The sequence below is a fragment of the Neolamprologus brichardi genome, chromosome 16, assembly GCF_056152115.1.
Source record: "Neolamprologus brichardi isolate AB-2024 chromosome 16, ASM5615211v1, whole genome shotgun sequence".
Taxonomy (NCBI): Eukaryota; Metazoa; Chordata; class Actinopteri; order Cichliformes; family Cichlidae; genus Neolamprologus; species Neolamprologus brichardi.
The window spans coordinates 20,529,531-20,812,618 of NC_142119.1; the positions used below are offsets into that span (position 1 = coordinate 20,529,531).

Consider the following 283,088-nt stretch of genomic DNA (forward strand, 5'->3'; position numbering starts at 1 on the left):
TGTTAATGTGTACTTTTTTGATAGATAATAGAGGTGAAAGTGTTTTTCTGGCCTTTCCGAATAACTTAAGAGATACTTAAAAAATAAAGCCAAAAATTGTGCAAATCCCTGATACCCAAAATGTTTTGCCCAGTTGGACTTTTTTCCAAGCTTTATTTCCATCACATGTTTGCAGCTTTTGTACTTTCAGGAATTTGTAATAAAGATAAAACGATAAACAATAAAAGATTCAGAAAAAAGCAGTGAGAGTACCAAACAAAAACACAGTCTTACACTTAATTATAAGGTGCTTCTTCACTCAGAGCTTTTAAAATCACTTTATTGTTGTCTCGTATTTGGTAAAACAGGAAAACAAGAGAAGCCGTACAAGAGCACCACACTGCTTCACGTGTTTTGAGCCCACCAGCATAATGTAGAGAAAACCAGACGACTCAGGCAAGGCAGTAATGTTTTTCATGTGTTGTGCTGCCTGGTCACAGCACTGGGTCCTCTATTTGTTATTCATGAAGGAAGCTGGGTGAAGAGGCCTTCTTATGATGCACATTTTTTCTCTCTGTTCCCTCTCCCTCCCTCCCTCGCTCCCTCCCTCTCCATGGAGCTGTTTGACAAGTAGGAAAATAATCTGTTTTAGTTGCAGCAAACACCGCAATTAATCCAGCATAATGAGCGTGACACCGTCAGCTAATTGACATTATTGTTTCTTTAAGATCATCCTCAAATCACAAAGACGGAGATTTTCTCTCTCTTCCTCCCATTTTCTCTCTCTCTCTCTCCCCTCTCCTGCTCCTCGCCCTCTGTTGAGTCTTCAATATGCAGATCGGCCATTTCTGTCCCCGGGCTATTTTCTTTGGTAGACTTTTGAAATATGCTAATGCTTCCAACAAAAATTGCGAAAGAAAGAGAAAAGGAAAAGCCTTCATCTGGGCTCCAGGAGTTTTCCACTCAAAGAAACAGATGATTTTCTCTCATTCATACTCTTTGTTTTTGTTTTGTTTGCTTTATCACTTAAGTGTCTGTCTAATTAAGACAAAAAAGAAAAAGAAGCCATGCAGACAAAAGGAAAACTCATTTCCAAGGATGGGATGCTGTTGCCACATTTATTGAACTTAATCTTTTCTGCAGAGACTATAGCAAGATTCTCCTGTTCATGTGCTTTGGCTGTTTTCAGATGATACCCAGCACTTGAAGTTTATTTTTAATAATTTGTTGTACACGTGCGCGGCTTGTTGAAACTACAAGAGCAGGCAGACCGTTGTTTTTTTCTGCTGTGAGACCTACTGTGGTATTTACAGATGTAACTGTGCTGAACACTGCTGCTGCTGCTGCTGTGTGAGAGAGAGACAGAACTTATCTTCCATGTACTCTTTTTCATTCCACCTCTTCAGTGTCTTCAGTGGTTCTGATCATGAGTGTGTTTGACCTTCAGCTCTCCCTGAGTCAGAGGGATCCTTCACAGCATGAGACTCTACCCACAACCCCCCGCTGTGTGTTTAAATCAGAAGCAGAAGCAGCCACGGAAAGCGAGAGAAGGGAAGAAGTAGAGACAAAGTAGTGTAGTCGGGGAAGGATCTAGAGGGGAAATGATCAAAGTGCATTCATCTGCAAAGTCCTCATTCGCAGAGACGTGCAAATATGAGGATAAACACGGCCAATGATGCTCAAATTTAAAAGCAGATGTGTCTAAGTTTTGGGCACATGTCTTAATGTGCTGTGGTGTGATGTTTTAAACAAACGTGATTCACCGGGGGATGAGAAGTTTGCTGGGACAGCTGTCTATTTCCTTACTGCATTTGATGTGGTGGAATTACAGCAGAGAGAAGCTAGAAGGCAAGAAAAGAAGGAGAGCAGTCGTGTTTACAGCACTGGAACTATTGTCAATTACAAACCCCTGCTGAGGCTTAAATGATGACACCCAATGGACAGATGTACTGGTTAAACACTGTTATGGGCTGGGCCATTATGCATGAATGGGGGGAAGTTAATGTGTGAAAATTACATTCATTAATCCCAGCGGATAATTTGAAAGGGGCCAAAGTGACAAGGAAGAGCAGAGAGAATAGAGCAGGGAAATAGTACAAAGACATCAGTCAGTCCTCTTTAATGGGAGTGTGTGTGTGCACCGAGGTGCTTGCAGGTGTGCGCAGAGGTGGGCATTTACCTCTTTCTAAATGTCTTAATGCATTAACATAATGGTGAAAGGTGTTCTTGGAATGACATCACAGAAGTCAATGATTAGTGCTTGCGCTAAACCAAATGTGGGGAAAACAGCAACATCTGTGCTGTCACTAAAGAAAAATGGAGGAAATTGAGAAAGCATGAGACTTTTGGGGTTTAGGATACTCTGATAAAGGCACAGCCTATAGGGAAAATGTGGTGTTTATATTGCTGCAAAAAAGAAAGAAAAGAAAAAAGTAAAAACGTGTAAACTGGGTTAGATAAAAGGAAGCTTTAAAGTTTTTAATTTCCTTTTAGCTTTTAGTAAGGCTCATAAGCCCACATGGAAATTTAAAGAATCACAGCGTTGCTGCCTTTGTGGTTATTTTTGTGTCTTCCAACACATGCATCTCGTTTTTAGCCGTGTTCTGTCTCTTCAGATACAACTGCAAAAATGTATGACAGAGAAATTTAGTCAGGAAATACCTGCGACTCTGCAGCCTGTGGCTACAGACAACTGTAGCCCTGTACCCAGGCCGAGCAGCGAGCCAAGTCAAACAGCCGGTGTCCCTGAAGGCCCAGCCTGGTCGAGTCTGGCCCGGCCTCCGCCTTTCATGAATGGACAGATTTCTCTCTGAAGCTCCCACCATGATCCACGTGATTATAAAGGCTCTCTGTAGTTAAGATGATTTCTCAGGTGGGTTTAGGGGAAAAGAAGTGGCTTTAAATACCGAGCGGCGGCCGGATGGTTTGTGGCATTTTTGATTCACAGTTCTGCACTCTGCTAGTTCATGGATCAGCGGGTTTAGTAGTTAAACAGGTAGTTAAATCCAATTATGAATGATTGAGGCATCAATTAACTAAAAATAAAGATTGTGATTATTCCACTAACTGAGAAAGTAGCAGATTTATAACAACAATTATCTGGAACAGTATCACCTAAGAACACTGTTGAACATGCCTGTGTTTTAGTGAATTCATCAGCACTAAGTGGTGGCGTGCAGATCAGCTGAGACATCAATCAAGACACCTTACACGGGAACGTAATTAAATAAATGTAATGAATACCTCGAAACCCAGCGGGTTAATGATGTCACGCAGCTTTGAAATTAACATGTACTCACTGCGCAGTGAGGACAATTTCACGTTAACACTCCAGAGTTCTCATCACGCACTCCTTCTGGGAGAAAAGAAAGAGGTATTTTCAGTTTTGTGAAAAAGTTTGAACCTCTCGCAAGCAATAACACTTAACTTTTCACTGAAGGGCAATACGCAGCTTTAAGTTGAAGGTTTAGGACATGAAAGGCAATTTGTTGTGTGTCTTTTTTCATGTCATAAAATTAACCTGTAATACTGTTTGTTTTTGGTTTGGTGGTACTGGAAACATGTAGCTGCTATTGCTGTGAGTTAATGGTTATTATATTGTGCATTATAGATGACTTTTAAGACATGAACCAATTACTCAATGTTTAACTAATACATACAAATCAATATAGCAAAAAACATAGACTATGACAGTAAGTTTACCGTTTTTTGTATTGTTTGTTTACTTCAAAGGTTAATAACTCTTATTAATAATTCATTATCAGAAAGAAGGAAGTTTATTTCTGCTTTATGAGTGAAAAAGTGGATCATCAGGTTGAAGGCTGTGAACTTGTACTGAATTAAAAGGATCGGTTAATTTTACACAAACTCAGTCGAAGCTGGTCCATCTTAAGAGCAGAGCAAGAAGGTATCAGGTTTAATTCGGTTCAACTCAGTTTTATATTCGGAGTGCTTTAACCTCTTAAGCCCCAAGTCTAACTGATCTCCTGCCTTTTGCCCCCGTATCAGGGGGCGTTGGGGCTTAAGAGGTTAAGGTGCTAACGTGAATAAGACCCTACAGTGATAGTGAGAAAACCCTAGCAGTTAGTAAATCCACTAAGGGCAAGCACTTGGTGACAGTGGAGAGAAAAAAACTCCCTTTTTAACAGGAAGAAACCTGCTCAGGGATGGGGGTGAGGTTTTATAAAGATTCAAATATAGTAACTTCACTGGTGGTGGTGGAGTGACTAACAGACGTTTCTATTTCACAGCACTTTCAAACACTCACAGCAGAAGGAAATAAAAGCCACACCAGGGCCACACGAGTTAACCTGTTAGGGAGCGTTGTTGGCTGCAGTGTTTGACTTCTCTTTTTTGAAGGCATGTCCCGAGGACCCAGCTACTCACCTTGTGCCATCAAACTGGCCCCGAGCGCTAACACCACGCGCGCAGGATCAGAGACGACCTTGGCACGCATGCAATGAAAACACAGCCTACTTCAGCGTCTGTCTTTGATGTACATTATCAAAGACCTTTCTCCTCCTCTCCTCCCCGGACCAAAGGCTACTATTGTTTTTGTTGTTGTTATTGATATTGTTTTCCACCCTTATAGCACAAAGCAGTCTGACCATGACTCTGATGCTAATGTGGAGGTGGAGAGGGTGTTTTAATGAGCTGCAGTGTAGATCAGAGGGGCTCAGGGGGGTTAGAGAGAGGGAATAGGTGTAACACTGAACATCAAAACACAGCAAGTACTCCAGCTTCTGCTTTTCAGTAGCCATGACCTTTCCGTGCAGCTTAGAGATCTAACACGGAAGTTATGTTTAGTAGTGCAAAAGATTTACCTTAGTGAATGAGCATAAAATAATAAAAAAGATAAATGTAATTTTATTATTAGTATTGTTTACTGAGGCTAATTTTACCTATAATCTAATCACTGCTAATGGCTGAAATAAAAAGAAATGACTGAGAAATAGCAGAAAAGATCCAAAGAAATCGACTCTGCTGAATTTAACACAGTTAGTGCTTCATATCTGAGAGTGAATAAAAGTTTAAAACACAGTTTTACTTTGGCAAGCTCACATTTACACTCGCCACAAGCCATTTTAGCGCCACTGCTAACCTTTGAACTGCAATCCAAGTGAAGACTAGCTGTGTGCTAAAGCTGCAGTTTCGTTAATGAGCACTTGAGGCTTCTTTCAGATGTCAGGTCTTGCAGGTTTTCATGTTAAAACATACAAAAAATGATTTGGGACTTTATAGCTAATTTCCACCTCAATGACAACTGCACAAGTGGTCATTTTCTATACAAGTTACCCATTTAAATTGCATTAAGGCTTAAAGTTTGCATTAATAGAGGAGTGGCTGCTTTGTCTGGACAACAGAGTTTCTCATATATGTTAACAGAATTTGACGCGTCAATATCTGTGTTTGTTCAGTGCACGTACTCAGTCTATGAATGCACCTCGCTAAGGGAGCTGGCAGCAGGCATAGACTGCAGCTGTTAGCTGATGATGTAGCACATCACAGTCTAGTCTAAATGTGGTCACCCATGGCTCCAAAAAAACAAGACGTGATAGCCAAAGATTTCAAGTATTCTATAAATCAGTGGACGACATCTCTTTGCCAACACCATCTCACAAAAATTAGTCACACAAAAAAAAATGAGCACTTACTTAATTGTGAGATAGGATTTTGAAGTAATATAAACAACTTCTGGATAAATATGTGTGTCAAGTTAGCAAAGTTAGTGCTTCTAATTACAAATGATGGCCCAACCTGAAAAGCAAAAACCTCGGATGGAAAAAAGAAGGATGGTAGTGACTGATTTAACGTGCTCCTGTGTTGGTAGCATTTAGTTGGTAGTTAGTCCCCCAGCTGTAGCGCACAGGGTTAGTAGTATATATGCAGTTTGGCCGTCAGCAGAGGGTTAAGCTCCAGAGCTTAATCCAGTGATTCCGCACTGAATTGAGGCTCTAGACATCCAGATTACCACAATAAAGATCTTCAGTGTGTTACTCTTATCTGGTTTGTGCATACTAAACTGAAAAGACTTTTAGAAATATGCACCTTTACAATTACTGGTGTTTTTACGAGCATGGCGCAGCTTTAGCACTGACAAATGTGTGTTCTCTGTCTCTTCCAGCAGTCTTGTTATCACGGTGGAAAAGCAATAAAAAAGGAACTCATCAATAGGCTCAGATACCTACAGCCAGGTTAGAGTTCAGTGCTGAGAGCAACGTGTACCTGAACAAAGCAGATGGCAGGAAGGGAAAGAAAAGACTTGTTTACCTTTCCTCCCCTTCTGGGTGGAGGGGGATTCATTAGCTGCTGTGTAAATCAATCTGCTTCTTCTTAAAGGCCTGTCAATTTAACCCTGATGTCTGGCAGCCTGACATCGCTCACTGGATATTTAACTTGAAAGCCAATTAATCATCATGATTAATTCACTCACAAACCTCATGGAACTGGCTGCTTTTACCTTGTGGGGGGAAGAGAGTCCACCGGACTTGAAAAGAGAGAGAAATGAGAACTATTCAGCTCTAATCACTCTTGATCAGCTTCTCGATACACAGTTTCAGCTGTGTCTCCAACTCCACTTTCTTCTTTGCTGCAGCACTGCTATCACAAACCTAAGGATCCATCCTTTTCTCCTCCAAAAAAAGAAAAAAAAACTTTTAGAAAAAACAAATTCACGGTCCGTGATCACAGAGTAATGCTTGTAATTGGGTTTGCATTTCAAATCTATAATGTTAACACACGTTTGAACTGTGAATATAAATTTGATTGCACATATAATTAACTCAACTTTAGTAAGAAGCCAGTGCCAATATTTTCCTAGCTTAACTTAATATTTCTCTTTTTCTTTCCGAATCGGAAGAATTAAACATTTGGGAAAGTGGAGTGTGAATATGTTTTCCATTCAGTACTTTATCATTATCTCTGCTGAGGTAATGGAAATGACCTAAATGTGTGCAGAGTTACTGAGGAAGGAGGTTCTGCTATCAGGGAAGGAAAAAGATGATTTCCCTCTTCTTCAGTAATCGAGTATTTCCTCTGCTAGCTCACAGGTGCATAGGAGAATTTAATAATTTCCCTCAGTTTGAGAGTGAGTGAAATTTGCTGGTTTCATAGTAGCGCTATAGAGCGCAATATATAATATTAACAGGAAAAGTAAGAATATCAGATTTTCACTTGATCTTCCATTGTTCCTGGTCAAAGATGGATGAAGAATGAAGCGATGGACTGAAAGCAACAGACTTAAAACGCTGCGTGTATCAGTTGCTGCTGGAGCTGTATGTTGTAAGAGGACACAAGCAGGAGATCAATAAATGAATCAATCATATTCCGCCTGAGTATGGAGATCCTCTGAGGAGAACATTCTTGAGCTGCAATCTAATTACTTTTGAAGCAGCAAATGATCACTGTCATGGAGTCTAAGAGTAAAAGCTGACAGCTCTATTCAGACTCAGCACGTTTTCGCCCCGTCTCTACACCTATGCCAAAGGCAAAGGGGTTTTTGTGTGCCAGAGCATCTGTTCAACACATGTGACAACTTCAAATCCTGCCTGAGGTACACATAGCAGCAAGGCTGAGCGCTCTTTTAGCTGGTCCTAAAAAATGAGCAGGGGATGCATTATTGAGACTGTACAGATATTACAACTTACAACTTAACAACAACTTAACTCCTTTTAGATGTGTTTAATTCACTATTTCTGTGTCATGTTTCAAAGGCAACAATGTCTGTGTCGCTAAAGCCTGGTAAACCTTATCCTTCGATTAAAACTGTGTCCAAGAACATTTAAAAACATATACAGAAAATGAGCCGTGCCATTCCAGAAACAGAGGGAGTCGTGTCCTGTGTCTAGTTGCTGTAAGGGCAAACAGATTTAAACCCACATCCTGTAAGTAAACACACTTCTCCCTCAGAAAGTAACCCATCAGGTTAGCTGTTATTATTACCTAGACTGGTGTTTCAAAGTTTAATAAGCTCTGTTGGACCACTGTGCATAAATCCATGTGCCCTGGTTCTCATGATTCCAGGGATTTTGTGCTTTTGTTTATTATTAGGCTTTGGGATTTGTGACTTTTCAGATCCTTTCTGTCATTTATTTTCATGCTTTTAGTTTCTGAGTTTCTTGTGTTACTCCCCAGCCTTGGGGACTCCAGAGCACAACACAAATTCGGCTCCTCTCGTCCCAAGGACGGACTAAGTGTTGCAGGTATGCCCTCCAAAACAGAGTAATTTACTTATCTGTAGGGGTGGAAAACATCAGTGTGACCAAAACAACAAAGTAAATGTTCCAGAAAGGAAATAAGATTCAAGAGGCTTCAAAGCTTCCCACACCTACAACTACCAGGTCTGCTTTGTAAAGAAGGATATTTACCATATGTACAAAAATAACTAATCTAGCTATTCTAGATACAGAACACCATGTAACAATATGCACTTACACACATAACACAGCCTTGTTGGAAACAGGAAGTAGGGAGGGCATTCTCAGTTTTTCAGGTTCACCGTCAGTCCCACTCAGTCTCCAACCAATTATCAGCTGCCACATGGAACTTAAATAATCAAGCACAGAAGAGAAAATGGACACCACCACCACCATTCATGATTTGGGTCATAATACAAGCTTTCTGGCCTCTCCCGGTGTTTCCCTTAGTGTTAAGTTGGTGTGTGCAGGTGTGTGCCTAAACGTTTTATTAGTTGCCTCCTGTTTTATTTTGGTACTCCTTTGTCTTGTATGTTTTGTATCTAGTTTTATTTCCTCCCCTCTGATCGTGTATATTGTGTGCAATTGTGTCTCATCATCCTCCCAGCTGTGTCACTGATTAGCCCTTTGTGTGTCCGTGTGAGTATAAATAGTGCTTTCTTCCCCTTGTGCTTTGTCAGATTGTCTGCTGTCCTTCCTTGTGTGTGTTGCCCTCAGGTGTTTAAACTTATCCACCTTCACGACCTCTGCTCCTTGTAGCTCCACTGTTACACTTGTCTCCCTCTCATTCACACACATCCTTCTACCTACTTTCCTGTTATCTCCAGAGCATACCTCCACGTCTCCGCCTGCTTCCTACTCTCACTACGGATCATAACATCATCTGCAAACATCAGTCCACGGAGACTCCTCCCTAACCTCCCCTGTCAGCCTGCTTACAGTGGAAACACTCCTATGTGTACACATGTACAACAGTTGTTTCTGACAGAAACAAACAAACAAATAAAACACTTAAAAAAATATATCCAGCATGTAGAACATCCTTGCTACTGACCGATAGTACTCCTTTTGCAAATAAAAGCCAGTTTTATTATATCAAAGTCATTTTCAACAATTGTGTGTCATAATTAAATCTTTCTTCATGCCACATCCAGAACAGCTTCCTCTAAGAAGCTCAAATCCAAAGTTTTGGTCTGATACAGAACAGTTATCTTCACAGTTCTGTAAGAACTTGATCAATCAAATTAGGGCTCTTTTAATTAACTTATCCACCTCTCTCACAAGACCAAACAACACACACATATACATCACACACAAACTTCATGCAACCTCCCACTGAGCCATATTCTGCACCAAACTGTCCACCACGCCGAGCCCAGGCTTCTATTTGAAGAGCAGGACATGAAAGCAACTGCTGGTCCTCCACGTGGGCTTGTATCGGATCTTAATTAAAAAGCCTTGCATATTATTTTCTGTAACAAAGGGAAATTTGGGGGTTCATTTAAATCCAATTAGGCCTGTGCTGATGCCTCGGGAGATGAGCGAGTAATTGCTGTTTGAACACGAAGGTCTTTGTTCTGGGCTCCTGTAGATTGATAAAGGCAATAAGCACACAATGTGGAACGACTGGAGATGGGACGGGGCTGTGAACTTACAATACGAAGACTTGAGCACACTGGGACCTCCTAACTAGACAATTAGTAGCATGGAAATTGTTCCTTGTTTTGTACAGAAAAAAATGTGATTGAGCCCCCTGTGCTGCAGGTGTTACTGAAAAGATCAGTTGAGTTAACTGCCTTAGTCATTACTGCCTTATACCACATGCAGCGAGCCTTAGCATAATCAAAGTGCAGCCCGTGAGTGCGTAATTTCACTAACTGAAACAAATTTTCCCTTTTAATGTGGTCATCATCTGTTCTTACCTAACAAATTCATTTACTATTACTGTCATTTATTAAAGACTCAGGCGTTTCCTTCACTTGGCTAAGGTTGATGGTGGTGGTAGCAATCAATAACCCACCACCTACACACACCTACACAGAGCAACCTAAAGCTTTCTTGGAAAGAAAAACACATGCACGCTGAATTCATGCACGATCACATAACACGTACTTCACGTATACTCGGACAGAGGCAATGAGAAGGTCCTTCTGGCTTTACTGGATCTCACGGTCGATGGTGTCTCTCTGACTGACATTTTGTTTTAAAGGCGAAAAATTGCCCAAACATGAAAGAATAGTTTCAAGCTTTAGTAAACGTGCTTTCTTAACAAAAGGTAGTGACATGATTGATACCAGTCTGGTGTCTTTTGGTATAGTGATGTGACCCCACATTAGAGACAGATGCTGTTGTCTGGCACCAGTGAGCTGTAAAAATAGATATTAAAGAAGCATGTCTTTAGGCAGAAGGAGGTGAAGAAATTTGTTATTTTTTAACACTTGATTAAACATAATATACCTATTAAACCCTATAGAGTTCAAACTTCATAAAAATAAAAAATAAAATAAAATAAAACAACATTTAAGAAAAATTAATGTCAGCCTCACCTACATTTACCTTACAACCTGTCCCGATACGCAAAGGGTGATTAGATTGAAAATAATCTAAATATAAACAAACTATATTCTGGATTTCTGCAGATGTACACTTTCTTAAATGTGGCTCAGACGGTAGACAATCAGGAGGTCAGATTATCAGTTGGTATTTCCTCCACTCAGCATAGAAGAAAACGCTCTAACACTCTAAATGTGGTGTGTGTGTGTGTGAGAGAGAGAGAGAGAGAGATGTTGGGTAAATGAGACTTGCTAGAATTTAAAAAAAAAAAAAAAAAAACATGAAGAGAAAGCATATTCCCACCTCCATTCATTGGCTTCCAGTAAAATACAGAAATGAATTAAAAGTATAGGTAATTGTTTATAGCCATAGTTATCTGAGATGTTTAATTTAATTCAGTTTCAGTTTTATTTACATAGCTCCAAATAGTTTTATTTTAATAGTGAAAACCCTAACAATCAGACGACCTCCTGTGAGATCACCTGGCGAAAGCGGGAAGGAAAAACTCCCTTTTAACAGGAAGAAACCTCAAGCAGAACCAAGTTCTGGGATGATCAGCTATCTGCCGTGACTGGTTTGGAGTGAGGGGAGGAAGACGAGACTAAAGGCACACTAGAGTCAGAATCAATACAAACATTGTAGGTCTCCAAGGTCTCCATGATCTGCAAGATCACCTTCACAGATCATCTCCAAACGTAGCTATTTTTAAAACGAAGCTAAAAACAGCTTTTACAGCTACTTTTAATTAACCACCAGTATTGCTGTTGTTTTAATTATTCATTTTATGGTTGTTCCTGTTATTATTACTATTCTTTTGTTTGGTTGGGTGTTTTATCTTGTAAAACACAGTGAAGCATTTGAAACATGCTATATAAAGTTAAAACTTGCCTTGTCTTGTAGTAGAAAGTGCTCAAATTGAATAGAAGGATGCTATTTACAGTAAGTACCATTATATTTATCGGTTACTGTTGTCTAGATATTTAACAGAATGTCGAGCCTCTCCCGTTCTCCCTTAACAAAGTTAAGAGTTGGGCTTTTTTAGATATACACAGAAACAAAACAACAACATGAACAATCTTCAAAATAAGAGACACAAAACTCAAAACACAGCACGATATAAACAGAAAGTGAACTATAATCAAGTACCCCTAAACAGCCTCATCCACACTCTCATACTGGGTCAGGTTAAAGTCTCAAAATGTCTCAAACAAGTAATCACACAACTCGCTTTAGTGTGAGAGCTGAAGGACTCAGAATAGCGCAACTGAGTGAGAGCAATTTGCCGAAGAATCGTCCTCTGAAGTGCGCTAACTAAGGATGTGAAAGCTGCTTGATGCTGTGATCCATCACCATGTTGGTGCTTGTGTATGTCTGTTTAATGCATGGTCTTGTAATTAAATTACCAAATCAATAGCACTGAGCAGCTAGTAACTTTACAAGTGCCTCTTAAGTGTGGAGAAGAGATTCTTACCTCTTTGTGCTCTCACCCTTTCTCTCTCATTGTCTCTCGGCTCTGAGACTGTGATCACATCTTGTGGGGGAAGTTGCACTCAAGTTAAACCTCTTTGCCTATTTTAACACCCCCTCGTTCCTCCCGGGTTTTCGGAAGATGTTCCTTTCGGCTCAGGTAGTGGCGTCAGGGAGAAAGGCAGCAAAGCCACCCACCAAAACATTGTGTTCAGGTCACATCTGGGCTGGTCAAAGGTCACGCGATACAGGTTAAAGGGCAGTTTTCTGGCTTTGGGCCAAGGTCAAGGTGGCAGAGGTCAGTGTCTTAGGTTCAGCCTCATCCTGCCCTTGGCCTTGTGCAGATCAATATGAGCAGATTCTCCATGTGCCTGGATCAAACGATCGATGACACATTTACATTCAGCCACTCGACACAAATCGTACTAAGCCCACGTTTCCCACTCTTACAATCCACTGCCTGTACTCGCTGTCATTCATCTCTCCTGTTTATTTTGTATTTGTTCTTTTCAGGTGAGGTTTAATTTATTTAAAGTTTTAGAGATCAACAGTTTGATGCACTGCCCTCCTCAGGTTAAAGGCTGGGATATGAGTCGGTTTTCAGGAAGAAACTAATATGAAATGTTTGAAATTATTCTAATGCTGCTGAAAATGTCAACCAAGTACCATCTCTAAAATATGATGATGACAGATATAATGCTATATTAAGTATCTATAGGTAGTATAATGTTTGTCGATCTCTGTGATGGCTAATTGCATTCACTGACCTACTATTTATACTCACAATAGATTGTGACTGCCTATAAAATACTGTTATTGGTAATGGTTTTCTGAGGGCTGCTTTCAGCAGGATGGCACACAGAGCTCAAACTGGTTCTACAGTTTACTCAAGTGGCCTCCACAGTCAACTGTAGATTCACATCATGGATCATGGATGTGCACCGACTACGTGATGTTATCATGTCAACTAAACAACTAGAATCTCTGAGTAATGGTTCAAGCGCTTTGCGGAATCTATGGTATGAATAATTAGGCAGGCAAAAGGGGGGCCAGTGATCCCAAGGTGTACCTGATAAAGTGTTCAGTTAGTGTAATATTGAGCAGTTACAAACCTATTTCTTAAGAGGGTTTAGCGGAGCCTACAGCATGGCTAAAATGAGAGTCAATGTTGGGGAGCAAGAAAATCTTCATATCAGCAAAAGTTTATCAGGAGTTAAAGTTCAAATTAAACATGTGTAACCGGTGTGATTCTGCGTTGTGTCTGATCTCTGATAACAAAGGTAAAAGAAAGAAAGGCCTCCAAGTAAATAATTTGCCCACTCCAGCTCCTCTCCCACAGGGGAATTGTAGAAAAGGGCTGGCATTTATTTTTACATTGAACATAAAGTATGGATTTACACGTAACATATTTGACATAAGATAAAACAAAAACAACAACATGAAATCCAACATACCTTATCAAAAAAAGGTAAAAGAAAGAAAGGCCTCCAAGTAAATAATTTGCCCACTCCAGCTCCTACGACCAAATACAAAAAGAAAAATGAGAAATGAAAATGAGAAAAGAATGAGGAGGGGCTCTAACTGATAATGAACATAACTACAGGCTTGGAGGTCCTAAAAGTCAGGTATAAAAGGAACAGTTTGGGGGTTTAGGACACATTTTGTGTAATTATAACAATGTGATTCATGACCCTGTTACACATGGCAGAAATTAAAAGTATAAAGGAAAGTGTCTCAATGCAGGACTATTTAATTCAGTTCAGACTGGACCTGTTAGTTTCAGGATGATTAATCTGTTTGTGGAGAACAATGAGTTAAACACTGAGCACAGTGCATACTTTAAATCTACCAACATATCATTTGTTTTTAACAGTCTGTGTTGATTAGATTTCCTCCATCACTTTTCACCTTGCCTGTTGTTCTTCTCTGCCTTCTCCCCTCACGCTCACCATTTGCTTCCGCTATCATGAACCTTTCTCCGTCCTCTGCAGCTTCTCGGTGACATGGGACATTTAGACAAACCGGAGCTATGTTGTTTGGACAGTGTTTCCTATTAAATGGCCCTTCCTTTATATTCACACATGGTGCATTTCCAGTCCCAGAGCAATTATACACATGGCTACACTTGGAGCTAAAGGAACAGGCTGAATCTTTATCACCAGCCAAAGAGCAGCAGCGCTGTGACTTCTACTGAGCCGCCTGCTTTCTGTGCTTGTGACTCCATTCACAGTCAAAGAAGAGGGGATATTATGTTATTCTAATCAAATGACCAGGATTTGCAGAAAAAAAGTTAACATAGACCCCAATTAGCATTTTGCATTCTTTGCAAAGTTACTACACTGGCAGGGAAGAAATAATTTTTCACCACTGCTCAGTTGGTTAGGTTCAATAACATCATCTTATAGAAGAGCAGTAACAGAAGGACAATTTCCAAACCAAGTCTTCTCAGCACCACTGGGTCGGCCCTTTGCTTCACTAGCGTTTGTAAATTAGCACACCATTTCACCCAACCGTTTATCATCCTTTCTGGGAGCATTCACAGGCTTTACTAACCATATTCTTACATAAACTGCCATCTATTACACCGTTTACCATGCCGCATCAATCGAGATTGTCTGAGACTAACTGGAAATGGTGCTTATAGATAATCTTAATAAACACAATAGTCCAAGGGTCATTGTAAAGATGTGATTTTATGTTAAGTTGGTGCTCCTGTGTCAGAAGCATGAATTTGATAATAAAACCATTCATTAAAATTCTCTAAATATGGTTCAGTAGTCCTTTAGCCTATATTCCATGTAATGTATAGAAAAGCCTTATTTAATGGTCTCCAGAGGAGAGAAAAACTTGCTCTGAAATGAGTGATATTGCCCTTTAACAGTCACTCCTTCCTGATATTTCCAAGTAGTGTCAGAAACTCTGGCAGTAGCTAAGATGAAGGCAGGACTTTTGAAGGCGAGGAAAGATGTTTGAACCTGCTCCCTCTCTTCAGTGTCTCAGTGGGGAGTGTATGTTAGAAGGCAAGTCATGTATTATTTACAGTCAAATCTGACTTTGTGCTTGATCAGAGCTTGATTGAGAGGATCTCTGACTGTCTTTTTTTCCCCCCGTGTAAAAATGTGAACATCTGCTCACAAATGAAGGTGAACTTATGACCTACACGCAGATCTCAGCCTACACCTTCATAGACCGAATGCAAAGTGCAGGACGTGCATTACACTCCTCAGCTGTCATGTACACGGACAGGCCGTGTCATTAGAATACTTCAAAAACATTGCTCTAATATGCATCATTTACCAGACAGCTGTGGGATAACCTGCAGCCCGTGTGGAGGTGTTTTAAGCACTAATAGACCCAAGCATACGAGCGGTGGTAATGTGTCAGTACCAGGGGGACCGGTGTTTTAGCCGACCTCTAATTAAAGCAGAAATTCCAGGCACTGCGCTCTTTACCGTTCAGCAAATGAGCCATAGCTGATATGCTCCTTAAGTCATTAGCAGCTCTGATTTGTCGCCACACCACCTTGTTAACAGAGCAGGTCATCATAATCCCACAACACCATGCTCGGGTGGAAAGAAATTCCTCCCGGAGTCTTTTATCAAATTACTGTAGTGCAAAAATTTTCATGTTTCCGCATTGTTAATTTTACAGTGTGTGCATGTGCAATATATGATGCACATCTAATAAAACAAATTAGAATTTCAGTGACTCAACTAAACATTAGTATATATTGGGTAGCAGTTCTTAAATTGAAACTCGCTGGTTCTTCTCTTTATTTGAACCCAAGCATGTTTTGAGACAAAAGAACATCAGAAAATGTCTCATCAAGGGGTTTGTCCAGGGGGTGCAGTACTCCTAGAACTTACCGATTATAAATTACTGATCATGTGTCATTTATATCAGCTCATCATTTATACACTGTATGTGCAAAACCTCTGTGTTGATCATCCACAGAAAATAAAATGGAAATTAATACAAGAAATATATACGGCCCTTTACATATTCTATCCCCAAAAGATTCTTTTTGTATCAATTCTGGTTTTAAAAGTTTTATCTCTTAATTTTGCAGGCATCTTCAGCTGGAGCCTTTCTGTGTGCAGTGTGCATGTTTCACACGTCTCTATGAGCAGCAGTCTTCTGGGATGTAGGTTGTTAAGTGTGAAAGTGTGAAACCCAACGCTTCAAAGTATAGATGGTTTTTGATTTGCATTTTTAAGAAAATCCCTAGAAAGATAACCCTGAGCAACAGGTCTGAATTCAATCCAAAGTCAATAAAATAACAATGAGGGAAACTTTAGTTTTATTTGGGATCAACAAGTGTAACTGGAGTGCATTTAATGAACAAGTTTTCACATTCCATCTCCTCTACGTCACATACTCTGGCCAAAGTGATTAGCAAGAGGAAACTCATCTGTTGCGATGCTAAATTACTGAACCTGTTTACTTGCTAATGCTAGCTGCATTTTCATACCACCACAGATCGTAACTGATCTCAGAGCAGCGAAAGTAGACCAACAGCAGCTTGCGTCACACACTGATCTCCCATCAGTTCTTCCTATTATCTTCCTCTTTTCCTCTTGCCAGGCAGCTCCATGTTCACCATCCTTTGTCGAATACATCCGCTATCACTTCTTTAGCCTCTCTAGCTTTGTCGCTAGAGACACAGCTAGACAAATCAGGTATGTGATTTGGATGCATCAGCCGTCTATTAACTCCAGAGGGTTATCAAGCATAATATTTAACCACTTCAACTCATTTTTCTATAGACGAACGCAAGTAAATTACTTTTATTTGGCATCTTAATGAAAAAATAATAATACGCTTAGCAATTTTTTCTGCTTTTTGTAAAATATTGCTTAGGCCTGGAAACTTTCACTTTGAGTTTGAAGGTTAAAAGACTTTAAGACCTTAAGATCAGCTGAGCTTTGTACTTTGATGACATTTTTGTGATAACTAATTTGCTTTAAAGCGATGACCTTTATATAGGAACACAGTTGTGTTTGTTCTCCTCTTTTTACCATAGCTCACAGATCACCAGTGAACCATGAAAAAGAGTCGTGGATGGACAAATGCTGCCACACCAGCCTGCATTTGAATAACAAATTTAAACAAAAAGCAGGTTACCTTCAAGCTACACTGTACATTGATTCAGTGTTAAATATGCATTCAGAAGATTTATTGTCCTGCTTTAGTAGCTCTGGGAAGTTGGACAAACGCCACCAGAAGATGGTTTATCCTATTTCTCACCCCCACCTCTTGTTCTTGTCAACGCTTGAATCTACAATCAAGATAATCCATCACTGTGCCACATATTGCAAAAAAAGATATTAAACTCACTGTGAATGGATTCCCGGGGACTGAAATAAGAATAAAATGCTGTTTAAGCACTTGGTGAAGGTTAAACAAAGGAGAAGACTGCATGTGCAACACTTAAAACTACAACACATTTATTCTCTTATATATAGACATCCGTAATATTGATTTAATCAGAACCTGATGCTTATTTTACTGAAAATGATCACGTATAAATATTTTTAAGAGCAAACTGTAACAAATTAGGAGAAAGTAATTAACTTATAACTCAGTGTTGAAATCATCAAACTAACTGATGAAATCTTTCTGCAGTCATCATAAAATTAAGTAAAATCCAGGGATACATCAGGATAATGTGTTCTACAAAGTACAAGGCTGCTAAATCAATGGATCAATAGGAAATCTGTAGGACCAGGTGCAAGTGAAGCAAAGAAAGAGTTAAGTGGGCACGCTGTGTCCTCAAAGCAAATACTCAAAATCCTTGTTGGTGTGTTTGCACTTACGACAGCATGATTATAAATGATTTTGGTTCCTTTTCTTTAAACCAACAGCAGTGAAGATGATTTCAGATTCTGATTTTCCACTGGTCACTAATAATTTAACTGCTGGAGAATAAACTTAAATCCATTATTTTGTAACTGAGGTTATGGGAGAACATGATGTACTGCAAATTAGATTAATCAGATTTTATTATAGTAGTCCCCAGTCTTACAAGTCTGTAAGAGAAGAAACTGAAGTCCAGTCCTGTGAGAGTTTTTGTGAGTGCATGACAGGATAGATAGATAGATAGATAGATAGATAGATAGATAGATAGATAGATAGATAGATAGATAGATAGATAGATAGATAGATAGATAGATAGATAGATAGATAGATAGATAGATAGATAAAATGTTACATAACACAGACTATTGCAGAATTACACCAGCAAATCATTTCCCAGTCATACTGTGAAAACCCTTCTCATTTTTCCAGTTTGTGTGCAGATGCCAAGGCCTTCTCAGAAGGCTGTTGTCAAGGGCAACCCGTTCAGCCCCTCTGTCTGCTGAACAGATGCCCCTTTGGTCGTCCCAGAGGCTCAGATGTCACCATGCCAACTAGCAGGTGTTGTGTGTGCCAATGGGCAAGAGACTGGCATGACATCTTTTGCTGAGTGTGGAGGAGCACAGCGGGGACTGGACTGGGTTTACACTCAGGCTAATGCAACGAGGACGAAAGTTAGTGCAAAGAAAGCAAAAATGCGTTGTCCGCTCACGTGGGAGCCGATGTCGTGTGTTGTTCTTTTTGTATTATTTTTTTCCGTATCGGGTTTGTGTGTTATGTCCAAAGACACGCATGTTAGGTTAATTAGCGATTCTAAATCAGCTCTGGATGAGAGGTGGATAAACTCTCTGAAGCACTGAATGAATGTGCAGTTAAATAAATCTTTTAGATTAAAGCGTCAGTAAGAGTAGAAAAGCACTATGTAATGCCAGCCCATTAACCCATCAACACTGGCATATATATAAACACAGCTATATTTAAAAAGGCAGTGCATGCAGTAAATGAGCTGTATGATGCACATCGGTGTCGTAACAAAGTCTCTGATTCACCATCTTTTCTGCTTTAAAAAGCTTTGCTACATTTTATTTGGGCTGAAGGCAGTACTCCTTTCTTATTTCAGGTCCTTCACTTCCTGTTCTTGTGTTTCCTACTTTTGTGATTGCTGTGCTGCACCTTAATTTAGTTCTCCTTCCAATTTTCCAAGTTTCGAGTCGCCACACTGTCTTCTTCCCACATGTCAAGCATTCCAGCATTTCTTCTCTCGTTTTAGTCTCCGATTCTCACCCGCTGTAACTGTTCTCCTGGTCTTTGCCTCCGCCTGCTCCCTGTGGTTTTGTTTGACCTGTTCAATTTAGAGTCAGTGTACTGAATCTTTCTTTTTTCAAGTAAACACTCGAGAACTTTTACCTGCTCTCCAGAATCATGTGCTTAAGTCTAAGTCGAATCTTAGGGGGTTCACATTACAACATGGCTCCTTTTCCTGCCACAGGATCGCTGTCACTAGCAGTCCTTACTTTAACCTACTGCAGCTGCAGCGCAAGCATGCACTGGTGTAATCAGCCTAAGGTACAGTATGTTCACTTTATTCTTTGTTGCCTGAACACCTTCTTCACTCGCTGGGAGTACTAACATTTCCACCAAAATTTGAACAGACTGGCAGCAAAAGGAAATCCGAGATTTGTCAGATCACCGGTGACAGTAAGAAGAAGTGTCGACAAGTAGTATCATAAGTGTCTTTAAAGTTATTCGAGATTTCCAGATATTATGGTTTGGAACATATGTGAATTATATTAATCCTTATAATATTTCAGCTCATTAGCTTCACTATGCTGTTATTGTTAGAGATTTGTTTACGATGCGCATCCAAATCAATATGGAGCGGAGTGGCTGGATGCTTTTATTTCCTGCTTTCAGTGCTTTTATCACAACAAATTAGCATGCCGAGTCTTAACATTTAGACTCATGAGCCGCACGCCAGACTGGAGTATAAAGTTGTTTGTAGAAGTATTATTTATATGTGACAGAAAAACAATATTAGCTACCACATCTACATAGATTAATAGGCCACTGAGGATTCTGCAAATGTCCTTTCACTTGGTCATTATTATTAAAATATAACTGTTGTGCTGTGTGCAATTATTCTCAAGTAAGAGTATGTAACATTTAAACTTCACATTGTTTTTCAAATGCACACAAATTTAAATAGTTAGCATGCAAATTTTAAACACCAGTGTGTGTGCGTGGCTCCCAGAAAACGGTATCTGTGATTATTCATGTCATTCAGAAGAGTGATTAAATATTCCTTATACCCTCAGAGCAGCGAAACAAATGAACCACGGCTACGTTCTAACAGGAGCTGACAGATCTTTTAAATAATGTTTATTTATCACCGGTAACATTTTTCAGCCCACGTTTAGTCCCTCTGGCATGTGACCCCAACTGCCTGAAGCACGAGCAGTAGCTCCTCAACTGGCATTTCTTTTTTTCTCCTTTGTTTTGCGAAACTTTGCAGAACTTTTTTGCTCTTTTTATCCAGCTTCCCCCTGGTTCATCTTCAGATGTGAATGAGACACAGGAATACAAAGAAGGAAGGAGGCTACATAAGGTAATACAAAATCCATTCAAACTGTTAAAAAACTAGACTATAAAGATCTACTTTTAAAGGTTTCACTATGACAAAAATTATGTAAACTACTTATTATGCTGCAAAAGTTTAAACAATCACAATCCTACAGCTGAGAAAGTTGTGCAGAGATTTAATGTTACAGATTTAATGACGGGCTAAAAGAGATATGCTTTAAGTAATGGCAAGTATAAGGGCAAGTTAAATTGTAAATCAAGTGTATAAATTAATAAATGAATATATGAACATATTCATTAATCTTCTGCATGGAGATACATTATTCACTGCTTTCTTCTTCCCCTCCCTCAACATCCATGCTAGCTCCATTAAACTTTTATTAATACAAAGTCTTCTTTTACCATTGCAAAATCAAAGCACTGCTCTCCACATACAAGATTTTACTTTCAAGGAATGTCAGGCTTACTTGAGGTCAAAGGTATAATTTTGCAAGTTAAAACCGGTATAAAAGCACAGCAGCAGCCGCGGGATGACGACAACACGTGAAGCCTGTTGGTTGCAGCGGTAAAGTAAGAGGACTGTAACTCTTACTCTCACTTACGAAGATTTGAAACGTCAGCCGAGAAAGGATTGTGTTTCGGGCGAGTCAAACTAGGTGGCTACAAAATAGCAAATCTGCAGGTAAGTTAATCAGCTTCAATCCAAACTTAGTATTTCTTACTGGCTTGTCAGGTTTGTTTACTTTTCATTTGTTTCCTTTACTGTGATGTGCTCTGTATGCCTTTTTGATTCATTCACTGTCTACTCGACTGCTGTAACAATATTTTCAGTAATGCTGCTTAAACTTACCTCTTTACAGAGTTTAAAAAGCCACATTCACAGGTTTCAGACTTTTTAAAAAACATTTCTTTTCCTAATCAAAGCCATACACACCTCCAGCAATAGAAGGATTTCCTGCTTTTGTCAGTTCGTCAAGTTGATCTGCTGTAACTTCATTCGCGACGTGACTCGAATGTCTGTACAGATGCAGTTCAAGCGTTATTAACAGGCCCGTGTTGGCATTTCAGTGATTTCAATATATCATTTTCATAAATGCTACACTAATGAAATGAGGTTGCCTACCAATGCAACACACATGAATGCACATGAAGAGGGGAACAAAGAAGGTAGAAGTCATTTGAATAGTTACATTAGAATTGTATATTTATTTTCTATTAGATATGGTAAACAGTGCTTGTGCCTGCTATTTCCTGAATGTATTTAACCACATTGTGACATGCGTAAGCCTAACAGATATGACAGCACCCCCTCTCAAAACATGCCATTAATAAACATGTGTAACATTAAAACAGTCTCTGGGATTATAGTTCAAAACATTCAGGCTATTAAAGCCGAGTGTGTATGGAGGGCTAAAACTGACAAAATTAAAAGTAGGAAATATATAAATGTTTGGAATGAATAAAGACCCCTAATCATTTTTAAAATGTATAGACTTTTATGTTATTTTATGTAACCATTCATAAAATGATGCAGCTGTTTTCAGTTGTTGCAATAATTCCAAAATGTGTTCACTTTACCTTTTAATTTTCCAAACTCTTTTTCCTGTTTTCTATTAGTTTCTCTCTATGTCTCCCAATTTCTGTATTTTCTTTTTTCAGTTCTTAATGCATTTCACATTATGCTCCACAGTCCATAGTAGCGAGAATGTGTAGAGCAATATTGTGTCAAAAAAAAACAGATCTTAAACTTTAAACAAATACTTTATTTATTTGCTGTTGTAGAAGCAATTTAAGAAAAAAAACAACTTAAATGTTAAGAATAAATTTTAAAGTGGAATGAACCTTGTCTCAGTTGATCTTTTCTTAAGGAAAGTAATTATATAATTTAAATAATTATGTAATGTTAAGTATAAAGCAAAGGAAGGTGCATTTAGTAACAAAGGAAAAACTAGCTTCACTAATAAAGTATAAAATTAGTCACATTAGAACGCAATATTATTTCACACTGACATCGTGTTAACTCTGGGTTTGTCGTGCACAGCAGGAAACAGCTATACTGTTCACACAAGGGCAGATATGAACCATACAAACTCCCCGTCTCCACTGACTTGGAAGCCCTGATGGCTGCCTCGCCAAAGTGCAGTGTTACAATGCTGCATAAGAAATGATATGCAAGAGGTAGAACTGAATATTCATGACCAAATCCATCGGCTGTTTCCACTGTAGCATTAATTAATTGCTTGAGGGGACGCTAAACCCAAATACAGAGCTGAACTCCTCGATGCTGAAACACAGGACGCCCAAAGAACAAGAAAGCGATAAGTGCGTAACTAGCAAGCGCTAACACATTGTGAATCTTTCAAATAGCGCAGGAGTGTACTGAAAGATTCATTTAGCAATTAACACAAGCATACAATGTTTTAAGGGAAAGGAAGTAAAAGGAGGGGAAAAAAGGGAAACACTGTGAACTGAATCCTTCTTTGTTTAGGATGTGTGGTTACATATGTGCCATTAAAATGTCTGAATATTCATGTGCAAAGATGACTAAAGATCATCCAATCATCTCCTACACAGTTGCTCTGGCAGTTAGAAGAGAGCCGCTGAGAGGAGTTTCACTGTGAAAGACATTAGCATGCCTTTGAAACAAGAGACCTTGGGTATGAACAAGGGCTATCCATACACACTTTGGAATGTAATTTATATGCACAAACTGAGGTGTGAGGCCAGAGGACGTTGGAGGGGCAGAAGGGATCCACTCAATACAGGTGTAGCTTTCACTGGCCAACAATGTAATAACCGTTTTTATACTGCTAGGGCCTCTTTACACATCGCCGAGTTCCTCTGAAGTTACAGTCTCTATTGAAACAATCTCACCGCTGAATGAAGTCACATCAGAGGTGTGTAGATAATTGGATGCTGTGCGTGCGCTTTCTTGTATCTGCTGTGTGATCTTTAAGGTATATGTTGCCTCATCACAGAGATTTCTGCTCAACATTTCAAGCCGCACACGGATAAATGTGTAGATTTCCAACTGTTTGTTTGACGACCCGAGTTACTTTTTGCGCCACCGCCACCGGTGACCTATGTGCTCAGCCCGCTGAATTATGCATGGTGATTATGCGACGTAGTCCTCTGAATTGTAAATTCTCACAATTATACAGCCCATTGTCTATTCATTATTTCAAAACGAATGGGAAATTATGTAAAACTATCTCTAAAGAGGAAAGCAGCGTGTAATATGACTTGCCATATTGTTCATGCAATTCAAATACTTTGCTTTTTCTGAGAGTTGAAAGTAATCAGATTTAAATGAAATCTGACTTGCATGTCATGTGGGATTATGATACATTTGGAAGATAAGCTATGATAACTCTACTTACGCGCCGTTAGGTGAGAGCACTCAGGCAAAGAGTGTTTTCCAATTAACTTAAACCTCCCTCAAGGTTAAATATACAAGTGTTGACTCAGAGTCGAACTCATCTTCTTTTCTTGACCAGACGAGAAGAGGACCTGTCTCGTAATGTCTCTCTGCAGATTTTCTTTTCTGATCCCAGTGCAAACGCAAATGTATAACAATCTAACACAGAGGCCATCGGATCCAGAATTTGCTGGAAAATCTGCGCCCATAAAACACAAACCCAACAAAAATTGCTATCAGAGTAGACTCCAGGACCCTGAAAATGGCGAACAAGTTTTTTATTCATAACCGTTGTTTTTTTCTTTTTTTGATTTTTACAATTATTGTTCTTTCTCTTCTCTTTAAGTCCTCCTCGTCTCACCAGTGTGTTCCTTACTGTTCCCTGTTATATTGGAGCTTTGCTGTATAGAACACGCAGGCATGGAAATTTGTCTGTGCTCTCACCCTAAATCAGTACATAGTAATTACATGTTTCCAAAATCCTGTGGATACAGCTTTCCTCTGCTGCACTGAGGATTGACATTACAGTGAATGCACCTTCTCTGCTTTACACTAATTTTAAAGCAAAACTTTAAATAAAAATTGTTATACTTAGCAACTACTACTCATGTAAGGCGGTCCAGGAATTAACATCCATGCTGGAAATGTTCCAAAACATCATCTCATGAAAGAAGGCGAGACCTCTGTCTGTACTGTGCTTTGTGTGAGGGATGTTTAGGGTGTTGGATTTAGAAATACAATAAAAATATATATTTTCTCCACTTATTTGTATTGATAGTATATTATATTATATATATAACACATTGCAAATTTGAATATTTATTACATGTATGACCAAGCTTAACAGCTATTCCAACAGCTAGGCGTAACCCTTGTTTCTCTCTTCTGAACTCAGTGGTTACTATGTCTACTCTTGCAACAACCTGGAACCTGTTTTAATGGTCGTCAAAACACATTTTTATTCATATAAACTGAGATGTCAAATCTCGTTGTGAAGGGTTCAGGGGAGGCCACCAAGTCTGGGGGAAAGAGTTAAGCAGTGTTTTTCATTTCATAAAGTACTAAACGTTTATAATAGTAGTATTATATGCTATTTACACAAGCATTGTAATTAAAGTAATCAGTGCAGACCCTGCATCCTCATAGAGGAACATTATATTTTAGTTTTTTTTCTGCTTAATGAAAGTGACCTTATTTCTTAACAGGTATATGTATTCTTTTATCCTCGTCCCCATATAAGGCACATTTTAAAGCAGAAATTACTCAAAGATCATGTTTAGTTTCAGTTTTAGCTATTAGGTCCAACTAATTCCAGGCATCTAGGAGAAATTAAAAGTCTCATGAGATAACATGATAAATCAAAAACTATATTTTACAAGACTCTGTAAAAGTGAGTAATGTTTTTGTGGGTTTGTTTTTACAGTTTCAGGGTTATTGTGTTGAAAGTTTTGAGACATTTGCCCATACGTATATGCATAAAAAATAGTATCTGATCATTAGAAAGAGTGTAAAAACTCAACCAGTATACAATCAAAGTTGCATCCATATGCAGCTTGCCTACAGTGCACAGAGTACACTGACAAAGTAAATTATACCGAGTTATACTCACATTTTACTGATAATAGTCAGGACATAGTGGTTAAACTATATACGACGTTGATGTAATACAATTTTAAAATTTTTTAACGAGGTGGAAAAACTATAACACGGATTAATATTTAAAGTAGAAAGTGTTTATATGTTTTGAAGCCCATCTGAAAGAGGTTTGTATGTTTTCTTTGTGCTTTTCTGTTCTGTTCTGTCAGGAAGTCACAGATTTGGGTCTAATTTGTTTTTAAGTTTAAAGCATATTCTCTGGCCCTGGCTTAAAAACCAGGGACTTTGTCCACCACTTCCAGCGTGACTGCTTCCTCCTCCTCTTCCTCCCCCTTCTCTGAAAGTGTTACCCTCTCATCCTCTATCTCCCCTCATCCACTATTCTCCTCCTCACCTCCTGCTGCACTCCATCCCTCTGCTGAGCACAGGTATTTGTTTAGGAATCTCTCGGTGGAAATTATACTCCATCTCCGGCGCTCCCTATCAACACACAATTATCATGGGCAATCATGCAGAACAGTGCTGAATTCAGCTGGGACTCCCACTCTGATGACATTACTGACTGCAAGGCCCTGCTGCTGCTGGAGGTAGCCTGCTCCACACCTGCATTACACCTCCCTCTCTCTCTCTTCGTCACACTCTCGCCTGGATATGGATAGAGAAATGATTAAAGTTTCTCTTTTTTTTTAAATCTTATTAGGATTTCATTTAAACCAGGAAGTCCACCAGATAAGAAATGTCTTTCTTAAGGGAGACTTGGCTGAAAAGACTGCTGCAACCTCAAACAGGACAAATCCTGTGATCTTATCTCATAATTTATTAGCATTTGCCCACCAATGCTGGGCCTCCTTTCGTGACCTGCAGGGGGGCTTTCCCTCAGTGCGGCTTCTCATAAATCTGAGCCAAATTTGATGGACTCTGTGTGGGGATAGTCATTTGAAATTTCAAGAATTTGGAAGTGTGAAACTCCATCATTAGAGCCTTCTGTGAAGCCCAAGTCAGTCTCGCAAATAATCAATGCCTTACATTGTGTCACTCTCTCCTGCATTCTGAGGCAAAGCGCAGATGCATTTTCCTATGTATGATAAGTACATTATAAGTCTCGAAAGGCGCAGAGTTGATGCAGACACACGAGAATCAACACAGGAGTCCATTCAGATCCTGATCAAATGCTCCATTCATGAGTGAAATTACCATCCGTCTGTCAGCCAAGGTGTGAATTCTTTCATCTACAGATTCTGCCTCTGAAGTTGTGATTAAATGCATAACGCCACATACACTCCACATAGAGTCAAGATAAGCAAAATGGGATTTCTGTCTCTCAAGGTGGCAGTTGGTGTGTGATTCAAGTGAGGCAGCAGTGCCATCTTGTGGTCATTTAGTTCATATATATATATATATATATATTTATGGTTTTAGTGCAGTGCTTAAGAGATGCTTAAAGAATCACTGAATCCTGTTTGATTATTGTTGTTAGTTTCATAGCTTATTCATGCCACTGGTGTCACATGCTCTGTAAGTTGCGCTACATCGGTCCTATTTTACACATTTTTATAATTTCTGCCACCTGCACGAGAAATAAACTGATTGTTTTTGCAAATTAAAAATTTTTTCTCCCATTTTTCTTTTATTATAAAGAAGGACTGCTTTATTATTAGTTTTATTTACATGCATCTGACACAATGCACCATCAACATTGCTTTGTAACAATGGCAAAAGGATTTTAATTGGCAGCAAAAGCAGATCACAGAAAATATATATATATATGTACATATATTTGACAGACATGACGTTATGTCTCACAACGCAGTCAGAACAACTCAAAGAGAAAGGGAACTGTGAACAGCGTTAACATAAAACTGTTGCCTGTGCCGAGCCAATAATGTGGTCAAAGCTAAATAGGCACACTTTTAGGTGACAAATAAGCAAATGTTGACACACAGTGACAAATAAATATCTGATAACATAATGAGATGCATTAATATTATCCTGCAATCACCTGATGATCAAAAAGCACCAAAACCAACAATAAAACTGTTCACCCACAATTTGAGGCTCAGTAGCTTATGAATCTGAGCTCCACTGTTATCCAGAAACTATTTAAAACACAGAAATTAGGGATACCTTTGGCACTCACTGACGTGGGTACGGTTCATTTGAGTTGATGCACATCTGCTGACCTGCTTGTGTAAATACTCACCAGTGTATTAATATTCAGCTCTGAACAGAATAAAATTCAACTTTTTTTCTTCTTCGAGTCATATTTGATTAAAAAATAAAAACACTGGCATAATTAAGGATCAGTTAAACTTGTTTTTTTCATATTTGGATCGTCCTCACAGTCAGGTTACAGTCAGAGAATGGCAGTTTGAGGAAAATACTGATGGTTTTGGTGTTTACATGGGTTTAATGGAGGATAACAAATATCAAGAATTACCAGCTTTAACCTTTAAAGCAATGAGCTGACAGAAGTTATTTCCCAGTACTGATTCCCATTACTATACACACAGATCACGATGCCACGTTAGAAGCTTTTTGTAGATAATTTTACAAACTCCTTTATATTTTTTTAATTACATTTTCAACCCATACACAATCCTTTAATATTTCCAAGCATACAGTACTCTTCCATACTAACATGTCACTGCTGGTGACTGAATTTCATGAAAATACTCAGAAAATACCTCAAAATATCACAGACATACGAGATTCTAATAAAGCTGTGCTCCACAGACACTTCAGCATAATCATTGTTCTTGTGAATGTTTCATACAGCAGAGGACCAAAACTTCAAGAATGAAAAAAATCAATAAAAGCATAATTAAATGTCGTCATGAATGCATTAATGTGCCATTAAATGCATTAAGAATTACATCAAAATAAACACAGGCACGGATCAATTTATAAAACACCCAACACACTGATATTTCTATTTTCATTTGCTTCTGTATTTATTTTTTTCTTTGATAAAGAAAATGTGAATTTTGGAGGAAGTTTCAGGGAAAAAACTAGGGGATAATTAACTTAATTAATATATGCATTTAAAATCTTTTATATTCATTATTAGAAATTAAATAAGTAATAAATATTAAATATGAAAGCAGGCAAATTAACAGAAGGGTAAATAAATAGAAGACCAGCAGAAATATTAATTAATGGCACATTTCAGAAATTAGCGCCTCGGTTTATTTTTAATATTCATTTTTGTGCATTTTTTTAATTTCTTATTTATTTTTCATTTTAAATGTTTTGGGTCCTCCGCAGTCTCAGTGCTATCTTAGCTGAGCTGAAAATGACTGAGGTTTGAGTGAGCACGATGAGCTCAACAACAGCTGAAAATATTCAAGCATGTGCCACATAATTGCCAAACCGATTCCTGACAGAAAGACTGAGAAAAGTATAAAACCCTCATACAATCCCGACATTCGGGCTCTTCTTCTACTGCTGGTAAGTTACTGGGAGTGAATCTGGATGGTTCGGCCGATGAGGAGGAAAAGAAGGCCGGCCAGGAAGCAGAAGAAGATGCCGATTGGGGCAAACATGAAGGAGAGACCGTAGCTGAAGGTCAGATGGAAGTCTGAACACAGAGCACGCTGGTGGTCTATGTAAAGGTCTATCACATCCAACACCTGCAGCCACAGTACGTACATCACCACCACACACAGCAGGAAAAAACCTAGAGGTGCGGAGAGGGGTAGTGAGATTTGACAACATATGCTTCAAATCAGATTAATAAGATCAACAATCTAACCATCTGTGGGAGAGACATGTACATGTTCTATAGTAAATTATGTTTGCATTTGTGGGGAAGCAGAATTGTACAGGTTTCATTTTAAATCTCAATGTGATATGTTTTAAAAGCAACATCTGCATCTGAAGATCCACCTGTAGCTAGAGCTCTTTTATTAGTTTTATTTTATTTATTTATTTAAACTTTATTTAACCATGGAAAAAATAAAAGAGTTGTACATTTCATGTCATTACTTTAGTCAGATTTTTTTTTTTAAATGCTGGCAATGTAAAAAAGAAACAAACACAGGCTCACCTTGTTTTTGCTCCAAAATTGTTACTTACCAGCTATCAGAAAGAGGCCACCCCCTGCTTTATACAAGCGGTGGCCGGCAAACGGAGCAGCGCAGATGATGATGAATCCGCCAATCACCACAGCTGCTACTGCAATGAGCATAAAGACGCTCCAGAAACCTCTGTAAGCTGAACAAGAGGGATGTTAATCAGCTGTGTGACACTAAAAAATGAAATCACTACATAAAAAACACAGATGTGAATAAATACTTACTTATGGAAGACTCATACTCTGTGGCATTGTGGGTCTGACGAGACACGGGGAATGGGAAGAGGTAGGCAGGCATACATACTTTTGAGTCAGGCTGATTGGCTACAAACAAAAAGAGAAAAATACTGATTTTTATTTACATCTGCAGAGAAATTATTTCTATTTGTCTATACGAGCATATATGGAAAAGCCAGAGTGAGCAGTTGGCGGTGGGTTGCAAAGTGGCTTGCAGTGAGAGCAGCAACTGCAGGCAGGCTAAAGTAGCTGGTGCTTTTTATGTAACTTGCCAGTAGTATACACACAAATATATCAAGCTGAGCTGAGGGTGGCTTGTGGCATACCTGACCTAATGCCACACTAGACCCGCATAAACAAATTAACTGAATTATTTAGCAATTAGATACAAATGCATCCTTTGTATTGCAGAAAATACAGAGAGAGTTACATTTTGGAATTTATTTTTAATATTTTCATGTAAATTCTGGGAAAATGCTCCAATTTGCAGACGTTGCACATAATCTTCAGCACTGGAACTAAACAGACAAAACAACATTAAAAAATAAATTTTGCCCAAAATTCTGACTTTATCTAATTTAATTACATGTATATTTTTCAGCAATTATGCTACAAAAGTACAATGCAAGTGCTTTTGTCTCTCTTTTCTTGCTCTTTGCTCCCAACATATGAAATTCCACAGATCGTCACGAGGCCCTTTTCTTTCTGGAGGCTATTCCTGACAATGGCTCACCATTCAAAGTCGCCATTGGAAAAAAAAAAAGATGACACAAAATCACCTGACAAAACAACCGAATAACATCACATGGCATGGCCTTAAAACAGTCACATGAAAGGGCTTCTACGGCTATGCTGTCATACAATATTAACAGCCAGAGCAGCAACATGTTAAAAACTGTGCGGTCGTAGAGCTGTCATGTGATGGTGGCAGCAGAACATCTGAGGGGAGCAATTTACTGCACTTAAAAAAGCATCAGTTTCAGAAGACAAATACAAGAATATCTTCCTTGTTTGTGTGTCCTCATTTTTTTTCACTCTGCTGTCATGATCCGTGGAACTGCTCGTGTTTTTGAGTTTCTATCTGAGTTTGGGTTTAGCTTTTTCTGTATTCTAGTCTAATTTCTAAAGTTCAGATTCTTGTGTTTTGAACACTTGTGTTGGTTTCATTCGAGCCGATGTCTTGGTTTATTATTCTGTTAATGCTTATTCAGTTATGTGACATTGTTACCATTTTGGGAGGAGGGGGGGGGGGGGGGGGGGGGGGGTTCCCCATTCACAGCTGTGTTTTTTCCCCGAGTGTATTCTCTGTTTTACCTGGAGCTTTTGGTTTTTCTTTTTTGTGCTCACATTGTCTTTACATTTTGCCTTTTACCTGCAAAGGATTGACTCAGCAGGACTAATTAAAGCCCAGGGTTCTGTTTGGTGTCATGGATGTGACAGGCTCACTAGCCCTATTCATAATTTTAAAATAACAGTAGAAATACGATGGAAATCTCCTCTCTCGTATTTCTAGTCATTTTTACGCACAACTACCCAGTTCACATTCACATGGTCAGACTTTTTTGGGGGTCAAAATAATTCTAAATATGAAAAATAAAAAAAACATAAACAAAGGCATTAAATTACTGGACATTTCTGTCTATGAATTCATTTTTGGGAGTGAAGAAAGTGGAAGAGCGGCCAAAATTTAAGCCTGAAGTTTTCAGATCAAATCTCTGTTTACCAAAGAGGCAAAACACACCACAAAAAAGTGTGTAGATGTCACTGTAACCCTAAACCCCTACACTGGTCACAGGGAAACTGTTGGATGTTAAAAGGTTTTACAAATAGTGCATATAGCACATTAGACATGAACTTTAATAAAATTCAAAATAAAGCAATATAAAGTCTTACTTACTGAACCAGAGTCTCTTCAGCAGGTCGTCATCCTCCATGTCGCCTTTAAAGGAACACCTCCAGAAAAAACCCTCGTGGTATAGAGTGACATCACTACTCCCCTTTCCCTCCAGCACCACATCTCCAGGCTGAAATGGAGAAGAACAATAAAGTGGGGAGTGGATGACTGAGGCTGAGCAGGTAGCGTGGAAGGTCTACCAGTGAGAAGGTCGGTGGTTTGATCCCCAGCTCCTCCGGTCTGCATATTAAAGTATTCTTGGGCAAGATACCAAACCCTGAATCGCTCCATGGAGTTTAGGCATAGAATAAAGAAGTGCTTGATGAATATGTGTGTGACTGGGTAATAAAATATGCTTTGAGTGCTCAATAAGAGTAGAAAAGCTATCATCCATTTTACCATTTGGTTTTTACAAATATGGTACAGATATGTATGCATGCCATTTTGTTAGCTGATGGATTAAAGTATACAAGAGATGTGTCAAAATTATGTGAGGCGGGTGCTCAGACTGCTGCCAAAGTGTTACCGAGTGGTTAATATATTTAGGGTCAAGGATCAAGGGTCAAGCCCAGCAAGCGCACTTAGCTGGGCTTCTAGGGTCTAGGGTCTTTACTGTACAATATGAAGCTGCTTAAGGTGACTGTTATTGTGATTTGGGGTTATATAAATAAAACTGAATTGGTGCCAAATGTGTGTAGAGGCCAACAGACCAGGAAAAGCTCTTCACTGATGCTCACTGAATGGCTCTCAGGGAAATGAAAGTGGAGCTGGGAAGAATCTTGAGGCTTCAGGCTTCATGACATCAGCCGTATCCAGCCAGGCTTTAAAATTAGCCTTACAAAACATTTGAAAGATTTTATTTTTCTGAAATTTTTAAAGGAAAGCAGAAGGTTCTCACTCAAAGCTTTAAGTTTCCACAGGCAGGTGATGATAAATCAGAGGTGTCAAAATACAATTATAGGCATCAGACGTGTGTGATACCTCACAAACAAGTCTAACGATTGAGAAACACTCACTGCACTCTACCCCCTGAACCAGCTCACCGCCAGAGTGGATATGGATGACCACGAACCACCTCCTCAGCATGGATGACATCAAGCTGGATATGCCATGAATGAGTGAGATAATGACTCACTGATCCAACTCACCAGGCTCTAAAGCAAGGACATAGGGATGTCATGCAGAGTAAGTGTGTGGCCAAATGATTGCAAAATAAGGAAAGTGATCCAGGCTGAAAGGTTAGAGTTGCCAGAAGGCCAAATAGCTGACATACAAGGCAGCTATATCTGTATATATAAACATGTTGGTTTTATTGTGTTGCCATCATGTCTTGATTCCAGCAACAGTGCCAACCCTGAAAACTTAAGTATGCTGTTAGTCGGTGATATATAATACACTAACTGAGACTGCTGGTATTTGTATTTCAATCATAGGGGGCCAAATGTTACATTCGGTGACTCAATCACTACATAGCTGCACACACGCCACATTAAACAGTGTCTTATTACACAAGGAGGTCCTACAGGGATGCCTTTCCACCCTGCAATCCTACTACTGAAAGACTGATTAAAACAACTGATCAGTTTTGAATTTAAAGATCCACCATTAACCTGTATTCTTTATTGATACTTGGGATTGCATAGACTGGAAATACACAGTTCACCTTTAAGAGGTTAAATATGGTGCAAAACAACAATCTGCTGGATTTTTTTCTTGTCTTAAAGGAAGAACAACTTTTTTTCTCTTTGGTTCCACAGACTTCACATGTAAACAGTAAAAGCCATGAACACATACCTGATCTTCAGCTTAAAATAAACTATACCGGACTCTCTTCTAAGGTCAAAAACTCACCTTTATGGTCACTCCGCCTGGGCCAGCAGATCCATTAGGCCTTAACTGGCAGCTCTCTGAAACCAGCAGCCAGTAATCGGTTCCAAAAGAGAGAAGGATGAACACAGCTGCCAACGCCCCAAAGAGCCCTGCGAAGAACAACGCCACTCTAAGCTTCATGGTCCAGGACTGATCAGCCACTTAGTTACAGGATGCCCACACTCAGTCTGACTTTCCCCTCCAACTAGTGCATGTGACAAGCTGAGTCAGATCCAGTCACTCCTCTTGTTATGTATTATATCCAGCGAGTGAGATAAGTTCAGCTAGGTTTTGTTGGGCTGCTAGACCTTAACACCACTCCTGTCTCTCTGTCTGTGTTATGGGGGGGACAAAGTTGTCCATGTGACACCTTTAGACCCTCCACTGGGGTCTGAACCCCCCCCCCACCCCAGTGCTATTTTTGGTTTCTGGCTGTAAGCGGCTGCTTCACTCTACTATGGAGCAGAGTGTGTGCAGCATTTGGAGAGTATGAAGGGAGGGAATTAACACCAAAATAACCGGTGGCAACTGGACACCCAGTCTCTGCACAGGAATGTCAGGGCAGGGTGAGACCGAAAGGACAGAAGAGGAGTAAAGTCTCCCCCAACACTCACACACACATAAACACACACAACAGTGGCTAACGCCAACAGAGTGTTACAAATTATTGTAAATGATGCCTTTCGTGCAACTACTTTGCTGATTTTCAGTTGATTCATACAAGTATAATCTATATAAAAATGACTTTTACAAACTAGACCTCGTGCAATATGACACAATAGGAAGTTTAAAATTACTTTATACAAATTGAAGCGATCACACAAAGGAGGTCACACAAACTCTTTAAAGCAACTATTTTTTTCATCGTTTTAGACATTTTTGACACAGATCTCATTTTTTCTATTATACTGGATTTATAAAAAGTATATGCAGCCTTTAATAATGTAAAAGTAAATAACACAGTTACTTATTTTAACTGTGCTAAACTTTAAGTTAAAATTTATCTTCCACTGATGTTTTCGGAAATATAATTTTGTTGTATTCATGCTCAGTGTGAGTTCGGTTTAGCATCTTAGGGGAATATTTAGCAGTAAAACTATAAGGGGACTCTGTCTAATTTACACACTGGTGTGATCCAGGCCACACTCACTCAAAGGTTCGGTATGTGTGTTAGCATCAAAAAGATCAGAGTTTTATCAGATATCATTATTTCTTGTCTGAAACCTAAATATATAGATATATATGTACTGGTTTTTGTTTTGTTATTTGTTAATTTTTTGAGGGGGGGGGTTGGTAGCCTCTAAACATAATAACCAGTCTATGTTTGCACAATGTGCTAGAAACGTTTGCAGGTTATGTAACCATGTACATGTATATAGATCTATCTGTATATGTTTCTATAGTGATTTTTGGTGGCACTCTAATAATAAGGTAATAAGGTGGGAACAAAGTTGTTATATGGAAATATAGCAACTAACAATGCTTAATTACCAAAGTAATATTCAAGCACACTTACAAATATTACAGGAAACTTGAATAAGTTATAGTCAAGTTTCAATAATTATTGAATTTAATGACTACATATAGGGAATTATATACTTTACCAGCTAGCTTCTTCTTCTTCATTCTGGCCAGACGTTGTCTAATAGGTCAATAGGTCTCTCGTTCACATTTTTTTAAACGTTAAATTAAATTCTGCTGAAGTGTCTGTTATAAGTGTCTGCAGACTACACTGCAGACTTCTCCATCAACTCCCCACGCTGCCACCTACAGAAGTTCTCTGACGACTCTGCCATAGGACTCAGAGTACAGACAGTGGACTCTGGACTTTGTTGACTGGTGTCAGCAGAACCACCTGCTGATCAACGCCAGGAAAAGGAAGGAGTTGGTGGTGGACTTCCGGAGACGCAGACCACCACACTGACACCGGTGAACATCCAGGGAGTGGACATTGAGATAGTGGACTCTTATAGGTACTTGGGTGTTCACCTGAATAATAAATTGGACTGGAGCCACAACACTGATGCTGTTTACAGGAAGGGTCAGAGCAGACTCTACCTGCTGAGGCAGCTGAGGTCATTTGGAGTACAGGGAGCGCTTTTAAAGACCTTCTATGACTCTGTGGTTTCATCTGTCATTTTTTACAGTGTTGTATGTTGGAGCAGCAGTTTATCAGTAGCTGAGAGGAAGAGGTTGGATAAACTCATCAGGAAGGCCAGCTCTATTCTGGGATGCACCCTGGACCCAGTACAGGTGGTGGGAGACAGAAGGACTCTGGCCAAAATAACATCTCTGTTGGACAGAGTCTCCCACCCCATGCATGTAAATGTTGCTGAACTGCAGAGCTCCTTCAGTGACAGACTGCTGCATCCTCGATGCATGAAGGAGCGTTTCCGCAGGTCCTTCCTCCCTGCAGCTGTCAATCTGAACTGCTCCCAACAAATATAGATGTTTACATCAATGCTGTAACTGCAATAAGTTAATTAACCAATTCGCACTACAACCTGGTTTGCCTCTTACCTGTAATTATTTTTATTTAATTTAATAACTGTACTCTCTGTTTATAGTAACCACTGTCCTTAATGTAAATATGTAAGAAAAATTGTGTATGTTTCTGTTCCGTGTCCTGTGTACTGTTTGTTTGTATATTTGTCTTTTTGGCTGCTGTTACAACCAAATTTCCCCTTGTGGGACAATTAAAGGATTATTCTATTCTATTCTATAATGTTTTGGAAACCCCAGCAGGTGGCGTACAAGTAAACCTCCCTCTCTGATAACATCTAAAAACACCTTTCAACAAAACTCTACGACAATGTTAATACTATCTATCCGATACGAAACGCAGTGTTGCTGTGAGTTAAGTAACAACATTAGGTGGGTTAGACTACAATCTACAGTGCTGAAAATATCTGCCGTTTTTTAGTAGCTATAACAAATATACAAAATAACAAATGCGAAACAAATTAAAAGAATTTAAGATAAAGGCTAAACTTTTTTTTCTAAACAGGTAAAAATAAAAACGCTTTATGATTTTCCACAAATTATTGGGAAAAATCACGGGGAAAACGCATATTTTGTGACGTCAGTGGGTTATACCATCTATGGGTGTTTCAGACCAGCCAACGCGCCGGTTCAGCAACTCTTTAATGAACCCAGACTTAAAAAGTCAAGTTTATCGTAGGTCGAAAACTCGATAGTCTTATTTACAGACACCCAGCTTTCACATCGGACACGTTTTCTCACACAGATAAAACCCGGAAGCTTGCGATCACCCCGTCCTTATGAGACCACCGCTTCTGTTTGGATAATTAGAGCGGATGAGCGCTTCCGCCTTGGCTGTAGCCGTGCTGTCAAAGTGGGAGGATGATCAACCAGAAATGTAGCACTTTATTACTGAAAGACAGAAGACGGAGGAGGATTATAAAATGTATCTATGTGGTGGGCTTCATGGTGAGTGCCTCACTGAGAGATGACCCCACTCAGTTCGGTGTTTTTTTTTTTAGGTGTGCTGTTTCCTAGTCATGCTTTCGTAACTCAGGTATGATGATGTAAAACATGCTGGGGCTTTTTAATCCCTTCCTTTTCATATTTAAAACTCTGTATAATGCGTACTTGTTGTTTTTTGTTATTTTAGCAAAAAAAAAAAAAAAAAATAGAATACATTAAGACATTTATTATTCATACAAATAATAAAAGGAAAAAGTTCAAGGAAGTTGCGAGCTAAAATGAGTTTTCCAACATGCAAATAATAAACCTGAGCTCTTTAACCTGAATCAAACTCTCACAATAGCCCTTATTACGCGTCATATTTGTCCCGTACTGAAAAATTAACTTCTGCACCACGTTTATAATTTTTGAAGCCCAAAGAAAGGAAACTCTAGAGCTTCTGCACTTAGTTGCTTTGACTGGATGTGAATGTATTAAGCACAATGTCGGTCCAAAGTCTGTTTATAGAGCATTAGACTCAGCACGACTGTGGTGTTCTTGGAAATCCTTGCTGGAGACAGCTGTCATGTATCTACAAGACCTTTTATAATAACCATTGTAATGCTTGGCTACTAAAAGAAATTAAGATGAAGGTATTTCCTAATGTTTTTGGCGTTACCTCTTCAAAGCATCGCTGTCAGTACTGAAATGCAAAGTTGATCTACAAGTCTAGATCATTCTAAAGGTGTTATTTTAAGAGCTCGCCTGTAGTCGTGCCTCAGAGAAATAACTTTGTCATACCTAGCTAAACAATCATCCAATTAGAGATGACTAGAGGGATCCAGTCAGCTCAGATTTATTTGGCACTGTGCAGCACTGGCACAGTAAAGCTACTGAAGGTTAAGTAATTTCTGTAATGGACTGGGTCAGGAACACTGTATGAGCTGCTGTGTGACTTCAATCAAGATTTTGGCTCGGAGAGCTGCTCTGATCTCAGGAGTGCAGGAAAAACAGGATGAGCAACAACTCTACGTGGCTGCTGAATCCGGCCACAGCCTCTCCCTGCTGTATGCTGGACACCATGTTTGATTCTCACGTTCCGTCGGCCTCACTCCACCTTTGTTCCTCCATATTTCTTTACAGGACTTGTTTGGGGTGAGCATGATCATCCCACTGCTGAGCCATCACGTGAAGGCTCTTGGAGCAAGTCCCACTGTGGCTGGTATTGTAGGTATGTTGTTTCCGCAATACATAACAGTTTGTTTAAATTATGCAGCTGGTGTACTGCAAGCACCAACCTTACAGTGACGCAAAAGTGAATAAATCTCCAGCAGACTGGAAGGCTGTGGAGACTACAAGTGACAAAACAATCAAACAAACACTCTCAATAATATATTGTTTAATCCTCACTTCTGTACACTGTATGCACAATATAATATGGGAATGTCCCAGTGCCATGTTCTGTGATTATTTTTATTGTTATACATCAATTGAATAATAGTTTTTTAGGAGTATGTCAGGACCTTGTGTTGTTGAAAGATGAGCCGAATAATAATAGCCATAGTCATCAGGCCCCTTATTAGGTGCACTTTTCTACTACCCTTCAGAAGTGCCTTAACTCTTTGTGACACAGATTCAACAGCAGCTGAAAACATTCCTCAGAGATTTTGGTCTGTCTTGGCACAATACACCAAAATCTGCACATCTGTGCTGCGAATGTCCCGTGCCACCACAAAGGTGCTCTATTGGATTCAGGTCTGGTGACTGTGGAGGTCATTTGAGAGCACTGAACTCATTGCTATGTTTAAGAAACCAGTTTTAGATGATTTGAACTTCATGACGTGGTGTGTTATCCACCACCACCTGAACTGTTGTCCAATCTTGAGGAACCCGTGCAAACTGTTACTCTGGTTTTCTATTCTTGGCTGACAGCAGTGGTACCTGGTGTGATCTTCTGCTGCTGTAGCCTATCTGCTTCAGGTTCGCTTAAAGTCTTATGCATTCAGAAATGCTCTTCAGCATAACTTGGTTATAACGAGTGGTTATTTAGCATCAGGTTGAACCAGTCTGGCCATTCTCCTCTGACAGACAGACGGGGTGTAAAGACATTTTCACCCAAAGAACTTCCGCTCACTGGATATTTTCTTTTTCGGCCCATCCTCTGTAAACCCTCGAGACAGTTGCCACATTCTAAGTCACTTAAATCACCTTTTCTGGTGCTCAGTTTGAACTTCAGCAGGTCATCTTGACCATGTCTACATGCCTTTGAGTTGCTGCCATAAGTTTGGCTGATTAGATATTTGCTAGTAAGTACACATACCTAATAAAGTTGCCAGTGCAGTAGTGTATATACAGAGTGATTTACTGTAAAGACATACCCTGACTCTGGGCCTTCCTCTGCACAGCTGTGATGTCGCTGTGCCAAATATGCTGCAGATATCACTGGATTCAGAGTCGCTATGCTGGGGAAAACTCTGACACAATATTTCTAAATTTCCCCCATGTGTCACTGTCACTGTATGTTTTTTAAAAAATAAGTTATGTCTATTATCTGCAAAAAGTTACATTAGACTCACTGGATCTCTGCGCGTGTGATGTATGCTCTGTGGGGGTTTTTTTGAAATGTAAACTTACGCAAATCTTCTGTTGCAGGATCTACGTATGGGATCTTGCAGCTTTTCTCGAGCACTATAGTTGTAAGTACTAACTCTGCAACCATTTTGGTCGAGACATTCTTTGCCATCCCTGGAATTTCATGAAAACAATAAACACTGTCTGTTTTAGGTCACACAATGCACCCAGTCTCCATCCCTTCATACACACAAGACACTCCTACTTAGCCCCAGTTGTACAGATTTTTATTTATATATATATATATATATATATATTTTTTTTTTTTTTTTTTTTTTTTTTTTTTTTTAAATTTATTTTTTTTTTTTTACCCTTTTTCTCCACTGCTAATTGAATACTTTGAAGAGACTTTGTTTTATCTGTGCAGTCCTTTGGGTGCCATGATGAAAAATCAAATCAGAACCACATTCAAATGCCACACAACAAGCATTGTATCTGAAGTTGGATACGCAGCTTTACCCGCCCATCCAAAAGTCTTGAAATTGGTTTAAATTCTCGGGGGTCATGGGACAAATTAAACAGATAAGGAGTCATCTGTTAGTTCCTGTATTCAGACCGGCTGATTCCTGATAAATGTAGGGATGTGTGAACAGCTGGGTCTCTATGATAATCCCACCCATCTCAACTGGTCCTAATTGTGTTATTTCATCAGATGCTTGTATGCGTGTGTGAGAAAGGGTGAGAATCTAATAAAGACTTGTGTGACAGCCTCGATTGAGGAAATGCAGCGTTTTAGGATTTTTCTCGAGTCAGCTGATCTTTCAGACTAACAGTCACAAATCAGAAACAGAATTTAATTTGGTATATTTTTGTCTGCCCTCTGTTTGTCTTGGTTTTTCAGTTATTTGTCATGAATCTTCGAGCAATTTAGCATCAACTCCCTCTTTTCAGATGTTTGGCAGGGCTGTGGAAATATCCGTCATCTCACCGCTGAAAATGAGTTCGGGAATTATAAACGTTTACATTTTTTCTGTGGTTGCGTTTCATTTCCTCTGTGTGATTGGCAGGGCAGCTGGAGCGACGTGGTGGGTCGGAGGTACTCTCTGCTGACCTGCCTGCTGCTCAGCGCTCTAGGCTACGGCCTGCTGGGGATGTCCACCAGCATCGCTTTGTTTGTACTTGCACGGATACCTGTGGGTAAGTCGGAAACCTCAAAGGGCCGCATCACTGGTGTTTATCAGCTAAGTCACATATCCATACCTTAGAGAAGGATTTATCTCATACCTTTTTTCCCTCAATGAATAAAAACTGCATTTCACATTTACTGGGGTTATCTTTGTCTAATATTAAAATGTGTTTGATGAACTGAAACATGTAAGTGTGACAAATATGCAGGAGGCAGGAAGGGGTGAAGTTCTTTTTCACAGCTCTACATAACATGCCTGAGGTTTTGTTTTACTTTTTTCTTCATATAATCTCCAGTGTCTCCTGCATTGAAGGATATTTATCAGCATCCTTCCACTGACCAAGCTTTAAAGCTTCATGTTATGAACTCAAACCTACCTTATACTCAGAAATATAAATGCTTAGCAGCTTTTTTGTTTGCTTAGTTTCATTAGAAAACAGCAGGGGCTCTCTGCACCTTGGTTTCAGCACATTTTATCACGTCCACTTACCTATATTAGCTATAATCCGATTAATAAATTAATCTTAGATTAAGTATTAACAGTTGTGTGGCTTGAGAGCCTTTTAAGTAGACTGTTATTCTGCTGCCTCTTCTCAGTGTGTCTTCTGTTTCAGGGTTGTTCAAGCACTCACTCTCCATCTGCAGAGCTCTGCTGTCTGACCTGGTGTCTGCTTCAGAGCGCCCTCTAGTGATGGGACATTTTAATGCAGCCTCCAGCGTGGGCTTCATCCTGGGCCCTGTGGTGGGTGGCTACCTAACTGAGCATGAAGGAGGCTTTTATACATCCTCTTTTACTTGTGCAGCCATCTTCATTATTAATGCGGGTGAGTTGGAAAATGAAAGTAATAAACTGAGTTCATGAAGGTAAAAATTTAAATGTATGTCAATATAGCGTGTCTGTCATTGCAGGCCTCGTATGGATGATACCACAGAGTGAGACTCTGGCTGACCGTAATGACACTGTCTGCAGAAACGACACGAGTACAGGGTATCACGAAATCCACTTTAGTAAATCTGTACAGAATGGTTCTCATACAAATAGCCACCACCCATTGCTGACAGCAGAGACGCAGCAAGAGTCTACATCTCCTGGAAAGCATCAAGGTGGTTTCAGGTGGAGGGATGTGACTTTTCTTCAGCCAGTCTGGAAACAGCTGTCCTCAGTAGGCTCCAGGATCCACATAGTGGCCTCATCTGACATGTGGGACCTCTTCCTTGTGCGTCTTCTGATGGCCATAGCTATCATGCTCTACTACAGTAACTTTTCTCTGGCCATGGAGGAGCGCTTTTCACTCAAACCAAAAATGACCGGTTACCTGATCAGCTACAGCAGCACTCTAGGGGCCCTGGCTGGGTTCCTGGTGGGGCCAGTCACGCAGCTGTATAAGAACAACATGCCCGCTTTACTGCTTCATTCGACGGTGCTCACCTGTACACTTATTTTCCTCTATGCTGCTGCGCCGAATGTTTGGCAGGTGCTGCTCACCTCCACCTTCTTTGCCATTTCTACCACTATCGGCCGGACATGCATCACAGATTTGGAGCTGCAGAGGGGCGGGGTCCAGGCCAGCGGGACTCTGATTGGAGCCGGGCAGTCAGTTACAGCTGTGGGTCGAATCCTGGCTCCTCTCCTGTCTGGTTTGGCGCAAGAGTTCAGCCCTTGCGGCCCCCCAAGTCTAGGAGTGGTGCTGGCCCTCGCAGCTGTGGCTTTACTACTCATCAGAATCCCCAAATGGGACGCGAGGGAGATGACAAAAACAGCCAAACTCAGAAACTCTAAATGAATTTTGAAATCACAAAGAAGTGCTCTTAATTGCAGGAGACCAGCTGGGACAATGAACAGCAGACTCCTCGAGGGAACGGTGAAGCCAACTCAAACGTGTTATTCTTAAACAGGGTAGCCCTTCTGTTGGTGCGATGACATCACAGAGTGGAAATATTGTGACGTTTCAATCACACCAGCACTGAAGTCTTCGTCTCGGGGACAGGTGAATCAAAAGTCACGTGCACTGTAGGAATGAAACACGGCTGCAAAATGCTGACGTTTGACAGCAACTTTTGGGCACAAACTACTGGATTATGACTGACTGTATTTTTATGACTTAATTTTTAATGAAGTTTTGTAACCACTGCAATTTAGCTGGAGTTGATGAAAGCAGGTCTGCACTACATACCCGAAGAGGAGGATGATTTAATTGAAATAATACTTCATTCATTAAATTAAAATTAAAAAGATGACTATCAAAGGCAGGCTATTACATTTTTACCTCAGTGGGTTTTTTTGTTTTTTATTCTAATGCAAAGTGTCCAAAATGGTCGTTATAGCAGTATCTGATCTAATGTTCCTCTTTGACTGATCATAAAAAATAAAGATTTGTTAATTTACTTAATTAGAGGCTTAAATGCGTATTTGTTATTCACTGTTTTTAAGTTTTATAACATTAGTTTCAACACCTGTTTACTTGCATCACCAGAGCCAGAGAGGTGTAATATGAAGTGAGATGAAACACATAACTCACTATGGTGTTAGAGTTTTATGTGTCACAATTCTTTTATTTACAGCGTGTTGTAAGTGCAAATTTTCAGCTGTGCAAATATGCGTTATATGTGCGAGATGTTACTAGGGGCACAAATTAAGCCCAGCTGTAAAAATAACAGCAGAGCCAACCGTGCATTGCAATGTCACTGTGCATGCATTCATGATGCAGAAAATCTCAACATTTTTATACTTGGTTTTAATCTATTTAGTCTCTTTTACTCTCTCGTGCACACAGGTTACCTGTTCAATCAATAAACTGAAAGGTTTCACAGTTCTAATGTGCAGCCATCACTTTAGAAATGAGAGTGCACTCAATATTAAAATAATTAACTTGAATTAAAATGTGTACTCTACCCCTCTCTGCACTAAATAAGCAGATTAAGAATTTTCTGCAGCATTCATTTCCTGTCTTGTCTTTCTCTCACTTTTACATGTTGGTATTGTTTATAGATTTTTCATCACTAGTCAGTCATCATCTGATGTTGTTTCTGGTTGGAGTAGGTGGCGCTCACAGGGATCCTGTTGTGTGGGATGAGTGTCATGTGATATGTGAAACACCCCTTTTTATGTAACTGCACACGGAGCCTGAAGCAGAAAGTCCGACTTGGCAGACAAAGTTAATAACTGCCATCATAGGTTTTGTCAAGCCAGCTAACTCAGAGAAAGCCTGGCTGTGTTGAACTTCCTTCATATTACACCTCTCTGGAACAGTTGGAAACGCTCTCTTATACATTTATTTCATTTATCTCTAGGCTCCATGAAGGACCTGCCACAAAAAACTGTTACAGCAAATAAACAGTTTGTACTTTTGTTTCTGTCTCCTGAATTGTATTTTTAACCATATTAAAAGCATTCACTTTTAATATCTGACATCATTTTATTCAGTGTCACAAACCTTATATGTCACAAAACTTATCAGAAGAACTTTCAACAAAGAAAATTTATTACAGAATAAAGGAAAGCAGCTGGGCCAGAGGGACCATCATTGTCAGGCATTCAAAAAGTACTTTGTACTGCGCAGCAACAGCTTGTTTGACTAAAAACCATTTATATACACACAAAATGTACATCTTCAGTCATGTAACTATCACACAAGACAATAAAATACAAAAAACTATCCTATTTACACAAAGGGCAAATGTATAATGACATAGTTTAATTAACCTCACCTTCCACATTTAAAAACTCCTACATGAAGAAAAAAAGACATTTAAAATTATTTTCTAAGACTAGTTAAAATAAGTACATGTGTAAAAAGTCTCACAGTTTATTTACACTATAGTTGCTACAGTTCACTGTTGTTATCATCAAATAAGGAATATAAGCGGCGAGGATGAGGCACGCGGGAATCACTGTAGGAGGAGTTTGTCCTGAACACACCCTGCCCTGTACTGCTGCTCTCTTCATTCAGAACATCAGTAGATGGTACTTCTTCCAGAGTGCCCAGCCTGTGCAGAGGTATCATGGCTTTGGAGGAGGAGGAGCGTGCGGGCTTGCCAAACCGGGAGCGTTGAGATGGGTAGGCAACTTCTGAAAGGGTCTCATGATCATCTGGGATGAGATTGAAAACAAAAAATAAAATGGTAAGGTACACTCATACTAACACGCTCACTATGACAACATGGTTATGTTTAACTACTATACCAACAACTTGTCAAGTAGAATCAATCACAAAGTACAGTCCTAAACCTTACCTGTGCTGATTCACAAATCAGATGCTGACCTGATCGTGGAGCTAAACATTTCATGGCAATGCGTTTGCACTCACATCATAAATGTTGACCTCATAGTGGTGTTGGACAAGAGCCGGTTAATGATCTGAGTCTATACGCTTCATGAGGAAGGCAAAACTGTTCAAGTTTTGTTGTCCACGAATAATGTGGGTAAATTATTCATCCATTTTCATTCATCTGGTTGAAGCCCATGTCTGCGACCATCATAGAGCTAACCCATGAGGATAAACAGCCACACACACTCACATCTATTCCTACAGTCAATTTAGGATCACAGGTAAGTCCTCAAAAAGCCTTGCTGCTTGAATTGAACCCCAACATAAGGAAAAAGGCTTCTTTTTAATCGTTTCCTTTAGCAGAGGATGCATTGAACCATCCTTTATGAAAGGAAGGTGAAATGATGCTATCCTACAAATTCTAGCAATACACAAACCAGCCACTCAAGAAACCAACAAAGAGGTACAAATCATTCAAATGAGCATTACAAGTGCTTTGTTCTAGCTGCCATTGGTCGGATGGACAAATTATAGTTTTGTTACTGTGTGGGTTACACAATGCTTATTATTAGTTGTTGTTTCCAGTATTTTGTACTATACTTATTTGTTGTCTGTTGTGTTTGCACTGAGAGTGTGCATGGTAGGATGGATGGCTTGCTGCAGAACAAATCTAACCACCAAGTACAAACTAACCTGAACCTGTTTTCAATTTCATGCCATAACCTGCTGGTAAAAACTGGACATTTTGAAGAACCTCTTAAAGCTGCTGGTGAACCACGACTCTTACGCTTCTGTGATAAAATCTACTTGTCAAGCTGCTGTCTTGAATGTAGATTTATATATACAAACTCTCCCTTTTGGTATTAAATGATCAAAATGTGTTTAAGGTTCTACGTAATTCAGTTTGTATTAATAAGATTTGCTGTTGGACTGCAGACTTTAGGACGATCACTTATCAATTTACCCAGCAGGAGTATATAAGAAAGCAGGATTTAATTTGTTTTACAGGCTATGGAACAAATTTGCTGGTGCAGTCGTTGCAGGCTGATCTACTAATACTAATTTACATACCAAAAAGAGCACCACTGTGGCACATTCTTATATGTGCACATCGCTCTGTTTTGGGGAGGGGGTTTCTGTTTTTTCAGGAGACACATACTGTGACATTAATGAGACTGACAAAGTCTTATTAATAGTTTTGGGGGTGGTTTTCTGATACCAGGGAGATAAGTTACTAGCTTGGACCACGTCCTCATTTATATTTGACTCCATTTCTAGTAGATAATGGCAGATAGCGTAAGCAAGAATCGAGGCAGCGGTTTTGGGGAGGTTTCGGAGGGGACTGGCGGCAGCTTCCGGGCCAGACAGATCTCCGTGTACTAATGAGAGGGAGATGAACTGAAAAAGGAAGAGTGGGACAAGAAAATGAAAACAGCTTGTAGTGCAGGGGTTTCATATACAGACAGAACTGTAAAGGGAGTCCCACTCCTAAGATTCAGATTAATTATCTACAAAGCACTTCATTTGTTCTGTGCACACTGCTGAGAAAAGACAATTCATTTCAGTTCTGATGAATTAAGGCTCGAATCAGGTTGAAAAATTCCAAACTTTGCAAGGAAGTGACGTTTTCATCATTTATTCTCATTTATATGAAGGGTAAGGTTGTGTTAAGGGATTTCAAAGATAATCTTAGTTTACCTGTGTAGTGCCACCTCGCAGCATCAAATCTTGACTCCAGACTCTTTCCAGCAGGAAGTGAGAAATACTTGTGTGTCCTGGGCACGTTCTAAGAATAACAATGGGAAAAAAAACTTGATGAAAAGTGGTGAGAACATTTAATCTAGTGTTTGAATTTCATGTGTTTGCAGGTCAAGAGATGATCAGCTCAAAAATAACATTTTTAATGTGACTGTTATTTGCCCAAAGTACTTCTAATTAAGACCCAAGGGATGTACCTAAAATCCCAACCCACGCTCCCAACAAAATAAATAATTAATTAAAATAATACAAATAAATTGGGCAAGGTAGCTTACCGATGACTGAAAACTACGAGGTCGGAGGCTTCGTCGAATGGTGGCATGGCGCCTGATCAGTATCTCTCTGGTCTGGCTGTCATTGGGCAGAGCATGTTTTCCTCTGTATGCCACCGTCTAAGTCCAAATACATAAATCAGTTGTCTAATTACAAATAACAGAAGGTCAGAGAAACACACACGGAAAACACACAGTGAAGACATAGACTTAAAAACTCCATAAACAAAATCCATGACCACTGTCAATGCCAGGGACTTGAGACAACAGAGGTTCCCACGAATGGACGGTTCAGACGCTCTTAGTGGGGACTGCACTGTTTAAAGCTCAGATTACGCCACCAAAACTGGAAACAACTGTTTGAGGCAGGGGTAGGTGTCTGTGTGTGGACTGCTACCTTAACCTGTTCCATGCAGTAAACCCACCCCTGGTTCTGACCTGCAGCCATTAGTTAAACCAAAAACAAACACAACTGCCTTTAAAACCCTCCAAAGGTCACCACTGTGTTTTATAAAGAGGTCGCATGACAATATTATGGGCCTGTATGATGTCACCAGAGGCCAACACGGTTTACATTTAGCATTTTATCAAATATAAAGCATTTAAAAAATAAATTAATAGTGACACGGTGATGTCAGTTTTGTGTGAAAGAATCACAAATATGTGAAAATAAGACTTGAAACGAGCTATTAAGGCAATGTGATGAACTGTGAAACAAACCACAGAAGAAATTCCATTAAAGCATCAAAGAGTCTGTTAAAAGGGTGATGTCATGCCACTAATGGAAAAGTACTGCTGGCCACCGCCTGTGGCTATGCAAAACAGCACAGAGTTTCACTTGTTGGGATCGTCGGTATGAGAAACAGAACAACATCGAGGGGCGCTTTTCTCGTTTGTGTCAAATTAACGGACATTTTTCAAACTTCATGTTTTTCAAGTAAAATGCAAAGAGGTGCAGCTGCACGTGGCTTTATTTTAGTCAGCTTTATCGGAGGTTTTAATCGTTTTTAAGCAGTTGAGCATGTGCAAAGCTGATGCTGAACTACGTTACCATGTATGCAAAACAAACAAAGGTTCAGGTTTCACACTTCTGAGATGTGCCGTCATCTGTCAAAAGTTGACAATGACAACGCTTAAAACGCAAAAGCTTGAAAAGTAGTGGTATTAGTTTTTGCACTATGGTAGTAATAGTTTTTGTGTATTATTCATGTCGGTGTAGCTGGAAATTGCTCCATCGTTACTGAAAAGATCCGTCACCAACTTCAGACTAAAGAAACGTTGATGTAAAAATGAATGACATGTACAGATCTTAACATTTCAAACTGCAAAAAGTATATCAGCAAAATGTAATAATTCAAATTTAGTAATTAAATAAATCAAAGCTTTTTATACATTATATATTATATTAACCTGTCTGGAATTTAAACAGCTTCTTCTGTTCTTTGCCTCCCTCTGCTCAGCACTCAAACATGTCAAATATGACAGGTGCTTCCAACTAGTTTGCTGTTTTAATGAGTTTATTGTTTAACTATAGGTATAGTTTTTTTTTTATTGTATAGGCCTTTAGTGTAATTTCAATCAAATGTTGCAGAGAATAAGCACAACATTTGCTCCAAAGTGAAAAGAAAGTGGAAGAACTACCACAATCATAAATCAACTATTTAAGTGCAGTATTTGATTAAATTTGCAGCTACTTTCTGACACTGTGACAGACAAACTAAACAGAAGCCAAAAAAAGAGCATATAGCAAAGATCCTTTCTTTATCTTACCCGCTCCCTGATCTTGTACATGTTCTTGGACAGGATGTCGTGGATGTTCCTCAGGTCAGCAGCCAGGAACTTTTTCTGGAGTTTAGAAGAGCTTTTCTGTTCCTCACTTGATTTTAGAAAATAATAAGCAGTCATTAGTAGCTCTACATTTGGTCTTGACAGTTAGAAGAGAGAGTGATGTGATGAGTGCAAAAATCATACGTACGAGAGGGAGACGATGGAAGGAGCAGCGCTGATGTTTCCGGACGCCGTGTCCAGGATTTCCATGGCATTCTGCAACTCTAGCTTTTTATAGAGCGCCACAATACTGGACTCTGCTCTGCCGTCTCGGATAAGGATCTTACGCAGGATTCTGTTGTTAAACTTCATAAACCTGACATTGAGAGAAAGAAGAATTTCATGGATGGTTTTTATATAGTTTTTGGTGATTTCATGCAAGTTGTGGACAACAAGAAAAATAAGGCATTACCGGCTTTATTATTTAAAACACTCAGCTTTGAAATTTGCATATCAGTCAAACTGTCAAAACCGCTAAATTTGTGTAGACATGTAATGTAAAGAATCTTTTGTGAATTATGAGGTATGTTTTATCTGTATTTGTGCTGCTACTGGACTTTCCCAGCATCCCACCAACACATTTGAGTTACTGTATTTTCAGCCAGTTGCAGATAATTATGCCTAATTATGTATTCTAAGTTTAACATCAGCATCCTGCTGAACTGCCGAGAAGCACAAATGAGGAACTGGTGGGGGTGAAACACATCAAAGCTTCAAGAAGAAAAAACGCATTGCATGAAAGTTGAACATGACACTGTGTAATGAAACCTCAGACAGACAAGACAGAAATTAAAACCCTTCCCTCTTAGGGTTTGTTTTATTGTTGTTACTGTGAATCATACAGTATTATTCACTATTCATTAGATCTGATGAGCAATATCTGCTAATTTACTGACAAAAGATTAAACCGCGATGCCAAAAAACTCTTACTTGTCCTTCCAGTAGAAGCGGCTCCACTGCCCACAGAGATCCTCTATGCCTGCCATTGTATGCTCCATGAGCTGCGAGCAAAGCGCGATCTGTCAGCACCGTGCGCAGAAATGTACTGTCCGATACATGCATGCCGTCTGTGACTTACCCTGCAGTGAATCTCTACATTAATGGTTTCAAGGTTGCGGTTTGTTCTTCGGACATTGATGAACTCAATCAGAGGTCGGATACTGATGCCCTGTGGGGAAGAGGGAAAAAAGAAAAACACAAATTACTTTGAACACTAGAGTTGTAGATACAGTTGTGGTCAGAAGTTCCTATACTCATCATAGACATGAATGTTATGGTAATTTGGGGATTTTAATAATTTCTTTTTCCAGGGTTACTCATACATGGATACACACCCTTTGAAAAACAAGAAATTAGTTATTAACTACAACTTGTGGTTGTAGCTACAGCTACAACTACAAGTTGTAGTTAATACTTGTTTTATTACGTATGTATTAAGTTCCACTTAATACTTGTACAGCTGCTGTTATTATATATATATATATATTTATATTTCTTCATATTTCATTCTTTTTATATATTTATATACTGTGAATTTGTCTATTGTGTATTTTGTTGTACAGTTATTTTATTTTCAACTTTAATTTATATATTTATCTTATTCTTTCCCAGTCAAATTTACCCTTCATTCTAATTTGTTGTTGTACAGTTATTTCATTTTTAACTTTAATTTTTATATTTTATTTTATTCCTTCCTAGTTAAATTTACCCTTTTTAATTTTCATATTTATTTCCTATCTTACTCATAGCCTTTTTTCTTCTTCTTTTTTTTCCTTTTTAGGTCACGAGCAGTTGTATAAGCATTTCACTGCATATCGTACTGTGTATGACTGTGTATGTGACAAATAAAATTTGAATTTGATTTGATTTACAAGTTAGAAACCTCTCATTTCTAAAAAGCAGCAGATTAAAGTTAAGTCAAGTTATTCACATGTGTCACAGCTTTGACGAGGTCTGGAAGAAGACCCAAACTGTCATCCTCAGATGAGATGAAATTAATTAGGATGTTCAGGAACAACCACTGAGGCTCAAGCCTGCCATGAAATTAAAATGGCTGTAACATCAGCATCACTCTCTACAGTGAAGGAAGTTTTGCGTTGAGACACAATGAGAGGGTGCTGACCGATAAAAAAAAAGCCCTACTCCAAAATCAACACCTTCAAGTTTGACTGATAGTTAAAAATCCCTCCAGAAGGCCAAATGGCTCCTGGACAAGTGTTTGGCCACAGTGACAAGAGGCATGTTTGGGCAAGTAAAGCACTGGCTTCCAAACATAGGAACACTGTACTAGCTGTCAAGCATGGTGGTGGTAGCATCATGCTCTGGGGCTGTTTCACTGCCAGTGGTTCCGGTACACTGCACAAAAGTGGCTGGACTAAGAAAGGAGGACTACCTCCAAATTCTTCAACCTCAGCTCAAATCAACAGATGGTTGAAACTTGGACACAACTGGGTTTCATAACAGGAAAATGATGCCAAACAGACATCAAAACAGGTTTTGGATGGATCGATAAAGGAGGCTAACGGGCTTTCCGGAATAGTCTCCTCAAAGCTCAGACCTCAACCCTATTGATAGTTTGTGGACTACACTTAAAAACCGGGTCTGTGCAACAATTTAAATGATCTCTACCAGCTCTGCCAAGAAGAGTGATCAAATATCCAGCTAGAATTGTTGATGGCTACCAAAAGTGGTCGACGTACAACTTTGTAATGGGCATTTAAATATTAGTGAAGGTGTATGTACTTGTGCAGCCAATCCTTTTTATTGTTTGTTTGTTTAAGTCAATAAAGATGTATGCTGTACAATCATTCCTCCCTGGAAAAAGAAGAGCTCAAAGAAATCAATAAATGCCCAAAATTATAATGACATTCATGCTCATAATGACTGTACGTAAACTTTTGATTACAAGTATAAGAGACACAGTTTAGAACCAAAGTAATTTTACCTCATTTTAGCAGCCATGAGGTTGAACTTTGTAAAATGTCTTTTTTGGAAGGTAAAGGTTCAGATGCATACATGCATTTTATATATCATACAATAAATGTTCTGTATTTCTTCTCCAAGGATAACAGTGTATATGATTAGAAATTAAAAGCTTGAGTTTATCAGTGTATATAACACATATCATTTTGAATCAGGTCTCAGTTTGTTTGTTTTTTAACTAGACAGAAAGAAATGACACCAAACAGCTCACCAAGATTCTGTCTCACTCCTAAATGTGATTTTAAAGAAAAAATCGTTTTCTATCTCATTCCACTGCAAGGACAAAAGACATAACACCTTCATTCAAGTTATTCAGAGCATACAGACTTAAAAATATACCTACACAGATGTTCCCTTACCTGAAGAAAGACGGTGAAGAGGATAACTGCAATGGTGGCAGTGACAAAGAGCTGCTTGCGGCCAATGGTATCAGGAAGCGTGAAGGCAAGGGCGAAAGAAACTGCACCTCGCAGACCTCCATATGCGAGACCAAACTGATCTTTCATGTTGAATGGGATGGTGCGGAAAGGGTTAATGATCTGAGTCAACACCAAGATACCTGAGAGGAAGAGGCAAGAAAATATCACAGGTTTCATTATCAACAAATCAGCAGAGAAGTCTGGACATTTCCTTTCAGATTTAACAAGCGTTTTGACAACATTAAGCTCTCAGTTTTTGACTAAAGTTTTAGAGGTTTTTGGTGGAAACCAAAACAGACTGAGAAGACATACTGGGCTCAATATTGGTTGGCTAGATTCAACATTAAAAGATTACCTATGTCCGTTTTACATTCGCAGCTTATTTTCTTAGCAGCACTTTCTGTCTTCCTTGGATTTCTTTGCACATTTCAGTGTTTGCACATGTAGCAGCAGTAGCTCTCAGCCTTTGCTCCACTAGATAACTGCAGTCAAACAAAAACCTGAGCTTTAACACAACACAGATGACGCCGGTCATTTCCTTACCCAGACCTCTCCATACAAAAGCAAACAGCAGCGTGAAGAGGATATAGCCCCAGTTCCACTCATGGTCAGTTGTGATGGTGACGACCCCTAAGAAGAAGAAGATGAGCGTCTCCGAGATAGAGGCAAGCATCTTAATCACGTGTCTGATGGTTGTGCAGGAACGCTGGGAAACGTTTTCCTCGACGTAGTACTTCATGGTGAGGGCACAGGTTATAATGCTGCAGAAGCACATGGGCACAGAGGGTTTGTGGGGAGTATTTGGGTAAACTTTGTGTTATTCTTCTTTCTTTCTTTAATTCTGTAAATGTTATAAAACCTACTCACGCCATGATGGATGAGATGGCAAACAGCTCTGCCACCAGATAGGCCAGGTAGCTGTACATGAATACGAAGAGTGGCTCGATTTCTCGGACTTTGGAGGTGAATCTTGTGGTGAAGGCTGCCACAAAGCCAAACAGGATGCCAAATGCCATCCCACCGAGCCCCACAATGAAGAACCTCGCCACTCCAATGAACACATCCACCGGCTCCACCACCGGCATTTCCGCAACAAAGCTGAACATGTTGTACAACACCTAAAAAATTAATAAATAAATATACACTCTTTCCTTTTTTTTTTTGCACCTATGCACCATATCCCACATATGCTAGTCAGAGGTCAGGTGTGGTGTCAGGCGCTGTGGCCTCTAATGACGCCTTTCCAGATAAGAGTGATTTACTGGAAATATTTACTCTGCATTGTTTGCAACTTGATCAGAGTTCACCAAACATACTGACTGAGTCATGGAAAAGGTGCATTAGGTAAAGTAACCAGCTTTGTTCCTCCTTAATCTGCCCTTCCTGCCTGGGCAGTATGAAGCTTTTGCCACATGAAAACACGTGGCTAACATCGACTCGCATGAACCCCAATGGCAAATTTAGCCACACCATTTCACTGCATTTCTCAAAACTGAGTACTTTAAACTTTAAATGCATGACATGTACCAAAACTGGATTAAAAAAAGGGATCATCGTGTGCAGATAATTAATGACTTAAATGCAAGATGAAGTGGAAAAAGTTCTGCTAGACCATCAGATCCAGTTCAAGATGCAGACAATAAAGATTCTTTGCACATAGAAAAGCCACCACTAACAAAGAGGCTCACACATGGGCCTGTCTGTAAAATATTAGTTCTGAGATTAACAAGGTCAGACTATTGTTCTGTTTGGGAGAAAACATTAACAGCAAATGAAGTTTTGTTTGCTTCTTATGGCTGTTGGAGTCTTTCCTCTGAGTTTATTAAATCCCTGAGTTTGTGGACAAACTACATGTGGACAAACTACATGTGGACAAACCCACACAAACAAATGTAACTGCGACCAGAAACTGGTTTGACAGCATCTGAGCAAACGGACTGAATTGTGCTTTATAGACACACTTGTTTCATGTGTATAACATTCCCTTAGTTCAGTTTTTCCTCCCTGAGTAATTTCTTTTTAGAAATCTTGCCAGCACACAGACGGTTCTCTCCCACACATTCTGTCCTTGTACATGCAACCCGGAGAAGAGAAGGGAAAACACAAATATGACCAGTATTTCATGAAACCTGAGCTGATCTTATTGAGTGTGGAAGAATGGACAAGCAGCGGATGTGCTTTTTTCATGTAATAGTCATGAAATTAAATGCCTAACCATGTCTGTAAATGGTGGGTGGTGGTTGAAATGGTCTCCACAGGAAACTACATGTATGAGACTGTGACATAGAGAGAAATAGCACAAAATATTCTTAAATCTGTGTAAAATGCTAAATATATACTCTTTGTGGAGCACATGCAGAAGAGTAAACTCCACTGCCATGCTGGGTACCTGGCTGTGTATTTGTCACTGGAACAAAACAATTGACACACAAGAACAGTTTGCAATTGCCCCTTGCTCACAGTCAAGTGTTTTAATAACAAATAGCAGTCCGCTCACTCACCACAGTGACAGCATCATTGAAGAGGCACTCTCCGAACACTACGATGTAGAGCTGCTCGTTCACAGACACGTCCTCAAACACGTTCAGCACAGCCACGGGGTCCACGGCCGAGATGATGGCGGAGAACAGCAGGTTCTCCTGGAGGTTGATGTCTTGCACGCCAAAGGCCGGAATCTGGCATATGGCGAACAGAGAGATGCCGATGCCAATGCTGTTCCACAGCGTCCCCACCACAGCGAACCAGAACACCTGCATGAAAACAGCAACAAAACTGTCAAAGTTGAGCAGGAAGCTGACCAGAGTTAGAGAAATAGTGCCTGATTTGAAACGAACCGTGCCAATGTTCTCAAAGAAAGGCCTGGTGGGCATGAAGTAACCTGACTCCAGGACAATTAGGGGCAGCATGTAGAGGAAGAAGACATTACTGGTGAGCACAGCGGGGGGCTCCTCGTGAACAGAGTGCATGATAGCGCCCACTATCAGGCCGATGCTGATGAGAAGGCACGACTCAGGCACCCAGATGGTGATCTTGTGGTACACATGAAAACCTGAAAAGAGGAGGAAAAAAGGTCGCAGTGAGCAGCAAGATGAGAAACCACACCTGTTGGCACATGTGGGACTGTTACTCACCAATTTTTGCAAAAGAAGCCAGCAGCACCCAAAGAGTAATTTCAAAGGGAATCTGGATTCTTGGATAATTCATTGTAAACACGGGTAAATTATTTTTCTGGTCCTCTGGATAAGTCTGGACTCCATCATTAGGCTTAACAAATGGCAAAATCGTGGCTGCAATTGGTTTAGAAGGTATTTCGCCTCTGGAGCCATGCAGAAGAATTAAAATCATGCAAATAAACAGCAGAGTCCCAGCTTGTCTGATAAAAACTAAATTCATAGTGCAAAAAACAAGTAATAGTCTCACAGTAATACAAACTGGCGTGAATATGAACGCTGTTAAGACTCAATAACTCTAACCAACTTCACAAAAGTTGGCCCCGGATGATCGAGTCTTCTTCACAGTGCCGGACTACGACACACCTGCGATCTACCTGAGTCCGCGAGTTTCGATACTCATTGGGTGAGACCACGAGCCCTGCTCTGATTGGGCGTCACCTGAGGTAGACAAAAAAAAGGTGGGACGAGGCGTTTCTGTGCCATTCAGGGGCCAGTGGCGAGTTTCGGTGACAGAAGTTTTAGTTTTCACGTGTAAATCACGTGTAAATTGTCGCTTATAAATGACAAATAACAAAGGTTTATGGGTACACTCAAGTCATCACAGGAAAAAAGAAAGATCACAACACCCCTCATGATTACTTCATTGCAAATTTTTTTTTCCATAAATTAACATTTAATTGCATTATTTGATCATTTATATATATATATATATATATATATATATATATATATATATATATATATATATCCTGCAGAGGAAACGGATTTGAATGACACCGAAAGACTCACTGAACTTAATTTAGAGGGATAGTTTAAAGATTGTTTAAAGAAAACGTGACCAATTTTTTTGTTAGTTAATCATCAAAAACATTATTTGGGATTGTTTTGTGTACAGCTGTGAGATGCAGTTCATGGATGTCCTGACTGGCAGCAACTTGATTTCTCAGGATGACAGTGATCTCAAGATCACTGCCAATGGAGTAAAACCGTCCCTGGATAGAAAAACACAGAGAAATACTGACAGAACGCACAACAAAAAGGGAAAAGGCAGCTTTGGATGTCTTTTAACGAAGCCTGGAGAGAATAAATCCTGGCCGACATCGCCCCCCAGTGGACGGAGGAGGCATTACCATCTGTGTAGGTATTACGTCTCTGATGTGTCAGAGGGAGTCAGGGCGAGTCTCGACTGCAGACATCGTCGATGCACGCAGGATGCTCATCAGCATGACAAGAAACCATCGCTTTTCTCTTGAAGGTTAGACATTTGTGTTTGTTTCTCATTCCTCATATTATTATTTCACGGTTTCTCGAGGGTTTTTGCTCCCAGATATGAAAGCTGTCTCAAAGCGAGAGCACCGCCTCGCAGCGGGATCACAATAAGACGTGTTTTACAGTCGTAGCAAAAAACAAATGAATAAAATAAAATATGCGCAGCTGATTTGTTTTTAATTTAAAACAGTGCTAAACGAGCTGTGGGTCACAACCCGCAGCACCGTGCTGCTGCCTCCCTCAGTGAGCATCAGCAGACATAATGACGCAATGTTTGTTATTATTTGGTAGTGTCGGTGAATGAGCATATATCCACGCTTTAAGTATGGTGTCAATGGGCCTGTCATTGGCTAAACCTTCCATAAATAGATTTGTAGTGGGAAGCTTCGGCCTGTTGTTTATTTCCACGCAGGCTGCCTGCTGAATAACACCCAGCTTTCTGATGAAGCCTGAAATAGTGTGTATCTGATATTAAGAGGTTATATGTTGGGGGGGGGGGGGGGGGGGGGGGGGGGGGGTTATAATGCACTGGTTGCATCCAGTATTATATTTACTGCTTTATGAAGCCAGAGTCCTCCCTGATGTTCCCAAGAGGCGGGGAAAGGATTAAATTTGATCTTCTGAGCCACTCTTTTCGTAACAGAGCAGGCACTGGGTTCTTTGGGAATTCACTTCTGTCTGCCCTTTCTGTCCTGTGCTCATGTGTGTTTGAGAGGAGTATTTTTAAATGAACAAATCAGATTTGCCACATTCTGCCTAGTGTGTTGAGGAAAATCCATGACTTATTCTCCCGAGAATCCATTTGGTTGAAACATAACCTAAAGCAGTTCATCTCGGCTGAGCTTCCTTTATAATTCTCAGTTCTCTGAAGAAGACTTCTTTTTCCCGCTTTCTAAATGTTCTCTTTGTATATTCTCGTCTTCTTCAACCAGTTTGACCAGAGAGCATTTTACGGCTCAGCTTCCATGATTATTGGTGCATCCATGCGCACGTGGCTGTGACAGACATTTCCATATGCCAAGTAAGCTGATTGTAGACCAGAGAGCAGCGAGGCACAGGCCAGCTCTGGACTGAATCTGAATCAATAAATGGAAATGAAGAAGAACATTGAGGTTAGAGAGGGACAAGGGAAAGGAAGTTGGCTTAAATAACAAAATGAAAACAAAAACAAAAGAAAAACACAGGATTGATCACAAAGGGATGAGGAGAAGGAGGAGAAGCTGTGGAAGCGCTGCAGTGCAGCCGGTGCTGACAGCACCTGCAGGGGGTGTGCCGCCAGCCCAACAAACTGGGACACATTTGTTTCCAAAGCATCCCAGTGGACTCAGGAGCTCCAGAATCTCCGCACTCTTACTACACACCATTTCACCTGCTTCCCTGCAGCATGTTCACCATGTTTGTTGCCACACTGTTCAGCTAGAAAACAGAAACAGGGTCTCTTTAGTGTGTGATTGGGGTCAGATGTCACCTTCAGGACAGCAGCTGGATGAGATTTATCCTCTTGCTCAGTTTAGGATGACAATGAAGAAATAGCTGACGCGCTGTCTGACTTCATCCCTCTGGTGCAGGACAGAAACTTGCATTCATTTTGACCATTATCATCTTCTTCAGCTGAACTCCAGTAAAACCAAATTAACATTACAAGATTGTTGTTGTCATCAGCTTTGGTGGATGTTTGAGGTCTTGGAGTGGCCTTTTGTTTAATACACTGTTTCAGGTAGTTTGCTTTCAGATAAAATATGCATAAAACCACATTTACTGACAGCAGCTATACAGCGAGGTAAGCTGCACACTTAACATCAGCATAAAATTATGTCAAAGAGAGGAAATCAGCTACTTATACACTGTGGTCATCCCTGAGACCAGAAACAACCCATTGGTGTTCTTGGGTCATTAATCCAATATATGTTTATTGGTATCAGTATTTATAACAGCTGTTAAAGGAACCTTTTTTTTTTCAAAGTTAAGAAAAGATGGGAGAAACACCCTTCACCACACTGAGTGTTGATGTTGCATAGTTCATCCACCAGAGGGCTCCCTGCAGCTTCTCTGTTGGAAGCAGGTGATCCCAGCAGCCTCAGAGCGTAAACGAGTAAACAAGTAAATAGATACAAATAACAAATGTTAGGTGAATTTGTTTATGTTTTGTGCCTGAACAGAAAAATATATCAGATATATTGTATGAGAGCATCAGTAGAACATCTACATTGTTGTTGTTTTTTATCACACGTTATCTTTTGGCGATATAATTATCACGTGCTTTCAGCTTGCCAGCGTGTGGTTTGTCGTGGTAAACCTTATAGCTTCAGGGCTTTTGCTCGGCCAAATTATGAATCCCAAGATTGTTTTTTTCTCTGGAGGAATTATTAAAGATATTTTGCTGAGAAAAAATATTTATGGTTTCAGCTAAGCATTTGCAAATTAATAAATAAGGGCAAAAAACAAGTAAGTTTAAACCTTGCTGTACATACTGCCAATTCCATAAGTGGCTTCATAAAAAATTTTTTTTAAAAAATCAGGCTAAGCTCTATAGAGGGCCAGACAAAGAGAACATGTTGAATATTTACAGTGACGTGACTCAGAAAGACCAAACTGAGGCATCGCACAAGTTTACAAATGTAGAAATGAAAACGTTTCTAATCAGTTTGCTTTGAGTTGACAATGTCTTTGAAAACTGTAGTTGCTCCTGTGCACTCTTCATTCTTGGGTTTTGCAGGGATCTAAAGAAAGAATAACCGTGTTATTAATACGATTAGCACTCATACTCACAACACTTCTACTACTGCTAATAATAATCTGACCATTTTCCTGTTAATATAAAACATATTTGGTTTTGTAAAATTTCCAGTACTGACTGATATATGAAGCGCAGTTCATAAATCAGTCCAGATGACAAAGCTGTTGACTTACTTTCTTTCATATTGTACGCTGCTCAAACAACTTAAAGGAAGACTTTTTAATCAGAGTACTGCATAAAGCCTGTTAACATCTGGGATACTGATCAGGTTATTTAAGTAGCAGACAGCGTTGTTAATCAGTTTCAGCTGGTTTGGTGTTAATGAAATTAATAACAGGTGCATTAAAGAGGCAACAATGAGACAACATCCAAAACAGGAATGGTTTTACAGGTATGCTACTGGAATTTTCCCCCTCCTCCTTATTTCTGACTGGTTTTTCACTGGTTTTTGCATTTGGCTGGGGTCAGTGTCATTACTCATAGCATGAAGTGCTATCTGGACCCTACAGAGGTTGCATAGGTAGTCCACATCAGTATGTTTCCCAGCACAATCTCAAGAACATGGAAGAGATTCTATAAGACAGCCAGTTACTCCAGGAGAGCTAGACAGGGCTGCAGAAAGTCGTTAACCTATCAGCAGGTCTGTTGTTTGCTCCTTAGTGGAAGGAGGAACAGCACGAGAACTGCCAAAGCTACAAAGTGATGTCCAACAGGACGCAGTGTGAATGCCTCTGACTAAACAATCACAATCAGACTTCATGAGGGTGATCGGAGTGCCTGACATTCACTAGTGTACCCTGTGCTCACTGCTCAGCACTGTGGAGCCACATTGGTACTTTCCATATAATACTGGCAGATCCACCACTTGTGTGCTGTGCTTTTAACAGATGAGAGAAGGGTCTGGAGAAGCTGTGGAGAACATTATGCTGCCTGTAACATCGTTCAGCATGAATGGTTTAGTGGTGGGTTAGCGATGGTCTGGGGAGGTATATTCATGGAGTGACGCAGACCTCTAAAGTCTGGGCATCGGCACATGACTGCTATTAGGTATCGGAATAGAGTCGTTGGATCCACTGTAAGACCCTCTGCTGGTGTAGTAGGTGCTGGGTTCCTCCTGCTGCACAACAGTGTCTGGCCTCATGTGGCTAGAGTATGCAGCTAGTTCCTGGAGGAAGGTTTTGGTACCATTGATTGGCCCCCATGATCACCTAACCTAAATCCAATAGAGCACCTGTGGGACAATATGCTTCAGTCCATCCAACACAGTCAGGTTGCACCTCAGACTGTCCTCTGTGATGCTCTGGTCCAGATTTAGGAGGAGATCCCCCAGGAAACCGTTCATATTCTCATTAGGAGCATGTCCCACTATTCTCATGCATGATTTCAAGCACATGAAGGCCATACAAACTACAGAGCCATTCTGAGTTGCTACAACGAAAATTTCATCAAAATGGAAGCGCCGCAAAATATTTTCACTTTGATTTCCGGTGTCTTTGAATTCAGCCCTTGGTTGGTAATTTTGATTTCCATCAAATGATATGGTATCCTTTTACCCAGTCCATATTAGTAGATATCTAGGCAAGATTTATGTTTCTATTCAGATTTTTTTAAAGCGTTCCTTTAATTTTTTTGAGCAGTGTATTACCACATCTTAAATGATAATCAGAAGTTTTTTCGAGTGACGGCATTACCTGGTTGCACACAGCTTTCCCGTAGCGTATGAAAGTGGCAAAGTGCTCGCAGTTTAGAGTAAAAAGGTTATATGGAAGGGATTGATTGAGAAGGGCGTCACGGCGTAGCCTCATATCCTCAGGTGCTGAAGGTGTGAAGGCATGGCGATTGTTACTGACCAACGCATGGGCTCCATGTGGGACATTGACCTCACCAACAGGGACTCTGCGAATCTTGGTTTCTCCAAGGAGAAGGTCCCCACATACTGGCATGATTTTTTGCAGATAAGTACGAACAGTTGTCATTAGTTGCTTCTCATCTTGAAAAAAAAAAGGAAACAAGAAATGTTAGTGTTATAATTTGCCTGTTTAATGAATGCAATGAGCAGCACTCATGTTTTACTCACCTGCAACTGCAAAATGGATTACATGTCCATCGTCATCATAGATGGCCCAGTGCGAATATCCAAGTGGGTAGGAAAACTCAATCAAGTCTCCAAATTTTGCAGTGGACACAATGTTATCAATCTGTGTTAATAACAGTTAATAATTAGAATACAAGAAGCAAGTAGTGACACATCTCCACCCACTACCACTCCCCATGTAGCCAGATAACAGGTTCAGCTACATTACAGAAAGTGGCTGACACATTTGTTTTTTTAGTACAGGCAATCTGCTTGTCAGGGGTGAAACTTACCCAGTTTCAGTTAGCATCTGAATACATTTAATGTTGCAGAACTATTATACTGTATTTGTATTATTTGCCAGACGGGCTGGTTTGAGTTTTTCAGAAAATGCGGCTCTTCTGGGATTTTTCCATACAGCTGTCTTTAGTGTTTACAGAGAGTGTGAGCAGTGGTTCCCTGTTTCAAAGTAGCAGTCAAAATACTTTGAACTGATAGAAAGGCAACAGCAACTCAAATACCAGTAGAGGTATGTAGAAGAGCACCTCTAAAGGCACAACACATAAAACCTTAAAGCAGATGGGCTATAGCAGCAGAAGACCGCACTGAGTAACAATCCTGTCAGCTAAGAACAAGAAACTGAGACTAAAGTTCACAGAGACTCACTAAAACTGAGAAATAGAAGATGGGCAAAACGTTGCCTGATTCAGTGAGTTTCAACTTTTCCTCCAACATCCGGGTATTAGGGTCACAATTTGGCATAAACAGCATGGAAGCATGGATCCATCCTCCATAAATCAACAGTTCAGGCTTCTAGTGGTGTAATGGTGTGGTGGATCTTTTCTGGCACACTTTGGGCCTAAGCACCAGCTAAGCACCGTTTAAACACCACAACCAGCATGTGTACCCATCTACTGATGGCTGCTTCCCAAAAAATAAATCTGGAAGCTCAAATCATCTTAAACTAGTTTCATGAACATGATATTGAGTCCTCTGAACTAAATGTTACGAGATTTCAGTCAAAAGAGCATCTTTGGGATTCGGGGACACATCATGGATGGGGAGTTGACAAATCTGCAGCAACTGTGTGACGCTATCGTGTCAACATGGACCAAAATCTCTGAGAAATGTTCCCAGCACCTTGTTGAATGGCAGGAGGAATTAAAGAATTAAAGCAGTTCTGAAGGCAAAAGTGTCCAGTCAGTATAGATAGATAGAAACTTACCTGCTGTTGATAATTCATGGCTGACTCGCAGTTATTTAGGTTTAAAATGAGAACTCCTGCAGCTCTCCCAGTCTGGGGTGTTTGCTGCGCTACTATATTCAACAATTAACTAACAATAAAGTAAAAAACAAAGTAATTTCTGTCAAGTCTCCTCCCAGTTCCACTCCCCGTCAAGTCAGTGAACAGGTTCAGCTGCATTACATCAAGTGGCTTTTCATAAATGAGCTGATCTAGCTCGAGGCAACCTGCTAAAGTTCAAACCAAGTGAAAAGGAGTGAAAAGCTACTTAAATAATGGTTTAATTAAATAATGTAATAGGATCAAAAGGAAGTCTTAGTGAAACTTACCACCAAATTCCCATTTCATTTTGTGTGTATGGATTGTAAATTGCTAGTAAACTTTACTTGCAATTTACAATTTACTTACTTATTCTGCTTCCCACTTTTCTACTATAGCTATACTATGAGCTGTTGTTTCAAGATGTGACAGACATGAAGGTTTAGACTGCTGGTTGGATTTATAAACATTTTAAAAATATAACCCTGAAGTTCAGAAAATGGAACCTTCTGTGTAATATAGCAGAAATTTGTGGGGAAAATGGGGAAAATTCACAGCATCAAATAGCATCTTTTGCCAAAACAGCAGCTGAAAAAGTAAAAATGTAAATATTTAGTAAATGATTATCATTCATCACTTCTAATGACGATTAAGTCTTTTAATTGGATTGGAAATTGGTTGTTTCAGCACTAGTTTCATCCCCACATATGTGAACTGCGTGTATCTGATGACCGTCAGACAGATGAAATGAAGATGATCCTTCGCTCCCTGTGGCTTTGCATTAGATCCTCTATTGGTTTCCTAGAGAGCTTCCCACAATGCCCCAGGCAGTGGCGATTACAGCGTGCTAAATGCCAACCCCACTGTCAATGACTCCTACACAGCCTAATGAGGCAGAGCATCCATGCTGTAATTGTCATTTGTTTAGATCTCACATGAAGGTGTGAAGACAGGAATTAAACTACCACGGAGAATCACACTGACTGAACCGTATGTGTGTGAGGTGAGTTCTAGCGCTGTGCGTGTGTGTCCCCGGGACGCCGCGTTTTCATTTGCACGTGTCGTGTGACGTCAGAGAGGATTCATGTGTAAAAATAGACTTCCTTTGCAGAGGTCGTCACACATGAATGGACAGAAACACTCACACACAGATGTTCTCCCCTCATCAGTGTAGCATCAAATAAACAGCAGCACACAGAGACAGATGAACGCATTGCCAGATACGACCCTCGTCTCTGTGTATGAGGAGGCAGTGATCACGCTGAGCAAAGGCAGGTTGTATAGTTGTGTAAGAAAACATATACCAGAGAGGTTAACTGAGTCTGACATCTTACAGGAATTTGAAGCAGCTCATTGGACCACTTGCTGAATCCTTTTAATTTCTTTTAACATTACACGTTTGCTTCATGTACAGTGGGGCAAAAAAGTATTTAGTCAGCCACCGATTGTGTAAGTTCCCCCACTTAAAATGATGACAGAGGTCAGTAATTTGCACCAGAGGTACACTTCAACTGTGAGAGACAGAATGTGAAAAAAAAATCCATGAATTCACATGGTAGGATTTGTAAAGAATTTATTCGTAAATCAGGGTGGAAAATAAGTATTTGGTCACCTCAAACAAGGAAAATCCCTGGCTCTCACAGACCTGTAACGTCTTCTGTAAGAAGCTTTTCTGTCCCCCACTCGTTACCTGTATGAATGACACCTGTTTGACCTCATCATCTGTATAAAAGACACCTGTCCACAGCCTCAACCAGTCAGACTCCAAACTCCGCCATGGCCAAGACCAAAGAGCTTTCGAAGGACACCAGGAAAAGAATTGTAGACCTGCACCAGACTGGGAAGAGTGAATCTACAATAGGCAAGCAGCTTGGTGTGAAAAAATCAACTGTGGGAGCAATCATCAGAAAATGGAAGACATACAAGACCACTGATAATCTCCCTCGATCTGGGGCTCCACGCAAGATCTCATCCCGTGGGGTCAAAATGATCATGAGAACGGTGAGCAAAGATCCCAGAACCACACGGGGGGACCTGGTGAATGACCTGCAGAGAGCTGGGACCAAAGTAACAAAGGTCACCATCAGTAACACACTACAACGGCAGGGAATCAAATCCCGCAGTGCCAGACGTGTTCCGCTGCTGAAGCCAGTGCATGTCCAGGCCCGTCTGAAGTTTGCCAGAGAGCACATGGATGATACAGCAGAGGATTGGGAGAATGTCATGTGGTCAGATGAAACCAAAGTAGAACTTTTTGGTATAAACTCAACTCGTCGTGTTTGGAGGAAGAAGAATACTGAGTTGCATCCCAAGAACACCATACCTACTGTGAAGCATGGGGGTGGAAACATCATGCTATGGGGCTTTTTATCTGCCAAGGGGACAGGACGACTGATCCATGTTAAGGACAGAATGAATGGGGCCAAGTATCGTGAGATTTTGAGCCAAAACCTCCTTCCATCAGTGCGAACTTTGAAGATGAAACGAGGCTGGGTCTTCCAACATGACAATGATCCAAAACACACCGCCCGGGCAACAAAGGAGTGGCTCCGTAAGAAGCATTTGAAAGTCCTGGAGTGGCCTAGCCAGTCTCCAGACCTCAACCCCATAGAAAATCTGTGGCAGGAGTTGAAAGTCCGTGTTGCTCGGCGACAGCCCCAAAACATCACTGCTCTTGAGAAGATCTGCATGGAGGAATGGGCCAAAATACCAGCTACTGTGTGTGCAAACCTGGTAAAGACCTATAGTAAACGTTTGACCTCTGTTATTGCCAACAAAGGTTATGTTACAAAGTATTGAGTTGTATTTTTGTTATTGACCAAATACTTATTTTCCACCCTGATTTACGAATAAATTCTTTACAAATCCTACCATGTGAATTCATGGATTTTTTTTTTTTCACATTCTGTCTCTCACAGTTGAAGTGTACCTCTGGTGCAAATTACTGACCTCTGTCATCATTTTAAGTGGGGGAACTTGCACAATCGGTGGCTGACTAAATACTTTTTTGCCCCACTGTATTTCTGGCACACAGTATTCCTTACCGAGGCTTTTTGCTTTCAAATCTCTTCTCCTCTGTCTTTGCTGAAAGGAGAGTGCTTACTGCAGAAAACAATAGTGCGACAGTGTGTCAGCTCACAGGACAAAAATAGATATAGAAACAGCTTTAATTACTTGCACACCAGAAGGAACATGTACTCACTATGGAGAACTGTGTCAGCCCTGTTTTCTAAAATATTTTTCTAGGAAGAGGAGAAATACTGCTGTGATTTATTGAAACATGTGCAGCGTACATGGTTGATCAAAATCAGACAGTATTTTTCTGAATCCATCCCTTTTGACAAGATCCTTTGACGTGATCCTAAACCACGACAGAGCCTCCACCGTGTTTTACAGGTAGCTGTGGACGCTCACTGTCCCTCTGCCTTCTCCTCCTGCTACCAGTGAACAGTACATGGATCAACTGAAGGCAGATGCATCTCTCAGGCCCTGTGTCATTCTTTGCTGGATTTTTCCTGTTTCTTAAGGACATGACTTTCAGATGCTGTTCATCTGCTGTAGACATTTTTTAGGCCTGACACTTCTTCACTTTTCTTCCACTTTTCCAGTTGCCTCAGATTTTATTAAGGCACATTGCACAGACTGCTGAGATATGCCAAATGTTTGCATAACAGGTGCAAAAATACTATTTTTTGCCTGTCAAACTGTGTTATCTTTGACATTTTTCACAGATTCAACTAAAGAAATGTAAACAAATTATGTGGGGTTTTCTGCAACAAGCTTCTAGTAACAGAGGATATAATTTAAAATTGTTTCTCTGCTAAGTTATCTGTAATGTGCAGACACAAAACTGGTTCACCTAATGAGTTAAGTGGCTTTTTAATGCTTGAATGATTCATAGGTCAACTTTAAGTAGCTTAACAAAGAAATCTTCCTCTAAATATTATCATGTACAAAGACCGGACTGAAATGAAAAATGTCCGAAGAAATAATTTGAAAGGCTTCCTCAAAGCCTGGTGAACAGTTGCAAAGTCAAATATTAAAATAAAATCTGGATCCTTGTGAATAAAATATAAAGAAATGAGGGGTGGCTTAAAAAACTTAACTTAAAATACTGACAATGCTCTATTTTTTCAACCATATGTTATTATTTTTGTGGTTTCACTGATTTCTTTAAGCATTCAGCCTGAATAAAAATTGTTTTTCAGACTGAAAGTTAAAGAAATCAGTTAACCCAAACAATAAACTTATTACTAATCATTTAAGAAAATAATTTCCAGATTAACTGATAATAAATAATAATCCGTGAATGTAGATCCACGTCTCCAACAGATCTAGATCAGCAGTGGTTTAATCTTTTGTCTCTTTCTGTTAGTTGGAAGAAGATGAAGTCAGGAGGAGATTGTTAATGTTGCACTGGAGCCAGATCTCCTCTGCTGGCACACTTGGCACAGCTTTAGTTTCCTGCTGTAGTGAATAATTTTGGCAGGTGCAGCGTCAGCACGAAATCAACAAACCCTACGTGCTGTTTCTTTTGTATTGTCAGCCCCAGTGAAATGGTGATTGTTGTATTTGCAGTTAAATTGTGAATAAAATGCTCTATCAGAGCAAAATAAACGCCATTGTTGCCATTAAAACCTGATTATATAGTGCAAGTATCAGTGTACAGACCTATCACTTGATTTAGACAAGTGCATCACATCTACAAGCCAGTTTTGTGAACATGGTTTGAGAGGTTGTGGAGATTATGAGTTTTTCTGTTACGTCTGTTTTCTATGTGAGCATTTCTGATTTTCTTTACCTGTTCCTATGTTGGTTATTAGGTTTGTCTAAAACCAAGAAAGCACGAATATCATCAGGACGTCAATTCAGTGTGCTGCAGTGCTGTTTCTTTTCTACAGCTGTGTGAAGTCTCACTTTTTCTCTCAGAAAATGTTCTCGCCGCCTATATTAGCACGTTAACATGGGGATAAAAATATTTAGAGCAATGACACAGAGTTGGAAAACCTACAGCGGCGTTCGCCTCAGAATGAAGCATCTGTGGAAACATCATCGAGCTATTATTAGTTATTCATCCTTTAACCCTGTGAAAAGAGGAATGTAACCGGATTTTGAGCATGTGTGCTGCAAAGCGGCTTCCTTTATGTGACTAACTGCAAGCACATTGCTATTTTTCGGAGCTCAGCTGCTGTCGTGATGATGAGTTTGATGTCAGTATCAAAGAGCTGAAGATGTCCAGTTCTGTCTGATTTGCTTCGTTTTCTTTCTTTCTGTCAGGTTCTGCAGTGACAAAAGTGTGACCGCTCAGATCCACACGCACACACGTCATAAGAAGTCTTACGCAAGAGTTTTGACTCTGTGCCTGCTCGACATTGTTCTGCTCTTCAGGCCTTTTTTACTCAAAAACAAAATCCTCGGCCCTGACCTGAAACCACCATGTCTGGGAAGGAGCGCAGCCCCCGCCATCGGCCATGGTCGGTCTACCGGGCTAATACGTTTGATCTCTCTGCTGAGATGATGGGGTTGGCTCTCTCAGGTAACCAAGTAACTGCTACCATGGTAACCTTACTTCATTGATAACAAAACTGTAAAGAGCTTCTGCTCATCTCTGTTTCGCTCTCTTCCCCACAGGCAGCAGTCAGGACCCTGATGAGCCGGTGCTGGAGTTCAGCGTGGGTATGTTCAGGATGTGTTTGTAGATATTGTTGCTGCACCTTACTGATGCACCAGACTGTTTATTATGTTCTACTAGAATTAATATAGTAGTGTTCAAATTATTTTATTTTGATTGATCCACAAATGCACGAGCATTTATGCAGCTAATGCTTGATATCAGAGTCCCTGTAGAAGCAAGACTCCCAACTCAGCAGCCATCTTGGAGACACCCATAAGCACTTAATTTGGCAGTTAATTTAATTAGTCACAGCACAATAAAAATCCCCACAATAAGGAAATATTGAAACTTTTTTTGAACTCTTAAACCACATATCATCTTCCACTGCTGTCTCTGGATTTTGTCTCTGTTGATGTTCCTTAATCCTCTAAAACATATTAACAAGTCACAGTGCTGCCAACACTCCAAAACCAAAAACTCATTTACGCATTACATGTCTGCAAGTCCACAGCTGGTTAACTCTTCTCGAATGCATTGTTTGGGTGTTTCAAAATGATTCCTTTGACATAGGGATGCATCATCCAGAAAGCTACACTAATCTGTCATTAAGACTTTGGAGTAAGGTGCTGCTTATCCTCAACTCTGTGCAGCATTTAAGCATTTTTTAGATTGTCCCACTGCTCAGCATAAATTGCTAGATGCAGATGCAGTGAGACAGACATAGACAAAAAGCAAACCTTTATTTAGGATGATTTGAGAGGCCAGAATTACAAAGTCTGCAAGATGGTGAGGAAGCTGAAACCCACAGTTAAGATAACAAGACACAGGTGAACATCATCATAGACAATGAGACAGACGAGGAAGTTAAATGAAGTAAAGTTAAACACGGGACACTAGAGACAAGTATCAAAATAAAACAGGAAGTGAAATATAGACACATGAATGAACTTAAAATAGTGGAGTTGACACAGAATGGTACAGGAAAATACTGAGGAGCAGTATTAAACTGAAACTATGAACCAAAGATTTAATACACATGAAAGTCAAGGTGAAAAATGATAAACAACAAGGAGGAGAACATCTTGAATAAGAACTCTATATCCAAAATACTATCTTCGTTTTTTTTGCAGCTGGTTCAGCTCGCTGTTTTCAGTGAACACTGATAAAATCAGCTAGTTAGTGAACATTTAAGAGCATTTCGCAGCTGAAGAGCCAGAAAGTTCCCTAATAAGCAGTAAGAGAGCAAAAAATAAGACAGAGAGAAAAATGAGGCAAGAAACAGAAACTAAGGGGATAATAGTTTAGCAGTTTTAAAAAAAATATTAACTGGCTAAAATGTTTTTAATATTCCACTTTAAAACATGATGATTTGACTGTGATGCTGTGTTTTTGTTTTTTCATTCTCAGTCAGTTTAAGAAAAACTCATAAACATGATGTGTCCCCATAATTACTGGCTCCTATTTATTTTTTATCCACTAAAAAATTACTCAACAGCTGCTGCTTGTCAAGTACTAACTACTCCAACATACTATATTTAAATCCTCCCATTGCTACAGATTACAGACCATCCCACTGTTAAATCCCCCAGTATGTAATCGCCTGTATTTAAATGTCCCTGCAGCCTGCAGTGAGCTGGTGACTCCTGCACTGGACCGTAAGCCGACCAGCTTTGTGGCCGTCAGCTGCACCACTCCGCCCCAGGCCTTCTGGACTAAACACGCTCAGACTGAAATCATAGAGGTATGCTACCTTCTACCTCACTGTCACTTCCTGCCCGCGGTTGGATGCTTACACAGCCTTTTCCCCTCGTCTCTCTGTCTTCAGGGCACCAGTAACCCCATCTTCCTGAGCAGTATAGCTTTCTTTCAGGACTCTCTGATCACTCAGCAGACGCAGGTCAAGCTTTCAGTCTACGACGTAAAGGACCGCTCACAGGGCACGGTAACCCCACCCCACCCCACCCCGCCAAGACAATTTCTTACAAAGTCAATAAACTGTCTTTAGATTTTCCATTGCAAAAGTAAATAATGCTCTTCTTTAACAAATCCTTCGTAGTTGACGCTCATCTGGGTAAAACCCTCTAAATCCTTTCGGTTTGCCTGCTTTTATGTGACAGATGTACATGCTCGGCTCTGCCATGTTCTCCGTGAAGGAGCTGCTGCAGGACAAGCACCACAGACTGCACCTGACTCTCAGGTAACAGGCACGCAGAGCACAATGGGACTTTTCCGTGTTACGAACTGCAGGTTGCATTTGGGTTTTTCGGGACGTTGCACTGACTTGGTTATCGCTTGATTTGTCAGGTCAGCGGAGAACGAGCGCGTGGGCAACATCACTGTCATTGCCTGGCAGATAGAGGAGAAACGTGAACAGAGAGCTCCTGTCGCAAGATTACAGAGGGGGGATACTGTTAATGGAAGGGTAGGAATTCACAAAAATGACTTTCGAATGAGACTTTGTTTTATTTTTAATATTTTCCGGATGTCAAAGTACATGAAACATACCAGGAATAACAGCCACGGGCTTGTGAATGTGCTTGAATTCATTAAAACAATATAGATTGAACTTCAATTTTATTGAACTTCCTGCTTTTTCTGACTTTTTTGGTAATGTAAAGGTCAGCAGCACATCCTTCTTTATGCAAACATTGTTGTTTATGTGTGCATCAGATGGTTCTGCCTGTGGATGAAAGCCTAACTGAATCCATGGGCATCAAATCCAAGTCGTCCTCTTTGTGTAAAGATCCGCTGCTGAAGGCTGGTGAGTGTACTCTTATGTGAGCTGTTGCTACTCCGAGTTATGGGAAAGTTTCACAACCAGTAACATGTAGTTTGCTGGCAGTAACAATGGCAGTGCTCATTTATATTTTTCCTTGTTTTAGTGTTTGGCGGCGTCATGTCACGAACGTACCGTTTCCCCACTACGGATGGTAACCACCTGCGGATCCTGGAGCAGATGGCAGAGAGCGTCCTCTCCCTGCATATTCCTCGACAGTATGTCAAACTGCTGCTGGAGGAGGATGCTGTCAGGTATAATGTGAAAGATGCGTTGATGCTTTTTGAATTGATGCCAACATCTAATAAATGTGAACCTTTTAAGAAAGCGTTCTCTACGTGCTACCATAGACTGTATATAAACGATGGACGTGGTTCTGTATTGTCGCCAGTTGGTTTGTGGATTTTGAAGCCTCTGGTTTAGTTTTTACCTTCTTGGTATTTTGAAGCTGTAAGTGATCACATTTGCATAGGAGGCTGGATCGCTAAGCTATCAGGTTAAACTAGCATGTTTGGTTGGCACATGCTTCTTGTTTGTACAGTTAGCTTTTACATTTTAAATACTCCACAACTTCACAAACACGTGTAGGAGCAGAGATTCAAATTAGCTTAGGTGATGCCTAGTAAGCAGATGTTTACATTAGCAGGCTATTTCTTTGTTAATGCCTCCTAGCAACTTAAGCAGCTTCTTTCTGTCTTTCTCCCAGCTGATCTCTTTTCTGGTGGGCTGCTGCCTCAAAGCAGCATTTTCTGCAGCCACCTCCTGGTTTTCCTTCTTTGAGTCTAGAAGGGCTTGTTGCAGGCTGTGCAGCATGCTGTTGGGAGCATGTGCGTGTTGCTGGGCAGCAAAATCAGGCTCATTTGTTTCAAGTGACTGAAAAACACAAAGTACACATGTGACAGGTGAAAATGCTGACCCATCTCAATGCTGTAAACACTCAAAAACATAGGTCTTAACTCACACAACTGAACCGTTTTAGCTGTTTCAGTAAATACAGTCACTCAACGCTGAGAACAAATATTAGCAAGCATCTGTATAATAGTCACAACGTTGTGTCATACAAACTGTAGGTAAATAAAAAGGCATTCAGGCCTGAGATGATGCAATAAACTGTTACTTCGCCTGTTGCATTGTCGCTTTTCTCCATATTGCCTAAACACAGACAGTGTAGACCTTCAGTTTTTCTCCTGGTTATTTTCTTCAGTCTTATTTCTGTAATTGTTCAAATGGTATGATTCTGGTTTGGACTTCAGACTGTAATTGATGGAATTCTTCACAATTTTACATCAAAATATTATTATGTCCTGTTTGATTGAGGGGATCAAAGTGCTGTAGTTGTCATAGCAACCCAGTTTGTTTGCTCTGTGTAAGGAAAACTTAAACTTGTACAAGTAAGTTAATGTAAAAAAATTTTAATGGTCATGTTATGTAGCCAGCAGTACCTAAAGCTATGTAGCGGACACAATCATCTGTATGTATAAAATGTAATCATCCACACAAAATAAATTTTGCATTCATGTCTGAAGGCCGTAAGTAGTGATTTGGCCTCAGCTTTATGAATTTATATGAATACATCTCTTTTTATCCCCCTTCTCTAAAAATACAGTAATTTGATGCTGAAGTCAAAGCAGTCTTTTAAGATCACAGTTTGTTTAGGTCATAAATATTAAGGCATAAAACAAAGCTATTTAATACAGACACTTGGGGGAAAAAATCTGATAGATTCCAGTTTGTGCTTGTAAACAGGTAGTTTTCTTTTCATCTTATACAGGCTTCCCTTGGGCAGTGTTATTAGAAAACATTGCACACATTTTGCAGATGATACACAGTAATATGTAAGTATCATCTATGATATGCAGATAATGCAGAAGCTAGTCGATGCAAATCACTTATTTAACTACAGGCATGTCTTAAAGACATAAATGCATCCTGTGATTTTCTGTGACAAGAAGGACGTGATTGTACTCGACCCTAAAGAGTCAGAAAGATGGCGTCTAACTAGATACTTACTCTGGATGACATTACCCTGACCTCCAGTAACACTGCAAGAAATCCTGAAGTTATTTTTATATATCAGGATTTGCCCTTCAATGCACACATTGCACAAATATGCAGGATTGCTTTCTTTCACCTGTGCAATGCTGCTAAAATTAGAAACATCCTTTCTCAAAGTGATGCAGCAAGACTACTGACAGGGATGAGAGATCGTATTTCTCCTATATTTGCTTCTCTTCGTTGGCTCCTTCTAAACCGACGATTGAATTTAAAGTCCTTCTCCTCACAAGGTCATCCCTTAGTTATACTGCTGTATCCTCAGACTGCTGCACGACTCCCCATATGTTAATATGCCACTGCTGTATCCTCTCTTTGTTTCTTTCCCCTCAACCCCAACTAGTGACGTGACAGCAGATGGCTTCTACTCCCTGACTCTGGTTTTGTTGGAGGTTTCTTCCTGTTAAAAGGGGATTTGATTGTAGGGGTTTTCTCTCTGATACTGTAGGATCCGGGGTGCCTGTGTTTGAGCTTTCCAATAAAGGTGACACAGGCCATTCCATATAAATTAGTCCACATAAATTACTAATTACTGTAATTTATTTATTTGTGGTGTTATTTGCTCCTTTAACTTTGCATTCTTATTATAGTAATGCTGTGTTTTTGTTAGATTTGTGAAGCTCTTCTAGATGCATCTTACTTTTTATTTTTTTACAACCTTTTTCCCTGTCAACAAATGACACTTATGAGGAATCTAACCAAGCGTGTACTTTTCACAGATTGTTTCGATTAAATAATAACTGCTTGAGGGTAAAACGCTGCTTAGTATTCCGAACCCCAAAAATGGCAAAGATTAGAGAAAATGGTTTGAAGAGATATCTGCAGGCTTCCCCTTAATGGTTGACTTTAATGTCTGTAACTGCTTTACTGTTATGTTCATTTGCTCGTTCAGTTTATAACTGAATGAGCAGCACAAAACGCACTCTGTGAGCAGGTCCGTGCATCGGCTGGATGCACTGATTGTTGCTGCATGTGCAGGGTGTGCGAGCTGGAAGAACTGGGTGAGCTGTCTCCATGCTGGGAGAACCTCAGGAGGCAGATCATTACTCAGTACCAGACCATCATCCTCACCTACCAGGAGACCATAAGTGACCTGCATGAATATAAGGGTTAGTTCCATAATATACATTGTAAAGGGCCATTACACTGATTTTAAATGTCAAAATTAGTCTTGCACAATGTGACCAAAATGTATTGTTTTACAATTGGGGATGTTTCCCGATGTCAGGAAGTAAACAGCATAAACCCCTAATAAGATAAATGTTACAACATTAAAAATATAGCCTTTCTGACATCATGTACAGCTGTTAGCGGTTTTTAGTCATTATTTTCTCCATCTTCCTTACACAGAATCACAAATAACTGCTTTTTCTCATTTCTGCTGCCCCACAGGTCCGTCATTTAAGTCTAGCACCTTGAAAGCTGAGAGGAAGTTGGAGTTCATCCCCACTAACCTACATATCCAGAGGATGAGAGTACAGGGAGAGTCTGGTTACGGTACGAATTTGTCTACAAATGTTTAATGCATGCTTTCTGTAACTTAATATTCATATTTTTCATGGATTTCCTCCCTTCTTAATTTTATTTTCTAACCTTTAATCAGACCGGACGTACGACGTAGTAACTATTGGTGCGCCTGCAGCACATCACCAAGGCTTTAAAGGCTGTGGTCTCCGAAAGCTGCTGCACAAGCTCGAAGAAGCCAGGAAACAGTGAGTTGTTTGAAGCTTGCGTGAGGATTTGGTGGTTGTTTTTCATTTGAAGTTTATAACAAACCTTTTTTTTATTCAATCAGAACCCATGGAGAGGAGGGGTAAGGTTCTCTAAATACTATTACAAGTTTTAAAAGTGGATAAAACCAAACCACACTTGTTTCTCAAGTAACCTCTTTTTTTTTCTTGCACATGCATCAATGCACGCCTGCTGCTCTGCTGGCTCCAGCTCTAAAGCAATGGCATACCAGCCTCAGGATGTTGTAAAAGCAAAGGAGCTGATTGGTCAGATTAACACTCTTAAGACACAAGTGTGTTACTACACTGAACGTCTGTCCCGAGCTGCCAAGGAGCGCTCAGCCAATGCTTTGGAGAGAACTCTGGCCATCCTAATAGAGAAGGTAAGACTGAACTGCAGGGATACTTAATATGTACAGTACTGTGCAAAAGTCTTAAGCCACCATATAACCATATAAATAATAAGACAACGTGTTGAATGAAGAGTTCAAAGCGTTTGCACCATTCTACTTCGCTAGAAAGTCCATATTTGGTATGACCACCTTTATTCTTTTTCAAAAGTGCTATTTTATGCCTGTCGAACTGTGTTATATTTGGCATTTTGACAAATTTAACAAAAGCAATGGAAAGAAATTATGTGTTTTGTGATTAGTGTCTAAATTTGCAAATTAGAATCAGCTCTTCAGTTTTATCTTATATGTAAACACAACACCAGTTCATCCCTTGATTTAGGTTCCTTTTTTGTGCTTGAATGATTAATAGGTCAGTGTTAATGGGCTTAACAACCAAAAACACATTCGTCTGTCAACAGTCAGGTACAAGGACTGGACTGAAAGTCTCCAAAGAAATACTTTGAAAGACTTTCAGAAAGCCTGGAGAACTATTTTTGAAGACCAGTTAATAAAAATTGCAACATCAAAATAAAAAGGTCATTAGAGTTAAAGATTCATTAGAATTAAAAGACAATACAGGAAAGGAATCTAAAAACCTGACAAACTAACAAGGACTGAGGGAACTCACACAGATTAAATCCACACCAAGCAGAGAAAAGCACAGAGTAAAAACATAAAAGGTGACATAAAGAAAAAACCTTCAACATAAAACAGGAAGTGACTGGAAGAGACACACAGGAGAGGGCACTGAAACCACAGAGAAATGAAAAAATAATAAATGAATGATGTTGCAAATTACAGCCAGTGCACTAGCACTATATATCACGACAATGCTGACATCACTGTGACTGCCAGGCAACCTCTGACTCACACAAACACAGACTGACCAGGATGAAAATATAATTCAGTTTCATTTTATTACCTTTAAGAGCCAGTTAATAAATGTTAATCTGTTAATGTGTTAACGTGCTTTCATGTAATGTCTGTAGTGTAACATTTCTCAGTATAACTTATCCGTCTCCGTCTGTCCTGCACCGCTGCTCCTGTAGACTCGTCAGCTCGTGACCGTGTGCGACTCCAAGCTGCTGTCCACAGCCATCGTGGCTCTGGCAGCAGCCCGCCCAGAGTTCTCTCAGCAAAGCACCCCGTCGCCATCCTCCTCCTCCCTCTCGCCCTCCTCTCGCTCTCCGTCCCGCTCCCCCTCTCGTCACCCCACCTCGCCCTCTCGTGCTACCACCTCACCCTCTCGCCACACAGCTCCTCTGGAGGGCAGTGAAGGGACTAAAAACAAGCGCGCTTCCATGCAGGCAGATTTGCATGAAGAGGAGTGGGTAAGAGAGGAGTCCATCTGCCACTTTTGGTTAATAATGTTTTTTATATGCATGTATATATGTTTGATTTGATTGATGGTTATTTGTGCAGGAGAAGATTTGGCTAAACGTGGATAAAAGCTTGGAGTGTGTGATCCAGAGAGTGGACAGGCTGCTGCAGCGGGACAAACTCCAGAGTGACAGCAGCTCTGAGGACGTCTTCCTGCTCGCCAGTGACGAGCCGGGTAACGCGAAGAAAGGTAAACGCACGTAGACAAGAGGTGGATTTTTGCATGAATCCACGTACTGAGTGAGCTCAGCCGTCTAATATGAACAAAGGTACAGGTATAAACTTTCAGGAGTCTCTAGTCGTCATCATCATCATCATTATCATCCCTCTCAACAATCTGAAGCAGACCCTGGCATGCTGTCTCAGTCCTGTTAATCATCTCTATTGTTTAACAGCTGAAATAAATCTTTAAGATACAAGTACAAGTGGAAATCTCTCCATATCTAAACATTTTTATGTTCTCTCATTTGCAGAAAGCAGCCCAGAGGTTGAAAAGTCATCCCCAGGTAGGAGCACTGTTTCCTTTACGAACAGTAGGTACATGAAAAAGTATCACAGTGCAAGAACCGATGATTAAAAAGAGGCAGAGTAGATTAAAAAACACACACAACTGTAATTAGAAGGAAAAAGACATCACATGTAATGTCACATGTAAGCAGATCTTTAAAAGAGGAGGCAAAAACACGGTGTTTTCAACATTCGCAGTCTCAACTTTGGAACAGCCAGGAGGGCTGCAGGACCCGAGACTGCTAGCTGGTTAAATAAAATGTTTCTGCTACATAGCCTGGGCCCAGATCTAGACCTGCTTTGAGGGTGATCAGTATTAAATTAAATGATAAAAGCCTATAGTGAGATTGTGGAGAGAGCCAGGATAGCAGCGATGTGATAGTTTCTGCAAAAAGCAGCAACATCTGATAGAATCAGGAGAGATCTCTCACTTTTACACTGATGTTTGACTGGTGCAGGCAAAAAAAACCCATTTTTTTCTCTGTAATTCTTTTGTTCATCCTCCAAATTATTGCTATTTTTAAATAAACCAAAAAAAAGAAAGATGTTTAATGAAAACTGCACAAATCATTTTATATTTGCAGACACTGTGGGTTTGCAATTTCAGGATTTCAGGATTTCTGATAGAAACGTCCTCTCAAATCCCTGCAGGTGAGTGGAGCGACGCCCTGTATCCTCTCCTCACCACTCTGACAGATTGCGTGTCTCTGATGAGCGACAAAGCCAAGAAAGCCATGGTGTTTCTGCTGATGCAGGACAGCGCCCCCACCATCGCCATGAGCCTCACCCTGCAGTACCGCCGCGACGTCGTCTTCTGCCAGACGGTCTGCCGCTAACTGCTATGACTGTTACATATACAGTGCATGAAACCCGTGCACATGTAGGCTTGGACGTTTGTCATTACTCAGCGATTGTGATGATGTGATGTGTGCCGTTTACAGCTCACCGCTCTGATCTGCGGCTTTATTTTAAAGCTGAGGAACTGCCTCTGTGACTCAGGCTTCCTCAGGCAGCTGCACACCATCGGCCTGCTGGTGCAGTATGAGGGCCTGCTCAGCACTTATGGTAACTTTGTTTGTGCATGTTTGTGTATATAGAAATACGTAAAATCACAAAAGACTGTGTTCCACTAATGTCTTCCACTAATGTCAAAGAGGATGCTTAGTCTGAACAGTAATCCTCATCAAGATCTCCATCAAATTACACAGAAAATATTGTTATTATTATTTTTAGTAAAATTATTTTTAAAGCATTGCACTTCAAATAATAATAAGAATGAAAAAACTATAATTTCTATAGTATAATTTTTTTAAAGGTAATAGTTGACTTATGATCTGTTTAGAGGTACAAAAATTCAAAAGCTGCTGAAAATCCAATAAAAAACTGGTTACAAAGCTTCCTTTAGCAAACTAAGTTTTGTGTTTTTGAATGTCTTTTAATATTAAAAGTCAATCAGAATTGACTCCCTGTCCATGGCCTGATTTTGCTGTTTGTTGTTCTTCCTGTGCCACATAAATGAAGGCGAGGAGCTGGCCATGTTGGAGGACATGAGCGTCGGAGTGATGGACCTGAGAAATGTCACCTTTAAAGTTACCCAGGCAACTTCTGGTTTCAGCCCCGACATGCTGCCGGTGATTACGGGGAACAGGAGCGGCTTTAACGTCAGGGTCCCGATGCCCGGGGCGATGTTTGACATGCTGCCACGAGAGATCCAAAATGGGATGCTGCTGCGAGTTCAGCCCGTCCTGTTCAACGTTGGCATTAACGAACAGCAGACTCTGGCTGAGAAGTGAGTCACTGAGACTAGAGGGCAGGAAAGGTAGAAAGAGATACCCATGCCAAGCTTGATAGGTCAGTCGGAAAAAGGCCAGTGGGCAGCACATTCGGCTTTAAAGCATATTTTTAAACCTCTGGCTGAATGAGGCTTGTTCACTGCATGGTCACTGCATAAATGTTCTCTCTTGCAAGACAATTTTTGATTGTTCTTAAAAAAATGACTGTAAAGACGAGATTTTAAGTTACTAACATTTAAAAACTGGGTTGATACATATGTGCGCTCGTTTTTATTGATGTTGCATTAAACTTTGAATGGCCGTGCTGGAAGTGAACCTCCTTCAGTACAGAAAAGCCAGACAGCAGCAGGCTATGTGTTATATTAATGAAAACTTTTAACTCTTAAATCATGCTTGTGTGCAGGTTCGGAGACACATCGCTGCAAGATGTCATCAACATGGAAAGCATGACTCGCCTCAGCTCGTACTACGACCAGTTTAAAGAGGTTCTTCCAGAAGACTGTGAGTGAAATACATAATTTATTAGTGAGAAAAGTGTATTTTCCCTCCTTTTTTTGTTCTTTGCTCACCACTCGTCCTCTGTCATCTCCTCAGGTCTCCCTCGCTCTCGTAGTACCACCAGCGTGAACGAGCTGCTCAAACTGCTGAGCCAGAACGTGAACGCCAAGAAGAACAAGAACGTGGAGATCCTGTGGCAAGCAGCTGAGGTAGACTCATCATCACCGCCTCTAATTCGAGCCCCTGAAGCATAAAAGCTCTGTCTCCTTCTTCTAATCTCTTCCTCCGAATCCCCAAAGGTGTGTCGCCGCTTGAACGGAGTGCGTTTTACCAGCTGTAAGAGCGCTAAGGACCGCACGGCCATGTCTGTGACCCTGGAACAGTGTCAGATCCTGCAGCAGGAGCACGCCCTGGCCCCACAGGTCTTCTATCAGGCCTTGGACTGTATGCGCAGGTCAGTATCTGCACCTAAAACACACTGGAAAAATAGTAATTTGCAAAAAAAAGGGAAAAAAAAACGTATGACTTCTGTCTCACAGCGAGGGCTGCAGGAGAGAGAACACCATGAAGAATGTGGGATGTCGTAAATATGCCTTTAACGCCCTCCAGCTTAAGGCCTTTCCCAAACAATACCGCCCTCCAGAGGGGACATATGGGAAGGTCGAAACCTAAGCGGACTCTGCTATTTGGCAGAAACCAAAAGACTGAAAGGGGATGAAGAAGATGGCGCCACACAAACAAAAGCACCAACACAAACTGGAACAGCAGCCCTTTGTTCTGTGCTTAGTCATTGTTAAGATAATAAATGTCCAAGTGCCAGTGCTCACTGTAGATCATTTTCTAGCAGACTCCTGTCCCCTCTCAGTAGTATTAGATTCAAACACTTTTCACACATGCTTCACAGCCACAGTCAGCGTTCTGTGTTACTTTGTAGCCAGTGTGCAGACAGTGTTTGCTGCTGTACCAGTTGTAGCATCGGGAAGCGTACAGTCTCTCTGGATTTATTTTAAGGAGACGTGCAAAAGCCTTTAGCGTTTTAGAAGAAAAAAGATGTGGCACACAGGTGTATTTATACTCAGCAGAGCAGCTTTTGTTGACGCTATCACGCTATCAGTTAAGAAGTGAGACTGCTGATTATCTACAAAACATAAAAAGCATTGAGCCCTTTTCAGACATTGGATTCCCACTGGCTTTACCTAGTGTGTCATTGACACAAAAGTCATTTTACTTTTCACGTTCATCACATAAATCACTACTTTCAGTTGCTCCCTTATCCCAAAGGGTTCACCACAGCAGGTAGCTCTGGATGTATGATCTGTTTTCTTTCCTGACTCAATCCCAAAGAAGAGTTTGTATCACCAGCTGGATGTGAATCTGAAACGTTTTGCTTGGCAAGCACACATGTGTAAACCACTACACTAACAGAGCCTCAGACATACTGTGGGGGTAATAATCATTTGATCCCTTGCTCAATGGAGAGAGACAGAATATAAACCAAAAATCCAGAAAAACACCTAAAGCCTAAAACAACTGAAGTCTGCTGATTTCTGGATTCTTTCTTGGCTATTTCTTAGGCAGGAAGCTGTATTCATGACTGGCTACCATGTTAATGTGACTGAATGCTGTTTACAATGTTGAAATTATTTTGAGTTAGCCTGCTGTCACAACTTTCTCAGAAAAGTGACCAAAATGCTGTTTTAGACAGAAGACGTGAGGTTCAGATGTTGCCAGACTATAAGGAGTGCATGTCTGAAAGGGGCTTTAAATTTATGTGCATATTGATCTGTACCTCACCACAAACACAGCATTTGTGGTTTACATCAAGCCAAGCCTAAAGCACTGAGGTACAATATAAATCCACTACATAAAACAATTTCCATCTCATAGATTTTTGTCCTCTGTCCTACTTATTTTGGCAAATGACAGGGAATAATATGGGAACAGATATTAAGGTTTGTTCTTTTTGATCAACATATAAAGACAAGTTTAAACTACAAGACAAGAGAAGCTAGCAAGATGTCACGGGATGCTAATGACCTATCTCCTGCTGTTAACTTTAAATCCACTCTAGGTAACATACAGGTCAATAAAGTTCATCAAAGCAAGTGTAGTCACTTGTTAGAGATGTTTCTCTGGAGATAAGCTGCTCAGCAAAATCTGCAGAAGTTGTTAAAATCAAAGAGCTTATTTTGTTTATTTTCCTTAGGCAGCCATCTCTTTGTCTTTCTACAAACACGTGAATATTCTGCACCACATCACTCCAATACAAGCACAGTTCTTTGACGAGTACGGTATATATCTGACATGACTCTGACATTTTTATTGAAATGATGTTTTACCTAACTTCTGAGGTTCTTCTGATGCTACGCTGGAAGCATTAAAGGACAAATGGTGGGCTTCAGAGTGGTCCATCACTTTATTCCACAACTCTTACATGTCTAAGGAAACATTTCTGCAGGATCATATGCAGTGCTATGGCGGTTTGAGAGCCCTTCAAACTTCAAAAGGTTTTTTTTTTTTATTAAAGCAATGTGTGTCTTGGTTTTTCTCAGTTCTCTGAAAAATTATGCAGAAGTTCTTGATTGGAATCAGAAATCTTATTCGTTTTGCGTGCATGAAAAGATCTTCAGCTGTATGTTATTGCAGCTGTACACCTCTGCAGTGATGTATGGGATATATGCAGTTTTGACTATCAATGAGAAGTTGATAAAGGTTTTTAGACTCAAGTGAAATAATGCATATTGCATTATTGTGATAACGAACACCTCTTTTGTTTTCTGTTTATTAGCTGTTTGCTTAAATTCTATAATGTGCAATACTTGCAGAGAAAGGGGTTTTATTTTGACTATGTTATTTATGTTCACATGGCTGGTGCTGCCAAATGCTGTTCTAGTTTCATCCATTGTTATCGAGTAAGTTATGACTTTGATCTGACCAGTTGTATGTGCACACAGGATGAACAGGTTGCCTAGCGGCGACCTGCACACCACAAAGGTATGAACTGAAGCTGGATAATCAATAAAGGCTTGTCAATGGCAAAGTGGTGTGTCTCTGAATTATGCATTATGGTTAATTTATGGTACGTTGGCATGTTGGTGCAGTGGTTAGCACTGTTGCCTGCTCCCTGTGCCTGGGTGGGTTCTTTCTTGGTACTCCCACAGTCAAAAGACATCCATTAAAATCCATTAAAAATTGATAGAAAACTCATATGAAGAAAAAGAGGTCTTTTGCTTTAACCAGCCTACATCAGTTTACTTCAAACAGCCAGCCAAATTTACTGTATGAAGCACCCTAGTTTCACCTAGTCAAAAACAAAGGACAAGGTGACTGAGCTAATTTGGGACACTGGGGTAAAACAGGCACTTAAACAGGGAACAGTGGAGCTGGCACTAAGTAAAATGAATGTAAAAGCATTGGAGGTGGGACAAGGGTCAGAGGGAAGGCATATTTAATATACAGGAAAAAATGGGGCAAAGAAAAGCAACTGGATTTGATAGAAAGGAAGAAATTTAATTCTCAAGACTCTGATTAAGTCAAATGATGATAACTGCTGCAGTAAATGTAAGAAATCTGCCGTCATGAATAAAAATAAATCACAGAGTTCTGGTAGCTCACTGCTGAGATGTATAATCTACATCATTCATAGTAAATGTCCTTTTTCCTTCACATAGATCCTGTCAAGGTTCGCTGGAGGACTCACACGCAGGACTCAGAGGCACAGTATTTATTACAATTCCACCAGGTGTATTTACAAACAGTGCAGAGGGGGTAGTGCTATATACAAAGAAGTGACAGGGAAAAAGGCTCCGGGGAAATCCAGGGAGGGAAAAGACACTCGCTCTTCTTCTGACTCTCTCCAGACACTCACACAAAGGAATCCACTCGGGGAATGCAGGGTCGGGTCCAGGGGATCTAAGTACAGAAAGAAATACACGTCAGAGGTTTTGCGCAGGGAAAAAGAGAACTTGCTCAGAGCCGGGCTGCACTGACGTGAGTCACACACAACGATCCAGCGATGAGTAGAAGCCACTCTCTGGCTTAAATGCTGGCTGCGCTGATGAGGCCCAGGTGTTTCCTCTTCAGAGGGGCGTGGGCCGAGGGCGTGAACCCACCATGAGTTCCGCCCTGGCGAGAGAGAGAGCAAGAGAGAGAGAGAGAGAGAGAGAGAGCGAGAGAACTACTAGTCAGCGGCCTGCTGATCCCCTGGCCGTGACAGATCCATTGTACAAAAAAAAAGAAATTTCTATATTAATCAGTGAAAAAAATTGAATTTTTCTGTTTTAATATTTTATTCATTACGTAATTAATATGGCGTGGTATGAATAGCCCACGAGAGAGATCTTTCTCAGCAAGAAAAGCTGTAAAAAAAATAGTTGCAGTTAGACATGAAAAATCTTTGCCCTCCTTCACATTTTCCACAGCCGTCTGGCAGACCGAATTGAACTTGCTGCTGTGCCAGAATAAATTAAATAAATACATAATTAAATAATTTAATTTGTCACTAATTAAATAAAATTTGAAATAAATAAAAAGATAAACTGGGAACTTCCTATCCCGTGCTGCGTTCTGGAGAATACCCCTCCAGCTCACTGGGTGGCGGTAATCTACCCGATTGTTAGTGTTAACCACCGAAGAAAAACCAGCGGCAGAAGAAGACGAAGAAGAAGGACCCAGAAGCAGCCCGTCTGTTTGTGTTTCTGTGGGACTTTGTATCAGTGGCTGATGTTTTGTCGACCTCTGTGGAAAGGTGAGGGATTAACGTGTCGTTGCTTTTTTCTTGCTGGACTCAAATCAGACTTTGCTTTTTTACGTTTATTTTACTGCGTTTAACTGACTGCTTGGTTTTAGAAAACACAGCATCGATGCTTTATTCTGTCATTTCAGGGACATTTCTTCTGCAAAAAGCGCTTTGTAGGAAGGATTTAAGGAAGAAGTCTTTCCACAGGTTGATTGTAGTTCCGTCACAGATTATGGATTTTAATCAGCAGACCATAAAGTAGATGGAATATTAACTTTTGCTACTAGGACAAGGTCCACTGTCCATTCAGCTTTTCGTGTTTTTATTGCTGTTCAAAGGTTGTTTCCAGTTGAACTTGGCCGGTTCCCGTCTATTAGAGTGACTCACTGCAGGTTATCCTTCTGTCACACTGCTGCAGGTAATGATGTGAAAATAGCATACGTTTGTTTCATGTCAGGTTCACTGACTGAGATGGTGTAGCTGATCTCGGTGTAGCTGATTCCTGCCCTCTTTATCACAGTGCAAAGACCGTGTTCTTTCAGCTTAGTTTAACCAGACACTTGGATAACTGTGTTCTTACCGCAGGGTCCAGGATGAGGAAGAAGCTCCTGTTGGATGTGGACTGTGGCGTGGACGATGCTCAGGCCATCATGATGGCCCTGGCTGCCCCCAGTGTGCAGATCTTGGGCATTACCTGTGTGCATGGAAACACCTCAGTGGAGAATGTGTGTAAAAACGCACTGCGAGTCCTGCAAGCCTGCAGTCACCTCGAGGTAAGATGCTCTTTAGTTGAACACTTATGTTAAAATCAACAAAGTAGCGTGACATTGTAGGAATTTCCTGGCCTCATGTGATAAGCGAGGTTGCATTTTATAGAATTGTCTAACAATGAGGAGTTGTTCCTCATGCCACATGACCCGATGCAGAAAGTGGACAGTTTGAAGGAGTTGGCTTTAGTTCTCTAGTTTTGTCCAAATTCTCTGAAAATGAAATCAAGCATCTCACATATTACAGTTATTATATTAAACCAGCTACTGCTTGTAAACAATTGGGCAAAGTTAAACATAAAGCACCTCGTCTCACTTAGAGGAATATTTTTGTTAATTCAGATTTGTCAAAGTGGTCAATTGTGGACATTTACTTAGTTTTTTATGCATGTATTCATAACATGAATAAAGAGAAATGAGCACACAAGTTACAGGATTTATGTTCACCCATTTCTCAAGTTAATCCTTCCACATGGAGATGTACCTTTGTACTTTTTTCCAAACATACAAAACAGAGGACTGCCAGTTTAGGCCGCTTCAGGATAAATGAGTAACATAAATCAGATGTTTTATTAATCCTCTTTACCTTGGAGGATGTACCAGGCTGTATCTGTTATTAAAATACACACAGCACGGAGAGCATAGTACTCTCAGTGGTGAGCCCACCTTTATTTTTATTGCCTTTTTATTGCTCCTTTATGCTGTTTGTTTTATAATCAAATGCTTTAATTAGAAATTTTATTTGAATTTCCCTTTGGGAGAAATAAAGATTTTTATCTATCCTTCTATCTATGTTAGGTTGAGCTCTGTAGTTCTGGTCACTCCGAATACTTTCAGCTTTTTGTTTCTAGGAGAAAGTTAATATATTCAGATGTCACTCCAGAGATAATTATTTTGGTTTTATTGATATACAAAGCTGAGAGGGCTTTTCCTCGCGATCAGCACTAACTAGCTTCCCTGCTAAAGTAAACCAATACTGTTCTTATTATGTTTACCACAGAATGACCATTGTCAGAAGGTGGAAGGTTTCTGATGGCAGGAAGGTCACTCACAGCACTGTTTTACCCCTGCTGAGAGGGATAAATCTGAAAATTAGGCAACTTGATTTTACACAATTTTTTTTCTTTCTAAGTGTTTGCTATGTAACATTCACACACATTCATTCTAGCAAATTGGGGTTAGTATCCTGCCCAAGGATATTTGGCACACAAACCTTCTAATGAGCAGATAACCTGCTCTACCACCCGAGCTACAGCCAGCCCAATTCACATGCACACAGAAGGTGTAATAAACTCTAAGAGTTACCCACTTCTTGAAATTCATGTAAGTTTTATAATTGACTAATCTGACTTGCTCCCCCGTTTACAACCTTGTTTACGAGCCACTCTGACCTCTCAGGTCATCAGCAGATTGTTTAACTGTTCCCAGAATGAAATCTAAGTGTGCCGAAGGTGCTTTCAGTTAGTGTGTTCCAGCTCTTTGTAACAAGCTGCTGACCTGAGATCAATTACATCTGTGCTAACACACAGAAACAGACTCAAAAGCTTTTTATATTTAAACCTCTGTGTTCAGCACATTGAGTTTGAACATAATGAGATGTGTTCTATGAATAAAAATGCCATTGCTGCTTAGTGGCAGTATGTTCTAGCTTGAAACAGAAGTCTGAATGTTACAGTCGCCTAAAAGCTGAAGTTGGTTTGGGAATGCTGATGGAATAAAAGCAGGGATGAATTATAACCGGTTCTGCGTTTGCATGTTTCTGCAGATTCCAGTGTTTAAAGGCGCTGCTATGCCGATCCTCGGCGACAGCGGCATCAGCTCGGGGCACTTCCATGGGAAGGATGGCCTGGGAGACGCTCCTGACTCCAAGGCTCCCGGTTTGGAGCTTGTTCAGAAGGAAAACGCTGCGATTGCTATGATCAGGATTGTAAACGAGAACCCAGGAGAGGTGAGGAATGTGTGAGTGATAGACCCTCAGAATGAGATTGTGATATTTTCCATATTTCTCCTGTAAGTTGCTGTCAAATATGACAGTCTGTCTTAGGGCTGTGCGATATGACCAAAATCTCATATCCCGATATAAGACATCTATCGTCGATAACGATATAAATCACAAAAATGTAACATTTTCTGTAAATTCTGTGAATCTCTGGCAGCTCGTCTTGCGGGAAGTGTTTCCAGTTGCGCGTCATGTAGCTGGAGTCGAGTGTTTTAACCGATGCATGAAACTATACATTTTTAGACATAAGTTGTAACGGCTGCCGTTTTCTTTGTGAGTATTTATTACACCGCGTGCTGCGGGGAAAAGCCTGTTCTAACGTTTGAGTTTAAGGTTTATTTTTTAGCACCTGGCGGCTCTTTTTTACTTCTCATCCGTAAACAATCTGCTCTTTCACGTGATTCAGTTTATTTTGAAAAATCTCAACAGGATCTTGAGCTTTATTGTGAAAGGTTTATGTGGAACATAAACAAGCGGACACGCGATGCTGTTACCGTCGTTGTTGCTAACCATAACGCATAAAAACAGGCGCTTGTCGTCCCTAGTGTCGTTATATTAAATATAAGAGAGAACTTTAAGAAATTAATATAATCATCAAAACCATGAAAAAATATTGCTGTAAAGAGTTTATTTTGCGACACCACGAAACAAACGATAGCGTAAAATGAAACAATAGACATTTTTATATCGTCATCGTTATATCGAACAACCCTAGTCTGTCTGCTCTCGGAGATGTCTGGGCTCCTCTCATCATGTTCGCTAGGGAAAGTAAACACATGACGTCGCTATGTCAGCAATAAATGTCATTAACACTTAAAAGGTGGAAAGCTCTCTGTGCTTGCACGAGTGTGCTTTTTGCAAAATTTTAATCCTTGTCTCCCAGGTATCTCTGGTTGCCACGGCACCCCTCACCAACTTGGCTCTGGCTGTGAAGATGGATCCATCTCTGCCGAGCAAACTCAAAGGCCTCTACATCATGGGAGGCAACACTGAATGTCAGTAAAACACTGTCGCTTCAAAAGTCTACATAGGGCCAGAGGATATAAACTGTTTAGGAAGAAACACACGTTAGAATGAATTCTGTGGTGTTTCCAGACAGATGTGACTAAATAACCAGTGAACCCATTCGAACAGCAGAAACAATTATTTAATTGATGGAACATTTAATTCGTTAGCTGTTGCTTTTCATTACCAAACTTTATGAAGTTTTCCAAGTATTGCTTTCCACACTTTCAGTTTAAATTAAATCTCAAAACAAAACAAGGTAATTGGATTTATCAGTAACATTTTGTTTACAACATACTCCATCAAATATCAACTGGTAATTTATTTATTTTTCACCAGAATTGTAATCTTTGTCTGTGCGGGGTTCTCATTATTGTCTCTGCCCTGTGTAATCCAGCTCGAGGGAACACCACAGTGTGTGGGGAGTTTAATTTTGCTGTGGATCCAGAAGCTGCATATATCGTGCTTAAAGAGTACCGCTGTCCCACCTACTTGGCCGGCTGGGAGTTCACCTGCTACAACAAGTTAACCTGGGTAATGCCTGTGTTTACACGTTTTAGCGTTTAGAAGTAGATTCATGCTACATGTTTGTCGTCAAGTGACCAAAACAAAAAAAAAAAAACACTTTTCTCTGCTCACACTTCAACAGGAGTTCTGCGATGAATGGTTGGCGCAGAACACCAGTAAAGCTCGCTTCATGAAGAAGATCTTCCACCACAGCTACCAGGCGGCGCAGACTGAACGCTTGCAGAAAGAGTGCGTTGCCGGTTCGGGTTTCATTTCCTGCGACTCATATGCAGTGGCTGCCGCCATAGATGATTCGTTCATCATAGAAAGCGACCAATACCCAGTCAGCGTGGAGCTGTCAGGCACGCACACCAGGGGCATGATGATAGTAGACACTGTGGGTTTCCTGAAGGACGCTCGCGAGGTTTGTCTCATGATGAAGGTGGACTTGGAGAAGTTCAAGCAGATGATGATGGCAGCTTTACAATAATATTTAAATTGGCCAAAAGCGGCACCTTTACAGGTTTGTTTTTATGGGGCGGGCAACATGGACGTCCAGGTTTGTGAATGCAATGATTGAGGGTCCAGGTCCCTGTTCGAGTATTAAAATTGACATAATTTCCTTAGGGATTAATAAAGTATTCTAATTCTGTATTCTGATCAAACCACCAGTCTTCCATTAGTCGATGATTTGATCAGCTACAGTCATGCCTTCATATGGAAGAAGAGTTGCGTGGCATGTAAAACACCCATTATTATGTGAAAGAATGCGGAGCCTAAAATAAAGAGCCCTGCTTAACAGAAAGTTTATAATCACTGTTGTGATCGGCCAGATCTCCAGCTAGGATTTTAGAAAGCCTTTATATTTCCTTCATAATTACTGTGATGGACAAGTGTTGCAGTTTTGCTACTGAAACAGACACATCCCATGATATCGATGCTCAGAGTTGATCATAAGAAGGGGAAAAAAGGTCTTGAATAAAAATCAGACTTATCTTTATTTAATGACACTGAGAGGGATTTAATACATTTGATTTTCATTCTTGAGGATTTGAGCTCACTCTTAAATGGACTCAAAAATGAAGAGTTTTGAGCCACATCTGTTTTTGTTTTGTTTTTTTAAATTATAGTCTAATTCTGAAGGCGTTGAACTGACTTTAATTGTGGAATGACCGAACTGTGAAGGTACATGGGGACGACGTCATGAAGAACTTGATTTGCTTGTTCTGTGACTGAAGAAACTGTAACAAGTGAGATATTAAACTGTTTGCAATGGTGGTCATAAGTCAGCACCCTGCATAGAGCAGAAACTGCAAGCTACACCTGGAACTGACTGACATAGCACTGCCTCTCTGTAGGACACCTCATTTGTATAATGTTTATACTGTAGACAAGTTTTCTATCAATCAGAAGTTCAATATAATGTTTTGAAACAAACTCTTGTCCATTGTAATCATTAATTTATTACAAGTGTTTGCATTTCGTTAAACACACATTCATCCAACATTTTTCTCCCAAGAAATAAAAACTCCCATCGATCAGAAGAGTTGTACAGGTTTTGTCCCCAGTCCTGCACTTAGCTTGATTAGTCGGTAATCCTGTTTTCAGTGCGTCACCAACTTTCTCAACACATGTCCACAGCAGGTATTTGTAACGCTGGAACATTCCCTGGACATCAATGCACGTACTCGGAGCTGCTTGAGCCCTAAAAAGATGCATCAGATTTCGCCTGGTTCCTCATTCTCCCTTCCTTCCTCTGAATCGCGACCTCGCGTCCAGCTGTAAACAGATGATCTTGGTTAAGTTTTTTTTTTAACTGCACAATAAGCCCCTATAAGAAATTAGAAAGCTCTCTGTTTTAATGACTAGTTGACTGTTTTCTAAAACTCACCATTGACCTCTTGCACTCAAAGAAGGATGTCTGCAGGGCTTTGCAGTGGCCTTCCTTTAGACACTCACTGGGTTTTTTTCCCTCCTGAAAAAATAAGAAACCACTTCATACACTGGGCCCTTCCCATTAGTAAAATGTGCATTATATCCACACTGTATATAAACACAAGTATAACTGGCATCGGTGATATACCATTAAACACTGGATCCTCTGGACATAATCACCACCTGTTTTTTTTTTTTTCATACAACCTCACAGTGATAAACATTTTATTTCACTTTGTGAACTTTCTTTTTTGATGATACTTGCTATGGAAGTCATTACCCCGGCCTCAGGGAAAGATTCCTGTGAGGATTCTTGGAGTCATTTCTGACAAAATATGTAGGGCTGCTTTCTTTCATCTGCACAATATCTCTAAAATTAAAAATATCCTGTCTCAGGGTGACACAGGGTGCATTTATTATTTATAGGCTGGACTGCTGTGATTTATTATTATTATCACGCTGTCCTAAAAAATTCCCTGAAAAGCTTTCAGTTAATCCCTGCTGCAGCGAGGGTACTGACGGGGACTAGAAAGAGCATATTCCTCCCTTTTCTTCATTGGCTCCCCGTTAAATCCTTCTCACACAGAAAGTCTTGAATCGCTTGGATCTCAGACTGTTAATTTACTTGTGATTACAGGTATTTTTAAAAGTAAAATGGGAGGCAGAGCCTGCAGGCATTCTGATCCTGTTTACCCAAGTCTTTCACTATTCCACAACCTCATGGTGTTTTCTATCAAGGTCAAGAAAAAGACGAAGTAGTTGTTATTTATTTATTATATTCGACCACAGCTCCGGTCAGTTAAAGGCACAAAAAACCAAGCAAACATGTATTTTGGGGAGACTGCGCCGACTTGGCTAAAGTGGTGCTGCTAATTCTTGTTATTGGCAACATTTGACAACCCAGCGAAATGACGATTGTATGACAGGTGTAAGTTTTAAGGTAAACAAGTGTCGCCAACCGACAGAAAGAAGGACAACCAATAATAATCTCTGGTAATATGTAACTCATATAGTTTCTAGCAGCTGTTAAACTAAAGCACTGTCTATGGGCTGTACTCGGGGACAGTGGGTAGGCTACAAAACATGGCTAACCTCAGAAATCTTTCACAAGTATTTCTTTCCCGCGCTTTATTTATGGCTCTGACTGTCTCCAGATTGTCTTTTAGGTGTAACAGAATTGATTGCTTTGGTTTTAAGCTAAGCACCCTCAGCTAGGGTACATTAACTTACCTTAACAACACAGTCGTGCTGAAGGAGACATGCCTTAAAGTCTTCTCTGATGCCTGCGCATGCTCTGTTATCCTCCTCTTTGTCTTCGTAATATTTCGGCATTGTTCGGAATTCAATTTAACACCAGTTATCACCGTACTAGTAAACTAACAAGTGAGAAAAATCAGCTAGTTCACAGCACTAAAACCGATGTTATTATGAAAGCTGTAAGCTACCATCTTTCTGAAATGGCATGATGGGGAAACGGAAGTACTCCGTGAAAAGCTATGCATGCTGGGAACGATTGTAGTTTTCCTTGTATGTTTTGTATTCATCAACTTGCGAAAAGTTAACACGCCGGACTTTTAGTTCTTATTTGCAAAGTTTTCAATGTCTTCAATTAAACCCGGTGATGCAGATGACATGAATAATGCAAGTAGAACAAAATCAACACAAAATGGCCATGGCTCGTAACAACCTTTAGCATTTATTTGGGAAGATGTCCAATGAAAAATGATGTAAGTCAAGCATACACATGTACACGATGAAGGCACATGAACTGATGGGTGTTTGGGGGTGGGCGGCAGCTGTGAAGCAACACTCCTTTCCTGTTTGCCTTCTACTTTCTACAAATGCAGGAAGGAGCGGGGTCCTAAGGATCAAATAACCGTTTCATGCCGTTTACATGCATTCAGTTTGTTTAAATATGGATGCAGCAAACTCTCAAAACAGCAACTTGAGTTGCATTTTCTCCCATCTCCTCTGTAAATGTGAAGAATGTACCACTTTTCTTTAGTCAGCTCAGGTTTGATCAGGGGGCAGAGGAGCCTGCTATGACCCAAAAGGCATTTTTTTTAATGAATTACAAATAATAATAATGCACATGAACAAGCGTGATTAGTTAATTAAAAAATATTCATATTGATTCCACCAAAAGGCACTTCACTACCCCCTTGAAAAAAACCCTTTTAACAAGTAAAAATGAGTGAAGTTCCACTAAAACAGCTTCCACTCAGTAAATCAGCCACAAATACAAGTTGATTTCTAGAAACTATCAGAGAGGCAAGAGGAAGTAATAGAGAGACATAAATTGTTACTGTATTTATATATACAATCAGTGGCACTCTCCACAATTATCAGTAGTCATAATATTATGTCCAATCAAAAAAAACTGACACATGACTGGACAAACGAATTGCAATGTGGAGGAAAAAAAAAAGTGGGAAAAATGGAAAACTGGATACAGCGATGAAGGCTAAGATTGTAACAAAGAAAGCAGTGCAAATCACGCCTTTTCAGATGGTCGTCTGGCACAAACCCTGCTCATTTACCACTTTCAGCATAACACACAATTATTGTCGTTGACATCCAATCACTAATTGGACTGTGTGGGTTCAAAATATTCAAAACATTAGTATATCCAGCAATTGACGTGTAGGCAAACGTGAGCGGGAATAACGTTAAATACTTTCAAGGGACCAACATATAAGGCACATATTACCAATTTTGACCCACACCTACAGCTTTGTTCAGCAGATTTCCTACGATCAAGTTTTTTTTTTATCAGTTCCAATAAATTAGTTATGACATTTTGCGTCAAAAGGAGAGAAACAATAACAAACTGAACCAAGCTATTTGTACTGACAGAGAAAGCAACTGCAAGTAGCTGTTATAATGAAAATAATATGTACAATAGCATTTAGAAAAGAAAAGAAAAACGCACAAAAGTACACAAAGACACAGACTCTGAACTACCATAAACATCTCTTGATAGAATAAAAATATATTTTACCTCTTGTACAAATTAAAGATTTATTTCAAATAAATTAAATCACCTTCATAGATCGTCAGTCGTAGCTGTAATAATATATCAATATAACAATATATTCCTTCAGGAAAATGGTGCCAAGGCAATGTCCGATTGATTTCCTATAAATGGACACTGAGGTCATACACAGCCTGTCAGATAAGAGGTGTTGGTATTCATTGTCTTCATGGAGTAGGGTAGTTACCACTGATACTGGCATGTGGTCAAAGGTGTCACCGTCTGGTTACAGGCAGGATCTTTTTAACGGTAAGCTCATCCTGAGTGTGTGTTTCAGGATAAGCTGAGCATTTAAATGGAACCCACACCTTTCTAGATGGAAACATTTTTTTCTAATGTTTGGGCTGGTGTTGATCTGGAGCTCCGTCATCTCTGCAGAGAACAAAGAGCAACTGGCCACTAGTGATGACAACATTCTTGATCATGGCAGGCTTCGCTGAGGCGCTAGTGACAGTGCAATGCCCCAGCTCGCCCAAAAGGTGGCAGCATTGAGTAACTGAAGGATTTGGCAGCATCTACACCAGTGGCCAGGTGACCGGTTCTCCCCCAGATGCTTGATTAATTTGTCCCAGTATTTTTTCTGATTGTTTTAAAAGCTGCTTAACAACAGAGCATGGATCAGAAGTCCTCACACACTCCGCTGTTGTTTGTCAGACAGTAGTATTCACATTCTCACAAATAAACGAAGAGCAAAAGAGTGAGGGAGAGGAGAACGAAGAAGGGGAGAAACAGACTGATGAGAAGCAAAAATAACAAGGTATATTAGGGAGAGCGGGGGACAAACAGGTGGCGTTCGTCAAACAAGCTCGGACGAGCAACTCTAAGCCCTAATGACTTCACTGCTGGTCGCTAGGTGCCAGGGGCCCTGCATAAGCAGCCTAGGGGGGGCTTTGTTCCCCAGGGGCCATCACTCACGTAGGCCCTCAGGACCGTTCAGCTTGTTACCCTTTTTATATGTATCTGTGGGGGAACAGGTACAACCATGGAGTTAGTGCATTGATATTTATTGTTTATTGTGCAACACATCAACAGATGGCAAGTGTGATTGGCTTACTTCACTGAGAATGGCCCACACAGCAGAGTCCTTGAGAACCGAAAGTCGGAGCGCAACAACAGGATTCAGGGAAGGATCTACAGCCCCTTCAGCCACACCCTTTTCAAACTGACCTGTGTGTTTAAATAAACAGGCACACCTCAAAACTTGTAAGCGATCAGAGAGGCAAAAAAGAGGTTAAATTTACCAAACCTTAACTGATTTACACATATTTTCTAAACCAATATGCTAAAGCTAACTAGAAAACATGTATTTAAACAGCATGTAGCAATTCATTACATTCACATACCGATCCTATAAAAGCGATCTTCAGTTCGCTTGTACTTGTCTTTGGTCTGAAGTCCACTTTCCTAACATAAGAGGGCAACAACAGATGGACAGCAGAATGAAATAAAACACTCATCTTATAATCTTAATGATGACTCTCATTTGAGCTGCATTCAAAGACATGCTGGCAACAGTTCTCAAAGCGTGGCGCACAGTGTCAGAAGGAATCACCTCTGGAAGAGTATGCGATTCTGTCACACTCACATTCCTGTCAATAATCAATACCCCACGTCCCTCAGAGCAGCCATTCGATATAATCTAATCAGAGCCATTCACACACCGCACCAGAGAAAGGTGGCAGACGTGTGTAAGAGTCTGTGTGTGTGGGTGTTTTCATACCGAGACGGGCAGTATTTCCACTGTGGTGTTCTCGATCTTGTCCCCTGGGTGCTCCTGGTTACCGCTGCGAAACAGGAACCTGCCAGTCAAATCAAGCACATGTTTTAGTGCCGTCATTCATGGATATGCATCTCTGCACTTTCTTTCTCCCCAATGGTACCAGCCACACAGATGCACACAGTCTGTCAACTTGGAGCTGGGAGCCAAGACAGCTGAATTTGGGTATGCAAAAGTACACAAACCCGCTGCACGCTATATCTGAGCTGAGACATCAACTGGGTACAACCAGCTTGGTTAAAATGTCCAGGCTGGTGTTTCTTAGATTTCATATTCAAGCCATTACTATTATTTTTAAATACTATAAAATGCAATATTTCTGTCTGCTCTGCTTAAACCTGACAGTATAGTTATTAGCCTTGTTCCCTTCCTACCCTCACTCCACAGAGAGTAGGAAGCCGGCCTGAGAATGCTTAATTTAGAGTACTCTCATTAGCTCATCCCGTTCCTTGGATTTGCACTGCACAGAAAGCACAAAAGCTAAATCTGAATAAACACTATCTCTAAACTTGATCTCTAACCTTGGGGTCAAGGTCATTTTTATTAGATGCACCTATGGTATTAATTTGAAACTTGAAAAGTATGACACCTTGTTCGAGTTATCGCAAATTTGGATGTCCACGTGGCTTGCCAGTCGGGGCGATAAGGGGTAAAAACTAGGGGTGCAACGATACTCGTATCGATATCGAACCGTTCGATACAGTGCTTTCGGTTCGGTACGCATATGTATCGAACGATACAACATTTTAAATTTATTTTATCAACTTTCCTTCTGACGGTGCTGTCTGTGTTGAGCGCTCAGTGGATCTGCGCTCGACAGTGCAGCCTAGGCGGAGTAGTCGAACACAGATTCACTGAGCGCAGGGCAAGCTAGCTAGACAGAAGTTAAGCTCGTTGCAACATGGCAAATTGAACCTCCCCCACCCTCATTCAGATCTGGCGTTTGGAACTATTTTGGTTTTCATGTGACGTATGACCCTGAAGGTAAGCGTGTCATGGACAAAAGTAAAACAGTATGTTGGATGTGCCAGCAATGCTCAATTGGTGGGAACTAGTGTGTTAGCGCAGTTAGCTCGTTAATGTGTTGACGTCTTCCAGCCCCACTCATGAGGCGATCCGCGGTAGCTCGTTAACGGAGATTTGCCGTGTTGTGACCTTAACGTCATTTCAGATTAACGCTGACAGCACTAGTGGGAACACAACCAATATGACTGCACATTTACTCTGACATCATCCTAGTGCAAAGACAAGTGGAAGCAGACAAAAACAAGTACGCATGCTACAAACTTTACCCGAGTCATTTAGACAGCCGTTAGCACATGATTCTCCTTATGGGGACCTGATATGTTTAATATGCTGCTGAGAATATAGCCCAGAAGAAGCGTATAGTATAGCTTTTATTTTGGAAAGAGACATTTCTCCATAATAAACTCTCTTTTCCAAAGATGAGTGATTCCTCAATCAGATACAGGGCTCGCAAAATCGCTAGCCCGACGTCCTGGGGCTTTTTTCCAGTCGGGCTACCAAAATCTATCTCTGCCCTGCCCGTCGGCCTATCGTAGGAAGGAAAAATATATGTCAATGCTTTTGCATTCTTTCGGAAATGTAGCTGGGTAATTATGTCATTGGCATCGGCCACTGTCAATATGTGACATAGTGAAATCGCGTTTGAATTTGCGCTTGTTTTTTGCTTTCACTTTGCAATCGCGTGAACTGTGTATAGAAAGCGACAGTACTGATTGGTGAGTGATGATAATTTGCGCACCAATTCCTCTGACATCGTCTTATCAATCGTTAGCTTACTATGCAAACATGACAAGTGAAATCTCCTGCAGCTTAAACATGTGAGAGGTTGATCGCGCAGAGAATCGCTGAGCGTCATGTGAGTGCGTGTGTAAAAGCAGCAGGATATATATTTTAGTTCTGCTGAGCCAAATAAGACAGGTCAGGGTGAAGAAGTGACAAAACGGAAAGGTTATGACAAATCAGACTATAAGGCAAAAAGAAAGTGCAGCTTTATGGTTTCATGGACAAAAGAATTTCTGTGGCTGCAATATGACGAGCTAAATAACCAGGGCTGCACATAAGTGGTCCGCAGGTGCGCATTCGCTGTCAAAATAAAAACCCGCACAAGATAAGAAGTTGCAACGCGTGTTTGCGTACATAAGATTTTAAGGAGGAGGACAGACATTTGTTTAGAACTTTTAAAGATGTCGAAGAAGCTCCTTTAAACAATTACTGTGATGTTCCTCCACCTCCAAAGAAATGTCAGAAGGAGTCCGAACCACAAAAGAAGCGCGTATTCTCGGAAAAGTGGTTGCAGGAGGTGAGCTGGCTTCAAACAAATGATGAACGCACAGAGATGTGGTGCAGAATGTGCCGTGAAAATTTAATAAATGACAAATTAATAAAAAGGCATGAACATTTTTTTTGTATCGAAAAAATATCGAACCGTGACACCAAAGTATCGAACCGAACCGAACCGTGAATTTTGTTGTATCGTTGCACCCCTAGTAAAAACCACACAAATAAAGCAGCTTTTTATTATTTACCTCTCTATGCTAACAGGCCTGTCAAATTTGAACAGGATATAGTCTCCAGCAGTAGGAGTGATGGCCCAGAAGAAATCCTCCCCTAGATACGTCTTCTCCAACGTGTGACCCTGATAAACCTGAAAGAGACACGCTCTTTTATTCCTCACATCATTTTGCATATAGCTAATTATATTTTTTATCTGTAATTATTACTAATAACTATACAATGAATACAAAGGTACCAAAACTCCAGAGTTATACCTTCATTGAAGTGGAGACCTCAGCGGGTGGGTTAACATGCATCTTGTGCAGAAGGGGCTTCAGGAAGTCCTTGTCCTACACAAAGAGGAAACAAGTGTTTCTACACAGGAAGACATTTCAACTGCTGTGGAAAATAAACACCCGTGACTCACTGTAAGTTTCTGAATCTTTCCAGCGAGAGAGGAATGGAGCCCCACGTGCTGAAATAGGGAAGGTCTAAACCGTACACGAAGGCTGGACTTCTGCCTCTCACAGTGTTTCTGGGGGGGGGGGGGAGTGGCAGGAGAACAATGGTAAGACCTATTTTTGCTAGACTACTTCTCTCATTCATACAAGTAGTAGAAGTAGAATGCATACCGCATCTTTTTCAGGATTGCAGACTTTGACCCACAGAATATGGTCCAGCAGCCAGTCGATGGGCTTCTCTTTGTAGAACATAAAAATGAACTCAACAATAAGGTTCAAGTCTGGAGCCTGGAACATTTTTCCTGTAGGAAACAAGTTTATAGACATTCATTGATCCTCCACAGAAGCTCATTAGCAACAAATTATCTGCAGCAAGATGATTAAAGCATGAAAAGGGCTCAGGGGACTTTCTGGTACAGAGTAAACAAGAGAAAAACAGAGCAAATCAACAGGAATTAATACAGCAAGAAAGTGAAAATACTGTTTTGGAAACCTCAATTCTCTAAAAATCTTAAAAGGCATACAACATGAGCTAAAGACGTACCCACTCCTTATTTACTTTTATTTTTTCCTGCTTATTGCAACTACCTAATTTTCATAGTGATCAATATCATTTTCCCCTTTCTTTACTGGCTGCTCCCAATGTGCGTCATTTCATTTCACTGTTGTTATAATCAAGTGCTACAGGATGGAAATGCCTTATCACAAATGTGTTTTTGCTGACTGTGCTTTGTTTTGACAGAACACTGGTGGATGCTCAGTGCTTAATGCGTAGTACCAATGAAGCCAAGCTGAGAGAACTCCAGGATCATCCAGTCTTCTGAAGAGAGCTGCAGGGCAAAGTTCTTCATGGTGGCAAAGTAGTTGGGCTTGGCCACAATGTCATCCTCCAGCTAAACAAACACACACAGGAAAATCAGACAGTAAAACAGAAGAAACCCTTAAAGTTTAAGGCTTTAATTGTGGCATAGAGGGTGAGTAGTAGGAGGGAGACTCTTCTATTTTCACAAAAGCACAGCTCTCTGAGCTCAGTTAAGAAACACTTCTGAGTTTGCGCACTAAACTAGAGTAGCGCGACGCTATGCCAGGCAGTACCTTTTGCCTTCAGGTGAGAGCACAGTATGGAAATGACACATCGCACAAAGAAGACAGAAAGATAAAAGATCACATTCAGTTTTGAATGGCTTGTATAAGAATTTCAAATCCCATATGTGACATCTACTTTAACTTCAGGGCTGCAGAAATCTAAGAGGATCAGCCTACTAAGTAAACCTAGCTACAACAATAAAGCATAGTGCCTCTGTAAAATGACCAGGTTTTCATTGATGAAAAAATAAACCTGTTTCCTTACTATACATGAAAACGGGCTTTCACATTTGCAAAAAATACATCGCAGTCCATCCAAAACTGGGAACTAAGTGTGTAACATTTTGCATAGTCAGTCTAAATTGTTGAGCACAGTACATTTCCAGTGTGATACATGTTTGCCTTGGTACACCCTGTCATTCGCTCTGCTTCAGTTCTTATCTATGAGCTATAGCATGCTAGTAGGATTAACTGTTAAATCTGGGCAGACACCATCCAATTTTAATTACGCACTACACGTTTTAATCGGCCTCCCTGTAAGGCCAGAGCCAGAGTCTTTTCTGCTGGCAACAAACCAACAATGACGTGAAGCTCAGAGTGAAAGTGAAAGAGGTCAAAGGCTTACACAGAAATTCCAATAAAGTTTATTCAACCAAGATGACTGTGTCCGCAGTGTTGCCATAGCAGAGAAAAGGAGAAAGTTTAGTCTTGGAAGTCGATAAAATAGAATAATTTTAAAATGACTTTCAGAGCACGTAAAGCCTCACTTTTGATTCTAAAGCCCAAACTGGACTGTTGGATAAAACAGATAATCAAAGGTCAATATGAATATGTTGCACTGTTCTTCTTGATGAACTTTTTTTTTAATATTTCTATTTTTAATGTTTAATAAAAACAATGAAGATCAGACAGGAAAGTAGAGTACATGTACCGAAAGGCCCTGGGTTCGAACCCAGGCCAAACCAGTAACAAACCAATACCAGAACTGAACAAAGTGTGTACTCAGCTTTACATGCTACTGCACCAAAGACATACCTGGACATAATAAACTCCTTTGCTTACAGCATACATCATGAGGAAAGAATAATCCAGGTTCTGCTTTGTACGCCATCTAAAAAAACATTAAAAAAAACAAACAGATTATTGTATTTTCTTCTCAGGAATATTATATATGTGCACGAAGCATGTCAGACACTTTGCTTTACATGCAGAAAGCAAAGCTGTAGTCCCGGCTATACACAAAGTTGCAGCAGCAGACTCTGAATAATTGATGAACCAAACTGTCACACTAATTGTTTGATCTACATGGTGTTGCAGATTGACTGAAGGCAGCAGGCATTCTTGTGTGGGAGGTGCCTCAGGGTACACATGCACTGTCACATATACATACACATACTATTAATAAAAAGATCAAGAGAAGATACAAGCTGAGGGCATGGATGCACACTCACACAGAAAACAAGTGTGTAATATACAACACACTACAGCGAGCATGTTCAACAACGCACTGTACTATTTATATCCCCATCACAAGCATCAGTGCTAACAAACACCCACAAATGAACATAACACACAGTCCTATTATTCGAGTGTGTATTGTAAGTCTTCACAAGTGTTGGCTCAAACTGCACCATGAACAGATTTTTAATGAAGCCAGTTGTTAGCCTACTACAAAGCGAAGATAAGTAGGGAGGATAACAAGAGCTGAACACTACAGAGAGACAGAGGCAGAGGGTGCTGCTGCTGATGACCTTGATCTGACTTTGAGAAATGTCTGTGGAATACTAAGTACCTACGCAACCTACCTAAAAGCTCTCGCCTGCTCTCTCCCCTCCTACTTTCCCCTGACTCATCCTTTATAGTTTTCTGCAATCCTCATCACAGCTCTGCCCTATTTCATTCATTCCCAGGGCTGATTTCTCCACCGTTTCCATAATAATTTCCATCACATTTTTTGCCCTCATTCAGTGTCACAGCTCTGACTTCCATACCTGACTCTCTCTTTGGAGTCTCCAAAAGTCTCTTTGAGGTTGTTGAGATCGGGGTAATAGGAAGCTGGTGGGGAGATCACCTCCAGCAAGCCTGAGCTCAGCTCTGTAGAAAACCTGGGGAATGAAGTCCATTTGTGACATCAAATATGGGACACACACACACGCATTTACAGTCTTTTCAGTCCTTAACAATATTTATACTTTTTTGTTTATACCCATCAAAAAAAAAAAAAAAAAAAGCAGAAAAATATACTCACTCTTTCTCCAAGCCAGCAACCACGCTGTGAACGTATTCCAGGTCAGTCTGGATCGATCATAGCATAAAGACATATCAGACACAGAGACCTTTTAGAATCATTTTTCTTTCACTGTGCAGAACACGGTGCTATGACTCATGGTTTATAAATGCGAAAATCTCACCTCCCCAACAAAGACTATAATGACACAGTCGAGTTTTTCCTCCGGTGACAGCTTGTCTATTAGCGAGCGCAGCGTCTCTGACAAATAAGACTTCACCTTCCGCTTCACGGTGGGGATCCCCATCACCATGGTAACTAGGAGGAAGACAGAGAGAGGTGAGAAACAAGAAGAGTCCAGGGCTGCAGAGGTGGCGGTTTAATCAAGTGGACCCAAAACCAAATAAAGTTTGCTGTTAGACAACAGGCCAACACTGGCCTGAAGCCACATGAACAGCACTTCATGCCCACAATGACAGATGTCAGTGGGAAGGATGACTGATGAAGACGGCTTGTAATGCATCTGCAATACCATGCTTTGTGTTCTTAACGAAATGTTCTCTTTAATCAACACTAACTCAAAGGCAAAGGGTCCCCAAATTACTGTGTGAAGGCAAAAACTAGTGGACTTTAGACATAGGCTAAAATAATATATAAACTTCTATTATGTGGCATTAATTTCAACATTGGATCTGTAGAACATTCTTAAAGTTAAAATAATAATCATTAAAAAAAAAGTAAGGCAGGGCAAAGCCAAGAGAAATAAGGAAACAAAGCCACAAAGTAGAGCTGATGATTTAATCATATACTTTTATAACTTCATATATTCTAAGGTTTTGCTTTATATGAATAATCTAAAAGTTATAGTTATGGTAATATAAAAACAAAATTTCACATTTTGATAAGCTGGTAAACCCAGTCTGTTAATATATGGCAGCCAACCTAAACTGTCATCAGTTAATTTACTACATATGCTGGGAGAAGATTAAAAACAAACAAAGAAACAAACACCAGTCACAAATTATGAAGCTAAGTAAGCCCTCAATTAGAAGGAGACGTGACATCCACAATAGAAATGACATCAACTAACATTACATTTAGCTGTTCAACATTAATTAGATCGTTAAAACATTTATTAACATTTGTTATTAATATCTTAACAACATTAAGATCATTAGGAAATTTAATTGTATGACCTCTTTATGGCTGATATTGCACAGGGTTATTTTTTTATTATCGAGATATTTGCCGATATCTACACCAGACTGAAAGCATTTTATTTTACTTTGAAGGACACAAGAATCACCTTTTCTGGAGAACACGATAATGAGAAAATGAGTGAGCTGAAAGTGTACAGCAAGCCCACACTGGTGTGAAAGTAATCAGGCTGGTTATCTGACACACAATTTGTGTTTTCCTGCTTTCCTGCTGAGGAAAATTAGTGAAGACAGCAGCACGAAAATGGCTATTCATCTGTATGCCCCCTTTTTTATGTTCAGCTTTCTATGTCTATATTGCATATGTTGTATTTAAATCCCAGATTCACACATAAAGGAGGTTTGAGGCATTTTACATAAGATGTACAACGATGTCCAAGAGGAAAACATCCCAGAGCTCTCTGGGAGCTCCCAGAGAGCTACAGTGCTCATGAAAGTTACAAGAGATCTCTTAGAAAAAATTATGACTGAAGTGCACGTCATGTTGTGTGCATGAACCTGTGTGTATGCAGGGGTGTATTTGTAGGGAGCACCATGCTAACTGAGCCAATGTGGGGACACGAGGGGCTACAACAAAAGCATAAAACAAACTTGAGGTGTGGATAAGTGAGGAGCAGAGTGAGACTGCTCCAGAGCGTGGAGAATCTGTCCCAGTTCTGCTTTGTGTTTTTCACATGGAGCTCCATGTCATATAGCGACACCCACCACCACTACCAAGAAAGTAGGTCGAGGATGAAAGGAGAATGTGGGAGGAAGGAAAAGAGACAGAGAGTGGCAGAATAAGAGAGGATGGCAGACAGTGAATGAGTGATAATGCATGCGAGTGCAGCACGAACAGGCCCGACTCCAGCATCGCCCCTCCCCATGTCCCTTGATCAGCTCGCCCGCATCATTCTGGCACCCTTTCATCTCCTTCATGGAAAAAAAGCATTTCTGTCTGCTTCTGGCACAGCAGTGAAAGGACCGCGTATGACAGAGCATGCATATAAGAAAAGCAGGTCTTCAACTATATCTACAAATAAGGCATTATTTGTTCCATTACTCTCCAAGTCTGGGACAAAAGGTATATGTACACTTATGTCTATATTTTATTGGACAAATGCACAATTTTTCTACTTTTGCATCTGTTCACTGTCATAGTGAACTTTAAAGTCAACCAATCAATATGTGACAAAGTGAAGCCTTCAAGCTTTAATTCAAGGAACTTCCCAAAATGTTTAATTGACCTATTCAGGAATTTCAGTCATTTCCCCTCTTTTTTTTCTTCTTTTTCTTCTTTTTTTATTTAGAGGATACATATAGAATACAAATATAATAATAAATAAGTCTAGAATCCATGGACATCACCAAGTGCTCTGTTTCCTCGCTTAAGATCTTCTGCCAGGCCTTTACTGCAGCCACCTTTTATTGGTGCTTGTTTATAGGTCTTTATTGCTTCAGTAACTAAAAAGCATGTCATACTGGGTTTGAGATAAGATGACTGACTTGGCAACGGAAACTCTTGGGTTGGTTTTGTAGTATGCACTGGGTCATTATCCATTTACTGAGAAGCGCCTTCCAATCACTTTTCCAACATTTGAAAGAACCTGTGCAGACAGGATAGCCCTGTATACTTCACAATTCATCCTGCTGCTTCTATTGGCATGATCAGTAAACACCAATGGCACGGTTTCAGGGCCAGCCATGCATGTCTATGCCATAGCATTGTCTCCACTAAGCCTGACAGATGAAAACAAAAAAAAGCTTTTTAACACTTGCCTTGGGTTAAAATCTGCACACGCCCTGAACTGTCTTTTTTTCATCGGCTAATTTAGATAATGCTTCAAAATAACTGCCTGCAGACGTTCCAAGTGACAGGATGTGCTCTTTAGAAGGACTTTGGCTGAACCCCAGTCCTTGGTGTGAAAGTGGATATGACTGAAGCAGATATGACAGGATGTTAAAAATCTTTAGAGCTAACACGAAATTAATTGGTTTTGTGTTGTTTATTGAAATGGTAAATAAATGGCAAATGGCCTGTATTTTGTAAAGCGCTTTACTAGTCCCTAAGGACCCCAAAGCGCTTTACACATCCAGTCATCCACCCATTCACACACACATTCACACACTGGTGATGACAAGCTACATTGTAGCCACAGCCACCCTGGGGCGCACTGACATAGGCTACCGGACACTGGCGCCACCGGGCCCTCTGACCACCACCAGTAGGCAACGGGTGAAGTGTCTTGCCCAAGGACACAACGACCGAGACTGTCCGAGCCGGGGCTCAAACTGGCAACCTTCCGATTACAAGGCGAACTGCCAACTCTTGAGCCACGATAATGAACTACGATCCCAGCTAAGATCCCACTGAACACAGACTTGATATTTACCACCGCTTTACATGGTTTATATGAAAATGTGATCCAGGCAAAAGAGCAAAGAATAAAACATGCAAAGATGTGGTTTGTCTAGTATTGGTTCAGCATTTTGTTGAACCAATACAAAATGCACGCCTAGTTTACAGAGACAAGCAAGGCAGCGTCAAACAGTATCGGAGAGATCTGTGAAGCAAGTTACATTTAACCCTCGAGGTAATTTATTTTACTTTTTGTTTTTTCCAGTTGTGAGGAAGAAAACAACAGCGTGTGTGCTAAGAGAAACACATAACTTCCTATGATCAACAATCGAGCAGCAACAGAGATCACTGTAAGAAATTTCTCATTCTGGGAAAAAAAGGATGAAAAGAGGTCTTCAAGTGTAGCCTGTGACATGTTAAATAGATGGTCAGCAGAAGCAAATACTAGTGTATAACTGATGTTGCTTAGCAACGGACAAAGCAGTCATTGTGTAACGGCACAAGATGACAAGCAGATGACTTGCTAAAGGCTACATATGTGTGTCCCGGCACGGCTCCTTTTACAGTTACACTGTTGTTGACTTTTGTCTGAAGGGATTTCAGGCAGGTCTCACTCCAATCATATAGGTCTCAGAGGTTCCCTCAACGGTTTCTTTCTCTCATCCTCATCTCTCATCCTCGCTCAGTGTCATGTCCTAATTTTCATAGCTATAATTATCCCAATGTCAGATATGCTTAGAGTAGCAAAGAAACAAAAGGAAGAGTTAAAAAAAAAAGCTAAGATAGATTAAAAATAACAAACTAAGAAAAGAAGGGGCATTAAAGGCATTGTTGGTATCATGACACAAAACCTCAGCAGCCAGCCAAGTATGCCATATGACATGCATGGTTAGTGGAAGGGCAGAAAGCGTGTGTGGAGTCATTTGTCTCTGTGACACACCATCCGCACAGATCAGCGACTACTTCCCAGCAGCAACACCTCCAGCTCATTTGTGCATTCCAGTGAAAACAACTGACAGCCCTTTAGAGGGGAAGGCTGGTGACAGGATGACAGTAGGCAGCAACAAACTCAGCATTATCAGTGGGAAGGCTCATGTCTAAAAGAAAGCCGAAATACAGGTAACATATACAATCTGTGAAACATCAGATGGAGTGGTAACAACCAAGAGATGGCAACATCAGAATTTGCACTTTTTTCTTTAATGTAGTACCTTATTATGTAACATGTGCTTTATTTGACCAGCACTTGGAATTTGAGAGTCATCTTCTCACCAGCCGAAGGACGCAGATTAAAACAGCTTTAAACTTTTCTCCTGTAGCCTTAGCATCAAGGAACATATGGCTTTAGTTTTAATGTACTATTAGCATTCCATCAGCTTTGTGCTTATGAGCCGCCATACCTTCCACTACTTAACCACTGACCTGTAAATAAGCAGGCAGCCAGAGAGAAGTAAACTATTTCTCCGAGTTGTCCCTGTTTTGTTTTCCTTTAAAATGTCTTAAATCTAAATTTGTCCAGCCATTAACTGTAATGTGAAAACATCATTTGAACTGTTTGGCACTCAGGCCAACTATCACACTTACAAAACCAAAGTAAAAAGATAAGTGAAAGTAAAAAAGTAACAACAATTCTCCAGTTCCTACTCATCAGGATGTACTCATCCGCCTTGTACACACACAGACACACACGGGGGCAGGGCTGATACACACAGGCATACTTATTGATTACTATCATCACACTGTTCTAAAGCTCTTTCATAAGAACCCAGAATGTATGTAATAAAGTAGCTCGGGTGGCTTATACAAGTAAACAGGAAAAATGTGTAAGCAAGTGAAGAAATAAGTCAGAGGAACAAAGGAGGGTAATGTGAAAGTGAAATTATTTGAATCTAAACGGTCAGACTACAAAAAAAATCAAACACGGAATACAATTATCTCCAACTGTGCAAATACTGTTTTGCATAGCTCAGTCCAGATGGGTACTTATTGTGAACTAGTCAAAGAGTGAAAACTTGTTGAGACTTGATTTTCTCTCTGGTGTAATGAGGATCTCTGGAGGGTTTGCTGTGCTTATGCAGGATAAGCATGCAATGCACATCGCAGAGAAAAACAAAACAAAACAAAAAGCCTTGTAAATTAAGAACGTTAAACTGAATCTGCAGTGTGGGTATACACTTCTCACCTCCAGTGCGGCCAAGACCAACCTGCACTGCGGGGTGCAGGCTGCCCTCATTGTTGAGGAGATGAGGCAGGTGGTGGTAGATATTTGGCACCTGAAGAGGTTTCCTGTTTGCTAACTCCTTCAGGAGTTTCTGTGTCTCATCTGAAAACAAGCACAGAGAAACACATTAAGTGAAGCGCTCTTCCTCATTTATATGAAACATTTAAGAGACATGACCCAACTGTTTACACACAGATCATGTAACAATGATATTCTTGATGGGAGATGGGAGTATGTCATCCCTTATTTTGATCATCTTCGATAGCATATCTCTGCCATTACAATCACTTTAATGACTGAAAAAAAGCAACAGAAGCATCATCTCTTCAGAATAAATGACTTTGATGTGGATTACTGACAAAGCTGCAAATTCTCCAAATATTGCCATCTTTAAATCTAGGTTAAAGACCTACTTGTATTTTATGGCATTCTTGGGTTCATAATCTGTTGACCATGTTGTTTTATTTTGTATTTAAGCCACGTTTTTCTTTTGTAATCTTGTACGTTATTCACTTTTTATTCTTTTGTACAGCACCTTTGGACAGATTCTTTTCCATGTATAAATGTGTTTCAAAAACAAATTTCCCTTACTTATTTAACTAAATAAAATAAGCAACATGATTGAATCTCTGTCTGACTGCTGTCTTTCACCCACCTAGATTTTAAACCCACCTGGTGGTTTTGAGAGATGAGTCTGTCTATCTGAATTTGATCAAGGAAAATTTCACAAATGAAGTACGTCTTAGAAAAGGTACAGCCTGATCTCAGAATATTTCACATGTTGTACTCAGTTTCTATTTTAAGTCTGACATTACTTTAGTCTAACAGCTTTCTATCAGTGAGGAAATTAAATTTCCACTAACTTATGACAGGAAACCAACACATGCCCATGAATCTAAAGTCACTTGGGGTCAAAACTGATGCTAAGCCACTCCAACAAGCTGGTTTTGCTTGGGCGTAAAGTGGCACTAACGTAAAAATTCAATATATTCCCCATTTTTGTTCAGTTGCCAGAACAACACCAACCTGCTTAACACTAGTGGTGCTCAAGAAGAGCAGGAGTTTTAGGGTTTTTTTATTTCTGGGTTTTTTTTTTTAGGAATCTAGCCTGAAGAGTGGAGACATTCAAAAGTCTAGAGCTAGACAAAGAAAGGTACTTTCCCACAGCACTGTCATAATAATCACACATAACATCTAAAAGGGCAGGATATTTTAAGCTTAACACGATAAGCAGAAGATGCAGAGCAGATAAAAGGTGACTTTTATTAAAATTTTCCAGACTTTACACACAAACACTTGTACATCTGTTGCACGCAAATGACTGAAAGCTCAGCCGGATGTTGATGAGTAAAAATAGTTACTTCTGTTTGCACGTTTCTGTTACCTGAGAAGTTTGTGAGGGCATCTTTGCTGCTGTTAGTTTCAGCAATGGCCCGTCTGAACTGCTCGAGAATGTTGTTGAGCTCCGACGAACGCTGCAGCGTCCTGTGCTCTGCCACACGAAGGCGCTCTTTCAAAGCGTGGAACTCCCGTTGGTACGCTATCAGCTTCTCTACATGAAGGGAAAAAAATTAGGAGACATTAGCAAGTGAGAATATACAGAAATGTAATGAATTTTTCACTGAATTAATCATTATTCCTCAAGGCTGATATCTGTTACTTTACATGACGTGGGATTTTAAATTAGGCTTATCGTAAATATTAACAGCACATTAACCTGAGGTTAATGTACAACTTTTAAAGGTAGTGAAGATGGGGATCGAAAACCGGTTCTTGAAGAGAACACAACTTCCACTCTTGGAAAGCATCTGCACAGACAACATGCTAATGCTAAGCTAGGCAAGAACCTGCACTGATGTTAAAAATGAGTAAATGCCAACCCCAGGCATCTATTTCTATACCAAGGAGGTAAGCTTGTTAATAATAACTGAAAATATGTGCATAATTACAGACATAAAACCTTTAAATTGACCAGCAAAGACAGATCTAATCTGATCATTTTCTGAATTGGTTTACCAAACAGGTTTAGAGGTCGGTGCATGTTTAAGTTTCAAGATGAAGGAAAAACCACCACAAAAAATAAATAAATAAATAAATAAATAAAAACGAGAGCAAAAACAAAATCAGGAAGAAAATCGCTTGCTCCGATGGTGCAAGGACCTAAAGAACTTGCAAAAGAACCCAGCTTTCAAATCTGTGACCAACACATGATCACGCCATTACTGGAAATACCCCCATGCTTACTCATGAAGTTTAGAAGTAATTTACTGCGAAAAGCTGAACAGAACTGTCTTTCTAATCATTCATCATGGGGCAGACTTTGAGTAGTGTGTGTGGAAAGAAAAAGGGAACAGCTGTCTGTAAGAAACATTCTTGATACAACACTGGCAAAGCCTCAAAGTTTTAACCAGAATCTGTGTTCATGTGATCCATACCTCTGGTAAATTTCAGATTCACAAAGACATTTTACAGATGACGTATGTATGACATGATGCAATGCAGACTGACAGGTAACGCTCTTGGACTGTTGTGGTGATGACCCCTTGCATTAACAGGAAACGGTCAGGACCTGTGTCTGAAAATCAAATTCTGGTTGACTGTCAGCAGGACAGTCTGTATTTCGAGGTTTACTGTTTTTACATTATATTTTATGGGGACTGTTCTGGTTTAGATAACATTGCCATCTGCTTTTTTAGAACTAACAAAGGATTTGCATCAACATCTCTGAAAGTGATCGATCAGATCCCTTCTTGAGCCGCCCACAAACAGCACACAACAGTCCATTTGCTTTCAGAAAACAAATGAAGTTGAGTGGTGTGTAGGAAGACTTCCGAGTCCACCGCAAACTGCACTGAGACCACATTATACAGAAGTCACAGTGCAAAGCTTACTCTGCACCAGCTTGACTTTCAGGTTTCTCTCTAGCTCAAATGCCTCCTATTGTGCAATCAGACTAAAAAACAGAGTTAACCAAGTTAGTCAGTCTGCGAACAGCCTTAGTTGTCTGTTGGTTGGTTAAAATCGACATTTATGCCAATCATTGCAAGTCCTATAGCTGGTATAAGCAGCAGTAAAGACTTTACTTTGTTTCAAAATTTATAAGATTACAGAGAGGCTACAAAGAAAATATCTGGCGCGTGTGTGTACCGGTTTTTCCTTTCCTGGTGGGGACCAAAAATCTGAAATTGACTATATTTGTGCCTCATGGTGACCAAAATCCAGGTCCCCACAAGTTTGAAGGCATTTTTTAGACTCAAAATGTGGTTTTGGTGTCAGGGTTACCTTTGGGTTATGATTTAGGCATTCATTTTTGATGGTTAGGGGAAGAGGCTAGGGAAAGCATTATGTCAAAGGATAGCAACACCCAACATGTTTGTGTGTGTGTGTGTGTGTGTGTGTGTGTGTGCGTGCGTGCGTGCGTGCGTGCGTGCGTGCGTGCGTCGGCTAGTCTCTGATCTTCTTCTTCTCATAGGTTTAGCGTGCCCTTTCAACAAAAAAGAAAACCCCTGCCTTTATCTTTCCCTTTCTATCGCTCTCTCTCACTGAGCTATTGTCCATCCACTCTGGCCTGGCTACTCTGTTGCACAGAACCATGTTGTTCCTTCTGAATGTTGATCTCTAAGACACACAGACAGATGCTGTCATTTGGTCCAATACTCCTGAATAGGGCAGCTTCAAACTAAAACAAGACTTTCATCTTCACATCAGTTCTTTGACTGGAGGACTCCAGGTCTGCTGAGGTGAAACCACACCTGTAATCCCACAATGCAGACAAAAGATACACCAAATACCTCAGAAAGGGGGACAAGGTGTGGATAACGTTTCTATTTAACTGGATTATTCATCCACAGATGTATTAGGTGGTAAAACTATGAGTCTTTTTTTATTTGGAAGTACATTACCTAGTAGGTAATGCATAAGTACGCCAGACAGTTTTCATACAAGCCTCTTGACATTTCATTACACATCTCATTACTGTTAAAGAAAATTTAGCCCCGACTTCAAAAATGTTGCCTGATCTATAGAAAGGACTTTTTTTACCGGTCAAATGGTCTACAGGGTTAATGGTTGATATACTTCACAACCATGCTACAGAGCCTTTGGATGAAGGAAGGGTGCACAAGATGCATTAAATAATTAGACCTACCTGGGGTCTGGAGTACAGCTATAAAATTTCATTATTCCTCTCTGCTCTCTAGCATCATGGGTAGTGGGGGTAGGGCTACGCTCTGCCTGAGAACTAAATAAGATCTCCTTTTTCTGTTTTCTTATTCCTGCCTCCTGTTTTGATACAATTTGTTTTCATATTTCAGTATCTTTTAATGGCCTTTCATTCTCTTATCCTTATCACCTCCTTCTCTCTCTATTTTCCAGTTCCCATATACGTTGCTCTCCTGTGAGATATCATCTTGATTTGTCATCCTAGATTCCTTTGCTTGGTTTATATTATTTATTAATGAGAAATGCTGGATGAATCATAGGTGTATGTAAATTTGGCAACTACTCTTTAAAACTAACTCAATCAAGCCCTCGCATTCACAGACAGACACACAAAAAGGACCCTGTGTTAAAATGAATTAAAAGAGAAAAGACAGTTCAGACTTCAAACTTCATGCCAAAACTGACAGCGCTGCAAATTTCTACAGCCATGCTCTGTGATGAGTTGTCCTCTTAAGCCCCAAGGGTCTATCTACTGGAAAATGATATCCATAAAATTGAGTATTTTTCAGCAATTACAAAGTGTGTAAACCATCTTGGTATCAAAGTAAAGCTAACACTTGTGAGACTTCATAAGAGGTGTAAGTTTCACAGCAGGTGCCATTGTGTTAAAGTAACACAAAGTAAACTCAAGAAAACTACAAATAAACACATGGGCATTTACTGTGGAAAGACTGATGCTGCTGAAGTGAAACAGAGCAAAATTACAGAGGTTTTAATAATGTAGCTAGGCATTTTGCAATTTAACACCACCTGTGAAAGCTGAACTTTCTTAGGTAACAGAAAATAGCCTCTCTTTTTGGAGGCCAACACTACACACAACAGTAGTCTAGTGAGTGATGCTTCAAGTACGTAAACAAGCAAATAAGGCAAAAATAATAATAATTTTGAGGCAGGAAAGAATTCATGTTACGCTTTTTCAAATGTGAAGAGTTGGTCTCTTTTTGCTGTTGGTTCAGTCTATTTTGATTGGAGCGTGATGAAACCTCAGAGAGCAACGGCATCGTTTGTCTGCGTGCATGCTGTTGAGCGAACAGGGGAATCGGCGCTTTGTGTTTACACCCATTTGTGGAATTTGTTTACCTGCTACTTTAATTATTTGTTTATTTAGCTGTGTTTGGCGGACATAGAAATGGTTTTTGTGAGCTTTAAGCTGAAATTTTGACAACTATATTTAACCTCCTAAGACCCGAACTCTTCCACGGCATGCATTTTTAATTTCTCTTTGATATTTGGGCTGATTCGGACCTGATAAATGTGAAAACAAAGAATTACCAGATTTTTTTTTTTACCTAATTTTTGTTTCTAAGAAAAATGAGAGCCACATATGAGGATATTCGTTTAAAATTTCGATAGAACAGTAGCAGTATAATGTCCTCGTAAGTGGATATCAGGCCCTTGTAGAGCAAAATTGAGTATTTTGGTCTAAATAACCCAAAATGTGATGTCCACATATGTGGACGCCAGGTCCTAGAAGGTTAAATAACATCCCGTTAAACCACATGGGGTTTAAGAAGTTAAGTAAAGAAAATGTCAAGCAGCAAAAATGTTAAACCTTTTTAAACAAGAAAGGGGAACATACGGTTGGTTCTGTAGGAATAACTACAGTTTAATGAAGGAATATCAGTAGTTACATCAAGGTTGCAGTTCATTATATTTCTTTTTAAAAAACTCAAAACTCTCTTTTGGAAACAATGTTTAGCAGTACTTAGCGAGTCACAGTCATGACATGACAATTGTTGAATTTATTGTGACAGTGCTGTTACTTATCTTGACATCAGTAATTTAAGCATCTGACTAAATTCATGAGGAAGAGAGAGAACTCTTGCACATATCAGTTTAAGTGAGGGCAAGAATGATCTTAGTGCTAAGAAACACTTCTCAAAAACCCATCCCTGATCTCACTGCAGTGTTAAAGAGTTTTATCAGCCTGTCTATTAGCTCATCAAAAGCCCTCACAGTGATGCTGTCCTTGACCTGATTTTCCCTTGCTGATGTATGCTGCCAACAGCGAATTCAGGAGAGCTGATGAGGAGACTGTCCAGTTTATGTCCACACCAGTACGAGAACTGCAGTGCATTATATGTAGATGCACCTGTTAAAGCATATTTTTACTGTGAAAGGCACAGCAGCCCAGTTCAGCACTTAATAACAGCAATCATGTATAAAGGAATAATCAAGAAATCCATACACAGGATAAACTCTGTGCTGATAAAAGGAGCTTTTGAAACTGTGGAAACTGACTCCGCGAAATACTGAAAGGCTTGTCGTGAATCGTTCTGCTCAAAATACAAGCTCAGCTAGAGGATGATTCTACACCAGCTGTTAAGAGGAAATTGTGTTTAAAGGGTAATTTAACACAGTTACACATGTGTGTGCAACCCACACACACACATATCACAATATCCCACTATAGTAATGGTTTTGATTTATTTTCTGCAGTCTAGAGATATAACCCTTTCCAATGAAATGGAAAAAAAAAAATCTGGTTGTGGAGCAAAAGTACAAAAGCAGCTTCCCTGCTAATAATGTTCAGAACGAAACAATTTTTATATACAAAATCACAACCTTTACCCGACACGTCAGTACCTGAGATTGGATAACACTAACGGCTCCCTAGCACAAAGACTGTGATGACAGATTGTGTCGAGGTACAAATAGCACAATATAGCACATGCATCTAACAATAGTTAGATGCATGTATTGCTAGCAAGTAGACGAAATGGGCTGCCTTCAACATGCTCTATCTAGTCACCTTCCTGGTCTAAACATGGAGTGCTGCCAGTATTGTGAACATGTCTGGCCTTGTCCAAAGTTGTTAAAACGGATCCATCCATCAACTGTTTTCATTGGAACTGCTTCCTACAAAACAAAAATTCCCTTGAAAGTATAAACCTTATGAAGTTACATGCAATACAAAATGCTGAATAACCAGTATAGCATTAGTATACAAGTGCCATACCAACCACAGAGCAGCGTACAATTATAGGCAATCCGCATATGCCACAAAACCAAGGGCAGCATCCCACAGGCCATTCAGTCTCTACACAGTTGCTAATTTACCTTAAAAGCACTTTAGCTTTCATTAATATTTTGCTATACAACCAACAACCATAACAAACTGAAGAGTCTTTAAACTTGTTTAGTTTGGGAAAAGCATGTCTACTTGCATTATGCATGTATGAAGCCCCTGCAGTTGTGCACCTGTCAGCCATGTGGTTCTATACTGCAGCTGCTGTGTGCAAGACAAAGGACTTAGCCAGATCTGAACAGTGATGTGGTGGGACTCACCAGACACCCCACAACACAATATTATCACAATTGACCCTGTGCACGAGAAAATGCTAACTTCCTGGTTTGAGACCGGATGTGGGGTTGTACATTTCCGGTAGCTTTACTTTGCGGTCAATTGCTACTGCGAAGATATACTCCAAAATTGATGTCCAAAACTCGAAAATGGAAAGATCGCATTAAGTTACAAAGAGCAGAAAGTGGGAACACTCACCACTGTTGTGTCATAAAAAATCTAATGATCAATTTTGACGTTTAAAGAGTTTAGATCGATCAGTTGTTTACATCACTCAACACAAGCAGAACTGCATTACTGCATGCAGAAGACACATCGTCCACATTCAGAAGCACATCTCTGTATAGTGACTGGTCTTATGATTTAAACAGGCAAATGTTCAGCATTCAAACTACAGGTGAAGAATAGTCAAACCAGATGTTTCCCGTTATGTCGATATCAGCTAGTCAAGTACACACGTACACAGCATGTTAACGAACTGTGAAAAAAGCCACACAAAAAATGAACGGTTTCTATACATTAGTATTTACGAAGGGTATGTTGTGACTTACCTTCAAAATTACAGCGGTCCCTCGTTATAACGCGGTTCACATTTCACCTCGCTGTTTCCTGGATTTTTTAGTGCAAGTTTGCATGCTTAATTTTTTTTACGTCACATTGTGTCCTGCGTCCTGATCGCTGCAGACGATCTCCTCCGTGACGTCTCTCCTGTACAGTACAGAATCGCTGCATCGATCGCTAGCAGTGTGACTTTGAAGTGCAGTGCTGTATGTCCACGAAACGTTTTGCACCGTCAAAAAATAAAATTGGCTACTTGATTTCACCTATCGCTGGTTATTTTTAGAACATAACACCCGCGATAAACTAGGGACAGCTGAGAAATATAACATTTGAATCCCTTTTCTCTTTTGCCCTGAGGCGCGGGGATAAATATTGACAAGTCGATGAACATCATTTACAGATATATTGGGTAAATGCCCGAGACATCTATAGAAATGTAAATTGCCGCTTGATTTATTCATTTGCTTAACTTGCTTTGGACCGTAAACAGGGCGCGAATAGGACACCGGAAACAAAGCTCCCCACAGGAGTTTCCGCACCGGAAGTAGCATATGCTAACGTGCACATAGTCAATACTTCACTCATAATACCATAATACTGTAATTTTTAACGTTTAGCGATGCGGTGAGTTTTGCAATAACAATTACTGTAATTTATTACTTTTTATTCAACTTCAAATTATCCCCTAAAATTTAAACTGTCAACACCCGTTTTATCCAATAAGATAACATTATCCCACTTAAGTTGTTCATAAATTATGAAGTTGTAGTGGAAAACTAAACTGTCAAGCACGACAAACATTGTCACTAAAACCTGGCATAATTGTTGCCATCAGTAACTGAATATGGTCAAATTGTAAATTACATGCAGTCTATGTCTGATAATACAGCAGTGTGATAAATCGTCAAAGCAAACCTAACGGCTCTCCTTCTACATGACAAATACGCATGTCAACAGGATCAAAAGATGATTTGTGTACAAACAAATGAATACCCAAATCAGTCACCTTACCTTACCTAGTTACCTGTCATGGTCCTGGGTCTCGTGACCCAGTGTTTTTGTGTTGATTATACATAGTTACTTACATAGTTACCTACATTAGGCTAAAACATAGAAGCATAAGATGCCTGGCATACTCTCTCAGGGGAGGGAACCTGACATCTGGTGATTTGCACAAGTTCAAGACATGAGCCACTGATGGCAAAGAATTTGCTCACGAGTGTGGGAAACAAGCCATGTACTAATACTAAAATGTTAGTTTGAGGACTTGGGGACAATACAGAAAGCACATTTTTAAACACTTAATACAGTACTTCTGTCAATACCATTGAAATAAAGTTAAAACTCGACACTTAAATCTCATTTTGATGGCTTTAATTCAAATCCACTGAGGCAGATGCCATGAGAGGCAACATTACAAAGTTTTGTGGCTTTGCTCAAACGCGATCCGACTGTTGGCACAACTTATGAGTATTTAGGTTTTGACCACATTCATATTAAGCATGATATGTGGGTTGCTGGTCTGCTCTGTTTTTATATATACACTAGGGTAATAACAGATCAAACAGGTGTTACTTTCAAGTGACGCTAGTTAAAACCAGTTAAAACGTCTTTGGGTTAAACAGTTTGTGCACATCCACACACACACACACAGCCACACAAAAAATACTTGGCACACAAACACAGAGTTGTAATATAGATTTTTTCCAGTATTTTTCTGACAAGAACTGCAAGTCAAGCCTTGAGTAGGCAAGTGATACTACCTGAACAGTTTTCAAATGTTAGAAGACAAAAAGAAGGCACAGCTCTAATCCTTTTGGTGTGTGTGTTTTTTTAATACCACAGCCCATTTCACCTCACTAAAATGAAGTATTAAAAGAAAAAAAAAAGTTGTAGGGAATTAGTATCTGAAAAAGCCAGACAAATGTTTGCCCCCTTGGCAACTTTCCCACCCATATTTTCAATTCTGTTTCCTCGCCATGGCCTCATAGTTGCTCCTGACCTCCACCCACTATTCTCCCTCCATTGTGCTAAAAGTCACGACAAACTCTGGCAGCCAGTCGTTTCTCTTAATGGAAGATCGAGCTGTCTGACAGCGTTGAACTCAGAGCACAGCCTTACTCGGCTCACTTCCACTCCTCTGCCTCCTCTTGGCTGTTGTAAGGCCACATTCAGCCAAGGCTAGCGCTCTTTTTTGGAAACTCCACTTTCAGAGTCGTGTCCAATCAATTTTTTAATGATATCCATTGGGACTTGAAGCTTCGAGTCAATTAAAAGCTTTTTGGGGGGCTGAAAGAATATGTTGATATACAGATTAGTTGACTAACATAAAACACTCTGCTATCTAATCAATTCATTTTTCAAGCAAATGTTTACTGGAACCTCTTCTCAAATGTAATTAAGATTCAGTGCTACAGTCGACATGACAATAAACTGAACGAGCTTGGCACTGCAAAAGATTTAGTCTGAAAACACCGCCTTTGGCAACGGTAAATGATAGTGGGTATTTTATATTATAATGCATCTGATAAAGTAATCTGACCAGTAATCAGTGGACTACAGGGTGAAGTGGAAAGATATCAAGACGACTGTAGCAAACACTGCAGTCCTTTAAAATTACAACATTCAAAAGACCTTTTAAGTTTGAACATATTTTGTATTTTACTTCATCTAAAAATTAATCAATACAAATCAAAAAGCGAAGTAAAATTATTGATCTCGTTTGCTTGTGATAACGGATTCCAGTCGTGCTTGTGAGGGTGAGCGCAACGCTTAAATTACAAAAGCTGAATGGCTCAACGTGTACAAAACACAACACGGCAAATCTAACTGCCTCCTTCCTTTTAACAGCAAGCCTTCTCACATCACGAATATCGTTCGAGCAAATCAAAAACATATTTTGATTTGCCCCCCCCCCCCCTTCCAAAGAAACACTCAACTTTCCACAAAAAAAAAGCATCTTACTGTTTCTCTGCTATGTCAGCACTATCTGCCTTTCTCTCCACAATAAGAGCCCACCTCAGGCTTTTCTATTCCCTCTTTTAAGATTTAGTCTTTATACTCTTCTTCATTCCAGGCTACTTTTGTCTGGCAGACTGCCCTACCTCACAAAGTCCAAAAGCCAAAAAGCAAACACACACAATTGCACACACAGCCAGATATTACAAAGAAGAACCAAAATGTCCAAGCCGTATCTTCTCCCAATCAAACTAATAAACTACATTGCTAGCCCACCTTATAGAATCTGCCTGCTTTTTTCTCCTTTAGCACAAGCTATTTTTGTCCCATTGTGTTTGGACTGATGCAATGATGGAAGAAGTCATGCCTTTAAACAATGAGGAGGGGAGGGGAATGCACTCAGGGAAGGCAAGGAGGAAGTGACATTTCCAAAACTAAAGGGTGTTTTGTGCGTGACACTGAAGATTGAGCGAATCTGCTGAAACTATAAGCACAGAACTGGCACTATCCTAGTCTCAAAGTAACGGACTACGTCCTAAACAACTGTATCAAACACTGAGTGCTTTTAAAACATCTGCAACACATAATTTTTGTAGTTTCAACTGTGTAAAAGCAGCCAAGACACTCAACTTCCTTCAAAGAGAACAACACTGATCAGGTGGTTCTGAAAGATGGCTTTTAAAGCTCCTCATGTGATGTCTTAACACAAGGAGACTGCTGTCACATACTACAAGAATGAATAATAGGAATGAAATGCAAGACAAAGTTATAAAGACTATAAAAACCACTTGTTTTTTTCCCTCCATAGATATTCCAAGCAGAATTAATTAAAACATTTACAGAGATCAGTAGGATTTTAATTTTCCTTTCTTCAAACAGTATTTAAAACTGCATTAAACTGTATAAACACCCTAAATGTAACGTTTTTGAATACAAAGGCCCCTTGATTTGACTATCCCTGAAGGAAAAAAAATACTAAATGGAAAAAAATGTTTAAAGCAACATGTGGGGGCAATCACAATGATGGTATCATATCTAAGGTTCATGACAAACAAGGTTGTTATTAATGTGTGTGAACTTTGCTATGGGTGGAAAGGAAATGATATGTATTTGCAAAGCCCTACCCATTTATGATAACAAACGACAATGACATGCTCATTGTGAGGAAACACACAGAAATGTGGATACACATTTCCTCTTTGACACAAAAAGAGAGGACCTCACCATACTGTTTGAGCAACTCAAAGCTCACCTATATTATTCGTCTTTATCTAGCTTGTTCTTGTTGTTTTGATCTACTTGAGATATAACCAAAGAGATAGTAGAGAGCAGCTTCTCACTAGGGAAAGAAGGAGACTGACAGAGAAGTACACATTCTGGAGAGTCATTCACCATAGAGTGTTTGGACAGCTGACTGGCACAGTGCTCATTCACAGCAGTCAAGTGACCAGCAACAGAACAGGCTATCAGAAGCAAAGGTTAATGCAAAACAAAAAGAGGAAGAAAAAAACCCAAAACTGATAGGTAATCTTTCTACTCCAATAAAGAAATTGCTCTTTGAGCTACAAATATTTATCTATACAACCCAGTCCACTGAAAAACACTTACTTAAAGAGGTTTTGAACATTTACATTTTTAAAATTATTCACTGCCTGAGTTCATGCTCAACACTAGAAGTGCCCACATTGGCCAGAGTTAAGAGTAAAAGCCATTTATTCCCAAAGTAATAAATAATATATAAAATATATAAAAATATGATTAAAAAAACAGAAAAACAATCTGTGCTAAAGCATCACGGGTTAAGATAAGAAAAAGCACAGAGGCCATGAGCCAGTGAAACACAAGATAAAATACCCAAAGACACGTGTAAAAGCCACACACTAATCAGGAGAATTAATACTATGAAATGCACTATAGGAACAGATCTGATAAATATTATACAGTTAGAAAAAGGCAGTCTGGGTGATTAGATCACTTTCTAAAAATAAAAAATCTAAGTATACATGTAAGTGCTGTATAGCTTTTAATTACAATTTATTTTTATTAATTCTAACTAAATAGCTTTTATCTGTCCCACTCCCACAGTTTGGTGTTTTTAACAATAGATAGAACACGAGAGACAGATGCACACAAACAACAAAGTCACGGCTAATTTTCTTTAAAATATGCCTTTTTTCCCCCCTATTTCAGGATCATGTTATTGCGCTGTAGCTTAGCATATGCAGACATAAACAAAACTTCAACACAAAGACAGCATTTAGGAAAGGAATGCTCCAAATAATAAAAGCACAATCACATTAAAGAACAATTTGCCAACAAAGCATAAAGAAGAGCTTGTTTCATATACAAAACTGTAAGCAAACACACAAACCCCAGACCACCACGGCACAAATAAAGCTTAGAAACCAACATCCGTTTAGATGCACGTCTATTAGCTGGCAATCTTGTTTTTCCCAGCCTTTGTTGGCACATTCCTGGCATCTTCCTGCAACCATAGATGAGTGGACCTGTGTGACACTGTTGGTAGGATTGTATTTGACGCTGTGCATGAGAGGTCTTGCACATACACACTCATGCTCGTGCATGTGACAAACAAAAACAGGGAGCCACTCAGAAGAAGAAGAAAAAAAGCACAGAGGTCAAATGCTCCACAGGGATCCTTTAAGCTCTAGCATGTTGAGATCTTTCAGCTCAAAGCATTTTTCTTTAAATAGCAGCATTACTGCATCCGTCTGTGTAGCCCTCATCTACAAAGATGTTTTCACACTAAGAAAGTCACAAGCGCTGTAATAAAACTGACAACAGCTGAGTTCAGGTCAGTTTCAGGATCCTAGTTTTGAGCATAGAGCTTTAACTGCCACTACGAAGGCCGAGCTGAATACAATAAGTTAATGGTTTTTGTTTTAAGTGACACCAGTTCTTCTCCTTCTAGGACAAGATCAAATCTATGTTATAATAACTCCATACTGAGCAATGTTTGGATTTCGTTACCACAAGACTAGGAAAAACAGAACTATCAGCTCAACTTGCCAGACAGGTTGCATTTTCATATCTGTATTTTTCTGTTTCATTACAGACGTTGACTGTAAAGGAATATTAAGATTTAAATGTGTGAAACAGGAACAATCACCGGAAATAACTTTGCTGAGCTTTTTTCTCTTGTTCTAATTGTATGTCTACAATTAGGGAGTGATTTTATTGTGAGTAACACAAAAGTCAAATTCCTTGCAGGTATTTACAAGCTTCACAAATAAAGCCCAGTGTGAACACTTAGTTGTGGCAATAACAGTATAAAAATTTTCAGATTTGAGTGTTGCTGCAAGGAAGCTACAAATTCTAAAGCACACCTGGCTCACAACCAAATACTCAATTACCACAATTTCAGTGTTACAATTGAAGACTATTGGCAGCAATCACAGATTTACCAGGTTCAAAATAGTTATTTGGGATTTTAATTATTTATATAACACCAAATCACAGCAACGGTCGCCTCAAGTCACTTTTCATTGTACAGTAAAAATCCTGGAATAACAAATAAAAAGTGAAACTCCAACAATCAGACAAACACCTAAATGTACGCAGTTGGTGATAATGGGAAGGAAAAATGTCATTTTAACTAAAACTATTTTTAACTATCTAAAATAAAGCTATGTATTTTTCTGTTATTTTAGCCAATTGAGAAGCAAAAATTTATTTTAAGTTCGAACAAATTAAACCGCCCACCCCAGGCTACATTTATTTACAGTCTACCTTTGTCTTCCTGAGTTACGCCGTTGTATAATGTCCAGATACGTATTCATGCAGGGTATGATTATGTCAAATCGAAGGTAACCTTTTGGTATAAAAAGTTGTGACTTCATTATTTTATTCTGTCAGAGCACAAATATTTAATCACTTCATCCATGCATACAAGACTATTTCTGCCAAGTTTGAGGAAATATCCTCACAGAGCAGCGGAGTTATTGTGTTCACAGGGATGAGATGTGGAGATGGTTTGTGGACAAGTGTGAAGTCAAATTTAAAATAACAAATTTTCTCATACACTTGCTACTGGATAACCATGGTTGGACACATGCACTGTATTTTAATGGCAACCTTAATGGTTTATAAGTTGTACAGGTGAGCACATCATCTACATTGTGAGCCACAATTAAACAGTACATGTTAAGGATTTATATAAAGACCAGTAGCCAGTATTTTAATTTTGTTGGCTTGTGACAACTGTCAAATTGAACAGACCTGCCATAGCTTTATCCCATACAGACTTACTAACTGTATCAACAGGTGCAACATTTATGGAGGCATCATCTCATAACCTCTAACCCCACATACGCCCACTTTCATATAATCACCGGACCAGTCTGAGCCTGCTCCATTTAAAAGAAAACATTTCATCAAGCTGATAAGCTCTGCAGTAATCACAACCTGAATCCCTGGTTTGGAATTTATATATGGGCTGCAATTATTTACACCCTGCTGGTAACAAGACCAAGGCCCATATTCCTGCCCACACCACACTGGAAAGTAAGCACTCAGCCATAAGCTGTGTACTGTAACACAGCCACACTAGTGTAATAAGCCCAGGCACAGATGCCTGACATGTAATGCTAAGATGAGAGTCATTAAAGACGTGTATGTAGAAACCTAATGTTAGTGAATGGCGTAATTATCTAGAGGTTTTGCCTTGCAGGGGCAAACTAGATTATCCCTAAGTTACTGAGGATGGCTGGAAACAGCACTTTGGGTATGATTAACTGGGACAGGAGAGGGGGCACAATAAAGCTTAAAACAAAAGAACTCCATCCATTTATTATAGCGATAACACGGGTTGTTACGCATTACCACGTTGAAACCAGTTCCACGGGATGGATGACTTCACCTGCTGTGTCTTTAGACATGCTGCTTGCTGGTCATGCTTCAGCTTTCTGCCTGCCAGCTTGTTAACCAGGCCTCGTCTGGAGACCGTCGATCCTTCTGACATTTTTTTATACGGGGTGGGGGGGATAACCAAGATGACATAAATGTCCAACTTACCTTTGCCATTCTGCCACGCTGTATACCAAGAGAGACTAAGGAAAGACGTGAAGAAGATAAGTGCAGTGGCCACAGTTCCATTTCTGAGCCTCATCTCATTTCAGCGATGCCTCTCCTCGGCTGAGTGTCGGGGACCCCGGAGCTGCCACTGCCTCCCTCCCTCCCTCCGTCTCTCGCTCTCTGGCTTCAGGATGTGGAGACGGGCGTAGGCACGGGCATAGGGTGCTTCAACCCGTAAAAACGCTCCGCTTAACGGGGAGGGTGAACACCGACTTCTGCGCACGGAAACAGGGGCGCTGCTGTAGCCCTGTCGGAGCGTCTTCTCTTTTCGTTGTTCACGGGACTAAAAAAACATACGTGCTAACCTAGCCTATCGGTTACCAGTCAGCTGCTTTGTTTGTGAGACAATATAGCTTACATTGTGGGTTTAAAAAGAACGAACTAGTTGCCAATACAATCCATAGTGTTTTCAAAGCCAGCCGTTAAGCTACAAGTTACAAGTAGATGTCATCTCAACAGTGTGACTACTGATCGTCCGGGATAGGCTGGTGGGTCTCTGACGGTGTCCTAAAGGCTACGCCTCGAATCACGTTGATTCGCTTTAACGGAGAGCAGGGTTAGAACATACGCAAATAAACACGGTAGAGTGCGGCTAACTCACTGAGCCTCTTCCACAAAACAACCAAGTTTTAACCGTCACTGCTAGTCGACCCGCATACTGCGACAGAACGTCTGTTAGCTACTTAGCTGACGAGCTAACACGAAGTTGAAACCAGCCGGGTAAACTAAAGCCAAGCGAACAGGGGGCTCGTTCTGCGCTGACTGTCGCGGAGGAGTTCTACGGCACACCTCAATTAACACAACCCCTAAAATTACCCAAGCGCAAATGATTTTTTTTACATATTATAAAAATAAACCGGTCTTACTTGGGTGCTTTTTTAGGGAAATTAGCGTGCCCTATACGGTAGTATATGCAAACTGGGCTTCCGGTAAGAACTTTCAAAATAAAGCACTCACTCGACTTACTGTTGTGGTCGACAACAGTGGTGCAACTCACGACGTGACGAGCATGCAGTCATTCCAGGTGTTTGAAAGGACTGCTATTTTCATATCTTTGTTTGTTTAAAGCTATCATTGCTGCACCTGGAAAAAAAATCTGTTAAATTCTCACTCCAACTTTAACACAATCATTTTTAAGTTTCAAACCCTCCACTGTAGATGAAACCTAACAAATAAAATAAAATAAACCAGCATTATTGACGTGGAAATTGTTGTGAAATGACTAGAAACCTCTATAATGTCAAACTTGTGCTTTTTCCACCGACCGGCTATTTTTCCCCCCCAACACGCCATCTAGTGCCCAAAGCTTTAGCTTGTACTTGTATGCACGATCTCTGCTATCAGCTGGCACCCTCTCAACGCAGAACATAATGCAAGCAAATGATAAGACTTAAACTGCATATTCGAATATGAAATTTAAAAGGGTCTAACTGTGCAAAAAATAGCTGCCCAATGTTTTTTGAAACAAGTTGCTGTCAAATTCAAAATGAGTTGTTTTTTTCATGCAGCAGTAAAATATCTCAATTTAAACATTCGATTTATTTTCTATGTTCTATTGTTAATAACACAATCACCATATTTGTGTTTAACAATAAAAATGACAAGTTTAGGAGTGTGAATCAGTTAATACTAACAATAGACAACAAATTTATATTTACTTTAAATAATATGCACAATATTAATTTTATTTCTTTAAAAAAAAAACGCATCTTAGTGTGAACCCAAGACGCAATCAACAAACAATCTATGTTTCATACAAATTGCATTCACAGATGAGAGGAGTTTAAGTCATTTATTGACTATAAATACATTCACGCATCAAACACAAGTAACTGATCTTGTGTGACAAACAAAGATATGAAAGAAGAGAAAATGTAGGCATGAAGAACAACCCCTGCCTTACAGATGAATTGAAACAGGATTTTAAACAAGATGTAAAACATTCTTTGCACATTCTGCTTTGTGAATTTGTGAACACCTTACTGGAGTGATATCTGTGGGGCAGATAGCATTTGTGCAAATTGAGGGATATTCTCAGAAAGGAGTAGCTTTAAAGTAGTCCTCCAGTGGAATGAGCGTTGTACCCCCGACCCAGTCTTGCAGCCAGATCTGAATCAACTCGAGCTTCATGAAGAACCACTTGTGTCCCACTGGCCACTTTGCCATAACAGGATGCCTTTGAAACATCGTGCAAAATATCAGGATACATGTCACGCATGCCAAATGGTGTTTCCCTAAGGAAAATACATCTTCTACATGCTCTGTTACCTTGAGAACACTGCCTCCTTCGCAAACGCAAGCTCCTCCGGGGCCACCTCCATCATCTTGCCCGTGAGCGTGAGTCGAGCACATCTGGGATCCTCTGGATCATACACCATTTGCCTTAAAAAGAACACACACACACACACACACACACAGGAGAGCATTCAACATTGCAAGACACACAGCTGTATGTAGTGTTTCAGAAAGCTACAGCAGTGATTTAGCTGAGGTTAGACTAAACAAGCAAGCTGTCCAAAAATCCCCAAGATTACTGTGTCAACTAGTTTGTGGAAACTGTTTAAAGCTCAAAACGTCTTCTTTCAGCAGCTCTCTTTAAGGGTCGCCATAGCAAATCATCTGCCTCCATCTCACTCTATACCTCTCCATCCTCCTCTGTCACACCAACCCTCTGCATGTCCTGCTTCACTACATCCATGATCTTTCTCTTGAAGTAATTAGGGCATATTTTTAAGAAAGCTTCTTTCATATCTAAAACTGTTATTTCACTTTGTGTTTTATTAAATGAACAATAATGCCAATTTTATTTCTACAGCACATTTAAAAGCGACAAGGTTGACCAACATGCTTTACAAATGCAAACAAGATAAAAACTGCGATCAATAAAATAAATACAATAAAATAACTCATAAAAACAAACAAATACAATAAAATGTGACTAAAAACAAACGGACAGAAGCAACAACACAAGAATACCTAATGGGACTCAAAGTTAACTGAAATTAACAGCCAAGGTAAAAAAGTGAGCTTTAATATGGGACTTTAAAGACTGCATAGACTCTGCAGTACGATTATCAAGTGCCAGTCTAGAGGCTGTGAGTGAAAAAAGGCCAATCTGTGTCTAAATCAACACCTAAGAGCATCTGGCTAGAGGATCTCAATAATCAGATAGATGGGTGTTCCCCCCCACCCACCCACACAGAACAACATTTAGATTACCTGCAGAATTCCCCCTCAGCCTCTGAGAAGGTGAGAGAAGCATAGGGGTTGCTTTTCAGGTCTGCCACAGTGTTGTCCATTGGAGTCACATAAAAATAGATGACTCCAGTACTGTTGTCCAGTGGTCCATCACTCACTGAGAAGATGTTTCCAAAAGGAAGACCTTTGATCTGTACACACACACACACACACACACACACACACACACACACACACACACACACACACACACACAAAATAAGTGCTAAAATTTTTACAGTATATAGAAACTTAGATTTTTATGCATTTATAAAGGCATATGTTTTAAGCAACACAGGTCCTTTGTGCTTGTTTTAAGTAACTAAATTTTAGCGCATAAAACCAATTTATGAAATTTTTACATGAAATAGCCCAATGACAACCAATCAGTTCCAGAAATCAGCAGTTTCCAAAAGCTTGACAGAACAGCTATGAGTTCAGCTTTGTTGATATTTGAGATCGGGAAGAGTTTTTAGTGCAAGAGCAAATTCATGAGCTCCATTTTAAAATAGTTTAACACAAACAGATGGAGCTCGTTTGTTGAGATGGGAGAAGCTCGAGAAGGACACCCATTAGACTGAAGCTATTTCTCAGTTAAATTCACATTACATACGCAGGGTGTATCCCAAAAGGCACTTCGGGCTGATCGCAGTTCTGGTCTTGCGTAAGGGGATTTTTTAAGGCTATTTTCAGGACTTGTCACTCGGTGTGATTTCCTGCATATGCGTTTGATTTTTACTGGCGAATTTGCTTCAAATCTTCATCAGTGTATTTAAAAAGCTGATCGTGTTTCGTGTAAAATCAAAGGGTCCACGCACAAAGATAGAGGGGTATCTTTTTCATATTATGGTGAGAACATGGGCGTGTTCCGCTTAAATGCGCAAAGAAATCCTGAACCGGGACCACTATCCCCTCTGTGTGCGTTACCTTGTCTTGAGTGGAAATGGTGGCCAGGTACCCCCAGTCACTGTAATGAGATATGTATCTGGCAGTCTTTGCTGTGTCTTGGTGCGGGGGAGGAGTGCTGCTGGCGGACTTCTTCACCTTCTCTAACCGATATGAAAACAGGCGAGAGGAAAGCTGTGCGGCGCTGTCGCCCTCGGGCTTGACCAGCTCTCCGGGGCTCTCCACGCTGTCTCCGAGGACGTTGGAGGACGGATACGCCTGCTTCCACAGCCCCGCACTGTCCACCAGCAGCGCCGGGGCGACCTCCTCCGACAAGTCTCCGTCCTCCACCACATCGTTGGAGGACACCACCCAGGACACGGAGCTCCTGAGGGTGTAGCTCTCACACAGACACAGGATGTTGGCAAACAGCGCCAAAGGAAAGTAACAAGGCCTCATATTACTGAGCTGGGAGAATGGCCGTCCTCCTCCACTCTCTCTCTATCTCGTGTTTACAAACTCACGTGTGTGCTTTCATAACACGGGGATACTTTGCCACAGAGAGCAATTTCCACAGCGACCCCTGCTGATTCACCATAAGGCAATTTTACAATCAACGCTCAGCAGAAGGGACTGCAGAGAAGACGCTCATACATTAAACAGTTTCTGCCCTATGGATCCATGTTTACTGGTATGTGTTCATCACTGAAACACCTTTTGTCATTTTTTTGAAGGTTGCCATGGTGAAAGAGGTAAAAATTAAACTGCTGTCCTGCAGAATGTATGTCAAATATGGTTGATTTTTAGAATCAGTCTTATTTACTCTGTAATTAATAGTTCTAATAAGCTGAAAGCAATTTACAATCACTAGTCTGATGATGGGGATATTTCCCTAACTGTTCCAGGTGTCTCCTGTCCATAGAGTCCAAGATTGTTCATTTTGGTCTAGAAGCTGTTGAGGTGTTACTGAGTCAAACTGAACATTGTGATCTGTTTATGTCAAGGTGAACGAGCGGACAATTCTTCTTTCTTCCTCCTTTCTTATAACAAATGCAAAGCTATTTCTCAACTGTTCTCAATCAAAACTGAAGCCTGTGGTGGAAGAAGTTCTCAGATCATTCATAATATTGTTCTTTTAAGCTGATGGAAGTCCATAAACTGCCCTCTTTAATTAAATGTTTAGCTTCCATTGAACAGTGGCTTGGTGACAACTACTTACAGTTGAACTCTGAGAAGTCAGAAACATTAATTATTGCCCCTGACAACCAGATATCTCTAATCAAACAGCATCTTGGTTCTCTTGGCTCATCTGTTCACCTGAGCCTCAGGTACCTTGGTGTGATCTTTGATTCTGCCATGTCCCTAGAACAACACTCTCGCCAGTTAATTAGGAACTGCTTTTTTCAGCTAAGAAACATCTCCAAACTGCGAACTTTGCTGTCTAAGTCTGAGTTAGAAATGGTTATTCATGCTTTTATTTCTTCTCGCTTAGATTATTATAACAGCCTTTTTCTTTGTTTGAGCAAAAGGAATCTTGACCGTCTCCAGTTAGTCCAGAATGCTGCTGCAAGGCTTTTAACTAAGACACGAAAAAGAGAGCACATTACACCAGTGTTATGTTCATTACACTGGCTTCCAGTACATTTTAGAATTCATTTTAAAATCTTGGTACTGACTTTTAAAGCTTTGAATTGTGATGCCCCTGCTTACATTTCTGATCTTTTAGAACCCCACGCTCCCTCTCGCAGCCTGAGATCTTCTAATCAAAGGCTGTTGGTAGTCCCACGAACTCATTTTAAGACCAGAGGAGATAGATCTTTTAGAGCGGTGGCCCCCAGGTTGTGGAATGCTCTCCCTACATCATTACGTTGTCTTGATTGTATTTATTCTTTTAAAAAGCAGCTTAAGACTCATTTATTTAGATTGGCTTTTAATTAGATTTGTGCTGTGTTTTATTATTAATGTATTTTATGTATTTCTGTTTTATATTACTGTGAAGCACTTTGTGGCTTTTATCCTGTGAAAAGTGCTATATAAATAAATTGATTTGATTTGACATTACAACAATGCAAAAATATTCCAGAGGCATCTGGCTGCAGTTATTATTTATGTTATAGTGTAATTTAAGTTGATCTTAACATAAATACAACATTTTAATCTTAACATAATAAATCTAGGAAAACATGGCCTAGCCTACATTGACTTGCGCCCACAGAAAACCTACACAGGGGCTCCAAAACCACGCAAACCCATGGGCTCTGTGTGGGCACACCCATTTGTGGTCTGCGAGGGACAACCTGGCTTTGCCCTGCCCATAAAACCCATCCACACCTGGCCACTGTGGGCATGCATAGGCAGGTTTGCTGAAAATATGACAGAGAGAAGTGGCTTTCAGCTCTCTGTAGTTGTACTTGTCTAACCAAATATAACTGAAGATACTGAGGTTTGTACAAAGAAATGTAGCATAGTAGGAATTGAATTCAAACTTTTTTCCAACTTAATTTTCCACAGAATCATCTACTGTACATACGTGCATAAATGGTACACACTAAAATAAATGAATGAAATAAAATATGCCTTATTATTACTGTCCTAGAGCAGTCAAAACATTAAATACATGCTAAAACAAATGGACATAATGTGTAGACTCTCAGCTTTGATTTGAGGGTATGTCATTATCTATTAAACAACTAAATGGCCTGGAGTTGATTTGAGGTGTGGTGCTTGCATTTGGAAGATTTTGTGAAAAATGTGGTTAAAGGAGTTCTTTATGCAGGTGAAACAAGCCACCCTGTCCAATGAACAGAAATTCATTGGACAAATGAAAGCAAGATCAACCTCTACCAGAATGATGGCAAGAAAAAAGTATGGAGAAGGCATGGAACAGCTCATGGTCCAAAGCATACCAAAACATCTGTAAAACATGGCAGAGGCAGTGTGATGGCTTGGGCATGCATGGCTGCCACTGGCACTGAGACACTAGTATTTATGATGATGTGGCACAGGACAGAACCAGCCAGATGAATTCTGAGGTGTTTAAATGCAGTCAAATTGACTGGATGCCGTTTCATAATACAGACAGACAATGACCCAAAACATACAGCCAAAGCAACCCAGGAGTTTATTAAAGTGGAATATTCTTGAATGGCCAGGCCAGTCACCTGATCTTAACCCAACTGAATATGCATTTCAATTGTTGAAGACAAAACTAGTTCTTCACTTCTGATTGTTGCTGATTGTGTCCATCCCTGTATGAGCAGTTTACCCATCTTCCAATGGCTGCTTTTGTTTCAGATCATCTCAGACAGTGAGCTCATTGTACTTAAATGGCCTTAATCCAGTAGAGCACCATTGTCATCAGGTGGAACACGAGCAGCAACTGTGTGATCCTGTCATGTTAATATGGACCAAAATCTCTGAGAAATATTTTCAGCACCTTTTTGACACTATGTCGCAAAGATTTAAGGCAGTTCTGAAGGCAAAAGTGGTAATATACCAATCAAAATAAACCTTCCCTCATCCCTCATCAAGGCCTGGATGGAGGCAGATGAGCTACTTGTAGCATTTACTAACAGGAGCAGCCAGAAAATGGTGGTAGATCCTTTCACTGGAGGTCTGAATATTCCATTTATACTGCTGTGTATCTTGTACTTGTAGGCAACAGTGCTCCAGGGTATCACCACTCAGGTAAAGCATGTTGTTCACTACATGAAGTCTTTCCCAAGTGCTCTAGATTTGTAGATACTGTCAGGCTGCAGCAGAGGGAGCCAACACATTTTAATATGTCCTGTGACCACAGATGGTTTTATCTTCTATGATTTATTTTCGGGCGGTTTCATGACCAGTGACTGTTGAAAACATGTATATTTATTTACACAGTCACTGGTCGTGACTAAGGCTTTTGAAATGTCAGTTGGTGCCAGGGAACTGATTTTTTTGTTTTTCAATAAATGTGGCTTACAGTGACTTTCAATGTACTTGCATATAGAACAGTCGGGAAGATCAAGTGCAAACATTCACTTTATGCGCATGCTTCTACTATTAAAAACAGACTGCGGTTCTCCTTGGTAATCCAATCCACGGAGCTTAAAGTGTAATTTCTATGTGCAGATGCTGAAAATGGAGGCTGTGAGGATGGAGACTGTGAGGGGGGAAAGTGGGTTAGGCTGCAAGCTGATTGGAGAGGCTGACTGAAGGAGGGAAGTGAGTCTGGATCAGCTGTTAGCTGTCGATCCTCCTTCCTCCCCTCACCACCACCACCCTCCCCAGCGTCAAGTAAAAAAAACAAAACAAAAAACAATCGGAGTACCCGGCCAGAGAAGACACAGCGTCTGCTTGTAAAGACTGAAGTCAGGTGGACAGCAGCTTTTCGTAGATTCCAGGTGAGGGCAGCGGCTAACGAAGTATTAGCCACATGCTAGCTAGCATTAGCAGCTTGACAGCATTCCGCCGGTAAAGAAAGCTAAAAGCAGCTAGCGCCACGGAGCAAGGTTTCTGTAAAAACATGCCTATCGCAGCGGCTTAAGTCTTCATCACTGAGTCATTTCAGTGCTATCACTGTATGTGTGAGGTCTGCTGAGAGCGGAGCACCTGTTGTTTATCTTAGTTGGTGACCCGGGTCAGACTCTCTTGCAGTGCAGGATCAGCTGAACCCGTGTTATTCACAGCATGTCTTCTGTGTCTTTGCTACCCTCTGGCAGCATGAACTCTCTCCCAGGAAGAGCCGCACGGTCCCTGTGCTGGCGCACGGCCACAGGCGGGATGATGAGGGTCCTATCAGGTGCCCCGGCTGCAGGGGTCCTGTCGGCCGACAGGGCCTCTTTCCAAGATGTGCGGGTCTGCCACTCCGGGACAAGCCACAAGCCGAGCGTCAATACCAAGAAGAGGGGCTACGACATCACCAGAAACCCCTACCTCAACAAGGTGAGCACAGCCTCTCCTGTATTACAGCTTCCCCAATCCAGAGTGAGGCAAGCAGCACATCTTACAATGCTTCGTGCACATGTTTAATATCAGGTAATGACGGCATACAGTGAGTTTTCCACTGCAGATTATGCTTATTATTATTATGGATCAGTCACTTCTACTTTAGGTCCATGTAGATGTGATTTGCCTGTTGTGTGGCTTTTAATGATTTTAGTTGCTTCTGTTGATGTAACACAGCTAATTTATAATGTGTATGATGTTGTTTGTATTACACACACACACACACAGAGAGAGAGGCCACATGCCAGAGCTGATAGTGCCTTCATAATCAAAGCCTAATTGTAATGTAAATGTATTTCTCTTGGGTGTGTAACATAAGGTAAAATGACCAAAGATTTGACATTTATGAGCAACGCTTGGGGGGGGGGGAAAAAAGCATCACAAAAGGCATCGAGGTAGTAGCAAGCACATAATTTTAAGGCCATAACAAAGGACATTAATATACTTTTTTAACTTCAATGTCAAACTACTGCAAGGAACCATATTTCTTAAACCCAGCCTGGGTCACACAGCTGTGTCTACAGGCAACATGATGTCCATGTATGATGGTGAGGGAACATAAACAGAGAGTACAATAAAAATATCACACTCTGAACTGCTCCTAAGTAAACTATGAATGCCACAGCACTTGCTATTTATACAACATAGTAGACTGACATAACTGTGAATGGTCTTTCTACAGATTCCTGTAACATCTGTCATACTCTGCCTCTGTCTCTCCTTGTGGAGTGTAATAAATACATAGACTGTCACCATTTTCAAAAAGTGAATTCACAGAGAGAGTACTTTTTTGTGCCTTGCTAGCACTGCAAAAACACCAGATTTTGCTAGATATCAGGTCGGTCGTGTTTCCTTCCACCAGCGCTGGTGTCGAGTCAGCAGCTACGTGCTGATTCATAGGTCAGTTAAGTCCAAGCAATCAGGAAGTGAAGCCCCGCTTAGATGGAAAAAAAGCAACTTTTCAAACTACTGAGTGAAATCTTTGTGTTTGAAACTTTCTGTTAAACAGTCCTTTCCAGCACAGATGACAGTATGCAGTCTGCACTCAGTGTTTCCATAGAAACCAGATGAGCTCTGATCACACAGTGTTACAGTCCAAATCAGTCCCCCTTCCCTCACCCAACTAAAAAAACACATTTAACTGAATTAGTTTGCTGTATTCTGCTGTAAAACTATATTACAGCTTTTAATCTTTTACCAATGATAAGGTCTGCTTAAAGGTTAAGATAATAGCACTTTACAGCTCACACACAAGCCCACATTTTCAGCTTCACTTTCTCCTCCGTGTGCTAACATGCTGTGTGTAACGTGGGTTGATTATAACTCCTGGTGAGGAGTGTCACCTTAATGGGTTTACTTTAGCGCCTCTTTACCTGCTCGCTCTGATAGGTTTTGCACATCTTTGTTAATCTGTGACTTTCTTCTCAGTCACCTCTGCTTCCAGGAATACATTAAAATGTTTTCCATACAGTTGTCCTTCCTTCTTTCTGTTCAACGCTAATCTTTTTTTGTTATTTAATGTACTAATGAATCATCGTTTCCATTTAACGACCCGCCCTAAGCTGCAGAACCCATTGTCGAGCACGGTGGTGCCACGTGGCGTGAAACTCGCAGTTAAAATGCAAAGCGTGCAGCTTGTGTAATAACTCTAGGAGTAATAGTTGTAAATAGCACTATCATATTTCACCCTCCACTCTGCCAGCATGAATAATTTGCAGGACATGGGCTCATGAAGACCCACAGAAAAACAAGCTGAGCCTAGAAAGGCCAGTTTTTTCCCCCCCATGTAGGTCAGTGTTTTCACTAGAGGAAGAATCAAAGGAAAGGACGAGGAGGAAAGAGAAGTCGAGCTGACAGGGGAGTGGGTTCAGGCTCCCTTTACTATTGGACAGAATAAATAGATTAAACCCCACACCCCCACCTATGAGCACTCTTTGTGGGAAGAATGCAAGCGTAGAGGGAGGAGAGCAGTAACTGTAACCAGAAGGCAGAAGGGTACAAGTCTGCTGACCAGAAAAAAAAAAACGTCAGTCTCCTTCTCCTGTTGTTTACTACGTGTTCTTTTTGCTCTGCATTTGTTTTCAGTGCAAAGATGGCAACCGGTTTACATAAAGAAAAAACATGAAAAAGGCCACCGTGCTTGTATATGACTAACTCATAATTAAGCTCACATTGTGATGCCTAAAGGATGAGTCATTGTGGTCTGGATTGACTGAGTTGGTTACTTAGTTTAGCGTTACATAATCGGCCTTCTTCCGCCCTACAGGGAATGGCATTCACCATGGAGGAGCGCTTACAACTGGGTATCCACGGCTTGCTACCCCCCTGCTTCCTGTCCCAGGATGTCCAAGTCCTGCGCGTCATGAAGAGCTATGAAACACGCACTAATCCTCTGGACAAGTGAGAGAACAGACTCATTAACAATAAAGCTGGTGCTGTTCAAGATGGAAACCACACGACAGCTGCAGAAGTTCAGTGAGGTTGTCCCACTGAACATGCTGCTTATCAGGGCTCCCGCTAAATGCTTTCAAAGCAGTGTCCAGACTTGTGGTTGTTTCACACATCATATGTGACTCTTTCCAAGTCATTAAAACTGTTTGGTTAAAAATGGTGCAAAAATGCAGTAATACCTAAGCGGTGCTTTTCAAAAAACAGTATGGCCCTGTAGTAGAGTCAGAGTGTTAACCGACCTGCCTGCAGTCTAAAACAGCCACAAACCTTTGAGCAACTGAAATCTTACATGAAACAAGAATGGCACAAAACCACGGGAGAAGTTTTTCTCAGTTTCCAAAATTTTGTCCAGATTTCAGTCTTGAACAAAGTGGTTCACTGAATTTAAAAGGGGTTTTAGGGAATTTTTTTACTAGACACATTGTAATTATACAGAAATATTTAGATCAGAAATGGCCTACTGCGTTTCTGAAACACATCATAATGTTTTTTTCTGTCTCAGGTACATCCTGTTGATGACACTACAGGACAGGAATGAGAAGTTGTTCTACCGTTTGCTGACCTCTGACATCGAGGAGTTCATGCCAATCGTCTACACTCCCACTGTCGGCCTGGCTTGCCAGCAATATGGACTCGCCTTCAGGAGACCAAGGTAAACTTCATTCCACTCATCAGCCACTTCATTAGGTACACCTTACTAGTGCTGGGTTAGATATTTGCTTTAATTAAAATAAATGGGTTAGATTTGAGCCCCACCGTGTGCATGGGCTTAAATGTTTTTTCCCTTGTTCTCATGCTTGTTTTGGGCTCATTTTTGTGCCATTTTTGTGCATGTGCATTGGCATCAGTGTTAGTTGGAAAACAGATTTAATTACTTGTATCATCACTTGACTTATTTACAGAGGACTCTTCATCACCATCCATGACCGAGGTCACATTGCCACGATGCTCAACTCCTGGCCAGAAGAAGACATAAAGGTAAACGGCACGCAATTAAACTGGCGCCTGCTGATTTCTGAGAAAATAATGTCTCAGACATGTTAGTGAAAGTGTTTGCCTTCATCCACAGGCCATCGTAGTGACTGATGGGGAGCGTATCCTCGGCCTGGGGGACCTGGGCAGCTATGGGATGGGCATTCCTGTGGGGAAGCTGGCGCTCTACACAGCCTGCGGTGGGGTTCGGCCACAGCAGTGTCTCCCTGTGCTGCTGGATGTTGGCACAGACAACCAGGTGAGCATAACCTCAGAGCAATCAGGTTTTATGAGATAGTATAGCAGCTCATAAAACCTGGTTCATCTGATATAATTTCAAAGATCTGGCAATAGTTTACAGATGCCGATGCATGCATGCACGGTTTAAGTCTTTGATTAATTTGCTGACCCGTTAAACGTCCTTCTGTTCAGGCACTGCTCAATGACCCTCTGTACATTGGGCTGAAGCACAAGAGAATCAGAGGAAAGGAGTACGATGAACTGATTGACGAGTTCATGCAAGCAGTGACAGATAAGTAAGTGAAAGCACAGGTGAATGAAGGATGAGGAGGCAGTGCTGATGTCAGACTAACCACGCTGTTCCTCCACAGGTACGGGATGAACTGCCTCATACAGTTTGAGGATTTCGCCAACAGCAACGCATTTCGCATCCTCAACAAGTACAGAAATCGATACTGTACCTTCAACGACGACATCCAAGGTGCTTTATTACTCATCGCGTTACAGCCAGGAGCGTCTTACCTTTCATAATATACACTACAATATGTTGATGGTTTCAGTTGGGTAACATATTTCTGAAATCTTCCTCATTTCAGGATTTCTGTTTCAGAAATACAATGCTTCAGACGGCAAACGAAAACGTAGCCAACACAGATCAAGATTCTGTGAAGACTCAAAACTAAAAATGAAACAAAGAAGTAAAAATAAAGCAGCTTACTCTAAACAGGCGGTTATATTTGCCCTCACTAGCCTAAGTCATAAAGCACCAACTGTTCCCCAGTGATGATCATCATTTTAGTTCTGCAACAAAAAGGAAATCAGAAAAGCTTTATCTTCGTGACTGTAACGTATCAGGTTACTTAGAGGAAATCAAATAGCTGCTGCTTCAGCAAACTTCTTAAGTCCATGATCAGCTACTTTCTGGCTGTTTGGTACAGTGAAGCATTTCATACAAATAAAATCAAACTAATGCTTTGTAATTAAAGTAACTGGTCATACTAGCTGAAGAAAACCACACATGGAAATTTAAAAACATCAGTGTCAGTTCTGATAATATTGCCCCTTTAATTTTCTTTCAATAGTTACAAAGTTTCACTTCAACACATCAAAAAGTATTTATTTAAATTTCACCATCTTTACTTTCCGTATTGTCATCGTGCACTCACAGTTCACCTGTTAACTATTAACTCTCACCTCTCAGGTGAGAGTTAACCTGAGGGTTTTCTCTGGACATTGACTGCTTTTTTCCACTGATTTTCAACCACATTCTTGTACCTGACCACATTCATACGAATCCTTTTCTGTTTGTTGTTTGTACAGCGTTTCACTGTAAGAGGTCATGAGAGAGACTTCAGACTGCAATCACGAGTGTTTTGTTTTTCCTGCAGGCACGGCTTCTGTAGCTGTTGCAGGGATCTTAGCAGCTTTAAAGATCACCAAGAACAAATTGTCAGACCACAGTTTTGTCTTCCAAGGGGCAGGCGAGGTAAGAGGATTTGCTCTCTAGAATTTTATGGTGTTTGGAGCAAAAATAACCGTCCTTAATCCCGGAGAGATAGGAAAACAGTGCCTTCTGTCAAATTGGAATTACAAAGGGTTTCATTTACTTTAACAAAAAAAAAAATGTTTGAAAGACAAAATACCAGATTTTACTGTGTTTTGAAGAAGAAAACATGCTATACACTAGATTTGTAATTTGATGCCAGCACTACATTAAAAAAATGAGAAAGCAGCATTTTTCTTTGAGAAGTAAAGTGCGTGCACAATGTGTTTCTCCATTTAGGTTTCAAGAAGAAAATAAAAGACAGATCTGAATGTTTGAAAATGTTTTGGAAAAATTCTGTAAAGATGAGATGAAAAATACTCAAAGGATAAATTCAATTGGTTTATTATTTAGATAAGTTGGGGGAAAAAAACTTAAACAAGCAAATAATTGAAGAAAAAAGGCAGAGAGAAAACCCCAATAATCCCCTCTGAGCAAGCACTTGGCGACATTGGGGAGGAAAAACTGCCTTTAAACGGGCAGAAACCTCCGGCAGAACCAGGCTCAGGAGGGGACAGTCAACTGCTGGGACTGGTTGGGGGGGTTAACAGAGGTGGAGCAAGACAAGGCTACACCAGGTGAGGAAGCAGTAGCGTCTCTCCTCCGGAACAAGTGGAACCACTTTTTCTTTTTTTTTCATGCACTTTTCCACGAGCGCTTTTTTTCTCCAGGATGAGATTTCTCAGCTCATCAATTGTTTCTGTGTTTTGCTTTTCAAGTTTCTTACATCTTTGTTCCACCTCTTCTAGTGTTGCTTGTTGTTCTTCAAGCTTGTCTTTGAGTTGTTTGGATGTTGCCTCCTGTATCAGCTTGTCCTTGTGCATGTCTGCATTTCTCTGTTGTACTTCTTTGTGCTCGTCTTCTAACTGCTCGTTTCTTTTCTGGATTTCTTGGAGCGTGAGCTGCAGGTCTTCATGTATTTTGTCTTGTTGTTGTTTTTGTGCCTGCATTTGAGTGTTTTCATGCCTCAAGTTATTGAATTCCACCAAAATCCCCTTAATGAGCTCTGAGTTGTTTCTCGCATTTTGCTCGATCCTTTTCTGCATCTGTGAGCACCGTTTTTCCAGTTTGTCCTTTTCTTCTTCCACTTTAGTTGCTTTGTCCTCCAGCTGATTACAAAACTCTTGCAGTTTTAGATTTTTAGACTCAAAGTCCTGGATGATACATTTTCCTTCTGTCAGTCTTTCTTGTTGTTGCTCTTTCTGTTGAAGAAGGTCTTTATTTTGGTGCAGTGTTTCATCCAGGCTTTCTTTCAGCATTCGATATTTTTCCTGCATGCTCTTCAGTTCGTGCTGCATGTCTCTTTGCTTTTTGTCATGCTCTTCCTTCTGTTGGAGGAATTCTTTCTTTTCTTCCACAGCTTCATGGAGCTGTCTTTGGAGGAGCTGATGCCTTCGGTCCATGTATTGGAGATCCCATTGTATCTTATCAGTCATCGTTTTTTTGTCTTGGAGCTGGTTGGTCATTTCTTTTAGTTCTGCACTCTTTTGCTTGTTTTCTTTAATGAGGTGCACAATCTGCTCTCGGGTCTGAGCAAACTTTATTCCCTAGCCCTCATTAATAATTTTTATGTCCGGCTGGCGCTGTTGTCTGTCTTCCAGCTCTTTATTTTGGGCTTCCATTCGTCTACACTTGTCCTACAGTTGAAGTTTCTCTTCTTCAATTTGTTGCATTTTTTTCTGGAGAAGGTAGTTTTCTTTCCTACTCTCCTCTAATGCCTTTTGGAAGGGTGAGACGCCATTTGGGGAAATTGGCCGGCCACGCCAGGAAGGAGAGGCGGCGTAATCTTTTTGAATTGGTTGTTTTTTTTCTTGGAAACATGTTTGAGTTTCTGTACGATGACTTTTAAAAGCTTTTCCAAATGTTTCTGTGGTGAACGTTTGTAGGGTGCAAACACAGATGCTGCTAAATGGACAGGCTTAGGGAAAAGGCTCCTTTTCCCTAAGCCTGGTACTGCCACCGGTTTCTTCGGGTTTCTTCCTGTTAAAGGGGGTTTTTCCTTTCCACTGTCGCCAAGTGCTGCTGATAGAGGATCATCTTGTTGTTGGGGGTTTTCTCTCTAACATTGTAGGGTCTTTACTTTACAGTCTAAAGGTCCTTGAGGTGACTATTGTTATGATTTGGTTCTACGTCAATAGAACTCAATGAATAAAAATGTCCTTCATTTGACTATTTCATTACCAAGTCTTTCACAGAGTGGTCCAGCTATCTCCATCTTTAAATCTGATAGACTCTTCCTCTGTGTAATTTTTTTTATTGGTGTTTTTTTTAAATACCTTCTCCCATTACCAATTAACTCAATTTGTTTAGCATTACTTTCTAGCATTACCCCCAATCCCAGTTTTTTTAAATGTGGTGCTGGCATCGCATTCAGAATTCACTAACTGCCTTTGTGCCACTGTAGCCTAAATATTTATTGAGATTAGGTTTGTATCTAAAAGTGGGGACTATAATGCAGATGGAGAATTTTTCTTTTCTTTTTTCTCCCCACCAGGCTGCTTTGGGTATTGCTCATCTGCTTATAATGGCCATGGCCAAGGAAGGATTGAGTAAAGAAGAAGCTGCCAAGAAGATCTGGATGGTGGACTCAAAGGGCCTCATTGTGAAGGTAAAATATTTCCTCATGTGTTACCTAAAGCAAAAAACAGCTGGATGTGGAGTTGTCAAATTAGATCTTTATACACAAATACAGGGAAGAAGCCACCTAAACCATGAGAAGGAGGAGTTTGCTCATGAGCACGCGCAAATCAGAACACTGGAGGAGGTGGTGAGCACCATCAAACCCACTGCCATTATAGGTGAGTTTACTTCAGTGAAGTGCATGCAGTGGATAAATCCTGGGATTTTTTTCAGCTTTAAAGGCTAAAAACATCCACAGTGTCATACGTAAAACTATTTTTTTAACCTTTTTTATTTAACCATTTACACTAATTCCCAACCAGGTACAGGAAAACACAGAAAGCTATTTAAGGTGAATTTCTTGCATCCAGCTTTGTTTATTAGAGTAACACCTTAGTAATTTGCTACAAATCAACTAATTCTCTCTCTTTTCATTTAACCCAATTCATCAAATTCAACAGTATTTTCCATGTTTATTGGTTTAAATTCCAAACACTGCATGTTTGATGAACTGCCAGAACTGTAGAACCACTTGGATGACAAGACAGCGTTGTTTCAACATTCAAGTTATAATTTTTTTAATTAATTAATTTAACTTAATTTAAGTAAGATAACTACAAAAAGAAATGGATCCTTACTTAAAAACTAAAAACTGAGGCTTTAACTTTAAACAGATTTCACTAAACCAGGATCAGAGTCCTTTAAATGACAGCATTGATACATCGTGTTAGTGCCGTTGTTGTGGTGAACCTGGTGTGTTCTCGTTTTGGAAAAGGCGTCGCTGCAATTGGAGGAGCCTTTACAGAGAAGATAATTAAAGACATGGCGTCTTTCAACGAGAGGCCAATCATCTTTGCTCTGAGTAATCCTACCAGCAAGGCCGAGTGCACAGCAGAGCAGTGCTACAAGCTCACAGAGGTAACGCTCAACTCAACTCACCCTCCCAAAATTACAACCCCAATTCCAACAAAGTTTGGATGCTGTATAAAATAAACTCAAAAACTCTTTTTTTTTTTTTTTTTTTTATTCACAATAGAGCGGAGAAAGCAACTGAAAAAATTACAATTTTAAGAAAAAAATAAGGTCATTTTTAGTTTGATGGGAGCTGCGTGTCTCAGAAAGGTTGGGGCAGCGTTTATGTTTACCACTGTGTGGCATCATTTCTTCTTTTAACAACACTCTGTAAACATCTGGCAACTGAGAAGACCAGATGTCGGACTTTCAGGAAAGGAATGCTGACCCATTCTTGTCTGATAAAGGATTCGTCATGTTTTTTGTTTTGTGACGCTCGAGGCGTCTTCAGCCAATGAAAGGTCTGGAGTGCAGGCAGGCCAGTTCAGCACCCGCACTCTTCTGCTACAAAGCCATGCTGGCCATATTGTAGACCCAATATGTGGTTTGTCATTGTGCTGTTGAAATATGTAAGGCATATGTTGCTTTAAAATCTTTCAGCACTGGTGGTGTCTTTCTAAGTCACGGACATCCAATATTGATTATTGACCTGATCCTTCTGCACAGATTTCTCAGAATCTGTTGTTGACATTGAGTTATTCGAAGTTTTTACAGTTTGGCATTGCATAACAATATCCTGAAATGTTCCAGAATTTGTAAATGAAACCTCATGTTGCCAAATGTTTACTTTGGAGAAGTTGTGTTTAAACCCAATCATGCTACTAAGCTGTTGCCAGTGAACCTAATTAGTTGCAAAATGTTCATCCAGCTGTTTCTTTTTAGTACTGCTTACTTTTGTTCCTCCCATTCTACCCTTACAGAGATGTGTTCAAAGTCAAAAGGAGATATTTTTTATAAAATAGTTCATTTTCTCAGTTTAAACATCTAATGTGTTTTCTGCATTCTACTGTGATTAAAATAAGGCTTTAAGACACTTCTGTTGTTACTTATATTTTATATAATGTTGTAAATTGTAAATGAAATCATGAAGCATTCACAGCATATACAAGAGCACCACATTCTTGCATGCTTTACCTTTTCCATCATTTTTTATTTTAATTATCATTAATGAAGTGAACTTGCTCCTTCCCCTCTATTTAACAAGGGTCAGGGCATCTTTGCTAGTGGAAGTCCCTTTCATAAGGTGACGCTGGCAGATGGACGCACCTTCTACCCCGGACAGGGTAACAATGCCTACGTCTTTCCTGGAGTCGCTTTGGGCGTTATAGCCTGCGGAGTCCGCCACATATCTGATGATGTTTTCCTCACCACCGCAGAGGTACGTTCCACCATTACTGTGTGTACGTCGCATATTTAGATGAGGATTTTATTTGAAAAACTAGATTTTTAGATGCATTTATTTTTACTTTCAGCGCAGTAGTGTCTCTCTCTTTAAACCGTACATAGTAATCATGAAAATGTTTAGATTTCTCTCCTGAGACAAACTTAATCTTTATTATGTTTACTTCAAAATAATTGAATTGGCTGTCCTTGTCTGTTTCTCTCAGGCGATCGCCAACATGGTCACAGAGGAGCACCTGGCTGAGGGAAGGCTTTATCCTCCTCTCAACACCATTAGAGAGGTGTCCTTCAAGATCGCAGTGAAGGTAGGAAAGCTGGTACTTCTGAAACATATAACCTCAATCTCATGCAGTAGTAAGTGTGGGTTGCTGCCCTCTTCACTGGGATTTTAAATAAAGTTTTGAATTCCTAAGTTGGGATTTGCCATAAAATGTATAGTGTGATATTTACATTTGAACAGTAATCAAATTCATGGCATTTAAATATATGTTAATCTTTATTTCTCTGACCTAGTGTTTTTTTTTATCCAGAATCAATTGCTCAGGTACAGTAAAAGAGAAACGGTTCAGCCTCGAAGTTTCAGGCTCAGTGTCTTAGGGAGGAATAAGCGGATAACCTGCTCTACCCCGTCAGGTGTAGTTGCCCCTTGTAAGTGTCCAAAATCCCCATTTTTCCTTTTGTTTCTTCCTTTCCCAGATCGTCAACTACGCATACAGAAACAACATTGCTTCAGTGTACCCGGAGCCTAAGGACAAGGAGGCGTTTGTGCTGTCTCAGACATACAGTTCTGATTACGACTCCTTCACTCTGGACACATACGACTGGCCAGAGGAGGCCATGAAGGTCCAGGACGTGTGATTGGGGTTATCGGCGTCTCGTTCTCTCTCTAAACTAAACACGCTGCCGTAGCGGCACGTAAAAATTGCCTCTATTCTGAAATTTTGCCTTTTAGTTTTTTTGTCTCTCTTTTCTTTTATTTATGTGACTAAACAGCTGCCCCGAGTAAAGCCAACCGAAAATACTACATAAGAAGTATTAAGAATTATCTCAGTTTTCTGAGTGTTATTTCAAGTCATTTTATCCTCTTTTAGCTCTCTACTTTTAGTTTTCCATAAAAAAAACATTTTAAATACGCACAAAAGCATATCAGATATCATTCTCACAGCATAAACCAAGCAATCTGATTTCACAGTGTATCACAACATGTTTTTCTTGTCTTGACATGAAGGAACAGAGGACTTATTTTGAAGACTCTCTGTGCCTCTTACTGTGTGAACTCAGGATGTCCATGTTTTCATTTTCATAGTTCAAACTGTTATAAGAGACACATCTGGCTCGTCCCAGATTTTCCACTCCGTCCCTGTGTGCACATATGTTAGCCTGCACGCAGGGCATAAAACACTCCATTATCAACCTCTGTTTCTTTATAAAACGAGTGATTTCTGACTGCAGGCACTACTTTTTTCTTTTTTATGTGTTTGGAGGAAGCATCGATAAATTGAGTTATCCTCGTTTTTTCACAGTGCTGTGCTTTCCTTTGTTTGTTTTGTAAAGAGCTCTGCCTCATGTGTTTTTGCCAAAGTTGTCAGCTGTATCATATTTTACTCCTAGAGGACATGATGCTGTGCACGCTTTAGCACTGAGAGATATGCTTGAAGTTTTCAAAGGGAACATGAAGCTTTTTAAATAAAAGTATCAATAAGATATGAGTGCATCCTGGATTCTTTTTTTCTTCCCCCCCCCCCCCCAAACAGATTACATAGCTTACAACTATATACAGCACTGTGCAAAAGTCTTGTGCAAACCTTCTTTTCTTTATATTTAACTAAATGCATAATTTCCTGTGCTCAGAAGGACTAAAACCACACTTGTTCATGGGGTAGATGTGGTGGTTTGTAAAACACACATTAAAAAATATGTATATATATATATAATATATATATGAATGAAGGAGCACCGCCTCCAAATTCTTCAACTATTGCCTAGACTTAAAAATCTGATAAAACTGGCTGTTTCGGCAGGACAATGATTCCAAAACATGCATTAAAACCAGCTTAGAAAAGATAAAAGCTTACTAACAATAAACTCTGGATTCTCAAGCTACAATCTCAACCCCTGCTAAGTGTTTTGAGCCTGTGTGGAATAAAGAAATTGAAATTAAACTTGTGAAACAAATCATTAAAAGCCCAGAATTATCAAATCCATGTGATAGGTGAACAAACCTGTCGGGCATAACATCTCAAACATATTCAGTATTACACCTTCCTGCTTCCTGTTTTGTGTTATTTATTTTAATTAAATATCCATGTATGTGTCAAGGCATTTAGATCTTATTGAATCGTTTTTGTACTTGTACTGTTGCTGGTAGCAGGAAGAAGACCCAAATGCAGGACTCACAGATACAAGAATAAACTAAAAACCAGTTTTGTATTTGGTGAAATGGCAAAATCCACAAAAGAAGCACAACACAATGGCAGGAAAGCAGGAGCGTAGGTTAACAGACACCCAGACAAGGAAGAAAAGGAAACCAGAGTTTGCATATAAAGGGCTAATCAGTTTCTTTGTATTCAGACATATATGGCATATACAGTGGGGCAAAAAAGTATTTAGTCAGCCACCGATTGTGCAAGTTCCCCCACTTAAAATGATGACAGAGGTCAGTAATTTGCACCAGAGGTACACTTCAACTGTGAGAGACAGAATGTGAAAAAAAAATCCATGAATTCACATGGTAGGATTTGTAAAGAATTTATTCGTAAATCAGGGTGGAAAATAAGTATTTGGTCAATAACAAAAATACAACTCAATACTTTGTAACATAACCTTTGTTGGCAATAACAGAGGTCAAACGTTTACTATAGGTCTTTACCAGGTTTGCACACACAGTAGCTGGTATTTTGGCCCATTCCTCCATGCAGATCTTCTCAAGAGCAGTGATGTTTTGGGGCTGTCGCCGAGCAACACGGACTTTCAACTCCCGCCACAGATTTTCTATGGGGTTGAGGTCTGGAGACTGGCTAGGCCACTCCAGGACTTTCAAATGCTGCTTACGGAGCCACTCCTTTGTTGCCCGGGCGGTGTGTTTTGGATCATTGTCATGTTGGAAGACCCAGCCTCGTTTCATCTTCAAAGTTCTCACTGATGGAAGGAGGTTTTGGCTCAAAATCTCATGATACTTGGCCCCATTCATTCTGTCCTTAACACGGATCAGTCGTCCTGTCCCCTTGGCAGAAAAACAGCCCCATAGCATGATGTTTCCACCCCCATGCTTCACAGTAGGTATGGTGTTCTTGGGATGCAACTCAGTATTCTTCTTCCTCCAAACATGACGAGTTGAGTTTATACCAAAAAGTTCTACTTTGGTTTCATCTGACCACATGACATTCTCCCAATCCTCTGCTGTATCATCCATGTGCTCTCTGGCAAACTTCAGACGGGCCTGGACATGCACTGGCTTCAGCAGCGGAACACGTCTGGCACTGCGGGATTTGATTCCCTGCCGTTGTAGTGTGTTACTGATGGTGACCTTTGTTACTTTGGTCCCAGCTCTCTGCAGGTCATTCACCAGGTCCCCCCATGTGGTTCTGGGATCTTTGCTCACCGTTCTCATGATCATTTTGACCCCACGGGATGAGATCTTGCGTGGAGCCCCAGTTCGAGGGAGATTATCAGTGGTCTTGTATGTCTTCCATTTTCTGATGATTGCTCCCACAGTTGATTTTTTCACACCAAGCTGCTTGCCTATTGTAGATTCACTCTTCCCAGTCTGGTGCAGGTCTACAATTCTTTTCCTGGTGTCCTTCGAAAGCTCTTTGGTCTTGGCCATGGCGGAGTTTGGAGTCTGACTGGTTGAGGCTGTGGACAGGTGTCTTTTATACAGATGATGAGGTCAAACAGGTGCCATTCATACAGGTAACGAGTGGGGGACAGAAAAGCTTCTTACAGAAGACGTTACAGGTCTGTGAGAGCCAGGGATTTTCCTTGTTTGAGGTGACCAAATACTTATTTTCCACCCTGATTTACGAATAAATTCTTTACAAATCCTACCATGTGAATTCATGGATTTTTTTTTCACATTCTGTCTCTCACAGTTGAAGTGTACCTCTGGTGCAAATTACTGACCTCTGTCATCATTTTAAGTGGGGGAACTTGCACAATCGGTGGCTGACTAAATACTTTTTTGCCCCACTGTAGACCTGAATATGGTTTTCCGTTCTCTTGTTTTGGAGCCTTTAAGTTACTGCACTGTTTTGGATTTTAAATATGAGCCTAATAAACGGTTCCCCTTCTAGGTCCCTAGATTTTGACAAGTACACATGATGAGCGTACATGATCTTAAACATACACACATAAGATCTGGCATAAGATTATGACCGATTACAGGTGAAGTAAACAGCACTAATTATCTCATCATCGTCTGTTAGTGGGTGGAATATATGTTAGGAAGCAGGTGAACATTTTGTCCTCAAAGTTGACGTCTGAGAAGGAGGGAAAAGGGGCAATCGTAAGGACTGATCAGTTTGGTGAGCGCCAAATTGTGATGGCTAGCTGACTGGGTCAGAGCATCTCCAAAACTGCAGCTCTTGTGTGATGTTCCTGGCCGACAGTAGCCAGTACCTCCTAAAAGTGGTCCACAGAAGGAACAATGGTGAACCAGTGACAGGGTCATAGGCTGCAAAGGCCCACCGATGGATGTGGGAAGCGAAGGCGGGCCTGTTTGGTCCAATCCAATAGAGAAAGTGCTGTAGCTCAGGTTACTGAAAAGGTTAATACTGCTTCTAATTAAAAAGTCAGAATACACAATGCATCACAGTTTGTTGCGTATGAGGCTGCACAGCCACAGAACAGCCAGGTGGTCCATGCTGACCCCTGATCACCACTGAAAGCAACGACAATGAGCATGTGAACATCAGAACTGGACCACGGAGCAGGTTTTCTTTATGTGCGTCGCTTACCTGGGGAACACCTGGCACCAAGATGCATTATGGGAAGAAGGCAAGCTGGTGGGGGCAGTGTGATGCTTTGGGCAATGTACGACTTGGAAACCAAGGATTCTGTCGTCCATGTGGATGTTACTTTGACAAATACCACCTACCTAACCATTGTTGCAGAACATGTACACCCTTTCATTGAAACTGTATTCACTGATGGCTGTGGCCTCTTTCAGCAGGATAATGTACCCTGCCAGAGAGCAAATACTGTTCAGGAACGGTTTGAGGTGCTGACTTGACATTCAAAGTTCGCCAGATCTCAACCCAATCAAACATCTGTGGGAAGGAAATGTGCTGTACAAACATGTCTGATCCGTGGAAGCCCCACCGCACAACTTAGAAGACTTAAACGATCTGTTGTTAACTTCCTGGTGCAAGATGCCATAGCAAACCTTCCGGTGGTGTCTAACTGAATACATATCTTAAAGGTTTAGGGCAGTAGTAGCAAAAGAAAACACAATATTAGGCAGATGTTCATGTTATGTGTGTATGCGTGTTTAATGTTTCCTAAGTAAATATATTTCCAAAGATGCTATTTGAAATTCTCAACAGATGTCCATTAATTGTTATGTGTAATAATGAGAATATAGTCTCTGGTCAGGTGAGACCAAAATTGAACTCTTTAGATTCCAGAATACACACACCATGTTTGGAGGCCAAAAGGTGCTGCATATCACCCCTAAAACACCATTCCAACAGTGAGTTTAGAGGTGGGTACATAATGGTGTGGGGGTTTATTTCAACATACGGCACTGGCACGCTTCATATGACCGAAGGAAGGATGAATGCGAAAATGTGGCAAGGAACTCCTAATAAAAAACTGCTGCCACCTACCAGGATGATGAAGATGAAACCAGGGTGCACGTTTCAGCAAGCCAATGACCCCAATTGTCATTTCTGATTATTACACATAACTTAATTTCAAATCTAAATCTACGGTTTGATTTCTTTGCATGTGTGGACTGGATTGGTTGTTGACCAACATCTGGTGATTACCTTTAGAAACACATTTATTAGAAAAATTGATTATGTGTTCAACAATTATTTGAACCACTCTACACATTAAAATAATGCACATGAACAAAACTTTGGTAATACCAAAAGATGAGAAGTAACAATCATTGTGCCAAAGTCTTTGGAAATCAGAGTAAAACATGTTTTGTAGGAATTAAAAAAAAAAAAATAGCAGGAAAGCAAATCTTCAGTATTTGAAGAGTTTGCAGTTTTAGAAAAATATATGAGTTCTTAAGAACCCAAACAAAAATGTGTTTGAAACTGACGGATGGATTCACACATCACATTTAACAATATATCCGCTATCATCACTATTTCTGGCTTTTTTTCCTCTCGGGGCAAATATAAGATAAAAGCATGTCTATCATTTGCTTGACGATAGGTGGAGGAGGATGGAGGGCATGAGGTAAATGGTGAGCTAAAGTCATTTGCCAGGCATCCACCACCAGAACGTTCAGCCCCTTGAACATGGTCCTGAGCACCTGATCGAGCTGCTGGGAGTACCAGTCGCTGTTGTAAAGGCTCACCTCTTGATCCAGGGCTTGAAGATTGGCTGAGCGGATCACTATTAGCGTCCCTGGTGCTCGGTCTATAAGTCTCACCAGTGCCTGTCGAATGTGCCGAAGACGCCGTATGTATATGTCCACAGGAAAGGTGCTGAAGTGGGACCAGATGCTGAGGACCACAACCACGTTGGGGCCCCCAGAGAGGCCGTCAAGCTCATTCGAAACATACCGCAACTCGCTGGACATGACGGTAGAGAAGCGGATTGGAGGGCCGTGGCAGCGGTACTTCAAGAGAATATTATGTGTGCTGTCCACTGCCATGAGCGGCCCAACCTTTTTGGGATTGTATAGGTTGAACTCCTTTAATTCTGGATGAGATGAAATAAATGAAAGTTACAGTGGGTAGTATAAGTGTCTATAAAATGAAATAAAAGGACAAAACCGCTCACCTGGTACAAAACCAATGAGATACTCAAACCACTGTCTCACAGTAGAGTCTCCGTACATGTTGATCACCTTGTTCTTCAAACACTGTACAGCTGCTGATGGTTTGTTGAACTGACGCATTGTAAATCCATCTAATGGCCTCCAGGAGTCCATGTAGTAATATCCAGATGTTTCTAGCTGAATATGTTCTGGTTTAGTTGTGCTGTTTTCTTCCTCCACTTTATCTGAGAGAAAGTAAAGAATGCTGAAGACAAAATTCATTTTTAGATCACAGCAGGAGCTACAAATGTTCCTCTCCCACTGTACCGTACCTTTCTGTGGCAGCACGTTGATTTTATCAGGTCCTGAAGCGTGTATGTAAACTTTGAGATTTACGCCACTAGGACAGGAAAAGATGGAAAAAAATGAATGTTACAAAATAATGTTACATTTCCTACTAATATCTTGGTTGAGTTGCTAAGGCATAAACTCATCTTTAAAAGTCAGATAACAACTGAGTGCTGTTTTAGCTATTTTCGCATGTATTTCGCATTATCTGAGATATACCAGAGAACTGTTATCAGATCAACAAGATTTTAGCTGCTAATGATGTCACCAGGGGGGAGGTAATGGTGCGCATTTCCACAGTATTAAGGCCTTATTTTTAAACAGCTGACACTAATGTGTTGCTCATCTTACACACAATGTGTGCAGGATGGGAAGAAAATAATCTATACTGCAGATGGTTTTATTTTAATGGTTTCTGACTGCAGACACTCATTGTTTGTGGGGTTTTTATGAATTAAGAAAAATAGGAAATCTCACCACACTTATCCTTTAACAGTAGATACAGTAAAGCATCCAAATCCTACAAAGCATACAAACCTTTTGAATAACAGCGCTTCCTTGTTGGTGATGAGGTTTTTCAAGTAGCCTCCCTTGGCATGGTTGATTCTGGTGTCACAGCTGAGCACCTTGGGCTTGTAGCAGTACCAGGGCTCGCCTGTGTGAAGGTCTGTGTAGTTGCAAAGAGGCTGATGGTTGGTAGGCAAGCACAGGTTGCACACAGTAGTTTCTGACAAAAGGCCTAAACGGAACACGCTCTTAAAAAACACCCGATCGGCCCGTTCCTCCCTGAGTCGTCGCAGCACAGCAACGGCCTCGCTGGAGTGCACCAACATGACTTCAACCTGTGCAGAGCCCACCCACAGGAGTGGGAACAGAGCAGAATAAAATCCATTCTTGTGGTCAACCACCTGCCCAACCACGGCCGCTCCAAGCTCTGGAGAGTGCAGCCTGGCCAGAAGGAAATCCCCGCCGTAGCGTTTAGGACGACCCTGGAAGTCGTGCATCTGGATGAGGGCCTCTAGCTGATCGCCCACATGCCACTCTCTTCCTTCTTTAGTGGGAAGTATTGCGAACAGGCTGTGGACAGGGTCGCTCGTCTGCCTCAGGGTGGTTGGTCCAGAGTGAGGCGGAGGGCTGGGCCAGCTGATGAGTTCCAACAGGTACCGCTCCTCAAGTTCATCCTCAGGGGAGGGTTTCTGGCCCACATGGGTACAGTAGGTATGGTTGTGATAGAAAGGAGACACACTGAGGGATGAATGGATCCTGCTCTGCAGTTGGTAGAAAGATGAAATCGCTTGGCAGTTCCAGTTCTGAAAAGAAGAAGGGTAACTGAATGAATTTTAGAGGATACCACACTATGGGTTGTAGAATATTGCAGGAATAATTCAAGAGGAACTGCACAGATGCAAAGATAAAGATCACTGGTTAGAAGAAGTCCTACTCAGCCTGTGAAAACAGTTTGATGCGGACAGGACTGAGAATAACAAAGCTGAAGGTTGCTCATAGGCAAATAATTTCCACATACTCAATATTACATTTTGGGAAACGTAAGATCGGGTATGATTGGAGCTCTTTACGACCCTTACAAAGGACTAAAATACAAAATATCTTAACTTTTGCTGCCATTAAATGGACTTGCCAACTTCTAATAACCACGCTTCAATCCTCTTAATCCATGAACCAAGCAGCAACATGAAAAATTAAGCCATTAGTGCCAAAAATCTAAGTTCCTCCATCCCCACAGACTCCCAGAGCAAAATGACCAACAAGTGAAAGTTGCAATTGCATTCATGTGTTTTGTTTGTTTGTTTGTTTTTTATGTTCACACATATGGATTTTGTTAAAGCTTAAAGATTTGACCCCTACTAATTAAAGTCCACACATTTGACTGCTCAGCTGAGTTTGTACTACTGGTTTCCCCTTCTGGCAAAAGACAAGGCCTACTGTATGTTGCAGCTAGTCCACGAATTCCAATAAGAAGTGTGTGAATTTCCGGTATTTTATTACTCTTGGCACTAATTAGCAGGAATGTGTGTCTGTGCAATCCAGCTGTGGTTTATGTATGCAGCTTGCTAAACTTAGCTGATAACAGATCATTCAGGGTGACCTGAATGCTTCTTATAGAGATTGAAAATGTGAACTCATTCAGGGGTAAAACCGCAAAGAATTCTGGGAACTCGTGGCAAGAGGTACTAGCGCACGCAGGCTTTCAATTGAAATCAGTTACACAGCGATAAAAAGAAACACAAAAAATGGCAAGAAGCTGTTGAATTATTAACTGCAATAGCCGGTCGCATGACAGCCACGGGAAGCCGACGGGTAAAGAGATCGGTTGTTATCGGATTATGTCACTGAAGAGAAATTGTTTAAGCCATGTTTCCGAAGTAACAAAGAGGCGATAGATGGCCTGGATTGCAGCCATTCAAAGACCAAATATAACGTCCCAGAACACTCCAGCTCACATGTTAGTCTGCTCCAAGCATTCCCACAAAGGTCAGTGTTTTGTAGTAGATAAAACGTCATTTTTCATAACATAATTGGTGATATAGGTTACAAGCAAGTCTGGCGCTGAACAGAAATAGTCGCGCTATGCTCCTTTGTTTATTGTGCATAAATAGTGAATTGTCCTGACACAATATTGCGTTTCGCTTCATTTATTACCATGGTACATTGACAAAAACATATACTTTTATTCACCGGGTAAAACAGTTGTTTTGTATCACTAATTGCGCAGTACGATTACAGCATACAATATTATTGTCACTGCTACATTTCTGTAATGCCTACCAGAAATTATTTCGACTACTAATTAATTACCGTTGAGCTCAAAGGTCCTATTAATAAACGGTTAACGAATGTGTATTTATGAAGACGATTTGTGAGACTGGTAAACTTATGATACGTACAATGGTCTTTCGTTCTACACGGTGCATTTCAAGGTCCTGTACCCATCCGTCGATAAACTGTACCTGGGCTTGTTGCAGTGACCTGAAGTTACTAAACTTCATGAGTGTATGCACTCACTCCAACAACCGTATGATTATAAATATGAGCGTGGTGAAAGTTGGGCAGCATGCTAAGGTATTTTGTCCACTCTGTGTGCTCATAAGGGTCTGGCCCTTTCACTCCTTTGATTTTTTCCTCGTATCTTTTCTTTGACTTTTCATCAAGTCTGTCTTTGTATGGACCGGCATTGTTCTCCTTCGTTTTGTACATAACTTTTTTGGGGGCAAAGAAAAAGCAAGAATTTATTGGAATGAACGTGTTTTGCGGTGCTGCAAATGCTTGCGTTTGATGCGGTACTTGGATTGTTTTGCCACGAGTTCCCGGCATGCAATGCGCGAAAGTCACATGGTCTGTCAATCTCTATAAGGGATTATATCCAAACTTTTAAGAGTGCAGCTCTGTTTCCTTCAGTAACTCAGGAAGGTCCCTTGTGGTTCAAAAAAGATCACAGAAACAAAAAGTGACAGGCCACAGAGTTGCAAAGCAGGGTCAAAGCGTGCTGACCCAGATAAAAGTCACCAGAGCACTGCAGACTCAAGCACAAAAACTGTGCCCCACAACCATTATGGTATTATGGCAGCTCCTTAATGCATACCCGGTCCACTATTTTTGTCCATATACTCCGTTTTAGGAGTTCCCGACTTATTTCTGCAATAATATGAAAACAATGGAAAATTTGCCTGCTATGTGTATAAATCAAAAAATCTTTTGAGACTTTTCATAACTGTCAAAAATGAAAAGAAAAAGCATGAGTTAAAGCCCACAGGTAGTTTCACTTCTCTCCTCACCTCTACTGTGTGGATGTTCCGCAGCAGGAAGATGATGCCAGACAGTGTGAGGAAGAGGAAAATCGGGGTATATTTGGACAGATTATGGCACATGGTGACCCTCTTCTAAATCCCATGATCACACTCTGCTGTCACCAGGACGACATAATGTCATTCCAACCTGCTGTCAACGAGAAGGACATTTTATATATATGTGTGTGTGACAGATGTTCTGTTCTTCATTATGCAGTTAACCATCTTCTCTGTGTGTCATACAGAAGTAAACAAAAATATAAGAATTCCTTTTTCAAAACAGCATGAAAAAAGCATTTGTCCCCTTCCTGATTTCTTTTTTTGTGGCATATTTGTCACACTTACATGTTTTAGATCGGAAAAAAATGTAATATTAGACAAAGATATCAGTCTTGCGACTGACTGGTGACCTGCACAGGATGTGTCCTGCCTCTCACCCTATGACAGCTGGGATATCCTCCAGTCCTCCTTGACCCTGATAAGGATAAGCTGAAGAGAAAGGATGCATGGATGGACAAAGATACCTCGAATAAATGCAAAATGCACAAAAGTATTAAGGGACAAAAGCTATTCAAACCTACCTGGCCCTATGTAATATTGTAATAACTGGCAGTGAGTCTTTCACTGTGGAGGAATTTTGGTCCACTCTTGTTAAACTTTAGCTTCAGGGTTGAACTGAAGGCTCGACATTCACTTTCAGGATGTTCTGGTAGAAAGCAAAATTCCATCTGTGAAGGCATGTCATCCAGATCCAGAAGAAACAAAGCAACCCCAGACCATCACACAACTAGCATTACCATGTTTGACTGCTGGCAGTGTTGGGGAGTAACAGAATACATGTACCGGCGTTACGTATTTAAAATACAAAATATGAGTAACTGTATTCCGTTACAGTTACCGTTTAAAGAGGTGGTATTCAGAATACGGTTACTTTGTTAAAATAAAGGGATTACACGGCGTTCTTTTCCTGTTTCATATGTTAGGCTATGCCCACTCTATTTTTGGTAACTCCACGCCGGTGGAAACCCAAACAAAACACGCATTACGAGGCTCTTTGTCTCAATCTCGCGGCCCATGTCACCTCTGCTTGCGGCCCGCATGATGACGTGAAGAAATATTTTTTAAAAATGTTGTTCAAAAAATTATTTAATATGACGGCAATAGGCAGAGCGTTACAGGCATAGCCCTAAAGAATGTGGCCTTATGTAGCCCAGTTGTAAGTGAGCTATTAATAAGACTCGACTGTACACTGTGTTCGTGTTTTACTCCGAAACAATAAGTTCTGTTGAAGCAGCCTTTCAACGCCTCTCCCTGTCTCTTGCTAGCAAAGCTGACCCACACAACAAAGTAAAGCTATTTTACGACTCCGACACGAATCCGACGTATTAGCCAGAGGTCCCTTTACCACGGTTCGGAGCCGTGGAACAGTTTTCTATACAAGATCGCTGCAAAAAGTGCAGCCTTACCTAATGTCCATCCTACTGTTACTCATCTAGTTGGTATTCGTATGGCGAGTAACCTTCAGTAATAGTAATAAATCACAGAGCAAAAGCACATTCATGTAGTTGCAAAAAGTTTGATAATATGTTAAGTAATCCAAAGTATTCAGAATACGTTACTCAATGAGAGTACATTACAAAATACATTTTGGGGCATGTATACTGTAATCTGTAGTGGAATACATTTTAAAAGTAACCTTCCTAACACTGACTGCTGGTATGATGTTCTTTTTATGAAATGCTATAGTTTTTCACTGTGGTTTCCCGAGTCTCAAAGCCTTAGAAGTGGTTTTGTAATCCTTTTCATACTGACAGGTGGCAGTGAATTTGTTTCTCTTCTGTAATCCAGTATCGTTAATTCATGGCACGATGTCCTGCTTTTTGAGATCTTTTAGACTACCTATCTTTATCAGACACCTTCTACTTTCGTGACTTCTGGTTTCAACAGTTCTTGCAGTGTTCCCTGTACAGCACTGTAACAAAGTCTCCAAAAGTTGATTCTGTTCATCTGAACGTAGCTTTTTGTGGGAGAAACGTTTCGTCACTCATCCAAGTGACTTCTTCAGTTTCAGCTGACTGCAGGTTTCCCCAAATCTTATAAACAGTGCATTTGCATAATGACTGAAACCAGCCCACTGAAGGAACAATGGGCTGGGAGGTCAGGTCCTTAATCATAATTATGCAGATTCTCATGACCATTGATCAACAACCACTGATCAAAGACCACTGATCAATGGCCATGAGTACCATTCACAGAGAGTTGGGGAATGGCTGCAATCACAGCATTGTAAGATGGCGAAAGATGTAACACTGTAACACTGTAACAAAGTCAAACCAGGATGCATGTGTGGGAATAAAGAAAAATATTTTACTGCTACATATAGCTTTCATCATTATCATTGCATTAAAACTTCTATTACAGGTGCGGCTATAACCATTTTATACACACATTGCAGATGTGCTCATGAAGAGTTGATGCTCAGTCTATTTAAGGGTTTTAAGCTTCGTTTGGCACGATGTCGCGACGATCCATGGTGTAAGTGACTTGGAGCAACAGAAGGTTAAAAAGGCATAATGCTTACAAATACAAATGATTTAAAGATAGGCCTGGAATTCATTTAGCTTCTAACTGCATTTGAGTTTGCCTAGTAACAGGTGACAGAAGAAGAGAAGAAGAGTGTGAGCCCACAGGAACCATCTGGAGGGTGAAACAAATTGCCATGTATGGAAGAATGTGATAGAAAAAGGAACTTCTCTGTCTGTTTTTTAGCTTTTTAATTGACCATTTACTATAACTGATGCATGTCATATTCTTGTTAACGCATGAAGGGGCGGAAGTCTGATGAATTAAAAGCAGTCTGAAGTGTATTTTTGGGTGAAGATCTATGCTGATGTGTTGCAGTGTACATCTTCCCACGCGTGTGTTCAATAAAATCAATGTTTGACTGCACTCTTCTGGGCCAGTGTTGGTTTGTTCTTATCCTCAATATTTAGAATTCGGGACACATGCTTAATGCATGCTCAATCATCCAGGTAAGTAAATCCCTCAAAGTTGATTCTGTTCATCCGAATGTAGCTTTTATCAGTGGGATAAACATTTCGTCACTTATCCAAGTGACTTCTTCAGTCTCAGCTGACTGGAGGTTTCCCCAATCTTATAAACAGTACATTTGCACAATGACTGAAACTAGCAACACTGAAGGAACAATGGGCTGGGAGGTCAGTTCCTTGATCATTAGTATGCAAATTCCCATGACCATTGATCAACAACCACTGATCAATGGTCATGAGTACTATTCCCAGGGGGTTCAGGAATGGCTGCAATCACAGCATTGTAAGATGGTGAAATTAAACCAGGAAATCAAACCGACAAAGTGTATCAAGAAACCAGCAACTCTAGAAAGGAAGTCCTTCAAAAAGAGACCTTTAGAGTCTATCAAAACTAGAAACACAACCAAAATACTACAGTAAAACTAAAGCTCGTTATATTATAGTAACATAAATACCACCAACATGAAAAAATACAAGACCAAAAAATAACAACTAACAACAAAAAAACCCACGAAGTAGAAACTTCAACATCTAACTAAAATAACTGCTGCTAACTTCAACAGTTAGCAGCAGTCAGAATTTGGCGTAATAATATGGCTGCCATGGCAGAAGTGAGGCCAACTGACAGCGAAAGTCAGACCACGTGATGTTCGCGCATGCATGCCGGGAACTCGTGGCAAAACAATCCAAGTACCGCATCAAACGCAAGCATTTGCAGCACCGCAAAACGTTCATTCTTCGGTTCCAATAAATTCTTGCTTTTTCTTTGCCCCCAAAAAGGTATGTACAAAACGAAGGAGAACAATGCCGGTCCGTACAAAGACAGACTTGATGAAAAGTCAAAGAAAAGATACGAGGAAAAAATCAAAGGAGTTAAAGGGTTAGACCCTTACAGCACACAGAGGGACAAAATACGTTAGCGTGCTGCCCAACTTTCACCACGCTCATATTTATAATTATACGGTTCTTGGAGTGAGTGCATACACTCATGAAGTTTAGTAACTTCAGGTCACTGCAACAAGCCCAGGTACAGTTTATCGACGGATGGGTACAGGACCTTGAAATGCACCGTGTAGAACGAAAGACCATCGTACGTATCATAAGTTTACCAGTCTCACAAATCGTCTTTATAAATACACATACGTTAACCGTTTATTAATAGGACCTTTGAGCTCAACGGTAATTAATTAGTGTGTTGATAGGAGTTATGTGGGTTAGTTCAGCTTCACCACTAGGGGGCTGTCTAAACCAAATTGTGATATATACTGTGTCGTAGAAGCAGCGGCAGGTTATGTTTACATGCATGGATGTGAGCCACGTTAAGCTTGCTCACTACTACTGATGTTTTATTAAAAACACGACAATTAGTAGTCGAAATAATTTCTGGTACGCATCACAGAAATGTAGCAGTGACAATAATGTTGTATGCTGTAATCGTACTGGGCAATTAGTGATACAAAAAAACTGTTTTACCCTGTGAATAAAAATATATGTTTTTGTCAATGTACCATGGTAATAGCAGAAGCGAAACGCAATATTGTGTCAGGACAATTCACTATTTGTGCACAATAAACAAAGGAGAATAGCGCGACTATTTCTGTTCTGTGTTTCTTTTTATCGCTGTGTAACTGATTTCAATTGAAAGCCTGCGTGCGCTAGTACCTCTTGCCACGAGTTCCCAGAATTCTTTGCGGTTTTACCCCTGAATGAGTTCACATTTTCAATCTCTATAGAAAAGCTGTGTGTGTGTATCTCACGCACGTATCTGAATATGTACACATGGCTAAAGTAGAGCTTTTTCCAACATGGCCTGCTTTTGTTATTCTTTAACATAAACATAGATTTTAAAAAATGGATGCTAATCTGTTGACAGAACAATAGCTGTGAATTAGTCCACATCAAGGTTATTGCTCTTTTTAACCTAAAAAAAATATACAACCCACATTTCTGCGCTGACATGAGCACTTCTAGCAGATAAAGCGTCCTGTCTCTCTGCAGTAATAGTCAGTGATAATGATTAGCGGCTCTTATTCTGGGTTAGGATGAAGCTCATCTCCATCTTGTATGAGATGGAAATTTCTGTTTATATTATTCCTATTATTCAGCAGCTTTTGTCACACGAACCGCTGCGACGACGCCAACAAAGACACCGCAGATTTTCAGAACATCATCTTTTGTTTGCTCATTTGTGCGCGCCGTACTTACACGTTACAGAGCCACACCATGTCCGATCCCTGAAGCAGGATGAGGAGGATGGTAGCAGAAGAGCAATGTGGTCTTTAAGATAAGGCGATTTCCACTGGTCATCGCTCGCGAGAGGGGAGGAGGATAGTATGTCCACGGTGGGTTGAGCTGTTACAGCGAATGCGCTTTCTGGCGTAACCCCACAGAGAACCAGGCTGGAATCGAACAGGTCACCTTACGCTTGGCAAAAAAATAAATAAATAAAATCAATTAACCAGCACACCATCATGATGAGGGTGGGAAAAAAGAAATTGCAGCAGATTGGGTGACGGAGTGGGTGCTACTGCGTCCCCAGGTGGCCACTCGGTATACTTCAGCTGTTCCTTTGTAACAGCAACAATAACAGTGATACAAAGAGAAGAAGAAGAGTAAGAAAAGTAGTTTTTGTGACGCAGAAAAAAAATCAGCACTTCCTGTGTGTCATGGTTCTGGTTCTTTGACTCAGTGTTTTGTGTTTTTTGGACTTTTGAATCGTAATTCATTGTTGTTTTGATTTTGAGAAGTGGGCTTGGTTTCTAGATTCTGTTTATTGTGTTTCATTGTCCCCGTTGTATCATTTGAGCCCACGAGTTCAGCCCTCCTTGGGGTTATTTACTTCATGTTCCCTCGATGTTGTCTCTGTGTTTCATGTTTTGTTTATTTTTATTCACTCTCTCACTGTGCTACACACAATGTGTCCTGACATCCTGCCCAGTGACCCAGCTTTCAAAGTAATTAGCAGTCAGTCCACGGATTTCAAAGGATGTGAGTGTGAAAACTGGACCACGGAACAATAGAAGAAGGTGGCCTGGTCTGATGAATCGTGGATGGCTGGGTGTCACTTGCCTGGGAACATGTCAAGCTTGCAGAGGTAGTGTGATGCTTTGGGTCGTGTCCTGCTGGGAAACCTTGGTTCCTGACATCCATGTGCATGTTACTTTGACATCACCTACCTAAGTGTGGTAACAAACAATGCACATCCTTTTATAGAAAATATATACCTTGTTTGCTGTGGCCTCTTTCATCAGGATACTCTACCCTGCTACAAAGCAATAATGGTTCAGGAGTGGTTTGATGAGCACAACAATGAGTTTAAGGTGCTGACTTGGCCTACATATTTCCCAAAGCTCAATCCAATCAAACATCTGTGGGATTTGCTGGGAAAACAAGTCAGATCCACAGAGGACACACCTTGCATCTTACAAGACTTAAAGGATCTGTTGCTAACATTTCAGTGCCGGATACTCAAGCACACCGGCCAGGGTCTGGTGGATAGACCCAGGGTCAGGGCTATTTTGGCAACGCAATATTGGGCAGTTGGTCGTAATATTATGTTTGATCAGTGTAGTAAAAACTAGAGGCTAAATTACAGAGGCAAGGAAGAGAGCATTTGGACATGTGCAGAGGAGAGAGAGTGGAAATATTTGGACAAAGGATGCTGAATGCAGAGCTACCAAGGAGGAAGATAAGACAAGGATCACAGATAATGTTTGTGGATGTAGTGAAGGAGGACATGCATAGGGTCGGTGTGACAGAGGAAGATACTGGAGATATAGCACATTTGAGTACATTGATCAAAAAGGTAGCACTTTTCAAATAATGGAAAACTGACTTTATGCTCAAAAATATTTTCAATCTTATTTTCCAAGTAAAATCTGTTACGAGTTCATTACTTTTAAAGGCCACAGACATTCAGAAATGTATAGGCTGCTGTGTTCTACTAATTCTGATTTATAAGTCAAAGTAAGATGGATCGTGTCCTGGCATAATGATGGCTGCAGTGTGGTGGAGCTATGTGGGATAATGAAACTGAAAGTAACACACAGTGTGCTATTTTAGCAAACTTTATTTTTACTTTGGTTAGTTTTTTGTCAATGTGGCATGTATGAAATTTTCATTGTATAACTTTGTTGTTTATTGTACACTATACTGTTTTAATTCTTTATCCAGCTGCTGTAGCACAAAAATTCCCTTGAGACCAATAAAGTATCTATTTATCTGTATTTGCATTATAGCTATGAGGTATAACAGATTATTTTAATGAACTGGAATTAGTGTAAATTAATTTACACTGATTTATTGAACATCTAAGAAATAATCACACAGCAACGAGAATAACTTTAAATAAGACATTATAAAAATGAAAAGTAGATAGAAATTAGAAAATTATAACTACATATTTATTTACATTTTTCACAAGATAGGGATACGTGACATTTTTCTGTTGATTATGAGTTAATGCTGACCTACAGTCAATACAAAGCAGGCCAGCCATCCACACTGGTTGGAACAACAGAGATATATAGTAAAGCATATGTGTCGTTACAAGTGCATTTCTTTAACACAGCAACTTCTACTTTTCCAAACAGTAGAAGTAACAGGTCACAACATGTCTGTCTTAGTAGGCAGAGGTAGTAACCTCTCCTTTGACTTTACTGATACCTTCTTAAGTTACATCACATTCAGTGTCTTTACACAGAGAGGAAAATGTTCATTAATAAAAGAACGGATCAAAGTGTTGGAGTATAAAAAAGCACTAGAGCTACATTCAGAGTACTGTACTTGTTTCAATCTGGTTTTAGAGCTAAGTCCACTGTTTTCTGGGTTATTAATCAAGATGACTGCAGAGAAAGATCTGTCTCTAAGCTTATGCTCAGTGTTAATTTACACACGCTCAGTCAGTGGTTCTATACAGTTTTCTAACAGGTGAGGACTCTCAGGTAGAGCCAGGAGCTGATTCTGCTGCCTTCCCCATGGGGGAGCTAGTCTGTGCCGCCTTGCTGGGTGATGCCGGTGAGGACGGCTGTGGCGTTTCTGTTCTATCGCTAACTGCCTCCTCTGCCTCCTCCCTCTGCTGTACAGAGGACAGATATTGCTCCAGCAGGCTGCAGTCTGCACTGTCCGCTCCATCACTGCCATTAGCGAGGCCACTACAAATGGGGCTTAGCGCTCGCACTGTTTTCAGAGAGTCTGCTGTCCCACTGCTCAGGAAGCTGTCCTCTTGCGCCACCTGCTGGTCGCAAGTCAACTGGAAGCCAGAGTCTGGGAAGGAGACATCTGTGCTGGGTGGGTTGGTGGTACTGGAAGCAACGGGTGGGGTGGCCTTGCAAAGTCCAGGAGATGAGATCTGAGCAGGGGTGGCGGCTTGCGTAACGACTGCAAGCTGCTGCTCCACAGACTGCTTCCACTGCTGCATAGCCTGGAACTACACACAAATCACACAAAACGTAAACTATGAATTTATGTACAGATTTCTTGAAACAATATTATACATATCTTACAATGTTAAACAGAAACTACCTCTTTCCATAGAAACTTCAAAGCTTCCTCCTGAACGAGCCTTTGGAGCCTCTCCTCATCATACTGCTTCTGCACACTGCAAACAAACCAGATTCACTGTCACTGATTAACACCTATGCATTGCAGAAAGAGTATCACCAGTGCTGCTTGTCGGTCACTTACTGATCCAACTTCTCAGACAGGAAGAGGATGTGTTCCTGCATCCTGCGTAGGCGGATTTCACTGCGCACCTCTCTGGCCATGGGGTGACAGCACCGCGTGTAATGCCCTTTCCACCAGGACTGTATTTTAATTGCAGCTCTGTCTGCTTCTGTCACACTTGATTTACTCTCAACTTCTTCCTGCTTCTGAGCTTCTTTCACTTCAGCTTTAACAAAATCACTATCTAGGTCATTCTGTAGAGTGGTAACTCTGACTCCTAGCAATCCACTAGATGTTGAATCTGTAGCAGAAATAACTTCTTCTCCTTCAAGCGTCTTTCTCTCGTGCTGCTCTACTGTGGGTGGATGCTGTGGATTGTTGGCGTTTTGCTTTTTGGACTGCGCTGGGTGCTTTGGTGCCAGGGAATCTGGCTCGAATGTCTCTGTCTCGTCCTCGCTGTCAGAGTGGGTCGATCGTGGCTCCAGATCAGATGTGAAGGGGATGAAGGTGGACTCTGAGGAAAGCATGCTACTGTTGAGTTTGTCCTCACCTGTCTGCACATCCTCCAAATAAATTTGTTCCTCGCTGAGCCTTGGGCGACATACTATGGGCAGTGACGGATTGGAAGAGTCAGAGCTCACCCAGGTGTTAAACCGAACAACTGGCTCTACAGGAGAGCAGACAAGTCAACGATTAGTACTACAACCTAATTCAAATACATGATTCTCACTGGTCTTGGACCAGGGTGCCAGGCAGGCAGCCCTCTTACCTGTCTGCGGGACTGATGGAACAGCTGGTCCAGGTACCGTGATATTCTTCAACTCTCTGGCTCCCCCTTGTGGAACTCTATGTGACGGACTATGACTCTCCACATCAAGCTGAGTTGGTCGAGGAGGACTGCGACAGCCTCCCCGGGTCTCCTCCAGCAGTTGTCTCTGATGAAACCTGAGACAGTTATGGAGGATTAAGAATGATGTGTGCTACCATGACCAAGAAGTGGATACTGGGTAATGATTTTTTTTCCCTTGAAGTTTATCTATATTAAGATTTCAACCTCTGTTTACTGAGAATCTTCTCCAATTTGGCATCCTCAGCTGTCTCCAGGGCAGGTGATGCCGTCACAGGGCAGACAGTGGCCAGGTACTGAACCAGTTGAATGTGCTGCCCTGGTCGATATGAGCGACCTTTGCCCTGACTGTAGAGCCACTCGGCTTTCAGACTGTAAATTCAACAATAACACACAGCAATAAAGAAAAAAAAAAAAGACACTCAGGCATTCTGATAATGCTTTTGTACTGACGATATTAAGCACGAGAATATACACACCCCTCTTTCTGTGTCACTACATAGCCATCCAGGACCTTCAGGCTCAGGCACCAACTCGTGACATATGGCCGATAGTCGAAACCAGGCAGAGATGGGGTCGCCATAACACAAGGGTTGCTCATGATGGACAGCTGCTCCAGCTCATGAAGTGGCGCCAGGTATGACATCTGGAGTAATCAGTTTATAGTCAGTCATAGTAATATTAGGTAATTTTAATATAACCAGTGTGACTGTATTATTAAATAAGGGAGAACATAATTACTTCATTAAGATCCCTAATCTCGTTTTCTGCCAGGGAGAGAATAGATAATTGGGCAGGAAGGTGAGCGGGGACAGTTCGAAGTGTTGTGATGCTGTTTCCGTGAAGTAACAGAGTCTGCAACATTGACAGAAAATGATGCCGTCAAGAAAATCAACAATACCATTAATATAGGGCTAGTCTGAGCATATATTCAGAGGTCTCAGCACACTGACCTTTAGTGCCACCAATTTGGTCAGATCACCAATGGCAGATATGTTATTGTCAGACAGATCCAAGTGTTGAAGAGAGACACAGTTGTTAAGTTGCTCAATGACCTGTGTGAAAGATTGTACAGTGGATTAAAAATTTGTCATTACACATGGACTGAATTTGCTGTCAGTAAATGACAGGATCTGTGTAAAGGATGTTAAAATATCTCATGTCCTCACCTTAATATTGTTGCCAGAGAGGTTGAGCCACTTTAGGTGAAGCAGATCTCTCAGCCCCTCAATGTAGCCGATACTGTTATTGGGAAGATTTAGGACTCTCAACTCTGTCAGCCGAGACACACCCATCATTCTCACCAGACGATTACTGGCTACAGACAGCTAAAAAAGGAAAAGAAAGAAAAGACATCAAATCATGAACTGGTGTGTGGTATCTGGACTCTAATGGCTGGGGAGATTATGTAGAAAATTTTAAACTAAAGGGTTTGTTACCTGCTGAAGGCCTGGATTCCTTTCTAGGTGGTCCAGCTTTATGATGTTGTTCCCGTCCAGGATGAGAGTGTGAGTGTCTTCTGAGCAGGTGAAACTGGGCTCCAACTTCTGCATACCTCGGGCCGAAAGATCCACCACAGGTCCTGGCAGGATAAAGAAATTCAGCAGACTTAAAAGCACAATGTGGGTCTTAATTTTCCATAAAGATATCTTGTGAAATCAGTCATGCGCACATTAAGTATATCTCATAAGTCAACAGCATTAGGTTTATCTTGAACATGAACCTTTTTCCCAAATCACCCAACTTTTGGTCAGTTTTTATAGGCTACCCCTCTTGTACTCTACTAGAGGGTGGTGACGGGTTAATTATGGGTTACCCAGACTACTATAATAGCTTATGAATGGGTATAGAACTGTAATAATTAGCAATTTACCATGCAAAAAAATAAAATAAAAATCTTAGTTACAGTTTCTGGCAAGTCCCCTGAATTAGTTTACATAATCTTCTATTGATCACTGTCATTTGAAGGCTAAGAAGGTCAAGAAACAATCAAGCCTTTGCCCAGTGTGCCTGTCTGTCAACACCTGCAGAACCTATATTTGTCCCAGACAACCTGGTTTCATGTTTAAGGTTTCGGAAAACTTTGCTAAAACGTAATTTACAAATATGCCAGAAAAGGACTGACGCGTGATGTTTTAATGCTCGTGTAAGGTGAACTAGCTAACGACGGCACTCTGTAGTGTTCTCCCGTTAACCTCCGCCGGTGAGAAACATCTTCCTATGGGCTACCTTTCAAAGGAATATTAATATGTTTGACTAAAATAGATGTCCGACTACTTACCAGCATTTCTATCAAACTGTAAATCTGATACACCCATCCTATCGACCCAGACCACAGCTAGCGTTAGCTGTAGTAGGAAAGACAAGAAGCGTCTGTGTGTTGTCAAACTGCGTAATCGAGGGGCTCTGGGATTTGTAGTTCATAAAGGATGTCTCGCCCCTTGCAACGTTGCGTCTATGGAAGTCGAAAAGACTACAATTATCCTACAGCGCGCTAATGTTGCTGAAACGCGCCAGCCAGATTTAAGCAAAGAATAAAGAAGGGAAACATTAACGTTAATAGAAAAAATGCGTCTGAAGTGACCATAGCTATCTCATATTTCATTTTAGAGTGTTTAATACACTGCTATTCTGTATTATTAAGCCAAGAGCAGCTAGCTGATTGCTTGCTAGGTAACCGTCTAAATGTGACGTCACCATTGTGCTGCGGTCAATGTATAAATTTGACTAATATATTTTTATAATAGAAAAAAATATATCGTATAGGTTCACTGATTTTAAAGCATTACTGAAACATTAACGGTCAAAATTTTTAAATTTGTTCACAAATATCAATCTCGTAGTCAGTAAATTCCGTTTCCGCATCCGTCATCTTTCTTTCCGGTTTTGTGCCCTCTCGTAGCCATCATGAAGTGAGTGTATGCAATGCTATCAAATACCATCTCAGTATTTAAATAAATACTTTAAGGATGATAAGTACATTAAAAGAAACTGTGTACGCTTCTCTTTCGCTGATGATCTGTATTTGTCGTTTTCAGGGTCGAGTTGTGCAGTTTCAGCGGGTATAAAATATACCCCGGCCATGGCCGCCGATACGCCAGGATAGACGGGAAGGTAACTAGCTGGCAAAGTCCGACACCGGTTTCTTCTTGCTCTGTCCCAAAACTATTTTATGAAGATCACTTTACCGGCTCAGCATTAAATATCCCCTGTGAATGTGCTATAAAATTTGTCTATTGTAAGACACACTCACTCACAACGGGCCCAATTGAGTCCTGTATAACCCGCTAATGTTAGCAGCTAAACGATAGCATTTTTAGGTTCAGCCACACGGGTGTATTTGACTGCTATAGTATTATGATAGATAACAGTCATAGAGACCTATAGGCTCTGTTGACTGGCACTTGTTCTAAAAAGGACCTACACGGGTTTTAGATAAAGTGTCATTTATTTGTGTAAGTACATCTAGAAGAAAACAAGATGCATAAGTATGTAGCTTCACTCAGAATGTGGCTCTGTCCTGAGCTGTTGCCTACTACTTATAATTAATGCAGTTAAATTTCGTTATGTATCAAGTTTATGATACTTGTGAACAGTTCCACAATGCAACGTGTGCTTAAGATGCAGTTTTGTCACATATGACAGACTGCTGTCAGCATCCAAAGTCAGTTTGTAGCTCAGGTGGATACACAGGGTGTAATTGTCGTCATTAAAGGCAGACATGAGTAACATTTGGTTATTTTATTTATTTCTTTTGTCTTTGTTAGGTGTTCCAGTTTTTGAACGCCAAGTGCGAGTCTGCCTTCCTGGCCAAGAGGAACCCCAGACAGATCAACTGGACTGTGCTGTACAGACGCAAGCACAAGAAGGGCCAGTCTGTAAGTACAATCCTGTATATGAGTTCATCATTTATATTTGTTTACAAGGAGACTGAAGTGTAGCTACTATTTTTCCATGGAAGACAGACTTTGTGGGTCCAGCAGTTAATTGCTGTGTTGATACTGGTCATTTGTGAAACAGATAAACTAATCTTAGCTATTAGATATAAAAGTAGATCGTCACATTTACTCAAGCTCCAATTTATACATCAGACTGGCTGCGGGTGGATGGTGTGCACGGTGTTGGTCCGTGTTACGTGTTGTTGCTCAACTGTGTTTTGCAGACTGAGCAGCAGCGCTCACTCCACACCTGCAGCCACAGAATATCTGGAGATCATAGTACTGGCCTTTGACGTCTTTGCAGACATATTATCATCGGTCAGCCTCCAAACTCTCCAACATGCTGACAGTTGCTACCTGTGGATGGATTGTGTGTAGTTCTGTTAAAGTAGTTCAAGGATTTGGTGTTAGCTTTGTGAAATTGAAAGGCAAACATAAGAAATGTGTTTTGTTTACAATATGCTGAGTTATTAAAACTGTTACTCCCCATTGCTGTAGCATGACAACGTATTTTACTCATTTATCTCAGGTTTTTAGATTTTCATGGTTACAGCTGTTGACTGTTACGGTTCTTATGGATGGCGATGCATCAGAAAACACGCAAAACCGACTTGTTGGATGGCTAGACACATGCTTTAATACTGATTTTGCCATGCCTTAGATGGCAGTTTGAGAAAATTGGTTAATAACTGTTCATTTATGACTGCAACCACCCCTTTGGAGGTGTAGACTAGAGTAAATATGTAGACACATTTCCTTTCAGATAGATTAGCCACTCATTTCTTTGTGATTAACAGGTTTGTCTTCTATTCTTCATGTGAACATGAAAAACCATTATTTTTTTAAGTAAATCAATGTATTGCATTTTTTTAACAGGAAGAGGTGGCAAAGAAGCGTACCCGCCGTGCAGTGAAATTCACGAGGGCCATCACTGGCGCCTCCCTGGCTGAGATCATGGCCAAGAGGAACCAGAAGCCTGAGGTCCGCAAGGCCCAGAGGGAGCAGGCCATCAGGTAAGAGGACAAAGTACCCTGTGTACCTCTCTTTTTTTTGTCTTTTTTTCTTTCTTTTTTTTAGTCTTGTGATCTTGAAGTTGATAAAATTGTGTCAGAGTATTATTCGGAATAAAGAAGGGTTGGATTAGAATCCAGTGTAGACGATATTGGCCGACTGGCCCAGAGGTTGCATTGGGCATTTTATTGGTTTCATATTTTTAAGAATGAGATTTAATTGTGTTAGTTTTCATTAAAAAAACTAGAATTTAATCAAACAGGAGAGTGTCTTTATGAAGGCATTGAGGGGGAAAAGGCTGACTGCAGGGACTTTTCATAGTAACACAGCAAGAAACAAATGATTTTCTTTGTTTCCCCCTGCAGACTTAGCTGATACACAAACGCAGCAGTCAAATATAATCTGAGTGAACATTAATCTGGGGCTTCTTCAGCATAATTAAAATAAAGTGAATTACAGGATGTTGCAGCACTTCCTGATTTAATTCTATTCTGCAGACTGAGCCCTCTCTGCTGCTACACTAGACACTGAAATTCCTGATATTCATTACTTCAGGATTAGTTTTATCATCAAAGAACACATCTAACATATAGTGTGATATAGAGTGATATTAGCAAAAGTCTCTGAATGTTTCTGGTCCTTTAAACACTCACAGAACAGTCAGAAAACCCCCAATATGAATTCCTGCATGAGAGAACAGCTGCACCTATGAACCTGAACCGATCACAAACATGCTGTATTTAAGTTTAATGTTATTAAACACAAGAAAATACTGATGCTGCCTGTCACTACCCGATCCGAAACGGAAACCTGATCGGTACCCCGCATGCGCAAAAGGTGTCTACTTCCGGTCGAAGCGTTTTACGATAGTTACGGGTCAGAGTATCTGTTAAGATGTCAAGAATAATAAGTATCTCTTAAAATGTTTCCAATAATGAAACATTTCAATATAATGTAGACAAAAACGAAAAATAAAAAGATAGTTACGGATCAGGACTCCCCGATCCTTACTGCGCATGTGCAAAGTCGAACCGTACAAATCGGGTCTACCTGATCCATACTGCGCATGTGCAGGGTTTTTCTTCTTCTTCTGTTCGTTTAATGGCAGTTTACTCCCCAGTGTACGAGGATACTGCCACCTGCTGACCAAGCGAATGAACCCTATTGTAAACTGAATTAGCGTCATTACAAACGTGTGTTAAATTTGATTTAGTGATAGTCGAGTGTGTTTATGCTTGTCTGTGCGGAGAGGATTGATTGGAATAGTGATGATGATGTCCGGTATCACTGTCAATTGTCAGTAAACACTTCATCTGGCTGATGAATCTTCACATGACATATTACAAAGTCTGTATTATTAACTCTGTAATTAGGCGCCATTCTTCTTATTTTACGGCGCTGTTGTTCAATTGGGGGACGCTCTCTGTTGAGGAGAAAAGCATAAATGTGTTTGTATACGGATTATCCATTGTTTAAATGTCCCGGTAGTCGAAAAGGAGGCAGAGCTGTTGAGAAATGCTAGGAGTTAACTGGGCACTAACCGTATCATTCAAATATATTGACTGTCGCAATGTTGGCAAAGAAAGGAAGTGACGTAACATTTGCGCATGTGGGGTACGGATCGGGTAGCGACACTGCCACCATCTTTAGATTGTTGTTTTTTAAAGTTGTTGGTATTCTAGTCCAAGAAAATGAGGAAGCCTTTAGAGTTCCAATATTTAATCATTGATTGGAAATATTCAGTAAAAACAGCTTCTGATCAGCCTGTCAGTGTAATCAGTCAGTGTAAATAATTACTACAGTGAACACTTTCATAGCACTTCAAGTTCACTTTGTTATTCCAGTCATAATAAAATACAATTATAAAGCATGTTTCTCACAGTGAGTGGCGCAAAAAGGGTTGAGGTCATGAGGAGCAACCAATGCTTAAGTTAAAAATAAAGTATTCAAATACATACATTAAAAAATTATATAAAGAAATAGTTGTTGTTTTTAATTATTTTGGTCACTTTGATTGGTTTGGACTAAATTTGGTTCTTTGTTCTCTCAGAGCTGCCAAGGAGGCCAAGAAGGCAAAGCAGGCTGCCAAGAAGCCAGCTGCAGCACCTGCAAAGGTAAGAGCTCTGTGTTGAAGTTATTCAATAAGATGTCAAAACAAGTTTTTAGTTTCCCACTGCTTGCTCTTCAGGCTTCACTCGATTATTCAGCAACTTAATTCAAAGTTTTTCTTTGTGCAAGAACTTAGTTGATTTTCTTCTCCTGTAGGCCGCTGCTAAGGCTGCACAGAAGCCCAAGATCGCCAAGCCCATGAAGGTCAGCGCACCTCGCGTCGGTGGAAAACGCTAAACCTGACTCGCTGTTTATGGTTGTGAATAAAAATTTTGGTTGACCAACATTTATGCTCTGATTTTCGTATTTATTTGACAACTTTACTGAAGCCCAGGCAGCCCAACGTTTATGTATTTAAATTTATTTTTGTGACAATGAGCCTCATTTCCAAGTTCCATGAATTACAGTATTTGAATATTTTGTTTCAACATGACGGAACCATCATAGTGTCGTGAACAAATTCTTTTGGTGTTGTGGCAGGAAGGAGATTCAGCATTAACTGGGTGACTCCTGGGAAATAACTGGACAGCTGAAAGTAGCTTGTGGTATCAGGATGGTGCTAAAGCTTTTACCTCAGCAGCCAGGTTAACCTGTAACAGGAAAGACATAGGTGTAAATGCAAATAGCAGTAATGATCTCATTAGGTTTAGTGGTGCATAATTGGAGCAGAGCTATTGTCAGGACTACCGCTGTTCCTGCTTCATTTCAAACAATCTGTTCAGGTAGTCTCAGGAGCTTTGAAGGAAAGGACTTTGTTTTGTGAAGAATTTTCACCTCCATCTATGAGGCTACTTCAATCCCAAAAACATCTTCACTAAACTTTAAAGTCCAGTTGCTTTCTTTCCAAGCTCCTGAGACTACAGAGATCTGGATGACTGATAACCTACACAGACATAAGATTATGTTCAGATTATTTACGACAAATAACTTGATATGAACTGAAAAGACGCGTTGAGTAAGATTAGCACTTGGCTTGCCTTGCTCATTAGATTTGTTGAGCCTGTTTTGAATGGCAAAAAGGTTAAATGACCTCATAGCCATCCTACTCTGACCTTTGTAACAGCCTAATAACACCGGTGAGCGGGATCTAAAGTGGCTCCGGTGATGCAGGGTGTGTGATCTCTTTCAGATCACTGAATGCTGTCCACCGAACCTTGCCTTTAAACGGAGCTAAACTTTTTCTTTTTTCTTCAATCTTTCATCACACAGCTCCGAAGCTGTTACAGAGTTGTAGTTCACAGTGTAAACAGAAGGGGGAGTTTTTGTTTCATCTTTATCACCTCTCAACCTGAGCTCATCTTATGTAATTAAAGGTGTTTATACTGATGACCCCAGCTCACACCTTTATGCAGTCAGAGAAACAAATGGAGCAAAGCTCTTCCTGGTGACCCAGAAATGATTCAGTGAGTGATCAAGTGTTTGAAGGACATTTGCACGTTTTTATGGCTTCTGCTGTTAATCATGTGAAACAAATAAAGATCCTCAGTGCTTACTAGCTTTAAGTGGTACTTTAAAGCTGAACTTTCACATAAGCAAAACTTTTTTTTTTATTAACTGTTATAGACGTGGAAAAAGGAAAGGAAAAGGAAATATTCATGCTTTTGCCTTGAAAGTGAGTTGCCTGAGTAACGGAAAACAGTTTATTAGGTACACCTAGCTAGTAAATGGTTGGATCTCATTTTGTCTCCAGAACTGGAGCTGGAAGCATTCCTCTGACATTTTGGTCCATGCTGATATGATAGCGTCAAACAGTTGCTGCAGATTTGTCCATGATGCAACTCTTCTGTTGGATTGAGGTCTAGTGACTGTGGACACGATTTGAGCTTTCTGACATCGAGTGTTATCCTGCTGGAGGCAGCCAGGTGGACACACTGTGGTCATATAGGGACAGACATGGTCAGCAACACTACTCAGGTGCTATAAAGAGTGCTCACTTGGTACTAAGGGGTCCATCACACCATCAAAAGCGAGAAGTGTGGATATAAGGCATGGTGGATGCATGCTTTCAGGTCGTTTAAGCAAAATTGACCCTACTATCTCAATGTTGCAGCAGAAATCAAGACACAGCAGGCTAAGAAAAAGGTTTCCAGTCGTCTATCATCCAATTTTAGTCACGCTGTTTGAGTTTCATTTGAATTATTGTTGCCTTCCTTTCAGCTGGAAGCAGTCTGGCCATTCACCTTTGACATCAAAAAGGCATTTTCACCCAGGGAACTGCTGCTCACTGGATATCTTTCTTTCGAAATCTTGGAGGTGGTTGAGGAAAATTGCCAGTAGATTAGCACTCAATAAACCACGCGTCCTTTACAGTCACTTAAATCACCTTTCTTCCAAATTGTGATGCTCAGTTTGAACTTCGTGAGGTCGGCCATGTTTACGTGCCAAAATGGACTGAGAATCAGCCATGTGATTGGCTGATTAGATGACCAGTTGAACAGGTGTACCTAATACAGTGGCCCCTGAAATATACAATACTCCACAAATGGTGGATCCCATCATTCCAGCTGTTCTTAGAGAAGCACTGTAATAAGTGAAGCGATGTTAGTGCAGAAAAATGTTGATCTCTTATTATTCTTAGTCAATGCTAAAAATTTAAATCAGCTGTAGGCATCAAACCATATTTATTAGCATTAGACAGTCATCACAGAGCCATAACGATCAATCCTCAAAAGTGCCATTTGTTCAAACAGTCTTCTAATTAATTGTTAGCACTAATTATTGCTAAATTAGTCAGGGGTTAATTTATACAATGGGAAGACCTCAAATAATTATTGTTACACAAAAACTATAAAACACCTTCATCAGAACAACAATTTTGATAATAGAGCGCTGTTAGCGTGTCAGTACGTGTTACCAATCAAGACAAGGCTTCACAGGTTAAATATGTTGCATTAGGTAAGTATTCCTGAAACACAATTAGAAAATAATATCTTCCTATGCAGTTTTGACTGCAAATTTTTAATCAAGTAATTCATAAATCAACATTTGAGTTCACACAGATTTAAAGTCATTCAGATGGAAGAAATCGTTACACGGTAATCAATGACAATTTAATGATCTCAAGCGGGACATGATGATCAAATTATAAATAAATCAAAAGGTTAAGAACGATGACATCCTTAATTTCATCTGGACACATTCCTTAAACCATGTTCAACACAACTCTAAGAGTTACATGTTTTGTTTTTTTGGGAATTGTCTGCCTGAGGTACTGATTGCTACACCTGAAAAATCGATGATGGAAAAGGCAAAGACCTCCCAGCAAGTGTGCAAGATATAAAGCATGAACTTAAATTAAACACTGTACAATCACAGAACGTGTTGAACAAGAAGTATTTGTGCATTGATGACCATTCTTGAGCGTGTGTTGACTACAGTTTAAAAAAAAAAAGTTTTGTTTTCCTTCCCTCCCCCAGTACACCCTGAGGAAATGTGAAACTTAAAGAAAAGTGCATATTTCCAACAGGGACAACAGGCTTAATGTGGTAGAACAATGGTTATTATGGCATGGATGTTATGGAGACAGCATGGTGTGATTTCGAGATGATAAGAAGTCTCCCTTTTAGTCCGCTGCAATGGAGCGTCGATACACTCAGGACTCCGCAGCCTGTTTGGCCTCCGCCTTCTTATCCTGCTCGTACCTGTTAGATGATTAAAAAAAACAAAACAAACAAACACATTGTTTAAATTGCCTCTTAACTAAAAATAGTGTTAACTATGGCCAAAGCTTCAGATAATGACTGTAAAATAATCCCAGTGAGCTCAGACGTCTGCTGAAGAAACTGACCAATCAGATGAAAGTGGGGCTTAAAGAGACAGGAACTCATACTTTCAGAGAGACAATGAACTGATGTGCTGCATCAAGTACTAGCTGAACGTGAAATAATAATAAATAAAGTATAGAAATCGTGCAAAGCTACTTTGGTAGAGTTCTAGAATACAAATAAAGATACTTTCAGCTGCTCCCTTATTTCCCAAGGGAGTGCCACAGAGGAAGGATCCACCGATTCTACGGCGGATGCCTTCCTCACACAACCCTCCCATTTATCCAGGTATGGGACCATCACTAAGAGTGCAATAGCTTGTGATCTCCCCCCCAGACTGGCTTTCGTGTCTCCTCTTGGGCTTGAACTGGGATATTGTGGATGTGCCAGGAAGCTATGTTCACTAAAAATCTAGTGGTATGCAGTGTTGGTCAAGTTACTTGAAAAAAGTAATCAGTAACTAATTACTGATTACTTCCCCCAAAAAGTAATCCCGTTACTTTACTGATTACTTATTTTCAAAAGTAATTAATTACTTAGTTACTTTTTTAAAACACGCTTTACACCCTGAATAGGTGATAAAGCGATAGATCTTTCAGCCCAATTCTACTTTTTCTGCATAATCCATCATACAAAATGTAATCAGATGGAAAAGTCTCTTTTTAAAACTTGTTTTATTAGTTTTAATCTTTTAACTTTAAGCATCAAGCAAAAATTTAATTATATGCAACATTCTCTGACTGGAAGAAATTTGTTTAACATTTAAACTTATTGTCTGCACATTCCAGCACATAAAATAAAATATTTTTTTGTGCTGCACTCACTCTTTCAAATAGATGCAAGTAAAACACAGCAGAAAATAAATAAAGTCAAAGACTAGCGGTCCTGTTGCTCTATTTTCACCTGTAAAGCAGGAGTCGGGCAGGCGGAGCTTTACCCTGGTGCAGGTGTGCCGCAGCGGTCAGTGGAAGGATACGGCAGCTTCTCTGTGAGTTTCCCATTACGTTGTTGCACTCGGTGCTTGCTCGGAAGTTTAGGGGTTTTTTCACTTTAAAAAGAAGTTTCCTTCCCACGCACAGCGGACACTAATGTTTTTGTCACTTTTTATGGAATCAAACTCAAAGTAAGGTCAGTACTTCCACGCTTTAAACGCTGCACGCTCATACTCTCTCCCGCACTCGATATATGATCCATTGTTGATCTGCGCACAGCTGTTGTCACTAACGTCACACTCGCTTACGTCACTGTCATGAGACATTCTCGCAAAAAATCACGGTTTTAGTAACGCAGTAACGCAGCGTTCCTACGGGAAAGTAACGGTAATCTAATTACCGTTTTTGCGATAGTAATCCCTTACTTTACTCGTTACATGAAAAAAGTAATCAGATTACAGTAACGCGTGACAAGTAACGCATTACTGCCCATCTCTGGTGGTATGAATACTTAGCAGCAACTCATCTCAGCGAAGGGACTAGTTTGTGTAGCAAAACTGAATTCCAAGAATCACTTGACTGATACACTACTGTGCAAAAGTCTCAGATCAAGTCATTTTTAAAAACTTTTGTTTCCGATGAGCCAAACTTTCCTGTAACTTTTTTTTAAGTCCTCTTGAGCAATAGTTCTCCAGACTTTCTGAAGGTCTTTCAACATTGTTGAGACAGGTTTTTGCTGTCTCAGCAAGTGGTGTTGGAGATCTTGCCAAAATTGAATAATAGTGCAGAAAAGTACAGACTGGCCTCCCCAGTCCAAAGAAGAGATTTGAATATCCTTCAAAAAGCCTGGGGAACTATTCCTGAAGACTACGTAAAGAAATGAGAAGAAAGCTGTCAAAGAGAGTTCAGTGTGTGTTGAAGAATAAAGGTGGTCTTAACAAATATTGACTTGTTGTAATTGAACTGTCTCCTGATAGAGTTCAGCTGACACTGGAAAGCAAAGCACACATGAAGACTACACTACATTATACATTCACTATAGCTACAGCACTCTAGGGTCAAACATTAACGTGCCTGCATGATTTCATATCAGCAATGATTAAGAAATAAGCACTCTACACAAGGCTACTGTGCAATTATCTTGTATCTTATTATAACTAATCTTTAAAATGCTTCTAACAGTGATTATGAGCTCATGTAACCCACTGGCAGAAACACCATTTACTGTGCATTCACACACCTCCAGATCCTGTAAAGCTGTGAGGCTCCGGCACTGCCGACAAAGAAGTTGACGGCAAACAGGTTCCAGTTTTTCGGGATGATAACCAACGAATATCTGGACCAGATGAGCCCTGATGGAGAAACAGAACAGGAGGAGTGGACGTGACGCACACTGAGGGTACACCAGGGTCACTCCTCAGGACAGAGTCTGTGTTTTGGCCAAAGAGTCACAGATAAGATTTGTTTGAAGAGACATAGTGCAAAAAAAGTGGAACAAAACGGACGACCTTTAACACAGATTGAAAAAAAAAAAAGAATATGGAAAAACCCGAAAGCTGAACAGAAAGATCAAGTAACGAGATGTGAAATGTATAACAACAACTCAAGGCAGAGCTTAAGAACTACAAACTATTCATTACCGCTTTCAAAATTTAAACCAGGATTAAGTTTCCAGTTAACCTTTTACTCACTGAAAACCCTAAATTAAGAAAAGAAAGACTCAAAAGGTGTCGACCAGCTGTGAACTCTGCCCAAGGGAAATATTCTGCAAAAGCCCCAGAGAAAGACTTACCAGGGAAACCTTTCCATTAAACTGTCCATTGTCTCACACAAAACCCATTTGAATGTACGTACGCGTTTATTCCAAACTGACACATTATGAAGTCGACTTGAGTTTTGGTGTCGTCTCACCTGTGGCCGTCAGCACTGCAGACTGAGAAGTACTGAGTTTGTCTGCTGGTCGAGTCATATCAGCCAAACCAGCTCCAACCAGACCCTGTAGAGAAGAGACTGATGTATTTACTCCATTAATGATCAGTCAGTTTTAAATGAGAATCCCAATAATCACACAATGGTAGTGACAGGTTTTTGAAAATTGAAATATTCTGGAATAACTATAGACCCATAAAAAACATCCAAATAACACAATCTTCTTATTGAGAGAACTGCCACGTGTGACAAATTTCATCCGAAGGAGTCAAGAGTTAACAAGGGAACTACTTGTGTCAGATAATGTGCGAGCTACAGTGTAAGAGGCTTAACTGCTGACTGTCTGCTGATGAGGTGCGGATAAAGGCATGCTTGGATTGTTTAGTAGTTTTAAATAAATCATATTTTTAAAGTCTGTCTGCACTTTATGCTGTGGCTTACGAGTTGGGCGAATGTGCACTTACCCATTTAAACACCGGGGCCCAGAAGAAAACAGTTTTCGGACCTGCAGAAAAAACAAAACAAAACATAAAATCACACCGTTTAGTTTTCCAGAGGTAACCAGCTTTCCCACAGTATTAACCATACACAATAAATTTGAGGATAAATAAAAGCTCCTGATATGAAGGCTATTTCTCTTATAGAAAATTATACAATGACAACCCAGGTTTGAGCTAATTTAGAAACTGGTGGTTGAGGGGTGGAAAATAAAACAATACATAAATAAATAGATAGTAACAGAAGTGTTATATTTTGGTAGAGATACTGCATCATCTTGTGTACCACAATTGAGCAAACTTGTATTAAATAAGCAAACATATGACACTTATGCTGGCATAAATGGTTGCTGGTTGGCCAGAGCTTGAGGACATCGCACACTCACGACTACTCCTGACTGCAAGGCGATTGCACAGGTCGCCTTTTTTCAGGCAGGATGCTGTCAGCTCACTCCACTCTGATTTTCAAATGTTTGCAAATAATCGCTGTCTAATTTATAAATGCAGAAACTGCTAACATGTTGCCATCACTCTGAATAAGTTCCTGTTAGTATCAACTGGCCTGCCAGCTAGTTGTATTCTGTTTATGTTTCAATAGAAGAGGAAGGCTGCTGAGCGTAAATGTAGTAGTCAATATGAATTTCTATCTATGCAGTCAGCAGGAGATATGGGATGTTTGACGATTTATCGCAGTTAACTGCTGCATTATCAGAAACAAACTGCATGTAATTGCCAACTTGACCCCATTCAGTTGCAGGCTGATCGACTGTCTTATGGCAGATTTAATCACAACTTTATCTTTTGACTAAAACAGATATTGAAAAAGGTCAACTTTGACACAATTTGCATTTAACAAAAATTGTTAAACTCACTACGAGTTACTGCAATACTCAACATATCGCAAAATGTTAGAGACCACAAGAACCTTGTAACTGGAGATAAGTACTGCAATAACATTGTATTGAGGGGTCGTCTGGTGATTTTCATCACCAACAGTATCACCATTACACATTTTGTCCACAGGGAAATACTGTGAAGCTGACTTTTACTCTCTGCTCACAAAAAGATAATTTGTGTCAAGAGGATTGATAATAAAAATAGTCTGTTTCTATACTTTCATATATTTTGGGTGGTCAGTTATCAAGTTTAAATGTCACTTTATAAACAAAACCAATTCAGAGATCAGCAGATTAATAGATTCTGAAAGCAACAACGAGCTGCCGTCCTTAATATAATAAAAGACCATGTGATAACATTGCCGCAGTTTTTTTAATAGCAATACCTTTACACTTTTGAACTCCTGTCAAACAAACACCACCTCAACAACCCTGATGCAATCGTGGCGTTATTACATCAGAACTGGAAAGCAGCAACAGAAAACATCAGATGATCAGGACATCACAGCACTGGCTGTTAACACTCAAAATATAATGCTCGTATTTGAGCTCATTGAGTTTTTCCTGCTTAAGACATCCAAGCTCTGGAAGAGTGAAAAGCTCAAATCAAAACCACACCAATGGATTTGAGTGTCACAGATCAGACACAGTGTCTCTGAGCCACTGGGAGGAGACTCACAAAGACTTAATTAGCCACAGCACAGTGAAGAAAATCTGCTGGTCTGGAATCAGCATTCCCGGCAGTGCTGCGGGGCAAAACAGAAACTAGAGCGTTTGTGGCTGCAAATCATTTTTGAAGGAGTTGGCTTTTGTCTCCACCCCTTCATACCAGATTAGAAAAGTTGTCCTTGACAACCCCGGAGCTCCAGTACCCTTTCTCAGACAAAGCTAAGACCAGCATCACCAGTGACACTAGTTACTCCTTAACCAAGATCCCTTTAGATAATATCAAGTGTCCTCAATACATAAGCAAGACTTACGAGAAACACCTTCAGTTTAGTTTGTGCTTCAAATGAGAGCTAAAGATTTTAGCACAGTGTTCCGAAGGGCATTGCTGCTTAATTATAGTGTGTTATACTCGTAGGTGATTCTTCTGTATTTATACTACCCTGACTGATAAATAGTGACAAAATATACCTTCATGAGGGAAAGCGGGAGGTGAGTGCACAAATACCAGAAATGTTCAGTGTGCAATGCAACTCACTGGATAAGGATGATAAAGACATGGCCAAATTTGTTGTTGGGTCTGGTTTTATTTAGAGTTTATCGTCATCTTTAAATCATTAAAAACAAAACAAAGAAACAAACAACAAAAAACAAAAACACCAAAACAAACTACTGTCAAATAGAAATATGGAGCTACCAATTATGGGGACCCCCTTGAGAAGAATAATCGAGCATCTAAAAGTAGTCAAGTTTATTCTACACCTCCTACTTCACTCTGCTCAGCGTAGGTGCCGCACGGCCACGCTCCGGAAAATCTAGTCTGTTCTGAGAGGTTAGCCAGCATGATAAAAACAAACAACAGTGTTCATGTTGTCCCCAACAAATCCCTTTAAGAACAAACTGTTGCCTCCAACTTTCTCAGCACAGCCTTTAAAGTTAGGTGTGTGGCAAATTTGTCGGGGAACAAAACAAGTGGGTGCCAAAATCTGGATTTCAGCTGTGCAGAGCATAGATTTGATTGAAGTGAGCTGTGTTTGTGTCCCTGCTGTGCTTGATACCAGGCACACAAAAAAGTAAGTTAGAACAGCTTTATTTGCAGATTTAGCTAGGATCATATCCAGGATACCTGAGCACAAAGGAGGGATGTCACCAAATAGAAACATTACCCACTTTTTCCAAGCTCAGATTATGTGCAGCAGTAACAAGAGGACACCGCATTCAAAAATAGAAGTAATCCACAGGGTCTTTAGCTGCTCTGATGCCGTGAATGCATGCAACTCGTGCATTACATTTTCAGAGTAAGTATGGCAGATTCGGCACAGAAATAACGAGGTGCTGCTGAGACAGCTGGCTGCATCTGGATTAAGTTGAGACAGCTGCTCATTCTTTGAGGCAGTGCCATACAAGCTGCTGGGAGGACATGGTCACTGTTCCATTTATCTCGGAAGTTGTATGCCGAAGCATGACGTCACTCCTGAGTTCAAAACTTGCCAGTTGTAAAGCCGGAAAAGCGAGGATCTGTTTTTCTACCCTGCGAGGTATAGTAATTCATTCATCACTAGCTGGTACACGTTCATAGATAGAGCTTGGTCTGTTCCCTGTGTAGTAAGTCACAAACACAACACTTACAGTACACAAGCCAAGTTTTACTAATGTTTTTGTCCACTGTTGTAATGGTGGACCATAAATTAGGCCAACCTTTTGAGTTGACTAGAGGGCATTCCAGTTGAAACTTCCATCTTGGAAGTCGGCATTTCTGATTTCAGATGGAATGGAACATATCTGTGATTCACAGTTAAGTAGATAAATAACAGAAGTAAAGCCTGAACAGTAAAAAGTAGCAGAGAGCATAACAGGTTTTTTTTACTTCTGCAATCAAACAGATTTTGACCTTCTACCAAAAGAAGAAAATCAGTTTTGGTGCAAGTTGGGCTTCATTTATTCAAAACCAAGTTACAAAAACGACCAGGTAGCAGCAACTTCTGTTTAGCCAACTTTAACTATATGAAACCAATCAGGCTTACATTCATAGTCACTCTCCAAAGGCACAATACTACCTTTCTTATCAAACCGAGCATGCGACTACATAGTTTAGTGATAAAGGACTGATTGAAATGCACAGTTAAACACTCAGAACTCGATAAACTGAATGAAAGTGAGTTTGGCTCTTGTGTGGTGTGGCTCTTCCTCCACAGACCGAGCTTCTCGGCTCAGCCCGCGTTATCCCGGAAGGTTACAGATTACACTGACAGCGAAAACACAATTAATTTCATGCAGCTCGGGAATCAGCGCGAGAGCTGCTACCTTGATCCCTGAACGATGCGGTGCAGAAAGGTCAGTGCATCCTCATCCCATATCACGGCTGGACAGGGCGGCTGCGGTCACCCACCTCCCTATACCAAACAAACTCAGGACGGTCAACTGTGTCTTACCTGCCGGGTGGTTGTACACAGGTCTCAGCTTGGCGGGCAGCATGTGCTCGATCCTGTCCAAAATCCTGTGATAGGACGCTCTGAGCGCAGCCATGATGAAGGTGTTGATAATGAATGCGAAAGATGAGCGGAAACTTAGTAGCAAGCTTGCAAAACAGTTAGCTCGCCGAGTACCTAGAGACTTTAAAAAGCTGTTTGTGAGATTTAGATACGGCTCAGAGAGGATGCTGCCGTCCTGCTGTTGACCTTCTCCCGGTGGTACTGTGACCGCTGCTAACGCTGCTAACTGTCAGTAGCTTCTCCCACTCTGACACGACGAGGTGACTTTCTGTACGATGCAACCTACCGCGTGACGGCGGGGCTAAAGGTTTGCGCTATTCTCATTGGGCACTGCGGTCATACCCATGATCTGATTGGTTTACACAGGCCTGTTAGGTTATTGGAACAGTTTGTGCCAACTGGGTGGAGCTAAAAGTAAGAACAAGTGGAAGAAACATTGGACCAGACGCCTGGTTTAAGAAAATAGTAATGATGAGATATTGTATTTTATGCTTGAGGGCCAGAAAATGTTTAACAGGAGGGAAAAACCTTACAGGGTAGATAAATGTGCAATATGTGCAATAAAATGTCCAAAGGGTCCAATGTGCAGCCATAAACTACACATATAATATTGTAAAAGTGATGAGACATTTAATGCACAGAAGATATTATTACTGTGCAAAATCTTTCGCCTCCCCATATTTTTTTATTTATTTTTTGCTGGCAACTTTGGTAAACAAGATCAGAGATTTCTTGAAATGTGTGCAGATGTGGTGAGAAATTTAGATGCACTCATCATGGACGTGAATGTTATGGTAATTTGTCTGTGAAGGTTCTCAGACAAGTTAAATTTGGAGCTTTTAATGATTTCTCGGAGCTGTTCTTTTTCCTAAGTAATATGACTCAACAATATACATTGAAGTTTGAATTTTGTTTTAGAGTTTCTCTTATCCACACTAGTGATGGGAAATTCCGACTCTTGTTAGAGAACCGGCTCTTTCGGCTCGACTCACTAAAAAGAGCCGGCTCTTCCAACAGCCAACAGGCACTTCAGGTTGTTTTGTTACTTTAATAAATTTATTATTAACAACAATATAAAATTATGCACAAAAGGAATTACTAATGCAAAAAAGTGGTTTTAGTTATATATGTTTATAGATAAATATATACGGTGGCCCCTAGAGACAAAGCATGCACAAACTCCAAAGCACGTTGCTAGCGTTAACTGAACTTCCTTACACAATTGAAAGCATATGTGTATTGTTTGTGTATTTATACACATGTTTGTGTATTAATACACAAACACTCATGTATGTTCAAATAATAATTAAAAAAAATGTTCATTTACCAAATTCGGTCATTGGTACTTCCTGCCACTAGGTAACAAAATCTCAACACTGCCCCTTGCATCGAAAAAAGGTGCGAGAGAAAGTGAGAGAAAGAACTTGTTGAAAGCTTCACTAAAAATTTGGTTCTGCACGCTATAAGCAACACAAAAGAGGCAAGGAAATTGCCTCCAGGGGCAGATAAAGCCATTATGAACAGGTTTAACCACAGGATTTGGGCTAAAATTTTGTTTAACCTTAAAATGTCCTGAAAGAACACTGAAGAAGTCAGTGTGAAAGTTGCGTTTTCAAAAAATACCCGGGTACATGTGGACATAGCCTAAGTGGATTAAATTTTTAATTAGAATTATTTGTTGTAAATGTTGAAACCAGCCTAGTTTAAAATAATAGGCTCATGAACCACCTGGTTGAAAAAAAATATCACCACATGAAATTCTAAAATTATTCTGCGCTTATTTAAATAAATGCATACATTAAATACAAATTAAGTTGTATTTCATTATATATCAAATTACAAGTTAACTTCAGTAATTACTTCCTCCAAACCATCAGCGTGTCTTTTAGACCCCATTCCTACAAAACTGCTCAAAGATTCCTGCCATTAATTAATGCTTCAATCTTAAATATGATCAACCTATGTCTAATAATTGGCTATGTACCACAGACCTTCAAGCCGGCTGTAGTTAAACCTTTACTTAAAAAAAAACAGCACAGAAACTGCTTTAGTGAAGGTTACAAATGATCTTCTTATGGCCTCTGACAGTGGACTCATCTCTTGCTTGTCCTGCTGAACCTAAGTGCAGCGTTTGATACTGTCAACCATAATATTCTATTAGAGCAAGCTGTAGGTATTACAGGTACTGCGCTGAAGTGGTTTGAATGATCCATCCATCCATTCATCCATCCATCCATTTGCTTCTGGTTATCCTTTTCAGGGTCGCTGGAGCCTATCCCAGCTGTCATAGGGCGAGAGGCGGGGTACACCCTGGACAGTAACACACGGAGACAGACAACCATTCGCACTCACATTCACACCTATGGGCAATTTATATTAATCGATTAACCTTTGACCAGGACATGTCCTTCAATGCACATATTAAACAAATATGTAGGACTGCTTTTTTCCATTTGCGCAACATCTCTAAAATTAGAAATCCTGTCTCAGAGTGATGCTGAAAAACTAGTTTATGCATTTATTACTTCTAGGCTGGATTACTGTAATTCATTATTATCAGGATTTCCTAAAAACTCACTGAAATCCAAAATGCTGCAGCAAGAGTACTGACAGGGACTAGAAAGAGAGAGCACGTTTCTCCTGTTTTGGTTTACCTTCATTGACTCCCTGTTAAATCCAGAATTGAATTCAAAATCCTGCTCCTCACATACAAGGTCTTAAATAATCAGGCCCCATCTTATTTTAATGACCTTGTAGTACCATATCACCCTATTAGAGCACTTCGCTCTCACGCTTAAAGGCTTACTTGTTGTTCCTAGAGTGTTTAAAAATAGAATGGGAGGGAGAGCCTTCAGTTTTCAGGTCCCTCTTCAGTGGAACCGGCTTCCAGTTTGGATTCGGAAGACAGACACAATACACACTTTTAAGATTAGGCTTAAAACTTTCGTTTTTGCAAGAGCATAGGGCTGGATCAGGTGACCCTGAATTCTCCTTTTTTATGCTACAATAGGTATAGGCTGCTGGAGGACTCCCATGATGCACTGAGTATTTCCTCTCCAGTCACCTTTCTCACTCAACATGTGTTAAAAGACCTCTCTGCTGAGTCATACTTGTTATTAATCTCTGGCTCTCTTCCACAGCATGTCTTTTATCCCATCTTCCTTCTCTCACCCCAACCGGTCACAGCAGATGGCCGTCCCTCCCTGAGCCTGGTTCTGCTGGAGGTTTCTTCCTGTTAAAAGGGAGTTTTTCCTTCCTGCTGTCACCAAAGTGCTTGCTCATAGGGGGTCATATGATTGTTGGGTTCTGTACTATTGTAGGGTCTACCTTACAATAAGGAGCTGTTATTATTTTGCCTGTTTGTCAGTGCTGGTACGAACCCCGTTCGTGCTGTGGTGATCCCTTTGCAGAAGTTTGAAGTTTCTTTCGATAAATCTGAGAAAGTCAGTTTGGGTCGATGTTCAATGTATTTTTCCACAACAATCTTGGTGACGAGGATGAGATTTCTTGAGTGATTTTTGTTCTCTGCTTTCATTTTGATTCCGGGAAACCTGCAGGTAGACTCAATGAGTCTGAAAGAGCGCTTATGTCAGAGCAAAGTATGGAGAAGGCGAGTGCGTGGCAACTGAGATCAGACAGAGTCACCACTGAAATCTCAATTATTAAAGAATCCAGAGATGAGAGCAGCTGAGACCAACTTGAATTTCAGATTTTATTAAGGTTTTTAAAGGGCAAGTATGTTTAAGAAATGTAAACTCACTCGGTGTTTGGTAAGGGTGTCAGCCATTCAGACAAAAATTCTGTAAACCAACGAGCACCTGATTAAACTACAAGGGTGTGCCTTGTAGAGGCTCTTATCATGAATATGAATGTTATGGTAATTTTGGGCTTCTTAATGATTTCTCTAACTTGACAGTATACATTTTAATAACTTTAAAAGAGAAGAATTGGGTGCACACAGGGTGAAAAGTATACCTACAGGTTCAAGTATATGCATGCACCCCACCTTGACCTATATTAAGATAACAATGAATTAATATCAGTAGATAGGAATACAAACTTCAGTCTAACTTAAAAAAAAAACTTCTAATCATACTCAGCTTAAATCTGAATAAAAAGAAGCAAATTAAAGAATATATATTTCCTGATGCCTACATTAAAATGTAGGGAACACCTAAAATGTCCAACTGTAATTTGATATACAATGAAAAATCACCGAACTTGTCTTTGAATTATGTATTTATTTAAGCAAATACAAAAATAATTTGATAATATCATGTGGTGAAATTATTATTAACCAGTCTGGTTTTGGAACAACATTTACAATGCCTAATTTAAACTAGAAAATGCATTTTCTGAATAAACTGCGTGTGAATGCTGATTGCTGAATGTTTTGAGCTGAAATGAAATAACTGCTGAATGTTAAGTTAAAATTGTTGAATGAGATCAAAAATACAGAATTTTTTACTTGAAAACAAAAGTGCAGAACTGTTCAGACATCTGAAATCTGTTCAGACAGAAGAAGTTGAAAAGTAGCTGAACATGTTTAAAATGTACAGTAGAAAAAGTGACAAAATGACAAAAGGAAATTTAGAGTCACAAAAAATGTCAATGATTATTGAAATCTCAAATTATTTAAATGACTGAAATGTGAGAAAATCCACTATAGGTTTTAATCATTTAGTTCAGAAAAAAAGATGATTCTAAAAGTCATTATCTGACTCACACTGCCCAGATCTGAACCATCTGTGTGCAGAAGACAAATGCACCAATGAACAATAAGCCTGAATTTAATGGGCCAATCAGAATACTCATTTTAGTTGGTCTGCACCAATGACTGTAGAAAACATGGACGACGTGACAGCGCCTCCCCCCATTGTGCAAAAATGAAGCCAAAATATCCCACATATGGAGGCTGCCATCTTGCATTTTTGGAGCCAGAGCTGCTGGTGAAGATACTCTTCACCAGCAGCTCCCTCACAGGGAAATCTTCAGAGCTCCACCGTAGGCCCGCCCCAGAAGGTGGATAAACCCAGCATTTCATGAACACTGTGATGGAGACCTTTGGTTTGTGTAATGTTATAAATACTTGGATACTACCCAGAGGCTCTGGACTTTTACATAAAGATAATATATTCAGTCCTGTAGAAAGTTATATATTTAAAAATATATGATCCTCTCTGGTTACTCTGGTATGAATAACTCTGAATCACTTTAAGGTAAATAACACACTATCTGCAAAAAACAGCGAAAGAATTCCAGATCACAAGTTTATAGTTAAACATACAAGTGACGACTTTTGACCTTCATCAGGTTTTATTTAATTGTGTCAGAGAAACTCAAACGTGCTCTTCGTGGAGCTGAGTACATAAAGTGTTTAAAATGGAGGCTGTGCAGGTCTGAGATCAGCAGGTCACTGAAACACCAAACTTAGGTCCTGTTAATGCTGATATATAGTGACAGTTAAATGGGTGATTAATCCGTTTGACTTTTTATCTTTAACTTTATCAATAAAACAGCTGCAGCTTTCACTGACAGCACATGTGGTACTTTAACCTTTGTACTGTTTTCATCAGTTCATTTTGCAGTTAACATGTGAACATGTTGGATGATCTGTCTGCTGTCACTGGGTGATGCTGAGGTCTGATGCCTCGGGTCCTTCTGTCGGGTAGTCCAGTTTACTGAAGAACACCTCAGGCTGTCAGGTTAAAACACTCGGTCGTGTTTTCGTAGCGTAAACGCTGGCCCTCCTCTCAGGGCCTATGCTCTATCTGCTATTCCCGAAGTTTCTCCGTGACTGCAGCTGTCAGTCAAAGCTGCTATGATGATGTTACACCCCAATTTAACATCACCACGGTAGGAATTAGAATCAAACTTATGGGAGAGGAGACCCCTTGAACATAAATCAGCGTGATGAGAACTATTGATAACAAAAGAAAGAATCTATGAAAAAGGAGGAGGCGGGGTTTATGAAGCCAGACACCAGGGGCGATAGATCATTTTTGGGGAGCTGTCGCATCGTCCATGTTTTCTACAGTCATTGGTCTGGACTAACTACTACCATACTGTTTTTCTGTGGCAAAACCCTGTCAAACCTGCCTTGGTTCCCCTGTTGAAAAACTGCTTACAAATCAAGGACCCTATCTCCTGTAAAAATCATTTTCAAACCGTGAGGATCACGAGCAATTGTTCTACACAACAGTGTGTTCTTGATGTTCCTGATATCAAAAATGTAGTCACTGGAGCAATTTAAAAAGTGGGGTCATTCCTGCTGTTGAGTCAAACTCCTGACTGAAAATATAATTTATTTCTATGGGTCAGTTAGAAGGTTATCCCTCTACTTGGATCCACACAGTTCAAAAAGTTTACATCTCTGAGATTTAGAAGACACACTATTGGAAAGAGAACAACGATGGCTACGTTTTGAGGGTAAAATGATGGCTGGAGAGTAAACACTGTGCATACAGCAGCAGTTGAAACATAAGTTTTTAAGATTAATCTTGGCAAAGTGACAGAAAGAGCTCATTAATCAGGCAGGTGTGAGCCTGGTTGCTATAGCAACTCCACCCAGTGGCACCACACACACTCACACACATACGCCTCTCTGCTAATGCTTTAAATAAACAGAAAAATGATCCCAAACCAAAGGCTTCCCAAGAAAAAACTACAAGTCGTATTGACAAAATTGTTTCACCGTGAGCGCCAGCAATGTCCAGTTTACAAAATCCTCAGTTTTCTTGCCTGAGGATGATATTATATGGATGTAGTGACAGTGTAAAGACAGCCTGTTCTTCTGATTTTCAGATGAATTTTGGGAGCCATTTTAACATTGGTTTCTATGGAAGAGTTGCAGCGAGGAGGGTGTGCATTGGTGAAATTTATGAAAGAACCATAACATCTATTACAATAATAATAACATTGGATGAAAGAGGACAACGATGGCTACGTTTTGAGGGTAAAATGATGGCTGTAGAGCAAATGCTGCGGACACAGCAGCAGTTTAAAGAGAAGATTTTAAGATAAATTTTCCTCCTGCTCCCACTCTAGCAGTTGACCTGTCTCACGCTAACCTCCAACATTCCGTCCCATACACAACCATTTTAAAAAAATATAAAAGTTAAAAAAGAGAAAAATACAAGCAGTCATGTCCAAAAGAAGAGGAATCTAACGGTGGTTGAATGGTTTTTCCAAGTTTAACGGAGATAGATGACGAAAAACATACGGAATATGAAAAGTAAAAGAACAATCGGCATCCACACTAATTAATAGTTTATGCCATTTAAATGTCATGCAGCTGTGTCAGAGATTACCTTAAACCCCGCCCCCAAAGCTTTGAAGGTTCAACTTCAAAGAAAAGTGGATGACATCACAGTGGCAGCAGCTGACGGTGGGCGGGGCTTAAACCCTTATGTAGGGGCCGTCCAGAATCCCATGCATTTAGTTTACAAAGAGCACACATGCCTAGTACAACTCCAACCAGCCAACAATTTATTTCCACTTCTACATTTCAGAGTCAGAGAAATAGTAATACAAACTTAAACATGACAACGCCACACAGTTACATCTCAGTGGAAACATGGAAGTCCTTAAGTGACCACTTTTTTGGTACAATTGTACCACAGTGGCAATCTCTGCAGTTCAACCCACAGTACTGCAACACTGAGCTGCCTTCCACTTTGCTGAAAGACATGTTGAAACTTTGTTCCATGTTAGTGGATGCAATGGACACAACCGTGGAGAAGGGAGATGCAGTGTCCACGCAGAATAATGAGCTCTCTCTTCACTCAGTGCACACAGAGTCCCATGAGAAAACAGAAGAAACAGGAGCAAAGGACAGCATCCTGAAAGAAATTTCTGTAGATGGCCACGGTGATAATGAAGAAACAGAAACTCCAGGACTGGAGGACTCTTCAGACTCAGAAAACCTCAAGCTGCATTTGACTGCAGAGGAGAGCAGTCTTGATGAAACATCCACAGATGATAGTGAAAACAGAGAAATTCTAACAGTGGATCGTGCACCTGCACCACCCTGCATATATCCAGATATTTTAATAGGTTTCAGCTGTGAGTCATCTGAGGAAGAAACATCTGTGTCATCTCAGATGTTTCCTCCTCAAACCCAAACCACAGTAGAACAGGGGATAAACTACTCAGCTGATACAAAAGACTTGGACAACATAGAAGCTTGCCCCCTGGAAAAGGCTGTGAAGAAAAAACTACATAGGTCAGTCCGTAAGTCTGATTCAGATTTTGGTTCTTATGACATCACTCTGGCATCTGATTATCTGTCTGAAGAAAAGATGTGTGTTTACAAAGTTATTCAGTTGGTAGTTTCAGAGGCCACAAGCAAAGCCTCGTCTAAATACAAGGACATCACACGGTGCCACAACTCCGACTCTATCAGCGATCGCCTGCTTGAAAAAATCTGGCCTCAAATTGACGAGAAAGATTTGGATCTATCTCCAAAAAGGCTGACCAATATCAACAGGGCCATTTTCACCAACCTTTGCAAAGCACATAACTGCAAGGAGAAATATTTGATTTTATATCTGAGCGAACGGCTTGATGATATTACTGTCCCAACATTTACAAAACACCTGTTGGCCTTGCCAAAAAGAGTACTCACTATATATAAAAACCGAGAAGAGTACGTAAAAGTTGTTGAAAGCATCACTAAAGATTTGGTTCTGCACGCTATAAGCAACGCAAATACGGCAAGGAAATTGCCTCCAGGGGCAGATAAAGCCATTATGAACAGGTTTACCCACAGGATTTGGGCTAAAATTTTGTCCCAAAAGCTTAAAATGTCCTTAGAGAACACTGAAGAAGTCAGTGTGAGAGTATACAATGAACTCCGGCAAAAGTGGAAAAATCCAAACACTGTCCTGGAGTTAATGCTTAATGGCCAAGACAATATTGACAACGTGATTGTCAAAAGTTTCAAAAGAAATGCCCCATTGAAGAGACCTAATTTCTTCTCTAGGGTTTTCTCACGAGCACGTTAAAGTTTACCTGACACCTGCATCTAAAAAGCTGCGTTTTCAAAAATACCTGGGTACATGTGGACGTAGCCTAGATGCATTACATTTTTATTATAATTCTTCATTGTTAATGTTAAAACCAGACTACTTTAAAATAATTGTCTCATGAACCACCTGGTTGATAATAATTTCACCACATTACATTATAACATTTTTCTGTCCTTTATTCTGTCTTCCTTCTCTCACCCCAACCGGTCGCAGCAGATGGCCGCCCCTCCCTGAGCCTGGTTCTGCTGGAGGTTTCTTCCTGTTAAAAGGGAGTTTTTCCTTCCCACTGTCGCCAAAGTGCTTGCTCATAGGGGCTCATATGATTGTTGGGTTCTGTACTATTGTAGGGTCTACCTTACAATAGAAAGCGCCTTGAGGCAACTGTTGTTGTGATTAGGCGCTATATAAATAAAATTGAATTGAATTCAAATAAAAATTAATTTAAAAAAAGTTTTAAAAGTGTACTTAGTTTTATTTGCTGTCAATTTGCCTAGCATGGAATATCAGATTAGAACGGCCTCTAAAATATAATATTTAATTTATTAAATAAATCAAATGATTTACAGAAAATAAAATTCAAAAACACTTTCATTTTCACAGTTTCTTTATTCTGTATCTGTATGGCTATAGAGGAGCTGTTATTATTTTGCTTGTTTGTCAGTGCTGGTACGAACCCCGTTTGTGCTGTGTTGATCCCTTTGCAAAGGTTTGAAGCTTCTTTCGATAAACCTGAGAAAGTCAGTTTGGGTCGATGCTCAGTGTATTTTTCCACAACAATCCTGGTGACGAGGATGAGATTTCTTGAGTGATTTTTGTTCTCTTTTTGTTCTCGCAGGTAGACTCAATGAGTCTGAAAGAGCGCTTATGTCTGAGCAAAGTATGGAGTAGCAATAAGATTTCCGGCTCTTTTTAGAGAACCGGCTCTTTCGGCTCCCAACCGGCTCTTCGGGTTTTTTTGTTGCTTTAATTAATTTATTATTAACAACAATATAAAATTATGCACAAAAGGAATTACTAATGTAAAAAAAATCCTGGTTTCATTTATATATGTTTATATATAAATATATACGGTGGCCCCTGGAGACAAAGCACGTACAAACTCCAAAGCACGTACAAACTCCAAAGCACGTTGCTAGTGTTAACTGAACTTCCCAAACAGAGCTACCTAGATCACTTGAATTACACAATTGAAAGCATATGTGTGTTGTTTGTGTATTTATACACAAGCACTCATATATATTCAAATAATTTTAAAAATGTTCATTTACCTGTTACCACAACAACACCAAATCCAGTCGTTGGTACTTCCTGGCTTGTGTAGCCACTAGGTAACAAAAGCTCAACACTGCCCCTAGCATCCTGTAGCACTTCTGTTGTGTTTTGTAGGTGCTTCGGATTTTTTACGTGTTTTGGAGTTTTCACATGATTTGGAGTTTGTACGTGCTTTGGAGTTTGTACGTGCTTCGGAGTTCGTAGGTGTTTTGGAGTTTGTACGTGCTTTGTCTCTAGGGGCCACCGTAAATATAATTGTATTTATTTACTCCACATAAAATGTAATAAATAAATCATATAATACACAAAAACAGCTATTTACATTTCAACTTTTAACTATTTAAATTTTCAGCTTTTTCTTTTTAAACAAATTTAAAGTGAAACAACACAAAACACTGCAAAACACAACACAATTAAATATAAATTAAAACATGAAAAAAAAAATAAGATGCACATTCTCTGTCATATAGGCCTGCATGAATAAACTTTCTGAATCCTTTATCATCCGCAACTGAAAATAGTTGTGGATCATTACTATACCTTTTTAATGTGACGTTGTTGTCCCTGGCCCTCTTTCTCTCTCTCCCTCCTGCTCTGTTCCTGTGCTACTGCTAGTGTAACTACCGCCCCTCCCCCTCTTCCCAGCGCAAAGCACAAGGCTCGTGTGCGGAGTGAAGCGGAAAAAAAGTGCGAGATTCATGCTGTATCCCAATTCAGGGTCTGCAGCCTTAAAGTAAGCAGCCTTAACTGTCCGTGTACTCAAAGACCACTAAGGCCGGAAGTGCAAGGCTTGTAGGCTTGTGAAATGGGACGGTCTAGCCTCCATTGCGCTGCCCAGGTTGCCTAGCAACCATGATACTAACCGCTGAAAACGTTTCATACAGCTTTGTTTGACAGAAATGAAGGAGAACATATTTTGTACATTTGTTTCTACATGAGCTTTGTGTGATTTGATAAGTATCTGAGGCTGAGACCACAGGACTGTAAAACATGATTGTTGGGCTTCATTTCTGTACTGAACAGTCATTTAAGATTAGCTAATGTTGTTGATGAGACTAAAGTCAGTGTAAATATAATATGGCCAATATTAAAGTTATTATTTCAATCATTATTAGTTATTACAGCAGTGAACTTGAACTCTGTGTCAAATACTGAGCTTCAGTAAAGATTCAAGTTGCAGTTATTTATATTTCCTATCACCTTAAATCTTCACTCAAAGACAAGTATCTTTGACAGTGTATATATAGATGTATTATATATAAGAGACAAATATTGTTCATTTAATTTTTTGGCATTATTACATTTGGATCAATGCTTACATATATGTATAAAAAGAAAATGTACGAGCTGTGATAACTTTCTGATAGAATGAAGAGTAGACTGATATATTAAATATTCCTTTATTGGGTGAGAATATCATACCATGTCATAACTGCTTTAAGTCATACAGAATAGATATCAGGGCCTTAAACAGGCTGACTTCTGCTAAATGGGTCAAACTGGGCACAAAGTATACAAACACATAACATCCTTATAGAATATGATGTAACACTATATATTAACTTGCCTCCGAATATATAAAGCATATAAACAATTACAGTAATATGATGCAACAAACACAGCAGTACTACTAATCCAAAATACTCAAAGCTTCATAGAACTGAAACAAACATTTATTTTTAGGTCCATTCTGCTGCTGATACATACTTTAGGTTTCTGAATATTAAACTTGTTTCTGCCTTTCATAGTGTGTAACTTGAAGGCCCTGAGTACTTTCTCCCACACTGAAAACACTGGAATGATAAAAAATTATTTGAACATTACCTAATAAGACTGATTCAGGACAGACAATTAGTTATTTTAAACTTTTCTAGCAGTCCTTCACAAACAGGGAACAGTCTGTCTATTATCTCCATCTGTCAGCTGCTGCTGGCTCTTCCTCCTCCTCTTCCTCACACACTGCTGAGTTTGTCCTGGTGGATCATCAGGGGTGCAAAGCCTCACAGATGATGTGCAGCAGTGGGTCCCTCAGTCTGTCCTCACTCTGGACACTTGCAGTTGTCACACATGCAAATCAAATGTGTGATAAGCTGCAGGATTCAAACACAAGTGTAACTTATAAATACATGTTCATACTTCCATCCATCCATCCATCTTCATCCGCTTTATCCGGGGCCGGGTCGCGGGGGCAGCAGCCTAAGCAAAGAGGCCCAGACCTCCCTCTCCCCAGCCACCTCCTCCAGCTCATCCGGGGGAACACCAAGGCGTTCCCAGGCCAGCCGAGAGATATAATCTCTCCAGCGTGTCCTGGGTCTGCCCCGGGGCCTCCTCCCGGTGGGACATGCCTGGAACACCTCACCCAGGAGGCGCCCAGGGGGCATCCTTACCAGATGCCCAAACCACCTCAGCTGGCTCCTTTCGATGTGGAGCAGCAGCGGCTCTACTCTGAGCCCCTCCCGGATGGCCGAACTTCTCACCCTATCTCTAAGGGAGATGCCAGCCACCCTTCGGAGGAAGCTCATTTCCGCCGCTTGTATCCGCGATCTCGTCCTTTCGGTCACTACCCACAGCTCGTGGCCATAGGTGAGGGTAGGGACGTAGATCGACCGGTAAATTGAGAGCTTCGCTTTTACACTCAGCTCCCTCTTCACCACGACGGACCGGTGCAGCGTCTGCATTACTGCAGCTGCAGCCCCAATCCGTCTGTCGATCTCCGGCTCCCTTCTCCCATCACTCGTGAACAAGACCCCGAGATACTTGAACTCCTCCACTTGGGGCAGGACCTCATCCCCGACCCGGAGTGGGCACTCCACCCTTTTCCGGCTGAGAACCATGGCCTCAGATTTGGAGGTGCTGATCCTCATTCCCGCTGCTTCACACTCGGCTGCGAACCGCTCCAGTGCGAGCTGGAGGCCCTCACCCGATGAAGCCAACAGAACCACATCATCCGCAAAGATCAGAGATGAGATCCTGAGGCCACCAAAGCGAAAGCCCTCCGCCACTTGGCTGCGCCTAGAAATCCTGTCCATAAAAATTATGAACAGAACCGGTGACAAAATTGCAGCCCTGGCGGAGCCCATCACCCACCGGGAACGAGTCCGACTTATTGCCGGCAATGAACCAAGCTCTTGCAACGGTTGTATAGGGATCGAATGGCCCGTAGCAATGGGCCAGACACCCCATACTCCCGCAACACCTCCCACAGGACACCCCGAGGGACACGGTCGAATGCCTTCTCCAAGTCCACAAAACACATGTAGACTGGTTGGGCAAACTCCCATGCACCCTCAAGTATCCTCGAGAGGATGAAGAGCTGGTCCAGTGTTCCGCGACCAGGACGAAAACCGCATTGTTCCTCCTGCATCAGAGGTTCGACTAGCGGACGAACTCTCCTTTCCAGCACCCTGGCATAGACTTTCCCAGGGAGGCTGAGGAGTGTGATCCCCCTGTAGTTGGAACACACCCTCCGGTCCCCCTTCTTAAAGATGGGGACCACCACCCCGGTCTGCCAATCCACGGGTACTGCCCCTGATCTCCACGCAACATTGCAGAGGCGTGTCAGCCAGGACAGCCCTACAACGTCCAGAGCCTTCAGGAACTCGGGGCGGACCTCATCAACACCAGGGGCTCTGCCACCAAGGAGTTGTTTAACTGCCTCAGTGACCTCGCCCCCAGAAATTGGCGGGTCATTCCCCTCATCCCCAGACTCTGCTTCCTCCTTGGAAGACGCGTCAGTGGGATTAAGGAGGTCCTCGAAGTATTCCTTCCACCGCCTGACAATTTTCTCAGTCGACGTCAGCAGCGCTCCGCCAGCACTATACACAGTGCAGGTAGAGCACCGCTTTCCCCTCCTGAGACGCCTGACGGTTTGCCAGAACCTCTTCGAGGCAGTCCGAAAGTCTTTTTCCATGGCCTCTCCGAACTCCTCCCACACCCGAGTTTTTGCTTCAGCCACTGCCCGAGCCGCATTCCGCTTGGCCTGTCGATACCTGTCGGCTGCCTCCGGAGTCCCACAGGCTAACCAAGCCCGATAGGACTCCTTCTTCAGCCTGGTGGCTCCCTTCACCTCTGGTGTCCACCATTTGGTTCGGGGATTACCACCACGGCAGGCACCAACCACCTTGCGGCCGCAGCTCAATGCAGCAGCTTCGGCAATGGAGGCGCTGAACATGGTCCATTCGGACTCGATGTCCCCCGCCTCCCTCGGAATGCTGTTGAAGCTCTGCCGGAGGTGTGCGTTGAAGATCTCGCGGACTGGGGCCTCTGCTAGTCGTTCCCAGCACACCCTCACTACACGTTTAGGTGCACCAGGTCTGTCCAGCGTCCTCCCTCGCCACCTGATCCAACTCACCACCAGGTGGTGATCAGTTGACAGCTCAGCCCCTCTCTTTACCCGAGTGTCCAGAACATATGGTCGCAGGTCTGGTGATACGATTACAAAATCGATCATCGACCTACGGCCTAGAGCGTCCTGGTGCCACGTGCACTTATGGACACTCTTATGTTCGAACAAGGTGTTCGTTATGGCCAAACTGTGATTAGCACAGAAGTCCAATAACAAAGCACCGCTCGGGTTCAGATCAGGGAGGCCGTTCCTCCCAATCACGCCCCTCCAGGTCTCGCTGTCGTTACCCACGTGAGCATTGAAGTCTCCCAGCAGGACAACAGAGTCTCCAGGTGGAGCACCTTCCAGCACCCCCCCCAGGGACTCTAAGAAGGCTGGGTACTCCGAACTGCCACTCGGCGCATAAGCGCAGATGACAGCCAGGACCCGTTCCCCGACCCTAAGGCGCAGGGAACAAACCCTCTCGTCCACCGGGAAAAACCCCAACGTACCGGCAGCAAGCCGAGGGGATATTAGAATACCCACCCCAGCCCGCCGCCTCTCACCAGGGGCAACTCCAGACTGAGACAGAGTCCAGCCCCTCTCCAGGAGACTGGTTCCAGAGCCCAAGCCGTGCGTAGAGGTGAGCCCGACTATATCTAGCCGGTACCTCTCAACCTCACGCACTAACTCAGGCTCCTTCCCCACCAGAGAGGTGACATTCCATGTCCCTATTGCCAGTCTTGGCAGCCGGGGGTCAGTCCGCCAGGGCCTCCGCTCCTGGCCGCCACCCGGCACACAATGCACCCGACCCCTATGGCGCCTCCTGCAGGTGGTGGGCCTGCGGGAGGATGGGCCCATGTCTCCTCTTCGGGCTGTGCCCAGCCGGGCCCCATGGACTAAGGCCCGGCCACCAGACGCTCGCCCTCGGGCACCCTCCCCGGGCCTGGCTCCAGGGCGGGGCCCCGGTAACCCTATCCCGGGCAGGGTAAACTGTTCCCTCGATGTTTTTTTCATAGGGGTATGTTCATACTTTTCTTACACAATCAGAGAGAAAGAAAAAGAGAGAGAGTGCAGGACAGACAGACAGGTGACAGTCTCAGGTGTATACACTGCTACAAACAGGAGGATTTAGTGTTTGTGTTATTACGAGTGCTAAACAAGAAGAGTTCCCAGATAGTACAGTGGACACATGTGTGACTCCTGTGATTAAAGCATCTTTCTTTCAGCTTAACGAGTGAACCGTCAGCTCGCTCAAACACACGTTAAAGTCCGTTTGGCTCGACACCACCGAACAGAGGCAGCAATATAACATAGCTAACATTAACAGTGCAATGAATCCTGCTTGTGCCGTGATATTCAGGACTGCAAACCGAGCAGCATCACTGACTTTCAGCTTGTTGTGTTTGTGGATATATGACTGACTTTAATTATCCATAAAATCATCATATTCTCTGTAAGATTAAGGTCGACTATTGAACGTCGTATACTTTAAAGTAAAGGCTTTAAAACCAAGTTAACGCTGAAAGTACAAACAGCGCTAATGTCACATAACTTTACAGACATGTGGCCAACAGTAACGTTTTAATGTTCTTCATTATTAAACATTTGCACATAAATAAGTGACATAATATTCAGTACTTACTTTTAAAAGTTTACTCTTTGGCCGCTCCGCTTCCACCGTTTTCTTCGGCAAAATTATCCACACCCACCGCCGCGCTATGAAGTCTGGAATATGTTGGGCCATGAAGTCTACACCGCCACATCCTTAAAATTCAGGAAAATGAAGGACGCATTTGAGGGCCGCATTTCGAGCAGCCTTTGAATTGGGACAGCCTTCGTCGCGTCGCTGTGACGTAATCGGCCTTAAAATGCGGCCTTTAAGGCTGCAGACCCTGAATTGGGATACAGCTAGAGGGTGAGAGAAAGAAAAAAACCCCAACGGCTCCTCGCATCGTTCACTTCAAAGAGTCGGCTCTAAGATTCGCGACCGACACATCACTAGTATGGAGACGGCGAGTGCATGGCAACTGAGATCACACAGAGTCACCGCTGAAATCTCAATTATTAAAGAATCCAGAGTGGAGAGTGGCTGAGACCAACTTATACAAAATAAGAGACCAACAATACAAAATAATTTGAAAATATCATGTGGTGAAATTATTATTAACCAGTCTGCTTTAAGAACAACATTTACAATGGGTAATTTAAATTAATAGTTTATGCCATTTAAATGTCATGCAGCTGTGTCAGAGATTACCTTAAACCCCGCCCCCAAACCTTTGAAGGTTCAACTTCAAAGAAAAGTGGATGACGTCACAGTGGCGTCAGCCGCATGTGGGCGGGGCTTAAACCCTTATACAGGGGCTGTCCAGAATCCCATGCATTTAGTTTACAAAGAGCACACATGCCTAGTACAACTCCAACCAGCCAACAATTTATTTCCACTTCTACATTTCAGAGTCAGAGAAATAGTAATACAAACTTAAACATGACAACTCCACACAGTAACACCTCAGTGGAAACATGGAAGTCCTTAAGTGACCACTTTTTTGGTACAATTGTACCACAGTGGCAATCTCTGCAGTTCAACCCACAGTACTGCAACACTGAGCTGCCTTCCACTTTGCTGAAAGACATGTTGAAACTTTGTTCCATGTTAGTGGATGCAATGGACACAACCGTGGAGAAGGAAGATGCAGTGTCCACGCAGAATAATGAGCTCTCTCTTCACTCAGTGCACACAGAGTCCCATGAGAAAACAGAAGAAACAGGAGCAAAGGACAGCATCCTGAAAGAAATTTCTGTAGATGGCCACGGTGTTAATGAAGAAACAGAAACTCCAGGACTGGAGGACTCTTCAGACTCAGAAAACCTCAAGCTATATTTGACTGCAGAGGGGAGCAGTCTTGATGAAACATCCACAGATGACAGTGAAAACAGAGAAATTCTAACAGTGGATCGTGCACCTACACCACCCTGCATATATCCAGATATTTTAATAGGTTTCAGCTGTGAGTCATCTGAGGAAGAAACGTCTGTGTCGTCTCAGATGTTTCCTCCTCAAACCCAAACCACAGTAGAACAGGGGATAAACTACTCAGCTGATACAAAAGAATTGGACAACATAGAAGCTTGCCCCCTGGAAAAGGCTGTGAAGAAAAAACTACATAGGTCAGTCCGTAAGTCTGATTCAGATTTTGGTTCTTATGACATCACTCTGGCATCTGATTATCTGTCTGAAGAAAAGATGTGTGTTTACAAAGTTATTCAGTTGGTAGTTTCAGAGGCCGCAAGCATAGCTTCGTCTACATACAAGGACATCACACGGTGCTCAACTCTGGACTCTATCAGCGATCGTCTGCTTGAAAAAATCTGGCCTCAGATTGACAAGAAAGATTTGGATCTATCTCCAAAAAGGCTGACCAATATCAACAAGGACATTTTCACCAACCTTTGCAAAGCACATAACTGCAAGAAGAAATATTTGATTTTATGTCTGAGGGAACGGCTTGACGATATTACTGTCCCAACATTTACAAAACACCTGTTGGCCTTGCCAAAAAGAGTACTCACTATATATAAAAACCGAGAAGAGTATGTAAAAGTTGTTGAAAGCTTCACTAAAGATTTGGTTCTGCACACTATAAGCAACGCAAATGAGGCAAGGGAATTGCCTCTAGGGGCAGATAAAGCCATTATGAACAGGTTTACCCACAGCATTTGGGCTAAAATTTTGTCCCAAAAGCTTAAAATGTCCTTAGAGAACACTGAAGAAGTCAGTGTGAGAGTATACAATGAACTCCGGCAAAAGTGGAAAAATCCAAACACTGTCCTGGAGTTAATGCTTAATGGCCAAGACAATATTGACAACGTGATTGTCAAAAGTTTCAAAAGAAATGCCCCATTGAAGAGACCTAATTTCTTCTCTAGGGTTTTCTCACGAGCACGTTAAAGTTTACCTAACACCTGCATCTAAAAAGCTGCGTTTTCAAAAATACCTGGGTACATGTGGACGTAGCCTAGATGCATTACATTTTTATTATAATTCTTCATTGTTAATGTTAAAACCAGACTACTTTAAAATAATTGTCTCATGAACCACCTGGTTGATAATAATTTCACCACATTACATTATAACATTTTTCTGTCCTTTATTCTGTTTTCCTTCTCTCACCCCAACCGGTCGCAGCAGATGGCCGCCCCTCCCTGAGCCTGGTTCTGCTGGAGGTTTCTTCCTGTTAAAAGGGAGTTTTTCCTTCCCACTGTCGCCAAAGTGCTTGCTCATAGGGGCTCATATGATTGTTGGGTTCTGTACTATTGTAAGGTCTACCTTACAATAGAAAGCGCCTTGAGGCAACTGTTGTTGTGATTAGGCGCTATATAAATAAAATTGAATTGAATTCAAATAAAAATTAATTTAAAAAAAGTTTTAAAAGTGTACTTAGTTTTATTTGCTGTCAATTTGCCTAGCATGGAATATCAGATTAGAACGGCCTCTAAAATATAATATTTAATTTATTAAATAAATCAAATGATTTACAGAAAATAAAATTCAAAAACACTTTCATTTTCACAGTTTCTTTATTCTGTATCTGTATGGCTATAGAGGAGCTGTTATTATTTTGCTTGTTTGTCAGTGCTGGTACGAACCCCGTTTGTGCTGTGTTGATCCCTTTGCAAAGGTTTGAAGCTTCTTTCGATAAACCTGAGAAAGTCAGTTTGGGTCGATGCTCAGTGTATTTTTCCACAACAATCCTGGTGACGAGGATGAGATTTCTTGAGTGATTTTTGTTCTCTTTTTGTTCTCGCAGGTAGACTCAATGAGTCTGAAAGAGCGCTTATGTCTGAGCAAAGTATGGAGTAGCAATGGGATTTCCGGCTCTTTTTAGAGAACCGGCTCTTTCGGCTCCCAACCGGCTCTCCGGTTTTTTTGTTGCTTTAATTAATTTATTATTAACAACAATATAAAATTATGCACAAAAGGAATTACTAATGTAAAAAAAATCCTGGTTTCATTTATATATGTTTATATATAAATATATACGGTGGCCCCTAGAGACAAAGCACGTACAAACTCCAAAGCACGTTGCTAGTGTTAACTGAACTTCCCAAACAGAGCTACCTAGATCACTTGAATTACACAATTGAAAGCATATGTGTGTTGTTTGTGTATTTATACACAAGCACTCATATATATTCAAATAATTTTAAAAATGTTCATTTACCTGTTACCACAACAACACCAAATCCGGTCGTTGGTACTTCCTGGCTTGTGTAGCCACTAGGTAACAAAAGCTCAACACTGCCCCTAGCATCCTGTAGCACTTCTGTTGTGTTTTGTACGTGCTTCGGATTTTTTACGTGTTTTGGAGTTTTCACATGATTTGGAGTTTGTACGTGTTTTGGAGTTTGTACGTGCTTCGGAGTTCGTAGGTGTTTTGGAGTTTGTACGTGCTTTGTCTCTAGGGGCCACCGTAAATATAATTGTATTTATTTACTCCACATAAAATGTAATAAATAAATCATATAATACACAAAAACAGCTATTTACATTTCAACTTTTAACTATTTAAATTTTCAGCTTTTTCTTTTTAAACAAATTTAAAGTGAAACAACACAAAACACTGCAACACACAACACAATTAAATATAAATTAAAACATGAAAAAAAAATAAGAAGCACATTCTCTGTCATATAGGCCTGCATGAATAAACTTTCTGAATCCTTTATCATCCGCAACTGAAAATAGTTGTGGATCATTACTATACCTTTTTAATGTGACGTTGTTGTCCCTGGCCCTCTTTCTCTCTCTCCCTCCTGCTCTGTTCCTGTGCTACTGCTAGTGTAACTACCGCCCCTCCCCCTCTTCCCAGCGCAAAGCACAAGGCTCGTGTGCGGAGTGAAGCGGAAAGAAAGTGCGAGATTCATGCTGTATCCCAATTCAGGGTCTGCAGCCTTAAAGTAAGCAGCCTTAACTGTCCGTGTACTCAAAGACCACTAAGGCCGGAAGTGCAAGGCTTGTAGGCTTGTGAAATGGGACGGTCTAGCCTCCATTGCGCTGCCCAGGTTGCCTAGCAACCATGATACTAACCGCTGAAAACGTTTCATACAGCTTTGTTTGACAGAAATGAAGGAGAACATATTTTGTACATTTGTTTCTGCATGAGCTTTGTGTGATTTGATAAGTATCTGAGGCTGAGACCACAGGACTGTAAAACATGATTGTTGGGCTTCATTTCTGTACTGAACAGTCATTTAAGATTAGCTAATGTTGTTGATGAGACTAAAGTCAGTGTAAATATAATATGGCCAATATTAAAGTTATTATTTCAATCATTATTAGTTATTACAGCAGTGAACTTGAACTCTGTGTCAAATACTGAGCTTCAGTAAAGATTCAAGTTGCAGTTATTTATATTTCCTATCACCTTAAATCTTCACTCAAAGACAAGTATCTTTGACAGTGTATATATAGATGTATTATATATAAGAGACAAATATTGTTCATTTAATTTTTTGGCATTATTACATTTGGATCAATGCTTACATATATGTATAAAAAGAAAATGTACGAGCTGTGATAACTTTCTGATAGAATGAAGAGTAGACTGATATATTAAATATTCCTTTATTGGGTGAGAATATCATACCATGTCATAACTGCTTTAAGTCATACAGAATAGATATCAGGGCCTTAAACAGGCTGACTTCTGCTAAATGGGTCAAACTGGGCACAAAGTATACAAACACATAACATCCTTATAGAATATGATGTAACACTATATATTAACTTGCCTCCGAATATATAAAGCATATAAACAATTACAGTAATATGATGCAACAAACACAGCAGTACTACTAATCCAAAATACTCAAAGCTTCATAGAACTGAAACAAACATTTATTTTTAGGTCCATTCTGCTGCTGATACATACTTTAGGTTTCTGAATATTAAACTTGTTTCTGCCTTTCATAGTGTGTAACTTGAAGGCCCTGAGTACTTTCTCCCACACTGAAAACACTGGAATGATAAAAAATTATTTGAACATTACCTAATAAGACTGATTCAGGACAGACAATTAGTTATTTTAAACTTTTCTAGCAGTCCTTCACAAACAGGGAACAGTCTGTCTATTCTCTCCATCTGTCAGCTGCTGCTGGCGCTTCCTCCTCCTTTTCCTCACACACTGCTGAGTTTGTCCTGGTGGATCATCAGGGGTGCAAAGCCTCACAGATGATGTGCAGCAGTGGGTCCCTCAGTCTGTCCTCACTCTGGACACTTGCAGTTGTCACACATGCAAATCAAATGTGTGATAAGCTGCAGGATTCAAACACAAGTGTAACTTATAAATACATGTTCATACTTTTATTACACAATCAGAGAGAAAGAAAAAGAGAGAGAGTGCAGGACAGACAGACAGGTGACAGTTTCAGGTGTATACACTGCTACAAACAGGAGGATTTAGTGTTTGTGTTATTACGAGTGCTAAACAAGAAGAGCTCCCAGATGGTACAGTGGACACATGTGTGACTCCTGTGATTAAAGCATCTTTCTTTCAGCTTAACGAGTGAACCGTCAGCTCATTCAAACACACGTTAAAGTCCATTTGGCTCGACACCACTGAACAGAGGCAGCAATATAACATAGCTAACATTAACAGTGCAATAAATCCTGCTTGTGCCGTGATATTCAGGACTGCAAACCGAGCAGCATCACTGACTTTCAGCTTGTTGTGTTTGTGGATATATGACTGACTTTAATTATCCATAAAATCATCATATTCTCTGTAAGATTAAGGTCGACTATTGAACGTCGTATATTTTAAAGTAAAGGCTTTAAAACCAAGTTAACGCTGAAAGTACAAACAGCGCTAATGTCACATAACTTTACCGACATGTGGCCAACAGTAACGTTTTAATGTTCTTCATTATTAAACATTTGCACATAAATAAGTGACATAATATTCAGTACTTACTTTTAAAAGTTTACTCTTTGGCCGCTCCGCTTCCACCGTTTTCTTCGGCAAAATTATCCACACCCACCGCCGCGCTATGAAGTCTGGAATATGTTGGGCCATGAAGTCTACACCGCCACATCCTTAAAATTCAGGAAAATGAAGGACGCATTTGAGGGCCGCATTTCGAGCAGCCTTTGAATTGGGACAGCCTTCGTCGCGTCGCTGTGACGTAATCGGCCTTAAAATGTGGCCTTTAAGGCTGCAGACCCTGAATTGGGATACAGCTAGAGGGTGAGAGAAAGAAAAAAACCCAACGGCTCCTCGCATCGTTCACTTCAAAGAGTCGGCTCTAAGATTCGCGACCGACACATCACTAGTATGGAGACGGCGAGTGCATGGCAACTGAGATCACACAGAGTCACCGCTGAAATCTCAATTATTAAAGAATCCAGAGTGGAGAGCGGCTGAGACCAACTTATACAAAATAAGAGACCAACAATACAAAATAATTTGAAAATATCATGTGGTGAAATTATTATTAACCAGTCTGCTTTAAGAACAACATTTACAATGGGTAATTTAAATTAATAGTTTATGCCATTTAAATGTCATGCAGCTGTGTCAGAGATTACCTTAAACCCCGCCCCCAAACCTTTGAAGGTTCAACTTCAAAGAAAAGTGGATGACGTCACAGTGGCGTCAGCCGCATGTGGGCGGGGCTTAAACCCTTATACAGGGGCTGTCCAGAATCCCATGCATTTAGTTTACAAAGAGCACACATGCCTAGTACAACTCCAACCAGCCAACAATTTATTTCCACTTCTACATTTCAGAGTCAGAGAAATAGTAATACAAACTTAAACATGACAACTCCACACAGTAACACCTCAGTGGAAACATGGAAGTCCTTAAGTGACCACTTTTTTGGTACAATTGTACCACAGTGGCAATCTCTGCAGTTCAACCCAGAGTACTGCAACACTGAGCTGCCTTCCACTTTGCTGAAAGACATGTTGAAACTTTGTTCCATGTTAGTGGATGCAATGGACACAACCGTGGAGAAGGAAGATGCAGTGTCCACGCAGAATAATGAGCTCTCTCTTCACTCAGTGCACACAGAGTCCCATGAGAAAACAGAAGAAACAGGAGCAAAGGACAGCATCCTGAAAGAAATTTCTGTAGATGGCCACGGTGATAATGAAGAAACAGAAACTCCAGGACTGGAGGACTCTTCAGACTCAGAAAACCTCAAGCTGCATTTGACTGCAGAGGAGAGCAGTCTTGATGAAACATCCACAGATGATAGTGAATATCGAGAAATTCTAACACTGGATCGTGTACCTGCACCACCCTGCATATATCCAGATATTTTAATAGGTTTCAGCTGTGAGTCATCTGAGGAAGAAACGTCTGTGTCGTCCCAGATGTTTCCTCCTCAAACCCTCACTGCAGCCGTTGCATCCATGTTAGTGGATGCAATGGACACAACCGTGGAGAAGGGAGATGCAGTGTCCACGCAGAATAATGAGCTCTCTCTTCACTCAGTGCACACAGAGTCCCATGAGAAAACAGAAGAAACAGGAGCAAAGGACAGCATCCTGAAAGAAATTTCTGTAGATGGCCACGGTGATAATGAAGAAACAGAAACTCCAGGACTGGAGGACTCTTCAGACTCAGAAAACCTCAAGCTGCATTTGACTGCAGAGGAGAGCAGTCTTGATGAAACATCCACAGATGATAGTGAATATCGAGAAATTCTAACACTGGATCGTGTACCTGCACCACCCTGCATATATCCAGATATTTTAATAGGTTTCAGCTGTGAGTCATCTGAGGAAGAAGCGTCTGTGTCGTCCCAGATGTTTCTTCCTCAAACCCAAACCGCAGCCACAGTAGAACCGAAGAAAAGCTGTTTGAAGAAAAACTACTCAAAAGACTTGGACAACATAGAAGCTTGCCCCCTGGAAAAGCCTGTAAAGAAAGCTATACATGTGTCAGTCGGTAATGGTGATTCTGATATTGGTTCTTATGACGTCACTCTGGCATCTGATTATCTGTCTGAAGAAAAGATGTGTGTTTACAAAGTTCTTCAGTTGGTAGTTTCAGAGGCCACAAGCAAAGCCTCGTCTAAATACAAGGACATCACACGGTGCTCAACTCTGGACTCCATCAGTGATCGTCTGCTTGAAAAAATCTGGCCTCAAATTGACAAGAAAGATTTGGATCTATCTCCAAAAAGGCTGACCAATATCAACAAGGACATTTTCACCAACCTTTGCAAAGCACATAACTGCAAGGAGAAATATTTGATTTTATGTCTGAGGGAACGGCTTGACGACATTACTGTCCCAACATTTACAGAACTCCTGTTGGCCTTGCCAAAAAGAGTACTCACTATATCTGAAAACCGAGAAGAGTACATGAAAGTTGTTGAAAGCTTCACTAAAGATTTGGTTCTGCACGCTATAAGCAACGCAAATACGGCAAGGAAATTGCCTCTAGGGGCAGATAAAGCCATTATGAACAGGTTTACCCACAGGAAAACTCTAACCCTATTAGAGCGAAGTGCTCTAATAGGGTTATATGGTACTACAAGGTCATTAAGATAAGATGGGGCCTGATTATTTAAGACCTTGTATGTGAGGAGCAGGATTTTGAATTCGATTCTGGATTTAACAGGAAGCCAATGAAGGGAAGCCAAAACAGGAGAAATATGCTCTCTCTTTCTAGTCCCTGTCAGTACTCTTGCTGCAGCATTTTGGATTAACTGAAGGCTTTTCAGTGAGTTTTTTGGACATCCTGATAACAATGAATTGCAGTAGTCCAGCCTGGAAGTAATAAATGCATGAACTAGTTTTTCAGCGTCACTCTGAGACAGGATATTTCTAATTTTAGAGATGTTGCGCAAATGGAAGAACGCAGTCTTACATATTTGTTTAATATGTGCGTTGAAGGACATATCCTGGTCAAAAATGACTCCAAGGTTCCTCACAGTGTTACTGGAGGCCAAGGTAATGCCATCCAGAGTAAGAATCTGGTTAGATACCATATTTCTAAGATTTTCAGCGCCGAGTACAATGACCTCAGTTTTATCTGAGTTAAGAAGCAGAAAGTTAGTGGCCATCCAAGTCTTTATGTCTTTAAGACATTCCTGCAGTTTAACTAATTGGTGTGTGTTATCTGGCTTCATGGACAGATAGAGCTGGGTGTCATCTGCATAGCAGTGAAAATGTATGCTATGTCTTCTAATGATGCTGCCTAGGGGAAGCATGTATAATGTAAACAGAATTGGTCCTAGCACTGAACCCTGTGGAACTCCATAATTAACCTCAGTGTGTGAAGAGGACTCTCCATTTACATGCACAAATTGGAGTCTATTAGATAGATATGATACAAACCACTGCAGTGCAATACCTGTAATACCTACAGCATGTTCTAATCGCTCTAATAGGATATTATGGTCAACAGTATCGAATGCTGCACTAAGGTCAAGAAGGACAAGCACAGAGATGAGTCCACTGTCAGAGGCCATAAGAAGATCATTTGTAACCTTCACTAAAGCTGTTTCTGTGCTGTGATGAACTCTGAAACCTGACTGAAACTCTTCAAATAAACCATTCCTCTGCAGATGATCTGTTAGCTGTTTGACAACTACTCTTTCAAGGATTTTTGATATGAAAGGAAGGTTGGAGATTGGCCTATAATTAGCTAAGACTGCTGGGTCTAGAGATGGCTTTTTGAGTAAAGGTTTAACTGCAGCCACCTTGAAGGCCTGTGGTACATAGCCGATTATTAGAGATAGGTTGATCATATATAAGATCGAAGAATTAATCAATGGCAGGACTTCTTTGAGCAGTTTTGTAGGAATGGGGTCTAAAAGACACGTTGATGGTTTGGAGGAAGTAATTATTGAAGTTAACTCAGAAAGATCGATTGGAGAAAAAGAGTCTAACTTAACATCAATGGTACTAAGAGTAGCTGTTGATAATATTACATCTGTGGGATGATTATTGGTAATTTTTTCTCTAATGATAAAAATTTTATTTGTGAAGAAGTTCATGAAGTCATCACTAGTTAACGTTAAAGGGATGGTTGGCTCAAAAGAGCTCTGACTTTTTGTCAGCCTGGCTACAGTGCTGAAGAGAAACCTGGGGTTGTTCTTATTTTCTTCAATCAGTGATGAGTAGTAAGCTGTTCTGGCTTTGCGGAGGGCTTTTTTATAAAGCAACAAACTATTTCTCCAGGCTAAATGATGATCCTCTAAATTTGTGACACGCCATTTCCTCTCCAGATTACGAGTCATCTGCTTTAGGGTACGTGTTTGAGAATTATACCACGGGGTCAGGTACTTCTGATTAGAGACCTTAGTTTTCACCGGAGCTACAGTATCCAGAGTCGTACGTAGTGAGGAGGTGAAATTATTAACAAGATAATCGACCTCTGTTGGGGTAGCGTTCAGATAGCTGCTCTGCTCTGTGTTGGTACAGGGCATTGACGATAATAACAGTGGCTGGATTATATTCTTAAACTTAGTTACAGCGCTTTCAGAAAGACATCTACTTTGATAAAGTCCACTCTCCACTGCTGCGTAATCAATTATTGTAAATGTAAATGTTATCAAGAAATGATCAGACAGGAGAGGGTTTTCAGGAAACACTGTTAAATGTTCAGTTTCTATGCCATATGTTAAAACAAGATCTAGAGTGTGATTAAAGTGGTGGGTGGGTTCTTTTACATTTTGAGAGAAACCAATTGAGTCTAACAACAGATTAAATGCCATGTTGAGGCTGTCATTTTTAGCATCAACATGGATGTTAAAATCACCCACAATAATTATTTTATCTGAGCTCAGAACTAAATTAGATATAAAGTCTGAGAAATCAGACAGAAACTCTGTGTAAGGCCCAGGTGGACGATAGATGATAACAAGTAAGACTGGTTTCTGAGTTTCACAGCTGGGGTGGACAATGTTAAGCATCAGGCTTTCAAATGAATTAAAAGTCTGTCTTGGTCTTTCATTAATTAATAGACTGGTGTGAAAAATTGCTGCCACACCGCCCCCTCGACCTGTGCTTCGAGATTTCTGGTAGTTAGAATGACTCGGGGGTGTTGATTCATTTAAACTAACATAATCATCCTGCTGCAACCAGGTTTCTGTAAGGCAGAGTAAATCAATTTGTTGATCAATTATTAAGTCATGTACTAACAGAGACTTGGAGGAGAGAGACCTAATATTTAATAATCCACATTTCACTGTTTTACTCTTTGGTTCAGGTGTGGATACTGTATTGTTCTTTCTTTGTAAATGTTTAAGTTGTTTGTTGCTAGTTTTTAGTTTGTTTTTTGTCTTTTTGGAAGCGGACACAGTCTCTATGGAGATGGGTTTTTTGGGGGGTAGCAGGAGGAGGGAAGCTGCAGAGAGGCGTGTAAGACTGCAACTCTGCTTCCTGGTCCCAACTCTGGATAGTCATATTTTGAGGGGTTTAATAAATTTGTCGATATTTCTAGAAATGAGAGCTGCTCCATCCAAAGTGGGATGGATGCCATCTCTCCTAACAAGACCAGGTTTCCTCCAGAAGGTTTGCCAATTATCTATGAAGCCCACATCATTTCTGGGACACCACTCAGACAGCCAGCAATTTAAGGAGAACATGCGGCTAAACATGTCACTCCTGGTCTGATTGGGGAGGGGACCAGAGAAAACTACAGAGTCCGACATTGTTTTGGCAAAGTTGCACACCGATTCAATATTGATTTTAGTGACCTCCGATTGGCGTAACCGGGTGTCATTACTGCCGACGTGAATTATGATTTTATTGAATTTACGTTTACCCTTAGCCAGCAGTTTTAAATTTCCTTCAATGTCGCCTGCTCTGGCCCCTGGAAGACAATTGACTATGGTTGCCGGTGTCTCTAGCTTCACATGTCTGAGAACAAAATCACCAATTACCAGAGTTTGACCCCCAGCGGGTGTGTCACCGAGTGGGGAAAAACGGTTAGACAAATGAACGGGTTGGTGGTGTACCTGGGGCTTCTGTTTAGGACTACGCTTCCTCCTCACCGTTACCCAGCCGTCTTTCCCCAGCTGCTTGGGATCTGCCGGGGAACAGCTAGCGGGGCCTACGCTATCTTCGGCTGCACCAGCTACAGGGGCCTGGCTAGCTAAGGGTGAGTGCAGGGTGCGAAGCTGAGTCTCCAGTTCAGTAATCCTGGCCTCCAGAGCTGCAAATATGCTACATTTGTTACAGATATCATTACTGCTAAAGGAGGCCGAGGAGTAACTAAACATCTGACACAATGAGCAAGAAAGTGCAGAAGGGACAGGTGAAGTAGCCATGGTGCTAGCGAGTCGGCTACGAGCTAAGCTAGCGAAACAGTACAGAGACAGTGAGTGGATACTTTGGCTATAAATTAGGTAGTGAGTACACAGAAAGTGTGCTTCGGATGAAGCACGTGAAGATTATACTATGAAAAAAGAATGTATTAAAAGTTGTTAATTAAACTGCTAAGCAAATAAGCTACTCAGAAACACCACTGTGTTTGAGCAGGAAAAGGAAGTGATACTATACGACAGAGCGAGCAAGATGCATTACATTTTTATTATAATTCTTCATTGTTAATGTTAAAACCAGACTACTTTAAAATAATTGTCTCATGAACCACCTGGTTGATAATAATTTCATCACATTACATTATAACATTTTTCTGTCCTTTATTCTGTCTTCCTTCTCTCACCCCAACCGGTCGCAGCAGATGGCCGCCCCTCCCTGAGCCTGGTTCTGCTGGAGGTTTCTTCCTGTTAAAAGGGAGTTTTTCCTTCCCACTGTCGCCAAAGTGCTTGCTCATAGGGGGTCATATGATTGTTGGGTTCTGTACTATTGTAGGGTCTACCTTACAATAGAAAGCGCCTTGAGGCAACTGTTGTTGTGATTAGGCGCTATATAAATAAAATTGAATTGAATTCAAATAAAAATTAATTTAAAAAAAAAGTTTTAAAAGTGTCCTTAGTTTTATTTGCTGTCAATTTGCCTAGAATGGAATATCAGATTAGAACGGCCTCTAAAATATAATATTTAATGTATTAAATAAATCAAATGATTTACAGAAAATAAAATTCAAAAACACTTTCATTTTCACAGTTTCTTTATTCTATATCTGTATGGCTATAAAGCAGCTATATTATTTTGCTTGTTTGTCAGTGCTGGTACGAACCCCGTTTGTGCTGTGTTGATCCCTTTGCAGAGGTTTGAAGTTTCTTTCGATAAATCTGAGAAAGTCAGTTTGGGTTGATGCTCAATGTATTTTTACACAACAATCTTGGTGACGAGGATGGGATTTCTTGAGTGATTTTTGTTCTCTGCTTTCATTTTGATTCTGGGAAACCTGCAGGTAGACTCAATGAGTCTGAAAGAGCGCTTATGTCAGAGCAAAGTATGGAGAAGGCGAGTGCGTGGCAACTGAGATCATACAGAGTCACCGCTGAAATCTCAATTATTAAAGAATCCAGAGATGAGAGCAGGTGAGACAAACTTGAATTTCAGATTTTATTGAGGGTTTTTAAGGGGCAAGTATGTTTAAGAAATGTAAACTTACTCAGCGTTTGGTAAGGGTGTCAGCCATTCAGACAAAAGTAAACCGACAAGCACCTGATCAAACTACAAGGGTGCGCCTTGAGAGGTTCAAAAGTTTATTTTTATTCTTTTCATTGTTGGTTGTTCAGTGTGTTGTTTATACAGCTAAGATGTCCTTTTGTAATAATTACAGTTGGACCAAAATCCCCTCACAAAGAAATGTTTCGATAAAATAAAATATAATAATAAAAGTGTGGTAAGTGATAGTAAAATAATGAAATATGTAGGAAAGTCAAATGTGTAAAATTATAAAATAATATTGCAAAACCTAGTATGAACCATAACTGAGGTTAAATTACTATGACGTCCGCTCCAAATTTGTCAACAGATGCTGGGATCACCAAAAATAGTGCCAGGAGTTTCATATAGATGTGGTGAGAAGTTTAGAGGCTCTTATAATGAATATGAATATTATATTGTAATTTGGGGCTTTTAATGATTTCTCTAACTTTACAGTATACATTTTAATGACTTTAAAAAGAAAGAATTGGGTGCAGAAGTTTGAATTTAGTTTTAGATTTTCTCTTATCCACACAGGGTAAAAAGTATACATACAAGCTCAAGTATACCCATATGGAAAAGAAATAGAAAAACCTTATAAAAGACTTGCATAAGATGTGGCCTACTTCATATAGTGAATCATATAAGGCTTATATGATTCACTCATGAAGGTGGCCACTTTCTCATTATGGTCATATATTGTTTTAGTAAGTATCCAAAATATACAAGTTTCATGTATATAATTTTTCAAGGGATCTTATATCTGTTTTCACTCTTGTATGCTTTTCATACAAGTTTCACACAAGACAGATACAACTTTATAAGATTTATATATATCGTTTCCATATGGGTATGCATGCACCCCACCCGACATCACACGGTGCCACAACTCCGACTCTTATCAACGATCGTCTGCTTGAAAAAATCTGGCCTCAAATTGACGAGAAAGATTTGGATCTATCTCCAAAAAGGCTGACCAATATCAATAAGGACATTTTCACCAACCTTTGCAAAGCACATAACTGCAAGGAGAAATATTTGATTTTATGTCTGAGGGAACGGCTTGACGACATTACTGTCCCAACATTTACAGAACTCCTGTTGGCTTTACCAAAAAGAGTACTCACTATATCTGAAAACCGAGAAGAGTACATGAAAGTTGTTGAAAGCTTCACTAAAGATTTGGTTCTGCACGCTATAAGCAACGCAAATACGCCAAGGAAATTGCCTCTAGGGGCAGATAAAGCCATTATGAACAGGTTTACCCACAGGATTTGGGCTAAAATTTTGTCCCAAAAGCTTAAAATGTCCTTAGAGAACACTGAAGAAGTCAGTGTGAAAGTATACAATGAACTCCGGCAAAAGTGGAAAAATCCAAACACTGTCCTGGAGTTAATGCTTAATGGCCAAGACAATATTGACAACATGATTGTTAAAAGTTTCAAAAGAAATGCCCCATTGAAGAGACCTAATTTCTTCTCTAGGATTTTCTCACGAGCACGTTAAAGTTTACCTGACACATGCATCTAAAAAGCTGCGTTTTCAAAAATACCTGGGTACATGTGGACGTAGCCTAGATGCATTACATTTTTATTATAATTCTTCATTGTTAATGTTAAAACCAGACTACTTTAAAATAATTGTCTCATGAACCACCTGGTTGATAATAATTTCATCACATTACATTATAACATTTTTCTGTCCTTTATTCTGTCTTCCTTTTCTCACCCCAACCGGTCGCAGCAGATGGCCGCCCCTCCCTGAGCCTGGTTCTGCTGGAGGTTTCTTCCTGTTAAAAGGGAGTTTTTCCTTCCCACTGTCGCCAAAGTGCTTGCTCATAGGGGCTCATATAATTGTTGGGTTCTGTACTATTGTAGGGTCTACCTTACAATAGAAAGCGCCTTGAGGCAACTGTTGTTGTGATTAGGCGCTATATAAATAAAATTGAATTGAATTCAAATAAAAATTAATTTAAAAAAAGTTTTAAAAGTGTACTTAGTTTTATTTGCTGTCAATTTGCCTAGCATGGAATAGCAGATTAGAACGGCCTCTAAAATATAATATTTAATTTATTAAATAAATCAAATGATTTACAGAAAATAAAATTCAAAAACACTTTCATTTTCACAGTTTCTTTATTCTGTATCTGTATGGCTATAGAGGAGCTGTTATTATTTTTGCTTGTTTGTCAGTGCTGGTACGAACCCCGTTTGTGCTGTGTTGATCCCTTTGCAAAGGTTTGAAGCTTCTTTCGATAAACCTGAGAAAGTCAGTTTGGGTCGATGCTCAGTGTATTTTTCCACAACAATCTTGGTGACGAGGATGAGATTTCTTGAGTGATTTTTGTTCTCTTTTTGTTCTCGCAGGAAGACTCAATGAGTCTGAAAGAGCGCTTATGTCTGAGCAAAGTATGGAGTAGCAATGGGATTTCCGGCTCTTTTTAGAGAACCGGCTCTTTCGGCTCCCAACTGGCTCTTCGGGTTTTTTTGTTGCTTTAATTAATTTATTATTAACAACAATATAAAATTATGCACAAAAGGAATTACTAATGTAAAAAAAAAATCCTGGTTTCATTTATATATGTTTATATATAAATATATACGGTGGCCCCTAGAGACAAAGCAGTACAAACTCCAAAGCACGTACAAACTCCAAAGCACGTTGCTAGTGTTAACTGAACTTCCCAAACAGAGCTACCTAGATCACTTGAATTACACAATTGAAAGCATATGTGTGTTGTTTGTGTATTTATACACAAGTACTCATATATATTCAAATAATTTTAAAAATGTTCATTTACCTGTTACCACAACAACACCAAATCTGGTCGTTGGTACTTCCTGGCTTGTGTAGCCACTAGGTAACAAAAGCTCAACACTGCCCCTAGCATCCTGTAGCACTTCTGTTGTGTTTTGTACGTGCTTCGGATTTTTTACGTGTTTTGGAGTTTTCACATGATTTGGAGTTTGTACGTGCTTCGGAGTTTGTACGTGCTTCGGAGTTCGTAGGTGTTTTGGAGTTTGTACGTGCTTTGTCTCTAGGGGCCACTGTAAATATAATTGTATTTATTTACTCCACATAAAATGTAATAAATAAATCATATAATACACAAAAACAGCTATTTTCATTTCAACTTTAAACTATTTAAATTTTCAGCTTTTTCCTTTTAAACAAATTTAAAGTGAAACAACACAAAACACTGCAAAACACAACACAATTAAATATAAATTAAAACATGAAAAATAAAATAAGATACACATTCTCTGTCATATAGGCCTGCATGAATAAACTTTCTGAATCCTTTATCATCCGCAACTGAAAATAGTTGTGGATCATTACTATACCTTTTTAATGTGACGTTGTTGTCCCTGGCTCTCTTTCTCTCTCTCTCTCCCTCCTGCTCTGTTCCTGTGCTACTGCTAGTGCAGGGGTGTCCAAACTCCGGCCCGCGGGCCAAGTGCGGCCCGCGATCCATTTTTAATTGGCCCGCAAGTAATTTTATAAATAGAATCGAATATGGCCCGCACTACAACTTTTGCTTGAGTGTATTGCACTTCTTAGTTTTAACACCAGGGGGAGCTACTGTCGATCGAGGCAGTTGCTCCACCAAAAAGGACAATCACAGAAGAAATTTAGCCCAAGTTAGTTACTAAACATGGCAGAACCAAAGAAGCGAAAGGTAGAAAGTGAATGCAGAAAATTTCAGACATGGTGGGAGAGTGAATATTTCTTCAAAGAATTCAAGGGGAAGTGTGTCTGTTTGATCTGCACTGAAATTATGGCAGTTATGAAAGAGTATAATGTACGACATCATTATGAAACCAAACATCAGGCCTATGCATCCTACACTGGTGCTGAGCGAGAGCAGAAATTAAAGCAAAGGGTAACTCTCCTGCGGGGTCAGCAACAGTAATTTTTTCGTGCTCAAAAGGTTCAGGAAAAGGCTACAATAGCCAGCTATGAGGTCGCCCAACTCATCGCAAGACATGGCAAGCCTTTTTCAGATGGAGACCTCATAAAACACGGCCTCGTTAAAGTCACCGAAATAATGCGCCCGTCAACAACGTCAGCATGTCCAGAAATCCAGTTGGTGAAGACTTGTCAGCCAACATTAAACTGCAACTGTCTGATAAAGCAGTGCTTTTGATCTTTACTCCATCGCATGCGATGAGAGCACTGATGCCACAGACACCGCACAGCTGCTATTTTTTTGCGGGGAGTGGACGAGCACTTTAGGTGAGTAAAAAATATATTCCACAGTACCCGTGTGTTAATGTGCAGGTACACATGCTTCAAATATCAATAATGCGCATCAATTCTGTCACTACCCTGCTTTTGCACGCCACTTTCTTATATGCGCTTTTCTTGTTAACACACAGAGTACACACCGCTGTGCACTGCCCACGTACACGCAAAGTCAGCTGATCTCATCTGATGCAGATTTGCTCCTTGATCAAGTGACATTTGTCCGGATTTTTGGCACGAGTGGCGATCAGCACCGCGGCTGGATGTCCCGATTTACATACCCAGCGCAGCTGATACTCACCAGAATAATTTACTAAAATTATATGCACTCCTGTTATTAAGTCCAGTTCAGTCTGTTAATGTTGATAACGGTTTCAAACGAACGTTAATAGGTGTGTTGCTAAGCCTAATAACTTAAATAACAAGCTTGAAATGTACCCGTCCCATTTCCCCTTTATTGTTTTTTTTTTCTGTACTGTAAATCTTCCATCTAAGAAGAAATCTGAGGCTGCTTTTCTGAGAATGAGCTACCAAAGCTTTTTCTGAATAAATCAATAAAGATCCATTTATGGAAAGCTGTGATGAAGGCAGTTTTGTCTTTAATTATATTCAACAATATAATATATTCGACCACTTGTAAGTGATTTTTCTAACTTTAATACACTAAAGTTATGGTTATATACCTAATTTCTAGTAAGTGGCCCAGCCCCTCCTATATTTTTATGTATGTGGCCCTCAGTGAAAAAAGTTTGGACACCCCTGTGCTAGTGTAACTACCGCCCCTCCCCCTCTTCCCAGCGCAAAGCACAAGGCTCATGTGTGGAGTGAAGCGGAAAAAAAGTGCGAGATTCATGCTGTATCCCATTTCAGGGTCTGCAGCCTTAAAGTAAGCAGCCTTAACTGTCCGTGTACTCAAAGACCACTAAGGCCGGAAGTGCAAGGCTTGTAGGCTTGTGAAATGGGACGGTCTAGCCTCCATTGCGCTGCCCAGGTTGCCTAGCAACCATGATACTAACCGCTGAAAACGTTTCATACAGCTTTGTTTGACAGAAATGAAGGAGAACATATTTTGTACATTTGTTTCTACATGAGCTTTGTGTGATTCGATAAGTATCTGAGGCTGAGACCACAGGACTGTAAAACATGATTGTTGGGCTTCATTTCTGTACTGAACAGTCATTTAAGATTAGCTAATGTTGTTGATGAGACTAAAGTCAGTGTAAATATAATATGGCCAATATTAAAGTTATTATTTCAATCATTATTAGTTATTACAGCAGTGAACTTGAATTCTGTGTCAAATACTAAGCTTCAGTAAAGATTCAAGTTGCAGTTATTTATATTTCCTATCGCCTTAAATCTTCACTCAAAGACAAGTATCTTTGACAGTGTATATATAGATGTATTATATATAAGAGACAAATATTGTTCATTTAATTTTTTGGCATTATTACATTTGGATCAATGCTTACATATATGTGTAAAAAGAAAATGTACGAGCTGTGATAACTTTCTGATAGAATGAAGAGTAGACTGATATATTAAATATTCCTTTATTGGGTGAGAATATCATACCATGTCATAACTGCTTTAACCTCCTGAGACCCAGGGGAAAAAAATATTTTGATTTTGATTTTTTTCAGATAAATCAAGTGTTGTTTTTAACTCATTTTATTTAAATTTTACAACATGTGCACTTCAGTGCACAAGGGGACTTCATTGATCACGAATGTGAAACTAACAAAATTCAAGAGCTATTTAAGAAAATTAAATGCTCCACTGAAATTTTTGTAAGCAGGATATTAAAACTTATTTATATAACAATATCATAAAAATGTAGATCATGGGTCAACTTAGAAGTCACTGACACTTCACTAGCTGTAAGCCATTGGTTCAGGAACAAGTGATTGCACTGGGCTTTCTATTTCACAAAAGTCAATTCATTTATGATATCTGAGGAAGTACTGTGATTTTTTTTATTTGGAGACACAAAGGAACATTTGGCACTTCCCGCATCTCACATATGTTTTACTGTTGCACCCAACCATTCTCCAACTGACATGCCTTGGACTGTTAACCATTTCAGGCAAGTGGAGTGAACCATATTTTGTTACACTCTCATCTGGTTGGGGCTTCCTTTTCTTGATTATTGGAGAGAACTCTTCATTACTGGTATTATTCGGGTCTTGTTCACATGTTTGTCCCTGGTTTCTCAGCCAAAAGGAGCTTGAACTCCAGATACTGTGAGTTCTTTTGGCACATTGAGATCATTGACAACTTTCAGCAAAGACGTGATCTTGTAGAAACAATCAGGTGTCATGGATTCAGCTATAATTGCGACTCTTGTTTTTTTACTTTACTGGAAAACATTTCTGCATTTTACCCATATTTTATTTTTAACTCAAAATCAAAAATTCCAGATTCTCCTACATGTTGGTTTTGGACCAGATAGGACGACAGATTTCAGGTGGCCCTGTGTTTTTCTCTATTACATCTGCCACTGCATCTCGATAATCTTTGTGTGGCTCCTCCTGGGTTCTCACCCTCTCCTATCTGGCTCACATGACTCTCATCTTCTGAAAAATCTATGTTTGAATCTCCCTCAATTATTCTGTTAAGAATTCTCTCTGCCTTTGTCAAAGAGTTGTCTACTAGGAAAAAGTGAAATAAATATAAGTACAAAGTCCCGACGTGCACTAGAGTACACATTAATAAATTAGTCATTTCCTCTGTGAAACTAAATAAGCTTAATTCTTAAAAACCCCTCAAATTATTTACTAGATGTTTATTTTTGAAAATTAATCAAAATCTGATTTTAAAAAACATTTTAAATGTAAATATCATGCTTACCTTTCTTTCTCCCATAAAATGTGCTTGTGGGCATGCCAGCCATTTTGAAAAGGTGGGAAAAAGACAATTGGCAAGGCCACACCCCCACACATGTGATATCATTTTAAAGGTACTGTTGTCCTCTCTAAGAAACATCAGGACTTAGAAGAGTGGCAAGTAGAGTATGAGAGGTACAAGCAAAAACTAAATGTGTACTACAGTGCACAAAAATGAATTACTGGGTCTCAGGAGGTTAAGTCATACAGAATAGATATCAGGGCCTTAAACAGGCTGACTTCTGCTAAATGGGTCAAACTGGGCACAAAGTATACAAACACATAACATCCTTATAGAATATGATGTAACACTATATATTAACTTGCCTCCGAATATATAAAGCATATAAACAATTACAGTAATATGATGCAACAAACACAGCAGTACTACTAATCCAAAATACTCAAAGCTTCATAGAACTGAAACAAACATTTATTTTTAGGTCCATTCTGCTGCTGATACATACTTTAGGTTTCTGAATATTAAACTTGTTTCTGCCTTTCATAGTGTGTAACTTGAAGGCCCTGAGTACTTTCTCCCACACTGAAAACACTGGAATGATAAAAATTATTTGAACATTACCTAATAAGACTGATTCAGGACAGACAATTAGTTATGTTAAACTTTCCTAGCAGTCCTTCACAAACAGGGAACAGTCTGTCTATTCTCTCCATCTGTCAGCTGCTGCTGGCTCTTCCTCCTCCTCTTCCTCACACACTGCTGAGTTTGTCCTGGTGGATCATCAGGGGTGCAAAGCCTCACAGATGATGTGCAGCAGTGGGTCCCTCAGTCTGTCCTCACTCTGGACACTTGCAGTCGTCACACATGCAAATCAAATGTGTGATAAGCTGCAGGATTCAAACACAAGTGTAACTTATAAATACATGTTCATACTTTTATTCCACAATCAGAGAGAAAGAAAAAGAGAGAGAGTGCAGGACAGACAGACAGGTGACAGTCTCAGGTGTATACACTGCTACAAACAGGAGGATTTAGTGTTTGTGTTATTACGAGTGCTAAACAAGAAGAGTTCCCAGATGGTACAGTGGACACATGTGTGACTCCTGTGATTAAAGCATCTTTCTTTCAGCTTAACGAGTGAACCGTCAGCTCGTTCAAACACACGTTAAAGTCCGTTTGGCTCGACACCACCGAACAGAGGCAGCAATATAACATAGCTAACATTAACAGTGCAGTGAATCCTGCTTGTGCCGTGATATTCAGGACTGCAAACCGAGCAGCATCACTGACTTTCAGCTTGTTGTGTTTGTGGATATATGACTGACTTTAATTATCCATAAAATCATCATATTCTCTGTAAGATTAAGGTCGACTATTGAACGTCGTATATTTTAAAGTAAAGGCTTTAAAACCAAGTTAACGCTGAAAGTACAAACAGCGCTAATGTCACATAACTTTACCGACATGTGGCCAACAGTAACGTTTTAATGTTCTTCATTATTAAACATTTGCACATAAATAAGTGACATAATATTCAGTACTTACTTTTAAAAGTTTACTCTTTGGCCGCTCCACTTCCACCGTTTTCTTCGGCAAAATTATCCACACCCACCGCTGCGCTATGAAGTCTGGAATATGTTGGGCCATGAAGTCTACACCGCCACATCCTTAAAATTCAGGAAAATGAAGGACGCATTTGAGGGCCGCATTTCGAGCAGCCTTTGAATTGGGACAGCCTTCGTTGCGTCGCTGTGAGGTAATCGGCCTTAAAATGCGGCCTTTAAGGCTGCAGACCCTGAATTGGGATACAGCTAGAGGGTGAGAGAAAGAAAAAAACCCCAACGGCTCCTCGCATCGTTCACTTCAAAGAGTCGGCTCTAAGATTCGCGACCGACACATCACTAGTATGCAGACGGCGAGTGCATGGCAACTGAGATCAGACAGAGTCACCGCTGAAATCTCAATTATTAAAGAATCCAGAGTGGAGAGCGGCTGAGACCAACTTGAATTTCTGATTTTATTGAGGGTGCGCCTTGAGAGGTTCAGAAGTTTTATTCTTTTCATTGTCGGTTGTTCAGTGTGTTGTTTATACAGCTAAGATGTCCTTTTGTAATAATTACAGTTGGACCAAAATCCCCTCACAAAATGCTAAAAGAAAGAAATGTTTCGATAAAATAAAATATAATAATAAAAGTGTGGTAAGTGATAGTAAAATAATGAAATATGTAGGAAAGTCAAATGTGTAAAATTATAAAATAATATTGCAAAACCTAGTATGAACCATAACTGAGGTTAAATTACTATGACGTCCACTCCAAATTTGTCAACAGATGCTGGGATCACCAAAAATAGTGCCAGGAGAAGTGGTGAGAAGTTTAGAGGCTCTTATAATGAATATGAATATTATATTGTAATTTGGGGCTTTTAATGATTTCTCTAACTTTACAGTATACATTTTAATGACTTTAAAAAGAAAGAATTGGGTGCAGAAGTTTGAATTTAGTTTTAGATTTTCTCTTATCCACACAGGGTAAAAAGTATACATACAAGCTCAAGTATACCCATATGGAAAAGAAATAGAAAAACCTTATAAAAGACTTGCATAAGATGTGGCCTACTTCATATAGTGAATCATATAAGGCTTATATGATTCACTCATGAAGGTGGCCACTTTCTCATTACGGTCATATATTGTTTTAGTAAGTATCCAAAATATACAAGTTTCATGTATATTTTTCAAGGGATCTTATATCTGTTTTCACTCTTGTATGCTTTTCATACAAGTTTCACACAAGACAGATACAACTTTATAAGATTTTTATATATCGTTTCCATATGGGTATGCATGCACCCCACCTTAAGCTATATTAAGATAACAATGAATTAATATCAGTAGATAGGAATACAAACTTCAGTCTGAGTTAAAAAAAAAAAAAAAAACCAACAACTTTTAATCGTACTCAGCTTGAATCTGAATAAAAAGAAGCAAAATAAAAAATATCTATTTCCTGATGCCTACATTAAAATTTAGGGAACACCTAAAATGTCCAACTGTAATTTGATATACAATGAAAAATCACCAAACTTGTCTTTGAATTATGCATTTATTTAAACAAATACAAAATAATTTGAAAATATCATGTGGTGAAATTATTATTAACCAGTCTGCTTTAAGAACAACATTTACAATGGGTAATTTAAATTAATAGTTTATGCCATTTAAATGTCATGCAGCTGTGTCAGAGATTACCTTAAACTCCGCCCCCAAACCTTTGAAGGTTCAACTTCAAAGAAAAGTGGATGACGTCACAGTGGCTTCAGCCGCATGTGGGCGGGGCTTAAACCCTTATACAGGGGCTGTCCAGAATCCCATGCATTTAGTTTACAAAGAGCACACATGCCTAGTACAACTCCAACCAGCCAACAATTTATTTCCACTTCTACATTTCAGAGTCAGAGAAATAGTAATACAAACTTAAACATGACAACTCCACACAGTAACGCCTCAGTGGAAACATGGAAGTCCTTAAGTGACCACTTTTTTGGTATAATTGTACCACAGTGGCAATCTCTGCAGTTCAACCCAGAGTACTGCAACACTGAGCTGCCTTCCACCTTGCTGAAAGACATGTTGAAACTTTGTTCCATGTTAGTGGATGCAATGGACACAACCGTGGAGAAGGGAGATGCAGTGTCCACGCAGAATAATGAGCTCTCTCTTCACTCAGTGCACACAGAGTCCCATGAGAAAACAGAAGAAACAGGAGCAAAGAACAGCATCCTGAAAGAAATTTCTGTAGATGGCCACGGTGTTAATGAAGAAACAGAAACTCCAGGACTGGAGGACTCTTCAGACTCAGAAAACCTCAAGCTGCATTTGGCTGCAGAGGAGAGCAGTCTTGATGAAACATCCACAGATGACAGTGAATATCGAGAAATTCTAACACTGGATCGTGTACCTGCACCACCCTGCATATATCCAGATATTTTAATAGGTTTCAGCTGTGAGTCATCTGAGGAAGAAACGTCTGTGTCGTCCCAGATGTTTCTTCCTCAAACCCAAACCGCAGCCACAGTAGAACCGAAGAAAAGCTGTTTGAAGAAAAACTACTCAAAAGACTTGGACAACATAGAAGCTTGCCCCCTGGAAAAGCCTGTAAAGAAAGCTATACATGTGTCAGTCGGTAATGGTGATTCTGATATTGGTTCTTATGACGTCACTCTGGCATCTGATTATCTGTCTGAAGAAAAGATGTGTGTTTACAAAGTTCTTCAGTTGGTAGTTTCAGAGGCCACAAGCAAAGCCTCGTCTAAATACAAGGACATCACACGGTGCTCAACTCTGGACTCCATCAGTGATCGTCTGCTTGAAAAAATCTGGCCTCAAATTGACAAGAAAGATTTGGATCTATCTCCAAAAAGGCTGACCAATATCAACAAGGACATTTTCACCAACCTTTGCAAAGCACATAACTGCAAGGAGAAATATTTGATTTTATGTCTGAGGGAACGGCTTGACGACATTACTGTCCCAACATTTACAGAACTCCTGTTGGCCTTGCCAAAAAGAGTACTCACTATATCTGAAAACCGAGAAGAGTACATGAAAGTTGTTGAAAGCTTCACTAAAGATTTGGTTCTGCACGCTATAAGCAACGCAAATACGGCAAGGAAATTGCCTCTAGGGGCAGATAAAGCCATTATGAACAGGTTTACCCACAGGATTTGGGCTAAAATTTTGTCCCAAAAGCTTAAAATGTCCTTAGAGAACACTGAAGAAGTCAGTGTGAGAGTATACAATGAACTCCGGCAAAAGTGGAAAAATCCAAACACTGTCCTGGAGTTAATGTTTAATGGCCAAGACAATATTGACAACGTGATTGTCAAAAGTTTCAAAAGAAATGCCCCATTGAAGAGACCTAATTTCTTCTCTAGGGTTTTCTCACGAGCACGTTAAAGTTTACCTAACACCTGCATCTAAAAAGCTGCGTTTTCAAAAATACCTGGGTACATGTGGACGTAGCCTAGATGCATTACATTTTTATTATAATTCTTCATTGTTAATGTTAAAACCAGACTACTTTAAAATAATTGTCTCATGAACCACCTGGTTGATAATAATTTCACCACATTACATTATAACATTTTTCTGTCCTTTATTCTGTCTTCCTTCTCTCACCCCAACCGGTCGCAGCAGATGGCCGCCCCTCCCTGAGCCTGGTTCTGCTGGAGGTTTCTTCCTGTTAAAAGGGAGTTTTTCCTTCCCACTGTCGCCAAAGTGCTTGCTCATAGGGGCTCATATGATTGTTGGGTTCTGTACTATTGTAGGGTCTACCTTACAATAGAAAGCGCCTTGAGGCAACTGTTGTTGTGATTAGGCGCTATGTCTGTGAAGGTTCTCAGTCATCCAGGTCATCGTAGTCAAAGGAGCTTGCAAAGAAAAGCGTCTGGACTTCTTTAAGTTACTTGAAGACGTTTCACCTCTCATCCGAGAGGCTTCTTCAGTTCTAAGGTCAAATGGTGGAGAGTCCCAGATATAAACCTGGTGGGAGTGTCCCCCCACAGAGGGACAAAAGGACCCCCTGATGATCCTCTAATTGCCTGAGCCAAGGTGTGGAACTGGGTGTGGGTCCCAATCAGCCAGAGTTTCGGGTGAGATCATTGTGAAACCTGGCCCCACCTTATCATGCGAATTCCTGAGGTCAGATGGCCCAGGGTGTGAGTGGGCGTTAAGGCGTCTGGGAAGGGATCTCAAAACTGGATTATAGATGGCAGAGAGTTGGTGTCGTAAACCACCGCCTCTGTTCAAAGATGGTCGCTCACAGTGGACATAGATGGCTTCTTTCACTCCTCTTTCAAACTATCTGTCCTCTCTGTCCAAAATGTGAACATTGGCATCCTCGAAAGAGTGTCCTTTATCCTTAAGATGCAGATGGACAGCTGAATCTTGTCCTGTGGAGGTGGCTCTTCTGTGTTGTGCCATGCGCTTGTGAAGTGGCTGTTTGGTCTCTCCAATGTAGAGGTCTGGGCATTCCTCGCTGCACTGTACAGCATACACCACATTGTTAAGTCTGTGTTTTGGCGTTTTGTCTTTCGGGTGAACCAGTTTTTGTCTGAGTGTGATTAGGCGCTATATAAATAAAATTGAATTGAATTCAAATAAAAATTAATTAAAAAAAAAAGTTTTAAAAGTGTCCTTAGTTTTATTTGCTGTCAATTTGCCTAGAATGGAATATCAGATTAGAACGGCCTCTAAAATATAATATTTAATGTATTAAATAAATCAAATGATTTACAGAAAATAAAATTCAAAAACACTTTCATTTTCACAGTTTCTTTATTCTATATCTGTATGGCTATAAAGCAGCTATATTATTTTGCCTGTTTGTCAGTGCTGGTACAAACCCCGTTTGTGCTGTGTTGATCCCTTTGCAGAGGTTTGAAGTTTCTTTCGATAAATCTGAGAAAGTCAGTTTGGGTCGATGCTCAATGTATTTTTACACAACAATCTTGGTGACGAGGATGGGATTTCTTGAGTGATTTTTGTTCTCTGCTTTCATTTTGATTCTGGGAAACCTGCAGGTAGACTCAATGAGTCTGAAAGAGCGCTTATGTCAGAGCAAAGTATGGAGAAGGCGAGTGCGTGGCAACTGAGATCATACAGAGTCACCGCTGAAATCTCAATTATTAAAGAATCCAGAGATGAGAGCAGGTGAGACCAACTTGAATTTCAGATTTTATTGAGGGTTTTTAAGGGGCAAGTATGTTTAAGAAATGTAAACTTACTCAGCGTTTGGTAAGGGTGTCAGCCATTCAGACAAAAGTAAACCGACAAGCACCTGATCAAACTACAAGGGTGCGCCTTGAGAGGTTCAAAAGTTTATTTTTATTCTTTTCATTGTTGGTTGTGGACATCTTAACTGTATAAACAACACACTGATTATACAGTTAAGATGTCATTTTGTAATAATTACAGTTGGACCAAAATCAGCTCACAAAATGGTATAAGAAATTTTTTTTTGATAAAATTATAAATTGTGGTAAGTGATAGTAAAGTAATGAAATATATAAGAAACTCAAATGTGTAAAATTATAAAATAATATTGCAAAACCTAGTATGAACGATAACTAAGGTTAAGATTGCTCCACTTGTCTCGGAGGACATAGGGAACATACAAACTTACATACATACACTATGATCTTGATGACGTTGGGTAAAAAACGTTGAGAAACTTAGTGGAAAAGTATCAGCAACAAAAGGTACTTACAAATAAATGTTCGCAAAACTGAGGGATATATAGTGTTTTTGGATTTGTATTTTGTGTTATATATTACTGCTGTATATCTTTGTATAGATTTTATATTTTGAGGGAAATCAATCTACAGCTTTACATCATATTTTCTTTTTGTGTTTGCATCGTCTGTGTCTGGCCAGACCAATTTTTCAAAAATCTTACTGTTTACCACATAGATGTCATTTTTTTTTTTATCTTACTTGAGAGTTATGGTTATATTATGTTTCAGCTCAGCGCTGCAGTCCCCCTCCCCCCGCTTATTCAGGACAAATCTTTCACATATTGTTCATTGCTGTATACTGTAGATACTTTTGGCTCTGTTACTTCTTTTGTGCCCATGCCAAGATATCTACATTTTTCTGGCTAATATCTATCATCCCTTTTATACATACATATACAAAATGTCACTGATGTCAATACTTTTTTAAGAAATCGTTAAGACATTTATTCAATTCATAGCCACCGGTAATAACTGAATAAGAGATAAGCCTGAAGCTAACTTGGCCACTAACAGAAATACTAATAAAAACTGGATGCACCCGCCCCGTCAGCTTTCAAGGCGATCAAATCGAACGCACCTCCCCTCTGTGGCCAACCACGGAGTTTCTCGCGTTATTTGGACACAGCTGACCGCTTGAAGAAATAAACCAGGCTAGGCTAGCAGGACAGATAGTTAGCAGCAGCACGGAGAACAGGAACACAGTCGGGCTTCAGCTCAGTGGGGAGGGGGGGGGACAGCGGAGACCGGACAGGAGCGACTCTTTCCCTTCCAGCAATGCGGACACTGAGTGTCTCCTCCAGCTAACGTCAACGGCGTCCCGACGGGCAGGGACTGCTCCGAGGCGACGGGAGATAAAAGGCGACATCAAAAAAGAGGAAGGGTTAGCTCTGTTTCAATGTTATTGTCAATTCAGAACCACATATGGTCACAATGTCCTGCACTGGCAACCTCGTTTGGGATGTAAACAAACGCCTAATTGGATACAGCGAGCCTAACGCCATCAGGACCAACTATTTAGGTAAGAACAAAGCAATGCCTCTTTACTGCTAACGCTGACATGTATGAAGAAACGTGTAGGAGCAGTGTTCATCTGCAGACTGTGTGTGTGCTGCTGAATCACAAGAAGTGACAGGAAGACTGTGTCCCAGTCCAAGACACTACCTACTTAATAACAGACAGCTGCCGCTATCCGCGCTCCCCCGTCCCCCCAACCTACACAGTGTAAACACAGCCTGCACATTTTATTTATAGTGAAGGAGCTAAAACAGTACAAAGACGAGGTTCAGACTTGTGCTTAATTTGTAGCAGTGTGGGCCTGTTCATCACATCATAAAGACATAATGTTACTTTTTCAAAGGAAATGCAGTGTAGATCTCATTTCAGTGCAATCACAGGATTGTGCAATCATCTGTAGAAGGCACCCCCATATATAGTAGTCTGAAGTATATCCCTGTAATGGCACAAATAATGCAATAAAAGCAGGGTTCAATCATGTAATGCGTTTATGAGAGGCTAGTGCATTAAAAATAAAAGTGCTCTGAGTTTGGCAGGAGTCTGTTTACAGTAGAAAGCGCTGACAGCATCAGGCTTTCTTTTCAAGACACACAGAAACCTATGTGTCATTACTGCTGCGTGAAAAGGCCACAAGGTGCTGAAAGTAGCACAACCAGCAGGGCCGGGAAGGATTAGAAGAGGAAATTAAAATGGTTTAGTTTGCAATTGTTTGACTATCAAAATAAATGAGCTAAGATGACATAATAATAATAATAATAATAATATTTTTATTCATCGTTACAGCCAAGAAATTCCCATGTTACAGCAGTCAAAACATTTAACACGCCACATAACCAAAGAGTTTACATTTGACAAAGGAAAATGGCTCAGAAAGGTTAAATTGTACAAAAGAAAGGAACACAAGGAAAATAAGTCCAGCTAGTAAAGATGTTATAATAATAATATTACATCTAGGTAACAATTCAAATTGCCTATATCTACAACTTTCAATCACTGATGATTTTTACATTACGTGAGCATTTATCAGTAATACTGATAATAATAATAATTTGCGTTGTAGCATCATATCCAAACTGGAAGCAAGCTTAAAGGACCAGAAATGGTACAAAATGTATTAAATGAAAAATTACTTTATTAATATTTAAATGAAAAATGACAGGTTTTATACAATAAGAGTAGCCACAAAAAATTATATATAAATATTAGGTAAATATCTGGAAATGGTGAAGGCGAAAATATCTCACACTGAATGAAATGCAGCAACTTATTAAGGTTTTAATGCGATTTTATGTAAAAGTAATAGGACTGCATAATTTCAATAAAATGTGTCACAGCGCTGCACTGCGTTGATTATTTCTTACATCCTTGGTTCCTGCAGGCAGAAACAGCATTCCGGTTCTGCTCATCACTGATCTGCTAGGAAAAGTAATCATTGAATTTTAAGGCGTTCCTCTTTGCTGCTGCATTAAATGCATTTAAACTTTGGGGGGGGAGAGATATTTTTCTATCATATATTTCAGTCTGTTTATTTTTTTTTTAAGTCCTCTGGAATTTAAATTTAAAATTTTTGACTTTAAAAAAATATAAATTTTAAAGTGCTGGTTGCTGAAAGTTGCTATATTGATAAATTATTATAAAAAATTATAAAGGTAGGTCTCTTTTTTTTTTTTTTTTTTTTAAAAAGTGCAGATATAGTTATTTTCCAGTGTTGGTTGTGAGAGGACAGTGCAGGAGAACAGAGGATGCTGCCCGTGGTGTACTCGGAGAGATAAAACTGTCAGAAAGTCTGTACCTCACGGCTTTATAAGCCCGTAGAGGTGGGGCAGGTGCCTCAGAGGTTTAGTCAGTCCTGTATTTAGCGTGTCTGAGAGATAGTCAGAGCTGTTGTCGTGTAGAGGATACATGCTGTGATGCGTGGGTCACAGCTCCTGGAGGATAAATTTAGCCTAGAAGAAGCATTAGAGGGGAACAAGTTGGGGGTTTGTATTCAGCTGAAACTGAGAAACGTCCCGTGAGGTTTAAAGTCTTCTATATTGTAGGGTTTTCCCTGAACTGTGATAGGAAATGCCTAAAACTTGCAGAAACTGATGAACAAAAGGAAGCAAAGCAAAAAGCACGACATGCTGACATGGATGCAGGCTACAAAATGAAACTGAAATGAAACAGCAGAATGATTTATTATTATTATTATTATTATTATTATTATTATTTGTGTTTTTGTTTTTTGTTGTTTTTTTAGCCTGTGTCTGGCCTGTGTGTTATGAAAATATGCTATTGTCACACAATGCTAAAACAACTGAATTTATATGTTTAAGCTCGTTGAGGTTTTGCTGCTTTAAAAAGCGATTGGCCTGGGATCATGGAATCCGGCTGGATTAAGAGATTATTCATATAACTAGGAATTACTATTTTTACTCATCTTAAGTTACATCATGCTAAGTCATTTTATTTATAAGAAAATTTAAAATCAACAATTGTTGACAAAAGCTGTATAGGTAGAAGAACAAAATCGTTTAAAAAAGAAATTACAAACAAATGATAAAGAAAACAAATAACAGGCAAACTTAGTCCATTTCAAAAGCCAACCACTCTTTTTCGAGTCTGAGTCTGGTTCATGAGGGCAGCAGCCATCTCTCTCCCTAGCCACCTGAGGGGTGGATACTGAGGCATTCGAAAAGTGAGGTGGTTCAGGCAGAGATATAATCTCTCCAGTGTGTACTTGATCTTCCCTGGGTCCTCCTCCCAGTTGGAGGCAGAAACACCTCAACTAAGAGGTGCCAGGAGGCATCCCAGTCAGATGCCTGCACTATCTCGACTGCCTCCTTTTAATGTGGAGGAGTAGCAGCTCCATTGTGAGTCTCTCCTTAATGACAAGTGCCTCATTCAGCTCTGAGGGAGGGTCCAGCCACCCTGCAAAGTAAGCTCATTTCCTCCAATTGCATCAGCAATGTCATTCTTTTGGTCGCTAGCCTCAGCTCATGGCTAAAGGTGAGGTTTGGGATGTTGATCGACCGATAAATTGGCAGCTTTGCTTTCACGCTCCGCTCTCTTTACACAGAGAGGCAGATTGGTATGACTCTGGTCCAGTCCATCTGCCAGTCTCCTGCTCCCTCCTTCCCTCACTCGTAAACAAACCCCAAGATACTTGGACTCGTCCACTTGGTCCAACAAGTGGGCAATCCAGCTTTTTCTAACTGACAACCAAGGCCTCAGGTTTGGAGGTGCTCTTATAAAACTTTTATAAAACTTCAGTGGAAGCTGGCGGTCGAGGCTCGATGAAGCCACTTTGACCAATTTTTCTGAAAGAAAGCAGAGACAAGTTTGATTGCACAGTTTTTTATATGTGAACATTTTTAAACGGAATGTAAAAAGTCTTGCATTTGATTTTGTGAACTGATAGCAAATCTGAGTATTGTTGCAGATTTAGGCATGATGGTACTTAGTACATTACTCATCATTAATCCATTTATAGGTGACATGACTGTGCTTGCGATTGGTGATATCAGAGAAGCTTTTGAAGTGAATCACTCCCAGACTATTTCTGCAACATTCATAACACCTGCTGAAGCAAGTTAAGGCTCTTGTTGGTATATAAGCCACCAGACTTTTGCAACAGCTCACTGAGTAATTTCATTATTACTAAAGTAGTTAAAAATATAAAGGAAAACACAAGGAAAGCAGCTACTTTATTTTAAAATTAAATATTTCTGTTTTTCTTCCCTTAAAGGCCGTTCTCACACTGGAATAATGTTTTTATTTAATACAATAAATGCTTAATTGTGACAGCAAATTCTTCTTGATTAAAATAGTTCACCTTTATAAAAGAAAAATATTAGCACAAAGAAGTTTATTGACTACTGTTACATGGGGTTTTAGTTTTTGAGGATCTAGGTGACTAGTAGTTGGTCCAACCACACTGACTGACAAAGAAGAGTCCATAAAGTATGATCAGTTCTTATGGGAGCCTGTGCACTCACCCCATCAGGGATGTGACGACATTGCTGCTCAGCGTCTTGTAGAAGATGCTGCCGTTTCTGCTCATCATTTGTGCAGTACTACTATAATAATGATCAGTGGCCTGATTGCTGCTGCTGGATGAGGACATTAGCTTTGGCACAGTTTGCTTTTCCCTGTCAGGCTTTACCCTTTAAGTGACAGTTTGCAATGATGAAGGAATGTCCTGTCCTGCTTTCTCTGGTAGTCCTTTGCTGACATTGACAGTGAAACACACCGCCCTGGCTCCCATTGGATGTTAAGGAATTCACGATGCGTGTGTGATCTTAAAACAACCGCGTCAGCGTTGTTAATATCAAACATGTTATTCAGGTTTATCCGAAGCGTCTCTTCCTTTTTTATCTGAGGCACAGGTTGGTTATTTCTTCCTTTCAGGATTGTCCTGATTGTGCCGTTTTCCTTCCAGGCCTCCCAGTAACATTTCTTTCTTTTAGTCTGGACTCTCACCTTCTCCTAGATGTGATTATCGAATTTGATTCAAACATGCAGATGTTTTTAACGAACTCCTGCCAGGTAGACTTCCTGTAGGCCCTACTACATGGTGAGCCATGTTGGTGTTTGTCAAAAAAACCGAGAGTGACAAAGTTGTGAAACTCATAGAGGGGAAGTTGGGAACAGCAGATAAACTGACGGAAATTGGGCTCATAATGAATGAACTGCCACATTATTAAAATTTAAACAATAATCCAGATCAAGTGACTACAGTGTCTGCTTTTTGCCTTGTCAGGGGTATTTTCCCATTTTCACTCAAATCCTTGGATGTATTGTTGTTGATTGTCTTTGAGTGGATCTTACCACCGTTATTGTGGATTTCCTCTGTGATTGTCTCGAAGTTTATTAGTGGTTCCACCATTAGAGGTTGAGCCAATTTTTAAACGTTTCAACGGCACCCTTGAACTTCTTTCCTTCTTCCGTGTGTGTGACTTTTAATAGAAGTAGTTTGACATGTATGGCTCATTCAGGGTGTGCGCTTATCGGCCTGAACCTGTTGATGGAGATGCTTGTGATGCATACCAGCTTTCTGTGCTCTGTGCACAGTGTGATAAATGTTATTGGATCCAGGAGACTGCCAAATATAACCACCTTATCTGGGTTTCTTATCTTTTTGTTGACGACATGCCTTAGATAGTGAGAAATCCAGCTGTGCTTGCACGCAGATGATCAGAAAACCAGAATTTTTTAACTTATCCGTCAGGACGACCATATTGCTCTTCGTCATGCGGTGATTGTAACTGAATGAAAAAACTGCAAAACTGATGACTTTAGAAAGTGAGACCCTGACCCTGAAGCTGTTTGTTAGAATAGCACATGCTTTGAAGAGCCTGAATCTTCCTGTGATTTGCTAATCAGGTAATTACTTCAGTTTCCTTCCCCTTTGTGTGTTTGACTCTTTGATCTCTTTTTGTTTTACTGTGTCCTCTTTACCTCCCCTCCTGTAAAACCTTTCAAATGCCTCCGGGTCACTTACGTCTCAGTTCTTTGTGTTGGACTACCAATAAATATCATGTCAAGCTTTAAAGTCGCTTACTCCAAAACTGTGTTTTAATGTCTGCTATTTGAATTGATTTCTCGTCCAGTTAGACGTCATTTTGTTGCTAAATTAATCAAACACCTGGGAAATCTTAGGTGTGTGTGTGTGTGTGTGTGTGTGTGTGTTTGCCCTGCAGTCACAATAGAAAGATGTTCACAAAAATAAGATAAAATATTAAGGGTTGACATTGTGAACTATCGAACCACTGTTCCTGTATTTTGAGTCTTATTGCAGAGCGGTTTTGTTTCATGCAGTGGAAGCAGAGCGGCTTCCACTGCATGAATAATGGAACACAAGCTACAGAGCCACTGTTTAATGTGACATTTTATTCCTGTTGCACTTAAGTGAAGATTGGTAGATAAATGCGATTCAAATGAAAGTTTAAAGCTTGACAGCCTTCTCAAATCTACATGTTTATGTTTTCACAGGTAGAAGAGAGTTTGTCCAGAGGCTTAAACTCGAAGCAACACTGAACGTACACGATGGCTGCGTAAGTGCCCCACATTTTTATCCGTCTCTTCATGTTTATTGGTTGAAGTCCTCTCCCTGCCAAACACGCCACATCACTTTTTCTCAGCTTGCTGGTGGGGCCTTAAACAGATCAGATCAGGTCAGGTGGTTAATTCCTCTGAGAAACCTGAAGCTGACATAACAGTCACACGTCCTGTCACACTACAGGGCAGGACATCAGCCTGTCCAAGACACCACAACAAGCATCGCATGCATGCAGGTCTCAGGAGAGCTGCATTAAAGTGCAGCTCTTAGCCACAATGATTGAGATATTATTATTGCATTTTCTGAATATGTTAGTTTGCATTTAGTTAAGTAGCTAAGAGCTTCTGTATTAACACGGTGTATGTTTTGTTTTTGTCTTGGACTCTACAAGACTTGTATGATTCATTTCAAAATAATCTTTATTTAGCTATACTTGGCCTTCAGCCATGTTCTGAAATGAGCCGTTTTAGCTCCTTTACTGATTGACTGCTTCTTATAAACAGATGACTTGAACAAGCAGGGGCTGTTGTGCTCATTGTCAGTCTATGAGGGATATCAGACATCCTGACATTAAAACATCCAAGAGTGGAAAAAACAGTCTGAAACACAGCATTCAGAGCAGCCTGAAACCCCAGCTGTAAGCTCATAGGGATTACTTGTATATACACAGACCTCCCTATTTAAGGCTTTGGCCATGGCCAATATGAACATCCACCTTTTTAACAATGTATATGTGACAGACAGAGATTTTAGCATCAGAAGAATAATATTAGTGAATATGAATTATTGTGAATACTTTGTAACTCCAAGCTTAAAATTTCTATAATAAAAGTAATCAGAGGTTTTTCAGTGGACACCGTGAGATACCTGACCTGTTCTGACTCTGCACTGTACCACATTACACGAGATGCTAACCCTACCCTGTGTTTAAAAATGCCATCATAATAAATAAATAACTCCATTTCCTGCCTCATCTGTCACCATCTGTTAATCTTTCATTAGGTGAGGAGGGGCCTCACCTACACTCCACCACAAATCTAACTATAGATGATTCTATAGTCAAACATGTTAAAAAACTGATTCAGACGTGAGGTCTGCATGTAGGAATACACACAGTGTAATGTCTCAGCAGAGGCAGTCTGACACGATGAGGCGCTGACGGAGGCTGCAGGTGTTAATGAAATATTGATCCACAGAGTGACAGCAAACACTGACCTGATGCACCACTCTTCTTTTGCTGTTCCTTAGATCCACAGCTAACTCATTTTCTAGCCTTATGTTGGTGGTTATTTCAGTTGATCAAACTGTTAATGAACCTAATTTGAATTGGACAATGGCATCCATATTTTCTTACTGATTGAAGCAAAGGGATTCAGGGATTTTCTTTGTTGCTGATGCTTAACAAGCACAGAAAAGACAATAATATAAATGCAATTCTGTGCAGGGACATGCCGTTTCTTGTTATTTGCTTCTCTGATAGTAATTCACATTCGTCATGCAGAATCCTCTCTCACGTGTCCACATTTTGGGGCTGGACTGAGTTACTTATTTATTTATTTTTTAACTATTTGTTTAACATCAATCTCGTATTACATAAAATGAAGAAATTCAGCAAGTCGTCACATTTATGAAGCTGTAATGAATGGATGTTGGAATTTAACTTGCGTTTGTCAGTGTAAACACCATGTAAGCGCTCTCTCTGATCTCTCCTCAGGTCAACACTATATCGTGGAACGACACGGGCGAATACATCCTGTCAGGGTCGGACGATACCTTCCTGGTCATCACCAACCCTTACAACAAAAAGGTTGTAATCAAATGTGTCTGACATTGTTTATGGAGGAACACCAAACTGATCATTTTTAACTGTTATTCTTTGCATAAATGGTAAATTAGCCGTAAAACAGGACAAAAATAAATGTAACTGTTATCTAATATAGAGGTAGGAGATCTCCTGGTCTGTGTAGTTGTCTAGTTAGGTTCATCTAAATCAGGGGTGGGCAATTCCAGGCCCCGAGGGCCGGTGTCCCTGCAGGTTTTAGATGTGTCCTTGAACCAACACAGCTGATTTAAATGGCTAAATTAGCTCCTCAACATGTCTTGAAGTTCTGCAGAGGCCTGGTAATGAACTAATCATGTGATTCAGGTGTGCTGACCCAAGGTGAGATCTAAAACCTGCAGGACACCGGCCCTCGGGGCCTGGAATTGCCCACCCCTGATCTAAATTAAGCCGAGTCTCCAGTTTGAGTCTGTATTCATCATAAAACACTAACTCTTAAACATTAAAATTACATAAGTGTCTAACAATCTATGAGAGTCTTGAGATTGTTTTCATCTTTGTTATTACAAAAGTGGTAAGAGAAGTTTCTGTGGTTCCCTTGGTTTCTCTTTCTTTGACATATTTTGACTTTCAAATGATGTCATATGAGGAGAAAAGGGAAAAAAACAAAACAAAACGCCAAACCTAGCAGCAGAGTCGCATTTTGTGGCTAACCGCTAAATAATCCCAGTATGCCTTCCTGTCTTTGTGTAGTTCATGCTGGGCCTCTTTGTCTTTCTTTTAATTTCTTTATGGAAACAACTTGGATTTTTTTTAGGCAGCATGCCAAACTGAAGTAACTGCACGATGGAAATGTATGTCTGGTCTATTGCTAGTGCAATAAAATAAAAAGCTACGAACAGCTGCCAATTGCATATAAAAAATGGCTGTAATTGCTAAATGCAATAATTTTGTTAAACACCTTGAATTCAGTCACATCTTTATTTATTTGAACTTCCACTGTGGCAGTGTGCAGAAAAAATGGTATCTGTCCAAATACTTAGGGACCTGACTTCAGCTTGGGTTTAGACAAAGATTGGAAACAGTCAGAAAAAGCATGGGATTGCTCCCAGAGACCACTTACCAGCAACTCTAAATACTACAAATGAACACATTAGTGTCTAAAATTATGTAAATGTGTGCAAAACCCCCCAAGACGTCAACATTTTATACTCTTTCATCTGCTGATTTGCTGCCTCTGGTCGAGCATCCCCTCTGTTGCGGTTGTCATCATGCATTTCTTCTTCTCTGCTTCAGGTCAAGAAGTCTATACGTTCAGGTCATCGGGCAAACATCTTCAGTGCGAAGTTCATGCCCCACACCAACGATCAGGAAATTGTCTCCTGCTCTGGAGACGGCATCATCTACTACACTCACACTGAGAAGAGTCCCGAGTACAACAGACAGTGTCAGTTCACCTGCCATTATGGAACCGCTTATGAGGTGCTGATTCACAGAAGCTGATGAAAAGGGTTTCTCTCTTACTCATTACCCTCCTGTCTTCTAAGCTTCACTTTGTTTCTTCAGATTATGACGGTACCGAATGACCCCTACACGTTCCTGTCCTGCGGGGAGGACGGCACGGTGCGATGGTTTGACCTTCGCATGAAAACTAGCTGCACTAAAGAAGACTGCAAAGATGTACGGGTGACATCTGTGATGTTTGTCTTTTTTCTGTCTGTGATTCATCATCAGTCAGGGTCAGGATCAATGTGTTTGTAGCTTTGGGGTGGGATCGATTGAAGAACCATCATTTTGTTGTGGAAACCCTGGCAGGTGCCCTTAAAACCAGATTAAAACAGAGAGGTGATCGAGCTATTGCAGCAACACTATCAGATCTATGGATTTATCTCCCTCTCTGTGTCTGCACAGCTTTGTCGATACAGTCTTTATTAAAAATGCATTTATTCTCTTTGGGTTTTGGCTCCAGTGTGACATTTTTTAAAATGTTTTTATTATATTTTAATATCATGTATTGAGCTTATTTTTTCTGGATTTTAGTGTAGCTTTTCCTGGGGGTATATAAGTTTATTTTGTACTGTTGTTTTCATTGAGCTATATAAATAATCTTTATATAGCCCATTTAAGGAACTTGACCTTGAGTTTTTCACAGTGTTTAGTGTATAAGAGTTTGTGGATATATCTTCTTTTTTCTCTCTTCGAAAATGGCTCACTGGACTTTGTATTCATACAGGACTGATAATGGACCCCCCTCCCTTTCTTACTTCACTGCTTTCTTCACAAACAGCTTTTGGTCTCTTCTCTAGGAAGCGGTTTCTTTGGCTTTAAACCAGCCTGCTTCAGTTGATAAATGAGTGTGTGTGTGAGAGAGAAACCGTGTCCTCCTAGATTATGTTGCATCTTCTTGTATTTCGTGCTCCAGATGAGAACCTGTTACCCTAAAACTGTCAGAAGAGTTTTACCAGCTGGTGTCACCGGCCCCTCTGCCTCCCCATCATCAGCCTGCAGTAGTCAGACCTGGTAGTGCAGTTGCTCCACTCAGTTGGTACTTTATTAGGTGCAACTACTTCAGAGTGATACAGCAGTTTGGGATTTGACATCAAACATCTTTAGTCTGACCAGTGATGTTAATGTGGTCTCATAAAGCAACAGAAACACCTCTTGAGCTTCTAAAACTGTGCCTCTCAAAATGATTACAGTTGAGTCAACACAGGATTTATTGCAGGCATCAGTTTTACATTAGTTTACATAATTTAAAAAAAAATAAAAATTCTCAATCAGTGATATCTGCCATTACTGAGCAGAAGTGACTTCCAGACCTCATTGCGCTCTTTCATTTCAGGACATCCTGATAAACTGCAGAAGAGCAGCGACCTCCATATCAATTTCTCCGCTGGTGCCGTACTACCTGGCCGTGGGCTGCTCCGACAGCTCGGTGCGAATCTACGACAGACGCATGCTGGGCACAAGAGCGACGGGTAAGCAGCCCTGCACGGTGGACTTAGCCACTCTACACATCACAAATTCGTTATCCTCGTGTTAATGTGTAGGTAAACGCAGCCTGTTGCGGTGGAGAAACTAAACTTACAATGTCCGTTTTTGCTTTGAGTGTTCAACCAGTTTCTCATTTACATAAAGGTAGCGGGGGGAGGATCTCCCTTTGAGTTGTTGGTCCCAGCCTGCTGTGCTGTGCCTCGTCTCTTGTTGGACATTTCTATTTTTAGATACTTTCACGAGTATTTTTACTTCTTCCTGTGTGTTTTAAATCCTTCTGACAACTGCTTATAAAAGGTATTTATGGAGCTTTGTTCCTACACAGAATGCAAGTCAGTGTTTTTATTCAGAGACTTTTAAACAGGCTGTTTAAACAGTAGGGTAAGGTGAAGCATGCCAACAAGTGTTTTTTTTTTTTTAAATTTTTTATTAAACTTTATTCATAGTTTTTCTAAACAAAGCTAAACAAAACACTTAAATTCTCCCTATCGCTTATCCCACTGAGATTACAAATGTAATGGAGAAGGAAAAAGAATAACACTGATTTAATAAATCGATGTGGATATTAATGGGATAAACACAGTACATGTGTATGACGAAAAAAGTATGGACCTTTCTCCTTAACTCAACAATAAGTTTGAGTATACCACAATTACATACACTAACAAGACCAGCAGTAGCTTTGTTATCATAGTGACCAGGTCGATAGATCCAGTTATTAAAAGATGGAGATTTGTCTGATTAATTATTGAATAAGTCTTCGGGCCATTTCTCGGCAGTGTTGCTACACTTCCACCAGGAGTTCAGTGTTTAGATAATGAGGGTGGATTATTACTCTGGATCCTACTGTACATTTTAGATGCATTGCTCTTTGTGCCGGGGTCTAAATCTAGTATATCACTAATAATATTATTGGCCAGCAAATATGGGAGAGTAAAATTCATATTTATGAGCATCTGAAAAACTGTCATTTGGACTGTTATAACTTTTGTGTAATGCCTGAAATAACGAGTGTTCCTTAGAACACAAATACATCCTTAAGAAAGTGAATAAATAAATACAGACCATTTTTGTGGCAAGTTTGAAAACTACGTCAGTTTGAGACAACGAGAAAAGACAACTGTTCACCACAGGAGAAACGAAGCATAGCTGATTGATGCAAACAGGTTTTCTAAACTGGAATCAGGTTTTTTAAGGTGTGTTCCACAACAAGGTTAAGGATATGAAGTTGTTTTCCTTTGGCCTTTGTTGATCTCATTTAAAAAACAGTTACTGGATTGATATCCAATCCCCTGCTAACTCAGACAGGACTTTGATTTTTTTCACCTCAGGCAGAAGTCCAGTCTATTAATTTGGCTATTTGTGCTGCCCAATAGACTTGGGTACCTCTAGACATGGGGATGGCACAGTTAGACTTGTAGTCAAGACCGCCTAATCCGAGACCAAGACAAGACCAAGACCAAGTTGAGACGAGACCAAGACCGAGACCAAATCGACACGAGACCAAGACCAAGACCAAGACAAAAAAAGTTTTTAAACTGCAGCCAGATGCTGCTACGTTTACAGGTGTCAGGCATATTTAAGCGTTTTTGCTTTCGCACAGCCCTCCTCACCGCTGTCTACTATCTCACTCACTTACTGAGAGGACAGACGCATGCTCCACTTGACTGTCGCGTCTCTCAACCCCTCTCTATTTTTCACATAATGATATTATCCTATATCCTCGCATGTGATTGGCCACAATATGGATGGATTGGGGCATAGCTGAGCCACTGTGTGAGAGCTGAGCAGCAAAAGGAAATTAAGTGAGGCTAGAAATGACTGAAAGATTATTAGGCTCTGTTTTGAGTTTTGTTCAAAAAAGAATGACTTCATATAGGAAAAAAAATATCACATATGCAGGACACCTTAAACTAGTTTTAATTCTACCAAAGTACACTATTTAGATTCAGAAAAGTTTATATAATTATTTAGCCTTGTTGTGCAAACAAGCCTGCATAACTTAATAAATATAGAATTTGAAAAGTAACAAATGGTATCGAAAAAGTTACACTAGGTACTAGATACATGTTCTGATGAGTTTTGGCAAACAACCATTTGACTAACATGTGTGTCTCACCTGATCTTGTTCCATCTCTGTTCTGTCCTCATTCTCCATCTCCCTCTCTGTTCCTCTCTCTCCCTCTTTGTGCTGACAATCAAGCCAAACACCAACACCATCAAATATACAGTGGAAACCAGATATTTACAAACTCTTCAGATAAAAACACAAACACTTTTTTTTAATTGTAACATCAAATCAGACTAAATGTTTATTTTTTTTAGATTGATAATTATAAAAAACATATTTGTTAACTTTAAGTGTAAACAGAGAAACGATCTGTATTTCTTAATTGCAAATGGCACCAAATTGTATTCAAAATTGAGCCACACTTATGGAGCTCCACAATTCTTTTCCTGGTGTTTTGGTTGACATCTCTTGATTTTTCCCATTTCAAAGAAACAGGCTCTGTGTTTTGCCTTATATGCATCCACAGCTGTGCCACCAATTTACTCACATGGACTCTACTAACCTATCAGAAGCTTCTTAAGCTCAGAATGGAATCGTCTGGAGTTTTCTTATTAATTAAAGACGCAATAAACTTAATGTATATGTACTCCTAAATTTGATGAAAGTGGTTAAAATAGACAGCTCCCTCTTTTTATTCTGACATTTAACTTATTCAAAAGATATTTCAACATTTATTTATCTAAAACAAAACAAGTTTACTCTAAATGGATGTTTAACAGTAAAAAAAAAAAGTTTTTATGTTTTCTCCCTAAAGTGTATGTAAACATCTGGTTTCAACTGTGAATATACTGCTGTGTATTGAAATTCCTCTTGTTTTGCATAGAAATATACTGAATAATATACAAAGCATAATATATAAAATAACATCTACCTGAGTTTTTTCTTTGAAAGAAGCTCCTTATGTCCATTGTTGTGCTCATCAGTACACAACTGAAACCGATTTAGAGAGTTTGTTTAGCCGTGGAGGGTAACAACTGAAAATATGAAATGTAAGCTAAGACTCTCTAAAAAAATCAGCATTGTTGTTCGGCTTTTTATTTATCCATTTGTTGATTCACTCGAAGAGCAAGTAACGCAACAAAGTGATCAGTTTGATATCAATCGTTTGTGATACACCGTCATATTTACATTATTTATACAGTACGAATGATTTGCTTTGGTAGGCCTACCTGGTCAAACTTAAGCTCTCCTCTGTCTGCAGCAAACTCGCAGGCAGCAGCTTCTCCTCCCTCGCTCACATGGGTGCTGTGCTCAGTCGCCTAGTGCCGGAGCTCGGATCATACCAAAATTAGGTGGAATTTACGACTGCGCGCTCTGTGCTTCGTGTGTTGTTTTGTTTTATACAGTTGTCAGTCAGGCATCTAACTAACAAATTACACTCCAAAAGACCCCATGCTTCTGAAAAAATGACCCGGGCTTATGCCCAGTAAGCCACCGCTTCGGTGACTTCAAATCTCCCGATCACTGTCGATTTGAGAACGCAAGACCAAGACCAAAGTCAGTCGAGACCAAGACAAGACCAAGCCCAAAGTCAGTCGAGACCAAGACAAGACCAAGACCACGTAAAAGTGGTCTCGAGACATCCAATTCTAGGCACGGTAAACCTTTCATCTTGATTATATTGACTCCTCCAGTGACTAATGGGCAGTAAAGCTCAGCTCGCCAGCTCGCCAGCTCTTGTTTTGTAACTGAGTTTTAAAATGATGTTTTTAGGATTCCTTTTAAAACACATGAGTTTGATTCTCAAGTAGGTGAGTTGTGTGGCTTGAACGAAAGGGAAAGGATTAAAATCTGACCCAAATTCCAACTGACTGACAGGATGTGTATCTAATCACATCAGTAACCCTTTCCTCGGCTCTAAAGGCAGTGGCTATGGATTCTGTAGTGAATAGTGAAAGACGGCAACGCTGCCAAGTATCGTAATATAGTGGGAAACAGCCTGAAACCTCAGAGTTGGTGTGCAGTGAAGCCAGTGGTGAAGACTAGATTGTTCTGACCCAGGTCAAAAATGTTGAACTAAACCAAACTGTTTTTCAGCACAGTAAACAGACAAATCCACGACTCGTCTGGACCAAATCCACAAATTATAATTAAGAATCCTGTTCACCGACTCATTGGCTAAGTTGCACACTCTCTCTCATTTTTGTAGGCAATTACATGGGCCGGGGAACCACGGGCATGTGTGTTCGGTTTGTTCCCGCTCACCTGTCCAACAAGTCGTGCAGAGTGACCTCTCTCTGCTACAGCGAGGACGGTCAGGAGGTGCTGGTCAGCTACTCCTCCGATTACATTTACCTGTTCGATCCCAAAGATGACCAGGCTCGAGAGCTCAAGGGCCCGTCAGAGGAGAGGAGAGAGGAGGTGAGATCCCAATGGGAACTTTTCTTCTGTCATTCTTTTCTCCCAAACTGTGTCTTTTAAAGGTTTATATCGTTTCAGACACTATGCTGTCATTTAGACAGTTTTCCATTATTCCAAGTGTGCAATAATTGATCTACAAAATAAAAATCTGCCTTATCTGTCAGTCTAAGGCAAAATCCAAAAATATTTACCACTTTTTAAAAAATGGGTAAAATACCCAAAACAATAAAGAGTCTCTGTCTTTTCTTGTTGATCAGCTGACTGACTACTGGAGTGTAGATCTCAAGTTAACATGTACAGAGAAGGTTAATGGAGGCCTCACATGTTATGTCTCCTGTTAAGAGTGCTAACGGCCTTTTGACTCTATAGAAAATAAACATAATCACGTCTGGCTGAGTGGAGGTGTCCATGCAGCTGATTTTTGGGGGCGAATAGGACCGATTGTTGTAAACAGAACTGACCTTGTTGTTGCTTCTCTGGGCCCTGCAGACATCAGTGCTAAATCTGTGGTGGCTGATGCAGTGCAGGGAGGTGAGCAAATGACCCTGAGAAAAACAAACCCAATACAAAGAAGGAAGAAACGCACTGAGGATGGAAACAGCGTCATGAATTACTGCCTGATCTGTTTGGGTCTTAGTTAGATTTCCTTTGTTAGTTTTGAGATTCAAACAACTGAACAATCAAGGAAACTGCGTGTTTACGCTCGGTGGTGGTCTTCACGTGTGTCCGAATGTGCTGGATCACGGTGCCATGGCAAGTTCAGCTGTGTCTAGATGCAACCACCACACGCATTCCTTTCCAAATACAGCGAGCGACGCAGGCAGCGTTCCTCAAACCACCAAAATAGTTCAGGCTGATTTTGGGGCAGGCGAGGAGCAGTGTTCCTTACCCCCTCTGTTTTCCTCTACCTGCGACCTTGTTTGTTTAAACCTTTTATCTGATTTATTCAACTGTCTTTCAGCTTCTGCTCCTTTTCACCACCTGTCCACACATTTCCTGACTGAAGCGGTGGATAGTTCCTGCTCTAAGAACCTCTTTTTCCTATTTCTGGCTCTCAGCCTGTTGCAGCCAGGGGGACTGGAAAGTGGCAGGCAACCTCAGTCATGCTGCCAGGAGGAGGGGGTGGGGTGGGGGGAACACTTTAAAGAGGACACTGATAGAGACGAGTAGTGTTTTGCTTTGGCAGCGCAGCTATTTTTGACCATGCCTTGACTGACAAACTGCTAATCTCTGTGAATGTGTGTGTGTTTCCACAGCTGAGGCAGCCTCCAGTGAAGCGCCTCCGTCTACGAGGTGACTGGTCTGACACTGGACCCCGAGCTCGCCCTGAGAGCGAGAGGGAGAGAGATGGTAAGATCACAGTATGTGCTCCTGCTCGTCTACAGCGACGGTCTCGTATGACAGGTCCGACCTCTGACAAACTCTGAGAAGACTCCAACCTGCAAAATATATTTTTATATACTGCTCAAAACATTAAGGGAACACTTGCATCACACATTGGATCTCTTAGGAACAAAATCCTCAAGTTGGAAATCTTGACTGGCATTCAGTCCTCTTTGAGGGCTGGGTTCAAAATCACACCAAAAAGTTAAAGTTGTTCAAGCGTTTCCTTCATTTTTAGCAATATATTTTCCCCATATTGATTTTGTAATCTTAGACGAAGAAGAAATCAGGCCATAAAACTGTCTCACCACCAACTCTGCAACTTATGAACCAACAGTGCAGTGATCTGTGGTAAATGCATTTAAATCCCAGCTCCCATCTTATTGAACACTCAGAGCACTTTCAGCACAAGCTACATTCACCTGGTAACGGGCGCTTTCATACAGCACTTTTTCTCTTTGATGCTTTCTCTCTGGCACAGACACTCACACTGATAATACATCTGAGTTTTTAGGGTTCACTGTCTCGTAGATCCAACCTGACCTCTGGACATCCTGCTGTTCTTCCTGAGCTTCAGTTCTCTTGATGCATCCATCAAGTTTACCTTTTAAACTTAACTGAAGCTCAGAGTATGTAAACCCGATTTAAAGTGTTTCCTTTAAAGTTGATCTAGTTGATAAAATTGATGCAGAGTGGGGGTTCGTGTCTGAAAACAAACTAGACACAATAGCAATAAGAGTGAACAAACATCCAACTAAGATAATGGTTGGGTTGAAAAATGGTAAAAAAGCTTTGGGGCAATAGTAACAGCTTATATTTCACATAGTCAGCTGAAAATGTGTGTAAAAAGCTAAACTTCTTTATTATAGTGTATCAAAGTTTGCTTGGGTCAGAGGGAGTAGAAACCTCACTTTGAGGCAAATGACTTGGAGCGGTCTCCTGCCGTTTGGTTTTTTTTTTTACCATAGATGAACGTAGTTTAAGTTGTTTAATCTTTTTTGTTACTGTGGTTTATTTTGTTCAGAAATAAGAAAAAGATCAGTCAAATGGAGGAAAAACCCATCTTAGGGTTTCAGGTGATGACTGTTTCAGAGTGCTTTACTTTGTTCACAAGTTGTTGTTTTTTTCTTTTCTAGTTGGATTTCTTGTTTGTTTTTTTTCATTTTGTCATTTTTGGGGATAAATTTTCCTTAAATTCTCATATTAAATTAATATTTTGTGTAATGAGTCATCCTTGTGTGGGTCTTAATGAGCCTCTGCTTGCATATGATCAGTTATGATAAGCAGTTTCTTTTGAGTACAGATACTCCATTTTTTTTTTTGTTTGTTTCTATAAATATGGACTGTGTCCTAAAGACGTTTTCCTTTTTTTGTTCCAGGGGAGCAGAGTCCGAACGTGTCTCTGATGCAGAGGATGTCGGACATGCTGTCCCGGTGGTTTGAGGAGGCCAGTGAAGCCCAGAGTAGCAGAGGAACCCGACCTCAAACGCGGCCCCGAGGTGAGGCTTCAATACTCCGGTCTTCAAACGGGCCAAAAAGTGTCTTTAAATTATTTATTTGTGTTTTGAACCTGATCTGTGTGTCAGGTTGATCTGATGTTTGGCTTTTCTAAATGAAGTAGTGCAGAGTAATGAGAATGCCACTTGTTTATTCACCCCTTTTTCTTTTTTAAACGTGCAAATGAACAGATGTGACCAATCAGACCACTGCATTTGGCAGCAAATGCACACGTAGCTTAAAATGCACATCACTACTGAATATATATGAAAATAGTAAAATAATACTATTTTTACCTCAGACACTACACTCTGCTCCGGGTTCTCTTCAAATACACTCTCATCTCTGCTCCACTCACATCCTAAAATATGTACGAAGTGGTTGTGATACAGCTTCATCTCCTGGATAAAACCATGAAGTTCAGACCGAGCAGATTCACATGTTTAATTCTTTATTTGTAGTCTCAGGGTGTCGTCCATCACTTGTTCTTTTACATTCGTTTCAGGAAGAATTACCTAATTTATTAATCACTTAGTCTTTCATGTTGCATTAAGAAGACCTAACATCCTCACTCTGGCTTACACTTAAAACTGTCACTATGGAGGAATTTGTTGACGATTGACTCATTAATGTGCTTAAACTTCAGTAAGACTGACTGTTAAGAATCTTTCTGTGATAATAAAACGTAAACTAGCCAAAATCTAAAATCATTGCTTGATTTTTTTTGTCTTCAGGTACAGCTCTTCGTCCCGAGGGGACGTTGAATGCTCCAGCTGCCGCAACAGGCGACTCTAGTCAGGAGTCCAGCGCCCCCGAGAGGCCTGTGGGGACGGACTCCCCAGAGGTACCTGCCAGTCCCGCAGCGGCCACCACTGCGCCCATGCCTAAATCCACCTCCTCTTCCTCCTCAGGGTCATCATCAACAGTCACAGCACCTCCTCCTTCCAGCTCATCATCAGTGGAGACCTCGGCCACTTCTTCCTCCCCTCTCACGTCATCCCCCGACTCAGAGCAGCGGAGTCAGGGTGACACAACCGGGACCCCGACACCGACGGCCACGCCCACCTCTGAGCCCGCACTCTCAGGTAAGAAACCAGGACCGCACTCACACTCACTGTTCACATGTAAGCCTTCAGTCCAATGAGGAGGGTTAACTGCTCAGTGTGTGTGTGTGTGTGTGTGTGTCCGCGTGTGTGTATGTGTGGGTGTGTGTTCATTGGAGCCACTCCACTCAAGCAGCAGCCTCACTTCACTTTATTTTCCTTCAGCATCCTGTTGTCCTCCTCCTCCTGCTTGTTTATTTCATTTTTGCCCGATTCTCTGTGCCGAATCTTCTCCTCACATCCTCCGTCAGTCTTCTAATCGTGCATCCACTCTTCCTCTCTTCCTCTGCCCCTTTGTCAGAGTATGGTCCTCATCGGCTGCCCATAAGTTTAGTGTGTAGGCGTTTGCAGAGGTTGCTCCGACTGGCCGACCCACCTGGACGGGGTCGGCGAGCGGCCCCTTCTCCTTCTTCTTCTTCACCTTCTTCTTCCTCTGCAGCCCCTGAGAGACAGTTGCAAAGAGCTGCTACCTCTGCCGCTGCTGCTCCTGAGAACCAACCTCGTACAGGTTACCCACCCCTCCGAGCTCATCAACCCTGCAGCAATCCCTCCATAAGGGCTGCTCCCCTGCCATTAACCCGTCCCCGCCTTTTAAGCAAAGACAGCCATGTCTTTTGTAGAGAGGCTCCAGAAAGACCCAGTCTTGCTGTTACTGACCACTAACCACACACTGATCTTCCCCGCTCTCTTATTATTCACCCCTTACTTCCTCTAAACTCCAGAGTCCAGTGTGTCGCCTCTCCACTGTTTGCTCTTAACTCACTAATGCTCTCACTCCATCTTTCCACTTGTTGCTTGAGTTTTCACCTGCAAACTCTCCTGCTGGAGTGGCACCAGACGGTATGAAGCTTTGCTTTGGCCTCATGGCTCATGTGGTTGTTCAACCATGTTTGATGATATAACTTGCCTTTTTTTTTTCTTCAATGTCATTGGATAGGTCACATTACTGGCTTCACCTGCTGCTGATGTTAAAATTAAGGTTATTTTCATCAGTTAGTGTTGCCCGTTTTGTAAATGTGTCTCGATACTCAAAAGCCGGTGGACAAACAGAAAAAATAAACAGACATAAGTGATGTTACTTGAGTTGAACTAAAATGCTTGAAACAAAAAAAAAACAACAACCAAATTTTCTGAAATGCTGGATTGAAAATAAGCAAAAAAGCATCCACTTTGGAGTCCACAGACTGACTCTGAAGGAGCTTCGGAAAGACCGCAGAACTATTGCTCGGTTTTCCTATTTGCAACAATTTGTGGCTTATTTAACAGGTTTTTTTTGTCTGTGCACGAGTGCAAAGCAATAAAGTAAAACCCTCGAATCAAATAATGATTATGTAATATATGTTTATTAATAAGTTATTTTTTTAAGTTTGTTCTGCTTCAGTTTTAATGTGACAGCATTTAGTTAACCCAAAGAGCTTCTTTCACTTTCAGCTCTTTTCTCTAAAAATGTAGGTACAACCTTAATATTAAAGATATAAACCGATTTTTAAAAAAACACAACAAAACTGGCTTTACATAATGAGGCATCTTTTATAAAAGCTTTTATTGAACATGTTATTGTGCAGTTCAGTAGACACAATATTTAAATTGCTTCTTCTCACTTAATTGGCTTTAGTTGGTCACAGATATCTTGGAGAAGTGTGTTGTGTAGCCAGCAGCCAAACAGATGTTGTTGGGTTTTTTTCTTTTGTTGTTGTTGTTGTTGTGGCAAGCCCAAGTAAGCACTTCTTGATGGTTGGGATTTCCAGGTTCTACATAACACGGCAGATATAAAACATTTCTTTGCACATCTGTAAAAAGCATGCATGAAAATCATGTTTATGTTTTCGTTCAGACTTACTAATCGCTGATTCTCACTGAGCTTCCCCAACACTCTGTAAACCGATCACAGCTGTTATCAGATGAAGGAGCTTTTTTATTTTTGGCTGATGTGAAATCTCTTTCTGCTTGGCCTTGGATTTATTTATTTATTCATTGATTTTAAACGTGATTTAGAAGTTTTTAACCCGTGTGCTCCTTGACTGTGTGAGCCCTCACGTTTGACCTCTTTGTTCAATGTTTAGTTGGTCTCATTTGTGTTCCAGATTCCCCCTCGTCTGTGGTAAACAAACAGCTGGGATCCATGACTCTTGATGAACAGCAGGGTGCGTCTTTCCCTTCCCCAACCCCATTCCCTGACCCTCACCCTGCCACTCGCTTTGTCTTCTCCACCTTCTGTCTTAACCACTTTCCCTCATACTGTCTCACTCCACTGTTTGTCCTCCATCAATTTCACGTTTTTGTTTTCTCTGTATCCACTGCTTTACTGTTCAATATTCTACTGTCCAGATGTGGATGTGTCTGACTGTTACTGTTGCTCTGGCCAAAGGATTTAATACAATTGTTTAAGAAGTTAGAGCTTTGAGTAATGTAATAAACAATATCTCCAAAATTAGTTCAACTGGATGACAAAGAAAAGCACTACTCAGACATATACATTTCAGTGCTCTCTGCTGAACCATCTGTGCAATATTTAGCTTTTTCTAAAATGCCCTACTACATCTGACATTTCTCCTTTGCAATGATTAGCATTGGTAGTCAGATTTAATGTGGCTTCATCTTTAACGTTCAGTTTTATTTGTATAGTGCCAAAGCAAAACAATGGTCTTTTTAAGGCACATATGTTGTTACATAAACACTTCACAACAACCCTGAAAGGCCCCAATGGTTCACTCTTGATCTCTCTTGATCAGAGTGGACCATCTACACAGCTTTGTTTCATTTAAAAATAATGTCATATTCAGTTTAATTTAAACGTTTTACTGTGTTGTAATTTAAAGAGGATAATTAAAAGAGGATGATGCTCATCTTAAGCATGATCAGAGATTTGGATATTGAGCTATCTTAGTAATTCTAGGCTTTAGAATATGCAGGTATACCTGTGATCAGTGCTCTAGGGTTCAACAACTTGCACAGTAGTAAAGTCCCCTTTTGGCATCGCTGATGGTTGATAAAATCCTCACTGCGCACCACATAATGCACAATGTGCCAAAAAAAGGGGGTCAGAAAAATCTTTGTCTCATTTCACGATGGTGGATCAGTGTAACTATTACACTTACACACTTACTTGACTTCTAAGAAGCCAGGCATAAGCCTATGTGCATGCCCAGACACGCCTGTGCTGCAGATGTTTGTGTGCGGAGATGCAACTGGGAAAATGGAGAGAGGCACATTCACTTTAATATGACTCTCATAATAATGATGATAAGTTAATGGATCACTGGGGAAATTACAGAAAATTATTGCTTTGATTGGAGCTATCACTGCTCACGATCGCCGACATCATCCTCCATCGGCACACTCCCAAGCTCCACCCACCTCCTTCTGGTTGCTAGGGGCAGCCAATCAGTTACTACTAATAAATAACTTTTCTAACTACTCTAGGACAAAGGTCTGAGTCCAGAGGTATTTATAATACTTTTTATATACAACACCAACAGTATAATATCAAGCTACTTTGTGTGTACTGTATAGCTTTATATATGAAGCACTACATCTCTGATTATTGGCAGTGCATACTGACAGAGATATAGCATTTAGCATCTTAGCAACAAGTCCCTCTTTGTTCTCCAGCTCAAATTTTCATCTTCCCTGGAAACCTGTTTCTTTTCTTCAGTGTAGCTAGCAGCTAACGGGTGTAATGACCCTTTCGGGCCTTTGACATGTGTGTGTTTGTGTGCGTCTTGTGTCTTGCTGTTGTGGCTGTCTGCTAATACGTGTCCTTTGTGGTTTTGTCTAACGTTTGCTGCATGTTCCCATTTCTCTTTAATGTTGTTTATCAGAGGGAATGGATGCAACACAGAGTTGCATATTTGTGGTGTGTTTTTAAATGACCAACTGCACACTGCAAACGACAGGAAGAGTTACTTTTGATCAGAGTTTTAGTCTGTACAGCCAGTGCGTCTCAGTAAGCCCCCCTTGCTTGTTTTGCCTGTGTGTATTGTTCTTCCTCTCTCAGTAGCAGCCGAAGCTACAGCTTCACCTGCTGATGAATCTGCTGCTGCACCAGCCAGCAGCATCCCATCCATCTCCACCTCCACTTCCACCAGTCGACCCAGTGCAGCAGAGCCTGTCCTCAGCCTGCACTACAGCTCAGAGGGAACCACCACCAGCACTATCAAACTGGACTTCACTGATGAGTGGTGAGTGATGGCCAGTGGGTGTCAGCTTCCTAGGTCGAATGTGACATTATGCTTGGATGAACTTTATAATCTCATATTTATAATCCTCATATCTCCTCTGTATACCGAGAGGTATACAATAAATGACAATAAAATTTAATTTGGCTCATGTTGACCTTCAGATAATTAAGGTTGACATGATCATTTAAATCTTCATGCGGTGCTTTGTATACGTTTGTATATGTTGACAACACACACCACGCTTGTGAGAATCATAGTTTTTAAGTTATCAGGCTTTTTGTCAAATTTTTATGACAAATAAATCAATAAGTTGACAGTGAAGACTTTGGTGGATGTAAGCCAAACTTTAATGGAGAGTTAACATGAACCCACCTTACACCCTGACAGAGTTTTATCAGAATTCATTCAGAACTTTTCGAGCTGTCTTGTTTACAGACAGAATGAAAAGCAAAGGTCTCCAGTGCAACTTCAAATTCAGGTAACTCAATAGGAGTTACCTTATAGTCGGGGTAACTGCATGATACTTGTGTCTTCCCATATTTTTCTTTTTCCTCAAATAAGTATGAGTAATTTTCAAGAAAAACCACCCCAAAAAGACTGATGGTAACTCTTGTTCTTCCACTACAGGAGCAGCAGCACGTCCAGTTCGATGGGCAGTGGAGGCCCCAAAACATCAGAAGCTGCAGCTGTACAGAGCAGAGAGAGTCTGTCGACAGAGAGCTCGGTATCAGAGCATGGTGAGTCGTCCCCTACAGCATCATGAAAACGCCTCTATCTCAAACGTTGTCTGATCTAGAACAATAAACATGACACAATGAATGGCTTACTGTATTCCAATCCTGATTGCGATGATATGAGTTTGCTGGCTTCCTCCGTAGAGCCAGCATGTGATGCCTCCTGCTCCAGTGCCCCCAGCAGCTCAGCAGCTCAGGTTCCAGCAGAGGGCTCCTCTGAGGGAGACAGCATGGCGTCTTCACCGCAGGAGAGGAGTCAGCCGGAAGGTACAGAGGACAGGTCAGGGGGCTGTCGGCGAGCAGAGCCCTCTACAGAGGAGGGGCAGGAGGGCGTGGAGGGCCAGAGTCAGCCTGCACGCGGCAACCAGGACTCTGATGACAGTGATGATGATCCTATTCTTATCCCCCCCTCAAGGTTCAGAGGACAGGGGCAGAGGTGTGTTTGAGAGCATAATGTTTCTTACTACAAGTAAGAAAAACTCTGTTTGAATGCAGGTGATCATTTCGCATTTCTTAGTTCAGTTAAAAAGGGGGGTGGGTGTGCCGATTTTAGAATTTGTGATGCTTTGCTGTTGACTGTTTTACTACAAATATAGATTTAATTCCAGAGGATCTGCAGTAGGAGATAGGATGATCAGGTAATGTGTTTGCATTGGAAAGTGAACGCATCTAATGCATCAGGAGTGTGACATGCTGCGGAGCATTTAAAATTAAGAGCACAACGTGATGTGCAGTAATCGGATAACTTTTCTTTTGTCTTGGTTTGACGGTTTCTCTCACAGTGCACTAATAACACACACAGCTGACTGTAGAGTGCCGTGCATGTGAGTACTGACTCCACAAATGGTGTGAACAGAAGCATCACAGCTGCATTTTGTGTAGAACAGATGGAGAAGAAATGAGTGTCATGCATGAAATCCTTGCAGAAAGGAGCCAAACGAATATAAAACGGACACATTTACACACAGCGAGGTCAAAAAAGGTGTAAACAGAAGTGCCATTTTCATAAATTTCACGCTGTATGCCATCTCAGTAGATTTGAAATGAAAGTGGCAGCTCATGAGCACTTTTGGCTTTAATTTGAGGGGATTGAAAAAAAATTATTTAACTGTTTTAGGACTCAAATGTAATTGAACATGTAACTAAATAACCTGTCCGCAAATTATTTTTTAAAGATAAAACATCATATTTGATTTAATTCGACCTTTATGGTGCCTTTTGCAGAATATTCAACTCTTTACCTTCAGAAACTTGATCAAAGTAGATTTCCTCCCCCTGGTGGCTCATCCTGATTATGAGCACAAAGCTGTCGAGCTGACTGACAGCCTCTGACTGTCGATTCACTAAGAACTTCCTTTCTCTACTGAGCAAACTTGTAGGAGATTTAGGGGAATGTATGCAGACTATTAATGCCTGATGTGGGGTGGCTGTGGCTCTGGCTCAGGTCGTAAAGCAGAGCAGATCAGCTACTGACTGGAAGGTTGGTGGTTCGATCCTTGGCTTCCCCAGTCTGCATGCCAAGTATCCTTGCGGCCCGAGTTGCTCTCTGATGCGTCCATCTTTGTGTGAATGCTTAGATTGCACTTAAGTACAGAAGGAAGTGCTTGTATAAGTGGGTGTGAATGGGTGAATGAGGCATGTTGTAAACAGCGCTTTGAGTACTCCAGGAGAATAGAAAAACGCTACATAAGAATCAGTCCATTTACCATTTACCCATCACCTCCCTGTTACACCCCCTACCTGACGCAAGCCACTAGTTCCAGAAGAGCTTCTGTCTGTAGTGAAGAAATTAATAATGAAATGAGATTGTGTGGTCATGTAACATGGTCTTCCTTGCAAAACAATTTTGCAAGGAGGCAGAAGAAGAGATGGGAGAGCGTCTGAGAGCTGGGATTGATGGAGGAAGCCAGTTGCTGTCTCTGCAGTGGTGTTCCATGACTATTGGATACGTGAAGGAGACCATGAAGATGTGATCTTTACTGCATGTGGCTGAGAGTTCTTCACTCGACCAGACGTTCTGGTGGTGGAGTTCTTTATCATGGAAAGTATCCTGTAATCATCCAGGCTGTTTATTAGGCCACTCGTAGTGTCACAGCCTAATGGTGGCCTGTTTTCCTTTCATTTAGAGCTTCTTTGAGCCCGTGTTATGGTTTTACTGCAACAGCTTCCAAATGCAAATTCCAAGAATGGAATCCCCTCTAGACTATTTATTTGTTAAATTCATGTAGTAATAACATATTTTTTTCCATGCCAATTGAGTGAATTATTTACTTGACAACCCCAAAATTAGGCAGTGTGCATAATTCCATAAATGCTAACCCATTACCTTCCTCAAATTAAAGCTGAAAGGCTACACTTCCTTTGTGTCTTTATTGCCCCCTCTCTCTCTTTTATTTTTCAGATCTATTCTGGTGGCTTGTCTGGTCAAAATTATGAAAATTGTACCATTAAAACATTTCTGGATTTAGCTTTGTGTACAATACTGTAACAGTGTATATCTGGTTGAAGTCACTCTAAGGTTGACAAGAACAAACTTTTATTGGCTTGAGTCGGTTATGATGGATCAGGCAGGTGCTTTCGCTTGCAAGTGGCTGCTTTCGCTTGCAAGTGGCTGCTTTCTCACCTGGAGCTTGTTTGATACAATCTTGTTAATGGTTTAAAAAAAATATCCGTGTAGCATAGGTCTGAAGCATGAGACTTGAGGCAGCACTGACAGCATGGGTTTGTTTGCTTTCAGGCACGTGTATGAGTCTGGGGTTTCTTTCTTTTTTTTTTTTTTGTTTTGTTTTTCTTAGACAATCAGCAGCAGCTCGTATTCAGGAGCTGTTCCGCAGGAGGAAAGAAAGGAGGGAGATGGAGGAGAGCGAGACTCAGAATATCAGGAGACCTTCTGTCAAAATGGTCTACAAAGGCCACCGCAACTCCAGGACAATGGTAAACCTCGGGCCACGCGTGTTGTATTAGTCTGAACTCATAATAATCCATTGGCTCTGATATCAGTGTTTTAATTGTTGTCATCAGACTCTGTGAAATTTGAAGAGTGCATTTTCCAAAATACTCAATGTTCCCTTTTAACTGTGTGTAGATAAAGGAGTCGTGTTTCTGGGGCAACAACTTTGTGATGAGTGGTTCAGACTGCGGCCACATCTTCATTTGGGACAGACACACCGCAGAGCACCTCATGCTACTTGAAGCCGACAACCACGTGGTCAACTGCCTGCAGCCGCACCCTTACGACCCCAGTGAGTCCCGCGGATGTCCCGCCTGAACCCAGACAATGTTTCCTCACTTGTTGACGTTGCTCTCATTTCCTGCTTTGTTTCAGTTCTGGCTTCTTCAGGGATAGATTATGACATCAAGATTTGGTCACCACTGGAAGAATCGCCGTCTTTCAACAGAGTCCTCGCTGAGGAGGTAGAGTCAACCCACAGAAAAAAAAAGAAAAAAACCAAACCCACCGTAAAACCTTTCTTCTTCTTCTCTTCCCGTCAAGGTCATCACTCGGAATGAGCTGATGTTGGAGGAAACGAGAAACACGATCACAGTCCCGGCCTCTTTCATGCTTCGAATGTTGGCCTCCCTCAATCACATCAGATCAGGTACACACACATACACACACACGCATGTAGCACGCTGTTTTTGTTAGACCAATCTCAGCCTCTCTTTAATATTTGCCTCTTCCTCTTTGCAGATCGAGTAGAAGGCGATCGCTCCGAAGGCTCAGGCCAGGAAAACGAGGACGAGCAGTAGCCAGCTGGAATTTTATTTTAAAATAAACACTATTTCTTCTTGCTGTATAGCACTTGAAAAATACCCGAGATTTGTACAAGTATAGTGTAGAAAAACTTCCTTTTGAAAATTAGTGTAATTTCTAGCCCCTTGTGTTTTTTAAGAAGACTTTCTTACTGATGTGTCTGTATGAGGATAAACTATATTTGTGTGAATGTAAAGGCAAGGACGTCAAAATATAAGTGTGAGGAAAAGTGTTGGCTGGTGTGAAAGTTTAAGTGCAATATTATTTTGTTAGAAGGTGAGCTTTGATCAGTGTTAACGTTTGACGTTTTTGAAACTGTAGCACAGCGCTGAGAAATGTTGATGTGCTGCTCCGGCAGTTACGCATGTGAATACAGACATAAAGTAAAACACGGATGCTTTAATTTTCTTGTTGATAAAGAAGAAGAAGAAAGGGGGGCGGGGGGAAGAAAGCTGTGGATCTTCTCCCCAAAAATATGTTTTACAAAACCTGGAAAAAATAAAAAATAAAGCCAAATGGTATCTCAAATATATCTGCACTTGGGTTTGGATGGAAAATTTAGACTAAGTGTTTGACTTCAGCAACAGATGGCACCTGCTGACAGATACTGACAGCTGGTGTGGATGTACAGAGCAGCTGATCTTGGGTCAAACCTGTGTCATACAGTTCTACTGAACAGCTGCTCTGTTAGTCCAAACCCAGTTTCCTGTGGAAATCGCTTAAAAGTGAACCAGTGTTTGGACAAGTAATCCCTGTGGCTCGTCAAAGTGATTCATTCTATAGCACCTTTTGAGATAAACATCACAAAGCGCTTCACAACAAAATATAACATAAAAGAGTTAACCCACCTCAAGTCTAAAAAGATAAGACCTTTTACCTCCATGCATCCCTGCTGGGCATGTATGGGGTGTGAAGGTGGACACGTGCTGGTCTGTGAAGAGCTCTAAAAGTGAAAAGCAGATTCCGATTCAATGGGAAGCCAGTGTAGCTGGCAGAGCAATGGTGTGACATAAGAACTTGGAATATGTAGTGAGAAGCCTCGCAGCAGTGGTCTGAAAAACCTGCAGATGTTCCAAGGACGTTTTTGCTTAGACAAGTAAAAATACAATTACAGTAATCCGCATGTGATGAAATAAGTACCTGAATAATAATTTCCAGTTCAGAACGTGACTCAATGGGACTTAACTTGGCAATAATTTACAAGTGATTAAAAACAAGAGCGAACCAGAAGTTTGACATGTAAAAAGTGAAATCAGAGCCAAAGATTACTCCTGGCTGCCTGATAGAAACGAGTGCAGATTTAGGTCATTTTGGAAAGAAGGCCAAGAGGTTCTTTCACCTTATGCCCAAATGTGGGGCCCTAACAAGAACTTTTTCTTTAAGAAAGAAACACATTGAACATTTTTGTTAAAGTCATTTCACATTTATAGAGGTGATAAACTAATGTTACTGATGTCTTGAGGTTTGGGGTATCAGCTTTTATTCTTCCCTGCAGCATAAAGTATTTTATGATCCAGGTAACTGGCTGTCAATAAAGCTGTAGGTGATGCTGACTGTGCGGCTTGTTTGCAGAACAAAAGAAACAAACAGCTCAGTGATTCAATGTTTTGGTTGCATTTTGGCTACGGCTCTCAGAATCAGAGAGGGTTTTATTGCCAAATGTTGAGCAGGTTTACAACATTAGGAAATTGCTGCGGTACTTAGTGCAAACATACTGTCATATAACGCTTAAATAGACAAAAATAAAAATAAGAATTAAAAGTGCTAAGTAGATAGATATATACATGAGTGCAGGTGGTGATCAGTGCCAAACATGGAATGATGCAGTGAACACAGTGTAGGGTCATGTGTTAGTGGTGGGAACAGTCATATGGTTATTGTTCATGAGTCCAACAGCAGAGGGGAAGAAACTGTTCTTATGGCGAGAGGTTCTTATGGCGAGAGGTTCTGGTGCGAATGGACCAGAGCCTCCTGCCTGAGGGGAGCAGGTCAAACAGACTGTGTCCAGGGTGAGAAGGGTCAGCTGAGATCCGAGCTGCACGCCCCAGTGTCCTGGAGGTGTACAAGTCCTGCAGAGATGGGAGTCTGCAGCCAATCACCTTCTCAGCAGAGCGCACAACACGCTGCAGTCTCTGTTTGTCCCTGATAGTGGCTCCAGTGTACCACACGGTGATGGAGGATCACCGTGTGGTGAGGATGGACTCGATGATTGCAGTGTAGAATTGCATCATCGTCTGTGTTGGCAGGTTGAATTTCTTCAGCTGCCTCAGGAAGTAATAATAATGGATTGGATTGATATAGCGCTTTTCAATGCCACTATTCATTCACCCTCGCATTCACACACTGGTGGAGGCAAGCTACGGTCTGTCAGGGCAGACTGACTTCTGTCACCTTCTCAGCAGAGCGCACAGACTGACAGAAGCGAGGCTGCCATATCGCGCCATCGGCCCCTCTGGCCAACGGCAGTAGGGTAAAGTGTCTTGCCCAAGGACACAACGACCAGGACAGAGAGCCCGGGGATCGAACCGGCGACCTTCCGGTTACAGATACGCTTCCCAACCCCCTGAGCCATGGTCGCTCAGGGGGTCCAAGTATACCCTCTGCTGGACTTTCTTAATGACGGAGGTGATGGTGGGCTCCCACTTCAGGTCCTGGGTGATGGTGGTACCCAGGAAGCGGAATGCGTCAACAGAGGTGATGAGGGTGTCAGTCAGGATGATGGGGGGGAAGTGGGGCTGTGTGTTTCCTGAAGTCCACAATAATCTCCACTGTCTTCTGGGCGTTCAGCACCAGGTTGTTGTGGCTGCACCAGGACACCAGGACAGGATGTTCAACCTCCCTCCTGTAGGCAGACTCATCCCCGTCCGAGAGGAGTCCAATAACGGTGGTGTCATCTGCAAACTTGATTAGCTTGACAGACTGGTGGGTGGAGGTGCAGCAGTTGGTGTACAGGGAGAAGAGCAGAGGAGAAAGAACACAGCCCTGAGGGGAGCCGGTGCTGATGGTCCGGGAGTCCGAGACATTCTTTCCCAGCCTCACATGCTGCTTCCTGTTCGTCAGGAAGTCAGTGATCCACCGGCAGATGGGATCAGGCACATTCATCTGGGAAAGCTTGCCTTGGAGATGGTCTGGGAGGATGGTGTTGAAGGCAGAGCTGAAGTCCACAAACAGGATCCTCAGCAGGATTCACAGCAGACACAACGAATTCAAACGATGTTTTATGTAAAAACTAAATTTAATGCAAACATTTGTATTAACACTTACTGTATATGAAAAGGTTACATCACTCAGGTGTACATTTTTTTTTTCTTACAAACATAGTACCTGTTCAACATACGAGGTAAGACTGAAGCACCACAACTGGGCTCTATGTATAAAATTTTCTTTTTCCTAATACAGAGAGTGTATAAGGTGAGGTACAACCCAGTGTACCAATGAATATTCCCTATGCTCGGGTTTCCTCTGATTCAACACTAAACACACAAACATATTTCTGACATCAACAAGATCGATTATTAATTCTGGACTTCATTTTCCTCTGATCTCCATTTCTTGTTAGCTCATTCGGTCTTCACTGATAAGAAACTGCAGTGAAAGAGTACACATTGTGTGTTTAAGTGCAATAACTGTGTTTGCCCACAGTCGCACGTAATCCTGAAATACCAGGACTCCAGCTGTGCTTACAGCAGGCACCTTATTCATACTACAGATATTAACAGACATTTTAGATTTTTTGCAGGCAGAATATGTTCATATATGCAAAGTGTTATGCCGTACCTTTACTAACATCACTGAACGAAATGCAAACTGCATCCCATTGTCACTGGAATGTGCACATATTAATTGGGTCATTTAGAAGTGTGTAAATGTTATTATACCAAGTCTCTCTGACTCTGTTGAAACTGCAGCTACTAGAACACAGAACAGCTGTTCAGTCAAACTTAATTTGACTTTGATCTGCAACCTAAAGTAATTTCCACGACTCTTTTGTCAGTGTGTGTTTTCAGATTTTTTTTTTTTTTTTTAAATAAACATACCGCTTCCTAAACCTGGTTTTGCTGGAGGTTTCTTCCTGTTAAAAGGAAGTTTTTCCTTCTTACTGTCACCAAGTACTTGCTCATAGCGGATCAACTGAATTCCCCCCCATTATTGTACGGTCAATATTATTATAGAGTACAATAAACAGCGCCTTCAGGCAACTGTTGTTGTGGTTTGGTTATGGTTGAACTTCCTTCGTAGTACATCGCTCTGGACTGAACAGTGCATAAATATAGTAAACCGTCTCACTCCAAAGCAACTTGTTTTAGTATCCACTAATTTCCTATGTTTAAAGATCACTATGCATTGGAAGGGAAGGCTGGAATAACGTTAACATTTAAACCTGCAGGTGATCTAGTTTTTCCAAATCTACCAGTGATGCCTCTGAAATCAGTAAAACGTCACTGTTGCAGGAGGCAAAGTGACAGGTGGTAATAATAATATTGAAAATGACTCTGGTCTATTCCCTTTCTGTAAACACACAGTTACTTCCTTTACCTGCACACACCTGACCATCAACGTACATGTCTCAGATATTATTATCAGTAAAAAGCTTTTTTTATGCCTTGCAGGGACAGATTTGCAGAAGCACAACCATCTGAAGTGGTCACATGATCTGACATCTGGCACAAAGTGGTAACCATGGGAATCTTTCCCATGCAAATCCAAATTACTGGAGTTAATCCTGTACCAGTAAGAGTGACAAAGGTGCAGGTTGTCCTGCGCTGAGTAAACACGTACCTCACAGTCTAATTCTCCACAGTGAGTGGAAAACCTGTAGTGGAGTGGAATGTTAGGAGAGAAATTCCACCTGAAAAGAGCCAATCTGTCAAAAGATGCTGTTATTTTCTTTCATTTTGGAGGCAATTTTTCTTATTAAGCTTAAAAACATACAATAACATGATATATACTATAGGAGAAGTTAATACAATGATCAGACCAATTAAGTTACAGTAGTTAAGGCTTCCTATTAGATTTGATGCTATACACCGGGTCCAACATCGTAGAATGAATAACATGCCTCTTCCTGTTCGCTAATAATTTCAAGTAAGGAGTATCCACATGTAAAGAGGGCAGACTTCATCAGCGGTACCACAGAGCTCTGTAACAGTGTCAAGAGTGGAAAAGCTGCTGTTCAGGTGGGTTTCTCCTCCCCATCCTGCTCTTCTTCACCTCTGTCATCCTTAACGATCCCCTCATCAATACTCTCCAGCCTCAGTCTCTGGCCTTCCAGGTATCTGGGCCTCGGTGCGACCCTCGCTGTGAGGAGTCCTGCCGACAGAGCTGAACTCTCCCCAAACAGGGTAAGCTTAGCATCGCTCTCTATGGCTTTCGCCAAGCAGGAGGCGAACATGTCGAGAGATTTGTGCACCTCTGCGTGGATCTGGACTGAGGATGTGTTTTCAGCTGGGGAAATCAACAGACATCAGTCAAAGCTTTGGTAAACACAAGCTACAGTAAACAATTCTCTTGCCTGGTCCCTTTTCTTTTCTTGTTTTGGTCATTTGTGTATCATGTGAAGCCTCTGGTATTTTCCCTACTCTCTAATCTTCTGTAGAAGCGGGAAATGAATGACGGATACCTTTGGAATGCTCCACCTGGTCTTCAAAGGTGACTGAGCTCCTCCTTTTCCCGGACGGAGGCCCGTGGTGCTGTGCGAGGGAGGAGCCATCTGTGGAGAAGTTATCCAGCAGCATCACATCTGTGCCTGTGTAGGAAAATAAAGAGGATCATTGCAAGTTAACTGCAAGCAGAACTTAAGAGAGATTGCAGGAAAGTTGCAGTAAAAGTCATCTTCATACCATATGGCCAGAAATGTACACACAAAGGTGGATCACAAGACATTTGTTTGTGTTGAACATGACACCACTTGCCCTCCCTACAGGATCAGTTAAAAACATGAGCTGGAAAACAGAAAGGCTGCCCAACAAAGAAGAATATGTTGCCGTAAGGTTTGTAAGGCTTTCAAACTTCATCTTTACAGCTTTGTTCTCTTTTAATTTTAAACTTAACTGTAGAAAAAATTGAGAAAAAAAAGTGCTGCTTTTCTTTCTAGAAACGCATAAATTCTAAATCAAAGTTAGGCGATGCAGCATGTTTTCGGCATAATTGGACAAAAAGTATGTTCAGTATGTTCAGTATGTTCTTAAATGAAAAGGTATTTATGTAGCATTTTTTTCTAGAGTGAAAGTATTCTGAAACAAACGACCAGGCGCTGAAGGGATTTCACCCATAGGAGCATGCCTTCAATTCTATTTGAAGCCAAACAGCAGCGATTCACTGCGTTTCGGTCTGCTGCAGGAAAGAGCTCTTTTAACAAACTCCACGGTCTGGTAAGTTTCTGTAGGCTGATGACTGTGTGACAATACTGTATGTTTATGAAGAATCTCAACTGCTCGATTAGCTGTCAAATGCTGCTGGAAAAATGTAAATATTCTTAACTTTTAGAATTCTTTCAGTTTTTCTATCATCTTAAAAACACAAGCAGATTATGGTGGCCAATCAAACACTTTTGACATTTTAACCAACCTTATAAACAGTGCATTGCATTGGGCTTTGATCAGTTGTTGTTGATCAATGGTCATAAGAATTTACATATTAATGATCATGGAACTGATCTCCCAGCCCATTGTTCCTTCAGTGGTGCTAGTTTCAGTTATTGTGCAAATGTACTGTTTATAAGGTTGGGAAAACCTGCAGTCAGCTGAGACTGAAGAAGTCACTTGGATGAGTGAAAAATTCTATGTCCAGATGAGCAGAATCAACCTTTTGAGGGATGTTTCATTTTATTCATGAGTCTGTGGGGATAAAATACACGATATTCCTGCAATCATCAAACTGCCTCAGTCTCAAGGTTGGGGATTTGTAAAGTCTACATGCCGTAGCAGAGAAGAGATAATAATAAGGTAAAATTTAAAATTTTCATACACTTATAATTTTTCTGCAATGATTATTGAAGTTAGTCAACTCCCTAAAAAAACGAATTGAAACAACAGTGTTGTGGACACAAAAGCTCACAACGCAGGCAAAAAGGACACAGAGGAGCTGCTGAAAGATCAGCTTCGGAAAAGTATGAATTTTAATTAGCGGGAATTTCCAGAAGATGCACTAATATCATGTCCTGTTAGTAAAAAAAAAATGGACACAATGGTAAGACAGCTTGTGCTACATCTACACGTACATGGGTGTTTTGGTAAATATGGCTTTTCTGTGTACTTGCCTTTCGACCACTGAAAAACTCCTGCCAGGATGAAGTTTTTCCAAAATCTTAGTTTCTGCACTTAAATGTGGACATCAGACTGTGCACTGTGTTATTAGTACATAGTACATTTCTTCACGGTTAGGGTTATATCGCCACCTGTTGCTTTGGCATGCTCTTGGCAGAACCTGAGGATTGCTTGGAGTTTTTGATATGAAGCAATTATTTCCCCCTTTCCGTGTGCAACTTACATGAGTCCTGAGTGAAACTGAAGCCAGTGTCTCCTGTGCTGCTTCCTGGGGCCAACAGCTGTCCTCCACCTGCGAGCATGGCAGTCAGGTGTGGGGACATCCCCAAGTCTGAAAACACAAATTCTCATGAGATCATCACATCCCACAGGAATATAAATCTAAACCAGCCTTATGCATTTACTAAAGATAAAACCAGCAACATACAGACACACATCTGCATTACACAGAGAGCCCCAGCAATAGTCCCACCTGTGATTCTGTTGGAGATGCTGAAGAGGCGGGACGTCCTTTGGCGCGTGGCAAACGACTCTCTGTAGTACCGATCTCCAAAGCACATCCCCAGCAGCTCCTTCCTCACCGTTTTATTCCACAGGCCATAGATGAGTGGGTGGCACACCGCGCTGCAGAAAGACAGCCACGCTACCAGAGTCTCCACCCACTGAGACACGCTGCCCTGACCCCACAAGGCTTCAGTGCCCACCACCCCAACGTATGGCCCCCAGGTCATGAGGAAGGTGCCAATCACCACTAAGATGGTGACCAAAGCCTTGCACTGACTCCCTGCGTACACGAGGCTCCGCCGACTTCCATTAGAGGAAGTCGAGGTGCTTGAGTTCTTACGCCCGTTCCTCTGGGCTCCAGTGGAGTCGTCCTGGGCCACAACAACAGTCCCGCAGTGAATTTTGCGGGCTTTCATGCGGGCTACGCGGAAAATGACACCGTAACACGCCAGCATAATGAAGAAGGGTGGGAGGATGCACCAGGTGACCCAGAAGGCCGTGTAGCTCGGCTCACTGTGCCACGACGCCACGCACGTCCACTTGAAGCAGTCGAACTCAAAGGAGGACCAGCCGAACAGAGGAGGCAGGCAGCCTACCAACGAGTGAAACCACACATAGGCGATGACGACAACCGCCCGGTTGCCTGTGATCTTCATGGGGTAGATCATCGGGTAGAGCACGGCGTAGTACCTGTTGTGAGGAGACATGAGCATGATGAAGAAATCTGCACAACAGGAACTCAACACCGTCCTCCAGGGAGACTTTTGATCAGAGTAACACACAGGCTGCTGAGATTGGAGTCAGTGATACAAAAGCTAAAAGCTGCACTTTTCTCTCTCCCCGACAATCCTGTGAAATGTTTTCCTAAAAGCTGCAAACAGAAGAGAACAGACGGGCTTGGCAGAAGAACAAAAACAGGCTCTGTAATCTAAAATTCCCAAAGGATGCTGAGGATAATTAGGTGAGCAGTGAGAACAGCAGGAACTGTGTGCTACACAGAAAATTTACAGTAGCTCTCAGTAGCTCTGCGACACCCGACAGAATTAAAACAGTATTCAACTGCAGCGGTTTAAAAGTAGCTCCAGAAAATCTGAAAGGCAGTGCATGTGGATAAGAAGTTATTATAAGTGCTGAAACTTTAGTGTTAATCTCAAAAGTCATTCAATTGTTGATTATTGGTCTGAACATCAGATTAATCATTTTAGGCATTTTCTAGCATTTAGGAAAACAACAGAACAGCTGCTAACAATTTCCTTGAGTCCCAAAGGTGTCTCCTAATTGCATGGTTTTCTGAACAAATAAGCCACAACCCAAAGAATTTAAATTTGCAATCAAACAAAACATGGATACATAGAGAAAACCTCACAGCCGGGGAATGTTTGATGGACAAATAATGGGGCTGGAAGGACATCTTCTGAGATGATATCGTATGTTACTGTATATTTTTTGATTACCGAAATTAATTAACAATTCTCCCCTTCTTACAGAGCAAAGCAAAATAAACTAAACTTTATGTCTGAACGACCATTTGAGTTTGTTATTACACAAAGTACTTGCACAAAATATTGGCAAAATGCGATCGAGTCTAAAAACTGGAACCAGAAAATGAAAACTAGGAAACCCCAAATATCAAAGATGGTTTTTTTGTTGGAATAAAAAAAGTGCCTTAAAATATCTATGACTTAAACATTTTTATAATCAAAATTGTGTGCAATATGTTTACTGGCTTTATTCCATGCATTTGTTTAAGCAGGCATTTAAAGTTCAAGCATTTAAGCCCATGCTCATCACCTGATCAGAGAAATCTACAGGAAAATATCACAAATTAAGTCTGTGGTTAACCTCTCTTATTTACAAGAGTGTGACGTTAGAGGGAAATGCACCAAGAGCATTTTTTTAAAGTTTATTCAGCGTAACGTTCATCTGAGCTTGAAGTGGAAAATTGCTAACCTTCAGTTTCCTATGCTTACTGTAACTTCATTGTCTTGGTTACATCCAGCTTCAGGACTTAAATCAACACTAAATTTCATGCTCTAGTCCATTTGATGCCAGAGTCTCCCAACATCTGGGATAAAATAATAAAATAGTGATGCATTAATCAGCTAAATCTTTCTCAGAAACTAGCAGAGACCAAAAATGGGCTACAGGTTCTCCGCTGGAGGGAACCATATGTCCTAATGTCAGTGTCGTTTAAGGGCTCACTTTTTAAAAGAATTCAAGTTAAATGCTTAGATTATATAATATAGTATAATCTGGTACTAACCTGTCGATAGCGATAGCTCCGAGGGTGAGCATGCTGGCAGAGCTGATGAGGAGATAGAGCAGGGCGGTGAAGTTGCACCACACCACCCCAAACATCCACTCTCTCTTTGCTGAGCTCACAGCTACGAACGGCAACACCAGCACGGACAGCAGCAGGTTGGACAGAGTCAGGCTGAACACAAACTTGTTGCTGGGTGTGAGCAGATAAGGCCTGCGATAAAGGGTTGCCACAATCAGAAAGTTCCCCAGGCAGGCGAGCAGCGTGATGGTCACAATGGAGACTGACTCCAGGGCAGCCAGACCCTCGCCATTCCCCACTGTGGTACAGTTCCTGCTGGTGTTCATGGTGAGAAGCTGGGCCACCGGACTGGTGAAGGAATGGTGGGGGACTGCTGAGGAGAAGGCATTATTACACACAAAAAAAAAAAAAAAAAATAGCCAAACTAAGACAAAAAAAAAAAATAAAAAAATCATGAATTACATGATTGAAAAACAACCCTTCAACCCTCAATCTACATTCATGCAGTTGGAACTCAACTCATGGATTTTACTATTTTCTGCAGCACAAAAACTAATAGCAAAGACCAGGGACTTGTACTGTGAAGCAAGTTTGATAACATACGCAGGATATTGTTATCTGGCTTTAGTTAGCCCAACAACAGGATTCGGGCTTAGGGTAACATGAAGTAGTCAATCCAGGATTTATGAAATCTAAAGCGTTGGAAGCATCTGAGCAATCAAAAACATGCACAGGTCATTTTCAGAGGTTAAACACATAATACAGCTGCTGCAGACAAACTATCAATAGTGTTTAACGCTCTGTGAGTAAAGAATAAACGCAAAACAAAAACGAATTCAAACTAATCTACAGCCAAATTCAATCCCCAAACAGATACCCTGGTTTGACATCAAATATTTATGCTTATAGAGCAAAAATAACAACAACAAGTTGCAGAATTTTTTTACAGCCAACAGAGAAAACTAAAATGACAGAATAAAGATGCATCTAAGACTAAATATTAATTACAGATGCTCTTTAGAGAAAGATAAAGACCTCAGATCTTCCTACTACCTACTAGCACAAAGGGTGCTAGTAGGTAGTAGATCACTCTTCTAGGAGTGATATATTCCAGAGAACTAACTGGTCAGGACGTGGTTGAGGTCTAATCTTGATCATAACCTCATCAGGAACAGGTTAGGACTGCAGCTCATCCACGGGGATATACCGCAGTCACAGTCGAGGCTAAACTCTGAAGTTACCTGGATTTACCCAAATTTTGCTCCATGGTACAAACTTTACATATTTATAAAATATGTATGCTGCATATGAATACTAAATAGTGAGGGCTTTAAGTAAAGTGGTACACACACGTTTCGCATTAAGGTTCAAAGTACAAAAGTAAATGTTTACAGATTAAAAAGAATGTCAGAAATAAAACTAGCAAACACTGGTTACTGTACCACTTCCCACCATACGTGTTTATGTACTAGCAATATAACTCTACTAATGTATAACAATAACTCCAGCAACATTTTACTGCAGTTTTAAAAAAAAAAACTATAGAGGATTTGAACACTAGATTTCACCACGTTAAAAGACTCTGTTTACAGCCAGGGTAAACTTTTCACTATTAAACAGTCTTCGGTCACAGTTAAAGCCTTTCACTGGTGGAAAGCATTATCTTTGCACATTATTTCGCATCGGAAAAGCGTAATTGTTGTTAAAGCTCACTATTTTGTTTCCCTGTTAGTGTTAACCTTTTGATTTCGCGTGAATATGGAAGAAAAAAAAAAATACAAAATAAAACTGCATCTTGCACATGTGAAGAAGGTGCAGCACGGTGAGTTAGCGGTAACGCTAACATTAGCTAAAACTACCGTTAGTTAGCCAAGTTTAGCCGAAACTTTCCCCCATTGTCCCCCTGAAACTCAGCTCTTTTTTTTATTGACCTGCTTAGGCTCAGCGCTGCGGCTCCACATTTTCACTCTCGACGGGGATAAAACGTCCATCTTACTCCTCGGTTTCCACACCACAGCCCCAGAAGAGAGAGCCGAGCCAGGGAAATCCCTGAAAGCCAGTCGACATTGTTCACTTTGGTAATGTCTCTCTCCTCCGCCGACTCACAAACGGCCAGCTGCGGCTGCAATGGCGTCCTCCTCCCCATCCACCTCCCACCTCAGCTTCGACTCCCTCCCCGAGCAGTCTCCTTCCGTACGTGGGTGGTCGCTTAAGAACATTGTCTTGCTTTCATATTGCCATTGAACCAGCTTACGTTATTTAACCGTGTGGAGTTTGTTGTGATCAAATCCTTATGACAATTGCAGAACAACTATAAAAGTATAGTGTATTCTTTCGTGGATGCCACACGCACCGTGTGCGTTTATAGTCGTGTTTACAAAGCCATGTGAATGTATGCGTGAGTGTTTACTTGATGACAGGCCGGCTTGTTTATGAATGAATTACTGAGCTGCATCGTTTTATCCAGCTGGACCACCCACGTAGATCATAGCTTCCCGCACTAAAACGTCACCTCCGCTTATCCAATGAAAAAACTCTGAAGGCTTCACGGCTCTATCCGATAGGGGGCGCACTCAGCCAATAACAGATTAACACATAACATTAGGTTTAGTTCTGCAAGTGTAGTATATAAAGCGGTGTAATAGTGTGATTTTGTGAGTGCAGACTTTCAGCTTAAACTCAAAGGGTTTTATAATAATTAAAATATTGTGCATTTTTATACACTTCCCCATTTTCAGAGGCTTAAAAGTAATTGAACAATTGACTGAAGTGGCTTCAAGTGAGGCCCTTGGTCACAAAATACATTTTATTAAACAGTATCTCTGTATCATTGGTGTATTGGTGCAAATTCCAGATATGCACTAAACATTTACAAAATCAGTGAACAGTTGTTGGGAGTATTTTATTTATGGATTAACCTCTAGTTCTTCATCTTCACTGAAGTTTTAAGGCAGCTGTGGTGACACATCACACAAGAGTGAAATAAGAACTGTGAGCAATAAGCGAGTCCTGGGAATTTCTGGGTTCTCTAAACTTGCCATGCACTTTGACACACAGACCTACTACACATAAACAGAAGCACACCATAGCCCCACGCTCCCACATGGCAGCTCTATCCTGAAGTTACAATATGACAGCATTGCAACAGTCTTCTTTGAAGTCATCCCATGCCACAGAAAAGCTTAGTCCCTCTTAATAACTGATGTTAAAACTTCAGCATGGGGATCTGTGCCGTGTAGTCGGTCAGAAGAGACACAATGAGGCCCTGAAAGACAGAAGACAGTTGTGATGGTCAGTTGAAAGAAAATTAAACTGGAGTTAAACAAACTTAAACAGCACATTATGCGTTAACATTTCAGCCCACCATGATGGTCCATTTTCTATTCTCTGCCTCCGAAAAGACGAGAGAGCGGGATGAGTAGAACACCTGATCATCCACCTCCTCCATTTTCCGAGGGAGACAGTGCAGGAAGGTCCAGTCTGACTTGGCCACACTTCCTGTCTGTAACAGAAGGGCATCAAACCACGGGTAAGTGTTATCGTCCATGAAGTGTAAGGATTTTCAGGAATGTGACTTAGACTTTCCTTCCCTTCTTTGAACTTGTTTTCTTAATATGAAAGTATCTTACTGTGTATACTATATGCAGAAAACTAAACTAAAACCATTTAAAACCAGTTTCAATAGGTGGTGACATGATGCATAAAAACAAAACTTTCTCAAAAACCATTTTTATACAGTTTTCTTGTCTTTATCCATCTTTATCTAAAAAACAACAACAATACTTTTCTGTGATTTGTCATATATTCATGTATCATTAATACATATATACACATATACACACCCACACATATAGCAAATAAACGATTTCTATCTGAAAAATATTAGTGTTTAAAAACAAGTAAAAAGGTGAGAGTAACTACTTGGCTGAAAGTAATGTCCTTCTTTACCTGCATAGAAATCTGGTATCCATGGAAGTCTTTTAGCCTCTTTTTCTTCTCCTCTTCCTGTCCCATACTGACCCAGGTGTCAGTGACCAAGACATTGCTGTCACGGGCAGCCTCCATGGGGTCAGAGGTCAGAATCAACTGAGTACCATGCTGAGACAGAATATAATATTATTTATTAACATTAACCTTGGCAGAATACTTAATACTAGAAGACATTAATGGCAAATTTTAGACACAAATGGGACCTCACCTGTTTGGCGAGCCTGTGTGCCTCTTCAGTAACGCCCTTGTCTGGCTCGTACCCCTGAACACAAAGATATGACTTTATCTTACTGACACAAGAAGTGCGCAGATAAGAAGCTCAAGGCTGACTGCCTGCCTTTAACCTCAAACTACAAAAAAAAAAAACCCACATAAGATACAAAGACCAGAGTAACAGAGAGATCACATGTATCCAATAGCACAATAAGAAGCCAACCTTCGGTGTAGCAACCTTAAGATGAACTCCGAGTTTGGCTGCAGTCATCATGAAGGAGTGGAGAACATTGTTGCCATCTCCAATCCAGCTCACCGTTAGACCATTAAGGGATCCGTAATGCTCCTGGATTTAAAGAAAAAAGGTACTGCATGGTTATCAACTAGTGCATTAAAATTGCAGAATACCACAGGGTAAGAGTACCTGTAAGGTGAGGAAGTCAGCCAGAATCTGGATTGGGTGATACAGATTTGACAGTCCGTTAATGATGGGGATTGAAGCCTCCCTATCTAGCTCCTCCAGCGTCGAGTGCTTGTAAACACGAGCCAAGACAACATCACAGAATCCAGAGAGAACCCTGTTGTGAAAGATCAGACATGCACAAGGACTTTGTGGTTTATATGCTGAGCCAGGAGGGAAATCTGGTTGAGAAAAACTGTTCTTCTTCTTCAGCAATTACATACAACAATGAAAATCATGAGGAGCCTGCTATAGAAAAGGTTAAAGCCTGCAGCTGCTTTTATTTCCCTGAGATAAACCAACAGCTCACCTGGCTGTATCTGTGCAGCTCTCATTCACTCCCAGGTGGATGTCCTGTGAGGTAAGGAAACAGGGGTGTCCACCCAGCAGAGCAAATCCTGGAGTTACAAGATTAAGGTACTTTTAGTTTCCCTAAAAGTCAACTAGTGCTTTAAAAAGTGTACTTAAAGTAAATGTGCAAGCAGGAATATACAGTGGGGCAAAAAAGTATTTAGTCATCCACCGATTGTGCAAGTTCCCCCACTTAAAATGATGACAGAGGTCAGTAATTTGCACCAGAGGTACACTTCAACTGTGAGAGACAGAATGTGAAAAAAAAATCCATGAATTCACATGGTAGGATTTGTAAAGAATTTATTCGTAAATCAGGGTGGAAAATAAGTATTTGGTCAATAACAAAAATACAACTCAATACTTTGTAACATAACCTTTGTTGGCAATAACAGAGGTCAAATGTTTACTATAGGTCTTTACCAGGTTTGCACACACAGTAGCTGGTATTTTGGCCCATTCCTCCATGTAGATCTTCTTAAGAGCAGTGATGTTTTGGGGCTGTCGCCGAGCAACACGGACTTTCAACTCCCGCCACAGATTTTCTATGGGGTTGAGGTCTGGAGACTGGCTAGGCCACTCCAGGACTTTCAAATGCTTCTTACGGAGCCACTCCTTTGTTGCCCGGGCGGTGTGTTTTGGATCATTGTCATGTTGGAAGACCCAGCCTCGTTTCATCTTCAAAGTTCTCACTGATGGAAGGAGGTTTTGGCTCAAAATCTCACGATACTTGGCCCCATTCATTCTGTCCTTAACACGGATCAGTCGTCCTGTCCCCTTGGCAGAAAAACAGCCCCATAGCATGATGTTTCCACCCCCATGCTTCACAGTAGGTATGGTGTTCTTGGGATGCAACTCAGTATTCTTCTTCCTCCAAACACGACGAGTTGAGTTTATACCAAAAAGTTCTACTTTGGTTTCATCTGACCACATGACATTCTCCCAATCCTCTGCTGTATCATCCATGTGCTCTCTGGCAAACTTCAGACGGGCCTGGACATGCACTGGCTTCAGCAGCGGAACACGTCTGGCACTGCGGGATTTGATTCCCTGCCGTTGTAGTGTGTTACTGATGGTGACCTTTGTTACTTTGGTCCCAGCTCTCTGCAGGTCATTCACCAGGTCCCCCCGTGTGGTTCTGGGATCTTTGCTCACCGTTCTCATGATCATTTTGACCCCACGGGATGAGATCTTGCGTGGAGCCCCAGATCGAGGGAGATTATCAGTGGTCTTGTATGTCTTCCATTTTCTGATGATTGCTCCCACAGTTGATTTTTTCACACCAAGCTGCTTGCCTATTGTAGATTCACTCTTCCCAGTCTGGTGCAGGTCTACAATTCTTTTCCTGGTGTCCTTCGAAAGCTCTTTGGTCTTGGCCATGGCGGAGTTTGGAGTCTGACTGGTTGAGGCTGTGGACAGGTGTCTTTTATACAGATGATGAGGTCAAACAGGTGCCATTCATACAGGTAACGAGTGGGGGACAGAAAAGCTTCTTACAGAAGACGTTACAGGTCTGTGAGAGCCAGGGATTTTCCTTGTTTGAGGTGACCAAATACTTATTTTCCACCCTGATTTATGAATAAATTCTTTACAAATCCTACCATGTGAATTCATGGATTTTTTTTTCGCATTCTGTCTCTCACAGTTGAAGTGTACCTCTGGTGCAAATTACTGACCTCTGTCATCATTTTAAGTGGGGGAACTTGCACAATCGGTGGCTGACTAAATACTTTTTTGCCCCACTGTATAGAGGAGTGCACACTAAGGGGAGTGTGGGGGTGGTGGAGAGGGGAAATGAGGAGTGCTGATCAGTGTTTTGGTGGGGATTTGTACTGAAAGTCACTTTTCAGCAGTTCTTTTGTGACTACATTAACAATGACTGCACTGAATGGCATTAGCCGGGCTCCTGCACAAGGATAGTGTTTTTCAATTTATGTAATTATTGGCTTAATGACCTTCCATGCAGTTAGACACCACTGTTTAAACCATTGTACTTTTAATCCTATAGGTAAAGCTACATTATCATGTTTTCATCAGTGAAATACAGCAAGCATTCATTCATACATGTCATCTATGTAAACAAAGACTGACTTTGGCCTGATGTGACAAGACCATATTACTCACTGTAGGGTGTAACTGTATGGATCTATGCCAATATTAAATCAAGAATGATTCAGTTAATACATATAAATAATTTAAAAGCTGACTAAGAAATAAATGGCTACAAAGCAAATATTGGGATGTATAATTGAAACAGTAATTATGGAAAAACTTCAAATTTCTGCCTCTAAAAAAATAAAACAAATAAAAATTTTGGGTTATTATCAAAAGATTGTGTAACTTACTAATTTCACATCTTGACATAGTTAACTAAAAAAGTCAAAATTGAACGAAACAACTTGAAAATTTTAAATTAAGGTTAAGAAAATTCCAAGTTTCGTTACGGTCGTCATGAAGGTGTGAAGTTATGGATAACAACAATGTTTTTGTGTGTTTTGTTGTTGTTTTTCCAATGGGAGAAAGCATCAATTATATGCATAAAGAAACACACAGCAAATTTCAGAATCACTTTCATTGCTCAATTTATACACAATAACAACCTAAATTTGTGACTTACAGAAAAAAAATTTTGTTTTTTCAGTGGCGGAAGCAAGTTTCCATTAATTTAACATAATATTAAATAAAAAATAATGACTATTATTAAAAAAAACCCTGAAATATGAGTAACCAAACACATGAAAAATATAAAAGATACACAAGCAAAACAAAATGAAGACTTTGGAGTGGCCTAGTGTAAATCCTGACCTGAATCTGATTGAGATGCTGTGACGTGACCGTAAAAAGGCGGCTCATGCTCAAAAACCCTCTAATGTGGCAGAATTACAACAATTCTGCAAAGATCAGTGGGCCGAAATTCCTCCACAGTGCAGTAAAAGACTCACTGCCAGTTATCGCAAACACCTAATTTCAGTTGTTGCTACTAAAAGTGGCATAACCAGTTATTAGGTTTTATCGGGCAATAATTTTTTCATACAGGGTCATGTAGGTTTGAATTTTTTCGTCTTAACAAACACTTTTATTTAGAAATTGCATTTTGCGTTTTCTTGCGTTATCTTTGTCTAATATTTAAATTTGTTTGATGATCTGAAACATTTAAATGTGACAAACAAAAAAAAATAGGAAATCAGAATAGGGGGGGGCGGGGCAAAAGCCTTTCCACACCACTACATATAGCAATGAAATATCTTGCATCCATCAAATCCCATACCCTGAGCCACATGCAGTGTTGGGGAGTAACGGAATGTACCACCGTTATGTATTTAAAATACAAAATATGAGTAACTGTATACTGTTACAGTTACCGTTCAAAAACGTGGTATTCAGAATACAGTTACTTTGTTGAAATGAATGGATTACACAGCAGTATTTTCCCATTTCATATGTTAGGCTATGCCCTCTCTATTTTTAGTTTCCATGCCGGTGGAAACCCAAACAAAACATGCATTAAGAGGCTCTAATGTCTGTGTCTCAATCTCGCGGCCCATGTCACCTCTACTTGCGGCCCGCATAATGACGTGGAGAAATATTTAACATTTATTCACAAAAATTATTTAATATGAAGGCAATAGGCAGAGTGTTACAGGCATTGCCTTAAATAATGTAGCCTCATAGAGTGTAGTCCGTGCTGCAGGGAGAATGGACTGCCATACCCGTTATGCGTCTGTGAGCACCAGGGAGGGAGAAAAAGAGTAGAAAAGTATGAGCTGTCACCAAGCAGAAACGGGAGCTGGAAGCATCTTAATATAATAATAACCACTGCAGCCAAAAAGACTGCCTGACGAGCCCAGTTGTAAGTAAGCTATTGAGACTCGACTGTACACTGTGTTCGTGTTTTCCTCCGAAACAATAAGTTCAGTTGAAGCAGCCTTTCAATGCCTCTCTGTCTCTTGCTAGCAAAGTTGACTCAGACAACAAAGTAAAGCTAGTTTTCAGCTACGAGCCCGACACGGACCCCGAAGTATTAGCCAGAGGTCCCTTTACAGTTTTTACACCTTTACAGGTGCGGAATAGTTTTCTATAGGAGATCGCTGCAAAAAGTGCAGCCTTACCTAATGTCAACCTACTGTTACTCATTTTATATTAAGATTTAAAATCTAGTTGGTATTGGTATGGCAAATAACCTTCAGTAAAAGTAATAAGTCACACAGCAATAGTACATTCATGCAGTTATAAAAAGCATGATAATATATTAAGTAATCCAAAGTATTCAGAATACGTTACTCTCATTGAGTAACGTAACGGAATACGTTACGAAATACATTTTGGGGCATGTAATCTGTAATCTGTAATGGAATACATTTTAAAAGTAACCTTCCCAACACTGTCCACATGCATATGCATATATAGAAAAACTGACACCTGTTTCTGTGGACATTCTTGTTCTGGTGCTCCTCTTCTCAAATATCATTGCAATCGACTTTCCTTGTAGAAGAGGCAAATGCTGAAATAGAAATGACTCTTAATTACACATCCAGAGACCACAGAGTACACCAACTATAAGTACTGAAGTTTTGCAATTAAAGTTAAATACCTGTTTTTCGTGCTTGATCCGATGCTTGAGGTCTCTGGAGACCCACAGCAGCTTTTTGATTTCATCTGAGCTGAAATCCTTCAGAGTCAGACAGCTGCGACCTTTTAAATTCACCGAGCCGAGGCAGGCGGCTCCGGCGCTGGAAAAGCAACAAATATATTTAATCTTTTATCACCCGCACCCTACTTTCACAGCTCTTCTTCCACATTCGGATTTATCTTACCCAAACGCTCGTGCGGAACAGCTGTGCAGAGATTTGAAACATCTGGAAAGCGGGCTTTTTGCAGAAGACAGCCTCAGAGACATGGTGGCTCACGGTAAGTGCAGCGGGAGCGCAATGCTATGTGGATATTTCATCAGAGAGGAACAACTTCTGCATGCCACCTGTGTTTTAGGTGTCCTGCCAAAAGTAGTTACCCCCGGCAAAAACCGTTTCCCAATCTACGAGAGCGCGCAAAGGAGGAGGAGCCACTTGCCCAGCTTCGTTTCTGTACGCTACTTGTCACTGATCTGCAATCCGCACAATAAAGCGTAAACCTGGAAAACAACAGACTCGATTCGTGAATGGATTTTAATACTAACTTCGTGACATTGTAATGTGCCGTGCGGAAGACTATTGAAATAACCTGCTGGGAATAGTTTGTCCAGACAAAGACGTTGATACTATGGTTTACACTCCTGTAATGCACATTAGCGGTGCTATCACGAAGGAGTTTATTTTCAAAATAAATCAGAGTATAACCAATAACCCCAGTAACTTTGGAGAGGATTTCTTCCTACCAGCAAAGGTTATAGAGGGGTACAGATTTTATCAGGCTGTGTGGCAGCGTCTGCCAAAATGTGTGTCCTCCCCATCAATAATGCACATTAGCAGAGTTTTTCTTTGAAAATAAATTATTTAAATTAAAAAAACATATAAATATACACGTCTTTGTCAGTAACGGGGCTTTTCAAAAATTTGCAAGTCTGTTTTGGGCAACCTTTCGTAGGCCTATCCGGCCTATTCCACATTTTCCCAAAATCTTAGGTCACGTGGGTTTCCTCGTCAATTATTCAAATTAGTTCACGTTGTGCGCACGAACTGAAAACCTGAGTGCCTCTGAGCTAACGAGTATGGAACGCCAGGACAGCCATAATGAATTAATTAAATACACCATTAAATAATTAATTAAATGTGGCAATAATTAATTAAAATCGGAAATAATTAATTACATAAATATTTATGATACATGTAATTAATTAATTAATGACACATTTAATTAATTATTTATTTATTTCACATTTTAATTAATTATTGCACAGTTGACTGCTTCAGGTCTCACCATGAAATAATTTTATCTGTCAGCCTCACCCATCAAACTCAGGGGGCGGGGTTAACGCTGCCATGCAGCTTCTCTAACATTTGATTGGTTGCTGTGCAAAGTAAGGACAGACCCTGTGCACGAGAAAATGCTAACTTCCTGGTTTGAGACCGGATGTGGGGTTGTACATTTCCGGTAGCTTTACTTTGCGGTCAATAGTGATGTGCGATACCACTGATTTCCTTTCCGATCCGATACCAAGTAATATTCAGGGTGGTATCGACGATACTGATCCGATACCGATACTTTGTACAAAAACGTATTTTATTTATTGTATCTCAAATTTTCGCCAAATATCAGATTACTTGTTCTCATCACTTAATAATGCAGAGTTAATCATATAGAAATGAAAATATAGAAATAGAAATAAAAAAAACTGAAGTTATGCGCTATTTGAACACGTTGCCTGCCTGCAGCACTAAAGGACTCTGTGAGAGACGTCTGATCTCGCCCTAGCAGCACCTGTCCCTCTACTCCTCTTCAGTTTGCCTCAATATACGCTTGTCATATTCTGTGATATGATTTACTCTGAGGTGTTTGACAAGGTTAGTGATGTTGCCACAACCATACATGCCAACCCTCCCGATTTTTCCGGGAGAATCCCGAATTTTAATATATTTTCAGGTGAGAATGTAGCTGTGTAAACTTGAAATATCTGACACATTGTTTTCAGACCCCCGCGGTCTTTCGTTACTCGGGTTAAACATGATATATAAGTCACTTTGATAACTTAAAAATGTTGTTGTTTGGCTTTTCCAGTTTTTGATTTGTTCGTGAGGAAATCGGTTTGGCTGAGATTAAAGTTATTAGATTAAATTAAATTTAACTTTATTAATCCATTGGGTGGGTTCCTCTGGGGTTTTCACACAGCTGAATAAACGTCAAACAGAAAACTGATTAAACAGAAGTGTGAGATGGTAGAGAGTTCACGCCAGCGCCAGGTTATATTTTAGATAGCAAGGAACAGACGGCGGCGTTTCACTCCACCGAGGGAGCTCGTGACGTCATCAGGTGGAAGCAGCCTCTGAATTTGGAAACCCCGCTGTTTCCGGGCCGGCCAATAATAACGGTGACATTTAACGTATTTTATCCAATAAATAAACACTGTAAAATGAATTTATCCCCCCCCCCAAAACAGCCTTTTTGAATGTCTCCCTAGTATGTCCACAACACCTCACTTTTTTGCCACATGTATCGCAAACCACGTCTCAGCTGTTTGTGGAGGTAAAATAAGTCCACATATGACTCCAATTACGCTCAGCCATTGTTGTGAGTGCGCACGCCAGCGGCTGCAAGACATTTATACAGCCGTAATTTCGCAAATGACTATGAAAGGCGGAAGAGGAAGTAGTTCCTTTGAATGTAGACAATCTGAATGATATAGTTTCTTTCCACTGTGTTCCTGTTAATGATAAACTACAAATTTACCCTAAATTACTAAAATATCGATATTTTACTGTGAGAATCGATTCTAGAACATAAATGATTGGTATCGGAGGAATCGATATTTCAGAATCGATCCGCACATCACTAGCGGTCAATCGCTACTGCGAAGATATACTCCAAAATCATGTCCAAAACTCGAAAACGGAAAGATCGCGTTAAGTTACAAAGAGCAGAAGGTGGGAACACTCACCACTGTTGTGTCATAAAAAATCTAATGATCAATTTTGACGTTTAAAGAGTTTAGATCGATGGAGTTGTTTACATCACTCAACACAAGCAGAACTGCATTACTGCATGCAGAAGACACATCGTCCACATTCAGAAGCACATCTCTGTATAGTGACTGGTCTCATGATTTAAACAGGCAAATGTTCAGCATTCAAACTACAGGTGAACAATAGTCAAACTAGATGTTTCCCTGTTGTGTCGAGATCAGCTAGTCAAGTACATACCCACACAGCATGTTAACAAACCGTGAAAAAAGCCACACAAAAAATGAATGATTGCTGGTAAGGGTTTCTATACATTAGTATTTACGAAGGGTATGTTGTGACTTACCTTAAACATTACAGTGGTCCCTCGCTAATAATGACGTTCACCTTTCACCTCGCTGTTTCGCAGATTTTTTAGTGCAAGTTTGCATGCTTATTTCTTTTACGTCACATTGTGTCCTGCGCCCTGATCGCTGCAGACGATCTCCTCCATGACGTCTCTCCTGTACAGTACAGAATCGCTGCATGGATGCTAGCAGTGCGACTCTGAAGTGCAGTGCTGTATGTCCACGAAACGTTTTGCACCATCAAAAAATAAAATTGGCTACTTGATTTCACCTATCGCTGGTTATTTTTAGAACATAACACCCGCGATAAACGAGGGACAGCTGAGAAATATAACATTTGAATCCATTTTCTCTTTTGCCCTGAGGCGCGGGGGAAAAATATCGACAAGTCGATGAATATCATTTACAGATATATTGGATAAATGGACAAGACATATATAGAAATATAAATCGCCGCTTGATTCATTCATTTGCTTAACTTGTTTTGGACCGTAAACCAGGCGCGAATAGGACACCGGAAACAAAGCTCCCCACAGGAGTTTCCGCACCGGAAGTAGCATATGCTAACGTGCACATAGTCAATCCTAGATAATCGATTGCTAGTTAGTTTTGCTTCTCAGTGCGGAAGGATGAAAGATGTGTTTTGAAAATGCCATGTCACTACCGTCCTCCTCCCTCTCGGATCAGTCCGCATGTTCATGGTGCCAGCATTTGTTATGGAATATGTTGAGCAAACCTGGAAAAGCGTCAGCTCAAGAGATTATTGTTGTCATTGCTGTGAATCTTTACCTGATACACTGACTTGGTAGGTAAATGTTTACTCTTATTCAAACTGATTTTGTGGCTTCTCTTAGTTTAGCACCAGGTTTATAATCTTGCTAGCTAGTTAGTGTTAGCCTAGCGTTGCTGCTGCTAATGTTACTTAAAAATTAACACCACAGCCTTAAAAACCTTACATAAAAATATGTCGATGAAATTTTCTGTTGATTGTTTGAAATAAAAAAAAAAGTGAGATAAGAGAGCCCAGACAAAATTCTTCGGGAGGTGCAGCCGTTTGGGGTGGGGTGTGGGGGTATTTTCAATCCATAACCATAACTAACTAATTATATATATATATATATATATATATATATATATATATATATATATATATATATATATATATATATATATATATATATATATAGATAGGTGTAACCCATGTGAAATACAGGGCTGCAAAATCCCTTTTTGTAATCTAAGGCTATAGCCTGTTATTGCCACAAGGGGGTGCTGTGATGCAGTCTTGTGTTTTGACAACCTTGCGTCTAGTGCGCAGGAAGGATTACCTGTCTCTTCCTGTGAGATTTTCCCTCTGATGGCGGTCAAGTACGTGTCGGAGCGCGTGGAAAAAGTATCTTGGTATGCAATCCCAGATAGCAAGGAAACATTGAACAGATGTTGATTTTCCATCTGAACCATCAGAATCGTCAGGGTTGAAATGTCAACACAAATCCAATGTTGAAACAACACTGAAATACTGATGAAACCGCTTACAGCTGCTACCACTTGGACTATTCCATAGCCCCCCCTCTCACAGTGGTACATCCCTTCAGGTAACCATTGTCTTGTACAGTAGAGCGGGACATTAGATTTACTCTCAGCGGAATTGACCGGAGAAGGCATCAGTTCATGCACTGCACTGGCCTGCACCACGATTAATATAAGGTAAGAATGAATGACTTTTGTTCTATTCGTTATTTCCACGGTTGCATTTGAATAACAGTAAAAAACAAACAAACTTGTTAATGTAAAGTTTCGGACAAAATGTGGGAGCCCGAAATTGTGTCTACTTTCATCTTACAATCCGGCAACAAATAAATTGCACTGCGAACAAAGTCAACAAAGAAAACATTTTCGTTTCATACTTTTCCGTTATATTCCTTTACAAAGCTAGCTAGCTAGCTTTAACGCTTTGAGGGTTCCTTTGTTCTTGCCGTCGCCTCGGCGCTTGACCCAGACTTTCGCTCTGTAGTTGCTTTTTAGCATAGTACTACAAAAAATTGTAAATCTGTGATATATGATTGATAAACGTAAAGGTAACTGTATAAATGTGTTCAATGACTTTGTTACTTTTAATGATTGGAGAGCACCTGCTTCGATTCGCACTCAATTCAAACTTTACGTTGCACGCTCACCTAACTTTACGTTGCACGCTCACCTAACTTTACGTTGCATGCTCACCTAACTTTACGATGCACGCTCACCTAACTTTACGATGCACGCTCACCTACCTTGCGTTTGCACCTTTTGTCCACACGTAAACTGCGTTTTATTATTTATATATTAGTTTTTCGCCTCTCACTGCTTAAGCCATTAATCTTTCTGGAATTGTTTTTTTTAAACAGATGCGACCTCACAAAAGATATTAGCTATGCTGTCAGACCTGACGACAGCTGTTAACGAACTCCGTGAGGAGGTCAGAGCCATCCGCCATCCCTGCTGCAATGAATCGGTAGATGCTGGGGTACTGCCTCTGGATTTGCCCTTGCACAACATTGAGGAGCTAAACAATGCAGAGGCAGCTTTTCAATCATAAGAGGCAAATAAGGCAATGGTAAGTATATAAAGGTTATGTACACTTTGTAACTATAAAGTGTAATAGCTGTCAGATGTGATTTAAATACATAACAACGGCCTGTTGATTAAACACACAAGCACTTGCATACACATTTAAGACATGAGACACGCTAATTCCATCTCTTAAAATGTGTCTATAGGTGAGACGCTTTGCCTTGATTGGAGGGACCACACTGGAGGTGCGAGTCCGCCGTGTAATGGCTTATGCCATTACAAACGAGCTGGCCTCGGTACTCAACTGGGCAGGGAAAAAAACCAAGGACCAGACAAAGCAAAAAATGGCATTTAAAGATACAGCGCTCTGCAAATGCATATATGGTGGTAAGTTTTACAGTTTTTTTGCTATATTACTTTGTCTTTCTTAATAACAAGACTTTCATGTCCGGTTAATCTGGAGATGGAGTCTTTGGTCTTTGGCTTGTTTAGTCCTCGGGTTGTAGTTGTACAGCCCGAGGACCCCATGTTTATTTTGTTTTAAACGATACACGGCACACCATGCTAAGACTTATCACTTATCACAGCTCATAGCTCTTTGGGAATCAAATGCGGCAGTTTGCAGATTTACGCCTGGTGACTTTCATGTTTATCAGCCTAGGAGTTTACATACTTTCTCCCCGCTGAAGACAGTTAACAAGAGCTTATTCATGTGCTCTAATTCACTTTTTTTGTTTGTGTGTGTGTATTTTTTTCCTAGATGGCCTGACGCAGCAGTTAGGGGCAAACTCTATGTCCGAGTTTGTCTTTGCACAAGCAGTGCAGAAATGGCTCCGATACGCCCCAGATCGTATGGGTATGGGTGGTGCAGGATGCACATCATGCATCCCCATCCCAGAGTAAAAAATTACAAACTTCTGTGAAACATATAAATGTAAATAGGAAACTGTCTTTTAATAAAGTATTTAGCAAACGAAACACGCCTATTGACCTTTTTTTGTTTATTTTTTTTCTCTGTTACATCACATGCAATGCTTTCTTATTTTAGGATATTAATATTGACATGATACATTGTGAGACATTTGTTGTTGTTTTTTTTTTATAAAGGGTGTCCAATTTGAGGAATAAGTACAATTATGTGTTTAGGTGGTTTAAGTATTGATAGAAACATGCAGTAGTTCAGTATTGGTTAAAATACCTATAAAGAAAGGTAGATTTCCAGTCATGATTTAACCCTTTAAGACCTACCATAGAACCAAGTCCGCCAGAGCTTATATTATATTTTTACATGCTGTAGTGCCATTTTTGGGAGCATTTCAAGTTGCTATACATCAATACAACCATTACAGCCTAGATTTTAATAATATGTAGGAATTAAGTGCATAGTGATTACATAAATTGCAAAAAAGTGCAATAAACTACAAAAAAATTGAAAATCGTTTTTGTTTTTTTAACATTTATTTCTAGTTAGAGAAATTTAAGAGGCTTATCCCTCAAAACTGTAAATGCAAAAAAGTTGCACAAAATAGTTTCCCACCACAGGAAATTTATTTTGAGTGCCTTCATAGTTTTATTTTTGAAATACACCAATTTTTATACACTGCAGGAAAAACGAAAAATAAATATTATAGTGCAAATTTGCAAAAAAGCAGCATATGCATCAAAATAAACTATTTCCAGCAGTGCAATATGAGTCCTAAGCATCCCAGAAACGACACAGAAAGTCATAAAGTCAAACATAACTTTTAAAAACACCAGTATAAGCTCATTGAGGCCCGGACCGTAAAAAACTACATTTCAGCGAAATGACGTCACTTCCGGTTTCGGGCAGGTCATGGCGGACATGCGATAGTTCGCGCTGCCGTCTAATCCAATGTAGGAAGTGTTACAAACAGCTGATCGGATCGGCAAAGCCTGTTTCTGGAATATTATGTTTTTGTTGCTGCGAGCGCTTTTTATGCAGTTTTTGCAAAGCTATATGTGGAAGGAAACTGTGACCTAGGACAAGCTGATGTAAGTACAACTCCTCAGGTTTCATATGCAAAAAAAAATATTGCGCTAGCTTACATGGTTGCAGAGCTACCGGGATTTAAAAATAGTTACGCAAAACAGAGCGTGCCCGCTCCTACCGGTTTTAAAGGGTTAACTGTTGTTTTAATAAAAAGCAACTGTGCGAAAGAGGTGGAAAATCAACACCATAGCTCAACAGTGTTTCAATATCAGAATCTGACATTGTTTCAATGTCAGGTTTCA

At 40.5% G+C, this 283,088-nt stretch overlaps 21 protein-coding genes, 1 long non-coding RNA gene, 1 other non-coding gene and 2 pseudogenes across 32 annotated transcripts; 12 read left to right on the forward strand and 13 right to left on the reverse strand.

Moving 5' to 3' along the window:
* Positions 1 to 27,344: 27,344 nt before the first annotated feature.
* Positions 27,345 to 34,083, reverse strand: tmem182a (transmembrane protein 182a). The gene is made up of 5 exons (XM_035906795.2): positions 33,699 to 34,083; positions 31,851 to 31,977; positions 29,942 to 30,040; positions 29,719 to 29,856; positions 27,345 to 29,320 (listed from the first exon to the last, which is right to left on the reverse strand). Exons 1-5 carry the CDS (start codon positions 33,855 to 33,857, stop codon positions 29,097 to 29,099), a joined length of 747 nt encoding a protein of 248 aa, XP_035762688.2. The 5' UTR covers positions 33,858 to 34,083; the 3' UTR covers positions 27,345 to 29,096.
* A 2,961-nt stretch (positions 34,084 to 37,044) lies between these two features.
* Positions 37,045 to 44,221, forward strand: slc67a2 (solute carrier family 67 member 2). The gene is made up of 6 exons (XM_006788283.3): positions 37,045 to 37,166; positions 38,286 to 38,373; positions 39,795 to 39,838; positions 40,781 to 40,910; positions 41,514 to 41,723; positions 41,809 to 44,221. The coding sequence occupies exons 1-6, from the start codon at positions 37,080 to 37,082 to the stop codon at positions 42,681 to 42,683; spliced, it is 1,434 nt and encodes a 477-aa protein (XP_006788346.1). The 5' UTR covers positions 37,045 to 37,079; the 3' UTR covers positions 42,684 to 44,221.
* Positions 44,222 to 44,723: 502 nt separating this feature from the next.
* On the reverse strand, positions 44,724 to 55,818 carry slc9a2 (solute carrier family 9 member 2). The gene is made up of 13 exons (XM_006788633.3): positions 55,557 to 55,818; positions 55,260 to 55,474; positions 54,927 to 55,175; positions 53,293 to 53,543; positions 52,969 to 53,186; positions 52,366 to 52,565; positions 50,103 to 50,192; positions 49,955 to 50,025; positions 49,173 to 49,340; positions 48,968 to 49,073; positions 47,201 to 47,317; positions 46,866 to 46,953; positions 44,724 to 44,989 (listed from the first exon to the last, which is right to left on the reverse strand). Exons 1-13 carry the CDS (start codon positions 55,816 to 55,818, stop codon positions 44,724 to 44,726), a joined length of 2,301 nt encoding a protein of 766 aa, XP_006788696.3.
* A 925-nt stretch (positions 55,819 to 56,743) lies between these two features.
* Positions 56,744 to 82,735, forward strand: inpp4aa (inositol polyphosphate-4-phosphatase type I Aa). The gene is made up of 24 exons (XM_006788284.3): positions 56,744 to 56,853; positions 68,238 to 68,496; positions 68,592 to 68,636; positions 70,197 to 70,315; positions 70,400 to 70,516; positions 70,692 to 70,771; positions 70,879 to 70,996; positions 71,245 to 71,335; positions 71,457 to 71,604; positions 74,381 to 74,511; positions 74,795 to 74,899; positions 75,006 to 75,114; positions 75,198 to 75,215; positions 75,344 to 75,515; positions 76,574 to 76,855; positions 76,947 to 77,094; positions 77,378 to 77,410; positions 78,063 to 78,235; positions 78,353 to 78,476; positions 78,933 to 79,200; positions 79,608 to 79,705; positions 79,799 to 79,911; positions 80,002 to 80,156; positions 80,242 to 82,735. The coding sequence occupies exons 2-24, from the start codon at positions 68,397 to 68,399 to the stop codon at positions 80,372 to 80,374; spliced, it is 2,880 nt and encodes a 959-aa protein (XP_006788347.1). The 5' UTR covers positions 56,744 to 56,853; positions 68,238 to 68,396; the 3' UTR covers positions 80,375 to 82,735.
* LOC102793934 (phospholipase A and acyltransferase 2-like) lies at positions 58,992 to 62,996 on the reverse strand. The gene is made up of 4 exons (XM_006788634.3): positions 62,904 to 62,996; positions 61,682 to 61,802; positions 61,296 to 61,594; positions 58,992 to 59,587 (listed from the first exon to the last, which is right to left on the reverse strand). The coding sequence occupies exons 1-4, from the start codon at positions 62,919 to 62,921 to the stop codon at positions 59,504 to 59,506; spliced, it is 522 nt and encodes a 173-aa protein (XP_006788697.1). The 5' UTR covers positions 62,922 to 62,996; the 3' UTR covers positions 58,992 to 59,503.
* Positions 82,736 to 84,342: 1,607 nt separating the features above from the next.
* On the forward strand, positions 84,343 to 90,256 carry si:dkey-4e7.3 (nucleoside hydrolase). Of its 2 annotated transcripts, XM_006788286.3 has the most exons (8): positions 84,365 to 84,449; positions 84,587 to 84,647; positions 84,779 to 84,858; positions 85,026 to 85,213; positions 86,973 to 87,155; positions 88,090 to 88,201; positions 88,609 to 88,745; positions 88,861 to 90,256. In XM_006788286.3, exons 1-8 carry the CDS (start codon positions 84,425 to 84,427, stop codon positions 89,206 to 89,208), a joined length of 1,134 nt encoding a protein of 377 aa, XP_006788349.2. In that variant the 5' UTR covers positions 84,365 to 84,424; the 3' UTR covers positions 89,209 to 90,256. The 2 variants fall into 2 exon arrangements, with proteins under 2 accessions (XP_006788350.2, XP_006788349.2); XM_006788287.3 differs by lacking the exon at positions 84,587 to 84,647 and having other exon boundaries at positions 84,343 to 84,449.
* On the reverse strand, positions 90,159 to 92,127 carry coa5 (cytochrome C oxidase assembly factor 5). Its single transcript, XM_006788285.3, has 3 exons — positions 91,884 to 92,127; positions 90,610 to 90,693; positions 90,159 to 90,497 (listed from the first exon to the last, which is right to left on the reverse strand). Exons 1-3 carry the CDS (start codon positions 91,983 to 91,985, stop codon positions 90,456 to 90,458), a joined length of 228 nt encoding a protein of 75 aa, XP_006788348.1. The 5' UTR covers positions 91,986 to 92,127; the 3' UTR covers positions 90,159 to 90,455.
* Positions 92,128 to 92,948: 821 nt separating this feature from the next.
* mgat4a (alpha-1,3-mannosyl-glycoprotein 4-beta-N-acetylglucosaminyltransferase A) lies at positions 92,949 to 124,574 on the reverse strand. Its single transcript, XM_006788289.2, has 16 exons — positions 123,613 to 124,574; positions 108,919 to 109,086; positions 107,496 to 107,636; positions 101,943 to 102,076; positions 101,780 to 101,826; positions 101,523 to 101,636; positions 100,567 to 100,642; positions 99,224 to 99,338; positions 98,617 to 98,747; positions 98,412 to 98,519; positions 98,260 to 98,334; positions 98,017 to 98,135; positions 95,408 to 95,486; positions 95,031 to 95,091; positions 94,742 to 94,854; positions 92,949 to 94,647 (listed from the first exon to the last, which is right to left on the reverse strand). The coding sequence occupies exons 1-16, from the start codon at positions 123,704 to 123,706 to the stop codon at positions 94,621 to 94,623; spliced, it is 1,602 nt and encodes a 533-aa protein (XP_006788352.1). The 5' UTR covers positions 123,707 to 124,574; the 3' UTR covers positions 92,949 to 94,620.
* Positions 124,575 to 125,450: 876 nt separating this feature from the next.
* creg2 (cellular repressor of E1A-stimulated genes 2) lies at positions 125,451 to 128,321 on the reverse strand. The gene is made up of 4 exons (XM_087830259.1): positions 127,837 to 128,321; positions 126,892 to 127,061; positions 125,941 to 126,054; positions 125,451 to 125,848 (listed from the first exon to the last, which is right to left on the reverse strand). Exons 1-4 carry the CDS (start codon positions 128,251 to 128,253, stop codon positions 125,707 to 125,709), a joined length of 843 nt encoding a protein of 280 aa, XP_087686385.1. The 5' UTR covers positions 128,254 to 128,321; the 3' UTR covers positions 125,451 to 125,706.
* Positions 127,485 to 144,562, forward strand: me3 (malic enzyme 3, NADP(+)-dependent, mitochondrial). Its single transcript, XM_006788288.3, has 16 exons — positions 127,485 to 128,485; positions 131,905 to 132,176; positions 132,495 to 132,717; positions 135,047 to 135,180; positions 135,734 to 135,883; positions 136,134 to 136,209; positions 136,301 to 136,462; positions 136,636 to 136,739; positions 136,815 to 136,924; positions 137,832 to 137,929; positions 140,481 to 140,594; positions 140,679 to 140,784; positions 141,381 to 141,523; positions 142,662 to 142,835; positions 143,065 to 143,163; positions 143,555 to 144,562. Exons 3-16 carry the CDS (start codon positions 132,496 to 132,498, stop codon positions 143,714 to 143,716), a joined length of 1,854 nt encoding a protein of 617 aa, XP_006788351.1. The 5' UTR covers positions 127,485 to 128,485; positions 131,905 to 132,176; position 132,495; the 3' UTR covers positions 143,717 to 144,562.
* LOC148098237 (uncharacterized) lies at positions 138,438 to 139,659 on the reverse strand (annotated as a pseudogene).
* A 4,279-nt stretch (positions 144,563 to 148,841) lies between the features above and the next one.
* Positions 148,842 to 159,513, reverse strand: nxpe3 (neurexophilin and PC-esterase domain family, member 3). 3 transcript variants are annotated; one of them, XM_087829980.1, is made up of 7 exons: positions 159,205 to 159,513; positions 154,387 to 154,655; positions 153,938 to 154,097; positions 150,681 to 151,453; positions 150,128 to 150,195; positions 149,819 to 150,040; positions 148,842 to 149,737 (listed from the first exon to the last, which is right to left on the reverse strand). In XM_087829980.1, the coding sequence occupies exons 3-7, from the start codon at positions 154,028 to 154,030 to the stop codon at positions 149,175 to 149,177; spliced, it is 1,719 nt and encodes a 572-aa protein (XP_087686106.1). In that variant the 5' UTR covers positions 154,031 to 154,097; positions 154,387 to 154,655; positions 159,205 to 159,513; the 3' UTR covers positions 148,842 to 149,174. The 3 variants fall into 3 exon arrangements, with proteins under 3 accessions (XP_087686106.1, XP_006788354.1, XP_006788353.1); XM_006788291.3 differs by lacking the exon at positions 154,387 to 154,655; XM_006788290.3 differs by lacking the exon at positions 154,387 to 154,655 and having other exon boundaries at positions 153,938 to 154,100.
* A 1,867-nt stretch (positions 159,514 to 161,380) lies between these two features.
* On the reverse strand, positions 161,381 to 166,187 carry cep97 (centrosomal protein 97). The gene is made up of 11 exons (XM_006788292.2): positions 165,792 to 166,187; positions 164,950 to 165,092; positions 164,680 to 164,838; positions 164,464 to 164,565; positions 164,252 to 164,365; positions 163,990 to 164,156; positions 163,718 to 163,882; positions 163,433 to 163,608; positions 162,685 to 163,330; positions 162,523 to 162,598; positions 161,381 to 162,427 (listed from the first exon to the last, which is right to left on the reverse strand). Exons 1-11 carry the CDS (start codon positions 165,826 to 165,828, stop codon positions 161,939 to 161,941), a joined length of 2,274 nt encoding a protein of 757 aa, XP_006788355.2. The 5' UTR covers positions 165,829 to 166,187; the 3' UTR covers positions 161,381 to 161,938.
* Positions 166,188 to 166,327: 140 nt separating this feature from the next.
* On the forward strand, positions 166,328 to 170,854 carry rpl24 (ribosomal protein L24). The gene is made up of 6 exons (XM_006788293.3): positions 166,328 to 166,422; positions 166,549 to 166,624; positions 167,278 to 167,388; positions 168,325 to 168,461; positions 170,510 to 170,573; positions 170,725 to 170,854. The coding sequence occupies exons 1-6, from the start codon at positions 166,418 to 166,420 to the stop codon at positions 170,803 to 170,805; spliced, it is 474 nt and encodes a 157-aa protein (XP_006788356.1). The 5' UTR covers positions 166,328 to 166,417; the 3' UTR covers positions 170,806 to 170,854.
* Positions 167,612 to 167,792, forward strand: LOC118454041 (small nucleolar RNA SNORA23). Its single transcript, XR_004843566.1, has one exon. It is a non-coding gene; the product is annotated as a small nucleolar RNA SNORA23 (small nucleolar RNA).
* Positions 170,855 to 173,172: 2,318 nt separating the features above from the next.
* mpc2b (mitochondrial pyruvate carrier 2b) lies at positions 173,173 to 182,016 on the reverse strand. The gene is made up of 5 exons (XM_006788294.3): positions 181,685 to 182,016; positions 177,658 to 177,698; positions 177,176 to 177,260; positions 176,505 to 176,616; positions 173,173 to 174,209 (listed from the first exon to the last, which is right to left on the reverse strand). The coding sequence occupies exons 1-5, from the start codon at positions 181,776 to 181,778 to the stop codon at positions 174,161 to 174,163; spliced, it is 381 nt and encodes a 126-aa protein (XP_006788357.1). The 5' UTR covers positions 181,779 to 182,016; the 3' UTR covers positions 173,173 to 174,160.
* A 7,112-nt stretch (positions 182,017 to 189,128) lies between these two features.
* LOC148098238 (uncharacterized) lies at positions 189,129 to 191,353 on the forward strand. Its single transcript, XM_087829716.1, has one exon. The coding sequence runs from the start codon at positions 189,202 to 189,204 to the stop codon at positions 190,747 to 190,749; it is 1,548 nt and encodes a 515-aa protein (XP_087685842.1). The 5' UTR covers positions 189,129 to 189,201; the 3' UTR covers positions 190,750 to 191,353.
* A 7,391-nt stretch (positions 191,354 to 198,744) lies between these two features.
* Positions 198,745 to 200,927, forward strand: LOC148098239 (uncharacterized). Its single transcript, XM_087829820.1, has one exon. It carries the CDS (start codon positions 198,777 to 198,779, stop codon positions 200,322 to 200,324), a length of 1,548 nt encoding a protein of 515 aa, XP_087685946.1. The 5' UTR covers positions 198,745 to 198,776; the 3' UTR covers positions 200,325 to 200,927.
* Positions 200,928 to 205,039: 4,112 nt separating this feature from the next.
* LOC148098240 (uncharacterized) lies at positions 205,040 to 214,380 on the forward strand. The gene is made up of 2 exons (XM_087830060.1): positions 205,040 to 206,916; positions 214,328 to 214,380. Exons 1-2 carry the CDS (start codon positions 205,110 to 205,112, stop codon positions 214,378 to 214,380), a joined length of 1,860 nt encoding a protein of 619 aa, XP_087686186.1. The 5' UTR covers positions 205,040 to 205,109.
* An 8,070-nt stretch (positions 214,381 to 222,450) lies between these two features.
* On the forward strand, positions 222,451 to 224,227 carry LOC148098241 (uncharacterized). Its single transcript, XM_087829942.1, has one exon. The coding sequence runs from the start codon at positions 222,451 to 222,453 to the stop codon at positions 224,008 to 224,010; it is 1,560 nt and encodes a 519-aa protein (XP_087686068.1). The 3' UTR covers positions 224,011 to 224,227.
* A 2,763-nt stretch (positions 224,228 to 226,990) lies between these two features.
* On the forward strand, positions 226,991 to 255,789 carry dcaf6 (ddb1 and cul4 associated factor 6). 6 transcript variants are annotated; one of them, XM_006788297.3, is made up of 21 exons: positions 226,991 to 227,367; positions 233,337 to 233,398; positions 235,118 to 235,210; positions 236,480 to 236,665; positions 236,750 to 236,863; positions 238,026 to 238,161; positions 242,398 to 242,609; positions 243,866 to 243,959; positions 245,372 to 245,491; positions 246,224 to 246,574; positions 246,894 to 247,100; positions 248,677 to 248,736; positions 250,590 to 250,773; positions 251,401 to 251,510; positions 251,652 to 251,943; positions 252,116 to 252,145; positions 254,303 to 254,441; positions 254,593 to 254,749; positions 254,833 to 254,921; positions 255,001 to 255,106; positions 255,199 to 255,789. In XM_006788297.3, exons 1-21 carry the CDS (start codon positions 227,271 to 227,273, stop codon positions 255,255 to 255,257), a joined length of 2,898 nt encoding a protein of 965 aa, XP_006788360.1. In that variant the 5' UTR covers positions 226,991 to 227,270; the 3' UTR covers positions 255,258 to 255,789. The 6 variants fall into 6 exon arrangements, with proteins under 6 accessions (XP_006788360.1, XP_006788361.1, XP_006788358.1 ...); XM_006788295.3 differs by having other exon boundaries at positions 226,992 to 227,367; positions 252,104 to 252,145; XM_006788296.3 differs by having other exon boundaries at positions 226,992 to 227,367; positions 250,593 to 250,773; positions 252,104 to 252,145.
* Positions 255,790 to 257,250: 1,461 nt separating this feature from the next.
* LOC148098242 (uncharacterized) lies at positions 257,251 to 258,363 on the reverse strand (annotated as a pseudogene).
* Positions 258,364 to 258,417: 54 nt separating this feature from the next.
* Positions 258,418 to 267,449, reverse strand: gpr161b (G protein-coupled receptor 161b). 2 transcript variants are annotated; one of them, XM_006788302.3, is made up of 6 exons: positions 267,243 to 267,449; positions 265,294 to 265,684; positions 262,999 to 263,720; positions 262,750 to 262,857; positions 260,882 to 261,007; positions 258,418 to 260,706 (listed from the first exon to the last, which is right to left on the reverse strand). In XM_006788302.3, exons 2-6 carry the CDS (start codon positions 265,635 to 265,637, stop codon positions 260,435 to 260,437), a joined length of 1,572 nt encoding a protein of 523 aa, XP_006788365.2. In that variant the 5' UTR covers positions 265,638 to 265,684; positions 267,243 to 267,449; the 3' UTR covers positions 258,418 to 260,434. The 2 variants fall into 2 exon arrangements, with proteins under 2 accessions (XP_006788365.2, XP_006788364.2); XM_006788301.3 differs by having other exon boundaries at positions 258,419 to 260,706; positions 265,294 to 265,681.
* Positions 267,450 to 268,103: 654 nt separating this feature from the next.
* Positions 268,104 to 275,350, reverse strand: otc (ornithine transcarbamylase). Its single transcript, XM_087853180.1, has 10 exons — positions 275,140 to 275,350; positions 274,917 to 275,055; positions 274,745 to 274,826; positions 270,285 to 270,372; positions 269,939 to 270,092; positions 269,738 to 269,860; positions 269,510 to 269,563; positions 269,260 to 269,409; positions 268,676 to 268,813; positions 268,104 to 268,576 (listed from the first exon to the last, which is right to left on the reverse strand). Exons 1-10 carry the CDS (start codon positions 275,220 to 275,222, stop codon positions 268,517 to 268,519), a joined length of 1,071 nt encoding a protein of 356 aa, XP_087709306.1. The 5' UTR covers positions 275,223 to 275,350; the 3' UTR covers positions 268,104 to 268,516.
* A 4,371-nt stretch (positions 275,351 to 279,721) lies between these two features.
* Positions 279,722 to 281,692, forward strand: LOC148098243 (uncharacterized). The gene is made up of 4 exons (XR_015716586.1): positions 279,722 to 279,989; positions 280,670 to 280,878; positions 281,042 to 281,222; positions 281,596 to 281,692. It is a non-coding gene; the product is annotated as an uncharacterized LOC148098243 (long non-coding RNA).
* The last annotated feature ends 1,396 nt before the right edge of the window (positions 281,693 to 283,088 follow it).

What these genes read in the sequence shown, in the direction of transcription:
- LOC102793934 (XM_006788634.3), bottom strand. An exon ending in AATCCATTTTGCAGTTGCAG is followed by an intron (nt 61,595 to 61,681) that starts GTGAGTAAAACA and finishes TTTTTTTTCAAG; the next exon opens with ATGAGAAGCAACTAATGACA. An exon ending in GGAAAGCTGTGTGCAACCAG is followed by an intron (nt 59,588 to 61,295) that starts GTAATGCCGTCA and finishes TTCTTTCTTTAG; the next exon opens with ATCCCTGCAAAACCCAAGAA.
- inpp4aa (XM_006788284.3), top strand. Translation starts at nt 68,397, where the DNA reads ATGTCTGGGAAGGAGCGCAGCCCCCGCCATCGGCCATGGTCGGTCTAC. An exon ending in TGACCTGCATGAATATAAGG is followed by an intron (nt 74,512 to 74,794) that starts GTTAGTTCCATA and finishes GCTGCCCCACAG; the next exon opens with GTCCGTCATTTAAGTCTAGC. An exon ending in GGTTGAAAAGTCATCCCCAG is followed by an intron (nt 77,411 to 78,062) that starts GTAGGAGCACTG and finishes AAATCCCTGCAG; the next exon opens with GTGAGTGGAGCGACGCCCTG.
- creg2 (XM_087830259.1), bottom strand. Translation starts at nt 128,253, where the DNA reads ATGAGGCCTTGTTACTTTCCTTTGGCGCTGTTTGCCAACATCCTGTGT. An exon ending in CCATTTCCACTCAAGACAAG is followed by an intron (nt 127,062 to 127,836) that starts GTAACGCACACA and finishes GTGTGTGTACAG; the next exon opens with ATCAAAGGTCTTCCTTTTGG. An exon ending in AAGGAGGCAGTGTTCTCAAG is followed by an intron (nt 125,849 to 125,940) that starts GTAACAGAGCAT and finishes GATGTTTCAAAG; the next exon opens with GCATCCTGTTATGGCAAAGT.
- coa5 (XM_006788285.3), bottom strand. Translation starts at nt 91,985, where the DNA reads ATGCCGAAATATTACGAAGACAAAGAGGAGGATAACAGAGCATGCGCA. An exon ending in AGCACGACTGTGTTGTTAAG is followed by an intron (nt 90,694 to 91,883) that starts GTAAGTTAATGT and finishes TTATTTTTTCAG; the next exon opens with GAGGGAAAAAAACCCAGTGA. An exon ending in TTGAGTGCAAGAGGTCAATG is followed by an intron (nt 90,498 to 90,609) that starts GTGAGTTTTAGA and finishes ATCTGTTTACAG; the next exon opens with CTGGACGCGAGGTCGCGATT.
- LOC148098241 (XM_087829942.1), top strand. Translation starts at nt 222,451, where the DNA reads ATGCCTAGTACAACTCCAACCAGCCAACAATTTATTTCCACTTCTACA.
- gpr161b (XM_006788302.3), bottom strand. Translation starts at nt 265,637, where the DNA reads ATGAACACCAGCAGGAACTGTACCACAGTGGGGAATGGCGAGGGTCTG. An exon ending in GGAGCTATCGCTATCGACAG is followed by an intron (nt 263,721 to 265,293) that starts GTTAGTACCAGA and finishes TCCTCACAACAG; the next exon opens with GTACTACGCCGTGCTCTACC. An exon ending in CCAGGTGGAGCATTCCAAAG is followed by an intron (nt 260,707 to 260,881) that starts GTATCCGTCATT and finishes TGATTTCCCCAG; the next exon opens with CTGAAAACACATCCTCAGTC.
- mgat4a (XM_006788289.2), bottom strand. Translation starts at nt 123,706, where the DNA reads ATGAGGCTCAGAAATGGAACTGTGGCCACTGCACTTATCTTCTTCACG. An exon ending in TGCCCTCACAAACTTCTCAG is followed by an intron (nt 107,637 to 108,918) that starts GTAACAGAAACG and finishes GCTTGTTTTCAG; the next exon opens with ATGAGACACAGAAACTCCTG. An exon ending in GAAAGATTCAGAAACTTACA is followed by an intron (nt 98,335 to 98,411) that starts GTGAGTCACGGG and finishes CTCTTTGTGTAG; the next exon opens with GACAAGGACTTCCTGAAGCC.
- LOC148098240 (XM_087830060.1), top strand. Translation starts at nt 205,110, where the DNA reads ATGCCTAGTACAACTCCAACCAGCCAACAATTTATTTCCACTTCTACA. An exon ending in TGCTCTAATAGGGTTATATG is followed by an intron (nt 206,917 to 214,327) that starts GTACTACAAGGT and finishes TTGTTCTCGCAG; the next exon opens with GAAGACTCAATGAGTCTGAA.
- tmem182a (XM_035906795.2), bottom strand. Translation starts at nt 33,857, where the DNA reads ATGAAGCTTAGAGTGGCGTTGTTCTTCGCAGGGCTCTTTGGGGCGTTG. An exon ending in CAGGCGGAGTGACCATAAAG is followed by an intron (nt 31,978 to 33,698) that starts GTGAGTTTTTGA and finishes TCTCCATTTCAG; the next exon opens with CCTGGAGATGTGGTGCTGGA. An exon ending in GCTGAAGAGACTCTGGTTCA is followed by an intron (nt 30,041 to 31,850) that starts GTAAGTAAGACT and finishes TTTTGTTTGTAG; the next exon opens with CCAATCAGCCTGACTCAAAA.
- dcaf6 (XM_006788295.3), top strand. Translation starts at nt 227,271, where the DNA reads ATGGTCACAATGTCCTGCACTGGCAACCTCGTTTGGGATGTAAACAAA. An exon ending in GACTCTTGATGAACAGCAGG is followed by an intron (nt 248,737 to 250,589) that starts GTGCGTCTTTCC and finishes TTCCTCTCTCAG; the next exon opens with TAGCAGCCGAAGCTACAGCT. An exon ending in ACCGCAACTCCAGGACAATG is followed by an intron (nt 254,442 to 254,592) that starts GTAAACCTCGGG and finishes AACTGTGTGTAG; the next exon opens with ATAAAGGAGTCGTGTTTCTG.
- LOC148098239 (XM_087829820.1), top strand. Translation starts at nt 198,777, where the DNA reads ATGCCTAGTACAACTCCAACCAGCCAACAATTTATTTCCACTTCTACA.
- LOC148098238 (XM_087829716.1), top strand. Translation starts at nt 189,202, where the DNA reads ATGCCTAGTACAACTCCAACCAGCCAACAATTTATTTCCACTTCTACA.
- nxpe3 (XM_006788291.3), bottom strand. Translation starts at nt 154,030, where the DNA reads ATGTGCCATAATCTGTCCAAATATACCCCGATTTTCCTCTTCCTCACA. An exon ending in GGAACATCCACACAGTAGAG is followed by an intron (nt 151,454 to 153,937) that starts GTGAGGAGAGAA and finishes TCTTCTTTTCAG; the next exon opens with AACTGGAACTGCCAAGCGAT. An exon ending in GAAGCGCTGTTATTCAAAAG is followed by an intron (nt 150,196 to 150,680) that starts GTTTGTATGCTT and finishes TTCCTGTCCTAG; the next exon opens with TGGCGTAAATCTCAAAGTTT.
- mpc2b (XM_006788294.3), bottom strand. Translation starts at nt 181,778, where the DNA reads ATGGCTGCGCTCAGAGCGTCCTATCACAGGATTTTGGACAGGATCGAG. An exon ending in TGTGTACAACCACCCGGCAG is followed by an intron (nt 177,699 to 181,684) that starts GTAAGACACAGT and finishes TTTTTTCTGCAG; the next exon opens with GTCCGAAAACTGTTTTCTTC. An exon ending in TGCAGTGCTGACGGCCACAG is followed by an intron (nt 176,617 to 177,175) that starts GTGAGACGACAC and finishes TTTCTCCATCAG; the next exon opens with GGCTCATCTGGTCCAGATAT.
- slc9a2 (XM_006788633.3), bottom strand. Translation starts at nt 55,818, where the DNA reads ATGAATTTAGTTTTTATCAGACAAGCTGGGACTCTGCTGTTTATTTGC. An exon ending in CGCTTCTACTGGAAGGACAA is followed by an intron (nt 49,341 to 49,954) that starts GTAAGAGTTTTT and finishes TCTCAATGTCAG; the next exon opens with GTTTATGAAGTTTAACAACA. An exon ending in TGTACAAGATCAGGGAGCGG is followed by an intron (nt 47,318 to 48,967) that starts GTAAGATAAAGA and finishes ATTTGGACTTAG; the next exon opens with ACGGTGGCATACAGAGGAAA.
- me3 (XM_006788288.3), top strand. Translation starts at nt 132,496, where the DNA reads ATGAACTCTCTCCCAGGAAGAGCCGCACGGTCCCTGTGCTGGCGCACG. An exon ending in ATGCAAGCAGTGACAGATAA is followed by an intron (nt 136,740 to 136,814) that starts GTAAGTGAAAGC and finishes GTTCCTCCACAG; the next exon opens with GTACGGGATGAACTGCCTCA. An exon ending in TTTTCCTCACCACCGCAGAG is followed by an intron (nt 142,836 to 143,064) that starts GTACGTTCCACC and finishes TGTTTCTCTCAG; the next exon opens with GCGATCGCCAACATGGTCAC.
- slc67a2 (XM_006788283.3), top strand. Translation starts at nt 37,080, where the DNA reads ATGATCAACCAGAAATGTAGCACTTTATTACTGAAAGACAGAAGACGG. An exon ending in TTTTCTCGAGCACTATAGTT is followed by an intron (nt 39,839 to 40,780) that starts GTAAGTACTAAC and finishes TGTGATTGGCAG; the next exon opens with GGCAGCTGGAGCGACGTGGT. An exon ending in ACTTGCACGGATACCTGTGG is followed by an intron (nt 40,911 to 41,513) that starts GTAAGTCGGAAA and finishes CTTCTGTTTCAG; the next exon opens with GGTTGTTCAAGCACTCACTC.
- cep97 (XM_006788292.2), bottom strand. Translation starts at nt 165,828, where the DNA reads ATGGGTGTATCAGATTTACAGTTTGATAGAAATGCTG. An exon ending in TCTCTGGCAACAATATTAAG is followed by an intron (nt 164,566 to 164,679) that starts GTGAGGACATGA and finishes TCTTTCACACAG; the next exon opens with GTCATTGAGCAACTTAACAA. An exon ending in AAGATTCTCAGTAAACAGAG is followed by an intron (nt 163,609 to 163,717) that starts GTTGAAATCTTA and finishes TAACTGTCTCAG; the next exon opens with GTTTCATCAGAGACAACTGC.
- si:dkey-4e7.3 (XM_006788286.3), top strand. Translation starts at nt 84,425, where the DNA reads ATGTTTTGTCGACCTCTGTGGAAAG. An exon ending in AGGAAGAAGTCTTTCCACAG is followed by an intron (nt 84,648 to 84,778) that starts GTTGATTGTAGT and finishes TGCTGTTCAAAG; the next exon opens with GTTGTTTCCAGTTGAACTTG. An exon ending in CATGGGAGGCAACACTGAAT is followed by an intron (nt 88,202 to 88,608) that starts GTCAGTAAAACA and finishes TGTGTAATCCAG; the next exon opens with CTCGAGGGAACACCACAGTG.
- rpl24 (XM_006788293.3), top strand. An exon ending in ACGCCAGGATAGACGGGAAG is followed by an intron (nt 166,625 to 167,277) that starts GTAACTAGCTGG and finishes TGTCTTTGTTAG; the next exon opens with GTGTTCCAGTTTTTGAACGC. An exon ending in CAGCTGCAGCACCTGCAAAG is followed by an intron (nt 170,574 to 170,724) that starts GTAAGAGCTCTG and finishes CTTCTCCTGTAG; the next exon opens with GCCGCTGCTAAGGCTGCACA.
- otc (XM_087853180.1), bottom strand. Translation starts at nt 275,222, where the DNA reads ATGTCTCTGAGGCTGTCTTCTGCAAAAAGCCCGCTTTCCAGATGTTTC. An exon ending in TGTTCCGCACGAGCGTTTGG is followed by an intron (nt 275,056 to 275,139) that starts GTAAGATAAATC and finishes TTGCTTTTCCAG; the next exon opens with CGCCGGAGCCGCCTGCCTCG. An exon ending in GATACCAGATTTCTATGCAG is followed by an intron (nt 268,814 to 269,259) that starts GTAAAGAAGGAC and finishes CTTCTGTTACAG; the next exon opens with ACAGGAAGTGTGGCCAAGTC.